The 246,451-nt window shown below is 37.7% G+C and overlaps 1 protein-coding gene and 1 non-coding gene across 5 annotated transcripts; one reads left to right on the top strand and one right to left on the bottom strand.

The window, feature by feature from the left end:
- Nucleotides 1–56,212: 56,212 nt before the first annotated feature.
- Nucleotides 56,213–56,321, bottom strand: LOC116631184. The gene has a single exon (XR_004299126.1). It is a non-coding gene; the product is annotated as a small nucleolar RNA U13 (small nucleolar RNA).
- Nucleotides 56,322–65,681: 9,360 nt separating this feature from the next.
- PTPRZ1 (protein tyrosine phosphatase receptor type Z1) lies at nucleotides 65,682–236,905 on the top strand. Of its 4 annotated transcripts, none has more exons than XM_032401687.1 (30): nucleotides 65,682–66,082; nucleotides 121,282–121,347; nucleotides 154,736–154,915; nucleotides 157,467–157,618; nucleotides 160,805–160,900; nucleotides 161,397–161,463; nucleotides 167,010–167,167; nucleotides 167,319–167,469; nucleotides 176,447–176,631; nucleotides 178,940–179,066; nucleotides 186,309–186,355; nucleotides 189,961–193,555; nucleotides 198,141–198,285; nucleotides 205,858–205,949; nucleotides 208,889–208,974; nucleotides 211,674–211,694; nucleotides 211,865–211,961; nucleotides 215,219–215,301; nucleotides 216,623–216,757; nucleotides 217,561–217,695; nucleotides 219,033–219,196; nucleotides 220,857–220,992; nucleotides 222,430–222,576; nucleotides 228,807–228,900; nucleotides 229,225–229,298; nucleotides 230,633–230,761; nucleotides 231,550–231,696; nucleotides 233,210–233,352; nucleotides 234,102–234,237; nucleotides 235,921–236,905. In XM_032401687.1, the coding sequence occupies exons 1-30, from the start codon at nucleotides 66,025–66,027 to the stop codon at nucleotides 236,059–236,061; spliced, it is 6,987 nt and encodes a 2,328-aa protein (XP_032257578.1). In that variant the 5' UTR covers nucleotides 65,682–66,024; the 3' UTR covers nucleotides 236,062–236,905. The 4 variants fall into 4 exon arrangements, with proteins under 4 accessions (XP_032257578.1, XP_032257579.1, XP_032257581.1 ...); XM_032401689.1 differs by having other exon boundaries at nucleotides 65,687–66,082; nucleotides 189,961–190,960; nucleotides 235,921–236,903; XM_032401688.1 differs by lacking the exon at nucleotides 211,674–211,694.
- The last annotated feature ends 9,546 nt before the right edge of the window (nucleotides 236,906–246,451 follow it).

Here is a 246,451-nt window from a genome sequence, read left to right as displayed (position 1 = left end):
TTTGTTTTTCAGAGTCCATCGTCTCTCATGGTTCGTCTCCCCCTCCGATTTCCCCCACTTCATTTTTCCCTTCTTACTATCTTCCTTTTTTTTTTTTAACATATAATGTATTATTTGTTTCAGAGGTACAGGTCTGTGATTCATCAGTCTTGCACACGTCACAGCGCTCACCATAGCACATACCCTCCCCAATGTCCATCACCCAGCCACCCCATCCCTCCCACACCCCACCACTCCAGCAATCCTCAGTTTGTTTCCTGAGATTAAGAATTCCTCATATCAGTGAGATCATATGGTACATGTCTTTCTCTGATTGACTGATTTCGCTCAGCATAATACCCTCTAGTTCCATCCACATTGTTGCAAATGGCAAAATTTCGTGTTTTTTGAAGGCTGCATAATATTCCATTGGGTATATATATATATATATATATATATATATATATATATATATCACATCTTATTTATCCATTCATCTTGGCTCTTTCCACAGTTTGGCTATTGTGGACATTGCCTGAGCACAGAATCTGCTTGAGACTCTCCCTCTCCCTCTGCCCCTCCCCATCCCCCAAAAATAAATAAATCATTTTTTTTAAAAGGGTACATTTTGGGATGCCTGGGTGGCTCAGTCAGTTAAGCCTCTGCCTTTGGCTCAGGTCATGATCCCAGGGTCCTGGGATAGAGTCCCACATGGGGCTCCCTGCTCAGCGGGGAGCCTGCTTCTAACCTCTCCCTCTGCCCCTCCCCCTGCTTGTGAGCTCTCTCTCTCTCTCTGACAAATAAATAAAATCTTTAAAAATAAATAAATAAATAAAAATTAAAAAGGGTACATCTTATATGAGATCAAACTTCAAAATATAATAATATATTTAAAATCTGAAGTCATAATATGTTATTTATAATATTTATGATACTGCTTATAATTTATGATATTTGTAAAACTCATAATATTCAGAATATGCATATAAACAATTGAGATGATTTAGATATTTGGTACAGGACTTTAAAACCTAAAGGATATATGGCAGCTGAACTAAATATTGGACATAAGGAAATATTGAACTACTTTCCAGTCCCTCTGATAATCTATTACAGATGACGTGAAGCTGACTCTAGTTTTTCAAGATAGATACACACACACACACACACATCCTTTTCTTTTTCAACATTTATCCTTAGTGCTTAGTCATTAGCAGGTACTTCATAAATATTTCTTAAATAAATAAATGAGCTTGAATTGACTGGATTGATCTGGATTCAAAAAAGAGACAAATGTACAGAAACAGAGCAGAGAGACAAACACTGAAAACTACAGTAGGAAAAACACAAATGACTGCTTTATTTATTAAAACAATAGAAAAGGGTGAAGAAACACACATTAAAACACATATAGTTAGGAGCTAGAAGCCTCAATTATATATATATTTTTTTTTTCTAAATATGTTCTGAATTAATACCAAGTTATTTCCTTGACTTTTTAAATTTGCATTGCCTAATTAGGTTGCATAGGTTCCCTATGAGGTCGTTACAATTAACCCCTGTAGATTAAAACGTTTGCAAGTACAATATCCATTTTATCACAGCTTCCTTATCACTGTCTTATTCCAGAGTTCAGTCATTATCTTTCCCTCTTTCATAAGAAAAACACCCTTAAACCAAGCCCCAACTTGCTTCAAGAGTGCAGAAAGATCTTTTATGTGTTGTAGTATATTGAGTACTGAGGCATGTGCCTTGAGGCTTTATTTTCCAACTTGAGATAAGTTTAGACTTGTATCAGGGATTCCAAGGTAGAAATCACCCTAATTTTTTTTTTTTTTACATCAATTGGCACACTGATTGTATCTCCCCTGAACTGTGACTCATCAGTGACTAAAAAACAGAAACAGTTGCTCAGGAGTTCTGGCAGATTATTCAAAACAGACCCATCCTTATCCATCATCAATTTCCGCCCCAAAGTATAGTCATAGTAAATGCACGATGTATGCAACAACAGAGTATAGGCCTAATGCCCACGAAAATGACCCCTCCTGGGTCAGGCAAGCTTCAGGTTCCAGTGCATTAATTTTTCAAAATGTCAGTAACTTCTGCTCACGCATTCAGTTCTAAATGCACAGGAATCACTTTGGGAAAATGAACAAGCCATGGCATGATTAGAAATTACAAAACATGGCATTTCTCCTTTCTCCCCTCTAGCCAGTAAGCTCCAGGAGAGCAGGGATCTTGTCTGTCTTATTTACAATGTACCTGGTATGAAGCAGGCACTAGATAAATGTTTCTTGTTTAAAATAACTAAACGGATGAATGAAAAAAAGTCTTTGCTAGCAGTTCTCTTATAACAACAAAGATGCTTAAATCATACTTAAATATGGGAAAAATATGTTTTCTGGCATCTCTAATTGGTAGCCATGAATTGAGAAGGAGCAACATGGCACCTGCTAGGTCTCCATGTACTTAAGCAGCCCCAGCTTCCTCTTTGTATTGCATCGTGGCTCTTTTTCTATGCCATAAAGCCTCAGAAATCAGTCATACAACCAGTATATCTGTAAACCAATAGAGATCTCCTAAAGCTCTACCTGTAAAAAGAAAGTCAGCATTTTGGGGGAAAAAAAGGTACAGTGCTCTCTTACTTCACACTGTAATTGATTTCTAAACAGCCAGTTTCAGGTAACATCTGACTATAAATATTTGATATGTCCATATTAACACAAATGTCTGAGGTTTCTCTTGCAAACTTTATCTAGGATAGCTTAAGCTTTTGAAGCGTTTGGCTGTCAATCATCCCATTGGTTTTGGGCAGCATTTCCCCAGAAGTGAGCTCTTTGGGTTACTAGTCCAAGCAGAGTTCCCATGGGGGTAGGGTGAGAAGAAGGAATCTTTCTTTAAAAAATGACAATGAACATTAGCATAATAAGATTCTGAGAAGTCCTGCAGTTAGAAGTTTCATTTTGTTAAGACCAGCATTTCCAACCCAAATTTATTTAATCTGGAATTTTTCTTTTAAGTCAAAATATGTATATACCTATCATAGAATACTCTTAAGGAAGTAGCACTAGCACAGATTGCTTTATGCAATTCTGTATCTCCAAACTTATCTTTAACTTCATGATAAACAGTGTAATGTTCATGTTTTTTTAAATGCTTGCATCAGGAGTATGGGACTATTTTGTTTATTCTAAATGTTTGCCATAGGTCCCATAAGTCTTAATCCATCTCTCTGTGGACAAACTAGAAATCTTAACAGTGTCCTAGCTCCATTGCTAAACAAATGTTCAGTACCTGGAGACACAGTGTGAGATCATAATTTAATGTAATCCCAAACAGAGGAAAATACCATGGAATGGAGGACAAGAATTCCTGGGACTTTCCTGGGAAACCCAGGGAAATGCAAATAAGCTTCACTTCCTCTTCAAGACAAATGACGTGAATATCCAATCAAAGTTTGCTTGGTGATAAAAAGGAAAAAGAGGAAGCCTTGGGCTGTACATGTGAACACATCCAATGAGCTGCCTTTATTAAGTGCCTACCAGTGAATGAATCTATATTTCAGCCTCCTTAATAAAATCACTACATAAACCAGTTTATGATTTTCTTTCTCCGATCATTGCAGCTGGTCATTACTGAAAACGATGATCTCAGAGTCGGCTGTTCCTGCCAGAGAGCTTGCACACAGAGAGATGCCTTTGTGAAGCCAGCCATAGAAACCTGCATAAAATTGGCCTTCTTTCCTTAATAGAGCCACACGAACAAAGATGAGTTTGTTGCTGACTCAGAGCTGAAAGCTTTGTTTTGTAAAGCTCTCTGAATGTATTGCACTCTGCCAAAGGAGAAGGGCTCCTTCTTAAAAAAAAAAAAAGAAAATGAAGAAGAACAGTAAGCGGAAACCAGACAACAAATCAAAGTGCTCACCCTTCGGGTGGATATTTGTGACTAAAGTAGCCTGAAACTTTTTTTTTTTTTTTGTGAATACTGGTCACATTTCACAAGCTGAATAAAAATGAAAGGAAAAGGAACTTTAATTAATGGGATGTCTTTTGATTTGCAGAGCAAAACTGCCAGAGCAGATGTACTAGCAAAGAGGATTAGATTGTCCCTTCTATGATGCACTGAAATTTTCCTTTTTCCCCTGTAGTAACCCCATTGAAGAGAGGCTGTCTTTAGTGTCTAAGATTCAGCACTGCAAAGAAACCGTTGTCCTTGGGCACAATGGGCCACTCTCACAAGACTAGACAGAATATGTGAGGAGAGAACTAATATCCCTTTAAATATTGGCAAGACAGTTTCAGTTTTACTATTTTTAAATGGCTAAAAGAGAAATTTGTGATGCATTCAAAGTTGATAAAATATGCATTAAAGTGAGCCTTAAAACATTCATGAATACCGTTCATCAATTTGAAAACGCAAATTGAATCAAGAAGGACTCACTGCTAATTTTCCTTTGCTTTAATTTAATTAGTCCTAGGGTGTTTGGGAGGGTTTTTGTTTTGTTTTGTTTTGATTTGTTTTCTGATTATTGTTGAGATCTAAAAAGATAGAGCTACTTCCATTAAAAGGGAATAATTACCAGAATGTTGACCTTAATTGCCATCAGAGAAACCAAAATGATCTGTAACTCGTTCAGATAGTAAATGGTGTGCTTCAATGAGTCTTAAGTGAGGGGAGAAATAGTGTGTTGTCTCTGTTGTTATCCTTAATATGCTTCTGGAAGGAACAGGAGAAGTGAAGAAGTGCATTTGTTCTTAGCGTCTAGTGCCAGGCCATTTTGTATTTCTTCAGTTCTGGGAAAAAAGTAAAAGGGCAGAATGCTACTCAGCTGGGGTCTGATTCTACTGAAAATATCTGTGGTTCTCTGCACAAATCAGGTTGTGGAAAGCCATGAATGCTGGCACCACCACAGAGTCACTTATTCAAGGGAAAAGTGAGGTCAAGCTACTGCGGAAGTAAAAGAAATAATCCTCTCTCCTCATCCTCCCACTATGGCTCCTTAGTGATGAGGTGTAAATCTGCCCTAGGGTAGGGAAAAGTATTTATGTAAATGATTTCTCTCTGCACTCAGCTAACTTTGGGGTTGGTCTATCTCTTTTGCATCTATGAGGCTTTGTCTTCTGACAACAAATAAATATGTAATTCACATACCTGCAGACAACAACCACACAAGTAAGTCTGGGTCCCTCGCTCCCATTTTAATAGCAAAACTATATTTGTGAGCAGTTATTGCTCCTTACGACAGAATTAATGCTCCTGTGAAAAATAACTTTCACATTCTGGTCTAAGTGATTTTTCCAGTAACATCTATTTCAATAGGTACCAATACAGGCTGACTGAACAGCTAGTAAATGGTGACCCTACATTCTTCCCTATTATCTTAAATTTCTGAGAGTGGCCGGTCTTATTCTGAGAGGTGGAGCAAGTTCTGAAGCTTGCTTTGTCATATCCTGGATAATTGTGCAATACATTGTTGGATTTCTCTTTTTCTCATCTAGACCAGCACTGCCATAAAGTGTCATCAAGACAGAGTACCACCACCCTAGGCCCAGTCTAATCATGATCATTAGATACATTTATATAACAAGCACACATTTGGGAGGGGGCCCTGCACATAGACCAGAGATCAGCACTCTAGGAGATCCTTGAAAGATAATGTCAACACCAACTAATGTTTAAATGAATTTCAGACACATGGACAATGACCCAGACACTGGTCATTCTGTATTCTCACATACCAGCTTAATAAAATCCTAATGGCCTATAAAGTATCATTGCTCCCCTTTTTTATAAAAAGTTACACAGAAACATTGTGGACAAAGAAAAGACCCTGATGCTGAAAGCTAAGTGAAAGAACACTGGACAAACTATACTGTATTCTTCTTAGTTTCATCCTCAGTAGAACCAGAAAATAGCTGGGAATCTTCCTTTGCTTAATCTCTTGATGTATATAACTAAAACCTTTTATTAACTTCCCTAAATCCTTTCATTTCCATGCTAAACTATACCAGTTCCCCTGATCTTTCTCTAAGTTTTTATTTTCCAGATCTCTAATCTCCTTGTATCTGAACACTAGAACTCCAAATTCTTTCTTCTTTCCAACTTTTGCAATCAATTCTAGGAGCATGCTTCAAAAACGCAACTGGTTTTCTCCTCCAGGCTACAAGATCTCTTTTCATAGCTTCATTTCTGCAGTTTGAGCAAATAAGTACTTACTCTGAAACCACTGGTTAACTGTGGAAGAAGCTGTTGGGGGAAATAAAGAGTCTTGCAAGTGAAGATCCAGTGTCCAGGAAGTTCACACTCTCTTGGCAGAGACCAAATAGCCCTTGACTCAAGACAGAATGAAATAACTGCTCTAACAGAGGTTCAAGAAATATGTCATGTGTGGGCAAAGAAATGTGTAATGACATTGGACTAAGGGACAGGGAAAACACAACCTATGTTTAGCTGGCATCTGAGCCTATATTGGAAAGGAATAAGATTTTACTTAGGTAATGAGGGATCCCCAAAGGAAGGCTTGGTGGGTAAAAGTCAGCCTTCTAACAGTCCGAGTGTTATACACCCTTTCTGCAACCAACTTTCTTAGCAAGATAACTGTTGGAAGCTTGTGTGTGCACTTTGCCAAAGGACAAATGGGACTTTGACCTTCTCAGTCTATCAGTGAGGCTCCCTGGGTCCTACCAGCAAGGAATACGCCTTTCTTGTTTTTCTTAATATCCCCCCTTTCTCATCACTGCAAGGAGGTTTGGTAGATGAACCTGTTCAGAAATTTTTAGCAAGATGACCTGAAAATGAGCTGAATGTTCAGAAAGGTTAGGTGATCCAGTATGAATAGTTCAGTCATTCAAAAATTGAGGGGAGCCTGGGCCGCTCAGTCAGTTGAGCATCCAACTCTTGGTTTCAGCTCAGGTCATGATCTCATAGGTCGTGAGATTGAGCCCTGAATCCGGCCTTGCACTCAGCGGGGAATCTGCTTGAAGATTCTCTCCCTCTGCTCCTCCCCCAGCTCGCTCTTTCTCTCTCTCAAATAAATAAATGAATCTGATTGAAAGAAAGAAAGAAAGAAAGAAAGAAAGAAAGAAAGAAAGAAAGAAAGAAAGAAAGAAGGAAAGAAAAATTGAACATAGTGACTAAAATCTCACCTATCTTCTCACTTCTCAGGCACCCTATTTTTTGGCCACATTTCCCAAGTGGGCTTTAGGAAAGGGTGGCTGAAATATATTTTCCATGGTTCATCCCTCTCTGGTTTCCACATTCTGTTTCCATGCTGTGAGAGTCCTCCTGCCCTTCTCCAACCCCTCATCTGCTTGTTTTCTGTAACTTGTGCTCCTTTAAGATCTGACTGCAAATGACATGTTCTCTGTGGCATCTATCTCAAACTAGATCCAAGCAGAAATATTCAGTAGCTCCACTGTGTTCTCTTTTGTTTTTTAAGATTTTATTTATTTATTTATTTATTTATTTATTTATTTATTTGAATGAGAGAGAGAGTGAGAAACAGCATGAGAGGGGAGAGGGTCAGAGGGAGAAGCAGGCTCCCCACCGAGCCGGGAGCCTGACGTGGGACTCGATCCCAGGACGCCAGGATCATGACCCGAGCCGAAGGCAGTGGCCCAACCAACTGAGCCACCCAGGCACCCTCCACTGTGTTCTCAAAGCACTTAGTACTTATGGTGAAGGTCTCTTTTTTTTTTTAAGATTTTATTTATTTATTTGACAGAGAGAGAGAGATAGTAAGAGCAGGAACACAAGCAGGGGGAGTGGGAGAGGGAGAAGCAGGCTTCCCGCCGAGCAGGAAGACCAATGTGGGGCTCGATCGCAGGACTCTGGGATCATGACCTGAGCCGAAGGCAGATGCTCAACGACTGAGCCACCCAGGTGCCCCAAGGGTGAAGGTCTCTTAACAATACTTAACAAACTTGCAGCAGCATGCTGAATTCACCAACATCCTTTTCACTCCCTCTGAAGCATATAGACAGTTGTCCACTGCCTAATCAAAGATCCTGATCAGTAAGTAATCTCTCTCCAGTGTGCCTACATCCTTCTGCCTCTGCTAGGAGGTGTATCCTGCCAAGAAGCAGTTGATTTGTTCCCAAACTTCTTTATGCCATTGTATTTAATAGTTAATTAGGTATATAGTATGTAAGCCAGTAAATTATGAATGAAATGAAAACCACATCATCTGGTGGGCAAGCCTCTAAGAAAAATTTCTATTGATTTAGATGTGGGTTAGACAATAATAAAAGGTTAAGGGAAAAAAAATCATTAAAAAATGACAGGCTTCCATAAGTGTCTTTTTAAGTTTGCCTGTTTTCCAAGTATCTTTGAAATCTCTTCTATTTTAAGAAAATTGTAATTACTAGAAGTTATATGGAATGTCTTATAGGTTATGGTTTATGGAAGGAAGGGAAGTCAGAACTTCATTCTGTAGAGCCATACTCAAAGGAATTACACAAAATATTAAAAGATCGGCCAATAAATGTATATTTATATGGGTGGAGTTAAAGATATATATATATCATTCATATGATATTTTACTTAAATTCACTTTTTTTGATAACCAACCTTTTATCAGTCTGAACCTAATGGGTAAATGGGTTTCTGTAATATTTCTATTATGTACTTATTATGATAAGCAGCCATTATTTATGTGTCTGACTCCCTATCTGAGGGAGGGGACTGTGCCTTATTCATTGTTTTACCCTTAATGCCCAGGAGATTACCTGACACACCTTGTTCCATAATGTTTCAATAAAAGGTCCTATGTTATCTTAGTTGATCTTATAACAATTGGTAAAATAACTAATGTGGATATTATACTCATTTTATAAAGGAGGAAACCATGTCTCAGAGGTTGAGTGATTGCCTAGGGACAAGAATTTGATGTAAAAGAAACCTAGGCACTTATGTCCTGGCCAGAACTCCAAAGAGCCTATGGCACCAATAAGCTTGATGAAGGAAGTTTGCTTTGGTGATTTCCAGTGGAAGTTGGATCTTGTCTCTCATAGTAAGTGAGACCCCATTCAGTGGCCTATATACAATGATTTTTCCTTCTCTAATCAGTCTTATGGAAGGCATGTGTTTGTTAACTCTTATGGTCACAAAGTCTACATAAGGGGAGCAAATTGGGCATGAACGTTATAGTTACAGAAAAGTTAGAACCTATGAATCCCTGTTGTTGCCTTAAGTCTCCAAAAGCCAAAAGGAAAATCAACCCCCCCCCACCATTGATATCCCAACAAAACCTCTGAGAGTTGTTGAAGCATTTGGTTTACTCATTCTGTGTCTTCACTTAAGAAAATAGCATGGGGAGAAACAATAATGGAACTGAGGAAATTGAAAAGTCTCCTGAAATAAGAAGTAAATTGAAGTCTTCAGTTGGCAAGCATCTGAGGAAATGTTAGCATTCAGGAAATGCAGAGTTTACTGAGTCAATGGGCAGGGCCCTCAATGAGTGAAGATCCTGAGGCTAAGTCAAATGGGAAAGGAAGACTGTTTCAGGCTGAAGTGAGAGGAAATCAGCATTGTTTTCACTGCTCTGCACCTGCCTCCTGAAGGGTTCCTGGTATTTTTGTTCTCCTCTCAATTGCAAAGACTAATCTGATATTAATCATTGACATCTCAGTATGAATAGTTTTAGATTCAGAGATGATAAAGAGAAAATGACCTGGGGCTTCTTTTTAAGAGTTTCTGGGACTGCAGGAGCATGTGTGTGGCAGTAATGTTTCTGGCTCTCATAACAATTACACAGAATTTGAGGAACAGTATCAAAAGGAGGTTTTCAGCCTGCCTTAGATACCTAATGATCATCTATTGTTTTTTTCTTCTATAATAAAAACTATTTTTTTCAGCACCGTCTAAGCGCCAAGTGCTCTACATACAAGGTCTTATTTAATTCTCATAATAAATTGCCACTCTTCATTCACATGTCAGATACCTGAGCTCCCGTAATTAAAGAGAGGTGTGATGAAATACTGATCAGGTGACTAACCCCTGCTAATGTGTCAGCTAGCTAATTTGTAACTCTAGAGGTTAGAGGGAAAATTTTTTTTTTTATTTATTTAGGAGATGTGTATATCCAGAGGGTGACTATGGCAGGAATTTCAGATCAAGTAAATATGAATCAAATGTGTACTCATGCTGGCCTTTTGAGGGCCCTCAGATTAAACAAAGTAGCTACCTCTTCTGTGTCTTTATAGAACCGTCCCTGCTGAAAATATGCTCAGAGGGCAGGATGCTTCAGTAACCTTTGCAATGACATGTGAACACCCTGCCCATAGACTCTCCATGACTCATCAGAAAGTGCCATTTGGACAATTTTAGTTGAGGCAAGCAGCCAGCTCCCAGGCCAAATCTTGCCCACCCTTTTCTGTCAGTAGCTGTAGAACTGGATTTAGAAGACATGTGCCTCTAAACATTATGTAACTGGATATAACAGCTCTTTAGCAATGGTACAGAGACATTAAACACTAGGAGCAGCTATGGAGCTTGACATAGAAACTCAAGCAGTTTCCTGCCAAGCCCCCTCTGACCCCATTTATAGCAAGACATCTGCCACAAGGATGTCGTAGAGGAACAGTCCTAGAAATAAATTTGAGAAAGAAACACGGTTCATAGAAGAAACACATTTGAGGAAGAATTAGAGTTCAGAGAAGATTTAAAAGCACTGGATCTTAATCATAGATCTTTGTTTTGTAGAATCAGTACTTTTGAGGACCTGACTTAAGTTATATGGATAGACCAGAAATAACAGGGTACTGATAAAATTTTAAGAAGAAGCAGAACCTAGGAAAAGGGTGAGTGAGCGAGGAGGTGAGGGAGTGATATTTAAGGAGGGGAACCAGGGAAGTCCTTGAAGAGGTGACATGTAAGCAGAGTATAATAAAGTGAGAGAGCAAATCTTCCTGAGCACATGCTCCCAAAGTGGCGTCTTTAAAAAAAACGCCAGGAAGACTAGAGTAAAAAGTCATTAGAGGTAGCAGCGTAAAATACTTAATGGAGGGAATGTATGGAGATAATAATTGGAGGTCACGTGGTAAGTCACAGTAAAAAGGGAGTAACTAAGGAGAGATATTGATATGTGATCATACCCCTCCAATCCACAGCAGCCTCCCCCTTCCCAGCATTAGGACATGGATCCAGGTGAAGTTTCTGTGTCATTCCTAATGTCCCTGATACCCTGGTTTCCAAGTGCTTTCCCCAAGAACTGATCCCTGTAAGCATTAGTCCTTCTTTGCCAGACCTAGTCCTGGGAGTGGCCATTTGGTGGGATGAGGGCACCATTTTTTCTCTTTGTGGGAGCAGGTGTGGTAGCCAAGACCTTAGTGCACCTGTCATATCTGCCCAAGGCTGGTTCCAATTAGACTCCTCCCAATGGAACCAAGCAAAAGTTAGTTAATGTTGTTGGTATTTTCCTCTTTAGTGGTTCAGCAATTATTCATTTCACGCTTAACCTCTGAATGAGTATTTTTACAGAGTTACCAAGCTCTGTTCTGATGCCATGGAATTTATGTTTAAGGATACCTTTTCCATGGTGCAAGTTCTGGACTTAAATGACATTATATACTCTTTCTCTCTAACAGTGAGTGCTGTTTTCATCTAAGGTAAGAGTCTCTTCTGATGCAGAGGAAATTGTTATGAATAAACAGACCATTTTCCTGAAACTGCAACCTTTAGGAAAGCATCCAGGAGTGGATTTAGATGAGTGACCTATGAATGATTTTTACTAGGTGATTCCAGTTATGGTCAAATAGAAAATTTCAAAGAAAGAATCTGTGATTGTTTCTGGAAATGTTCAGGATTCACTGAGTCTGAAACACATTCGGTTGCTTCTCTCCAGCTTTCAGCTTACCAAAGCTAACTGCAGAATTTTATCACCTTTAATAAATTTATATCCCTATAAGATATAAATTTTAAAGCTTGGTGTGACGCCCCCCCCCATAGAATGCACTATCCTCTTACTTACTCAACAATACTTAGAATATTATGATTTATTTTAGTGTTTAATCAAATACTATAAAATGTACTGTAGTTTGATACAAAAGAATAACAAGAGCTAAGGTGTAGTAAGTATGCTATAGGCTTAGTGCTCTACATGAATATTTTATTTAATCCTCACAACAACCGTATTAGGTAGGTATGATTATCATCTCTCCTATTTTATAGATAAAGAAAATGAGGTATGGTGAGGTTATAATAATTACCTGAATTTGCACAACTGGGAAGTATGGTCACTAGTTTTTCAACCACACTCACACATACAACTGCCATGCCATACTGCCTCCCTTTAAATAGTCCCCTGATTAAATTCTGAATCTCTAGAACTTTAACACAAATATGGTGTGTGATGTCTGGCACTTTAAACTCTTGATATTGTCATATTCTCTCCTATGCCAGCAGATCCTTGTGAGCTAAGTGGGCTCTGACTCACACCAGGCCTGTTTATCCAATTATACATTGCCTCTACCATTGTGACCTGATATTTTTTTTTCTAAAGCTCCTACTATCACATCATTTATGGAGAAGAAACTCTTCATTCTTCAATACTGCTGATAAGGTCATTCCTTAAAGTATTAATACATAACCTGAGGATAACTCAAGGGACATAGGGAATTTCTGTAGTATTTCCTATATTAGTGCTATTCAAAGTGCAGCTTCCTGTCTCCGAAAAGTTTTGTTATCCCTATATGATGAGGGATATGATGAGATGAGATAAGGAGCTTGTGTCAGAATGTAAATCAACTACATCACTGTCTCAGTTGGTTCAGGTTGCTATAGCAAAATACCATAGACTGGGTAACTTATAAACACCAGAAATTTATTTCTTACAGTTCTGGAGGTTGGAAGTCTGAGATCAAGATGTGGGAGATTTGGTGAGAGCCGACTTCTAGACAATTGTCTTTCCGCTGTGACCTCACATGGCTAACGAGGTAAAGGAGCTTCCTTGGGCCTCTTTTTTAAGACCACAAATCCCATTCATGAGAGCTCTGTCCTCATGATCTAATTACTTCCCAAAGACCTCATCTCCTAACACTATCACCTTAGGGGTTAGGATTTCAACGTATGAATTTGGGGGGATATACACATTCAATTCATTGCAATCAATAAGCACAGTATCTAGTCCTGCTGACATTTTTCTTTTTTCCACATTAAGACTTTCTGATGAGGGATGTAGTGAATTGATTTACATTCTCATGCAAGCTTTTTATTTCATCATGGATTGGCACTTAAAGAAGCATGGCCCTACACTAGATAAAGCCTATGGTTGAGTAAGCATTATATTTTACACCTCTCCCATTTAAAGAGGTACAAACTGTGAAGCATATGATGTCTTCTCTAGATTTATTTTCTCTCCTTTTTATCATCAGTGTATTCCCAAACATAATCAGGTGCTTCAAGCAGACCAAGAATCTTTAGGTTGTTCCTAGTCAATATAGCTTTTTTATATGAGTAACTAGAAAAGGACCAGCTGGTGGCCCAGAAATATTTTGACATACACATTTAAATTGGTAAAAACCAACAAGGAAATAAGTGTGCTCTTATCTTTGTTTTCTTGTTAAGCTGAGAATCAAAATTAATCCACATAGAATTCAAGAATTATCTTGAATTTATAGAATGATGGAGTAATTTCTTTTAATCTATAAATTCAAAGTACAGATATTTATCTATCTCCTAATTATTTCTTGTCTTCTTTTGTATCAACCAGTATTGGATGATATATAAGAGCTACAGGGCTCCATAATAATCCATTAATTAGGAATTAGTTCAAGTGCTTATTTTAGTTCTCTAAATCTGAAAGAATAATTCTCAAATTAATCCCAGGAAAGGCCAAAACTTTTTTTGAAATGAAAGCTTTCACAGAATATCCATTTTTAAAATATATGAAGGTATAGTCTACTAGTTGGAGTAAACTCAGAGGGGCTGAAAATCTTTCTAACCCCAACCCTCACCCCCAGGAAGCACTAAGAGGAGCTTCCTAGGATTCCATGCAACACAGTTTTGAGAATCACTGTTAGAGTTACCAATTTCTGGGATATCATTTATAAACTATAGTTATCTGGAGTCATTTTCATCCTCATTTTGAACTGTCGTTAAGAATATGCCACAGAACTGCTCATCTTTCTCCCTGCTTCTAAACTTAGGGTCCAATTGCCAGAAGTGACCACGATAAAAGGCTTATCAGTGTTCAAAACATGAAACTACATGAGGTAAGGTCCCCAAATATTCCAACAACCATTGCTCCTTTTCAATTCTGCAATTTTCTCCAGCCAAAGTTCAAGAGATTTTTCTCCTAATACGATAGCAAACAACCTCTAAAAATAAAACTTAGCTTTTAGTATACATTAGATCAAACAGAACCACTTACTCCTCCCTAGAATATGTTCCAGAGCTTTGACCCAAAAATAGGTTCCAAGCTTGTAACCAATCCACCCTAGCTATTTTGCCATAGATTTCTCTTCTTTCTAGAAAAAGAAGTAATTTTTCTTATAAGTTATAATGTTGAGGTTAGATGTTATTTTTCTATATACTCCTCCTAAGATATTTATATCTCCCTGGGTTTCAAAGATCATGAAGATGCACAGGTCAATAATTGAACTGATGTCCCTCCTGATCATCCCATCCACTACATAATAATCTCCATATCAGTCTGCAGAAACCTTTGATATTTGCCAGCCGTCATCACAATTTACTGATATCTCTGATATTCCAAAGTTTTCCCATATAAAACTCACAATAGCTTTGACTTTCTCTTCTACTCATGCTATTTAATCCTTAAATGAAACTGTTATGCAAGTATTTGATATTTGCTTATACACTGTTTTTTTTGCATACAGCATCACAGGAGTGTGTGGCAGGGGCGGTGGAGGTGGGGAATGAAGAGAAGACATAAGCCTTATTTTATTTGACACTTTTTCTAGAGTCTTGATCAAGAAGTTGTGCTGAACTCTGAATTTTCAAAAATTGAGAAACACTGGTAGAATTTACACAGTTGTTTTGTTTTTGTTTTGTTTTGTTTTTACCTCAGTGATGGAAAATGATTAGCCTAAGGATGAGCACTGCTCTGGTCCTTAACAAATCTTAAAAGCAACACCTGAAACAATCAATTTCTCAAAAAAAAAAAAAATGTAACTATGTCACAGAACAAAGCTCAAGAATATTTATAAAAATACAAACATATCTAATGGCCAAGAAGGTAAAGTTGAAATGCCTGGCATCCAGTCAAAAATTATTAGGTATGCAAAGAAGCAAGAAGATATGACTTATAAAAAGGAAATAATTAATTGAGGAAAACCAACCCAGAACTGCCACATGTGTTAGAATTATCAAACAGAAACAATAAAAGTTATACTTGTATTCCATGTACAGAAAAAATTATGTACAGACATGGAAGATATAAAAAAAGACCCTAGTCAAATTTGTAGAAATTAAAAAAACACCAGATGGCAGAAGGAAAGATTAATACACTAAAGACATGGCAACAGAAACTATCAAACATGAAATTTATAGAGCAAAAAGGAATCAAGCAAAAGGTAAAAAAAAAAAAAAAAAAAAAGCATCAGTGAGCTGTGGGACAATTTTAAGCAGCCTAATATACATGTAATTGGAGTCATAGAAGGAGAAGAGAGGGAGAAAGGGACTGAAAACTTTTTGAAGAAATAATGCCTAAAGATATTCTAAATTTGATGAAAATTATAATCCCACAGATTGAAGAACTCAATAAGCCCAAGGAATGATATGCATGAAGAAAACTACATCAAGGCATTGTAATTAAATGGTTCAAAACCAGTGAGAAACAGAAAAACTTAAAAGGAGTCAGAGAAAAAAAAATGACACACTATGTAAGAGGAACAAAGATGAGGATAACGACAGATCTCTCATCAGACAATGCAAGTGAGAAGACAGTGGAGCAATATCTTTATTATACTGAAAGAAAAAACTCAGATAATACCTTTCAGGAACAAAGGCAAAATAAAGACTTTTCCAGACATAAAAAGGATAAAGAACTCATCATGAGTATACCTGCACTACAAGACATGTTAAAGAAAGACCTGCAGGCAGAACAAATTGATACCGGAGTAACATAATCTATATCAAGGAATGAAGAGCACCAGAAACTATAACTTCATGGGTAAAAAATGAGATTTTTAAAAATCTATTTATATGCTGTAAAATCTATTTATATGCTGTAAAAAATACAGCATATAAAAGTAAATGTATGTCAGTGTTAGCTCAAAGTCTGGACAGAAGAAATGGAAGCATGTTAACATAAGGTTTGGTTCTTTTTTTTAAGATTTTATTTATTTCTTTTTTTTAAAGATTTTATCTATTTATTTATTTGTAAGAGAGAGAGAGATTGGGAGAACAAGTGGGAGGAGAGGCAGAGGGAGAAGCAGACTCCCTGTGGAACAGGGAACCTGACGTGGGACTTGATCCTAGGACACTGGGTCATGACCGGAACCAAAGGCAGACACTTAACCAACTGAGCCACCCAGGTGTCCTATTATACTACTGATGAAATGGTATACCATTTGAAGGTAGATTATAATAAGCTGAAGATATATACTATAGACCCTTAAGCATCTACTAAAATCATAGAACAAAAAAATCATAGCTAATAAGCCAACAAATAAAACAAAATTAAATCACAAAAGAAGTATTCAATTAATCCCAAAGAAGACAGAGAATGTTGGAAAACGGACTAAAGAACTGGTGAAACAAATAGAAAGCAAGTAGTAAGATGATATATTGAAACTAAAACACATTAATGAACACAAAATATGTAAGTGGTCTAAATACCCCAGTTAATAGGCAGAGGTTTTCCAACTGGATAAAAAAAAAAAAAAAACACACCTATATGTTGCCTATAACAAATGCACTTTGAATATAAGGACAAAAATAAGTTATGAGTATGAGAATCATAAAAGATATACCATGCTAACACTATCAAAAGAAAACTGGAATGGATATATCAATAACAAAGGAGATTTCAGAACAGAAAATATTGCCAGGTATAAAGAAAATCATCTCAAATAGGTCAATTCATCAAGAGGACATAATAATCCTAGACATTTATATGCACTTGAAACAAAAACTGACAGAACTGCATAGAGAAATAGATACAAACATTAACAGTAGTTGGAGATTTCAATACCTTCTCTCAATAATTGATAGAACAAATAGAAAAAAGATAAGTAAGGATACAGAAAATCTTAACATTATTAACCAAGTTGGCACAACTAACATTCATAGAACATGATACCCAACCACGGAATACATATTCTTATGACATGTACACATTATATTTACCAACGTAGACTATATTCTAGGTTATAATAAATGCCCCCCAAAATTCAAAAGAATTCAAGTCATATGTTTTCTGACCATAATAGCAGTAAATTAGAAATCAATAACAGAAAGATCTCTGGAAAAAATTCTCAAATATTTGAAAATTAGACATACTTCTAAATAACCCATGGGTCAAAAAGAAACCAAAAGGGAAATTAGAAATTTTAAGCTGATTAAAATGAAAATACAGCATATAAAAATTTGTGGGCTGCCTGTAAAAGCAGTATTTAGAAGAAAATTTATAGTACCAAATGCTATATTAGAAAAGATAAAAAGTCTCAAATCAATGACCTCAGCTTCCAATTAAAAAAATTAGAAATGAAAAGCAAGTTAAACAAACTAAACAGAAGGAAGGAAATAATAAATACCAGAGAGGAAATCAATAAACTTGGGGAAAAAACAGTAGAGAACATCAACGAAATTAAAAGCTGGTTTTTGAGATCACTGAAACTGACAAACTTTTAGCCAGACTTACAAGGGACAAAAGTGAGATAACACAGATCACCAACATTAGGAATGAGAGAAGTGAGATCACTACACATTCTGAAGAACTAAAAGGATAATACGGGAATATTATGGACAAGTTTATGCCATTAAATTCAACAACTTCAGGGGCGCCTGGGTGGCACAGTCAGTTGAGGTCCGACTTTTGGTTTCAGCTCGAATCATGGGTAGTGAGATCGAGCCCACGTCAGACTCTGTGGTCTGCTTGAAATTCTCTCTGTCCCTCTCCCTCCACCCCTCCCCCCACACCCTTGTGTGCTCCCTCTCTAAAATAAATAAATCTTTTAAAAAATATTCAACAACTTGGATAAGTGGACAAATAGTGTGAAAGAAACAAAAGCAAAGCTCATTCAAAAATAAGCTTGAATATCCTGAATAGCCTCCCTATGTCTATTAAAGAAATTGAGTTCATAGATACAAATCTTCCCACAAAGAAAACTCCAGGTACAGACGGCTTCACCGGCGAATCTTCCCAAACACTGAAGGAAAATTAGTCTTCTATACAAACTCTTCCAGAAACTTGCAAAGAAGTGAATACTTCCCAACTCTTCTAAATAAGGCTAATAATACTCTGATACCAAAACTAGACAAAAACATACCAGAGAAGAAATCACACATAGGTATTCCCCATGAACACAGATGCAAAAATCCTCAGCAACATACCAGCAAATCAAATAGAACAAAATATAAAGAGACTACAAGATGATCAAATGGAGTTTATTCCAGAAATGCAAGGTTGATTTAATACTCAAAACTCCATCAATCTTATTCCCCATACCAACAACCAAAAGAGAAAAAAATACATGATTGTCTCAATAGACAGAAAAAGCATTTGAAAGAATGCAATATCCATTCCTGATTGGGAAAACAAACAACTCTTAGCAAAGCAGATTAGAAGGGAACTTCTACAATATGTTATACATGGCACTTAAATTTTTAGAGTAGCTCACAAATGTATTTATCCTTATATAAATTATTATATCTATTGCAATTATAAAGAACTGGAGGCAGCACTGCTGAAATCTATAGCCTGACATTTCAGCTACACATATTCCAGCACCAGGGTCCCGTGGGGGGTAAGCTGGCTGCTGTCCCAGCAAGCTTGGGCTTGCCCATGAAACTCAATGACACTAAAGTGTAAATAATTAGTGCCAGCTCAGTCTTGACTCTGTTAAAGGGGTAAAAACAGAAGACCATGGAGCATGGACAGAGGAGATGGAAGAAGCGATTGGAATTGCTTCCCTTTTCTAATCCTATTAAAGGTTCTCTTTGTCCACCTCTGTCCCAGAATAAAGACAAGGCTTTAATAGGTGTTGAAAACCCATGGGAGAAGAGATTATAGAGGAAGAGGACTTACCCAGGCTATACCAAACTTGCGCAGGCTAAGATTTAGAGACATCATAGATCTGAAGGAGGGAAGATTCTATCACAGGATTTTCATCCCATTAATCAAAACAGTTCTTGTACTCACCGTAGCCTGAAGCCAAAGCTGATCTCTGCTCAAGGCCTGTGCTGTCCTGCAGAATCTAGCCCGGTGGCTTACAATTCAGAAACCTAAATGGAAGGAATCATACAATTTAGCTCTCAATAATAAAGGCCCCCATAATCCTTCAGACTCCACAGAAGTAGTCCAGAATGAAAGAGAAAGAAGCTATGCGTTTATTTCTCTTGGGTAAGTGCCTATATGTGAGTATGTGATCCACACCCCTACCGAAATTCACATGCACAAATGCAAGACTATCTGTGCTTTGGCACTGTCTAACCTCTTCAGTCCCCCCCAGAAGTCCCCTCACTGGTCCCCACTGCTGACATGGACAGTGAAAAACCAGTGTTGGATGTACCATTTATATACCACAGTAAACTGAGGTAGATTTCTGGAACCTACAGACAAGGGGATGAGAGGGAGGATGAGGGGGTGCAGAACCATAGAGCCCATGTAAAGGAGTAAGAAACTCATCTGCTTCATCTTCTGAGGCAGGGCCAGTCCTACTGACAGCCTTCAACTACAAACAGATTATTAAACCCTGTCTGCAGAAGGTAGTGAAGAAGTTTCATTGACAAAAAGGCAAACAGCTTAGGGGATAGAGGCTACTTGCCACCCCACATCTCCCTTCTTTCCTTCTTTCCATAATTATTGTCTTCTGTATGACAGGTACTATGCTAGGTTCTAGGGGTACAATGACAAGTGTAGCATGCCTTGAAGAACTTGAAGTCTAAACAGAGGCAAATAGATATGATGACATGTACAAGCAATAAACAGTAATGCAATGATTGAAAATATTATAAGAAATAAATTATGCTAAGAAAAAGAAGCCAGAACAAAAAGAGTTCATACTGGGTCACCTGGGTGGCTCACTAGGTTAAGCGTCTGACTCTCGATTTCGACTCAGGTCATGATCACAGGGTCATGGATTGAGGCCTGTGTGGCTCTGTGCTGGGCATGGAGCCTGCTTAATATTCTCTCTCTCCCTCTCCTTCTACCTCTGTCCTTCTGCCCCCTCTCCCCCACATGTACTCTGTCTAAAAAAAAAGAATTCATACGAACTAATTCTCAGTCCTCACTGAACAACAGGAGGCTCAAAAATTCTAAATACAACAAAGAAAACTTTAAAGATGTGTTCCAAATAAAAAGAAAGAGAAATAGTCTCAGGGAGTATGATATAATGTTCACAGGTGACAAAGAAAAAGCAACTGACTCAATATTCCTCTTTGGACAAGTCATTTCATCTCTCCATGGCACAGTTTCCTGCCTCATCAACAGGTGAAAAGGTATTGGACACCAAGGTCCCATCCAACTTAATTTTATTTCCAGTATTCAAAAAGGAGAATGATCTTCAAGCTAGGAAACAGAGTATATATACCAGAGAGCTTTAATTATATTCATAGCATAGTGAGAAAATGTAGGTTGAATCAATAAATAGAACACCTACTGTAAGTACACTAGAAAATAAGGCATGTCATACTGACTTCATTTCTGCTGATGTGTTGAAAGGAAAATGTCATTGACATAAAGTTGCTTGATTTCAATGAAGTGTGTGATGAATCCTCCAATGATATAATTTTGGATAAAACAACTGGAGAGTAAAGAGAAAAATAAAAGTAGTATTATGTATCTTTATTGTTCTAACTGTGTGACCTTGTAAACATTACTAAATCTGGGTCTGCTTCCTAACTGGTTAAAAAAAAAAAAAAAGCACTGGGGCTGTTTAATTCTGAGCTGATTTCCTACTCTAAAATTCAAAGACTCTCCAGTTCTAATAATTTGATATCAACATATAAGAAGACCTTAATAGACTATAACAAGCCTTTGTCTTGGTTTTGCATTGTCCAGGATTTTTATCAGAAACTTGCTTGAAGATATTGAAGACTGCTGATGGAATCTACAGATAACACAAAATCTGGATTGGGTAACTAAAATGACATGGTGCGGAAACAGGATTTCAAAAAAGTCTTAAGAGATTAAAGTTTATAGATTGCTTTTGTTCAGATATGCAGAGAGAATCCAGACCCTGGAAGCTGGAAGTTGTCATTTGAGTCCCTGAATATAGCTCTACCTGGAATCAGTTTTTCTCCCACTCTAGAATTTTCAGCTGGTAATTTCCTGATAAATTCATATTTGGCTTTGCCTATCTGAATGCGGCTTTCAGGTTCTTACCACCCTAAGTATTCTAAAGATATGGTGGGGTAAACTGACATTAAGTCTAGGGTTTACTATCAAGGACACTGGTGTGCCGTCTGACCAGCCCTACCCACCAGATAAGGGAGGGAGCAGAGTCATCTGAAACTCCAATGAGGTAGACATTTCTCCATTAAGGGGGTAAAACAGAAATGTCAAGGTGGCCTTCAGAGCCCATGCCACTAACAACTTTCCTGGAGTGGAGGCAAAGTGCAACGGGAAGACCCTGAGGCAAGAAAGTGATCAGAGGAGAAACTCAAGGTCAATGTCTCCTGGAAGGATGATTTGGGTTTCAAATTGGCATTAATTAGAAATGACGAAAGGAGTCATAAAGCAGGCATTGAAGCTCCCTGTGCAATGGCAATGAGTGCAGCTAGTTGTTCCCTAGGAACACTTTCTCATGGGCTTGGGCCTCACCATAAGACAGCTATAGGGTAGCATAAGATGTAGAGAGGAAATCCACTGAACACTCTAGAAAAGAATGGCAGTGGTCCCAAACCCTAATGGAAAAAGAGTAACTGCCTATACCCTATGGAAGGGTTGCTGGCAATTTCTTCAATGTAGGGAAATGCCCCGGTACGGGAGCAAGCAGCGCCCGTACGATGATCCCTGAGCAGCTGGTCAGTGCAGACTGCGGCAGCAGCCTAGATCTGAGAGGCGGGCTGAGATCTAAGACCTGGGGCAAAGTAAAAGGAAAGGCACAAGTAGCAGCTGATGGACTGAGAAGGGGCAGTGGGAGGTGCCAGCCAGGACTCTCAGTATCTTATGAAAGAATAAGAACCTCAGTCCCACAGTCCTGCAGCTGCTGGACATAGAAGCTAACAAAAATCTGAGTTCAATGGCAAAGTAACTCCTCTGTATCTAAAAACTGGAATTTGAGGGTATGGAATTCTGTGTTACTTTTTTTTTTTATCTTTTTTTCCTAATTTTTCCATAATGACCATAAAATGTATAATTAAAAAAAAGTTATATATATAATTTCATAAAATGGCAAAAAAAAAAAAAGCAGTTTTTGCGTGTATTAATAAAAAGATAATGTCCTGATCTAAGGAATTCTACCACCGGAAATAATAGCCATACTTTAACCTTTGCTTATCAGCTTGCCTCTGCATACAATTTTTACATCACACTTTAAAGGCAACATTGATAAATTAGAGGGAGAATGGGAGTAGGAAAAAGGATTTGACACCACATTTTTAAAAGGAGTAGTTGAAATAACTGAAATAAATAGCCTGGACAACAGACTTTTGAATGGAGAGAAGACTATTTATACCTAGGATGACACAGATGCTTATTTCATGTTTATAAATAATCAGTAACTAAATAAATGATATTTAATTAGATTGACTAGCTAACTAGATTATAAACTTCTTATGAGAGGAAATTATGAATTATGCTTTCTTCTATCCCTTCAGAGCCCATTACCATTCTTTGTGTATGGTGAAGTCCCAGTAAATATTTAGTGCTTGATTATATTTTATTTATATTTCCTGCCATAGTTTGGATAAATAGCTAGAGCAGATTCCAGGATCTGGGAGACAAGTAAGGAATTCTCCTTTATCTGTCTTTTCTTCTAGCTTACCTTTTATCCCTAGACTACTCAGCACTAAAAAACTTCATCTTTTTATCTCCAATGACCTTCACCTCCAATCCACTGGATCCATCCACTGCTCCTCCTGTTGGTATTACCCATTATCTTGCATTGCTCTCCCAAGGTTTTAAACTCTGAAATGCCAATTGCATTGTCAAACTTCTAAACAAATGGCCTATCAGTGCCTCTAACTAACATGATTAAGACTAAATTCATCATCTTGTCATCTAAACTTGTTCATCACATGGTTTTCCATGTTTCTGGTAGCAGCACCATTACTGCCCAATTAACTAATGTTTTAAAACCTCCAAGTCATTACTCTCCCAAATGCAAATGCTCCTCCATCACCATACTCTTTGAATCTACATTCTGGAATTTAACTAAAGCATTCTAATTCGACCCTTTACTTCCCTCTTCACACCACAAATCTTTCCTATTGCTCTCAGATTGATCTTCCCAATGCCTCACTCTGATCATGGTATTTTTCACTGACAAGCCTTACCGGCTCCCTTTCTGACTACATGGAATCTAATCCTCTGGTTTGTTATACAGAGCTTTTGACAAGCTTGTGGATCAGCTGATTAGGATTTCTTTTCCAGCATGATTTCCAACAACGTCCATAAATCAGCCCTCTGCTTCAAACAGTTTGTTCTACCTAAAATCATTCATCCATGCTTCTCAGCCCCTCCACTTTTCACTTTGCTGTCCTATTTTCAAGTCCCACTTCAAACACCATCCCCTGCCTTGTAGCCTATTCTAATCTCCCCTCCTTTGAGTCACTAAGGTAAATTTCTCCTCCTCCAAACTTCTGTATCAGTTTCTTCCTCTCTTGTAACACTTTCCTTTTCCTCATATTTTCATAGAAATGTATAAACATGGCTGATTTTTCATGATGAAATATATAATATAGTGAGACCTTACATTATACATCCCTGTATTAGTTATTCATCCAATGGTTTGAAATATTTATTGAGCACCTTACATGTGCTCGGTGATGGGGATAAGTAATGAACAAGATGGCTTTGTCCCTACTCTCTCAGGGCTTCATTTAGATGAAAGACTGTTGATAAGCAAATGACTAAGTAGCTGACTAAAATTATGATAAATACTAAAAATAAAAAGTGTACGATGTTATATGAATACATAGAAAGTGGACATATATAATAATTTTGCTTTATACTTCAAAACACCCTTTCAAAATGGAGTCGTATTTAATCTAGCTTAAAGGTATTTGCTAGTTTACTGGAAATTATTTTCCTTGATTTATGGCATGATCTGGCCATGATAAGTAAAGACAATAATATCTGAAGGGCGAAATAGGAAACTAAATTTCCCCTCCTGGGCAAGCGTAACTGACTAATTTAGCTGCAAACCTAAGGCAGAAGTATAATATTGCCTTTTTCTTCCTGTTGTTTTACTCTAGAGCAGCTCTTTTCTGCTTTTACCAGTTTCATGGAGCCATCCATCAATCATGGCCAGTAATCTCCAACAAAATAAGAAGAGCAAAAATATAAAGAGGCAAGTGATTCATCACGAAGCCTGATGCCAGCTGTAAGGGAAAAAGCCCTTTCTGACTTAGAGCTAGCAGACACAATAGCACATTATGGCCAAAGGAACTATGACTTGAAATTTCTGAATGGGCTCACCACCAGTCTCAGCTGGCAGCCTGCTACGCTATGCATGCACAGGCATGTAAACTCTTCAAATATTTTTTTTCCTCCAGTGTTGCAACTGTTCCTGGTCTTTCTATAATCATCAAAAGACAAGGTTAGATTTTCATTTTTGTTTTCTCCTACTGCATTAATGCTTCTAATTGCGAGAATATGACGTTACCTCTGGCTCCCTGAAACAGGGCTTCCTTTCTCAAACACAAGGTACCAGACATATTTTGGCACCTCCGAATGTCAGTACAGGAGTACTGAGAATAACAAGTTACAGGCAATTGATAGACATATAAATGGAAGCAAGAAGGCCACCATCAAGGCCGCTTTTATAATGTGGCATGCGGGTGAAAGAAGGGACACTAGGACAGAAGGCAACATTCTAGGTAGAGGCTGCCCCATTGGGAATGAGACTGCCTAACGGAATTAATCACACAAAAGGTTACTAGAGAGAACTAGTTATTCTATGGCCCTGAATTGAAAGGAAAATGCAGTGAACTAATAAAAGCCATTGTCATTGTGTCCTATAATTAAATGTCATTTACACGAACTTAAGGACTATGACGAACACATAGGGCATATAAGAAATTTTCCACAATGAGCCATGAAAGTTGCCTCTGCAACCAGGGGTAAAGGGGGAATGGAAAAATAAAATATGCTTTTCCATGCATGTCTCCCTTTTTCTTAGGAAAAAAAAAAGAGAGAATTTTTGTGGCAAGCATATTGGAGACATTGTTGAAGAACAGTTCCTCTTCACATAAAGGTTACCTCTGTAAAGCTGCCAAGGTCAGTGCCCTGGTGGATTATCTGCCAAGTAAGTGCCAGTTGCGGAATCTATACTGTGGCAGGCATGGGGGCAGGCGGCGTTCTCCCACCCTCCTTATGAATCACCGTCCTTTGCTCCTTTGTACCAGAGTTGCCACTTTTCCCACTCGCTGCCCTCCCTTCTCATTGGAGAGGTCTCTTTCCTCACATATGAGCTGAATGTTTCGTTGTTTGCCAGGAAGCCGGGCTTGCTGAATGCTGATTTCATGGAAGTCCCACAAGAGAGGCAAACAGTAATTTCTAAGCAATCTACATAAAAAGTGACCTTACAAAATATAAAGTGCTCAACATGGGCCATGATGCATCATTTGTGCTATTTTAGAGGAGGGGAGGAATATACATATACAGATAAAGATACAGATACAGATATAGATACGTATACATATACTCACATATGCACACATATATGTATAAAAATATATATAACATATACATAGACTTTCCCATATATATATACACATATTCATGTTTTCATTTCCATTTTTTGGTTGAGTGTTTTAAATGGCTTTGTCTTTTATATCCAATGACTTATTTTTTCTCTTTTTATAAAGAACCACAAAAAAGGGTAACTTCAAACTAGCTGTTCCATTTTTCAAATCTCTTCTTCAGTATATTCAGAACACTTAATATCCAATTTCTAGGATATAATATGATGAAGAGAAATATTTCATTTCTTTTATTTTGACGTATAAAATGAAAAGGGCCATTCAAAAGAAGCATATAAATGTTCAATGAACGATACTCCCCTAATATACAAGATATCTTCATAGTTATCTGGATATTGTATTCCTTTCCATAGTCCTCAAATGTAAAAATGTTTAGCATATGTCATCTCTAACTATGACCCTTTAGGCATTTATTCAAGTTATTTTCATGCTGAGACTTAACAGAAATTAAAAGGAGATTAGGTAATGCTTGTAGTAAGCTGTGTCTTTTTTTCTCTAAATAGCTCCACAAGGTGAACTGTCACTTACCTTTAGGTCATCAGTCATTAAGGTGCATGTGGCTTGATAAATTCACAGGGCAAACACTGCTTGACTGTAATGACTTGTTTTTACAGGACAGAAGGAATGATTTCAGAGTTATATTTTGAATAACACACGTTCATAGGTATAATTCTTCAAAACCCTGGAAAACACAGATTGCCTATAATGAAAAGCATCCCTTAGTATATTTTAATATCAATTGTCTATATTGTGCTAAAACACAAACTATGTCCAATTTTCCTCTCCCTGATGTCACACACCTTCTTAATGATGAAGTAATAAAACTACCCCAAATTGTCCTATTTAATGTTATATGCTCCCATATAATTTTAATTGTACAATTTCACACAAAAGAGGGAAATGTATTTGTTGAAAAATTCAATACCCAGCTGACACTAAGTTGCAAATTGTGACAAGGACCACCATTGAGAAATGAAGTATCCATGTTAGTAGTAATATGATTCCACTATAGACATTTTTCATAGCTATTATTCATTTTTCCCACTGTTTTCACTAATGAAGCCAATAAAAGCCATCAAAATTAAATCTGATGAGAAGTCAGATCACTCAGAATCTGAGTGAAATAAAGACTTAGTGTAAGCCTGCCTGTTCAGCTCAGCTCAGATCTACAAACAGCTAAGAGCCATTTGGCACTCTGTTGGCAATCTTGGCAGAGATTTGAAAGATTGAATAGAGATGAATTCTTAATGACTTCCTAACATTTAAGTGGGGGGCTTTTTCCAGAAGAAGACTGAGACACAAGAATTACAATTACAGAATGAGGGAATTGGGTACTTTGAGAACTTCCCCTCATGATGGAAATAGAAGTCAATTGTCAGCAGACTGTAAGATTCTGCCATTAGATTTAAATGAAAACAAAGGAGTTCTCAATATACATTTAAAATATTAGTTTCTTTTAGGGGCGCCTGGGTGGCTCAGTCAGTTAAGTGTCTGCCTTCGGCTCAGGTCAAGATCTCAGGGTCCTGGGATTGAGCCCCATGTGGCTGGCTCTATGCTCAGCAAGGAGTCTGCTTCTCCCTCTCCCTCTATGCTCTCTCTCTCTCAAATAAATAAATACAATCTTTAAAAAAATTAAAATATTAGTTTCTTTTGAACAAAGAGCATTCGTGTTGGTTGTCTTCTGAGACTTCTTAAGATATTTAAAGACAGCTATGCTCCTTTCTGGAGTCTTCTCCAGCCTAGGTTATCAATTTTCCTTTCTGATAAATTTCAATTGGAAATTACATTGATATTTGATATTTGGTCCTAATGCTATGAATCTCTAGGTGGTCAAATTTGATTTTTAAGGAGCTAAAGTATTATGTGCTAGATTAAGTATCCTTTGCCCAGTTTGTATATTTTGGAAAGTTGTTTGAAAATAAGAGTCATCACCAACCATGAGTTTCAGAATGAGAATATCTTTTCCTGTGAAACCACATTTTCCTAGTGCGCCTGGGTGGCTCAGTCGTTAAGAGTCTGCCTTCGGCTCAGGTCATGATCCCAGGGTCCTGGGATCGAGCCCCACATCAGGCTCCCTGCTCAGCGGGAAGCCTGCTTCTCCCTCTCCCACTCCCCCTGCTTGTGTTCCCTCTCTCGCTGTGTCTCTGTCAAATAAATAAAAATCTTAAAAAAAACAACAACAACACATTTTTCCTTAAGTCAGATTGGTCATACCAATATGGAAGGCAATCACCACAAGAGGCTATTTAGCACTTGAACTGTGGCTAGTTCGAGTTGACTTACAATATGAATATAAAATACGCACCGGAGTTTGACAATGTCATATGAAAAAAGAATAAAGACACCTCAATACACTTTTTATATTGATTACACGTTGAAATGATATTTTAGATATGTTAAATAAAATATATTATTAAAATTAATTCTAATTGTTTGTTTTTAGTTTTAAAAATATGGCTGCTAGAAAATTTGAAATTATGTATGTGGCTTACATTGTATATCATGAGCTGGTGCTGGTCTATATATAGCTATAGCTCATAACACAGCTGCAAATCCTGAGGAAATCGCTCAGTGTCTTTTGCCCAGCCCAATTTATACGTTTCATGCAGCCTACAGGGATATTTTGTCTGGGAGATCTATGAAGATCATGGTAGGCAGAATCATTTAACATACAAAAGATGGGGCACCTGGGTGGCTCAGCCATTAAGCCACGGGCCTCCGGCTCCAGTCATGATGCCAGGGTCCTGGGAGTGAGTCCCGCATCGGGCTCCATGCTCAGCGCGGAGCCTGCTTCTCCTTCTCCCTCTGCCTCTCCCTCTGTTCATGCTTGCTTGCACTCTCTCTCTCTAATAAATAAATAAAATCTTTAAAAATAAATAAATAAACAAAAACAAAAACATACAAAAGATGGCCGTCAAATAAGTAGTACTGTTATGTTCTTCAGGAAAGAAGGGTCCTTAATAATTGAAGTGATGGGCATAATCACTGACTTATCCAGAACCCCAAATTAGAAAGAGGGCCCTGGGACCACAAGCACATCTCAAAACGGGAACAGAAATTCATTATACGAAAACAATCCCTTTAAAATAAACACACAAAACTACAAAATTTTCTGAACATTGAACTTAATCATTTTTTACTCTCAGAGAGCTCCATTTCTGGCTTCTACGGTTTAAAAGGCAGAATACAAGGACTTTCTATTAGTGTGGTGTCTACATCTTCAAATATTTGGTAAAGTAAATGCATTTTTCAAACAATTTTTCATTTTTAGTTTAAATGCCTCTGTATTTCCTTAGATCTTTGTCTCCAAAATCAAATTGACCTTCCCCATGTATCCCACAGCACTTGTTCCTTTACTGGTCATTATATGAACTAGTAACAAGCCATGAGAGATTTAGACTAGGAAAAAAATTCTCTTTCCATAAGGACAGATTTTGATTTGTTGAAATAACTTTCTAGGCCTAAGAGGAAGCCACTCCTCTCAGGATGCCACATCACAAACAAGGTTGACTGTGTGGCCCCAGTCAATCAGTTATTTTCCTGTTTTTCTCTTCCCTGTTCTTTATTCTTTATCCTATGAAAGCTTCTTGCCAATGGCCTCATTTTGCACTTCTTCAGAAGGAGACTACCAGCTTCATGAAATTTTAAATAAAGTTTGTTTCTATCACCTAAACTGTCATCTTTATTTTTTAACAGAATTAATGATTATATTTTCTTTACACATAAGTAAAAACTGTGCCAATTGCTAGTTTATGTTCAATTCTAAAAGATGTATGTCGTGTTTTTAAGTTAACACCTTACTATACTTATTTCATTTAATCCATATCACAACTTTGTAAACAAGCATTGGTGTCCTGATTTTACAGATGAGGAAACTAAAGACCAAGATGGTCAATAATTCACCCATATTCACACAGCCTGTGACAAATGAAGATCTATCTGGCTCCAAATTTGTTCCCTTTAATCATGTAACTCCACTGCCTTTCAGTGTATGAATTATGCACACCAAAACCAGATGGTGCATATGTTCTAAATTTGCAAAACATTTCATCCGCCTAGTGAAACGTGTGAACAAGAAGAGGACATGATTAGTCATCCTTTAATGTAAAAATGTTGGATTGCACAAAGGGTACCCTTTTCCTCAAACACAGAACAAGAAACTTGATAAAAATATGTAGCTCAAACCAACTATATTTTTAATAGAATAACAAACCTAAGAACCAAGAGAATATAAAATAGCTAAAAAGCAGAGAATTATACATAAGTTATCAATTTAAAAATTTGTCTTTTCCTACTTAATATCAAGTGCTTTGTATTCATTTCTATCTATACACTTTTTAAATATTTATGTTTGACTCACAAAGAGCAATGTATACATGTCGTATGATTTTGCCTTAAAATACTACTTTTATGCCTTTTTTTCTTTGAGAATTTCTACTAAAATTGCCTTTAGAATGAGTGAATTTTTCCTTTCGGCCATGGAATCCATCTGTCGGTGTGTACAAAGCCAGGGGGCAATTAAGAGAAAGACTAAGATAGAATTTCATTGGAACAAGTAGGGAATATTTCTGATCTTTTTTTTACTAATTTGCTCTTTTTAAACAAATATACCTGGCTTAATATAAATTAACAGCTGGTCAGTGCATGACACAATAAAATAATAACAAGTTCCACCCACAAACTAACAGATTGCATTTTAGGTATTAAAAAAAGGCAGCCAAATTTACTGATTAACTTTTCAGTATCAGAAAAAAAAAAAAACTTTTAGCATGTTTTTTAAGGACTGTATTAAATATAACTTTATTTTTTTATTTTTAAAGATTTTATTTTTAAGTAATCTCTACACCCAACATGGTGCTTGAACTCATGACCCCAAGATCAAGAGTCACATGCTCTACTGATTGAGCCAGCCATGTGCCCCTAAATATAGCTTTAAAGTAAATAAATTAACTTTGACACATAAATTTTAATGTATGTATATATTAATTTAAAGACTAAGCTCCTTCTAGATTCTAAATTGTTTCCAATAGTTTCATGTAGATCATCTCCTCTCCTTCCACCCCATCTTTTGCCATTAAATTATATGTTCCTTTAATATCCAAGCCATGCCTTCTTGTGTTTATTTTTTTTAACAATCTGTGACATAATATATATTTGGTCTCTGCCCCGTGTTCACGGCAAAAGCTCCCAAAACCCTTAGAATTTCCTGAGTGATAAGGATGAGAGGGACATCTTTGTTATTTACGATAAGCCCTGCTTAATGATACCTGAATTTATGCTAATGAGGTGATTCTTGCAAAACGGAGACTGGTTGCCAAAGGAACCAACTGTGTGATTAGAAGGTTGGAACTTTCAACTCCAACTCTTTAGCTCCAGGGAAAGGAGAGGGGCTAGAGATTTACTTAATTACCAATAGCCAATCATTTAATCAATCATGCCTATATAATGCAACCTCTATAAAAATCCTAAATTAAGTGGTTTGGAGAGCTTCTGGGTAGGTGGATATATGGAAGTGCTAAGAAGGTGCCATGCCAGAAGACGACATAGAAACCCCATGCCCCTTCCCCACAGCTTGCTCTATACTTCTCTTCCATTTGGTTGCTCCTAGGTTATATCCTTTGTAATAAGTGGGTAATAGTAAAGTACTTTTTTGAGTTCTGTGAACTGTTCTAGCAAATTATCAAACCCAAGAAGGGGGGTGTGGGAACCCCTGATTTATAGTCAGCTGGTCAGAAGTACCAGAGGTCTGAACTTTCAAGTGGTTTCGGAAGTGGGGGGGACAATCTTGTGGAACTCTTAGCTTTAACCTGTGGAGTCTGCACTAACTCTAGGTAGTTAGTTTCAGAAGTATTGTGAGTAGAGAAATGTTTTTTTTTTCTTTTACTACCCCTAGTCTATTAAGATTTAGCACAGGAGCAACCATAAAAATACTCACTTCAAATGTTTGAATGTATACATGAATAAATGACTGAAACAAACAATATAAACAATAAGGAAAATCAGTGTAAACCTAACATATGGAAGAAAACTTTAAGTTAAGCTAAACACTTTTGGACTATAGAAAATCAACTCAAGGAATACAATATATGAAATGAAACATTATCATTGTCTTTCTTTTTTTTCCTTTAGTCCTCTTACAAAAAGGTCTGTTGATTCCTAGGGCCTCACACAAAATTTTTATAAACTAGCACATGAAATAGTATGTTAGCTATAAATGTATTAAAATATTTACTTACTTTTCAAAAAAAAATTTGCCTACATTTCCATATTTGAATTATCTTAGTATTTTTACTTGCTTTTATTTTTATTTTTTTATTATGTTCAATTAGCCACTGTATTTTACTTGCTTTTAGATGCTTTGTACAAAGCTTTGCACAGTGGCAGTATCATAGCCAATGAGGTTTATCTGAGGCGCATTTATTGCTTATAGATGCTTTCTACAGAGACCTGATCCAACTTCAGTAAAAGAATGGCATAAAATGCCCTAGCCTTCCTAGTCTATGGGTTGAAGGTAAAGAAGTAAACTTGTGGTTATTCAATATTGTTTATTATTTAGTCTTTTATGGTTTTTTTTCAGATGATAGTGGCTTCATAAAATGTCTGTATTTTTTTTAATAATGAACACCAGTGAGCTTTATTTTGGGGGGGAGGGGCAGAGGGAGAGAGAGAGAATCTTTAGCAGGCTCCCCACTCAGAGCGGAGCCCAACGTGGGGCTCGATCTCACAACCCTGAGATCATGACCTGAGCCAAAATCAAGAGTCAAACGCTTAACTGACTGAGCCACCCAGGTGCCCCAAAATGTCTGTATTTTAAAACATTGGATCTCTGGGTATTTTTTATCCTTGGGGTTTAGGGGTGGAGGTGAAGAGAATGGGTATGTGACCAGTGGCTGTGATGGGCAAAAGGAGGTTCCATTTATCATGAATGAGCACAGACCTATTGATATTTCTTACTAGCATTTTACTATTTAGGTTATTTATTAACTCAGGGAGAATTAGCATCTTCACGAATTGCATCTTTGTAATCTAGAGCATGGTAGTACATTTCCATTTTTTCAAATATTCTAGACTTTATGCGTATGTGTGTCTCTTGAAGAGCTTTTTATAATTCTTCAGATAAATTGTGCACATTTTATGTTAAATTATTCTTACCTACATTATCTTTTAGCTGTTATTGAAAATATTTTTTTGTTGTTTGTAGTTGCCTAGATTTTCTTTATCCATCCTTTTATATTTAACTTTTTAATCACTTATTTAGTATGGTGGTCTAAGTCCTATTAAATTATTTGACATCTTCTCTGTTTGCATATCTTAATTATTCATCCTGTTGTCTGTTTTCTTAGTTTTTGGTATATGTTTCTCCTGAAAACTGAGAAGTGTTATATTCTTTTCTACTTGTTACCTATATAACTTTATGTATTAAACTTACCATGTTCATTTGGGGTGATATATTTCTAAATTTCCTTCTGAAAATTATTAATATATTTTATCTGTAACCCCCTCCATTTCCGTCTCCAACTTATTTTAGGTACTTTTAATACCTTAATATATTTCTTAGTTTTTGCATTTGTGCTGATATAGTTATATATACATTAATTGGTTTATAGGCTTACAATTGTTATCTTCAGCTAATAAAAATAAGGAAATTGGTGCATTGACAGCAGTTCCCATTTTCTTTCTCCTTTGCCTCCTACTGTTTTTTTATGAGATCATCGCCTTCCCTGCCTTCTAATTTTTCCTTCAGTTATGTTGTGGCTCTCAACATTGGCTGCCCTTTAAAGTCACCTGTGCAGATTTTGAAACATACCAATGACTGGGCTCCAGCCCAGACTATTAAAAAAAAACCCACAGACATGGATTTGGGGCACTGGTAGGACTTAAGAGTTCCACAGGTGGTTCTAATAGACAGCCAGGCTTGAGAACCACTGATTCACATGATGATATTATTTTACTGTTTTCATTCACTCTGCCAATTTGGTTTCCATTATCCAGGGCCTCACCGTTTCTTCCCATACTCTTCCAGAGTGACAGTTTTCTTTTTTATGTTTTCCGTGGTGAAAGCTTGACAGTTTTCTAGTGTTTCATAACAACATTTCTGATGAAGGTTTTGCTTTTATGAATTTGTTTTCCTGTTCCCTTCCTTCCATTTTGTGGTAGTATCTCCAATTAAACCCTCTGTTGACTCTTCTTTATTTCATATTTTAAGGAGGTGAGTTTTTTCTGGGAAAGAGTTCCATTGAGGCAAGGTTTCACAGACATACAACATGTATGGTAGCACAACATCCTTTGCATAGAAAGTCTCTGTGCTTGGTTTAATATTCTGTCACCAAGCAGAGTATTTTTAAATTTTTTAATAAAATTTTTAATAATTCCAAACAAAAAGTTCCACATTTTCATTTCACATTGGACCTTAAAAATTATCTAGCCAGTCCTGCACTGAGAGAACGGAGAGGGAAGAGTTTGAGGCTAGCAAAAATTTTCCTTATGACCCCAATGGATATAGACAATATAGAATTTTTATAATACTTGCTTTCCCACTGGGGCTTCTGCCCAATGTGACTTCTTCATCATATGGTTCCTGGTTTAGCCTTGACTCCTCTAACTCTTGGAAGAGAATCCAAGGAAGTCATAAAACAGTTTGGGTAGCACATTTCAATTGCAGCCAACAAGGGATTTAGGATAGGATTGGCTTTCGTAACTTTCTGAGGTTGGCTGATGGAAGGTCCTGCTTCCTACTCCTGGTCTGACTACTGCTTTGCCAACCCTCTCTCCACTTCGGGAACTTAAGGTCTTTGTTGCTACCTAATTTAAAAGAAATGAACAAACTGGTATTTGTAGTTTTAGTTTTTATTCTCCTCATTGTTTCAAATGGTTTATGGGAGAAAAAAAGGGAAACATCTGACTTTACATGACCATCTTTAAAATAAACCTGTGACCTCCAGGTTTATATAGATCTACTGTAGGTAACATATAGCCAATTGTTTATCTTTTAGCTCTGTGTGTGGGAGTGAAGGGGAGGTTAATCCACTCACATTTACTTGTACCGATATATTTAACCTTAATTTTTGTATTTTGTATTTACCGATATAAATACTGATACATTTAATCTTCATTTCTTCCCTGTCTTCCTGCTTTCTCGTGGCATTTCTTAAATCATATTTTTCCCTCCAGTACTGACTTGAATGTTACTCTATTTTTATTGTTAATGGGTATTCTACAAAGTAACGTGCACATTTAACTTAACAAGATCAAAATTAATCAGTGCCTACCTTCTTTTTAACATACACCTAACATGTAGGGCTTTAACTTCTATAGCACAGTTCCTATCTAATGTAATACTTTTGTCCAGAAACAAGTTTTATTTAGTTGTTTACTAACGCCACAAATTAGACATTATTATGGTTGATAATTTGTGGCCAACCCACATGTTTTAAAATTGCATCTTAGACTTTGTTTAGTCTGAGATAGATTTTTTCTTCTTTCTGTAATATTTTCTTTTAAGAAAGTACTTGTAATTAACTCCATTTTTTATTTGCTTGAAGAAATGTTCCTCGATCTTGAGAAATAGTTTTCTGAGTATATGATTCTATGTTGATAGTTCTTTTCCCTAAGCCTTATTAAAGTATTACTTAATCGTTTTCTGGTTTTTTATTATTGCTTTTGAGAGTCCTCCAGTGAATCAAGCTGACATTGCATAGGTAGGCTGTCTTTCCAGGTGTTTTGATACCTTCTCTTTACCTTTGGAGTTTTACAGTTTGCTAAATATGTCTTGAATTAGATTTATTTTTATTTATCCTTATGGGAATTGAGATGCTTTCTGAACCTGAGAATTCATATCTCCTCAATCTGGGAATAATCAGCCACTATCTCTTCAAATATTACTTCTTCCCACTCTTGCATTTCTACCCTTTGGGAACTCTGATTAGATGTATGCAACCCTTTCTCATTCTACTATCCACATGTCCTAACTTGTCTTTTCCACTTCCCTTCTCTTTGCTGAATCCTTAATAATTTCTTCAATTCTATCTTGCAGTTTCAGTGATTATATATTTTTTTAATTTTTGGTTTGTTCTTCAGATTTGCTTTGCTATTTTAAATCTTATCGCTTACTTATTTTTGTGGTTTCCTACTTTTATTTCCTTAAACATTCATTCATAAATTGTTTTATAATAGATTTCTGATCATTACTATGTTTGGTTCCTTGAGGGTCTAATTTTGTTACTTGTTTTTTCTACTGATGTCTGTTTTGAAATGTTGATTTATTAGATCATTTTTCCTTCTGGCTTGCATCTAAGAAAATAGTGTTGGACAGTAGATGAGGACACATCATTTCAAAGAAAATTTGGGTTGTTAACCTATCTTTTCTCTTGACCTATCTTTCATTTTTTTCCATCCCTTTATTTCTCTGTATTTTCTCCCAGAAATTTCCTTAGACCTATTGTACAATTTGCTAACACTTTTTTCAGTTATTTACTCTGCTCTCTAAACCACCCATTGTTTATTTTTAATTAAATAATTATTTTTCATTTATAGAAATTCATCACTATGTTCCAAATATTCCTGTTCTATTTTCACACTGCCCAGGTCTTTCCTTTTGTTTCTTTTTTAAATTCCGTCTATTTCACTTTTAATAAAATACTTGTACATATTTATTTTGTGTATAAACCCGCACACTAGAAAGTACTCCTGAAATGTTGAAATTTTTGTTGGTGTGGTGAATTCTACCCTATCATTATTTAAGAAATCACGAGAAAGAAGAACTAATAATAACTGAGAAACTGCCTCTTCTATTACCATCCTGCTTCTATCATTTAGAGTTTTGACAAGAGTTACGGCAATTACTTTACAATAATGCTTCATTCTATCATCAGCCAGATAACACCCACAATCTTTCACCTTGATTTCTTGGTAAATTTCTGAGCACAGGACAGTGGGATATTTAGTCTTTCCTTGACCCCACTGGAACTTGGAAAACAGTACTGCAATCATGTGTGGATACAGCTCTGTCAGTGCTCCAGTCTCTGGTGCCAGTCATTGTGTCAATGGAGACTGCCTCAGATTCTAATTGCAGCCCCTCATTATCTTCGTAGACATCAGAGAAGAAGTCTCTTACTTCAGGCATGGCACTATATGGGGATGCAAGTACAGAAAATGTTTCTCCATCCAACTGAGCAATAGTTATTCTCTTTTTTTTTAAGTTTTAAAGTTTTGGGGTGCCTGGGTGGCTCCGTCATTAAGCGTCTGCCTTCGCCTCGGGTTGTGATCCCAGGGTCCTGGGATCAAGCCCCACGCCGGGCTCCCTGCTCAGTGGGGGGCCTGGTTCTCCCTCTCCCACTCTCCCTGCTTGTGTTCCCTCTCTCGCTGTGTCTCTCTCTGTCAAATAAATAAAATCTTAAAAATAAATAAATAAATACCATTTTTAAAGTTTTAAAAATTATATCTCCCTGGTCCAAAAACCTTGGATCATTTTTGTTAATGGAATCTGGACAGTTTTCACAACAGGTCTGTTTTACTTTTTAGATGCCCGAGGCTTTGAATTGTTTGTTCATTACCTGTTGTATCTTCTCCTTTACTACTGAGGCTTGTTAAATGGCCTCCATTAAATTTTTATTGATGCCCCTGGAAATTTAATATTGGGTTGCATTTCAGCTATTCCCTTATGGATCAGCTATTTTAAAATCCATATCACCTCATTTTAAACTTCAACTTCCATTAATTCTGTAAACAAATGATAACCTCTTATTTCACTGTCCTTAGGATTGTTTTTGGTAATTAATCATATTGCCACATATGCAAGAGCAGACAAAGCTGGAATCCCTGCATTCATTAATCTAAACTTTCAATGTAGATCAATGCTGTAGACATGTACTGCCCGATAATGTAATCATTGATTACATGTGTCTATTTAAATTCAAACTGAAACATAAATTAAATTAAAAATTCAGTTTCTCCAATATTCACATTTCAAGAATTCAGGACCTACAAGTGGCTGGTGGTATCATAATGGACAATGCAAATATGGAAATTTGAATCATCAAAGAGAGTTCTACTGGAGAACACCACTATAGGAGATGACCCATTTTATTCAAGAACCTCAACTGTGACTCTCATAGTGAAAACAAAATCTTTGTGAATAACAATATATAAAGCTTTATCTGTCAGGGCACCATGCTCAAGTTCTTTTCTACTTACATGAATGACTTCATCAATTTCATTAGTTGTATAAGTAGAAACCTCATAATGGAACATAAAACTTGTACCTCTTATCCCATTTATAGCTACTGTAATAAGATCAGACTTTACAGTGAATTCTAATGAATCAAATGTGACCATACAAATTGCCAGCAATTGTCCTCTTTAAAGTAGTGCTGACCCATGAAGAGTTTCAAACACATCAACCTTACAATTTATATTTTTAAGTGCAGTCAGATTTCAACCATCATATCTTTTGTAGCGATTCAAAATAATACTTCTAAGAACCTCCTGTAAAATGATATTAAAGGCTTTTATTCATGTGGAATGACCTCTAGAAAGTTTCATTTGGTTATCCTCAGTATCCAATACTATCTTCCTGATAGCTTTAACTCTGGAAATTTTAAATGTTCAAAATAAAAGTGAAATAATCTTTCCTTCCAAGGTGAGCGTGTGACTGTACTTCACAATCTCTCAGAAAACAGTAAATAATGTCTGACTTATCGGTTTTATAACACCAATTTCTTTTACTCATTGCTGTGTGGCCTGAACTATTCATTGGGCAGACTTTACCATCACATTGATGCTCTGGCAGGAATCCTGCCTGACGCACTACATTTTTTGCAGATGCTTTCAACATAGCAATCTGACTTTTTTGGTGTTTCTGCATCCATCAGGTTTCAAGTATGAGAAGACATTTGTGTGTGTGTTTACATTATGTTAACACATTCTCCATCAATCATTCCTAATTATATCACTCCAACAATACCCATTCCAAGAAATATCTCATAACAAGAGGTCTACAAAAGCTCCATTGTTTGCTAGCACCAGGTTCATTAATACCATCTGCTGCAAAAAATTACAAAAGAACTATGTTTCATAAAACTAGTCAACTGGAAAGAGATGCTTAACTGAACCGTCTAATACTCACTTGTAACCATTTCTTTGTCAGAGAAACCAACCTCTCTTCTAAGACAGTATATGGGAATTCCACCTGCTGCGGTAGCTTTCTGTCTATTGTCAACCACCAAAAACATGAACAGAGAGTGTGAAGATTTTGTTTCATTGATCACTGTGACCATCACTTCAGGGTCACCTGCCTGTACCACAGTAAAATCATCCACAAATCTAGTCAGTTTTCTTAAGTAAACTCTGGATTTACTCTGGCCAAAGTTCATAGCCACACTGCTAGAGCTCATCCCCACTTTCCACAGCATGTAACACCTCCACAAATGAGTATACAGGAGCCTAATCTGGTGGGTGGAGGATTGGTTCCTAGTGGGTGGAGTCACAGGAAGCTCCCTGTAATCTACACTGGCATAATGTTTAAGGTATTTCTAATTGTTCTCATATTTCCGGTTCTTGTGGTAAAAGTTCTCCTATTTTCAAAATTTGATAACTCTGTCTATAGTAGTTCTTCTTATGGTATGTGTAGTTTTTAACTGTAAGCAAAACAACTGTCTGAGTGTGTGTGTGTGTGTGTGAAAGAGAGAGAGAATCTCACAGAACTTGAATTATGGAAATATCCATACACCAGGGTTTTTATAAATCCTGTACCAATTTTTATATTAATTTCCTTCTGATTTTGAATCTCCTGCTGGGGCCACTCCTGCTATTCCTTAAGCTGCTAGGTATAAAACATCACTATCTCCACATTTGATTTTAATCATAAATTATGTTCAAGCTTGTGCCATACAGGAATTGATTTAATTATCATCAATCAGGGATATGTGCTATTCTGAAAAAGAGCAAAATAATGAAAAAAATGATAAGAATGAAAGGAGGGAGGGATGGGGGGAAGAAGGAAGGAAGAAAGGACTTAATGGTTTTCTCATGGGACAAATATGGCCTTACACTGAGATCTATCCTTGCTATGAGGACCATATAATTGGACTAGTTTCCTTTTCTCTGGAAAGAAAAGATCTACTCAATAATGGTCACTGATTTATCCTACACAATATGCATGAGGTTTCTCCTGGACACAAGGAAGAGATAGTAGCAGGCTGTTTTTAGAAATTGTGCGTTTTAGAGAATAAGTCAGTTCTCACTCCCCACCTCACCTTCTTCCTCGGCCCTATCTCTTTTACCCACATGAGAATTAAAATTCTAACTCCACTTTCCAAATCCCATAAGTCATGTTGGTATTGGCACCTGTTTATTGCTTTGTTTGATCTCCCCCACTCCACCCCTTTTTATTTTGGCATCTGAAATTTACCTGTCTCCGTTGAATTCAACTCTGTATTTTTTTTTTTTAGTTTTTAAACTGTACTCACGTTGTTTTTAAAATGATTCATTACTTACTATATGATTAATTTTGTGTATATGAAAAATCTTTTAACATTGATTATGGATTTATTGACAGAGAACAAAATTTACAGAATTCAAAATGTTGATAATACAGGAAAAGGTAAAATCAGTTAAAAATAAAATCAAGCAGGGGCCCCGGGGTAGCATAGTCAGTTTGGCTCAGGTCATGATCTCAGGGTCGTGGGATCAAGCCCTGTGCAGGGGCTCTGCACGCAGCAGAGATTCTGCTTGAGATTCTCTTCCTCTCCCTCTCTCTCCCTCTCTGCCCCCCCAAATAAATCAATAAATCTTTAAAAAATAAAATAAAATCAAGCATTACAAAGTGTCATCATTTATAATTCAAATAAATGTTAGAGGTTAATTGGACACTTAGGTAGTCAGGGCCAGGGTCCCCAACAAGAAAGCAAAAAAGCCAGGACAGCTAAGACAAAACTGCACTAACATTCTGTTCTACAGCTTAGACAAGACCACAAGAGCAGCCTGTCTAGCAGCCTCTGCAGAAGTGACTTTTGCAAAACATCCTGAAACACAACATTTAACCATAAAACATTGGCTTCTATCACAAGTTGAGGCAATTAGTCTCCAGATGTCAGCCCAAAAAGACCATCAACACGTGAACAATAACCCAGTAAGTAGACAGGTGCATGATCAAAGCCCTGATTGGAACACCTTAGCAGCCAATCCACAGGGGGCCCATGCTCCGAATGCTTAAGATAGTTCATTGAAAGAGCTTATAAAAACCCCTAGATTTGAACGGCAAAACAGCAATCCTCTTCGGTCCCTTTCCTCTCTGGGAGCTTTGTACTATTGCTTAATAAACTTTGCTTTGCTGCCCACCACTCTTCGTCTGGCCTACCTCTTCATTCTTCAAAGTGGCATGACGAAGAACCACAAGCTTTAAGGGAACAAAAATCCTGTAACATAAATACTCTATTTATAATACAGCACTCTTTCTTTCATGAATAATAAAAACGGGCACTACATCAATTTTTTTTTTTTTTTTAGAGAGAGAGTGGGGGTAGGGGCAGAGAGAGAGAGAGAATCTTAAGCAGGCTCTACATCCAGCATGGAGCCCAAGGAAGGGGGCTCCATCTCATGACCCTGAGATCATGACCTGAGCCAAAATCAAGAGTCAGATGCTTAACCGACTGAGCCACCCAAGTGCTCCAGCACTACATCAATCCTTTTAGAATCTGATGCCTCTGAGCCTTCATTAGACCTGATCTGGATTTCAATTCTTTTCAAAGAACACTCACCAATTAGGCTGCCATTTTGTCTTATTTTAATACTGCTCCAGGGTTTCCACTTTTTTTTCATTATTTCTCATTTCTCTATGATGATGCCTTTTCCAATTATAAATCTTATCAGCCTTTAGTGACTATAATTCACTTTTAAGTAGACCTAATAGTTCTTAATATTGTGTCTTTGCTAACTTTATATTTTAACATTGACCAACTGTCTTATAGAAGAAACCCTGAAAGTGAGGGGATGGTGGGAGAAATGTGGTAGGAAGAGGTAACCAGACCTGTTCCCCCGGCACATACATACACCTGCACATGCACCCATGTGCACCCATTCCCAAATAGCAGAACATAAAAGAGGGCTGCTCCCCTCAACTAGAGTTTTCCCATCTGATTCACTCAAAGATAAGAAAGAACAATAAAAGCAATAAAAAATTAAAACACATTTACCACCACAGATATCTATAAATCATCAAATATCTACCTTTCATGTGTCTCCTGGGCCTATGGGGAGACCATCTATAAAGTCATTCATACAACCAGAGAATAAATGAGACCTATGAGATTTCTTGAAACTGATTCCAATGTTTGAAATCATGTGTGGAGAGTTGTAGCAATTATCTGTATGGGTCTTTCACTGCAGAAGGGGAGGAACCCTCATACTGGAATAGAGGACAATGTTTTGTTCCTGAGAGACCAAGCATTTGAATCCACTAACTTTCTACAATTGAAGCCTTTACCTTTAATAATTGTTAATATAAGATTCAACTTATTTCCTTGTTTCCCCACTTATTTCTCTCTTATTGCACTGTTGGGTATTTTTTGGGGGGACAGTTAGGATTTTTTTTTTAATCTATTTTCTCAAACTGCATCATTTTGCTTGACTCCTCCCACAGCCTTTACAGCTTTACCTCACTCATAAAACCTGGCTTCATAAGTTGTACTTGCTAAGGGCTTGAGTCACTATAAGGATTGTCATTCTTTCTCAATCAGGCCCTCTCCTCAATAGGGAGATGCAGGAGGCTAGGGAGATAAGCTTGTAAACAGTCACAGCGATAAAGGAGAAAGAAGGGAATAGGTGGGGTGAGGTGCCATGAAAACATCGCAGAAGAACCTATGTAGTTGTAACCCCTTAGGTTCAATAATGGATTTGCTCATCTCTAATTTAAAATGAGAGCTTTAAATTCTACCATCTTAATCTTTACCTAAAGTCAAAGGTTTTCCAATTCTTCTCCTCCAGATTCTTCCTTCACTACCCATTATCTTTTGAAATTTTAAGCTTCTTTTTCTCCAGTGACTAAAAGAAGAAAGATGGAAGACAGAATGGGTGCAACTAGAATTACATTTGGAAATGTAGTACAGAGAAGTTGAGTCATCTCCAGACGGTGGCTTCTATTACCTCTTTAGAAGTTTTCTGCTGAGAGCTGAGAGTGTAAGGGTGGAGATAGGTCAGATATTTAAGGAGAGTAGAAAAGGAATGGAATAGTGTGTAGTGGAAGAACAAGCTGAATTAGAAAATGAGATCAGATTTCTGGCATACTTGGGATACATTTGAATTTGATGATTATAAATTTATAATGAAATCCATATGCCCTGTTTTGGATTCTTCTTACTGTGCTCTAGCTGTCACCTAAAGGAATAAAGAAATAGATAATTGGGTTCATCCTAGTTTGGTGTTTTGTCAAACAAGGGGAAGGGAATTTGGGATATTGGCAACAGGAAAATTAAAATGATGGGTTGTAGAAATTAAGAGCATAGAAGGGGAAGTGGAGACAGGAGAAGTCTGACAAATGGGAAGAAAGTATGGGGATAAATGGACTAGAAATCACAATAGTGTTTAAGTACAATCCCAGTACAATTAGTTAAATAAGGAAGTTGGAAATATCAATTGTGATTAAAGAGTGGATTATTTAAATCAGCGTTTTTGAAGGTGAAGAGGCTTTAGGTGAAGAAAAGCTCCATGATATGCATGGAGTGAGCATGTAGTAGGGTGGAATGGAAGTGAAAATCATCAGAGAAGAGGAAGTATACTCGTTGGGGTAGGAATGCTCCCTGCACTCGTGGAGTCAAATAAGAACAAGAGCTATGTTAAGGAAATACAAAATACTATGAGAGTGTATGAGATAGTCTGTTGGTTTCCTTAACATAGCTTTAATCACTGTAAATATCTGATACTTCTTTGTCTCCATGTGTGTAGCAACTATGTTTATCTTGGTTATTTCCAAGATCTAACACAGTTGGTGGAACACAGAAAGGCGTAATAAATGTTAACAGATAAGTGAATGCATAAATAAATGATGGAATGAAGGATGTTATGGAAGGTGATTGTAGCCACCTTCCAAGATAACTCCCAATGACTTTGGCTTCTAATATTCACATCCTTAAGTAGTCATGTCCCACATTTTATTAGGGTTGATTTGTGTGACCAGTAGACTATGGTAGAAGGGAAGGTGTGCCAATTCTGACAGAAGTGTATAAAGCCTACAGCCTCCATCTTGGATCATTTGCATTGATAGAAGACATAGCAGCACATGGTGAGGAAATGAAGCCTCCTGTCACATCAATATGAATGAACTTGGAAGCTGATCCACCAATGCCACTCAAGTCTTCAAAGACTGGAGTTCAGCCAACAGTCTGACTATAATCTCATGAGAGATCCTGAGCCAGAACCACCCAGCAAAGCCATTCTTACATTCTTAATCCTCAGAAACTATGTGAGATAATTATGTTAGTTGATTTAAGCTGTTAAGTTTTGGGGTTATTTGTTATGCAGCAATACATAGCTAATACAGATGGTACAGAACATTTCACAACTTGTTCTCCACTTTTACTCCATCCAGATGAAGGGTTTCCCAAATTTCCACCATCCTTCCTGCCCCTACTTTTGATTGGTATCATTCCAGGAAGAGGAGTCTTTTCAGCCTATAGGTGCATGGAAGAATAAGGACAAAACAACTATTCCCTAGTCTCAGGGCATAATTTACTTTTCTTCCTATTTGTGCATAGAGTCATAAACAATGTCTCCTCTTTTTACTCTATATTATAATAATTTTAAAAGTCTGGTATTTCTACTTTAGTAATAAAATGTCACATGAGTACAAATTTTGTGTTTAAAGACATAAAATACCACTACATTATGGAATAATGACTTACTTTCTCATTTTGTGAGATTGTGTAGGCTGATACAGAAGGTATAAAGGACTTTTGACATTTCAATGATTGCCCAATCCACACTGATTTATTGCCATATTTGGCATGTTCTTCAGTTTTTCTCAAAAGCAAAAGCAAGTCAGTATAAGTCATAATTGACACAAACCACAAAATGCACTTTCAGCATAGGATGACTCCACTAAAATTTAGTTTTCTTCATCCTATTTTTAATTATAAGTAATTAAAGCCTCAATAATAATAAATCCAAAAATAAATTGGAAACCGTAGGGATAATTAATATCAGGTGTAATACAATTCCTGCTCATGTACTGTTTTTTTTTTTTAAAGATTTTATTTATTTATTTGACAGAGAGAGAGACAGCAAGAGAGGGAACACAAGCAGGGAGAGAGGGAGAGGGAGAAGCAGGCTTCCCGCTGAGCAAGGAGCCAGATGCGGGGCTCGATCCCAGGATTCTTGGATCATGACCTGAGCCGAAGGCAGTCGCTTAACGACTGAGCCACCCAGGCGCCCCTCAAGTATTGTTTTTAGTTCATCATATTGCTTAAAAAAACAAAGCCTTATGTGATAAAACATATTATATTAAGGATAGTTTAAAATTTCATTATATTTGTCAGAAAAAGCAATTAAATGAATTAAAAGGAATACTGCGTATTTTGCAGATGGGCATGTTTATTTTCAATGGATATTTTAGACAACAGTTCCAGAATAAAAATTTTGGTGAATATCAAATTAACACAGTTAATTGATAATTTCCCAAATAAATTTTGTAAAACAAAATACCAACCATTTTCTAAAAATATAATTTTACCATATGAGGTTTCTCATCTGTATAAAATATAGTGACATATAATAACCAAATTTTTAGGTCATATTGTTTCCTCTACAAATATAATTAAAGTACATAGTGTTTCCTCTGTATCTTACTTAAGGATAATATATATTAAAAACCTGGACCTATCTTTATTTATGAGATTGAGTGTATATTGCAGGATTATTATATATTTTTTGCCAAATTTTTCACATTCATGAAATATACATAATGAAAATATTATCAGTTTATATAACAGTCTAACTTACGTATCTAGCTATCAAAAAATGTTTATGCTTATATTATGTAGTGTTATCCTATGTCACAGTAATATATGATCAAGTTTACATTTGTTTTATATAATAGCTGGATGACATTCAATTCTTTTGTTAGATTTGACTCCTAAAAGTGATTACTCTGAAGGACAATTAACGATTTCTCTAAAATCATTTCAACACACATTTAAACTTGTTCTTGTTCACCTACAACATAAGCATACATCATTATATTTTGCAACTCACCTATCCTACATGACAGCTTGAAAAATCAACACATCAGACAGAATAGAATACCCATAATTCTCAATCAAAAATCGATTTCCATAATAAAAAAAGAGCACATTCTTGGGTATATCCAATAACATCTAAAAAATATGTTAAACATAAACATTATAAGAACCATAGCTGAAGGGGCGCCTGGGTGGCTCAGTCATTAAGCGTCTGCCTTTGGCTCAGATCATGATCCTGGGATCAAGCCCCACATCGGGCTCCCTGCTCAGCAGGAAGCCTGCTTCTCCCTCTCCCACTCCCCCTGCTTGTGTTCCCTCTCTCGCTGTGTCTCTCCCTCTCTGTCAAATAAATAAATAAAATCTTAAAAAAAAAAAAAAAACACAGCTGAAGAGTGTCATTTGCTCATATATGTGTATGTTTGCACTAGAGACTTCAGCACTTCCACACCGTATTTACAGAGAGCAAAACTGCAACAGATGCATGCATACACAATATATGTTTCACCTAATGTCCACCTGGCTAGTATTCATTAAATTAGAGCTTGATAGTTCCTTGAGGGCTAGGACAGACATCTCTCACGCTTCTTGGTACCTACCTTCCCCCCCCCCATCTCCAGGTATCTAGCGCAATGTACACAACAGGTGATTAATAAACACATTTAGTTGAGTTGACAAATGCTTATGCAAACTTCTTTTTCGATCTGATAGCTTTTTATCTGCTACTAGGTCTTATTTTGTGTTAGCTATGTTAGAGATATATTGCAATTGAACTTATTTATGCTCCTAGTGCTAAATATTACTTTAGACATTTTTGTTCTGCCAAGAAATCTCATGAAGATAGACATAAAATAACTCAACCATTAAGTTAAGAACACTAGTGTTAACAAAGCAAAAAAATATATATTGTTAACAGATTTTAGTCCCATTGGGTATACCACTTAGGTACCATTTGGCTATTCACACAAAAGAGCTCTCAATCTCCAGACACCCTTGACGGAGACACTAGATCCCAGGCTCAGACATGAGAAGGGGCCAGCCAGCTCAGCTCACCAAGTGGCCCACCATTAAGCTGTACTCTTCTAGTATGGCTCTGAAAAGTAGCATAGTCCCCTGCTTCCTCCCTTGGTGCTCCCAATCATCAAAGCATCCCTATTCATTCAAATTATTTTAGTGAGTATTACTAAGGAAAATTGGCAAAGTTTAATGATTTAAAATGGGAAATTTCAACATTTTCATAATTGGATAAAAATTGTACATTCCTTAAATAGCTATACACTAACTGCATCTACCTCAATAAATGACTATAGATTCTAATTTTTCTTCTCAAGATCAGCACAGAAGTCAGGTTGAAGTTCTCTTCTCCACTCTGACTCCATCCAGAGGGAGGATTCCCTAAACTTCCACCATCCTTCCCAGCCCTACTTTTGACTGGCATTGTTCCATAAGGAAGAGTCTTCTCAGCCTGTAGGTATGTGGACAAAATCAGGACAAAACAATTGCTGCCTCATTTCAAGTAAAATCACATTTCTTCCAGTTTGTACATACATCAATTTCGGTGCCCTCTGCCCAGAAGAGGCCCCTTTACAGGCATCTCTTCAGAATAAAACTCTATAAAAGTGAGCATGCCCTTCAGCTCATAATCTTGCATCCATTAATTTATCCTCAGGAGTGAAAATTTTACAGGAGATAACTTTATGCATTCAGACTTATACTCCAACAGTACTCATAATAGTAAAAATTGGAAGAAGTCAATTAATAACCCACAATGGGGAAATTTTTAATAAAATTATAATTTAGTCATTTAATGAACTATCAAGCAAACATTATAGCTATGAATATTAGATTGTAACGTATAAAAATCTGCTGCCTCTGATTCAATAAGGCATCTGTGCAGTGAGGAACTTCTAAAACAGATGTCAGTCCCAGAATTATGGCACTTTGCTGCTATCAGCACCAGTGTAAAGGGCAAGACCGCGTGCCTACCCACACTCACTTCCAAAGAGGTCTCCCTCAGGTTATCTGGTAGTGTAATTCTCGCTTTGAGTGAATCTGAGAAATGTAGTTTTCAGCTTTCCAGATTCTGCAGGCTACAAGGGTTAGAATACATGCTAGGGAGGTAACCCACAGGATCCATTGCTTGTGAGGAAATCAACAATTGTTTTTCTCCAGCGCAGTTACTCAGGTGAGGAGGAGCCAATGAGGCAGAGGTACAGCATCAATGGGCACTTTTCAGGAAGCATAATTTCTAGAACTAGCATGTTCAGGAAAAATATTTATTATTATTTCAATAAAACAATGTTTAATAATAGAATGTTTGCCAGTGACTAATATATTCTAAAGTCCTGTCAAGTGAATGAAATCAGAAATGACAGAATTGACAGCCTACTATTGTAGAAAGAGGACTAAGGGATCAACAGATTCCTGTTTCAGTTCTGGTTTTATTACCAACTAAATAAATTGCTTAGTAACTTAGTCATTTAAGTAAATAACTAGTTACTTATATGAGATCTCGGAGTAGTATCAGTTTATTGAAATATAGAAGAGGGGATTTCTAAGTTTCTTTCATATCCCTAAAAAGTGTTAAATTTCACCATTATTATTATCATGATCATCTAGGCTATTGACTTCTCATGTAAATTTTAGCTTATTTAGTGTTATTTCTATGAAAAAGGGAAGTCACTTGTGCCATATATACCATATGTGCATAGTTACTCTTTTTCTATAATAATGATAGTCCTTGGAAAGTTAGATTGTATAAACTTTAGAATATTCCATGTAATTGTCTCCCCCCCCCAAAAAAAAAATGTTTATGCTGTGCTGGAAATTCTTTGGTATCTTATAATTGTTCATTACTGATGGGACACTTATCTTTCTTCCTTGGATAAAGAAAGCTACTATTTACTGAGTATATGCTATACCACACACTGTGTTAAGTAGTCCTAAAATGCTACCCTTGCACTGTAGAAAGCATTAAACAATTATACCAGTTGGATTCCCATGGAATTTTTAGATTTACAAAAGACATTCACAAACTTTATCTCACTGAGTCCTCATAAGAATCCTGTAAGATATAAAATTTTTTACCAAAGAAGCAACTGAGCTTTAGATAAGTAATCTGTCCAAGGTCACACAGCAAGCAAATGGCAAACTCCTGATGGGTCTCTGTACCTCAAAACCCACAACAGCCTTTAACTATAACCTCTTGCCTACTGCACATGAAGAAAAACCTTCATTAAATGATACTACTCTGCTAGAGTTCATTCTTCCCTTTTGCTTTGGGCAAGATGGCTCAATTCCAGGCAAAGCCGGCACTTGCTCTCATTATGTTTCTTACCTGATTGGTGGCCTACAAAATGTAGTCATCACCTTTGACAAAGATTGAAGCTTCACCTCGCTAAGTAAGCACTCTAGATCAATTTAAGGCAGTACAGTACAATTTTACTTTATTTTATTTTACTATGATTGAATTAGAATAGTTCTAACCTATTCAAATTTTTATAAAAAATGATATTGTAAAATATTGTCAAGAGGCATGTGCAAGATATATAGGATGCGGAAAACTTTCTTCAACCAACATCACACTTGCAGTAAGCTTATAAGATCAAAAAGAAGGGTGAAAATTAACTCCAGGTACTAGGCACAGAAGCAATGGAGTTGTCTTTTGGATAATCTTGTCATTGAGGAAAATCTAGCAGTACCACTGTCAGAAGGGGAAAAAAAATCGAAAAAATAAGAAACCCTGGTGTGTAAAAATTAATAGATCAATAACCTATTTTCCATCACCTAGAGAAATAAGCTCACATTTGGATTTACTTCATAATAATAGAATAATATAAAAGAGGGGCACCTGGGTGGTTCAGTCGGTTGAGCGTGACTTCGGCTCAGTTCATGATCCCAGGGTCTTGGGATTGAGTCCCAAGTCAGGCTCCCTGCTTAGTGGGGAGTCTGCTTCTCCCTCTACACTTCCCCCTGCTTGTGATCTCTCTCTATCAAATAAATAAATAAAGTCTTTAAAAAAAAGAACAATATAAAAGAACAATGACAACAAATAAAAATTATTATTGCTAGAAATAGATACAGTCCCAGGGTGAGTTCCTTAAATGGAATCAGAGAGCATTAAAAAGGGAAATCATTTACAGTTATGATACCATTTAACCTTATGTCCTGAGAATTTATGATGTATGTGTATATGTTGAAGGGATTAGAATGAGTATTAAAGTTGTCTTAAGCCATTAAATATTTTTAAAAGGTAAGAAAAGAAAAATGAAATACTTCAAAACACAATAAGTATGATCTATTTGATTTGATTGAAAGTCTTATACAAGGATTTTTCCTACAAGTCCTAATTCAATACTTTCACTCTTTAACACACAGAATCATATGTTATGAAATACACCTAATCCGATCTTCATTTAGGATGATATATGCATTCTTAGCCCCAAATAAATCACATTTGAAGATTTGCATAAGTTTGTGAGAGCACAAAAACAAAAAATCTGTTCTTACTTTTATGTTTAAGGCCAAAGATATGAGATAATCAAAAGGCACAGGTGAAAGATACGCAAACAAAATAACTATCAACAGCTTGATTACTCAGAACAACTCTATAATTTAACTTAGGGAAGAAAAGACTTCTTAGGAAAGAAATAATAACCAGTTCAGTATATAATAGGATATTGAGTGGAATTTTCTCTATCATCTCAGAATTTTAGCTAACGTGCAAAGCCCAAAATTAAATGCAAAATTCTAAAACAAAACAAAAAAATTAGAATGAGACCCTTAACACCAATTTTCTAAGAGGATGTAGAAATCACCAACTGGTGAATGGTGGAGATTGCTCAATTCTCTAAGAAATGTCCTGTTTGTGCTGAGAGGGTTTTCTTTCTTTGTACTATCCTCCCCCACCCCCAAGTCAAGTGATTAGAATTGGAAGGATGATTATAAGTGAAACTGCTCATAAAGATGTGTGGTGCCATTCCAAGTAAAGATGTTAAATATGGTCAACTAAACATATATCTTTATCCTAATCCTTATAAAAACCCTACTTAAACAATAGTTTACAGAATTTTTTTAAAGGAATGATACCATGAGAACAAAGAAAACAGGAGAAAAAAACAATTGCAAAAGCAGACAAATTGAGAAAAATCAGAATTTGAAAATCAGAATGAATGTTAATGGATCTACCAGCCCTGAGAGAGCTGTATTCTAAACTGGCAGTGATGAAAGCCAATAAGCAACCCAATTTGCATTGCTGATCCCTGAAAACACTCCAGTAGTTGGAAGCACCAGATGCTTTGGAAGTAAAGGAAAAGATGGTTTTTAAAATAGCAGATTGGCTGAAAGTCTGTTTAAGAAGAAGTTAGAATCTTAGATCCCCTTACTTACTTCATATATTCAGGTTACTCTATCTTCTCCAACCTGGTAAATAATGGGAGGTTTTGGTCTCTGGAGAGGATAAAATAGATGGTAAAATGCAGCATTCATGAAACAATTACAGGATGCTATTTTTAAAGTATATTTAGAAACCAAAAAGAGCCCTTGAGAATTAAAAATAAGGAAGAGAAACAATAAACTCAATAGGTGAGTTGGAAATGAGTTGAGAACTCCCTGAAAGCAAAATCTCTCAAGAAAGGAAAGAAAGAAGGAGGGAAGGAAGGAAGGAAGGAAGGGAGGGAGGGGAGAGAGAAAATAAAATTTAGAGATTGCCTTAGTCTGTTTGGACTGCTATAACAAATACCATAGACTGGAAGGCTTATAAGCAACAGAAATTTATTTCCCACAATTCTAGAGGCTGGGAAGTCCAAGATCAGGGCACTGGCAGGTTCGCTGTGTACTGAGGACTAGCATCCTGGTTCACAGAACAACCTTCTTCTCACTGTAACTTCACAAGGGGAAACAGGGTGCTCTTGTCTCTTCAACAGCTTAAAAGGGCACCATTTCCATCCATGAAGGCTCTACCGTCATGACCTAATCATCTCCTAAAGGCTCCACCTCCAAATACCATCACATTGGAGATTAGGTTATAACATGAATTTTGGGGCAGACACAAATATTCAATCTATAACAGACTGTCAGTCTAGGGGATTCGATATTCAAATAACGAGAATTCAGAAGAATGGAAGAAAATGGAAGGGAGGAAATCATCAGAAATACTTCAAATATTTTACATACAGAAGAATAAAAATTTGCAAACTATAATATCTGAGTGCCAAGACAATGGACTCAAAATAGATCCACACCAAGAGAAGACACATTATTTTCCAATTCAAAAAGAAGAAGAAGAAGAAGAAGAAGAAATGAAGGAAGGAAGGAAAGAAAAAAGAAAAGGAGGGAGGGAGGGAGGAAGGAAAGGAAAGGAAAGGAAAGGAAGAAAGAAAGAAAGAAAGAAAAGAAAGAAAGAAAGAAAGAAAGAAAGAAAGAAAGAAAGAAAGAAAGAAAGAAAGAAAGAAAAAGAAAGAAAGAAAGAAAGAAAGAAAAAAAAGAAAGAAAGAAAGAAAAAGAAAGAAAGAAAGAAAGAAAGAAAGAAAGAAAGGAAGGAAGGAAGGAAGGAAGGAAGAAAAGAAAAATCAGAAAGGGTCTAAACTTTGGGAGAGATGGGGATAAGGTATAGAGATTACTTAAAAAAAAATGAATGGCTTTAGTAGCCTGTCATCAACACTGTTGAAGGCTGGAAGAAAATAGAGCAATTACTTCAAAATTCTGAGCAAAAATTATTTTCAGTTCAACTCCCAAACAAAATAAATTCAAGACAAGGGTAGAGATGTTTTTAGATAGACAAAATCCTCAAAATTTGCCTCCTGAACACACTTTCTCAGTAATGGACACTGGAAACAGATCTGGCAACAAGCCAGAGGAGACAAGAATCCTCAGGAAGATAATGAAAGGAGATCCCAGGAGAAATGGTTTGCAGGGACCTAGAAACGACCAGTCCAGATTAAAGGAGATCCGGATTAAAATCCAGATTTAGCATTTTCTCCAAAAATACTAAAAATAGAACACCTGTTGTATCTAAAAGTATTGGTAGAGGATTTATATTATTTGGCAAAAACTTGAGGTGGAAGTAAAATCTGTACATGGAAAATCAAAAAATAAGCAGAAAAGACAATTTTAATTCCAGAAATGATGAAGTGTTACACAAGAAAATAATCATAGTATGCTACGTGAATATTTACATGGTCATAACAATGTAAATTCTTAATAGTGATTAAGACAAAATTATAATATAACCCTCTTGGGATGATGGGAGGGAGGGAAGCTTACATATGGTGGGCAAAGATGTAGGTAAAGTGTAGTTAAGTTTTCCACTGGGGGAAATCAACAGATACAGAAAGATCAAGACGTAGCAGTATAAGCATGTCATTTAGAGGAATGACTACCAAAAGACATAGCTAAATGAATTAAAGTTGGTTGCCTCTGTAAAGAAGGAAACAGTAGAGGGTATTGATGACAAGAGGCTGCTGTGTTTTTGCAAAGAGCTTGGTAAAACATTTACTCCATTTATGTATACTATAGGAAGAAAATAAACTTAAAAGTAAAAAGAAAACCACTGCTTGTGTGAAGGGAAAGTGCAATTTGTTCCCTGTATAGACATCTACCCGGGCTGTAGAATTGCTAGTCTGTACTTTTGCCTGAGTTGGGAAAATAACCACAGCTTTAGTGCCTTAAAACTAACTGACAGTTTTAATTCACAATTTTATAGTTCTGTAGATTAGAAGTCTGACACAGTTCTCGCTGGACTAGAGTCAAGGTGTCAGTAGAGGTGCCTCTGACGTCTCTAGGAAAGAATCCATTTCTTTGCCTTTTCCAGCTTCTAGAGGTCACTCACATTCCCTGGCACATAAGCTTCTTCTTCCATCTTCATAGCTAGTAACATCAAGTCCTCGTATCATACCACCCTGACCCAACGTTCTGCTTCCCTCTTCCATTCTTAAGGACCTCTGTGATTACACTGGATCCCCACCATCCCTCCCCCCGATAATTCAAGATAATCTCTCATTTAAAGTCAGTTGGGATCAGCAACCTTAATTCTATCTGCAACCTTAATTTCCCTTTGTCATGTAATATGACATATTCATAGAACCCAGGGATTCGAATGTGGAAATCCTTGGAGGACCATCTATTCTTATCATCATTTAACACACCTAGGGACAGAATGGACAATTCAGAAGGTAAATGGACTTCAGCTATCTTGCTAGTACTTCACCTGAGAGATTCCCACGATGAACACTAAGGTAACCAACCACGAAGGTAGACCAATGGTTGTGGGCTTTCAAGGGGAAAAGCGGAGACAACTCTAGACCATGCACAAAAGAAAATTTTGTAGTGGAGAAGCTCAAAAGAATCCATATATTTGCCTAACCATCAAGAGTTAAACTGAATATTCTCTATAAAGCATAGATAGCCAATCAATGACAGTCAGAAAAGTGACAAAAACAAAAACAAAAACAAAACAAAATGATAAGAAAAGAATTGTGTCATCACACAGACAAATGCAGAGAGATTTGCCACTTTTCTCTGATCTGTATCCCAAACCCAGAGGATTCAGAACTTTTACAAGATTTTAGGAGTAGGAATCCTGTAAGAAGAACATATAACCACCAAGTTACTCAACTTTATCTCTGGAGAAGAACAGCTTTGAATTCATACAATATTGATGCTGTAGACTTGATTGGAATTTTAATAAACAAAAGTGCCTGGAAAATTTACAGACTCTGACAAAGATGCAATAAGAGATGGAAAAAGTAATTTATAGCATAGTAACTATTGAGGACAATTGGTGGAAAAAAAATTTAAGTTTCTTATATTTTTACCTCTATGAGTCTATATTCTTCAACAACCTGTTACAAGTATATGAAAATCTGGAAAGCCAATTCAATTTGTATGTCACTTAGACTACATTAGCTCTGGGTAGTACAACAGAGAGGAACACGATGCCCCTCAAGTGAGATGAAGGACCATGTTCTTTCCTCAGGCTCTTATTTCCAGCAACAGTTCTCTTTAAAACTATATTCTCACTGTAAAATGAAAAAAAATTGGGCTCAAGTTTAAAGTGGTAAAATCATTTTTCATTTTCTAAGCAGTGATAGAATGACTAGTGCTGTTATAAATACAAGCAAGAGTTCATGCCTTCATGATATTAAAGTATATAAATGGAATCAACATTTTTCATTTCAAAGGTAAAAAAAGGTAGGAAAGAATCAGAGAAGTGATTTGCTTTTGTAATACAAACTATTTGCTCTGCTGTCATATTCAGTCTCTTTACTCTTACTCATCCACCTCTTCAACCTCCTACAAAAGCCTTCAGGGATGGAGCAACATCTCAAAGAGTGGTGGAGGGTATATAACATTTAGTGAGCTGTTTCAATTTTAACAGTGGAGATTTACATGTTTTCCCCCTGAAAGACTATAGAATAATTTTTAACATTCAGAGCCTAAGATAGAAAAAACAATTATCAAGCCATTATGCAATCATAAAACAGTATACCCTATCGATTTTCTCTATCTTTCTATGTTATACTCTCCATTCCCTTTCTCTTTTTCAATTTTTGCTCTGTGTAGGAGATACCTCTATTCCTCATCCTTGTTTGTTTCTCTTCTCCTTCTAGGCACATTGGAGAGCCAATGGACTGGAAGTGAAGTGATACATGTCATGTCTGTGTGGAGATATTTAAATAGACAGTGCAAGACCCACCACACTCTCTTTCCCTGAAATTGTGAAAATGCATGTTGAGGAGTTGCCAAAAGCTCAAAGCACCCTGGATTGTCAAACAACGACATTCAAGGCAGATACCCAGGAGAGTCCCTTGAACCCTAAACTGGCTTCAAGTGAGCAAGAAATAAATTTTTGTCTGGTCACGGAGAGTTTAATTTTTTGTTGTTGTTACTGTAGTATAACCTCGCCCATCCTGACTGATACACTCACTATGCATAACCTATTTCTCCATTTTGATTTTCATTTTAGGCATTTTAGGTGGTAACAAGGTTTGAGGGAGGCACATGCCACACAATGGCATGAACACCCAATCACCCAATCATCACGTTTATGAATTACAAAAGGATCTATCCATAGGCCTTTCTCCACGTTACTAAACGTGCTTGATCAATCCTCAAATTTAAGTTTGTCAAACATACATATATGAAGAGGTATAGGCATAAACGTGATGAAGAACCAGTTTCTTTGGAATATAAAGCTAGCAGGAATCTTGTTGATTCAGTTTGGACCACAAGTCCTCACTAGGTGATACAGTAAGTATTTTGCTACCGTTTCTTGAGAAAGATGTCTTCCTATGACTGACAATTCAAGGTACGTTTATGGAAAAAGCACACCCACTGGAACCAGAGAAACTCAGTTTTTTATTCAATTCCACTACCACAAGTTCTTTGATTCTGAATAACGCTAAATTCTTGCAGCCTTGGCAAACATCTGCAAAATGGGGGACTGATATATCTAATTTGTGGGGTTTGGGAGTGATTAAAGATAATGCAGGCCAGAATATTTAGCACAGAGTTAATAGTCAAGAGGATAAATATTACTGTCATTATCTGTTTTCTTCTAAGATTTTGGAAATCTACCAGGTGCTAGGAGCCTCAGGGAAGAAAACAAGGTTCCTAATGATATCCCCTTGTTTAGTTTTGATGTCTCCTTCTGCTCAACTCTCCTATGTTGATTTCCCAAATCTTTGCAGGGATTAGTTCCAAATATATCTACTGAGGTAACTGAAGAGAAACAAGCCAGTACAGCAGCCCCCCTTATCCGTGGGTGCTACAGTCCAAGGCCCCTGGTGGGTGCCTGGGTAGTGCTGAACCCTATATATACTATGCTTTTTCCTATCTATACACAACTATGATAAAGTTTATTTTATAAATTAGGCACAGTAAGAGAGTAACAACAATAAGTAATAATAAAATAGAACAATCATAACAGACTGTAATAAAAGTTATGTGAATGTGGTCTCGCTCTCTTAAAATATCTTATTATGCTGTACTCACCCTTCTTCCCCTGATGAAACGAGATGATAGGATGCCTCGCGAGACTAAGCGAGGTAATGACGTAGCATTCTGACGTAAAGTTAGGCTTCTTTTGACGTTCTGCCGATTCGTCAGGGGGATCTTCCATCTGCTTCCGCACCGCGGCTGATGGCTGGGAACTGAAACTGCAGAAGGAGAAACTGCAGATCGGGGGAGTTACGGTATTCTTCTCCGGCTAATAATAGTTTTCTTTTCTTTTTTTTTTTAAGATTTTATTTATTTATTTGAGAGAGAGAAAGAGAGAGGGATCACGAGCGGGGTCGCGGTAGGGGGAGGATAAAGGGAGAAGCAGACTCCCCACGGAGCAGGGACCCACAATGCAGAACTCGATCCCAGGACCCTGGAATCATGACCTGAGCTGAACGCAGAGACGCTCAACCGACTGAGCCACCCAGGCGCCCTAATAATAGTCTTCTTTGGGCAAACAGAATTCCTGAAATGGCATGTATTTCTACATCACACGTTTTGTTCATGTTATTGACATTTGACTTGGGGCAAGCTTTGTAGAGTGTACTATGTATCAGGAAAGCAAGGTGGGAACATGTTTCCAACCATGTAAGGCACCGGTCTGAGTTTGGGAAGGGATTACTTGGCATTGAATCTCTTGACTGTATTCAGGGAGAGGCAGTGTAGATTAATAATTAAGTCTACGGGTTCATGCCCGAGGTCTGCCACTTATAATCTGTGTGATTGGACAAATAATTTTGCCTCAGTTTTTTAATGCGATTGGGAAAATGGTAATGTTACACACATCATTTGCTGGAGGATTAAACAGTTTTATATACAGCACCTTTAGAATAATGCTTGGTACCCAATAGGTACTATGTTAGTGTTAGTATAATCACTATTGTGATAGAAGGAGTTTCAGTAGAGGGTTGATCATAGTTTTCTAGAACTTTGATTTATGTTTACACCAGCTTCTCAACTGTACATTATCTGTTTGAGTTATATCCTTTCTTATGAGAGTAATGAGAGAATCCTCTAGGGCTATGGGCCTCCTCAGCTTCTATTCCTATTTTAAAGAACAGAAGAAGCTATCTAGAAATAATGCAAGTAAAAGTGGATGCCAAAGTATCGGGCATGGCCAATGGCAAATGCCAGGGTTTTGCAACAGCCCAGAAATACAGATATTTCTTAACTCTTCAAACTTAAAATAACTAAAGGCCAAATACTGCTACTGGAAACATCAGGGAAAATTTGAAGTTCCCAGGCCTGGCCAGTCTTCCGCCTGAATGGAATCAGTGGAGGAGGAGTTAATTGTGAAGGAGGAGGAGAGAATAAGATTATAATAGTTAGGAATGCACTGTAGGTTTGTTCTAGGCCTTCCAGCCATGCTGTCAGTTGAAGAACAAAAACTACCATGTAAGCTCTAAGTCAAGGCAAATATGTTTTGCATAGTCTAAGTCTGTCATCAAGGAGAGGGGATGCCTCCTTAATCTGAGGGTCTAGGTTAGTGACCAGTAACTGACAAGGGAACATCAAGGAGCTCTCTGGAGACTTGTTATAAGCAGGCATGAGAAGTAGCTGATAGAACTGGCCCAAAAGCTGCCCTTCTTCAATAAATTAGTTCGTATACTTAAACATTTATTAATCCCTGAATATATGCCAGGCCCACTGATTATGTGAAGAAACAATGATAGAAACAGAATGGAATTTAAGAGTAAGCTGTGGAACTTAGGGACTGATTAGATTTGAGGGGTGGGGAAGAACAGCTAAGGAGACTTTTCAGGTTTTGAGGATTCTAGAAAATACCATTTTGGGAGGAATGATGAGTTTTTACTTTGGGGTGCACTGTAATTGCAAGGCTATTAGAATGTGATTTTTTACCTTTTAAAGACCACTATAAATGGAATAAGGAAGGCAGAAACCTAATGTTAGTGCTTCAAGAGATATTGGAAGGTAAGAAAATGGAGATAATGATTATGGTCTATTCTTACAAGACAATCGTGAAGGAAGACACACCTGGTACTATAATTATATAATGAGACATGCGGTAAAGAGAAGAATTTTTTTTTTTAACTGGAAAAAAAATAGTTTAATAGCCTGATGAAGAGAATAAATTGGGAGAGAGAGATTCAAAGAAATGATGGATCATTGGCTCCAGAAGAGCTGGTTTCAGATCAAGTTTATAAAGAGAAGGAAAATCTCATTATTTGGGATTAGAGGAAAGCAGAATCTCTTTCTTCAAGGGAAGGGAAGAGGGGCGCCTGGGTGGTTCAGTCGTCAAGCATCCACCTTCGGCTCAGGTCATGATCTCAGGGTCCTGGGATCGAGCCCTGCATCGAGCCCCGAGCCCCGCATCGAGCCCCGCATCGGGCTCCCTGCTCGAGCTGGGAAACCTGCTTCCCCCTCTCCCACTCCCCCTGCTTGTGTTCCCTCTCCCTCGCTGTTTCTCTGTCAAATAAATAAATAAAATCTTCAAAAAAAGGGGGGGGGAAGGAAGAGATTTGTTCTTGGTCCCTAAAATCAAATGAGGGCAGTTATAGAGAGATCATATTTTGGCTAAAAATAAAGACGAACAAAGTGGTTTTTAATGTCAAAATATAATGGATCATCTAAAGTGGTTTTGCATTATTTTTGACTGGAGATAGGCAAGAAACAGCTAAATGACTAGTTATCAGAAATGTTTATACCTTTGAAATACAGCAGCTCATTTGAAGTGACCCAGTCCAGTGCTGATTTTCTGATTTGCAGAACTTGTTTTACACGTTTGCTTTCTACTCTAACACCATCTTGGACATTTTTCAAAGACCCAGAGAGCAGACAAATATTGATTTTAAATTAAGCTTGTTGGAAGACTTGAAATCCCATGCATTTCTCTGGTAGAAGAGGGAGAAGTGCGTTTTCACCATTAAATGGCAAGGAAATCAAAGTAGCATTTAGGTTTATTAAACCTAAATTCAGCCATCTGGATCTTTGTAATGCAATAGAAATTTGAAGACACATGCCCTTGGAACTTATTTGAATAATGGAGTTTAGATCATGTTGTTGGGGTAAAAGAAAAATATGATTATTCTGTTTCATAATAGGGATGGTTGTGAGGTAGGAAGAAGGGAGCCAGATCTGTAGATGTTGAAATATCAGTCATTATCTTATGATCAGCACAATGTAGAAGAGGAATCACCTCTTCTAAAGAATACAATTCTCTTACTACAACTAACAATTATCTTTTTTTTTTTTTTTTAAAGATTTTATTTATTTATTCGTAAGAGACAGAGAGAGAGAGAGAGAGAGGCAGAGGGAGAAGCAGGCTCCCCGCTGAGCAGGGAGCCCGATGCGGGACTCGATCCCAGGAGTCTGGGATCATGACCTGAGCCGAAGGCAGACGCTTAACCATCTGAGCCACCCAGGCGCCCTACAACTAACAATTATCTTAACACAACCAACAATTAACAATATAGCACATTTCTGACTTCCATTTAAGCAATATTCATCCACAAATAGTTTTCGAAGTGTATGGTTATGTTTTGACTATAATTTTAATTTTAAACTATTTTAAAATGAAAACATATAGAATATGAAAAAATAATATTCTATTAATATACAGAGGAAGAATTATGCTGAATCTTGTATTGTGCTAAATATTTCTGACATGGACAAAAAATTATTCCTACCTTTTTGTATTTTTTAATACAATTTTAATCACTGAATTACATACTTTGCATACAATAAGATTAAGTTATTTTATAGTCGATCATAGCAAGACACTAAAAGGCAAAGCATGTAATATACTATGGTTTTCTCTTACTCATAGTTATGCTTCTTTCAGATGGACTCAGACTACCACATCACACTCAGCTCTGGACTTATCATTGAGTAGCCTCCCACCAGTTTTAGGCCTAAGAAAAGGCAGTAATAGGCCATCTAACTAAACTCCTGAGAGTCATTGGGCAGGTAGGAAATAATTGCTTTTTAGGTAGAAAGTACTAGTAGGACAAATCCAAGTAAAAGGGTTGACTATGTTGCAGAAAGTAAAATTACTCTTAACTCTTTTCAGAAATTTCACTACAAGGTGCCATAAGTAGATGCCATGGTGTCAATCAGAGTGAACAAAATTTGTTAAGATACCAAACACAAGATATTTCTATCCTCACAATCTAAAATACAGAGTTTCAAGTAACAAGATTATCTTCTGACAAACATCTTATAATTCCAAAAACTGTCTTTTGCTTCTAAACAAATAACAATTACTTTCTCAAACTGTAAATATTTAAGCAATCCAACCTAATGACATCTACTCAAATATATTTGTCAATGACAATGGATAAAAATGAGCAATAATGTATGTGAGTCAAACAGGAACAACTCGTTACTGCCATAGTATAAGAAGTAGAGATATTTTACTTCCCCTTTAATGCCATTTTTTCTTTAGTGACTGTACAATATTCTTTGTCTCCTAGCACTTCCTTTGAAGTTATGAGCTAAGCAGTTTCTGCCGAGAAAATATTCTCCTTCCCCCATCTGCCCCTAACCTTATTCATATTAGAGATACTTTGGAAATAATTTGTAGAGTAAGGAAACTAATGGGAAACCATGGACATTTCACAACCACAAATGATTAGCTCTTACATCACACAATTCCCAGACACATCAAAGTGAGATGGTAAGCTTTAGTAAATAAAAATGCAGGACACCCAGTTAAGTTTAAATTTCAGATAATAATTTTTTTAATATACATATGTCCCAAACATTGCATGGAGTGCACTAAAATATTACTTTGTACTAAAAAATTATTCATTATACAAAAAATTATTCACTAAATAAATTTAGTGCATCATAGTGCACTAAAATTATTTTGTACTAAAAAATTATTCACTGTTTATCTGAAGTTCAAATTTAACTGGACATCCTGCATTTTATCTGACAATCCTCCACAAGGACATTTTGTAGCAGCAATGTCTTTCTCTCTTACTAGACTGTGTGTTCCTTTATGGTAGGGATGGAATAATTCATCCTTGAACAGTCAGCCCCTAAAGCAGTGTCTGATACATAATGGATATACAGTAAAAATGTATTGAATGAATGAATGAATGTAAAGGGTAAATTTTAAAGAACTGATATAGATGGATGTAAATATTTACTTTGTAGCTTATTTTGTTGGCATAGCTAGACAAAATAGCTCTTACTGGTACTATTAAGAGTGAAGCCAGAGTTTCAGCCCCACCAGGGTTACCCCTTTGGCCAACTGGTATGAGAAACAGCACACCAGCTATTCTCTTTCTGGCTACAGCCGTGGCTGTGCAGTAAATGAAAATAGACACAACCTTCTTTTTGTGTGTGTGACCTCTGGATGCCCAGCTGAAACTTAGGTTACAGTTGAAGAAACCACAGCTCTAGTCGAAAACTGAGATGAAGACCCACTAGAAGATCCACATCTTCATTTGAATATTGGGGAATTAAGGAGCTTATGGTGAACACTGAAGAACTCAACGAGTCTCCCATGAATTGCCACTGGCTAATTCTGGACACAAGTCACTCAAAAATCCCAGATGAGACCCCCAAAAAGCAAGATGTCCATTCAGCTATGCAACAATCATATTCGTTGTATCCTGGTTTGTTATTGTTTGGGGGGGAAGAAAGTATTGTCCCAGAAATGTGCAGAACTCTGCATGTAAATCCAAACTCTCAGGACTGAAAAGTGATTGCCATGATAGAGCATAACGTAAATAAACTTTACACACATGCACACGCACACACAGAGTATAAATATAAAATATATTTTTAAAAAAATACAAATACGTTAAAAACTTATAGAATATATGTCTTTATAGCTATCGATATATGGATAGATAGGTAGATAAAAAGATAAATTTAGACTCTGAATGAAACCATGTGGTTTTACAGATTTATAACTTTAACTCACAATGGCTAATGCATATTAACTACGATGTGTCATAACATATCTCAGAAATGATCATGACCCCCCGTAAAATTGTGAAATGTGAGATCCAGTATGTTTTTGTTGTTCCCGCCCTTCTGATCTTTTCTCCCACACCTGGACTGTTGCAATGACCTAATATTCTAAGGACCTGAACCTCTGAGCTTCCCACTCCACCACCCTCCCCAGGACTATCAGATCCACATTGGCTGGTCCTCCAAGTCCATTTTCCATTGTTGTCACTTGGTCACATAAAATTGGTTGCCATTCCTCCCCCTGTACAAACATTAATAGCAACTTGACTACTCCCCAAGGTGACTTTTGTGCCTTCCCGGGGAAATAACAAACTTTTTAAATATGGGAATGGAATTAGCAGAAACCACAGGATCTACCTGCCCTTTTTACCAGGGTAACCTTGATTTCAGCAGTGCCTTTGTTTTGTGATCTAACTCAAAAGAGTGACTAGTGATGGACTTTTTGACCAAGTTAAGGGGAGTTAGGAGGATATTTGTTATTGTTGGATTCTTCTGGCAGGCTGCTGGGGCAGACTTGATCACTGAGACCTCCTGGAACACCTTACATGTCCCAGAGCAAACCTACCTTCTAAACAGCTGAAGTTCTTGGAAGTTTCTTCTGTGGTTCTTTTTTGCTTATTACTTCAGGTACAAGCTCCTCCATGAGGAAATCAGTGTTTCCCTTAGTCTGACCCTACTCAATCAGCTCCAATTCAATTCACACTGTTTTTATAGCTCATGACATCTGAGTTTCATTTCCATCTCCACCTCCTTGCACATCAATTTTTTTCCTGGCTAGTCCTCCTCCATTAACTACACATCTCTAGGAAACATTCTCTGCCTACTCCAGCTCATGTTAAACTATAAGCTCTAAGAGCATTTCTAGTTTATATCTACACTTCTTGCTAATGCTAGCAAAAATTTTCTTCCTAGGTGGCAACTCACATGAGCAATCATCAATCCCCATTATAACTTTTACAGAAGTTACAGCATTTTTATACTAATCGATGGGAAAAACAAGATCAAGGGTCAATTCCTTAATACTCATATGTACTCCTGAATAAACATTCCAGATAGATTTGAAATTTGTTATTACATGGGTGCAATCAATTCCTGAAGCAACAGCAAATGGCATCATTAGCTGTGCACATTTAAACTAGTGTTCAGAGGCTGTGTATATTAGTGGCAACTGGTAGTAATACTCAAAATACATTCAGAACTCAATTTTGTATGTGATAAGCTTTCTTTAAATATTTAAGCTGAAATACTATTTTAGAACCAAGAACAGGACACAGGAGTACACACTGTACGGATAACCTACATCAAATGGTTCCTAAGAATACAAGGGATGATTCCAGAACTTGACTTTCCATGCCTTAGAGTGGATTCCTAAAAGGCTCCAAATTGGGTCTCACATAAGTAGAAAAACATACTTATGCCTAAAGGATATATAAATGAAAAGCTTGGAAAAGCACACGAATTTTCAGGGCTTTGCGCAGTCAGGCTCATGGAGGATACCAGTTGCCTTATCTTTTTCATTTAGGCTTCAGATTAATTCAACAAACATTTAGGGTACACCTACTGACTATTTTTGCCTTTGTGCTAGGAGCTGGGTTAGAACAATAAATAAAGCAAACTTCCTGCCATCAAGGAGTTCAGTCTAGTTAGAGAGACCACCATAGAAATAAGCATATACAGCGTGACATTTCCAGCCCCGAGGCAGAACTCATGTATTATAGTTCTTTTGTACATCCTTCAATCACGCAATTAAAAAATCTCTCCGTACGACCCTGTGCGAGGAGGCACTCGGGTAGTGCCGTCTGGGAGGAACATTACAGAGTTGAAAGTTCCTCCACGCAGCTGTGCACAGCACGACAGTTTGATCGGAGCCTGAGGAGGGGGCAGGGTCTCACTGGTCACAGTCAGGGCCGGAGATTATTTGCAGTCAACTGCCCTAGAGGTAATGGGGTTTGGAACTACTTTGGTGATTTGGTAAAAAGAAAGAAAACGGAGAGGGGAACCCAGCTTACCCAGGAGCCCCTACCACTTGCTGACTGGACCCACTTAGCATCTGCAGGAAGGACAACAATAAAATGAAAAAACATTTCCAGGGGTGAACCCCAAAGGTCAGTCTCTGGCTGTGCGGAACAATGGGGGTCTGGCCTCCTCTTCTCTTCCAAAAGGGTGAAGGAGTCTTAATGAAGAGACATTTTCTCCGCAAAGATTCTAAATCCCAGCAGGTTCCACTAAACTCCAGAGCAGCGAAGCCACCGGCAGGGACCGGGGGCGGGGGGGGGGGGGAGAGTGGAATGGTGGGTGGAGGGGTGTCGCTATGTAAAACGCTACTCTGGGACCCGGACCCTAAGCGACAACCGCGTCCCCGCGTCCCTCCGCCCGCCGCGCGCGACCCCGGGCCGGCTGCACGCTCCCAGCGGCGCGGTTGCTGCGCCCCCGCCCCCGCCGAGCCGCGGCGCGCACACCCGGGCCGGAGCGCGCCCCCGGCGCACAGGCACCGCTGCGCTCCGAGCGGTCAGACCTCGGCCGCAGCCGGCAGAGGAGACCGACTCCCGCGCGCCCGCCGGCATGCGCCTCGGCTAGCGGCTCCCGGTTCCCGCGACCACCGCGCGTCCTGCTTCCGATTATTCCCGTCTCCCTCTCAGTCTCTCTGCTGGCGCTCTCTCGCTCGCTCTCTCTCTTTTTCAGACACACTCACACACGCACACACACACAATCTCACACCAATCTATACACTGGAGGAAAAAACATTTCCTTCGCGCCCCCTCCCTGTCCACCCCAAGAAGCTGAGCAGCCGCGTGGCGGGGGATCCCCGGACCGTCTGGAAATGCTAATCCTAAAGCGCTTCCTCGCTTGTATCCAGCTCCTCTGTGTTTGCCGCCTGGGTGAGTGATCAGACCTCAGTGGGGTTTCATCTCCGGGATCGTTTGGGACACGGTGGGGGGATTTGAGAGCATTAGGTACTTGCTCCCGCCGCCGCCATCTAGCAAGGAGGGAAAAGGCATGGTGGACTGGGGATCCCACGAGGTTGGCGACGCCGCGATGGGTGTCAGCGGCGTGGGAGAATGCACCCCCTGCCCACCTCGCACCTCCACCACCTTCCATCCGCCCGCGGGGAGCTCGGCCAGAAGGGAGAGGCTTGCCATTCTCGGTTGCTGTCCACACAGCTCTTGTGTCTCCTGTTTTGCAAAGTGTGAAAAGAGCCTTTTAGGTACACATAAGAAGAGAAATACAACCAAGGTGCGGGGCTACGTATTAGTGTTTTTGCTTTTAGATTCATTATGGGCTTGAATGAAAAATACACGTGCCCGATGCGAGTTACACACACACACACACACACACACACACACACTCCCAAAAGGTAGTAACAGGAACAAGCACCAACCTGACTTTTCAGTGTTTTCCAGTACTTTTAATTTAGTCACATTCAAGTCTGGGCAGTTGTGTTAAAAAAAAAAAAAAGTTTCAATCAAAATTTCTATCAACGTTCTGCCAACTGCTGCCAAAGTCACAGGAAAGCTGCAGGTTGATGTATTTATTCATGGATCATCTTTCATCCACCACTTTCCAGGTTTCACATTCACTACTGAAATTGCACTTTGAAACAGCCAGTTAGAATTATTTACCTGGGATACAGATTCCAGTGTTCCAGTCATTTTCCAGAAGAATTGTAATATTGGATTTTTATATTTTATTTAAAAAAAATCTTTTTTCCTTCATGAAGATTTTCTATTACGATGGACTATAATAGGTTTGGAGGTATTAACCTGAAAGTTAGAAGATGTACCTCAACTTGTGAATACACATATTTTACTCTTTTCAGTTCGAGGATCCCAATTTTTTTAAATTTTAGATTATTCATTGTAGATATTAACCTACATTTTTATTCAATATAGATGGTGCTGCTCTTGGCACAGTAACCTTTACAAGGAGAAATCATTTCTTGTTCTAACTAATGAGAGTTACATTTCAAATATGGTGATAATTGCCAACAGCCCCCCAGATAATGGACATAATTTAAATTCTGAAAGCTTTACAAAAATACTCTGGGGGTGATGTGATACACAAGGTTGACATTTAAGACTAGCAGGAGAATCTGGTCCTGGTTTTCTCTAAAACCACAGAGTTGAATCTGGAGGGGGAGGTGGGGAAGAAATTTTTTGAAAGTGCTGTGCTCATCAAATACACACCTGTTGAATTTGCATTTCTATTACAGATCTGCTTTAACAAGAAAGCCAGATCCTTTTGGTACTTAGATTATTATTTAAAATAAATCTCATTGTATGGGGTGCCTGGGTGGTTCCCTCGTTAAGCATCTGCCTTCGATTCAGGTCATGGTCCCAGGGTCCTAGGAGGGATCGAGCCCCATATTGGGCTCCCTGCTCGGGCAGGAAACCTGCTTCTCCCTCTCCCACTCCCCCTGCTTGTGTTCCCTCTCCTGCTGTGTCTCGCTCTGTCAAATAAATAAAATCTTTAAAAAATAAGTAAATAAAATATAAATCTCACTGTAGTACAGAGATAAACCAGAGAATATTGCTTTGTATGCCATCAAAACCAGTGCTTTGAATATATTGTGAATTTTTAAAAATTGAGTTATAATTTGCATAGCACACAGTTCATCTTTTTCAAGTGTACAATTCAGTGGGTTTTAATATACTGACAAAGTTGTACAACCATCACCCACTATCTAATTACAGAGCATTTTAATCACCCGCAAAAAAAACTAGTAACAGTCATCCCTTATTCTCTCTGACCCTAGCCCTGGCAATCGCTAAGCTACTTTCTCTTTTTGTAGATTGGCCTATTGAGCATTTTTATAGAAATAGAATCATACAATATATGGCCTTTGGTATCTGACTTCGTTCACTTAGCGTAATGTTTTCAGAATTCATCCGTGTTGTAACCTGTATCAGTACTTCATTCCTTTTTGTGGCTGAATGATATTCCATTCCAGTATTCCGTGGTTTGCAAAGGCTTATCTCTATAAAGCATTATTTATAACCTATTATTTTTGGTTATACAGATTTTGATTTATTGGATGTTTTCTTTAATGCTTTGATGATGTAAAATTTAACTGTAAAGAATCGGAGGGGGAGACGAACCATGAGAGACAATGGACTCTGAAAAACAAACTGAGGGTTCTAGAGGGGAGGGGGTGGGAGGATGGGTTAGCCTGGTGATGGGTATTAAAGAGGGTACATTCTGCATGGAGCACTGGGTGTTATGCACAAACAATGAATCATGGAACACTACATCAAAAACTAATGATGTAATGTATGGTGATTAACATAACAATAAAAAATTTTAAAAATTTAACTGTAAAGAATTAAATTAATTGTTTAAGAGTATTATAAGTTTATGTAATGATATTGAATGTAAGCCTGTATTAGAACTCAAAATGTGCTTTGTGTGTGTGTGTGTGTGTGTGTGTGTGTGTGACAGGTGACAACTTTTGTATCCCTTTCCATTTTAACAAAGTTGACCTCTTACATTGTTGCCCACATGTTGACCTATGGGCCTTGTCAACCTCAAATCAGATGAATATCTTGATTTCAGGGTAATATGTTTTGAAACACTGAAGTATATTATCTACAAATAAAATATGCAGCCTCCATTTCAATTATTTTTCCCTCAACAACTACTGTAGTATTTGTAGATATATTTATTGCTCATCTTCACTGTCCTTGGAGCCAATGATGTGGCCTGGCACAGGTAATAAATGCTCAGGAAAGTCTATCAACTGAGAGGTGCTGTGTAGGATGACCGCTCCAATACAGTTTGAATGAATGTGAGGCTGCCATTCTTACTATTATCCTGGAACAAGTTGTAACATTCACTAAGGTGTTCGTTGTTAACAATTAAGAATGAGTTAGCAACTAAGGACTTTACCACTTTCTGTTTAAAATGCCCTGATTTTTTTTTAAAAGATTTTATTTATTTGTCAGAGAGAGAGAGCGCGAGAGAGCGCGCACAAGCAGGGGAGGGGCAGGCAGAGGGTGAAGCAGGCTCCCCGCTGAGCAAGGAGCGCATGTGGGACTGGATCCCAGGACCCTGGGATCATGACCTAGCCGAAGGCAGAGGCTTAACCGACTGAGCCACCCAGGCATCCCTAAAATGTCCTGATGTTTTGAACTGGACATGTAGACCAATTGTTTCTTTCAAATAACTCTCCAAACAGAAAAATAGGATCATTAAATTATTTGTACTGAAACAAATCCTTTCTTTCCAAATTAATACTGGGGAAACTGAAGACTAAAGAGGAACAAACTTGGGGGTTTTTTTGTGGGTGGGGATTAAATATATTTGTGGGTTCATCTATTTAGGTAATTCTGTCAAGATTGGCCTGTGGCCTCAACACTCTTTGCCAGAACTAGCTAGATCATGGTTCTCACACTTAAGTAAGCATCAGAATCACCAGGAGAACTTATTAAAACATGGATTTAGGAGCCCACTCCAAACAGCTTCTGATTCAGTGGGTCTGGGGGCGGGGGCCTGAGAATCTCAATTTCTAACAAATTCCTAGGATATGGTGATGTTGTTGGTCCAAGTCCATACTTTGACAACTACTAGCTAGTTTGACATTTAAATGTTAGCATAGTTTCTGGATTATGAGCAAGTTTTTACAGTGGACTTGATTTCTGATACCCAACTTAATAATATTTTTAAAAATTACATGAGTTAGACAACATTGAATGTTATTCAGCTGAAGGAGATGCTTAATCAGAGAGGCAGAAATTGAAGATGACTCCAGGATAATTCCCTAGGTGAATCTGGACCCTCTCTAGAATAATTAAGAGGTTTTCTATTAGGTGGAGAACTACTATAATGGCATCACAACTCTGTCATTATTTATTCTTGACCCATTGAACAGGTAATAGGACAAACTGCAGTGGCTTTCCTGTAAGGAGGCTTAATTATTAGTCATAGAGGAGAAGTAGGTGTTTTAAGAGCTTCAAAGGAACAGTTTCTCTCAACTAATGAGAATTCAGGATCTTTGAATGAAGTGAGTTACAGCTTTGCAAGGTACACTAAATTCAAGAGTTTAAACATTATTGTGAAATACGTAATGAATCAGATTCTGAACTTTTAGGTCATATCTTACGGCTTTAAGGAACACATTAACTACAAATTATACCCAATTCCTTTGCAAGAATGAATTGCCTAATTTATCCTGAGTATGGAAGCAGTAGAATCCAAAATGTTGTGACTCTCAGCTTGGTCTATTTATTCTCTGAAAACAAATCGTAACCAGGAATAGAAAATATTCATGCTTTTTCTCCCCAAATAATAACTAGTCTCCATTCAGAAAATTAATTACTTTTGATTTGCAGAGTAGCAGTTTTCTTTATTTCATCTCTCTCTCCTTTTTATGGAGACTGTACTTGCTTTCACTCAGGGAAGTTTGCCAGGATAAATCATTTCATTGATGAATTCATTTATGCTCTTATGTCTGCACTAGATATTTGGGAACTTGCTTAAAATTTTATGTTGTGGGAATTTTGCTTCTAGCAAAAATTCAGGTTTTTCTGGAAACATGAGCAGCATTTCCCCATTCCCCTTACTCCAACGAGCTTTGAGTTCCGTCTAACCTGGTAGCTGCGCTTGACCACCATTTGCCAACCGTTCAGACTATAGTATGGAAATGGAACCCCATCATTCAAAACCAGAGGATCTCCAAAGAAGGGCTTGATTAAGAAGATGAGCTTGTGTTTTATTTCCATTTACCATCTACTCAGTGTTTGCCAGGTACTGAATATTTTATGTACATTTTCCTCATTTCATTCTCCCCCAAACTGTTGGAGGTAGGTGTTTTCATTTTACACATTTTATAGCTGAGGAAAGTGAAACACAGAAAAGCCAAATGACTTACCTAATTTCACACAGCCTGTGTTAGCCTATACATTCCTTCTGACTCTCGAGCCTGAGCCTTTTTCTCTTTTCTTTCCTAGGAGACCAGTTTCCTGTTTGGAATTTACTAGCTTGCTTCCTAAGAGATGTGATGCTGCATTTCCCATTCCCATGGGCTTTCTTGCAGATCTCCATTCATGATTTTCCTCATGTGCTCCCTTACTACTTTTTTTCCCCTTTAAAAAACAAATAAACAAAACTAAGGCATAATTTACCCTAGAAAGTGTACCATTTTGAAAGTTTTGACAAATGTGTGTGGTCACTTAACCACCTTGATCCGGATATAGCACATTCCTGTCCATACTATTTTAACTACTCTTGTTACGTGTTTACTGAATGCCTGACATCGGCTAGGCGGTAATTATTAAGCAGTGCATAAACATAAAGTCCTAACATTCCTGATGCCTCCAGTCCTGATTTGATTCAATCCCCACAGTGAAAACCCTCTTTAAATCTCACTTTTAAGATACTTTCTACATTTAGACCTAGTTGAGAATAACAGTCTTTTTGAAATATCTCTTAATGTGGTAAATATCTTAACTTTCAAATATTTTAGAATGTTTCTCACTTCATCAAGAAAACCAGTGGTAGAAGTCAAAGTCAATTTAAACAAGACATAGGCATGTTTAGATTGTGCTTTTAGCTTTTAATGTTTTATTGGTAGTGATCCCTAGCAGCAATTTCAGGTTACAAAAGGAAATCAGTTCTTATCCATGTTTGTAATTCTTCAGAGACATGTATAACATACTGTATAGGCATTAAAGGGAAAATTATTTGATCATATTGCACAATCCTAAAATACTTATATTTTAGAACTGTGATTTCTAATACCATAGCCACTAGGCATATGTGACAGTTCAATTTTAAGTTTATTAAAGTAAATTCATTCAGTTCCTCATTCACACTGACCACATTTCAAGTGGCTGGTGGCCACTGCATGGGACAATGCAGGTAGAGGACATTTCTATCACTGCAGAGAGTCTATTGAATAGCTGTTTTAGAATCAAAAAAAAGTGGATAAAATGTTGAGTGTTAGTACTGATGAGAAGTTGTCAACAACTAAAAATGCTTCTAAAGTCATTAAAATTATTTGAAGTGTTGAGTTATTTTTGTCTTGTATTGTGTCCGCCGTATAAAAACCACAGAGACGTTCTGGTGGCCTAGGGTAGAGAGCAGCAATAGAGGAAGAAAATTTAATGGCCACTTGGTGGCCTTTATGGACTCAAGCTGACTGGGAGAGGGCTTCTAGTTCGGGAGTGAGGATTCTGTCCTCACAGCTCATGTTCCATAATTTGTTCTAGCATTCACTATATTATTTTTGTAGGATCTGTCTGTCTCCCCCACTAGACTAGCTCCATGAGGGCAAAGACTTTATTTCATTCATCTTTGGACTCAACATTCTTGGCTTTAGTACCTACAGTCAGTGCTTAATAAATCTTTAATGCACAAGGTCATAGAGAGAGGGTACTGTGAAGCTTCTTAGCAGTACCTTTTTGCTGTTAGGATCAGCCAGTTTCCTCTGGCCTTTCCTGCTTTTGATTCTTATCCCAATCTTTGTGTTAGGTCAGCATTCACCTGGACCCATCCATTTTTAATGCTACTTCTGGCACCAGGACTTCACTTTCTTTGATTCTGCCACGAATGCATATGAGCATCACATAGATCCAGTAACTATCTGCATGGAAAATAAAGTCCCCATGATTAATACTGCACGTGTAGTGGCAGGAGCAATTTTGACATTTAATTATAGATGTCTTGGTATCAGTGACGCCTGGATATGTCCCAGGGGGCAGGGCATCAAGTCAGTGTGTATGTGTGCCTCTGTGAGTGTGTTTGTGCACACATGTTCACCTGTCAGGGAGGAGAAGGTAATGGGGATAATGGGTGGTCAGTAACCAGAAACGAAGTATCTTGAATCCACGAAGACTGTATTTCCAATCAGTCAACTGCCCAAGGCAGTTTTGGAAACTGGATAAATGACAGAAGTGCAGTTATATTATGTGGATATGCGTGCTTTTCGAATTTGTCTGTAGTTTTATCATTAATCGCGGAGATGATGTACTGCGCCTAGCTTAGCCCTGCACATAGATTTTCGACAAATATTTGAATTGAGTTGAATGCAAATGGGAACAGATAATGGGATGAGTTAGAAATCCTCACAGGAGTTAAAAGCAGAAAAAAACTTTCTCTTCTATTGGGATATTTGCTTTATTTTCTCTCATTCACCATCCTTCCTTTCTTTTTGGGGGTGTGTGTGTGTCTATGTGTGGCTTTTCCTTTCCACCTTCACTTCCTTTAAGCATGAATCTAAGAAAAAACAAAAAACAAAAAACAAACTCAACATTGCTCAACATCTTGATGAAGAGTTTCATAAAGAGGAAACTGATACTATTTGATACCATTATTGAAAAATATTTTTACTGTGTTAATATAATTTGGGGAGTTTTGTAGTTAACATATCTTTTTTTTTAGTTTTTATGTATTGATTGAAATAATCTCTACACCCAGCATGTGGTTTGAACTCATGACCCTGAGATCAAGAGTTGCATGTCTGTCTGACTGAGCCAGCTGGGCACCTGTGTAGTTAATACAGTTTTTAAAGTAGGGCTTAACATTTCTTTCTTCCTAGAAATTCTAGTATGTTAAAATGGGCAGGTTGTTTTGGGTTTTTTGGGTTTTTTTACTTCTGATATTTGCACACAGATATTAAAGTAAATACAATTATTCAGGGTCCTTGTTGATGTGAACCTTCTGGTCTCATTCAGTAAGCATGTGTCAATTTATGTACCTATTGACAAAAGATAAATTTTTTACAAGTGTCCTTGGAAATATAGTCTTCATATATTTGGAAAGAATAATTTATTAATTAGCAATAAAGAATGATTTTCTATTAAAATATTGATAACAATGACTACAGGTAGCTTTCAACTCTTGGAGAATTATTCTGTCCTTCTCTTTCTCTGCCTTCCCTATTAACATTTACTCCATAATTTTTCTGTTCTTTCACCGTCACTGACTGGACCTCTTATTTCTTGAAATCTAAAGCTCTAATATATTTAACTCAAGATGGGGCTTGATACTAGACCTTTCCTCTGAAGTGATCTACTCAGTACCATGAGTAGGAATAAAAGAAAATGTTGCTGTTTTAAAATGACCTTTTTTGGGACTCCTGGGTGGCTCAGTCAGTTAAGCATCTGCCTTCGGCTCAGGTCATGATCCCAGGGTCCTGGGCTCGAATCCCACATCAGGCTCCCTGCTCAGTGGGGAGCCTGCTTCTCCCTCTGCCTGCCACTCCCCCTGCTTGTGCTCTCTCTCTTTCTCTCTCTCTCTGACAAATAAATAAATAAATCTCTAAAAGAAAATTAAATAAAGTGATCTTTTTTAGCAGAGATCATGATTACCACCAGAGTCCTGATTGTGTGCTTAGAGTAACAAAATACTGGCCAGATATAAAGAACTTTCTAGATTTTCTCATGGTTTTCAATCACATTGTCATCAGAAAATTAAAAGTGATTTCAGTAGGGACATTTTCACCCTCTGGCATTTCTGGAATGAGATATATAAAAGTGGCATTCGCCTGACACACAGACTTGTACAGACTCTTGGTCTGCCCAGAGGAACATACTGCACATGCGATATGGTCATCATGTTTGTTTCAATGCAAAAGTAAAGATTGATAACCACTATCTAGGTCAGTGGTCGCAATCCTGGCTGCACTTTGGAATTATCTGGTGTCATGAGCTGAACGTTCGTGTTCCCCCAACACTCCTGTTTTGAAGTCCTACCACCCAGTGTGTATGGTGTTTGGAGGTGGGGCCTGTGAGAAGTAATTAGGTTTAGATGAGGTCATGAGAGTGGGGTCCCCATGGTAGAATTCGTTTCCTTATAAGAAGAGAAAGAGAGACCAGAGCTTTCTTTGTATCACGTGAGGACAGAGTGAGAAGGCAGCCATCCGTAAGCCAGGAAGAGAGCTCTCTCCAGCTAGCCCCTTGGTCTTGGACTCCTCTGCTCTACAACTGTGAAAACTAAACATTGTTTAAGCCACTCAGCCTGCGGTATTTTGTCCTAGCAGACCAGGTTGACTCTATACCTGGGAAACTTTTAAAACATACTGATGTCCGGGCCCGACCCGGGATCAAGTATATGCGTGGGTGCAGAGCCCAGACATGAATATATTTTTTAAAACTTCCCAGGTGATTACAGAGTACAGCCACAGTTTGAAAACCCACCATTCTAGGTCAACCTCATGATACTTCTAATCTTAGTTCATTTGTCTTAAGGTTGAGATATTGGCAAGTTTCATGCTGTCCTAAAGCAGAGCTAGTGCCACAGGACAAAGGCCCTGGAACACTTCCCATCCCCTTCTCCTCTTTGTAAGGCAGTTTCAGTTTCAGGGTAACCTTAGAAGGAGGAGTATGGACTATAGTGGTTGACCTCGTAGTCTTTGCAAGCCAGAGAAACTTCAAGAGGCCTGACGTTCTTGGAGTTGGTCCAAAGATGTGAGTCTCTCAGCAGGTGGGCAATAACTGAACCAGCCTCTGAGGTGGGAGACAGTTGCGTTTATCAGGACATGGGCACATGATAGATTTTATTTCGTCAATGATGCATATTCTTGTTGTTCCCTCATCTTGTTTATTTTCTTTCTCCATGTATAATGTCTTAGAATCAGAGTTATTTTCGGTTATGTAGTAGACACAAGATTTAGCTGCATTTTTTCATTTCAGCACTTCATGTTGCATGTGCATGTTCAAATTATATGTGCATTATTTATCAGGTCTAGGTATTTTGTTTTTACTGTATTTGAAAAGCACTAATAGCTCTATTTAAAAGTTAGCAAAGACCTTTTTCACATGGTCCAAACAACTACTTTAATATTCATAATCATGAATGGTGAAGACATAAGCACAAATCAATTCACTGAATCTTTATTGAGCACCTTCCTTGTAATAAATATTTCCGCTAGGGAGAATATGCCTCCAGGGGTCTCCTAAGCTTTTGCAAGAGAGAAAAATCCATACATAAGTAGCTGTCCTACATGGCAGAGGCTGTGGAACCTGAAAGTGTGAGCTGTGTGGGAGTGTAGGCTAAATTCACCTCTGGGAAGGTTTCTAGGAGGAGGTGTGATTGGATGTAGACTCTGCAGGGTGGCTGGGTAGGGCATTATTAGTAGGGTGGAAGGGGTGAAAGGGCATTAGTGGCAAAAAGGATGGTGGTATATGCAGAAGCATGGACTGGGGATGAATGTGCTGTTTAGAGGGAGGAAAAAAATTGGGAGAGGTGTGTACTAGTGGAAAAGTATCAAATGGTAGGTAGGATTACCCATGGCTAATTGAAAGGTTTGGAGTTTGGAATTTATCCAGTATATAGTGGGAAACGAAGGGTTTTGAGTCATGGGATGACTTGAGTAGGTCTCTTTATTTTAGGAAGATAACTGAAGTATCAAGATAGGATGGCTTGGAGCAGAGTGAGACTAGGACTCAGGAAGCTCAATTAAAAGGCTGTTACAGTATAACAGTCAAAGGGGAAATGTGATGGATCATTTGGAGGTGTAATAATACCATTCTCTGTATATAATACTTTAATTATTAATAGGTACTTTCAAATACATGACCTCATTTGATATAAGTGCAGTTGGTGTAATTGCTGGGAGTTGGTGCCACTCTGGAGAGTGGGTCATTGGAAGTCTTCAAGGGAGTGTCTTCCCTGGAAAGGTGAAGATGTAGCAGGGACCACGTAGGGTCAAAGAAATAATCCAGGAAGGAAAAGTAGAGGCAGCAAATACATAACAGTTCTACAGAAGTTGATAATTGGAAGGGAAGAAAAGAGAGAGAAATAGAGGCAGGTAGCTTGAAGATTGCTCATTTACTGAATGGTAGAACTCCAAATTTGTTACCATAAGATGTAGGAGTTGAAACTAAACATTTCCTCTGAACTGATTAACTCAGGGCCTTGAGAATTCATAAGAAGAAATAGTGCCACTTACAATGATCTGTTTTTATCTATTTTAGTAGAGGTCATAGTAACAACTTAACAACAACAAAAAAAACATCTTTTTTTTTTCCCCTAAGGATGGAGGAATTTGAGTATATTCATAGTGCCCGCCTAATTTCATCAAGTCATCAAAACTATTTACTTCACCTCTAAAATTCTTATATTTGTGCTCTTAAAAATGAGCAGCAGGTCCTACTGAGACATTTCAGTCAGCCGTCTGCCAATAAGTAGGCTTTCTTAATATTCACAATTTCGGGTAGCGTGAAGGTATCATATTCATATTGCATAAACTAATATGTTCATGAATTTCCTGCAACTTGTGTTTTACATCAAAACAGTGCAATAAAAATAATCCATATAATAGGCTTCCCAGAATTCTTAAAATTGATTTTAACAATTCTACGTGAAGTGATAAATTACCAAATCGTTAAATTTATAAAAGGGATAAAGTGGCAGCTGTCAAGAATAAAAATGTTGGTATATTAACTTGTATGAAGAAATATATCTATATTATGCTATACGGAAGTTGGATGCAAGATTTCTGTATTTAAGAAATACAGCTAAATAGATTCTTAATGAGTAATATTTGGTTAAGGTAAAGTTTCTTTTGGTGGCTTTCAGAGTGAGTAAATGATGTGTGATATGCATATATATAATATATATTTATATGAGTATTTTTATGTATTTACATGTATGTATGCATATATTATATATTGTATCTATATGCATATATATATACACACACAATAAATAAGGATATATATGAATGTTTTTCTGCTTCTCAGTGCTTTTATGCTTTATTTTGAGCATTAAAAGATTAAATCCTTTGGGAAAATTATTAATCTTAATGGTGGGAATTGTCCTGGATATTTTCGACCTGACTTTTTCCTGCCTCCAACATAAAGAAAGGAGAGGTGGAAGGTCTGCTTCTTCGGTGAGCTGAACTCAGCGCTGTCCCTCTCCAAGGAAGTTCAGTCTAGGTGAGATCATTGAAACTTATTTCACCAGATCTTCATTGAACAGCCACTGTGTGCTTAAAACTGTGCTTCGACTTGAGTAGTTTTTTCTCTTTGAGGAGTTAATCTGGTTACAGATATAAAATGAACGCTGGTGGGAGCACGACAGAATTGAGAATAATGAAGTAAATGTTAGATTGTATGAATCAGATTTTAAGTCTGTGGAAAGTCATTAAAAGGGGAGACAAAGATGTAAATTCATTTTTAAAATGTCTCTGTGAGCCAATGAGCATCACTTCCTCCTTTTGAACATGGAACGTTTACTGTTTCATTCAATAATTTAAGCCTCTTTTGTGTTTTCTCCCACACCCCTCCTTTTTGTTGTTCTGTACGAAAACAAAAAGATACGTCTATATTACTTGTTTTAGATTATTCACTCAAAGAGAAACTTGCATCCCGAAATTGGTTGGATTTTGCAGCTCTAATCTGAAATGCTTTTATTATTTTTTTAAAGATTTTATTTATTTATTTGAGAGAGAGAGAATGAGAGACAGAGAGCATGAGAGGGAGGAGGGTCAGAGGGAGAAGCAGACTCCCTGCCGAGCAGGGAGCCCGATGCGGGACTCGATCCCGGGACTCCAGGATCATGACCTGAGCCGAAGGCAGTCGCTTAACCAACTGAGCCACCCAGGCGCCCCTGAAATGCTTTTAATTCTCCTCAGTATCCTACACTACCACATTCAAAATAATAGTGTAAGTGGCAACACGTAGAAGGGAAATGTGCAGGTTAAAACACGCCTCTTGTATGTTCTGTTCAGCACCTACTGCTACGAAAATGTCCCCTAATTTCCACAATGAATTCTGTCCCAAATTGAGGCTTAATTTTTGGTGGTGGCAGCTGCTATTTGTGACAAAGGTAAATTTTTGGTGCTAAAATTTCAAAGAATGACTTGACATGCATATGATCCTTGGCTAAAAGTCTATCAAAATGGGGCAAGAATTTTGGACATAGATGTCAGTGCTGTCTGCAAAATGGATTCCTTGAAAGAACCACAAAGGATGAAATGAAATCACTTTTAATTAGCTAAGAATGACTAGCACATGTTGCCTTGAAATCCTTTAAGATACGGCACAATCCGGGCACCATCCATCCCACCAGAGAGATGGCATGATCCGTCTCATCAGGCTTCTTTCTTGCCTGTGATCCCAATTTATTTTCTTCCCAACATTGCATTGCATTTTAGCTATTTAGTATTCTTGGCAGAAGAAATCAACAAAACACAAGATGCTTCTTTTTTCCTCAGTAATTTATTCAAATTTATATACTAACCCCTCTACCCTCCCCCACTCCCCAAAAAAGAAAGTATTCCAGTTCCCTGTCTGGCAGGAGCTTTCCAAGGCTGCAGCTTCTCTCTCTCTCTCCTTCCCTTCTCCCTCCCCCACCCACCCTTCACATTTTTTAATTAGAGTCTTACAGCATCTGTCAACTTGAAAAAATAAAACAACTCTTAGTTTTTACAAACACGATGAGAGATTAAGTTGTATTAGACTCAGTGGCATTCAAGCAAGTGAAGATTCAAAATTCTGTAGCCTGATAATCTTTCCACTAATGATAATGGCATTTAAACCCTTTTCCAGTGAGACAGGTTGGGTCTTCTCTGAATGCTGGCAGAGAAAATGTACCTCTATACACCGAGTTTTCCCTTAGAGATACATGGGGAGTGCTGGGGTTCTTTTCAATGTGAGGCTTTGAGACTGGAGTACACAGTCTGCTGGAGATTTGTTTGGGTGACTGCATTACTGGAGAAAACTCACTGAAAGTAGGTCATCAAGAAAAGATTGATATAGACTTTCTTGTGTGGAAGTAATTATGCTTGCTTATTGCGTTCTGCTTACAATCCAATATGCCAGTCTGTGCAATTTCGGTGAGAAAATATGTTCACATATAATCCCATTTAGGGTTTTTAGACTGGAGTTTAAGGTCCCACTGTTTAACCCTCTCCAGATTCGTCTATGGTATTCAGTAATAAAGTATGAAAAGTTTTGCATATTATATATGTTCTTGCTTAGTCACCTGTGAACCCTATACACACATATCAGTTGATCAGAACACAGTTGGAAAGTTTCACTTTATTAAATATCACCCACACACATGCACAGAGCCAGGAAAATAACACAGACACTTCTCTGTTAACCTAGGAAATCCTCACCAGCCTGTTCTCTTGCCAAAATGTATACAGTTCAATAAACACACTATAGTCATTACTTGTTTGACATAAATTATTGCTCACCTCAGGCCAATGTTAAAAAGGCATTTTGCCAAACTGAGGTTTGCTGGAGGTGAGGGGATGGAGGGATGGGGTAACTAGGTGATTGACATTGGGGAGAGCATGTGATGTAATGAGCACTGGGTATTATATAAGACTGTTGAATCACGGACCTGTACCTCTGAAACCAATAATACATTATATGTTAATTAATTTAATTTAAATTTTAAAAATGTTTAAAAAAAAAGAACTCTAAAGAAAAAAAAGGCCTTTTGCAAACTCATAGCATTGGATGTTGGAATGTGTTTAGGAACTTGCATCTTAGGAGAAGGACTTTCCTCTTATATGGTGTGTTCCAGTAATTGTCAGAAAGAAATTCTTCAACAACTGACTTAAGTAATGAAACACAATAGAGGAATGAGGGTCTCCATCCATGGAAGCCATTAAGAAAATAATGGATGGGATTTTGTATTGTTTCTACTCATCATTAGGACATGTAGGTTCCTGTCACCCTTGCTGTCAGGTGATTTTTTTACCAGGATATGCAAGGTCCTTCAAAACCTGAACTCAGGCCACCTATCCAGCTTGACTTGAACCTCCACACTTATGCTCCTTCATTTTGGCTCAAGCTTTTCCTTTTTCTTTGGTGGGTTGAGGTCCCTTGCATTCCCAGTTATCTTTCACCTCTGCTGTGAAATCTTCTCTAAGGCATCACTGTTCCTTGCCAGAAAAGAGGAAACATCACTCACATTGTATGTCATTTGTTTCCATAGCTCTCTTCCCTGAAGGAGTCCGGTCTTGAAAGAGACATGCACTGGGCTCTAAAGACCCCTGTTCCATGTAGTAGGTGCTCAGTAAATACAGCATAAATCAGTAAATTCAATGCCTTCCAACACAGTCACTTTTCAAAAACAGGAAATCCAAGAGGATCTATCCTGTCAAATGTGAAGTGTTGCCACCACCTCAACTCATTCAGCACCCTCTTTAGCAGAAGAAACTTGGGATCACATTTCCAGCATTTGGAATTAGAACTCAATTCACCCTCAAATTCACTCAATCCCTCTTATTTTAAAAAAGTAAACTAAAAGTAGGTCAATCAAATTACATTCTCATTTTAACAGGTCCAAGAGTCTATATAGATTTTGAACTGAATTGGCACATGATCACGGACAACTTCCTAAGGGCTTTTCCTCTTGGCATTCAGACTTTGAAGAAAGAAAATTAAGTGATTGGAATCGAGTACAATAGTGAATACAGAAGAAGGGAAGAAAGATGACTGTGGCCAGAAACACGAGAGAAAGAGAACTATAAGTTTCTTTATTCTGAGCAGTGGTGGGAGAATCTACTTGCTGGCCTGAACAGTGGATGCGCCATTTCTGTGGCTAAGTTTCCCCTATGTTTCCTGTCAAGCCCGGATTTTAATGAAACAAAAAGATACCGGATCCCTCTTGCTAACACCTCCTCATCCCTCCAACACTCCAGCCCGGGCCAGCCAAGAGCATTTCTCTCTGTTCCTTTTATCCTTCTTTTTTTCACCAAGAACAAGATCTGAGATAATGTGAGATCCTGTTTGATTCAAGTTAGGAGAAAACACTGTATATTTTACAGCTACTGGTTACCTGTTGCTGTCAATAGCTCTATTGTTAGAATTTTATCGTGGATCCAATGCGTCAACATTTTTGAGCAGCAGCAGATCTGTAGAGTTAAGGCTACTTTCCTTGGAAAAGAGACCAGTATTCTTGACACCTTTAAGCTTTAAAAAAATGCGAGAAAAGCAGAGTTATGCCCTGCCCTGCTTGGGGGACGGAGAGGGACGTTCTAAAACTACATCTTCTCTTTGGACTGCTGATCTTGTTTACAGCATAGTTGGAGAGTCCACAATAAGACATACAAAACGTGAAGAGATTATGAAGAAAGAGACTGATAAAAACAAGAGTCTGTCACAATGGGGCAAAGGTTTCATGAAATGCTATAGAAGCTAGTGTTCTGTGCAATAAAAATTATTTATGAGACTGATAGGCAGATAAAAATTATTCGCATAGACTTCTGTAACTTCCCAATTCTACAGATAATAATGGTAAGAAACCCAATTCAGGAAAACCTGTCCTGGTTAGAATAGGACAAAAGATCCACTGAAATACATAATCACGTATACTGAAAAAAAAATGGTCATTATTTTAACTTAGTGTAAATTGTACTAATATTGAATCATAGATGATTTAAGAAATTATTTTGAAATGTTTGTTTTATTATCTCCAGGACAAGATGTAATCATTATAATTTAAGAAATACAAATTCAGAGAAAAACATCACATCTGAGGAAAATAATTATAATATTCAGATGTTTGATTAGAACACACTGAAGAAAGAGAGTGTTTGTTGAAATAAATAGTGATGCTTGTTAGAAATTAACCAGGCTAGGAGAAGTTTAAAAAGCTAATATTTTATTGTATAACAGCTAGAGGCAGCAATGGGAGATCTGATGAAGAACTGACAAGTAGCTGTAAGCCATGATTACGATTCTTGTGGGACTTTCTTTGGGAAAATCAGATTTTAAAATACAATTATATAGGAAATGAATTAAATTATTGAAGTTTTAAAATTATAAGCACAGATAAGAAATGAGTGGATTTAACATTAATTTTTAAGGGATACTATATTTTCATTCTGCTGTTTAAGGAGACTTTAATTATTTTCATTATTTAAAATGAGGTTAAACATTCAGTATGAGAAGCCTGGCAAAAAAAAATCTGCCGTTAGGGTTATGGTTCTTTGGAAGCAATATTAGTCATCCAGTTATGTGTAGTCTATGTTTTTGGAAAAGCTTACTATGACTCCGGAAGTTTTTGGTAAGAAATTGTCTTCTGGGGCGCCTGGGTGGCTCAGTCAGTTAAGCGTCTGCCTTTGGCTCAGGTCATGATCCCAGGGTCCTGGGATCGAGTCCTGTGTCAGGCTCCCAGCTCGGTGGGGAGTCTGCTTCTCCCTTTCCCTGCGACCCCCACTCATGCTCGCTCTCTCTCTCTCAAAAATAATTAAAATCTTAAAAAAAAAAGAAAAGAAGGGACGCCTGCGTGGCTCAGATGGTTAAGCAACTGCCTTTGGCTTGGGTCATGATCCCAGGGTCCTGGGATCGAGCCCCTTGTCTGGCTCCTGGCTCAGTGGGGAGCCTGCTTCTCCCTCTGCCTCTCTCCCTGCTCCTGCTCTCTCTCTCTCTCTCTCTGTATCTGTGTCTCGAATGAATAAATAAAATCTTAAAAAAAAAAGAAAGAAATTGTCTTCTGGGCAAAAGCAGAGTTCTGTGAGTGATTTTGGAAGGACTTCTTCCCATCCTGAAACAAGGCTCTGTGTGAATGCTTACAGCTAAAGCTCACATGTTTCCAACAGGATTCTTTTTTCTTTTTTCTTTTTTCTGCATTAAATCCATTCATAATTAAAGTGTTGGTATTTTCTGGGTACCTGGGTGGCTCAGTCGTTAAGCGTCTGCCTTCGGCTCAGGTCATGATCCCAGGGTCCTGGGATCGAGCCCCACATCGGGCTCCTTGCTCAGCGGGGAGCCTGCTTCTCCCTCTCACACTCCCCCTGCTTGTGTTCCCTCTCTCACTGTCTCTCTCTCTGTCAAATAAATAAATAAAATCTTTAAAAAAATAAATAAAATAAAGTGTTGGTATTTTCTTTCAAATTATTAGCTTAACATATGATAATACACATTAATCAGTAAATGTGGCTAAAATAATGGGTGTTTCTTTTTTTTTAAAGGTTTTATTTGTTTCTACCACTTCAAAAAACTGTCCTCATCAATCTCACCAGGCTGTCTACATTGCTACATCCAGTAGTCAATATTCTTGGTCCCCATTTTATTGATCTACGAGCAACCTTTGACAGCTCTCACTTTGTCTTCCTGGCGACGCTCTGTCCTCTTGGCTTCCGGAACACCACACTTGCCTGGTTTTCCTGGCTGTCTGACTGGCCACCTCCTTCACTTTTGCTGGTTCCTTCTCATCTCCCAACTTCTCCATGTTGGAGTCCCCGAGACTCATTCCTTGGGACACTTCTCTTTTCTGTCTACACTACTCACATTGCTATCTCTTCCTATAGTCTCTATGTGAGTGATTCTCAAGTTTGTACCACTAGACCAGAACTTCTGCCTGAATTGCAGTTACATAGCCAACTGTCCACCGCTCAAACTCGACCTGCCCAAAACTAATCTCCTGCTCTTCCTCCACCGTAATTCCTAACTTCCACAGTCTTCTTTATCTCAGCAAATGACAACTTCCCATTTTAGTTGCTCAGGCCAAAAATCTTGGAGTCCTTTGGATTGTTCCTCCTCTCTCACAGCCTACCTCCTGTCTATCAGCACACTTCAGCGGGTCTCTTGGACTATCTTTTCTCCAGCCACCACTGCCATCTGTCCAAGCTGCCATCCATCATCTCATACCAGGGTTATTTTGCTAGCTCTCGACTGGTCCGCCTGCATTGCCTCACAAATCAGCCAGGGTGGTTTTGTTCAAATTTAAGTCAAATCGTGTCACTCCCCAATTTCCTGTTTCACTCAGAGTGAAAGTCCCAATCTCTACAGTTTTCATGAAGTCGTGAATGACCTGGCCCCCTGTTACTTCTTTTATGGCCTCCCTTGCTCCACACTCTCGTTCTAGCTTCACTGGCCTCCTTACTCCTCCTGCATCACCCTGCAGTCTCCTCTGGGCTCTGTTTTTGCTGTTCCCTCGTTTGAAATGCCCTTCTCTAGCTCTTCATGTTTCACCTCCTTACCCACTTTGGTTTTCCCTCAGTGTTACCTTTGTATTGAAGGAGGACTCTACTGGGCACTTTATTGTAAACTTGTGACCACCTCCCCCCACCAGATGCCTTCTACCTCCTCTTCATTTTCTTCCTTATGCTTATCACTTAGATATTTTCCTAAATTATGTTCTTTTTATCTCTCCTCATTAGTAAGCCTCAGGAGGGTCTGTGTGTTTGTTCACTCTGTCCCCAGCACAGTGCCTGGCACAGAATAGGAGCTCAGTGAATATTTGTTGAATGAATAAATAAATAAAGCAACCTCATTTTTTTTTTTAGTTTGATTTTCCTTGAATTCTACTTTGACTGGTGCCACCATGTCATTCTTTCGTTTGCACTGCCATATTCTGAAGCTGTCCTTTTATTGTTCCCATTTCCTGTATCTTTTCATTAAATGACCCTTAAAAACATCATGTAGTCAATTTTGACTTTATGTGAAATCTCAAGTGTTTTTTTAAACATCTTTCCTTCATCTTGTGTCATTAGGTCATATTTACCCTCATTGTTTACGTACTCTCTGGTTTTTGTTTTATGCACTGTCTAGACTTCACATTTATCTTTTCCTAGATCAGATTTTAAATTCTTCTTTCATGTTAACCAGTAGAATGTTTTAAAACTTTTTTTTCTCTGACTGGCAAGAGAAAAACTGTTCCTCTGAATCCTTCACCACAGCAGACATGAAATGCATCACCCTCCACCAGCTGCCTTCTTGCCTCCCCACCACCAGGCTTCACCTTCCACTTCTCTGTGCCTGGTACTTGGTGTCAAAAATACAGATTTGTTATTTAAATACAGAACATTGTTATTAAGTTAGTATTTTCTACATTTTCTTTAGGCATTCATAATTTAGTTCAGCAACCAGCTGTCTAAGATATATCTGGATTACTTTTTATGCCTTAGAGTTTACAGTTTGGTTGTTTTATACTGTAATTTTGTCATTCTTGGCTAGGCGCCTCCTGGATGTCATTGTTTAAAGGAGACTTAGGGGACTTGTTTTCTGTGTCGAGACACATATATGAAAGTCTCTTTTTTCTTCACATATGAAAGACAACTAGGATGGGCATAAAATTATTTGATCGCAACCTTTTCTTACAAAATATATGCTTTTTTTAGTATTATAGCCCTTAGTGTTACCGAGAAAAGAGTAAGAAGTTCCACCAAAGACCCCTCCTTTTCTACCAGAACTGCATATTTGATGGCTGGGAAAGAAGAGCAGGGCTGGTGGGAGAGGACCAGCACCCTGCTTTGTTCAAGACGCAACGCGTGTGGTCAAAGGAGGGCACACAGTCATCTGATTGGTTGAGACATTAGACCTACAGAGTGTATCATCTCTCCATTGTCAAAATAATTAAATACATTAAAAATTATGTATTTGCAGGGGCGCCTGGGTGGCTCAGTTGGTTGAGCATCTGCCTTCGGCTCAGGACATGATCCCAGGGTCCTAGGATTGAGTCCCGCATCGGGCTCCCTGCTCGGCGGGGAGTCTGCTTATCCATCTCTCTGCCCCTCACCCTCCACTTGTGCGCTCTCTCTCTCTCTCAAATAAATAAAATCTTTAAAAAAAAATTATATATTTACAACATAATATTTAACATGATTATTTCACAAGTATTAAATTTGGCTTATCTATTTCACCATTTGAAAGGCAAAGTCATTCTGCCTGATACAGCTTAGAGTTCTACAAGTATTTCTCATACACACACACGTATATGTGTGTGTATATGTGTGTGTATAAATTTCATGCAGTAACTCAAGAAAACAATCCAGTCTTTCTGATAAGGCACTTGGGATTTGCCCAAAATAAAGATAATAATAATTTAAAAATAAATAAATAAAATATTAAAATAATAATAATAGTTTAAAACTTTTCAAAATGTGCTAACCTTTCAACAGTATATAATATTTTCTGCATGACAGTGAGTTTCCTTGTTCTTCTCAAAAATCTATTTCATGATTATGAAATTATCATTGCAAATATTCAGAAATTGCCTAAATATATATAAACAAGTATCACCCATAATTCCATCAGTGATAAATATTTTTAACATTTAGTTTACCTCTTTCCTGACATTCTTCTATGTAACATCTGCACACATACCACACACAAAGAGGAAGAGAAGGAGAAAAGCGGGCATTTTAAACGAAGTTTGCCCTATGCAGATGGTGATTTGCCTTTTGAATTTAAAATGTAGCAAATAATTTGCCCTGCGATTTGAAATTGCTGAATTAGTTAGAATATAGTTTGATGATGTGGGAGAAACCGCAAGAGACTGTGCAACTCCAACAAGAGTCCCGTTTCTTTCCTTGTCCTTGTCAGTCCAGACTTGCTGGAGCTCTCTCACCTACAGTCACTGGAGATGGCTGGTGCCCCACAATGTCAGAACCCAGAATCCTCTCATCTTGTTGTTCCACCATCTCTGGGGTATTATCCTCTTCCCTGTGTCTCTGATGGTTCACAGCCATGTGGGAGTTGCAGCCAGCGGGAGGGACAAATAGGGAAATGTCATGGTCTGCATTTTTCCTTTAAGGATACAGTACAGAAGTTGAACTTTTTACTTTGCCAAACTTATCTATGTGTCCACAAGGGAGACCTGAACATTTAAGGTGTTTTTTGGGTGGCTGGATGCCCAGTGAAACATTTTGCTACTGTAGGAGAAGGGGCAGAATGGTTGTCGGGGGGTAACTAACAATCGCTGTCAAAATAGTATTTCATTAAACTGTGGTCTGACCAATTCTTTTGCCGTTATGACTGTATTAATGAACACTCTCATAAGTCCATATCCATTCCCTTCTAATATTAACTTCTTAATGATAAGCAAGATTTTCTGAGTATTTATCAGGTACCAGATAGTATGCTAATAGTTTACATATGTCTTCTCAGCTGAATATAATAATCTTATGAGGCAGCTACCCTTCTTTATCCTCATTCAGGGATAAGACTGAGGAAGTTGAGAAGAGTAAGCCTTGTGTAGGATGCGTAGAAAGGGAAATGAGGTGTTAAAGAGCCCGGTCACATTCATAGACCTAATAAATGGTTGATTAACATAAGATTCAGATCCAGGACTAGCTGACTTCTGAATCCAAGTCCTAATAGCTACTATCTAAATACTACTTTAGGGTAAATTACTGGAAGAAAAAGTTCTACCACAAAGGTGTGCATATGTCTAAAACTGTTGAGGTAGACTGTCAAACTGCCCTTGGGAAAGCAGGTAGCAGCTGGTGCTCCGGTCAGTAGTGGAGGAGAGGGTCCCTTTGTGGTTAGATATTTAGAGGCAAAAAAAAAAAAAAAAAAGGTAAAGAAAAAGAAAGAAAGAAAAGAAAGAAGGTGCCTGGGTGGCTCAGTTGGTTAGGCGACTGCCTTCAGCTCAGGTCATGATCCTGGAGTCCTGGGATAGAGTCCCGCATCAGGCTCCCTGCTTAGCGGGAGTCTGCTTCTCCTTCTGACCCTCCCCCTTCTTGTGCTCTCTCTCTCTCATTCTCTCTCTCTGAAATAAATAAATAAAAATCTTTTAAAAAATTAAAAAAAAGGAATAAGTGTTTCTCGGGGCGCCTGGGTGGTTCAGTCCATTAAGCGTCTGCCTTCACTCAGGTCATGATCTCAGAGTCCTGGGATAGAGTCCCACATTGGGCTCCCTGCTCAGCGGGTAGCCTGCCTCTCCCTCTGGCCCTCTCCCCTCTCATGCTGTTTCTTTCTCTCTCTCTCTCTCAAATAAACAAATAAATAAATAAAATCTTTTAAAAAGAAAGAAAAAAACCCCTATTCTTGTTTTAGCTTACACTTAGTTTACATTTATTTATTGATGAATAAGAAGGTTAAACATATTTGTATTTATTATTATTTGTATTTCATTTGTTGTGAATTGTCTTTTGTACAGATCTTTTGCTCTTTATCCCATTAAGAGTTTGTTCTTTTACTAATAGATTACTAGAACTCTTTATGTGATATATATATTTCAGATTTCCCCCCCTCCTTGGATTTTTATATACTCTATTGGATTTGGGGGAGAGTATATTGTTTACGTTCATTATTTTTGTTATTTAGCTTTTAGAATAATTTTGGGATTTATCATTCTAAAAGTGAATAGTCTCTAAAAGTGAAAAATAGCCTGAATGTCATGATCGCTAACTCTTCATGAAAGTATCACCCTAATTTAAGAAATAATACCTCTCTCCTAGAGTGTGGAGGATGGAAGTGAAACATATTCTCTGAAGGCTTTTATTTGCATAAATCGATTCTCTCTTTTATTTAAATATCTTTAGCTATTTTGAGATCCAAATGCTTAGAAAAGATATGTTATTTCTCTTTGAAAACAGAGGATGCACCCATGGTTTTAGGTCCCATAAAAAAAGGCATTGGCTTAAAATAAGTCCGGCTGTGACCCTAATGAGAAAAATAAACAAGACCTGTCTCTCCTTGCTGTTCTCTCCTAGTCTTGTTTTTGTCCCCACTCAGGTTCTGCGGGTGTGGGATAAGCGTAGTTATGTATTTTTTGGAGACAGGTATTGGAATTCTGGGGTAAGAGAGACACTAGCTTAACATTTTCATTATTAATAATAGCCATTTTTTGAGACATACATGGTACCAAACACTTTATATGATCATTTCATATGATTTATAATGCTATGATAGACATTATTGCTGTTCTGCATCTTACTCATCTTTAGCTCCCTTAAATGCGTAACTGGAAGGTGGCAGACCTAAGGCTGATTCCAAAGCCTCTACTTTAAACCCCTCTATCGTCAGTGAACATGGCTTTATTCATAATAGTAATAGGAGTTAAGGTTTGAAATTTCTTAGCATACTCAGTTCAAAGCACTAATTCCCTTGGGGAAAAAATGGAACACCATTTTTTTTTCAAAAGCCAGAATCTGAAGTTTTTTACATAGATACTTTTGGTTTCAGGCTTTACGGCTGCCGTGGTGCTTTCAGAAGTACGGACATTTGTCACTGTCGTTCTTCTACCTCCCTTTGTGTATTCCTCTCTCCTTATAGCCGGGAGCACAGCACGGTCTAGTTGGTTAGTCTGCTGTCTCTGTCACTGCCTGTCTTAACGCCCATAGTTCACCAAGATCCCTCCCTTTAGCAAGCTACAAGATCTTCTTCACTTTCCTCACCAAGAGGGAAACCTGAGTACCATCTTCCTGCCTGTCTCATAGGATTCCTTCCCCTAGAGCTGTGCACACCATTTTTCTCTGCCTCTTTCCCAAGCAACATGCAGTGAATGTTTCTGCTCCCTGGGTAAAAAGAGCAAGTGATCTAGAAACACTAAGCGATTGTGTTGGCCAGAAATACAAAGAGGCATGATCGTATATAAGACAGAGTTTTCCATTTCCTGCATTTATTACTCATTCAGTATTCAGTTAGAGTTTTTAAACAGTTGTCATTTTCCCTAATATTTTATGGTACCATATGGATCCATTGGTTGACCTAGTTCAAGGGAAAAAAAAGAGGAAGGAGGAGGAGGAGGAGGAGGAAGGGGAGGAGAAAAAGAATTTTTTCCCATAAGTGGGAAAGTAACATCTATTGGTGATATATTTTAATGCTATAGTAGCAGAAGTAATACCTGAAAATGTATAGAGTTGGTACTGGAACAATGAACTATTTAAGCATTCAGGGACGTCCAAGAATATGTGCAGCTCTCACAGATTTCACCCTACCCATTGAATTCCCTTCAGAGAAGATCTCCATTAACCATGGAAGTATCTGATGGATTTTCTCATGTTCTTTGCGTAGTGTTGTTATGAGACAGATCAAAAGAAGCAGGACAGAGATGTTTCCCTCAATCCCAAAATGGTATTGTTCCCATACATTTCAGAATGTGTCTCTGCAATTAAAGGAATTTCTAGAAGGTCTTTTAATCTGCTGTTTTGAGTAATTATACTATACATATAATAGGGATCATCTCTGTTATATTCAAATAGTAGTTTCTAGAGCATGAGAAACTGCAGCTTGCTGTCAACCTTTACTGTTTGTTTGGTTTTTTTTAGTGGTTTTTTTTTTCCCGTGCAAGAATAGTGGCAAGTTCAATTATATCACTATATTTTCTTTGGATAGATGAAGGAATATTTCTGAATGTGTTTCTTTTGAGTAAATTGAGAAGTCTTTCCAAGAAGTGCCATTGATTTATACATCAGAACAAGGTGGATGCTCCTCTAAGAATAAGCACATCTTGCTGTAAGGGAAGTATTTCATATACTTACAATCTACCCAAGAGTGCAGGGGAGCTGTTTGCAAATGGTTGCTAATCAGGTTGATTAGCTTTAGGAGAAAACTAATGCAGAGTATATATGTGAGAAGTAGAACAGAACAGTTAATGAGTGTGCATGAGGAATTCTATGAGGTGACACTACAGAAAGAATCAGCAAATCCAGTCTAATGCTTCTGTTTATTCATTATTATAAAGATGCAAATCATTGCTGTATCTTAAATTGTCTTAGATAAAACCTGCCATCACTGCTTTCTTCTCTCTCTCTTTCAGCTTGTCTTACCATTCAAGTTCCAGAGTATTAAAAATTTCTTAGCCTCAAAGGCCCTTCAGTACTATTGGTTTTCATTGGACTGAAACAGTAGTGATGAGATCGTATCTCCATTTTTCTTCCTGTTCTCTACAAATCCGATTAGGCATTGCAATTCACAGCCCAATTCAAATTGATTACATTTATTTTCAGTCATGACTCAAAATGTCTCTAAATTCTAATGCTTAGAAATATTCATAAATGATTTCCAGATCTCTCAAATACGTTTTCTGCATCTTCCTCGCTTTCTTATGGTCTTAATATTTTGCATGTAATGCTGAATATATAGATGATAAATTCTGCTATCTGTACAAGTTCACATTTATGTTATCAGAAGTTTTGTTTTATTTTCAAAGTTACTAAAAGCTCAGATTTTGTTTGAATGGAATGATCATTTAGAAACTTGATCTAGGGCGCCTGGGTGGCTCAGTCGGTTAAGAGTCTGCCTTTGGCTGAGGTCATGATCCTGGAATCCCGGGATCAAGTGCCACATTGGGCTCCCTTCTCAAGGGGGAGTCTGCTTCTCCCTCTGCCCTTCACCCTGCTTGTGCATTCTCACTCGCTCTCTCTCTCTTAAATAAATAAATATATATAGAAAGAAAGAAAGAAAGAAAGAAAGAAAGAAAGAAAGAAAGAAAGAAAGAAAAAGAAAGAAAGAAACTTGATCTAGTTTCTTTCAGACTCTCTCCCTTCTGAGAGAGCTCGGGTCCTGGAGCTCTTAGGAGTTAGAGCTGAGGCTAAGAGGGGGGGTGGCTGTTGACCTGGGACCAGGGAGACCCAGGCCTTGGCCCAGGCAAGGACCAGCTCTGGCTGGAAGGCCCTGAAGCTCTGTACAGGCCACGCCAGGGCTGTGGAGCAGCTTTCAATGGGAGCTTGACAGATCCCCTGAAGTAGTGTTACGTTGAGTATAAGGATTGAGGGTACCTTTTATGGATTATTGAAGACTACACTTGGGACCTGGGACAAAAGAGAGCTTTTAAAGTGCAGGAAAATTCTAGAAATATCATTTGTGACTCAAGACCTAGTTGTGTGACAGCGACAATTATGTTCTCCAAGGGTAAACGTTGGGGCCTGCACTGATCGTGGAGCAGACCCAGATCCATCTTCTGAAGAAAATTGTAGCTCAGTCAATAGATACTCTCACGACCAGAGTCTGGGTAGAGATAAGACTGAGGCAGTATACTGAGTTCACTGAGGGGGAACGGGACACAAGAACAAGCACTGAAACCTGAGATACAAGTGTCAAGAATCCGTATTTGGTTTACAGAGTGCAGAGGTCAGGCTTAGGAGCTGGAAGCAAGTAAGAAACATGACCGTGGAGAGAGTAAACAGAAAGGGTGAACTGAAATTAGATCCACACACACAGTCATAAATATGAACGAGGTCAAAGCCTTGGCAACTCGGAAAACCAGGACAACCCAGGAGAGGCCTGTCACCCTTCATGACAAAACACAAACATTGTATATCTCTGATTCCTTTCTCACTGTCCCAAGAGGGTCACTCCCTCTTCTGTGAAATCATATGGTTCTGATGTACCTCCTATTGTTTGGATCCCATTATATAATAATTGTACATTTCTCTTCCCATTCTAGTCTATGAATTTCTTGGTGCCAGACACTAACCAGCTCACCACATGGCATAGGAATGATTTTGAATTGTCAAAGAGATATTGGGAGTATCTGTATCTGTTTGTAGAGAAAAACAGCTAATAGCCTGATATATTGGGTCATTCTGGGATATAGGTAAGGTTAAGTCATGTTGCCTCAATGCATTTAGACATCTCTGCATGCTCTCAATCTTTGCATTGGTAGAAGGGCATGGGAACATACGGATATACCTAGAGCCAGAAGTTGTATTTTTTGATGGGCACTATAGTCAGTGTTTGGAATACAAAAAATGAAGATGATGAAATCACTACCTGCAAAGTCTAATAGTAAGCATGATGACCACTGTTTCTTGCATATGACCCTTGTGTTAGGTGCTACTAAGTGGTTTTCATTTTTTATGTAATTTCACTGTAATGACAAACCAAAAGCTTTGTTGTATCCATTTCACAAATGAAGATGATGTATAGAAAGGTCAAATAACTTGCCCAGTGTCATGTAGCAAGCAAATAGGAGAGCTTGGATTAAAGTGAGCCCAAAGAGAAGGGAGGATCTCAGTATGTCCCTGTGTATGTATCCCATTCTCTGTTTCTAATATTTACCACCATGAATGCCCTTAGATTCTGAGTAATGTCTCTTTCTTAAGAATGAAAGTAGTAACAGAGAGCAGTATTTTAAGAAGTCCCTTCCATAATTCAGGCAAAGACATGATGCGTGCCAGTAATCTCATTTTCATGTTTGCAACCTACTCAAAGTGAGAAAGCAAAACTAAAAATAGGGATGAGTCAATGTAATGTAAAGTTCCTGAGCAATATAATAAAAGCTAAATTTAGGTAAATATTATTGCAAAAAGAGACGTACTTTGTTGAAGTGGTTAGTAATTGGGGAAACAAAACAATGAGCCCTTAAAATCCTTTCTGTGTGTTTGTTCCAGGATATAATAGAAAACATAGATCATTTTTTAAATGGTTCAGTGAATATTGTGGAATTATATAGTGACCAAAAAAATGTTTTGTTTAGTATATTCTAAAATTTGATGAAGGAAATATTTCACAAATTAAACCAGAGTTTGTTTATAACTAGTCTTTTGAAATTTCTTTATTGCAGGAGAGTGTTTTTAGAAAATATCAATTACTTGGCCTTTGACTTTATTTACTGAAATGGTTGTAGGAATTATTCCATAATGCACATCAGAGCATGAAAGATTCTTTTGTCCCCTTCATCTGTCCTCCTAAATTTTCTTTCACCTTTTATAATCCAGTGTTACAAAAAGAGTTATTATTCATTTCTTTATTTTGTTCATTTATAAAAATTTATTTGTAATATCCTTCTTGCATGCCTACAGTGACGCAAAAATCTTAGAATATCGCTTTCTGTATTTCTTGTAAATTCCATAACCATGTAGAAAAATCAGCAGATTGACTTATTAATGTAGGAAAAAGAAAAACCAGAGCTGCTTACCACAGATTCCTTGTTTTGAATGCTCTATGCATTCATTCCATATGGAGCAAAGCACTTATTACATGTCAGGCACTTGGGCTCAGTGCTGGGAATATCGAGGAGAACAAGACTGTCCAGTCCCTTGCCCCAGTAGAATAGTACTGTTGTACATACTTGCTGATAATGCAGTGCAATTATGATAGCATCGCTCAATTAAGGTTGGGCAACTGTTCTTTGTGGTTAAGTATCATGTAACATATTGAATGGTGATTTTAAAAATGAATTTATTAACTTGATAAAAATGCATACGTAGTCTTTTTTTCCAGCAGGAATGAATTTGCTAGGAATTCTCTAGTTACCACTGATCAGTTGCAATATTGTTTACTTACTTAAAAAGTCATTATCATGTTCATATTTTTTAACCATGAAAAAAATAGTTATGATAGACTTTTCCTATTGTTAAAGCACTGATTTCTCTGTTTTGAATGGTCAAAGATGGCTAGATTTTAAGACAAGTTGAAGGAAAACGAAGGTTCTGTTCATTTCTGAGTAAAATTGTAACTCTTGAGTATCAACTCAGTGGGATATAAATATAAACATATTTATTTTTTGATCAAGTCATTATGTCCAACTAGGCTAGGTTGAATTTCACTTTCCCATCGTATAATGAGATCTTGGGCAGGTTCCACAATTTTCTGGTCACTTTTGGTTTTTAAAAGTCCAGTTCTGTTTAAAAAACCAATTTCAAACTCAATTCAAACCTCATCTTTTACCCATTCCTTAGCTCAGACCTGAGAAGTTTGAAGGGTAAAGAGAGATTTAATCCACCTTTAGCTTCTCTCCCATCCTCCCTCTTAAACACTGCTTTAATTTGAGAATCACAGAGGAGGAAAAAGAAAGGATTATTCTAGTAATCCTCTTCTTGTTAGTAGTTGCTCATTCTCTGGGTAATGCCCCCCCCAAAAGAGCTGAATCTCTCTTGGGGCATGTATTTAATTCCCTTGCAGGTGTTCCTGCACAGATCCTTCATACGGGAGACGTGGTTTCAGATTGTCATCTTCCTCCCATCTAACTGTTCACCACCAGTGAGCCCACTCTCTTCCTTCTGGGCTGCCCTCAACTGGCAGCTAGCCTTTTGAGAGGGACACCTGAAAAATGGCTCCCCCTCCCTTGTCTCCCCAAATCCTTTTTCCCATACTCAAGGAGAAAGTGGAAGATCAACACACCCTTTTTCTAAACATGCCCAACAGAATGAGAAGCTGTTTGGAGATCTATCAGTGAAGGCTCTAAGGCATACTCATTTAACAGAATAATACAGAAAAAGTAATCTGCAGTCGAAGGATGGCTTTCATCTGAATTTCCATTTTTACCTTTTTTCTTCAAACTCTTAAGGTCCACACACCTACTGGTTTGTTCTGACTTAAAGATTGAAACACAGTTAATGCATTTCAGATTAACTTTCAGCAAAACCTTGAATTTAATTTCTTCTGCTTATTTTATTATTCATTTATTCATCCATTTTTTCAACTGATATTTAGAGAACATCTACTATGTATTATATTCTTCTTCCTTTTTTTAAAATTTATTTCTTTAAGTAATCTCTACACCCAACATGAGGCTCGAACTCATGACCCCAAAATCAAGAGTCACATGCTCTTTGGACTGAACTAGCCAGGCACCCCTATATTTCTTCATCTACTGGTTTTGTGCTCTCATTATGTTCTTAGATGACCATAAGTAATATAATAATTGTTTTGAGCTTTAATAATTTTTTATCCATTTTAACATGATAAATAATTTAACTCTTTGTTCCAATGAAGCAGGAAATGTATTTTAATTCTTTACTAATAAAATTTTAATGGCATAATAATCAGAAGATACTCAGATAATTTTGTTCCTGTAAGTTTGGAAGGATAGCTTCCAGAGTTTCTAGAATTTGAAGGAATAATTTTATAATTTCTAGAATTTATGGTTTGGTGTCTAAAAATAATGAGAACTTGACTCTGGATAGGAAACATAACTTTCATGTCAGAGCTATTTTAATAAATGCAAGCACAATTTGTTCAACTACTTAGAAAAATAACTAGATTATATAATCTGTAATACTTCAGTTTTTAATGTACCTGAGAACTACGGGTTGGTACTTAGCTTGACTTTGATAGATTGAAAATAATTTCATTTTTTGCTGCCTATTAAAGTTATTCAGTGCATTTAAGGTTTTTTGAAGTGAACTATACTTATATAGATTTATCTAGCTTTAAAACACTTGCTCTTTTACTAATTTGAGCCTTAGTATATATTTTCATGTTAATTTAACCAAAGACACTATAGATAATTTAATTCTGCAATAAGATGCTGAGAAAGACATTTCCTCTTGCCATAGAATTGCTGATATTTATCGTTAGGTGGAAACAAAGGTGCTTGAGTTCCATGTTCTATAGAAAACCAACAGCTGGAGGCAGCCCTTCCCCTGGGCATACAAAGAAAACAGATCCTACTGAGGTCAATTATCACCCTGCATCCTTCCCATTGCTTTCTAGCCTTTGTGAGGACAGTCCCAGACCAGAGAGAGACAGGGTGATTCATGGTACAATGCTTACTGTAAAGGTTGCTTCTCCTTACTTCCCCACTTCAGGCTACAACAAAACCATGTAAATATGGGACCAGATCATTCAGAAAGACCTGAGATTTCTGCAAGAAACTGACAATCTCAAAACTTTTATCCTATATTTTTTTCTTGGAAGCTTTTGGACTATGTGCTTCAGTACTCCATCAAAAACAAGGGAATAAATCAATAAGGGCAATTCATGAAATTCAGGAAACCAGGGTTGTAACCACTGAAACAGCAATCAGAAGGAAGGAAAACTTGAGGATACCAGCTAGGCAGCTCTCTCTGGTGCCAGCAATTGGAACAGAGGGAATTCAAGGGAAAAAAAACCCGGAAATACTGTATTACCTACTTCATTGACCACATCAGACAATATTGAAATCTATAGGTGTTTTGGAGATCTGGAAAGATTTTACAGATTTGGGGAAAATTAGCAACTGGTACTGAGAAAATGAATGAAAACTTTTGGAAAGGCATTAACTAACTGCAAGGAAAAGAAACAGTTGATTAAAAAGTGTAATCATAGTGCACTACTTTCTTTGGCAGTCATCAATATTTACATAATGTTGAATATTTCTAAAAGATGATCTCCATAGTGCCAGTTTGGAGAGGAGAGAGGGGGCTATTTCAGTTGGAGGATAAACACATCATCAGAATAAAAAGGTAATACTCATCAAAATAAAAAAGCAATATATAATATTTAAAATTCATAAGACAAGAAATCACAGTTAAACTATGACTTAATTAAAATTATGAAGTTAAATTATAGAAGAGATAGCTATAATGATGAAGGATAGTTGGAAGAAAGGAGGCAGGGACAAGGGCCCCCTTCCCCTGCCCTAAGAGGAAACCACCCTTAAAAGGATTTTACACCACCCTGGAAGGAGCCCGAGTGATAGGTAGATGACAAAAACCTGATAGGATGACAGGTTCATGGAGGATTAATCAGATTAAAACAGCCCTCCAACAAGCCCATAAAAACCCCTAGACTTAGAAACTCCCGTGGCAACCCTCTCGGGTCCCCTCCTTCTTCAAGAGCTTTGTACTATCACGCAATGAACTTTGTACTACCACTCAATAAATTTAACTTTGCTGCCCACCACTCTTCATCTGGTCTACCTCTTCATTCTTCCAAGCGGCCTGACCAAGAACTCCGGGCACTAAAAGGAAAAGAAATCCTGTAATAGTAAGAGTTGAAAATTGTGGCCTCAGGGAAACCAGATGAGAGTAGAGTGAGGTAAGGCAGGGCTGTTTCTCATTCTTAGTACTTGAAGTTTTAAACTGCATTTATGCATTCTTTGATAAAATCAGATTTTTTTTAAAAGATAAAAAATTACTCTGGTAACACCTGGAAGTTTGTAGAGTAGGCGAGTATAAGCCATTTTCGTCTTTCCATCCTCATCTCTCTTTTTTTTTTTTTTTTTAAGATTTATTTATATATTTTAGGGAGAGAGAGAGAGAGAGAGAGCAGAGGGGAGGAGGAAAGGCAGGGGGAGAGGAAGAGTCCCAAGCGGACTCTGAGCTCAGTGAGGAGCCCAACATGGGGCTCAATCTCACAACCCTGAGATCACGACCTGAGCTGAAACCAAGAGTTGGACACTTACCCGACTGTGCCACCCAGCCACCCCTCCATCCTCATTTCTGACTATTCTTCCCTGCCCTCTCTCTGCCTCAGCCATGCTGGCCTCCTTACTGGTCCTCAAATCCCCCTGGCATGATCCTGTCTTAGGGGCTTTGCACCAGTGCCAGGACTGCCCTCCCCTTGGGTGTCTGCAAGCACACTCACTCATCTCCTTCAAGTCTTTGAATGGCATGTTCTCAGCAAGACCTCCCTTGAGCATCCAGTATAAAATTGTATCTGCTCAGTCATCTGCCTTATTCTGCTCTAATACTTTTCTCCAGGGCACTTACCACCTTCTTACATACTATATGACTGACTTTCCTTATTTACTTTCTGCCTCCCCTTACTAAAGGAGAGCTCTGCAAAGACAGGATATTGGTTGGTTGGTTGGTTGGTTGGTTGGTTTTCCACCAGTGTATCCCAGATACCTAGGGCGTGGTGCTTGGCACACAACAGGCAATCAGTATATATTGGGTAAGTGAGTCAATTAACTAAATGAAAGGATTAAAGGAAGGCAGGACAGAAAGAATGGAGGGATGGGCAAAACAAAGGACACTAGTTAGGAGGCAGTTGCATTATTTCATAGGCAATGTTGGCAGTTTGAGTCTGGGTAAGGCAAGATAAGTGGAGAGAAGTAATTTGAGATAGGTTTTGAACACGGAATTGACAAAATAGATGGAAAATATGCAGTATGTCTAAAACCAACATTTCAGCAAGTTTGTGAGCAGAAAATACCTGAAAATTAAAAATACCAGGATTCTAATATATGTTATTAGAAGTGAACAGCATTCATAACCATGCAAAAATGAAATTTAAAAATAATTAAGTTTATGGGGCACCTGGGTGGCTCAGTCGGTTAGGCGTCTGCCTTTGGCTCAGGTCATGATCTCAAGGTCCTGGGATTGAGTCCCGCATTGGGCTCTCCACTCAGTGGGAAGTCTGTTTCTCCCTGTCAGTCTCCCTCTGTGCTCTCTTTCTCTCTCTTAAATAAGCAAATAAAATCTTAAAAAAAAAAAAAGGAATAAGTTTCGCTTAAACCATGGAAGTTCTGGATTTGGAATGAAAAGAATGGTACAACAACTTAGCTGACAACAACAAAAAACTTTTGTCAAAAGTTTTCCAATATGTTTCTTAATCCATTTAGCTTGGATGTATTTTACAAAGATGACGATTTTTCTGCTTTAGGATGTAAAAGTTCAAATTTAAGGTTAATGAAAGGTTGGACTTATTAATAGTCTTTTTTATTAAAAGAGTCAGTTCTAATTGATGACAATTTAGGGAAATAAATTGTTATCTATAATCATCTATAACATTTGCTTAGAAAAGAAAGCCTATATATTTCTTGATAATTATATACACAGTTATGACCTGCACTGATTTATTAAACTGTGGGATAATTAGGGCGCCTGGGTGGCTCAGTTGGTTAAGCGACTGCCTTCAGCTCAGGTCATGATCCTGGAGTCCCTGGATCGAGTCCCGCATCAGGCTCCCTGCTCGGCGGGGAGTCTGCTTCTCCCTCTGACCCTCCCCCCTCTCATGTGCTCTCTCTCATTCTCTCTCTCCCAAATAAATAAATAAAATCTTTAAAAATAAAAAAAAATAAAAAAATAAATAAACTGTGGGATAATTAGAAAAAGATTCTGTTTTCATTTTGACTATGTAAATGAAAACATTGATTATGGATTAATATGATTATATTATAATCAGCCAGTTTAATAAAATAAACTCCTTTGTTTTTTTTTGTTCCAAGGATAGTGATAACTAGTATATATACATTGTGGTTTTCTTTCATATTAATAATAAATGTTTTTATATTGAAAACGTATATTAGTATTAGTACTGATGCCTAAATTCTCATGCACACCCTGAGCAGATGTGTACAGCAACCCTCCCACTATCTCTGATTCTTAAATTCTTCCTTTTCTGGTCCATTCATAGTCTCTCCCTTTTCTGGAACCTCCCTTTTCTGGAACCTGGGGAGCAGGGAGTGGTAGGAAAGTGGCAAATTTTTCAAACTTTTCTTACACTGCCAGGGGCTGCTAAGAAGTTTCAAAGTGAAAAGAAAAAGTTACAGAGGAAGCAATCCGATTCTCAAATATTTTGCAACATAAACACAATTGTTTTCACAACCAATTGATTGTAGCTCTCCTTCACGACTGTACCTTTCAGGACATAAGATCTGTCGTCTCATATATCATACATCTTATAAGAAAAATCATCTTCCCTCCCTCTCTCTCTCTCTATGTATATATATGTATATATATCCTTATAATTATATACACACATACATGAAATACTTTTCATTTTAAGGAGCTATTCAATATTTCAATAAGCTATTCAATATTTTAGGCACCTCAACAACTAGAAGGTCGGTCACTAAGATTATCTCAATGACAAATCCACACAGGAAGAATTTAATGGTAAAAGCCATTAAAGTTCTATTAAAGACTTCGTAATAAAAAGTAGAGCTATTTTGAAATGGGAAATGTCTGTTTCCATGTTATATTTGAAATAGAAAACTATAATGAAACATTTTCCAGTAGTGTGAACACAAAGATTCTTTTATCCATAAGGGATTAGTTTATAGTGAAAGATTTCAGTAATTGGACAGAAGTATTAGATAAATAAAAAAAAAAAAAAAAAAAAAAAAAAACCTGGTCAATTCTGGAGTGAGTTTGAAGTAAATTTTATATATATATATATTTAAATTTTATATATTTATTTTTAAGAGCAATCATTTTATATGAAAATAAAGACAAGGCAAAATTTGCGTATCGTTACCAATATTGTATCCACTGTTTTTTGAGAACAGTCAAGTATGGGAAACAGAAAATAAGAGATATTTATAAAGTTGGTAATGTGTTTAGCACTGCTTTGTATCAGTCTATATACAGGGATTTTTTTTTTTTTTAATTTGTGTTAAATATGTATTGAGCACTTAGCCTGTGCCTGGTACGGAGAGGATCCAGGGATTCACTGGTTTCTGCTCTTCAAGTGAACGCCAGACCGAAGAACTAGAGCCAAGTATACATCCACTGAAGGAGGGAGACAACTGCCATTACATAAGTATATGGACGAGCAGATGCTTAGTACATTTGGTACAGAGGAGCCAAGGGAAGGGAAGTTTTCAGGGTACCAGATCTGAGTGTGTTTTAAGAGCCCAAGGAAACAATCCAGTAAAAAGGGAGAAATTGAAGCTCAAGAAATTTTGTAGGAGGTAGAAGGATGGGAAAGTGTGGGGACACCTTCCTTTATGGGAAAGAGGTCTACGAGTGAAGATAAAAGATAATTACAAGGTGAAGAGAAGGGAACTTGCAAAAATTCCTATGCAATGGCTTCTATTTTCTTGGTGCTAACAGAATGCTGGGTCAGCACCAAATAGTAAAGGGAGAGATTTAGCACAGTCCCTGGAAAATATCGATGACCAGAGAGGGGTAAATGATTATGGATAGCAGGGAATATTCCTCTGAGATTGTAAATCTTAAATTTGTAGTTTAGTCATGCAATGAAAATTTATTGAATACTACTGTGCGCTTAGGTTGGGTACTGAGCATACAATAGAACAAGATAGACGCATTTCAAATTCTCAAGGAGTTCCCAGCCTAGCACAATAAACAAATATCAAAAAAATTATTACACAAATTATTATTCAGTGATAATTGTGAGAAAGACTGTGTAGGATTCATAAAAGAACTTCTTCACAGAAGTGGTATTAAGATGCTCCATGAAGGATGAGGAGGATTGGGTGTGGGAAAGGAGACAGAGAAGGGAGAGAGTAGAGATAGGCAGGAGAGAAATGGCTGAGCAAAGGCCCTGAGGTAAGTTGTTTGAAGGTATTGGTGCAGTGCTTCCCACCTGTTACGCCTTGGTGCCTGGAGCAGATGACAGGTGTGCCTGATTTTCAGCTGTTCAGTTCTAATGCGTTACTTCTGTGCACTGCAAAATTATCATTTTCTGGGGCACCTGGGTGGCTCAGTCGTTAAGCGTCTGCCTTCGGCTCAGGTCATGATCCCAGGGTCCTGGGGATAGGGCCCCGCATCGGGCTCCCCTCTCCCACTCCCCCTGCTTGTGTTCCCTCTCTCTCTGTGTCTCTCTCTGTCAAATAAATAAAATAAATCTTTTAAAAAAAATGTATCATTTTCTAACTGTGTCATGATATGAAAAAGTTTGAGAAGCTCTGCATTAGGGGCACTGACCCCAAAAAGTGTTCATCTGAATCACCAGCAAGGTGCCTGGAATAAATGAGATAGCTGACACTTACTTTGACACTTTTCATGTTTACTATCATTTAATTCATTTATTTGGCAAATATGTATTTGATAAAATGATGCTACATTTACCCTGTGCTAATTTGGTAAATATTCTAAGTCTACACCCAGATGGCATGTAAAATGAAAGTTTATTTTGGGATTACTTACAAAGAGAATAAGAATTCTCCTACCTTAGACAATAGGTATGGGGACAATTTTTCTCTCATTTCCTTTTTATTGAGTACTGTCAATACAATAGGATAAGATTGAGTGGAATTTCAAATTATTAATATTTAACCAAAAGAATTCTCAATTTATTTGCACAGACTCAGTACATTCAGGAAATTATTCATAAAGTTCAGACAAAAATAATCCAACTCCGTTGCTTGAAAAAATTGGAACTGTTGCCTGAATTATCCAGCTACACAGACTATATTTATTTTTAAAATTGCGTATTTGTCTTCTTTACCTCTCTCTACAGTGCCTATTTTTAAAAAGTGAAAACCTGGCATTGCTTTTCTTAGCTGCAGGTTGTTATGCCTCTGTGAAATCATTTGTGTTTACCACAGTCTTAAATCATTGGTTTGCGGTTGGTTGATATTACCTGAATTTTTAAAGCATTACTTTTTTTATTTGTTTGGAAACATTTTGAGCATACGTTAGATTTCTGGTAGTGATTTTGTATTGTCACTTACAAAGGTGCATATTGTTTAAGGTCCTAAGTAAGTACGCTTAATGCATAGAAAAGATCCACTGCTCTTTCTTCTCATACCCAAATGTAAACTTCTGGAGACCCACAAAGTATGAAAGGCAGGGGAGTGTGTGTCCATGGCAATTTGTTAGCTGTGTGCAGGAAGTTACAGAGGCATTAAGCCATGAAAAGGATCAATTGTTTTTGTGAAAAATCCTCGAGACATGCCTTGAATTCAAAGAATCAAGTTCATTAAAATCATAGATCATCTATTAATCTTTTTTTTTTTTCTTTTTGCTGAAATGTCCTTGCTGGTCAGTGGCATTTTATAGACCAAAATAAACAATAATGATTAAAATCAGAACATGATAGGATTGTTGAAGTCCATGGAATAAAATCTTCAGTGCCTTTTCTTCTTGAAGAGTTGTTGCAGGATACTTGCTGTACATCCCCAGACTACAGAACTGACCCCTATGTGAGGTTTATAACTTTCATTCATTTATTTACTCGTATGCCAGGCACCATTCTGGTTTTACACATAAAAAAAATCCCAAGGTTTTCTTGTTATATCTTAAAGCACTGCTAGGTCTCCCATAAATAATTCGGTGGATTGGGCATTAACAGCAATATTATAGGGGCACCTGGGTGGCTCAATCAGTTAAGTGTCTGCCTTCGGCTCAGGTCCTGATCCTGGAGCCCCGCATCCGGCTCCCTGCTCAGCGGGGAGCCTGCTTCTTCCTCTTTCTCTGCCCCTCCCCGCCACTTGTACTCTCTCTCTCACTCTCTCTCAAATAAATAAAATCTTAAACAAACAAAAAAAAAGAGCAACATTATACAAGGGACTGATGAAATTACCTTGGTTCCTGTTCGATGTGCCAGGGAGCTGGGGGTGATTTCTCACCCTTCGGGGAGAGATGGATAAGCAAGGCCCACCAGGGCATCACAATACACTGCACATGGTCTCCTGCTGACTGACAGAGGTTCTGTGGGAGACGGGAAAGCTGTGTCAGGGTGACGGTATTACCATCAGTTTTCCTGTGTGGACCACCCCCGCAAGTCACCAGGCACTCCCTGATCAGGGGGGAACAGTGCTTTAACTGTAATAACGAGGGGTATTCAAGTGGAAAGCGAGTGCACAGTCTCAAGGAGTGTGGCTGGGATGTCCTTGGAAAATGCCAGACTTCTTGGCTTGCTGATGCGCCTTGCTCCGATACCAGAGAGGCTTCTGGAAATGCCATCCTCATAGGAAATATGCCTTTCATTTAAATATTATGTGAAGCAAACATTTTAGTTAGTTGGAGGTACATAGATACCACTTAAAACTGAAGGAGTTAACTGTTTCTGAGCTGGTTGGTTTTTTGAGGTTAAAAAACGGTAGTTTAAAATTATTATTATTTCCATAATTACAATTTTCTTGTCAGTGAACTTGAATGATGTGTTAAAGAACTTCAGGTATTATGCTGCTAGTTTGTGGCCTCTTTGAAAAGGCTCTGTTTTATTTAAACTGTGCATCTCTAGTGCATGTAGTTTAATATAAAGCCACTAACTTAAATTAATTGTACGTGACATTCCATTTGGCGTCATTCTGATGGAATGGGGCATTCTACAGAACTGAATTTTTTAAGTAACTAATGTATATCCTCCAAAGCACAAAATATTTATTTAAAAATCTCCCCAGTTTATGATAAAAGTCTTTCTAAAATATAAATGGGTTTTTCCACTTTGTTAAAAATATCTGTAATGTAATGTAACTTTTTAAATGACATCTCTAAGGGTATTCTCAGCTGTAATAATTCCTTAAGACACTATTGAAGAATGAATGTCATTTTTCATGTCATGGAAGAGTCCATTACTATTCTTCAGGTTGTCTTTTTGATTTGTAATGGTTGTTTAGTCACTTCTTCAACCGTCTGCTGTCAATTTTTGATGCTGTTTGAATTTCTTGCCTTCACATTAGACAGGTTCCTATATTAGATCTTTTACTGTGGGATACTCTGTGTGGCTCTTACTTTCTTCTGGATTCATTATATATATATATATATAGAGAGAGAGAGAGAGAATGTCAAAATCTAAGCCTCAGGTATTGCAAATGTGATATAAGAAGAAATCAATGTACTCGTTTGCTCTGATGCTATTTCTATAACTATTCATCTTTTGAAATGAATTGATTTCAGTTTACTTAAATTAAAATTGTATATTATTGATTGTTTCTCACTGGGATCTTTTCAATTAGATTGAGTATGTTATAGAGTAAAACTGACTATATTAACATAGGGGAAAATGTGTACTTCTACTTGTGTTGAAATTCAGTGAACATATTCCTGAAAGAGTCTTTGTGTAAAATGACTCTCCACTCCCTATTTGTTGGCAAATTAAGCTTGTTGTTTTGCACAGAGAATAATGAATCAGTGAAATTGCTGAAACGGGGAGGGGGTGGGGGGAAGCAATAGCAGAATGAACTCTAAGTGAAATGCAAATGTATAATAAATAAATAAATAAAATTAATTATATGTATAATTACATATCTAACATATTAATTAATTATAAATTAATATATATTAACATAATATATATGTGCTTTATCTCAAGCATATGTTGATATAATTATTATGCCTATTCTGTAGGTATAGGAATTGAGACTTAGAAACATTGGCTTGCCCACAGAGATAGTAAGCAATAGGATTTCAGCAATACAAGAGCCATTTTAAACAATGTAATCGGTTACTATCTCACAGGGGACGTAAAAGGAAAGATAGAGAACACTCCAGCCTTAGCAATACATTAAATAACCTTCGTTCATTTTAGAAAATAATTTGTAAATGAGTTTAGCTTACTTCCCAAATGAAAGCATTGTTGCTTATGTCAGTATACTATCTTATCCTTTATAAACACGTTCAAATGAATTAATTCATTTGGTTCTAAACTACCTCACCAGTAGAGGAGGACCTTATTTTGCATATAGAGGATCTGAGAGGGCAAATGACCCTTCCAAAGGTCCACAGCTGGGAGGTTTTAAAGCCAGGGTTTACATTCCGAGCTCTTCCGGCCCGATCTCTCATCCCGATCTCTTTTCACTGTGATACACAGCCTTTCAGAGTATTACAGATGAAACCAGCTTTTTGTTTTGGGAGAAGGCACGCTTGACTGGAGAAGCTGAGGCATTACCGGAGGCAAGTAGCTATCAACTAGATAACACGAATATAAAATCTTTAATGAAATGTTAAGACTACATGTTAAAGACATGAGATCACTGAACATTCAGCTCTTGCCTTTTCTTTCTGTAATCCATATTCAGTCAGTATGACCATTTAAAGAATAAACATGGGAGAAGAGAAAAGTATTGTTCTTAAGCAAAATTCACCATGTTTATACTTTATCTTTTTGAGGGGGGAGGGGCCAAGGGAGAAGGAGAGAGAATCTCAAGCAGACTCTACGCCGGGTGTGGAGCCAGACACGGGACGCAATCTCACAACCTGAGATCATGATCTGAGCTGAAATCCAGAGTTGGACGCTTAACTGACTGAGCCACCCAGGTGCCCCCCATGTTTATACTTTAAACTTGGAGTGGCATGTGGAGCATTTCTTTATAATCATAGATCTGTTCAGTTACTCTGTTCTTTTTTATTGCAAAAATCAAAAGACATCAATAAAATTACATTCCCTTGAACAAACAATGGGTATTATGAGATTTTATTTTCAAGGTTAAATCAGGATGTCTTTGGCTAGACAAATGAGATGACCAATTAAATGTTTTCCACCAAAAAATATTTGTCATTAGTGAAATTAATGGCAAAAGTCACAAAGGTGTGAAGCCACTTAGATGTTTAAATGTATATTAAAGAAAACATAAGTTTTATTCCAATATCTCAAGCCTTCATGATATATATAAGCCTAAGGCCTAAATCTCTTCAGTAAAAAACACCTTTTCTTTTCCCTTGAGGGGCAGAGGTGCTACCCTTGATCTGTTGTAGGATGTTCTTTTTCATTTAACCACCAGGATGATCACATTAGACACTGCAGGAGTATGTTAATTACCTTGAGGTGTCCCAGTGGCCCAGTAACTTCAGGGCAAAATGCCAGCAGAGGCCTGGTTGCAGTCCAGGTTGAAAACATTGCATTAACTTGTTCAGTCTCTTGACATCTTCACAAACAGAAAGGTAGACCTGGAGAGAAAACATATTTGTTCCAACTGAGTTAACTATTCCAAAATAAATAACTTCCAACCTCTGGCCGACCATTTGTGATTGTGTATAAAAAGTAACTAATGAGATGCATTCTCCAAGGCTATTAATTATGTACTAACAGGAATGCTTTTTAGATACTGTTCCTCTGAGTGCAATGAACCTGCGTCATCTAGGCAACTTAATGAGCATCTTTGAGCATCTGCCACTGCAGAGAACTTTCAGGCAAAAGTTGGGAAAAGCTTCTGCAACAGTGGCTGAGTAAGACTCAGAACTGCCATTGGTCAGGATAGGTCACCAGTGCAAGACTTGAAGATAGGTGTGTTGTGACTGATGGTTGAACTGACTTCTCTTTTCTTAGACTTTGGTGGTTCACAGAATGAGCATCGTGGAGACACCAGTTTCCAAGGGGTATGCACATATCTGCATGAGAAAGATAAGAGAATACATAGGGGATGCTTTACAAAGAGTAGAGGCATGGGGGGAGGGGAGCAGGGTGAGGGGCATAAAAGTATCAAGCAGGGAAAAGTGAAGCCAAAAAAATGATTCTGCTAGCCAGATAGAACATCCCTACATTATGCCAGTTAATTCAGCCAATAGGATTTCAGCAGTTTCCACTCACTTCTAATAAATTTTATAACACAACAAGTAAGAAGATGCATAACAATTATCACTTGATAGTCGAGTGACAGTGAAACATCTATACCAAAAAAGCAATGGATGTAATTATTTTTATACAGTTATGAACAAAATCAGTGACTAATATAGGTAAGTGCTTGATAATTGAAAGTCAGCAAATTAAGGATGTCATCAAAGCATTTAATTCCTTAAAATCGCTAGTGGGGAAGGTGGTTCTAAAATGAACTTGGGCGTCTGGGTGGCTCAGTCAGTTAAGCATCTGCTTTCACCTCTAGACATGATCCCAGGCTCCTGGGATTGAGTCCTAGGTCAGGCTCCCTCAGCGGGGAGTCTGTTTTTCCCTCTGCCCCTCCTCCCACTCATGCGTGAGCGTGCTCTCTCTCTCTCACAAAAAATTTTTTAAAAATCTAAAAAGTCCTTTAAAAAAATAATAATAAAATGAAGAACTTCTTTAAAATGTAAACAATATGAACTTCTAAATAAATAATGATCTTAAACTGCCTTCAGTCTTCTGAAATAAGGAAAAAGAAATATTCTGAAAACTTTGCTTTTAAAAATGTATTCATTTTGGAATGTAGCTAGGAAATTAGATAATGGTAGTCTCTTTTAGTTTAATTAAAATTAAATATTATGTTTTTCATGGTTCACATTGTTCTTGTAGGACTCAGTTCAATATAGGGATTTGTATTTTCCATCTGCATTGAGGATCTGTACTTACTTTTAAGACTAAAGAATACTTTAGTCTAAGAACCAGACAACAACAGTAAACAAATGAATAATTTTGTAACTGAACTAGCATATGCTATGCATACGCTAATAAATAACACATTGTTTTTTTTTTTATTTTGCTTCACTATTGAAAGAAAAAATGAAATACTTGAAAAGTAAATTCAGGAAATGATATGAGGTGATATAAGCACATATTTTTACCAAGAGTTCAAATGGTTTAACATGTGCCCTATCTTTTGTTACAGTATCTTTGTTAGTAAACAGAAGATACCTATTACCATTTTATAGTTGTAGATAGACAATTATTTATCCAAGGTCTGGACTCAAAAGGAGAGTAAATTTCTGACCCTAAGAATTAGTGAAAAGAGGCACCAAATACTGATATTTGTTCATAGTTTAAATTAGATGGATCTACCATGCTTACCCTGATTTCTTTTCGAAAGCCTAAGTAGGCTTAATGAGCAATAACGTGGTTTAGTAAGCTTATTAAATATATAGGCAAACTGAAAATATCTTAAATCATGAAAAATCCATTAAAAATATCAGTCTGCTTATTCAAATGAATATGTTTCTTATGAATAAAAGTTTTCTTTTTCTAGACCAGTAAAAGAAAGTCTAAAAAAAAAAAAATGACAAAAATGAATTTTCAGTCAATACCCTGGAAAGAAGTCAAGAAAATTTTTTGGCTTTGCCGTGACATGACTAAATAATGAAACAATTTTAACATAGGATCCACACCTATTTCAGAATAGGCTGCCAACCCATAAAGTTGCCAGATTTTCCTGCTTAATGGATAGATACTTACGTTGGGCTTAAGTTTATCTAAGCAAAAAAAATATTGTTTTAGAAGTAAGGCACAAATGAAAATAAAGCTGTTTCAAGGTTCACCCCAAAATAGATGATCCAGTAAGTCTGATAATCACGGCCAATAGGATGATCTGTGAGTTTGCTGCATTGTCTGTTTTTTGTTAGTTTGTTTGTTTTAAAGATTATTTATTTATTTATTTGACAGAGAGACAGCGAGAGCAGGAACACAAGCAGGAGGAGTGGGAGAGGGAGAAGCAGGCTTCCCACCGAGCAGGGAGCCCAATGCGGGGCTCGATCCCAGGACCCCAAGATCATGACCTGTGCCAAAGGCAGACGCTTAACAACTGAGCCACCCAGGCGCCCCTGCATTGTCTGTTTTGCTATGGCTCCTGTGTTTAATGTTCTTAGGAGCTGAAATGCTCAGCCATATGTAGACTTGGCTATGATTTCCTAAACTTAAGTTAAAAATGTTGTTAATACTAGCTACTGCATGTAGTCTCTTCCGAATAAGGAGAAGCTTTTATTGTAAAATCCAAAATAAAAAATGGAGGCGTGCCTGGGTGGCTCAGTCAGTTAAGCATCTCACTCTTGATTTTGTCTCAGGTCATGATCTTGGGTCCTGAGATCGAGCCCTACCCTGGGCTCCGGGCTGGGCGGGGAGGCCTTTTGGGAGTCTCTCTCTCTCCCTCTCTCTCTCTCTCTCTCTCTCTACCACTTCCTCTGCCCCACCCTCATGCACACGTGCTCTATCTAAATAAATAAGAAATGGAAAATGGGTTTCAAGTTTTTCTTTACCCCATGTTCAAAACATGTTTATATATTTGTCTCTAATCTATTTGGGTGTGGAATCAGAGCTATTCCTTTAGAAATGCATATACACTTTAAATTTTTAAAATTTTTAACTAATACAAATTGGTAAGATACATGGAAAGCGTAAGAACATACAAAAAAGTAAAAACCACTCCCAATGGCACTACACATAGAGATTTGCATTTCTGAACATATAATATATTTAAAATTGTATCATAACTGTTGATAGTGTTTTATATCATGTGAATTTCTCCACATCTATAGTATTTTGAGACATAATTTTAATGAATTCACATTATTTCATATTATGAACAGTACATAATTTATTTAAACTTCCCCTACTTTTTGTGCATGAACATGTTTTCCAATTGTTGACTATTACTTAAACTATTGTAAACATCTTGGTTTATGACACCTGTTCTCATCTCTGTTAATATTTGACAGTATATTCCTTGAAATGCAATTACTGTTTCAAAGGGTCTGAAGCATTTAAAGACTCTTGATAACTCTTGCTACAGCTTACTTTTCAGAAAGTTCATACTAGTTCACACTTCCACCTGTAGGTAAAGGAATGTCTCAAGATATTTTGGTTATTATTGAATATTTAAAAAAAAACAAAACTAATAAACCTTTGCCAATTTGATAGCTAGAAAAGATGCTATCAGTGTCATTTTAATTTGTTTCTTTGATACCCACTAAAGTCTAACAGTTCTTTATAAGTTTATTAGTTAATATGTCTGCATTTTTAAGGCTTGTCTCCTCATGTATTTGCCTTTATTGATTTGTAAGAATTCTGTGTTTGTACTATATCATTATATTTATTTGATGCATTTTAGCAGTTACCAATAGTTTAACATTTGTAATTTGCAATTCACTAAACATTTTTCTGTACAAGTTTTGAATGTTAGGTAATCAAAGCTATGAATATATCCTTTTTTTTTTTTTAAGATTTTATTTATTTATTTAACAGAGAGAGACACAGCGAGAGAGGAAACACAAGCGGGGAGAGTGGGAGAGGGAGAAGCAGGCTTCCCACTGAGCCGGAAGCCTGATGTGGGTATCAATCCCAGGACCCTGGGATCATGAGCTGAACCAAAGGCAGATGTTTAAGGACTGAGCCACCCAGGCGCCCCAAAGCTATGAATATTTCTTTATGATTTCCTTTGTTTGTGTAAAGAAAGGCCTTCCCCATCTAACAATAAATGAAGCATTCACTTATATTTTTTCCAATAGTTTTTGTGCTTCCTTTGTATTAGTCATTTTAATCCACTTGGACTTTATTTTGATGTATGTATGAAGTGTGATTTAACTTTTTTTCCCAAATAACCAGTGTCCCCAGTGTTGGTTGAACTTTATACTTTCCTTATCTGTGATGTTTCAAACCTTATCATGGATTAAACTGGTATCTATACTAAGTCCAATTTTAGTGCTATATGCTTTGTTCCATTGATCTGCCTGTTAGTTTGTCTTTAGTAACTGGTTAACCAAGCCCTCATTATTTCACTCTTTTTCTAAACTTTCTTATGTAGTATTATTTTACATTTAGATTTGTATATAAACTTTAGAATAATTTTGCCAATTAAAAATATCTCATTGAGATCTGACCATTATATTCATTATATGGAAAGAACTGATATTTTCCCCATATTTTAGTGATCCATTTAAGGATAGGGGTGGGTCTCTTTATGTATTCACATTTTCTTGTATATTAATAATAGTTCATATTTTTGCTTATTGATGCACTTTATTGGTGTTTTATGCTTTTCATCGGAATGTTAATGGAATCCCATTATATCCTGTAGTTGGTCATTTTAGTGTGCCAGTAGTCCAAAACCTCCCAAGCAATCCCAATCATAGAGCTACAGAACAGACATCCTTGTTGCGCTCCTGATTTCAGGGAAAGTGCAAGGACATAAGACTTTACAACAGAAACGTTAGTTAGATCGGTAAATAATAGCACACTATTATTGTATGGATAATAATATAACAGTATAATAACATAATAATACATAACAAATATAATGGCGTGTTATTTTTGTAATTTGATGAATTCCATGTTTTCTACCCACTTTCATCTTTTTCTTATACAGATTTGGTTCTCTTCCCACTCTTAATATTACTTTTAGCTCTTCTTCCAATAGTTGTTTTTACACATGTTGCTATTTCTATCTCTGTGGCCATTATTACTATTTTGTCAACATTTGGGTTTTCTCTTATGGTGGAATAAATTCACTATCATGCTATAGCAATGAGTTCGTGCCATTTTAGTGTTTTCTTAGTGTTGTAAAAGAAGGTTGACAGGGGGAGATTGTGGTGCTTAATCTCCTACAGACTTTATTTTCTACATAAAGCTCACACTAGCTTAATGGGAGCTTTCCTTCCTCATACCGTTTAAGCCTAAGGAATAAATTTTCTAAAGTTAAATCAACTTTTTATTTTAATATCCAAAAGCAGAGAATTCTTTAAATGAACTGTTATGAAGCTGTGTGAAACCATATTTATTAACTTGAGAAGATATCAACGATTTATCATTATGTTGAAAATGTGGGTCACCAAATAGTGTAATTTAATGTATGTAAAGTGTAAATTTTCTATCCATGCATATTGAACATCTAGAAAAACATACACATGTAAAAAATGGTAAAGAATGGTTATCTTTAGGAGACAGGATTATAGATGGTTTTTTAAACTATTTTTGCTTGTTTTTCTAATTTATCTGAAAGAGGCATGTATTCATTGCTCATGTGATAAAGATCAAAATTATTAAAATGTTTTCAACAGAAAACACCTCAATTTAGAAATATAGACAAATCACATCAGGTCAAATACAGATATATATCTAAGTATAAGAGAAAACACTAGCTGCTTTTCCAAGATAAGCCTGTGAAAATTTTGATCTTCCATTGAACAGTTTTGAATAGGTTTGGTAGACATCTTGTCAACTTACAAATCCTCACTGTGAAAGCATACACCATCCTCAGTGTTAAGGGACAATAAAAACCTAATTGCTCGCCTCCAAGCTCTTCCTTAGTCCTATGAGAAATAATTGGATGCCTGAGTATTAAAACAAGCATATGGAAAAAATGGCTCCTTTTGCTTTCTTACATCATCCATATGCTCAATATTTCCATCTGTTTTGATAATTTTTCTTTCGACTTTGTTTTTGTTCATACAGTGCCTCAACTATTTACTTTTTTCATCTCTTTAACCTTATCCTTAAATAAAGAGGTTGCTTGGACTCTAGAAACTCATCTCTTTCCAGAATTCCCTGTCTTTAACAATATGATTTCGTGTGCCATCATCTTTGGCAATAAGTTACAATTAAAGTTTTGAGACTGTAAAAAGTACTTTTATTTTTAATCCTTTGCGGGGGGTAGAAAACCAATAAAACTCTTCTTCTAACACTAGAAAGCGGCGGAAATTAGAAAACAACTTGGGGGAAATTATATGCATCTGTTTCTAAAAGCAGTATGTTTTTAGGCCGTTCGATTGTACCTGAAGTGATTAACAGTAAATATGCTTGAACTGTAACTGTATCCTAAACGAGCCTATTCTCTGAATTGCCATAATCAACTAAATTATGTTTCACAAGTGTTTTTGCATATATACCAGAGAAAAGTTTATATTCCAGTTAGGTAAAGACAGGCTCTATTAAAACACAGTTTGAGGGGCGCCTGGGTGGCTCAGTCGTTAGGCATCTGCCTTTGGCTCAGGTCATGATCCTGGGGTCCTGGGATCGAGCCCCTCATCGGGTTCCCTGCTCAGCGGGAAGCCTGCTTCTCCCTCTTACACTCCCCTGCTTGTGTTCCCTCTCTCGCTGTCTCTCCCTCTGTCAATTAAATGAATAAAATCTTTAAACACACACACACACACACACACACACACACACAGTTTGACAGCAAGCTAATTCTTAACATTCAATGACAGGAAAATCCATAGAAGAAAAATCTGCTATGTATGATAGTATATGCATGGGCAGATGTAATTGTACTTGGAAAGTTTGCCTCAGTTTGCCAAACAAGGTTTTGGGTGAGACCACTTGGATCCTAAACTTAGCTCTCCTATCAAACCCAAGGAGACATTTGCAACATAGTATCTACAGAAATAAAGAACCTCCCGTGGCCAGGTAATGTGCTCACAGGTGTTCTTCAATCAAAAGCTGATTCTCTTCTTAAAGGAACGCCTATTTCTGATTTTATCTTTTGTTCTCTGAGAGAGGTCTCTTATGGCTTTATTTTCAATAAGAGACAGTTATGACTGCCATACTGTCAGCCTCTTTCATCCCTGCCACCTCAGTCTTGGGCATGTCTGGTGCCGAACGATTTAGTGGGTGATCACTGCTCTGATGGACTAGTCTAGGACTAGTCTAGTCTAGAGGACTAGACTCTAGGGCTTTCCAAGCCCTTCTCCCAAGTGGTCAGCAACCACTTACCTTTCTTCACCCACCCACCCCCACCTCTTTCACTTCAATTACGTACCTTTATTTATTTATTTAATACTCTTCCTTAACATTTTGAAAATATACTTAAATATGAAATAGACGCATGACTTTTTGGTCAATTCAGCAGACTATCTCCTTTCCTTTTTCAAAAGAAATCTAGGTAAGAGGCGACAGGAGGATGAGGACAGAAAGTGTGAAAATTGATGTCACCCTTGTATCTTGGTGAGCTGTCACCAAGAAGTCCCTGGTGACCTATATGCAGCCCCTACACCAGAGCCCAAGTGGCCTCTCAAACCTTTGGTTCCACAATTTGCCACTTGTTGGTGCACATGCTTTTCCTCTACCTGGAACATTTCTGTCCTTCTCCCCAAGTCTCTCACCGCCAAAGTGTTATTCAAGGGCTTTAAAAATTCATCTCTAATTCTGTTCCTTCTCCTCTGCCTTTCCAGATTTCTATCATCAGCTAACATCCTTTTCTCCTCCTCTGTAGTTCTTTGGTGAAATATGCAAGTATCATTTACGCCAGGAAAGTCCACCTTGAGAAATCTAGTTTTAAGTCCTCATCTTCAAATATTATCTGTGATTATTTCCTACCAGAAGTTTCTTTTTCAGAGGACCAGTCTATTTCTTCTCGCTGTCATGTTTGGCCACTTTATAGCAGTAAAATGTGTGTGTGTGTGTGTGTGTGTGTGTGTGTGTGTGTTGTCAGAGTACTGTTGCTGGATTATAGTGTAGGATGCAGGTGAAATTATTAATCAACATGAAGCAGAGACTTTAGGGAAAAATCAGATATTTTTATAATTCAAACTTTTTTTATTTTTTTATTTTTGTTAAATTTTAGGGAGGCTCCAGGTCCAACAAGGGACTTTAACACACAACCTTGAGATCAAGAGTCACGTGCTTCACTGGCTGAGCCAGCTAGCAGCCCCTATAACTCAAAATATTTATAATGATATTTTTAGTAGGAAGTGAGCATCCAGATTTGTTGTTGTTGTTTTAAAAAGAACTTGAGTAAAAAGAGAAAAGAAAAGAAAAAGCTAGGTTAATCTATTATCTTCTATGTGGTAGACTTTGATTTCCATCATCTGAATGTAAGGAAAAATAAAGGACACACACACACACACACACACACACACACACACATACATACATACATACATATTTGCATATCTGTAGGTGCTTAAGGTAGGTATAAGATGGAATATGTTGAAACAGGAACATTTAAGGGTGCCTGAGGTTTCTCCTAATTTTGGTAGCAGGTCAAAAGGCCATTTCATGAAGAATATTTTTTCAGGACAAATTTTAGAGTAGCCTTAAAAAATTTAATAATGTATATTTTCCTGTACATTGCACGTACAATTCATTCCTGAAACTTCTTCCTTAGCTTTTTCACTACAAAACACTCATGCCAAAACAGACCTGGCAAATACTTTTAAATTGAAAGAAACAAAACATAAAAGTGAAAGAAACTTAAATTCACAGAAGCCACAAAAAACATTCTATATTTCATTATTTTAATTAATTTAAAAACGTGTAAGCACTTTGATAGATTCATTTTATATAGGATTTACTGGTTTTCAAAGTATATAATACAACAAAAAAAAGTGAACCTAGCTTCTTTTTTCTTGTTCATTGAAGCTATCACATCTCATCTATCAGACCTCTAAGTAGAATTTTAAAAGTGGGGTACTCTCTCACGCCCAAGGACTATGTAATTAGCATATGAATGTGTAACGGATTGTTTGAAGTAACAATTAAGGGAACAATGCATAAAGGAATTGAAGAGAGCTACCAACACCTGGGAATCCTGTATTGAATAAAGCTTTCTTAATGTAAGTAATTAAAAACCGAGGACAAATGCTCATTGTGTAGTGATAAAGCCCTACAAGGAAAGCTAAAATCTGCTGATATTTTGCTGTCATCTTTTAGACTGAATCATTAAAAGAAGAGCTTCCTTTTTATTTATTTCAATGGATTACTTGTTTTTTTGTTTTTTTTTGTTTGTTTGTTTTTTGTTTTCAATGGATTACTTGTTAAATGTGGGTTTTGATCTTCTGAAATCTTCAAAATGCATTTATATGACAAAATGTCTTACTTTTAAAAAATATTTATATTTAAAACATATAATAAATGACAATACATATTTTCCTTCTGACCAGTGCAAAATTTCAGAGGAAAATTTCAACTGACAGCCAGGTCAAAAAACGTATAATCAATTCTTTATAATTTATTTGTTCAAATAATTTCTTCTGGTTAAATTCTAGGCCACCGTATTGTTTTGTTTTACCTTGTTTTTCTTGAAAGCATACATGTTATAAGGGGTCCTCAGGCAAAGCTCCTTAAGAGAGTAACCAGTAGGTCAAGGTTGTTAGGGGTCCTTGATATTGGGGAAGGCAGGAGCCATGCCTTATTGCTTCCATTTTGCCACTTACTACCATACAAACCATTTACATTTTGACTGCATAAATTACCTTATTTCTAGGAATTATATATATATATATTTCTAAAGATTTTATTTATTCATTTGAGACACAGAGATACAGAGAGAGAGAGCATGAGCAGGGAGAGAGGCAGAGGGAGAAGGAGAAGCAGGCTCCCCGCTGAGCCAGGAACCCGATGTGGGGCTCCATCCCAGTACCCTGGGATCATGACCTGAGCCGAAGGCAGTCTTTTAACCATCTGAGCCACCCAGGCGCCCCATAGGAATTATATTTTTGTAGACTGTTAAAGTCTCACTCAAATGACCTTTGAGGCCCTTTCTAATATCTAATTGTATATATTTCTTGATCATGAAGAAACACTTGCTCCCAGAATTTAACCTTAAATGATTACCATTTTATGTGACAACTGTATTTGAAAAATAAATTATGAACCTACTATTATTTTTTAAGTAGAAAAACAAATATAGGCTTGAATATTAATAGTGTTATTCATAATAGCCAAAGAGAAGAAACAACCCAAGTATCCATCAGTTGATGAATGGACAAATAAAATGTGGTATATCCATTGTCAAAACAAAAAACTCACTGGAAAAAGTTAAACAAGCAAGGGAGACTTTATTCAGGGTTGTTGCAATGAGGAGAGAAGCCAGAACCAAGTCAGAACTCAACTTTGATGAAGTAGAGGGGTAAGCTTTTTTAAGGGCTGATGTTGAGCCCCAGTGGAACAGTAATGCATGACATTAGCAGGAGGTCATAGGCCATTTGTTTGCTAATTGGCTTTATCCAAAGGAAAGATAAACTCGTATCTTCATGACAGGAAGTAGTTTTTGCAACTTGGAGCAAGGCACACCACCAAAATTAAACTCCTACCTTTTCACAGAAACTGGGAGATAAGGGTCCTATTTCCCTTCAAAGATATGGTTCCCATGTCCTTGAGTAGTGCATTCCTGGCTGTAAAACTGGCATGTGGCTATTAAAAAAAGATTTATATCTCAAAGGGGCAGAGAAGGAATTTACAATTACAAGTTTTCTAAACCAAATGCTCTGAGAAAGGAGGGGACCAGAGGGCCTAGAGTCAGGAAGAAGCCTGTCCAAAGTTTAATCAAGCTGAAAGAAACCTTAAGACCATCTTGGTCACCATACAATGAAGTACTATTAGGCAATCCAAAAGGATGAAGTACTGATATATGCTACAACATGGATGAACTTTGAAAACATTAATTGTGCTAAATTTAAGAAGCCAGTCACAAAAGGCTATATTGTGTGATCCTGTTTATATGAAATGTCTAGAATATCCAAATCTGTAGAAACAAAGTAGATAGTGGTTGTCTAGACCGGTGGAACATGGGGGTGGGATTGGGGGTGACTTGAGGCAGCCAAAGGTTGTGGAATTTCTTATGGAGGTGATGAAGATGTTCTAAAATTGTGGTGATGGGGCGCTTGGGTGGCTCAGTTGTTAAGCGTCTGCCTTCAGCTTGGGGCATGATCCCAGGGTCCTGGGATCGAGCTCCACGTCGGGCTCCCTGCTCAGCGGAGAGCCTGCTTCTCCCTCTCCCTCTGCCTGCCACTCCCCCTGCTTGTACTCTGTCTCTCTCTCTCTGTCAAATAAATAAATAAAATCTTTAAAAAAATAAAATAAAATTGTGGTGATGATTGCATAAGTCTGTGAACATACTGAAAACCATTAAATTGTATACACTAATGGGCAAGTTGTATGATGTGTAAATTATATTTCAGTAAAGCTGTTATAAAAATAAAAATGTGCTGTGATGTGCTATACGGACAATAGAATATTTACCTATATTTATGAACAATCAAAGTTTTACAACAAAAAGAAAATCCTTATTTCTTGAAATTAAGTTTTGGTTTTGAATGATCAGTTTCAGAATATGTATTTCTGATAGCAGATCTGCTTTTTAGCTTTTATGGAATAGTTTAGCAGTTATTTATTATCATGCTGTGCTAATTAGAGAGTATATAACACGGATGAAAGGAAAATAATTTCTGCAGTGTCCTTAGATATTTGCATTCCTGACATTGAGAATTGTCAATAAAGAGAAAACAACTGTGTAGCAAGAATAAGAAGGAATAGTTATTTTCCCAAATGATGAGAAAGATCATACCTATATTTAAGTATAGGTATGGTATGATCTAGTTTAAAATCCTTGTATTCAAATGAAACCTATATTGACAGAAACTCCATTTATGAATAAGTAGTGTCCCACATATTTATTTGTAAACTAGCTATTCTGCAACCTTTCCTACAGAATGTTTTGTCAACAGTGATCAGGGTGTTTTTTTTTTTTTAAGATTTTATTTATTTGAGAGAGAGAGAATGAGAGACAGAGAGCATGAGAGGGAGGAGGGTCAAAGGGAGAAGCAGACCCCCTGCTGAGCAGGGAGCCCGATGTGGGACTCGATCCCGGGACTCCAGGATCATGACCTGAGCCGAAGGCAGTCGCTTAACCAACTGAGCCACCCAGGCGCCCAACAGTGATCAGGTTTTAAGCCTAGCTCACAAAGATTTATTTTGCCCACAGCGTAGCTGAAATGGAAATGGAGTGCTAATGTCAGTACAGCCTGGGATTAACAGACAATGGCACAGAAAGAAGGATGAATGATCACATCCCAATTTCTTGAGTGCAGGTGTGGCTCCTGGCAAAATTTTGAATCATGCAGAGTGAGACTTTGGCTTCCATCCATTTTCCTTTCTATCTTGCCCCATGTTCTAGAATCCCTCTCTTGGGGTCATGAGGCATCCACTTTATGATGTCTAACCTCCCCACTATATTACCTCACTTGGGCATCTAGGTTCCTCTAAGAGACAAAGTCACCTACATGGTTTAACATAGCCTTTCTCCCACCCGACATTTACACACTTAAATTCTCATTTCCTTAAGGTGGCTAATTTCACTTTTTGGCAAAAGGAAACAAATTTTGAAAACATCTGGGTATCCTAGATGCATTGATGGATCAAACTTTGTTTATAAACCTAAAAGTATCTCTAATCAACAGGATCTCAGATACTTGACTTAGGGAATGTTGTTAAGAAAAATTTAAAGATAAGACAAATTATTCTTTCTGACCCATTTTTCTTTGGGATGAACCCCTCTAGGCTGCTCCTGCTTTACCCAGAATATTTGCTTTGTCCCTACCTGAACTTCAGCATTTTTTAAATGTGCCCCCTAAAATTTATACTAACTACGAGAACAGGAATGACAGAGACTATAATGATGGTGTTTGGCATTGAGAGGAGTCATCGGGAAGGTGACATGGGAAGGAGTAATTGAGGACCATCTGTGGTATGAATGATTTGGGCATCTGATAAATTTTTAATTTGGACACATATATTTTTCTACACATTGATCAATTGATTTTTCTTGGTTGTAGATTGGGCTTATGGATACTACAGACAACAAAGAAAACTCGTTGAAGAGATTGGCTGGTCCTATACAGGTAAACATTTCATTATGTATTGAGATTCAACAGAAAATTTTATTGTTTTTGTATCTATTTTTATATGTAAAAGAAAACTTGGTAATTCAACACATCATTTTTACTTAGCTTCATGGATATTCAGTTAGATTAATTTAAAAAAATATATTATAGGCAAAATGATTTCTAGTAGACCTTCCATTAGCAAATTTGATAGTGTAGAGCATACTGGTATCAGACACAGCTGGATTTGAATCCCAAGTCAACACTGGCTATACCTCCCTGGGAAATATACATAACCTACCTGAGACTCAATTTTTTCATCTGTGAAATGGAGGATTGTTTAGAGCATTACACGAGATCAGTGAAGTTTGGACACAGTGCCTTCTTATAAATACAAAGCTCTCAATAAATGTTCCTTGCCAATCCTGTTATGATCACAGTAGTGATTGTGTTCATTCATTTAACAAATATTGATGAGATTCTTGCTCTCAGCAGGGCTTCCTTCTAAATTATTTTGCTGAATTAATTGGAATCAGGGCCCAAAATGATTTTTGTATGATTGCCAGACTTGGTTTAGAGCATCATGAATCTCTGAAGTTGGTCTAAAATGGCTACAATCAGGAGTTATGATCAGAAATGCTAGAGGAGAGGAGAAGCTTTAGGCCTGATGAGAAGAGCCTGAGGCGAATCTACATGGCCCATGACAGGCCTGGTGACCGTCTGAAACAGAGTTGGGTGTTCATTTGAAATAAGATGGGGCTGGTAAGATGTGTGACCGGCTTCCAAGAGCTTTAACACAAGCCTAGCCAACTTGGACTTTATTTTACAGATGAAGGGTAGCAGCACAATGGATTTAGTAGATAGGCATGCATTTCTTTTCTTTCTTTTTTTATTCTTGCTTTAAAAATAGTAATATTGGGGCACCTAGGTGGCTCAGTTGGTTCACTGTCCAACTCTTGATTTCTGCTCAGGTCTTGATCTCAGGGTTGTGAGTTCAAGCCCCATTCTGGGCAAGGAGCCTACTTAAAAAAAAAAAAAAAAATAGTAGTAAATATTCACTGTGGAAAATTTAGAAAGTACATTCAAGCACAAAAAAAAAGAATAAAAATCACTATTCATTCCATGGGTATTCACTTAAAGAAAAAAGATATATTCCTTTCAGGCCAGTTTTTATTATATTATGTTTGTATATTTTATACATATAAAACCATATAACTGTATAAATTGCAGGATAAGTTAGTTTTAAGATTCCTTTTTTAAAATTTTATTTATTTATTTTAAAGGTTTTATTTATTTATTTGAGAGAGAGAGAGAGCCTGAGCAGCGGGGGAGGGGTAGAGGGAGAGTGAGCAGCAGACTCCCCGTTGAGCAGGGAGCGCGATGTAGGGCTCAATCCCAAGACCCCAGGGTCATGACCTAAGCCGAAGGCAGACACTTAACTGACTGAGCCACCCAGGCACCCTAGTTTTAAGATTCTTAAATTTAAGTAATTTTATGAATGGCCCAAGTAAGTTGGTTTTGACCACATCTTAGTCCGAATTTTGTTCGTAACAGCTTATCTTGTTGAGCTCTGTGTTTCTGTTCCTTCCAGTATTGTCATCAGTTAAATTTGTCAGATTAGCTGCAATCTCAGAAGGAAGGACTTGCCCTTGAATGTTTGTACATATAGAATATTATTAATAACAATTACTAAGAAAATCATAACCTCTGTCTGTAAGAGAGCCCATGGCTTTATCATCAGCCATTTAAAAATATACAGCAAATAGCCAGCGTTATTGAAATGGAATCATTACGGCTAAGGTTGTTTGTGAAGGGCTATACAATTATGTGAAGAAACCATGCAGATCCTTGCTGGCTATCGGAGGGGTGGAGAAACAGAGGCTGGAGGGGAAGGAGAAGGTATTACTCGTTCAGTTGTGTTTTTTTTTTTTTTTAAGATTTTATTTATTTGACATAGAGACAGTGAGAGAGGGAACACAAGCAGGGGGAGTGGGAGCGAGAGAAGTAGGCTCTCGCCAAGCAGGGAGCCCGATGCGGGGCTCGATCCCAGGACCCTGGGATCATGACCTGAGCCAAAGGCAGACGCTTAACGACTGAGCCACCCAGGCGCCCCACAGTTGTGTTTTTTATCATAGGTTAAAAACAACTTTTCTGTTTGGGACGTATGCTGTAATTATGCTGGGAAATGACAGGGTTGGTAAATACAGTTGACAATCCCATTTTTAAAGTTATTATAGGAAGGTGAGCAAGGTTTGTTTGTCACGCTGCTATAAAAGCGTGAATTATAAACCTGGGAATGTCAGCACTAAAATCGAGTTCTTTCCATAGTAACTGCATTTAATTTAAGGATTTCAGAAAATGAATTTCCTTCTTCCTATTAACCTTAAATTTTCTATGACAATGCCTAAAAAAAGACAGTTCAGTGGGAAAAAAAAAATGAGTCATTTGGTTTTTCTTTTTCTTTTTTCTTTTTTTTTTGAGATCATGAACACATAGCCCACAATTATGAGATGTTAAAATTTTCCTTCTGTTTGTGAACAAACTGATGGTTTCCAGAGGACTGGTGAAATGGGGGAAGGGGAGTGGGAGATACAGGCCTCCAGGTATGGATGAAGAAGTCACAGGGATAAAAGGTACAGCATAGGGAATAGAGTCAATGGTTTGTAATAGCATTATATGGTGGTGGATGGTAGCTACACGTGTGGTGAGCATAGTGTAATGTACACAGCTGTCGAATCACTGTGTTGTACATCTGAAACTAAGGGAATATTTTCTGTCAGCCATACTCAAAGACAACACATTTGCCTTCTGTTTGTGTTGTTAGACCTTTGTAACTTCAAGCAACATGATCATTAGAAATGGATGGACTTTTACCACTTCGTCCTAGAAGTAGTCACTATTGAAATACAGTCTTTATTTCTTGGACTTGAAAAAATATTCTGTTGTTTCCTTTCCTTCATACTTTAAAGCAACTTGAAATTGAAAATTTTATATTGATATATATCAAGTGTTTTTAAACCTAGACACCTTTAAAGCTTTAGCTGAAGAGTTGCATTGGATAAAAGCAAGAAAGGACACACAAGAGTCACTATTAGATTCTGGGCTGAATATACCAAAGTGAAAGAGGCTTTAAATACTGAATTTATTCTGTTTCCTTAAATAGAATATTCTGTCTAAATAGTATTTCCATTCCAAGAAATATATAGACTAGAAGATACTACTTATGGAAAACAAAAGACCCATAATATAAGGTGGTGTATAATTGTGGTTAGATGTTTGGCGTTTTCTTTTGGATGTAGTTAGGTTTAGTGTTTTACTTCTCTTAACCTAGAAGAAAGTAGGCTAAACTCGAAGGAGAATTTGAATCCGTGTCGAGTAATGACTGATTTCTGGCTTGTCCAGGCCTTTCTTTACTTCTAGAATCTGAAATATCTTTTTAACATGTTATATTTTTCTCTTTGATTCATCACTCCTTATATTAAACAGACGACTGTCCATGTCTCGTTTCTAACTTAGGAATGAAAAAGCAAGTTCCAGAACTCTATGCATGGCATTTTATCACTTCTGTAAAAACATTATGTATTTATACAAACACAGAAGAAAGGACTGGAAAGAGACACGCCAACCGGTTGGCACTGGTGACCCCCGAGGAATGGGCCTATGGAAGGCCATTAGAGCCAGGAGACTTTCACATCTTACTGTGTACTGTTTAGATTGTGCTAATTTTTTGTACAAGTTGGTCAAAACCAATGTTTTCAATGTACTTAGATTAGTTTTACTAAGAAGGGCAAGGTAGCTGGACAAGAACCACAGTACTGTGTTTTCAGCAGGCTGAATGTAGGGTCTCTGCTTAGTTGCATGGAGGTGAGGGGTGTCACAGACCTCAAACTAGAGCATGGAATGCACTTCACAGCAGGCTTTCTGGACATCACTAACATACAGACAGATCTGTAGTGTAGTTCGGTTTTCTTACCAGTAAAAAGCGAAGGACATTGGACTACATGGAGGGCTTAATGTCCTTGTACGTAGATCAAATACGTGTTTCACATTGTCAGAGGAAATCTCTTTGAGCAAGTTTACTACAAATCCAAGTGATAATGATTTGAGTGTCTTAATTTGAGCCTAACAGTGTCTTAATTTGAGCCTAAACAGATTAAAGAATACAGGGTGTATCTGATAATCTCACAAGAGGATTTAGGAGTTGACTGGCTTGAATGCATATTATAGACAGATATTTCCTATCATCTGTATATTTTTAAAAGTTTAATGAAGATTTTATATTCCAGGCAAACTTTCCCTATGCTAAATGTGGTAAGTAGAGCATTCTTCGCTGCAAAAATTGAATAGAGTTCAGTTAAATGATCTAAAATTCAAAATTTATTTATATGCAACTCTCACTTCGTAGAATTGAAAAAAAAATAGACATAGCTGCAGAAGGATCACAATTAAATAATCATTGCTAAATTTGTCTAATAATAAAACTGTATACTATACTATGAGATGGGCACATCTCATTCCTTTGTTTCAGGGATATGGTTGAGAATTCCCCAGCAAGTAAAGTTGCAATTGCATAGATTCTCTGGTGCAGACTCATAACTGCCCCTGCTGACAGCGTCTAGTAGAGTCTTGAATGGATTGGACGTAATCTAGCAGCTCAGGATGAGAAAATCTGGCTGTTTCTCCTGTCTGTGTGCAGACTTCTGGGTGTGTGTCTGGATGTATTGTTAGCCTTCCTTCTCTTTTCTGGACTTCTTTTACCTCACTCTGTGTTCTCTACTCTGGAGTGCTCTAGTCCATGAAATATATCTTTCAGCAAAAGAAAAGTAAAAGAGAGTATTACATGGTTACTGAAAAAAAGAAATCCAAGATTAGGCTACAGTTTGTGTTGTCACACAAAGTTCATTTAAATGTTTTCAACTTTTAGGCAAAATACCATTGCAATTATTTTAAGTTGACCTATATCACCCTCTTATTTTATGACTCAGTAAAGGCAAACTTGAAGGCTTACTTAGTTTCTTATTTTTTTCTGTATGGTAATTTTGACTCTTTAAACCAAGGATTTTCAAAGATGAAAAATATGTAAGTGATTCATTTCTTAAATGCAGAAGGATTTTTTTATTACATGACCTATATTTTTATGACTGAAGCACAGAATTACAAAAATGATCTTGAAATATATTCAGATATGTTTAAGATTCATTGATTTTATTTCCTTTTTCCTTGGAATATATCTATACGGCTATCTCTCCATCCTGCTACCTATGAATACCAAGTTTCTATTTTAATCAGGAAGTGAGATTTGTTCAAGTAAGAGATCCCTGGACTGGGCCAGAGTTGGCATTTTTCCTGGCTGGAATGCGGAGAACCTTAGAAGTCCTCTGTGGCTTCTGACATGCCAGCCTGCGAACTCTTGTAGACTGCAAGGAGCTTCTTAACTACCACAGAATATTCTGGACACATTGAACAACTGCTCAGATTCATTCCTCAAACTGTATAAGCCTAGGATTCCATGGAAAGGGAAGGGAACTCAAAACCTATTTAGAGTTAGGGTTCAAAGCAGTGTCTGATAACTGAGGGAAGGTGGACCAGATGGATGCTAATATACATTAGATAAATATATATTTTAGATAGATAGGTAGCTGGAATTTCATCCTTCAGAGATAACTGCTATTAATGTCTTCTGTTAGGGAAATATAATTTAAAAACAAAATCCCCTAACCCACAACTGTTCTTTTTGAAGATAGGAGAGAAAGAAAACAGTTTTATTATTGAATAAGCATTAAACCACAATGTGATACACATTAAGACAGTCCACTAAGAGACTGCAGAAACAAAAAGGCATCTCACCCCCTTATAGAGCCAACCAGATACAACCCATTATATACATGTTTTCAAGATAAACAATGACTATTTAAGTAGAGACTTGACAGCAACTTTGGTCACACATAGTTCATCCTAATTTTACCTGGTAATTGGAGCGGCCACATGTGTTAGTTTATTTGCTTTCTCGGGAGGAAAAGCAAACCTCGTATCTTTATGATAGGAGGTAGCTTTGCAATTTGGAACAAGGTGCCCACCAAAATTAGACTCCTACTTTCCACAGAAACTAGGAAGTGTTATCTTCCTCAGCATTTGTACTTCATCAGAGATGGCTCCCCAGTCCTTGAGAAAGACATTCCTGGATCATAAAGCTGACAAAAGACCTATCAAGTTTTCAAAAGGATTTATATATATTTCAAGGAGAAGCTAAAGTACTTCTTACAGTGATAATTTTCTAAAGTAAATGCTCTAAGCAAAGGAGGGGGAGAAGTCTCTTCCTGATATTCAACAAGGAGGACTGTCTCTAATATTTAATATCTGTTTGTCCTTCCTAATGATCCTCTCTGACATTGTATGGCCTCTTACTATATGTACTGCTCTGTGATCTGCTTTTATCTTAATAATAGTTTGTGAATATCTTTCTAATATTATAACCAAGTCTAAGTAACTAAGGGTGGGAGAAACAGAGAACCAGACTCCGACTAGAGCAAAGCTTTATTTTCTTCAGTGTACCTCCGTGCCTAAAGCAGACCTCACAAGTAGGTGCCCAATAAAAGGTAGTTTTTATCCAACTTTATTCAGTCTCACTAGGACACAGAATTAATTTTACCTGGAAGGAATTGTGACTAATATTAACATAATTTTAGGGAACCAACCCAAATCTTTCTTGCAACAGATAGGGATACACAAAAAATAAATATTGTGGTGTGAGCTCAGAGAAAGTTCTAGTATATGAGAAGTAGCCATAAATCTTAACGAATTGGAAAACAGGAAATGCTGTACTTTGAGGCCATCTGCCACCTGGAAATAGAAGCAATAAGCAGAGCCACCCAGAATCAGCGTCAGAGCCAATCCAAAAAGTTGGCATATGCCAAACTAGATTATCTCTAAACTAGCTTTTTTACAAGTGTGGTTTCCGACTTCTCATATTTCATGAGCACCCCTAGGAAGTAAGAGCTGCTTCCAGCAATTTTTTATAGGTAACATATAGTTTTTCATTTTCAAAACCCCAGAAGTTTGTTCTTGAAGATGAGTTACATTATGGATATTGTGCCCTCCGTGTCCTTGAGAAGATTTTTAGGTTCAGTTAATCTGTGTTAGAATGTGAAGGAGTCAGTTTCTTATCACTTCCCTGGCTTGCCTCCTACCTGAATGTGACTATATATTCTTCAATAAAGGAAAAGTTAAAGTTTTGAGATCATTTTGTTTAATTATCCAACACTGGGATTATAACATGAGCCAGACACTGTGCCAGGCTATGGGGATGCAGTGAAGAATGAAAACAATCACAAGCATGCCAACAACAAGGGTTACAAAGGATGATAAATGCCTGGTGGTAGATTGTGGTGACACAAGGTCTAGGGACTCATACATAGCTTAAGAGGTTCAGGGACAGCTTCCCAAAGAAAGGTATTTTAAATTGAACTAAAGCATAAGTGGGAGCTAAGCTAACATGGGTGAAAAATTATTCCAGGTAAAGGGGGCAGCTTTGCTAACCTGTAGGTGAGTGAGAAATGTGTAAAATTCTTCCTGCCTTTAGACAGAAAACTAGGGATGTGATGAGACAAAATTCTCAGTTCTGATTTAGCTGGTATCCTTGTCCTATCCAAAATTCTGGGTAATAAAATTTACACCATATTTTGACTGACAATGACTTAAATTTTTAGTTATTGACCTATTTGTATGAAAGGATATTAGGCAGGATTTTACATTTAACATTTTAGTTAATAAACCAAAGAAGAGGAACTAGTGAGAGAGAACAAAAGAGATGGGTATGAGGAAGGGGAGGTTTTTCAGGATCCAAGTGGGGGTTTCAAATAGACAGGACTAATCAACATCATCACAGGACTCCACAGGGAGTTCTCAGTGAGCTAAAGATTATGGAACTGGCCAGATTCTAAGGAAGCAGGTTTCAGTGGGGATTCTTTTGCTAGTGTGTCTTATGAAGGACACACTCGGGCTGGACTATCTAAATGCTTGGCTTCAAATCTGGACTCTAGATTTTCCCTCCTGTCAGTTTCCCTATCTGTAAAAAGAAATAACAATAGTACCCACCTCAAAAGGCACAGCAGTGATTAAATGAGTTAGTATATACAAAACACTTAGAACTGTGCCTGGTACATATAAAGGGCTCAATAAATGTACGAAAGTCAGACAAATCTTCTGCAGTATTCAGAAACTTATTTTATACCAGGTTTATATCCATCACACTGTTACCTTTCTGAAGTACAGTTGTGATGATATTACTCTCCTTTTTAAATCCCTTCTGTTGCTCCCCATCACCTACCAAATGAAAAATGGACTCTTTAGTGTAGCATATAGTGATTCTCCTGATCTGGTTCCAGCCCACACATCCATCCCCCGTGATTTCCTTACCCTTTGCCTGTTGCTATACCAGCCTTTGATTCTAATTGCTCTTCACTGTTTTGCCTGAATACCAAACCTCTGTAATCTCCTTCAGGAACTGAAGTCTTCCTGATTCCTCTTGCCCCCAGGCAAGTGCAGATCCCTCACTTTCACGAACTATCCCTGTGCCCTCCTCTTGGGTACCTGACACAGGAACATGGGCAGTCAGTGTTTATGGCGTGAATGAACAGAGCTGAGAAGACAGTGTTAGCATTTTACAAGTGTAGAAACAGAGAAATGAAGTCACTTGCCCAGAATCACAAAGTGAGCAGAAAACTTGAAACTTGATGCTGGGTCTTGATTCCCAGTGCTCTTTCCTGAGAATCCTATGGGCACATCTCATTCCTTTGTTTCAGGGATATGGCTGATAACATAGCATAACGCTGTTAGATTTTTGAACTTTTGTGTAGATATAAAAAAATGTTGGTTCCAGAGCCATTGTGTTTGATATAGTCTCTTTTTGTTTGATGCATGTGTCTTTTCAAGGAATGTATGAAGAGCAGCCACTCCTGAAAAGTGGGTGCCTTTTATTTCATCTTTGCTCGTCCATATCTTCTAGCTTGTCTACACCAAACACGTGTTTGTTTTATAATCGAGCTGGAGAAAAGAGAGCTTAAATGTCTATTTAATATAACATAAATCTATCTGAATTAATTTTTATTCTATGGGGATTAACAAGTTGGTTTGCACTATAGAAAGTCTTCTCCTTCATATTTCCTCACTCCGTAAATGTCTAATGGTTTATGTATCCAAGGGTCCTATATCTGCGTGACCACAGCAGGTGAACTTCTTTACTTTATCTTCGTTAAATTATCAGTAATGTCAGAAATACTATATTAGTCATCTGTATCCTTAAAGGGTAGATAAATTATAATTCATGTGGAAATAGATGATATTCTCTTAGAAGAATGGTCATATCATTGTACATTTGCGTTGCCCCTGGACGGCACCTAGCCAGGATTCTATTGAGGGCACTTAAAGGATCACACAACTTGATTTTCTTCTCTGTTATGGCACAGTGTATTCACTTCGCATTCATTTCACAGTCTGGATCATTATCCCAGTTCAGTGAAAATCAGTTTCTCATAGTTGACTGTCTGAATCCCTGCCTGCTCTATCACATTTTCTACATCATTTACCAGAAAGTATAGTTTTTTTTTAAAGTCAGAACAATTATGCAGGTAACCTGTAGCCTTGATATGCCCTCCACATACGCTTCAGAGCAGTCGCCCACCCCTAGAGCTCAAATTCTTCTCCCAATTGATCGACAGTGTTGCTGACCTGTAGATCAAAGGATTCCCCACCCCAGTGCACCATTTTCTAAGTGAGTCTCTATTGACATGAAAGAGCTCATTCTCTTTTGAAAGGAGAACAGTTCAGTTCATCTTTAGAGAACAGCCTCTATTGTTTCCTTTTAGCAGAATAATTACATCTCTAATTTCTGTGGAGATAATGAAAAAAGAACACATCCCAGTTTGGGATATGTTTATGTGGCTTCAGAGGAGATTAGAGAAGAATGTTCTATGACTTTTAAGTATGGTCTTTTACCCCCGAAAATGTACATGTTTCAGAAAATTATAATAAGTCTTCTACTCCTTCCATTTATGGTGATTGCTTCTTCATGTTTAAGCGTAAGAAAGAAGGCTTGACTTAAAATAAAATCTAAGCCCTATTGATGTGTTTTTATGCCATCAACATTTTTAAAAGTAAATTGAGTAGAAAATTAAGTTCTGGCATATGGTGCAAATTCCTCTAATGTATCTGGCCTTTGTTTAATCATTTATGAGTTATCACTGCAAGATGGTTATATAGATTAGATACCACAGAGATCTAAGGAACTATATTTATTTGATCCTAATTAATATTTGGCCTTAAGTAGATAATCACACCACTTTCCAATTTCCTAATGTTAAGCAATTAAACAGCAAGCAGCTGTTGGCCAGATAAATGTTAAACTTTGCCAGATATATGCAAGTTTTTTGACCATATTTGGACTATATTAGGGTAGATTACAAGACATGTTGAAAACTCATATACCTTAGATTGTACGTTATAGATTATCATTGAAAAATTATGTCTCATAGTGTTAAGATTAATGCCAAGTTATCACAGGTAGTTCTTTAGTGCATGTTTGCTCACAGTATATGAACATACTTCAAATAAAAATAACTTCTGTACAATCTGTGTGAAAGTGCTTTACATTTAAGTAACACTTAAAAAAATAAAATACTGGATTAGTAAGGAATTCTGTTTTCTTAATTGGAGTGCTTCTAAACTTTTACATTTTGCTCCTTTTTTGAAAATGAAATTACCAAAGGAGCCATTGCAACGGTGAAGAGTAAAGAGAACATTAAATGTAGATGGTCTATAATCTAGAACGGTGGTTTCTAAACTTTCGTGTGCATCAGAATTACCTGGAGAGCTTACTAAAATAAGATTGCTGGGTCTGACTTCCAGGATTTCTGATTCAGCAACTCTGAGGCAGAGGCTTCAAATTTAATATCTAGCAAATTCTCAGGTGATCCTGCTGCCGCTGGTTTGGGAAATCTCATTTTGCAGTATCCAGAATCTACCTTAGTCTCTCCTTATAGTGCTTTAATATGTGGAGTGAATGAATGATGTGTCAAAAAGAGAAAGCATATACTTGAATAAATTAATGTCTGTGAAAATGTTTTAGTGTTCCAGCTGTGATACATTGATACGAAAGAATGTTATGGTTTCCATTCAGTATATAATAATGTTATACAGTAGTGCTATTTTCAAAACCTGCTCTCTGTATCAGCAAAGAGGTGAGGTATTGAACAACTGCTAATACAGCTTCCATTACTTTGCTCATCTAGACAAGGGGCCTCTTTCCCTATGAAGGTCCATGGGGAATCCCTTACTAGTGAGTCTGGCTGCAAGCTTTCTTTACCTGGAATTATTCTAGACACATTTATCTCTAGCAATTTCCAAGGAACATTCTTTTTCATAACCTTTTTAAAATCATTTTTTATTGACCTGGCTCCCAAAGCGCCTGGGTCCTGGTGATAACAATATTATCAGTTCCTCCATCCTTCCTTCTTTTTTCTTTTCTTGTTTCCAAATTCCAGTGTTCTAGCCCCCCTGAACTCTCTTGTTAATAATGATTTCCTCCACGTTTTTTTGGCTGTTGGTAATATAAATCAGTGCTACGTTCAAAACTTTTAAAGTAGGATGGAAATATTTCTGAACTTCTTTTTAGTAAAGGTTATTCTTTTTTTTTTAAAACAGCTGTTCAGAGTTAAGTCACTCATGTAGCTGTCACTTTTCAAGGCACTAATGTTAACTCCATAGGATAAATTACTTTACAGCTTATACTTACGAATTACATTTTCCATCACAGGCCGCTATTTTTCTTGGAATTTAGTCTCTGACCCTGGGGAATATTTTTGAAAATTTTAATAGTTGTCTGTAGAAATTGGGAGGGGGGGAACATCTGCCAGATCTCTTTATTCTAGCACAGAACTTGTTTGACAATCTTACAGTGGATGATAGAGCCTGCACTTGGTGGGTAATAATTTCATTCATTCGTTCATTCAACACATTTTAATTGAGCATTTCCTATCTGGTGACAAGAAACTGAATGACTAAATGCAAATATTTGCAGGTAAAGGAAATGACTCATGGTGACTTGTTAAACTGTACTGCGTAAGGATGCTATCCTATTCATGAATGCTGAGTACAGTCATTTTAGTCTTTTAGCCTCTGGAGATATTCCAAAATTATAGAACTTGAAACCATTATTACAAGTAAATAAACAACTACAAAATTTCTAAGGTCCAATATATTATCTTATTTTAAGTAAATATTATTTTTTTGTAATTTTCAAAGTTGAAAGTTTTACAAATTCTTTTTTTTTTTTTTAATTTCCTTTGATTCACTTCTTCCTCTGGGCTTGGAAAGATTCATAACATGCCTCCAAGGTTATATGAAAATTCCCAATTAAGCCATGCCTTGTAATGACTTGATCAATGTTAGGAACTCCTGAAAAATTACTAAACATATCCTAGTTCTCACTAATATCTGTAACCAGCCATATCCGTACCTCTGTTACAGGATTTGTGTCCTCTTAGTGCCCAGGTTCTTGGTCACACCGCCTCTTTTAGAAATGGTGCTGTCCCCAAGATTTTAGGGGCCAGTTCTATCTTTACATCTCAAATTAACTTTGGGAGTCACGGGATCACTGATAAGGCTAAAGGGGCAGATGACATTATCCTTGAAGGGTTCAGAAACCCTCAGCCTGCAGCCTCAATCCTCAATACCACCACAACCATTCTCACTTGCCACTTACCAGCTCTCTGGATGTATCCTGGCTTTGTCCCTCCTGGGACAGTAGGGGGGGGGGAGGATGGGTGCAGAGGGGGCCCAGGGAGAGCAACACATCCCTAAAAGGGGGTGCTATGAGTTCTAATCCCATAGAAGTCTGTTACCAGCCTACTAAGAACACCTGATTCCCTCACTTTGATTGTGAAGAACCCAGTCTAACCTGCTTAAACCTCATTCTGTTTTTTAGATGTCTGTCATTGCTAACCCCAATCTCTGGGTCCTGGGATCCAGCCCTGCATCAGGCTCCCTGCTCAGCAGGAAGCCTGCTTCTCTCTCTCCCACTCCCCCTGCTTGTGTTCCCTCTCTCGCTGTCTCTCTCTCTCTGTCAAATAAATAAAATCTTAAAAAAAAAAAAAAGAGTCGGATGCTCAACCAACTGAGCCACCCAGGTGTCCCTCGAGTGATATTTTTTTATACACTTATCCTTGTAAACAAAAGAGATAAAATTTAAATAAATCATTTTTTAATGGAGGATTTATTTTTAAACATATTTAGAGTTACTTCACAGAAGTGACTTGCCAAGGGCATAATTTCATTTAATTAAAAATCCTGTATTACCTTTAAACCTCAACAGAATTATATCACAGTACTTGTTAAATATGACTTATCACAATTTCCTATGTAATATATTCACATTGGCACAGCCCTAATGTTTCTAAAGAGCGCTTACACCTGCACTAACAAAACTGATAATGAAAGGTTTTCATTCAAGTAACAGTGCTGGAGAATGCTGGGTTGTAATTATATTTTATGGTTAATCAGTTATATTTGTGAGTTTTTTTTTATTTCATGGTGTCTTATTTTTATATAGCAAAATGGTTAAAATGGAAGAAAGATCATTTACAAAAATAACTAATTATAGTTAACCAGTGAAAGCGAAGTGCAACTTTTGGTGACATCTTAATTTTCGAACGGGTCATTTTTCTCCATTCCCGAAGACGAACATGAAGCAGGTGCACTTTGACTTAAAGCAAGTCCTGAAAGGCTCCTTGGGCACCACTCTTCCCTGCAACCTCCTCCAGGCCCCAGCCATCCCACATCCAGCTCCCTCCAGTCCCCTGAGTGCCCACTTTCCAAGGACCCACCCTTCAGGCTGCACCTCATTCTCAGGAATTTGCCAGAGGTCTGCTCTTTCATTGGTCAAACTTTCATCCAAAGTCTAATGTGTGTGGAGTTCCTGGGTGGCTCAGGTGATTAAGTGTCCGACTCTTGGTTTCTGCTCAAGTCATGATCTCAGGGTCATGAGATCGAGCCCTGGCTTGGGCTCCATGTTCAGCTGGGAGTCTGCTTGAGGATTTTGCCCCTCTGCCCCTCCCGCCCCCCAAAATAAATAAATAAATCTTTAAAAAAATAAAATAAAATCTTATGTGTGGCTCACTCTGCCCATGACAGCTTCATCCCCCAGTACTTGTTCTCAAATTCTGTTTTACTGGCTGATGGACTCCACTCTGTTACATTAGTAGGAACTCATGTGTTCATGGAAACACTTTCAGGGAAGATGTTTCTGCTTCAGATTACCTTTATAGGTGGAATCCTTACAAGAATAATTTCATGAGAATTTCAAACAATGTGTCAGTTTGTGAAGGGGATAATTTTGGTCAGCGAGCCTTTTTGTGCCCTTCAAATCATACCAGATAAAAGAAGAGTTTCGCTTTTATCAGAAAAGATTGGACATTTTGCTTGTTATTTCAGGCTTGAGCAGCCTCCCAGAAGCCTTATGTCAAAGAAGTTATTACTGCATTATAGTTTCTCTAAAATTTGTCACTCTTTTAATGTGATGAGATTTCTATAGTGAGATTAAAATATAGGTGCGGAAAGATGTTAATTGAAGCTTGGGTTTCAATGAGGAAAACTGGAGTCAGTCAAAATGTCCAAGAATAGAAGAGTGGGTGACCATACTATGTGCGTGTGTGTGTATTTGTAAAACAAGTTATAGTAGATGTTTCCTGTGGAATACCATGCAGCCACTTTAAAAAATGTGGCAGAACTCTGTGGAGTGATCTCAGAGACATTATTTCTTAGAGACAATAAGCACTTCATATTGACACATTTAATATGATCTCATTTATCTAGAAAAATAAGAAGAAAAATGATTATAGGTATATGCACACATATCCCAATATTTAAGTGCATGGGCAAAGATCTGGAGCTCTTCCTCTTTTCTTTCCTTCATTTCCCTTCCATGTGATTTCTTCCTGAATATTTCTGTCTTGAAGCCATCAGGAGAAGCCAAGCAAAACAAATGCCCGTGGCAGTGGAGTGGGCAATATGGCCCCGAGCCAGGTGCCGGACCCCAGGCACCCACAAAGGACCACTGGCCTGGGCAGAGTGTCAGATGCTAAGTGAGGTGAGGAGAGCACCTACTCGTGGTCTGGGGGATCAGAGCCACAGTGAAATGAGGACAATAGTGATGTAGTGGGGCTGCCTGGTGTGAGGTGTCGGAACCCACATAGGGTGAGGAGGGTGTCATCTGGGGAGGTGGCTAGGTGTTAATGGAATATTTGACCACATGCAGGGAGGAGGATGTCCACACTGAGAGAGGCTTGTGGAGGAATGTCAGAGCAAGGTCGCGATGAGAAGGGCATCAGGAGGAGGGGTGCCCTGCCTGGGTGTCAGAACCTGATGGTGGAGGTGCAAGCATCCCCACAGAGGCACCATCCTTGCCGATGGTTCACGAAAAAGAAAAGGCTTTCTTCTGTACTTGAACCTTTTCTGTTAAGTTTAAAATTATTTCCAGAGAAAAGCTTATACAACAACCAGTTAATAGGACTTAACTTTTAAAAGAGGAGGAGATGCAAGGGGGTTCATATATGTTGTCTGCCTTGGATTCAGCTGCCTTTTCTTTGGTAACTCCTAGATACATACGTATTTCCCAACTGACCAACGTTGACCTGTAGGTAGAGACATCTCTGTGCCCCTATTCAGCAGGAAGAAGTTACAGAAGCTAAGACCTTCCACCCTCAAGGACCTTAAAGATGTACAGGTCAGAATTGTTCGGGGGTGGGGGTGGGGGATGAGGAGGAGAACAGAGACAAAAGGAAAGGTAGCTAAAATTAAATTCCCTGACAACTTGCAGCCCATTCACAAATACTTAAGACAAGCAGAGTGTGACCTTCCTTCCGGAATTCCCAACTGTCTAAATGTTAATGATTTGCTGGAGGCAAAAAGCAATGTTAGCTTGACAATAGCCCCGCCTCCAGGTTCCGGTAAGTCTTCTTTAACATATGAAAATCCTTTTGGAAACTTCCTTTATCTCTGCCCCTCCCAACTAAAAGTATATAATCAATCGCTCCTTTCTGCCCACTGGTCCCGTCCCCGTGCTTTAAGAAAAACACCTTTTTGTACCAGGAAGAAAATAAAGAATAAAAAATAAAAGAGGAGTAGATGGTGAGGAAGGTTAAAATGGAGGCTTTTACTATTTTACTCTGTAGTTTTATGTGTTGCTCTTTTCACTTGAAAATACATGCAAATTCTAATTGTTTAATAGAAAAGGGAAAAATAATATCATAGAGCCTGCAAATATGTGCTTACCAAAGCAGAAATTCAATTAATTTCAACTATTGAATTACCCTCTAGTTTTAATTGAAAAATAAAGATAATTCAATTGGTAATTCTACATTGAATTCAATGATTTTTCATATAAAATAGTTTGGATTAGAAAATAATACTGGAGCCTCAAAACTACATCATTTAATGTGAGCTTCCCTTTATTCAAATCTGCCAAGGATTCTAACTGAAATAAATGAAAACAGGATGTTGCAATGAGAATTTGTTTTGTAACTCTTTAACACTTTGTTATTTAGCCTCTGTTAGAAGAATTTTGTTTGTGAGGCAAAATCCAGACTAAATTAAATAGATCTGCCATGGTTACATTATCACTCTGGGTTCTAAATAAGTGTTTTCTTTTAATACGCATACTGAAACTTCCTAATATGACAAACTGGGGCACATGAAATGGAGTTTTATGCTCCACTGAACTGGATTCTCTGTAGCTGCTTAGAAATATTTGGAGCGTTTTAGTGGATTTATTCATTTTAGTGACCACATTTCCCCTTACCTTTGTGAAATGTATTTTGCCGCACATTTTAGTTATTCTAAAAATGTGAATTCATTTATCTGCCTGCTGCAGAGAGCACTCATGAGAACTAAGAGAAATGATAAATGCTAACAAATACAAAAACAGTAATAATTTATTCAGTCAGTACTAGTCTCTGTAGATATAACCATTGACAGAGCAGATAAGGTACCTGCTCTGATTAAGCTTGCATTCTATTAGGGAAAGAAAAACAAGTAAGTAAGCAAGGTAATAGCAGAGTATGAGAAGTATTATGAAAAGAATAAACACAGCAATGTTTTACATTCTTTGCAAAGAATGTAGACAAATTGGAGAGTATTTGGAAGAGTTAGTGAAGAGTCTTGACATTTGTGAAGCAGGTGTGACTCTCATGAAAAAGATGAAGCCCAGGAGACTATTGATCTCTTTGTCACTTTTCATATATTTTCAAGGCCATCAGGTGGGAAAATAACTAAATATTTTGTTGTCCCCCCAGTAGATACAATCTGGGGAGAAATTACTTTTGGAGAGGAACTCCCTTTCATAGAGGAAATGACTTTCTAACATCGAAAAATCTAAAACTGGAATAAACTATGCTGGGGGAGATAAAGAGACTCCAACATCAGAGGTATTTAAGCTGAGGCAAAAAACCCTGTTATTAAGAGTGTTGTATAGAGGATTCAGGCAATCATCGGATAGTTGAACTTGGGTAGTTTTTCCCAATCCTGAGATTCTGTGAGGGACAAGCTATGATCAGAAACCATGAGAGTTAGACGTGTCAGAGCATGGCATAGACCCCCAGTGCCAGATACAGCTTAAGAAGCAAAGTAAGATCCCAAACAGGAGGGCTGCTCTTCGATATCGAAACGCCATTGTCTTCTCAAATTATCAAGGGGACTGGTGATCTGGCTGAGACTAGAAAGCAGGAATAATCCTGTCTTAGTGAACATATACTTGGCTTTCTGCTCTCAACATCAGGTCCTTTTCTAAACCAATCCTGACACCCCAGGGAATTGATCCTGTTTCATGTCTTTCTTAGATTACCTGTAATTCTCAATGTATTGATTTGTTTATCTGTATGTCTTCTTCTAGACCCTAGATTCACTGAAGGAAAATTCCTATTTTTGTTTTCAGATCTAGAGTATTAAGAAAAAGTAACAGAACATAAGTAGCAAGCCTTTACAGGTCCGGAGCATTGGATCAGAAAGTCAAACTTGGATTTAGTAGTGTATTTGTGACCAGCATTCACTTTCCAGTTATCCATCAAGGTCCTAGATGTGTGCTCCTTGACCATGGTATCAGAAGACTAATTCACAAAGTACATTTTTCATTTAGGAGATTATAAAATCCAAGTGTTCCAGTAAAAGGCATGATGAGTTATGATGGAATTAGATCTTAGATCTGGAAGGTTTTCTCCATTTGGTGTTCTAGAGTTCTACCAAATGAAATTACAGTGAATTAGTTGAAAATAAACATTTTATGCTAAACCCGTTTGTTGATTTTTATAGAGATATGGCTTAGGGTCAACTTCTTTGAAACTCCCAACATTTTAAAAAATTATTTATTTATTTATTTATTTATTTATTTCTCAATCAGAGAGAGAGAGAGCACAAGCAGGAGGAGGGGCAGTCAGAGAAGCAGGCTCCCCGCTGAGAAGGGAGGCTGATGTGGGGCTCCATCCCAGGACCCTGGGATCATGCCCTGAGCCAAAGGCAGACGCTTAACCGACTAAGCCACCCAGGCATCCCGAAACTCCCAACATTTTAGATAGATTTCTTTTTTTTTTTAATATTTCATTTATTTATTTGACAGAGAGAGAGATATCGAGAGAGGAAACACAAGCAGGGGCAGAGGGAGAGGGAGAAGCAGGCTTCCCGCTGAGCAGGGAGCCCGACATGGGGCTCGATCCCAGGACTCTGGGATCATGACCCGAGCCGAAGGCAGATGCTTAATGACTGAGCCACCCAGGCTCCCCTAGATAGATTTCTTAAACAAGGAATAGCAGTGGCTTCATGGAGTTGAGATATTATAACCTCATTGCTATCTACCACTGAAGAAAACAATGCTTTGTTTGCAATACTTTCTGGTATTACTAAACTTTTACAAGTTTGGTTTTTGAGCAGTGAAAAGAATGACTTACTCGAAGAACTTTTTAAATTTGACTGTCTTGAATACTTTTTAGAAGTGTGATGTTTATTATTTGGTAGGTGGCATTTGTGAGGATTTGGTATTGCCTTAATTAAACCAGAGCAAACACAAGAACTGGCTCTTCTGCGAGTGCATTGTTGACGTTTACCTTGCTCTTAAGTTTGGCCATCGCTCGTTATCAGATAGTTAAAAATGTCTAAAACAGATGTCAGCTGGAGCCTTCCAACCTTTCAAAGATGTAAGTTATGCTGGCTTAGAAGTCATCCTGCCTCTTCATTCCCTCACGTTCCACTGCCTGTGGAAATCCTAAACCCTCGGTAGCATTTCTGTACCTTCTCAAGGGGCTTCCCTTCTCTGTGCCTGCTTCCCTTCCTCTTGCCCAGTGCTATGCAGTCATGCAAGGGCAAGGAAACTGCTCATCCAAAAAGAGAATCTACTTAAATCTATCATTACTGAAAAGGCTGTTAAGGAATCCTCCACTGGGCTGGACGCAAGTTAAGATACATTTGAATCCATGCAAGTATACCTTTATTTTGCATAAAGGATAAAACCTTGAATAATCAGTTTATTAGAAATCAAATATACTTGTCTTGCATGACAATTTTATCTTCATTTGGGATTGATAGTCCCTTGGCAGAGACTCATACCATCTAGGTTTAAATCCTTTCTCTTCTTTAGCCCTTTTACATATATACTGAAAGATAGGGTCACTTGCTAGTTCAGTGGACTGTTGCAGTAAATCTCTTTGCAATGGAAATTGGTTGCCAGCTTGTTTTATCAGATTTATAAATTGCCATGGACTGGAATTATTTATATTCAAAAACTCTTTTATTTACACATCATCGCTAAGAATTACATTCAAAAAACAAAAGAAAGAGCCAGAGTGTTCAGACTTCTGTTCTTTTACAGGAGTTTCCTGCCTGAGACTAATCAAAAAATAAGTGGAGATTGAGAAAACAGGAAGGCTGGAGACATAGCAATAGTCTATGTTGTTTTCACAAGCTGCTTAATGCCACATTTTAAAAAAATCATTATAATTCATAATTCAACTTCAAGATTTTAAGAACTAAGCAATAAGTTTGCTCTTTATTTATTTTTTAAAGATTTTATTTATTTATTTGACAGAGAGACACAGCGAGAGAGGGAACACAAGCAGGGGGAGTGGGAGAGGGAGAAGCAGGCTTCCTGCTGAGCAGGGAGCCCGATGTGGGGCTCGATCCCAAGACCCCGGGATCATGACCTGAGCCGAAGGCAGACGCTTAAAGACTGAGCCACCCAGGTGCCCCACAAACAGACTCTTAATAAAACTTAAATAAGGCCATACCACCTGCAACTTAAATCCCTTCAAAAGCCCAGCAGAAAAAGTTCAAACCGCTTGTCCTGGCATTCAAAGCCTCTACATGTGCTCACCTTTGCCCATTTCCTCTCTCTCTGCCTTGCATTTCATGTGTTAGCACATAGAAACTCCTACTGTTCTTCCCAAATAACCATTCTTTTTCTTTTCTGTGCTCATGCTGTTCTCTCTTCCCAGCTTTCTTCCCCACCTTTAATTTCATAATACTTGCCCACCAATTAAGACTTAACCTCAGGCATCTTGTCATTCAGAACGCCTTCTTTGTCTTTTGTCCTATCTCGGTTCGGAACAACTCTTTTGTGTCCCTGGAATAGTCCATGCATATCTCTGCTATTATACTTATTAGATTATATTCTAATTAATAGTTGATATGCCTTGGGTCCTAACTAGAACTTGAGTTCTTTTTTTTTTAATATTTTATTTATTTATTTATTTGAGAGAGAGAGAAAGCACGTGTATGCTGGGGGGGAGGGGGTGGTGAGGTGTGGGCAGAAGGAGAGGGAGATAAAGAGAATCTCAAGCCAACTCTGGACTGAGTGCAGAGCCCAACATGGGGCTCCATCTCAAGACTCTGAGATCATGACCAGAGCCAAAACCAAGAGTGGGACGCTTAACGGACTGAGCCACCCAGGGGCCCCTAGAACGTGAGTTCTTGATGATGGATACTCTTTTTATTTGTCTGAGTTGTTTTTACCAGACTTATGTTCTATCTAACATTAAACACTCCATAAGTACTTGATGAATGAGTAAACAGATGAACAAATAAAAGCTGTATTTAATGGAATTAAGTTTTGATGGGAAATAAAGAATTCCTGGTGGGAGCAATGGATTTGTGGTATTTACCCACGACTTCTTTCTTAGTCCTTGCTTGTGACCAATAACATGCATCTGGGAGATCCGGTTTCTGAGAGGATTTTGTGATAGGTGCGCATAGAGAGGAGGATCCTCGCTGATGGTTTTATGTAGGAAGTAAGCCAGAATCTTTGGTCTTACAGGCAGCATGGTCTTTAACCAAAACAATGAAACAATACTATAGGAAAATTGATCGAAAGCCCTATAACAAGTAGAAGGATATCAGGTTATACTCTATAGCTGTAGACTTCAACTCTGAATCCCCAATCCTCAGACCAAAGGGAGGAAAAAGAGCCACAGTGATGCCAAGGCAACTTGCAGAGCTATTCTACAAAGAGTTTTTTTATTTTTTATTCCAAACCAAGGAGTCATTTCCAGGGCTCTTTTTTTGGTTCTGTATTTGCGATATCATCAATAGTAGCCAGACTATAGCAACAAAGAAAAGAAATCTCGCTCTGTGTGTCTCTCCTCAATCTGCAGATAGTTTGCCTGCCTTTCATCGAGGTCAGTTAGTTAACAACAAATGCTACAGAGTTGTGCAATTAATCAGACTACATTGCCTTCAGTCTCAATCCTGAAAATTAAACAGTGGACTCATTTGGAGAGAATCAGGCAAATATAAAGGTCATAACATTAATCACAGAGTTACCTAAATCCTCAACCTTTTCTTCCTTTTAGAAGTGGTGGCTTGTCAGGAGATGAAAGAGCAACAAGAAGTCTCCATAGTTTCTGGTCAGTGTTAAATTTCAACGAGGATTTTTCTGATTTTAATTAGTTAAATATTCCATACCAGCCTATAGCAGTAGAAACACTGCAGTATTGGACTTCTTGTCACTCTTATCATTTTCCTTTTTTTTTAAGATTTTATTTATTTATTTATTTGAGCGAGCGAGAGAGAGAGAGAGCACACATGAGAGGGGGTAGGGTCAGAGGGAGAAGCAGACTCCCCGCTGAGCAAGGAGCCCGATGCAGGAGTTGATCCCGGGACTCCAGGATCATGACCTGAGCCGAAGGCAGTCGCTTAACCAACTGAGCCACCCAGGCGCCCCACTCTTATCATTTTCTAACTTAAAGTGCCCCACTCTTATCATTTTCTAACTTAAAGTGAAAGATGACAGAAGATGTTGTGCTTATGACTGTCGAATAGCTTTTTAAAAAATGACCTTTGTGGACGCCTGGGTGGCTCAGTTGGTTAAGCGTCTGCCTTCGGCTCAGGCCGTGATCCCAGGGTCCCGGGATCGAGTCCTGCATCGGGCTCCCTGCTCAGCGGGGAGCCTGCTTCTCCTTCTGCCTGCCTCTCTCTCTCTCTCTGACAAATAAATAAATAAAATCTTTAAAATAAAATAAAAAATGACCTTTCTCTCCCCATATCAGATCTGAGATTAGTGGTGGGGGTGGGTGGTTGGCTGGGAGCTTCCAGTTCCCTGACCTTGCAGGGCTCCTCCCCACCCAGGCTCCTGTTGGCCACTGTAGGATTGCAGCTCCCTATTCTCTGTGCTTGTCCATCAGGACCACTGAACTTGCAAAAACAAAACACACAGGGACACACTTTGGAGGGGTGCCTCTGCAGGTTCATGGCCTCCCGCATCAGCAGAGTCGTCGGTGCTTTCTATCTGTCTTTTCTGTTCACTCTTCCATTCTCCACGATTTTCCTCAAGCCCGGTCTCCTTCCTTCCTCTCCCCTACAGCTGATGATCCTGTCTCCCTTCCAGTTTTCCTGAGAAAATAGGGAATGAGGGTAAGAAGATTCATATATCTGCCAGTCTGTGCACATGTTTTCTCATTGAATTTGCGCAGTTTGAGAGTGAGAGATTATGATTCCTATTGTACAGAGAAGGTCACAGGTGTGTGGTGCGTCTAAATGATGTGCTCCACTACCAAACCTCTTTTTCTTCCATGTGATGTGATCTTGCTTTACAGCTGGAGCTCTGTGGTATGAACCATCAGATTTCTCTTTTTCCCATTTCTAAACACTTAGATACCAATCCATATTTCTTTGATTATTTTTTTAATGTTTCTTTTCTTCTCCTAGGCCAATAATCCTCCAACTTCTCCCTTTGGGTGAACCTTGATTATGGACCTCCCTTCACTTCAAACTCCTTCTTTTTTTTTTAAAGATTTTATTTATTTATTTGACAGAGAGAGAGCAAGCACAAGCAGGGGGAGCAGCAGAGGGAGAGGGAGAAGCAGGGAGCCTGATGCGGTACTCGATCCCAGGACCCTGGGATCATGACCTGAGCTGAAGGCAGATGCTTAACCAACTGAGCCACCCAGGCGCCCTCAAACTCCTTCTTGTAGTAATTTTATCCCCTCCATACATCTGCATGCTTGAATCTCTTTCTGTGTTAAAATCCATTCCGCATCCTTGCCTCTGTCTCTGGATGCGCCCTGATCATTGTTCTTTCCTTCACAGTAAGCTTTTAAAAAGCATTTTCTTAACTCTACTTTGTCACCTCCAACTCACTCTTCTACACACTGTAGCCTGAATTCCAGGTCCATCATTTCACTGAAGTTGTTTTGTTCTAGGAATATGAGATTTGCAGTTTAAGAAATAACCAAATCCAGTAGTTAACTCTTCGATCATGACCCTTTGGGCTTTCAGCTGTGTATGAGATCTACTTTGGGATAATCTCTCATTAATGAAACTATCCTTTATGACTTTCACAATACCCTTTTCTCTTAAATTTGCCATTCTTTTTCAGGCCATTCATTCTTAATTTCTTTTGGTGCTTTCCCCTCCCCTCCTGCTCCTTCTGTGTTAGTGCTCTCCAGTGTCTTATCATTGATCCTCTTCTCACCTGTCAACTTGAATTGAACTATATCCACATCCATCAAATTACCACCAGAGAGAGAGAGAGAGAGAGAGAGATCAGAAACTTACTTCAAAGTTCCTGTTGAAGATTTTAGGACTTTTTCAAGTTAGAAAAATCCAAAGTGATGATGTTCACAAACTTCTATCTCTAGTCCAGACCTCTTAATGGTTCCCAGACCCATATTTTTTATTGCCTAATGAACATCCATGGGCATCTTAAAGTCTGTAGATCCAAAACCAGATGCAAAGTCTTTCTTTCCATCTGTTCTCACAAGGAACATGACTGGTACCATTGTCGACCCAAGTGTGCTCTAGTCAGAATCTTGGAAGTCATCCTTTGCCCTTCTCTGTTGCTCACTTCCAAATAAGAATCCTTTAAAACTCCAACAACTCCAAACAACATCCTACTTTTAGTTGTTTATTACATCAGTTTGTACCCCACCCCCATTTCTTGCCTTAAATAAATTCTTCTTTACTTCTTTATAGGACTTATTTCATTTTCTGATTAAAGCATGGTTAATTGTGACCTATTATGAGCATCATCCTCTTGTTCCACTTATTGATTTCATTTATACCCACATAGATTATCAGGTTTCGATTACTTACATTAAGAGTAATAGTATTTTACTATGTCAGTGTCCTTAGATCTTTTCATTTTGTGTTTTTATTTTTTCCCTGTGGTCTACAAAAACCTAAGTTTATTGTTTATTGCATTATAGAGCAGTAGTTTTAACTGTGAATTGTTTTTTAGGGTTTTTTGTTTGTGTACTTTGGATTTTTCTAACTTGAAAAAGTTCTACAATTTTAAACAGGAACTTTGAAGTAAGCTTCTGATCTTTCTCTCTCTATTTATACTGAACTTCAGTTAATAATTTTCAAAGTTACACAATGCTCACCACAAGATAACATCTGTCACCGTACAATGCTATTATTGTAATACCATTGACTATATTCCCTATGCTGTATCTTTCATACCTGTGACTTCTTCATCCATTACTGGAAGACTGTACCTCCCACTCCCTTTCGTCCATCCCCCCACTTCCTTCCCTTCTGGCAACCACCAGTTTATTCTCTGTATTTATGGGTCTATTTTCTTAAATATTTTAATGCTCTAGGAACATTTGTGCTAACATTTTCTAGATAAATTGATAACTACCTTCCCTGACATGTTCCAATTGGATATATCAGCCAGGCTTGCCACGATTTTCGGCTATCCTGATGTGAGGGTCCCATTAGAACAGACGATAAAGGAAAATGAGGTCTTGACTAAACAGCCTCTCATTCTGAAATTGTTTGCATTTGATCTGCTTTCAGTCCAGTTCTAATAACAACCATTATCTGTATTCACCAACTGCTTTGCTCTTACGAGCTCCAGAAACCTCTGTTTGGCCAGGAACAGAAACAGACATGCTAATTTGTGCATGTAAATGCATCCTCATTCTTGTTTCCACCATGGGAAGTTAGCTCAGACATCTTTCTTTGCTTTCAGTCAGCTTATGTGATGACATTTACTGGTGTGACATAAAATCACTTAATGATTGTTATTCAGTACTTTAAGGTTCTAGTTGCTTGTCTTTGAGGAAGCCCCCTTTCTCAAGCAGATGACTGCAGCATCTGATAAACGTCTACTTAAATATATCATCTTTCCATTTTGCTGGAATTCTAAAATTCTGTACTAAATTTTCATTGACAATAACACTGATTTGTTTCATTTTTACATTGGATTTAACTGATATATGATCCAAGTCATTCACTATTGCCTTGGTGGTATAGTGGTGAGCATAGCTGCCTTCCAAGTCATTCACTACCAATAGCTTTACACTATTTCAGTGACTTCCATTTTGGTTTTTGGTAGATTCGTTAGCATATATAAAGGAAGCCCCTAGTAATTTATAAAGCTGTGATTTATAGTGTGTGGAATTTTGAATGAAGTTAATTTAAGGCAATTAATAATAGATGCTACCATCATCACCACAGTCCACACTTCAATATTACATTTATATTTGCTCTTATTAATATTTTTATATGTGAATATGTAGACATGAAAACATTTTCTTACATCAAAACTGGGGCTAGAAAAGAAATTCATTAAGATTAAAAGAAGTATATATTTTTATTAACAATATTGTGGTCTTTAAAGAATCAGTTCTAAGTGTACTGTTGTTCAAATCTTGGTAAATGTCAGCAATTGAGGGTATAAACTTAAAAAAAAGTAAATGTTGGGGTCATCTGGGGGGTGCAGTTGGTTAAAGCATCCTATTAAAGTGTCCAAATCTTGGTTTCAGCTCAGGTCTGATCTCAGGGTCGTGAGATGGAGCCCCACCTTGGGCATTGCACTCAGCGCAGAGTCTCTTGAGATTCTCTCTCTCCCCTCTCTCCCTCTAAACATCCCCCCACCCTGGCTCGCTCACTCATGCTCTCTCTCCCTCTTTCAAATAAATAAACAAATCTTTATTTATTTTTTAAAAATATTTTATTTATTTATTTGACAGAGAGAGAGCATAAGCAGGGGGAGCAGCAGAGGGAGAGGGAGAAGCAGACTCCCCACTGAGCAGGAAGCCCAATGCGGGGTTCAATCCCAGGACCCCGAGATCACAACCTGAGCCAAAGGCAGACGCTTAACCAACTGAGCCACCCAGGCCTCCCCAATAAATAAATCTTTAAAGAAAAAAAGTAAATGTTGGGATTTTTATCATTTCTATGAATTTTCAGTGGCTCTCTGCTGAATACCCAATATTATAATTATTATTATATATTTATTATAATTTTATCCATTTTTCTGATACTGGAAGGTAAAACTCAACAGAAATACTGCACAAAGAAAGCAAAATGGTTTTTTCTTTGATTTTCCTTTCATTTTCATCCCTTTCTCACTTTTTTCTCCAAATATTAAAAACCTGCATTTGTTTTATTTGCTTTTTTTTTTTTTTTAACTCATTCCTCTTTATTTTAAACTTTGGTTTTCTTCACTTGATATTTTTATACTAGGTACTGATGGAGGAATATTTTCCTACAGAGAATGTATTCAAAAATGTGTTTCCACTTAGAACACTCATTGGTCAAGATGTGTAGTATAAGAACATTGAAGGGTGGGTAACTGTAGACATCTTATTGAAGTACATATTCATTCGGGAAACAATTATTTAATCCTTAAGTGCCAGGTTCTAAGAAAGGTACTGGAATTACCATATGATTGAGAGATATACTGTAGTTCAAATAAGTACAACAAGGTGTTTTAGCTCCTCAGGCAGCTATCACAAATACCACGGACTGGTAACTTGTAAACAACGGAAGTTTATTTCTCATGGTTTTGGAGGTTGGAAGTCCAAGAAGAAGGCACTAGTGAGGGCTACTTCCTTAGATCACTACCCTCCCACTGTAACCTCACAGGGCGGGGGGGGGGGGGGGGGGTGGGATGCGAGATCTGTCTGGGATCTTTTTCATAAGGGCACTAACCCCATTCACAAGGGCTCTGCCCTTATGATCTGATCACCTCCCAAAGCCCCATCTCTGAATATCATCACACTGGGGCTCATATTATAATTTTTAACATGAATTTTGGGGTATTCGGTCCATTGCCCAGGGATTCTGTAAGAATCAAAAGAAGACAATAGAATATGCCTTTGAAACTGCCCCAAATTAAGAGGCCTATCTGTTTCTTCCTATCTTGTATTCCTGCCAGCTTACTCTCTCTGACAAGGCAGCTGTGAGCTCCTGACTGTTCCAAAGACTCTGTGCCTCCCACGGGCCTACCCAGGGACATTTGATAGTCTGCCTTACAACTCCTTCTAGAATTGCTTGATGTCCACTCTTGCTCATTGGACCAAGCTAGAGGACTCACTTCTCTCTGAGCACTGCCTGAACTTTTCTACCACCCTAGTTTGCTCTTGGTTCTGTCGGCCTGTCAGGATTCTGTGCTTCCCTCAGGGCCTCCACTGTGTGCTTTCGCTCTCACATGTATTTCCATCCCATCTACTCCTTTAGGCATATTTGTCTACTTTAGACTTCACACGCCCCCCAACCTCCTGGAATGCAAGAATAAACAGAGGAGCAAACAAACTTGAACTCATGCAGATCTCCCACAGAGTCTAGAATTGCTTTCCATTCTGTTTGGAATAGAGAAGGCACAGAATGTAAATATTGAATACATTCATTTGGTGCTCAAAGACTATATCACAAGCATTTAATTTATTTCTACTATGTGCAGAGTCGAAGTTCGGCAATACCATATAGATGAGTTAGATAAATTAACAAACAAAATACAGTCTGTTAAGTGCTCCCATAGAGGAAAGCACAGGAAATTTATAGGAATGATACTAATTCAGATGAGTCAATATGTGGATGAGAGAATGGATGAATATGTGAATGAATAATTTATTTTAATTGTCTAGAGCTGACATTTAGTACTCTGCAGTCCTCTTTATGGGTAATCACCCTGATAATCTTCTGTTGCAACCACAGTGAGTCCTAATTTCTTCCTCCGCAACGGTTGCTAATAACACTCAGGTGGATACGATATAGTTCTAATGAGTTCTGTACACCTGCTTCCTCAGGTACATCAACCTGCCTTTAACCACTAATGTTTCCAGTTGCAACATTAAACATGTTAATTTGGGAATTTAAAAAATAATGTTTAAGCATAAGATTAATCTAATATTTCATTATTAAAGATAGGTAAGATCCACTTAATGCTTCTTTGATCTATGCTTCATCCTTGTGCACAATTTTAACAGTTCATTAGTTTACTTCCTTTAGCTTTCTACTTACAGTGATTTGAAACAACCTTGGTTTTAGAGTCCTTTACAAGAAGAACCTCAAGTTATTATTTTTTATGGACTTTTTCTGTTTTACAGACTTTTTCCAAAAAAATTCTGGGTCTTTTTTTTTTTTGTCTTTTAATCACAAAAATTCAGGAGTCTTCTTGAATGTGTACTCTACTTGGCTTCATGATTTAGTTGGTATTTTAAACTGGATCCACACTCAATATAATCATTTGATATACTTCAAACATAATCCAGTCACTTAGGGTCATTGTGCTATAAAATGTCCAAACTTATAGGTCTTTCTTGATATTCTTCAGCAGAAGTTTAGTAGAGACCAGCCGACAAAATTATCATGTAATAAACGGTCAAATATGACTACAGCTGATTTTAGAAAATTTTTTTTAATTGTTTATTGTTTTTCTGTTGCCATTTCATGTTAGATTTCTTTGAGGTTTTAAACTCATGAAACAAAAAACATGATCATTTTTTGTTTGTCTGATGTAGGCATTTAGCCAGTATTTATTGAACATGTACTATGTGCCAGGCTTTTTTTCTAGCTTCAGGGTGTGGAAACAAATAAATAAACATAATATTTTAGGAGAACAAAAATAAAGTAAGGAGAGGGGAGGGAGAGAAGTAACAGGATGTTCAGAGAGAGCCTCCCCAAAGAGATGCATCTGAGCAGAGACCTGATAGAAGTGGGAGAGTGAGTGAGTGAGCCTTGCAGACATGGGACAGAGCAGTCCAGGAAGCGTTCCTGGAAGAAGTGGCAGCAAATGCCAAGCCCCGAGGCTTCCCATGCTCCAGGGAAAGAAAAGAAGCCTGTGTGACTGGAATAGAGTGATTAATGCTGAGGGGTAGGAAATGAGATCGGAGAGAATAGGAATGATGGTCTCTTAGAGGACCTCTTGGCCATGGGAAGGAGCTTATATTTTCTTCCGGGTGGGATGAAAAGGTATTGGAGGAACCCAGATCAGGAAGTGACACATGATTTGATATATATGTTAAAAGATTACTTTAGTTACTAATTGTATTAGTTTTCTTAGGCAGCATAACAAATTCCTACAAATTTAGTGGCTTTTATTTTTTAAAAGATTTTATTTATTTATTTATTCGTTTGTTTGTTTATTTATTTTATTTAGAGAGTGTGATCAGGCGGAGGGGCAGACGGAGAGGGAAAGAGAATCTTAAGCAGACTCCCCGTTTAGCACAGAGCCTGACACAGGGCTCCACTCGGGGCTCAATCTCATGACCCAGAGATCATGACCTGAACGGAAATCAAGAGTCAGACGCTTAACCGACTGAGCCACCCAGGTGCCCCAAATTTTGTGGCTTTTAAACACATTTATTATCTCATAGTTTCCATGGGTCAGGAGTCAGAGAGAAGGGACTACTTAACTGGGTCTCTGCTCAAGGTCTCATAAGTCTAAAGCCAAGATGCTAGCTGTGCACGTATGCTCATGTGCAGCCTAGGGTTTATGCAGCTTGTCGGCAGGATTCACTTCCTTTTGGCAAGATTGACGTCCAGGTCCCCGTCTTTTGTTTGTTTATTTGTTTTTGCCATCTTAAATTTTTTCCACTGTGGTAAAAAACATAAAATTGTCCATCTTAACCATTTTTAAGTGTGCAGTTCAGTAGTGTTAAGTGTACTCACACTTGTAAAACAGATCCCCAGAACTTTCCATCTCACAAATCTGAAATTCTGTACCCATTAAACAGCTCCCCCTTTCCCCTCTCCCTATCTCCTGGTAACGACCATTCTGCTTTCTCTCTCTATGAATTTGGTTACTTTAGCTACCTCATGTAAATGGAATCACACAGCATTTGTCTTTTTGTAACTGGCCTATTACGCGTTTGTCCTTGCTGGCCGTCAGCCTGGGGGCGCTCTCAGATCCTAGCTATATGTACCCCTCTTCCAGCCTAGCAGTGTACTTGTTCAAAGCCAGAAGGAGAATCTCTCACACTTTGAATCTTTCCCTCCATCTCCAGTTTGCTCTGACTGCGCCCTTCTTTAACGGAACATTATCACAGCACAGATTCCCATCACCTTTGTCATATAATGTAACCTAATTTAGGGAATGACCATCCCGTTAAATTCACAGCCTGCCCACCTTTGAGTGGAAGAGATTATACCGGACCTGTACAACCGAGTATGGGAATTTGCCGGGGGCAGGAGGGCATCTCAGAATTCTGCCTACAGGGGTACCTGAGTAGCTCAGTCGGTTAAGCACCTGCTTTCAGCTAAGGTCATGATCCCGGGGTCCTGGGATCGGGGCCGCGTCGGGCTCCCTGCTCAGCGGGGAGCCTGCTTCTCCCTCTACCTCTACTGTTCCCCCTGCTTGTGCGCTTTCTCTCTCTCTCTCTAAAATAAATAAATAAAATCTTTAATAAAAAAAAAAAAAGACTTCTGCCTACCATGTAGGTGGAGAACGGGTTTGTAGATGGGGGGCAAGAGAAGCTGGAGACCGATTAGAAGGCACTCAAAATGTCTAAGCCATTGCTTCTCAAAATTTAATGTGTATATGAAACTTCTGGGGATCTGGTTAAAATTAGATTCTGACTTAGCAACGTTATGGTGGAGGCCTGATGCTCCCTAACAGTCTCCTAGGTGAGGGCAATGCTTGTGAGATAGCAAGACATAGACTCACAGAGACAGTGGCCTGGGCAAGGCTGGTAACAGTCGCGATGAGAAGTCATCTGATTAAGGATATTATTTGAAGGTAGACCCAAAAGGGCTTGCTGAGAAGGAACCAGAGGCATCGGGATGACTTTTACGTTCAGGGGATGACAGAGATCGTAGGAGGAGTTTATTTCAGGGCAGAAACCAAATGTTTAGTGGCGGATATGCCAAATTAGAACCACACAGAGATGATCACGAAATGATGTGGGAAATAGGTTGATTATCATATGCAGTGTTTCTAGACACTTTACAGTTTTTGTTGCACCATAACTGTGAGACTCTTCCTAAGGGTGCTTGAAATTTATTGCAGTGCATTAAAAAATGTAAGCAATACAAAGGGTCTTGCTGATTCATGCTGCATTCTCTCTGCTTCTCTTGCACTATTAGTGAAACAAGCCGTGTTTTCTTTTCCACAGGCCAGTGTTCTTTACAGTGAAATTAACATATCGTTACTCAGATCATTAAAGCTGTTCCTAGAAGTCAAAATATGCACCCCTGGGCAAATTTAAAGCTCACTATATTCCAACATTCTCTAGGAATAGAGCTAGACTTTAAAATAAAATGAGTTTTCAGCACCTATTGATTTGGGTAGATGCCTCACAAGGAGATGAATTACCTAATTTTTCCTGGCTATCTAGGCCATTTCATGGTATGACTAATTATTATTTCATTCCTGAGCTAGATTATGCAAAGTTCGCTTTGTCACATTATGAGAGCTTTTCATGGAAGTCAAAATCTTCTCTGATGCCTTTATCACAAAAACAAGATGGCATAGACTACGGTTGTATAGAGGATATGTTTACTTATAATTTCCCTAAACATTAACCATGTAAAATCTTGGCTTTACCCATACTCGTTTCCTGTTTTTTTGTAAAGATTTTATTTATTTATTTGAGAGAAAGAGAGAGAGCACGAGCAGTGGGGAGGGGAGGGAGGAGAGGGAGAAGCAGACTCCCTGCTTAGCCGGGAGCCTGAGGCGGAGCTTGATCCCAGGACCCTGAGATCGTTGACCAGAGCTGAAGGCAGACACTTAACTGACTGAGCCACCCAGGCGCCCCACCCATGCCCATTTTCTAAAAGAAAAGCTTTTGAAAGGGGGGTAAGCCGAAAACCGTGCTGCCACCCTGCTCTTTCATGGGATGGCTGGAGACATGGAGAAAAAGAAAAGTTTAAGACCCTTAAATAAAACATACCTGTTCATAGTGTTGCTTGGACTCTAGCTAAGGTCATGTCCAATGACATAAGATTACAAGAGATGGTTCATGGTTTCAGGAGGTGTGAAATAAAGGCAGCACAGAAAAGCTTTGCTTCAAAGCACTGTGCATTCTGTGGAACAGGTGGAAATTCACTTCAGTGTAGGCAAAATCTTTACAGAAAGTCTTGTTTTCTGTTTCTCATCGTTAAGCAATAAAACCTGGTAGGCTTCAAGACCAAAAAAGAAAAGTGAGAGAGAGAAGGAGATATTTCAAGGAGAGCATGGTGATTATGTTTTTACAAGTCAGACCCTGAGCAGATGACAGTTAAACCAGATCATTCAATGGCAGGGGTGACAGAGGTCTGAAGAGAACTAGCCCCATGGAGAATGCTAAAGAAGTCGGAATTTAATACCTGCCATCTGGACGCCTTTCGCTCTGGTACCTGGGCTCGGACTAACTACCTGATAGGGCAGTGAGGCTTTCTGTTGATTTGGAAGAGTCTGATGGCTAAGCAAAGCCATTGTTGAACCCTGAACTTCATGCAGCTTCTCTATAGGCCTCTTTTTATAGTGTATTACAGGAAAGCCCAGAACCCACACCTACGCACAGTTGTTTTATGAACTGATTCAAAGAGGTTCCCATTTTTTCTACTGTTGTATCTATTTTTATGTAACGTATGAACTACTTTATAATATAAAACGTAGCTTTTGCATAGTAATTTAAGCAACTAACTTCTTACTCTTTCCTTTCCCTAGGAGCACTGAATCAAAAAAACTGGGGAAAGAAATATCCAACATGCAGTAGCCCCAAACAGTCTCCTATCAATATTGATGAAGATCTTACCCAAGTCAATGTGAATCTTAAGAAACTTAAATTTCAGGGTTGGGATAAAACGTCTTTGGAAAACACATTCATTCATAACACTGGGAAAACAGGTAAAATGTTTGCATTTTGTTTGTGACTTCAATATGTTTATTGGGCTAAGAGTGTGTTTATATCAGTTTCATTTTATTTTCATTTCCTTCATTTCATTTCATTTCATTTTCTTTGTGTAATGTACTATGAACTGCCTAGAAACTATAGATAGAAGAAACCAAATAGAACCCAGTAAATCAGAAGTTTAGATAACATTTTGAAAATGTGTACAAAAATAAAATGACCGAAGTCATCACATCATGTTCTCCAATAGTAGAACAATAATGACGCCCCCACAGAAGACGTGATAAAGATAATGCAGTATACAGCTTATGTCATTTAATAACTCCATCTCTGGTTAAATCACTTAGTTAATCAGAATTTCCTTTTCTTGGACACTGTATTGGCTCTTGTTTGCTCAGCTTCATGCCATGTTCAATATTGGGATACGAAAAAAGCATTCATCTATAATTAAATTTTAAGAAAAGAAAATAGTAGTATTTCTATATAGAAAGTTTAAAATTATATACTGTCCTTAGGAAGCACTCTCTAACTGCTTTTTTTAAAAGACTGTCTTTTTTTCTAAACACGCAAAATATAATACCATAAAAAATTCTAGTAAATGGTAGAGGGACAAAATAGTTTTCGAAAGTGAACAGCTTTCCTTTTCTGATACTATAGTTTAAACAAAATTATATGTATATCAGGAAGTTATGTAATAAAAGCAAATATACTCATAGGAAAAAAATTTTCTAAATTATAATAGTAGCTATGTTGAGTGGTTTTATCAGTAGCGAGTTTTTTCTCTATTCTCGATATTTTGGTAATGCAATTATTTGAATGTAGTAATTTAATTTTAAGTCCCACGAGGGTAGGAATTTTTCTGTATCAGTTCCTGATACATAATAAGCATTAGTAGATGTTTCTTAATTAATGAATAATTAACAAAATTATTATATATTGTAAGATGTTAATTAAATACATAAAAGCATATTGCCCCAAATCATGACATTTTCATTACCAGTTTTGAAGGATGTTACAAAGAAGTAGAGCATGTAACGTCTGCTCTATTTTTCTTAGTGGAGTATGGTCAAGCACTTGATCTTTAGAGCCATGCTTTTTAAAGAGTCACTACTGGCTCTTTATTTTTTTTTAAGATTTTATTTGTTTATTTGACAGAGAGAGACACAGTGAGAGAGGGAACACAAGCAGGGGGAGTGTGAAAGGGAGAAGCAGGCTTCCCATGGAGCAGGGAGCCTGATGCGGGGCTCGATCCCAGGACCCTGGGATCATGACCCGAGCCGAAGGCAGACACTTAATGACTGAGCCACCCAGGCGCCCCACTATTGGCTCTTTAAAGTGGAACCTTCAGCAAATTATTTAAACTCTCCCTGATTCAGTTTCCTTATCTGTAAAATGGACTCTAATGGTATCTCTTCCTTCATTGTGTGAGGTTCTGTAAAAATCAAATGTTTAGCACATGTAAAGTACTCCGTGTAACACATAGCACATTGTAAGTGATACATGAATGTTGAGCATTATTGCTATTGTGCTTGTTGTTGTTGTTGCTGTTGTTACTAAGGGAAGTTTAGATCTCTAGCTAGCTGGCCAAGATGTTGGATTCAGTCCCTAATGCCAACAGTGGTTTCTGCCTAATGGAACAAAGACTATTTAAATCTGATGGAGAGACATTAAAAGGCTCTCAAAAGAAGCATTAATCTTCAGACCATTTGTAAGATAGAGTCAAAATGTCTGCTGTGGAACCCAAAGAGGAGAGTTTAAGATTCTGAGTTGCCACTCAGGGTGCAAATATCACATGGCTAAACCCCGTCAGTGGGCATGGATTTCCCACCTTCCTTGCCACAGCATGGGACAAGTTCCAGAGCCTGCTGAAGCCTGGGATGATGCTTGCTTGCAGGGATAAGGAGATGGGACGAAAACACCTGCCTGATAAGGAGTAGGAAGTGTTGAAAGTGAGAAGGTGGGGGACACTCCAAGAGAAGATTTTCTTCTCCATCTTCTGTTCCCTCTCTCTTCACTCTGTCCCCTCACTACCATCAGATGCCTTAGGAAAGCAGAGCTCTGGGGGAATGGCAATCTTAGGACACCAAACGGAACAGGGCAGGTGGACTGGTGGTCTCCTGCTCTTAGAGTCATACAGCAGTCAAGGTCTTTGTTTTAGTTTATATTTGGGGCAATAAGATACATAGAGTGTATTTTGTAGAGTTACAAGTTCAGCATCCAAATGGCGCCTTAAGTGTTTTTATTTATTTATTATTATTGTGTTATTATTTATTTATCAGATAAATGACTTCCTTTTTTAAATTTCTTTATTGTTACGTTAATCACCATACATTACATCATTAGTTTTAGATGTAGTGTTCCATGATTCATTGTTTGTGCATAACACCCAGTGCTCCATGCAGGATGTGCCCTCTTTAATACCCATCACCAGGCTAACCCATTCCCCCACCCCCCTTTTAATGTAACTTTGATAGGAGAAAGTGTAGTTGAAATTTGTTATTTTGATTTTCCGAAACACAGATGCAATTTTGTGTTTTTTCTTTAAAGTGGAAATTAATCTCACTAATGACTACCGTCTCAGTGGAGGAGTTTCAGAAGTGGTGTTCAAAGCAAGCAAGATAACTTTCCACTGGGGAAAATGCAATATGTCTTCTGAAGGATCGGAACATAGTTTAGAAGGACAAAAATTTCCACTTGAAGTAAGTCACTGGCTCTGCTGGCTATTGTTTCATTTTCTAAATCATTGAGATTTTGGGTAGCATATAATTTGATTCATTTATAATCCAATTTTATAATTTATAGTTATATTTTGTTTCTTGGTTAAGATCTTCCTTCCTCACTAGACTAAGCTCAGTAGCGCCCATACTTGATTTTCCACTTCCTGGCAACCCAGAGCACCGCACTGTAGACGTCTGACCAGCCAGTGCTGATGAGTAAAAGAATAGATGAAATTCCTTACACAGCTCAGGAGGGGGAAAAGGGAAATTTCTTCAATTTACTGGAGAATCAAAGAAATGCAAAATGAAATGGGAACATTTTTCAGCTTTAAAATTGGTTAAAAAAATATAATTATAATAAATAATGAGTATGCAGTGAAACAAACACTTTCATACGTGTCTAGAGAGAGTATAAATTGGTAGTTTCCTTGTTTTTATCCAGAACTTTAAATGTTTCATTCCCAGTGCCCACCATTTCCACTTGTAACAATGTAGTCTAAAAAACAAAGACATGCTCAAAAATGTATGTGCAAAGATTTATTTACAATAATGAAAAGTTGAAAGAAAAGGAAATGATTAAATGGAGGGGCTCCCGGCTGGCTCAGTCAGTAGACAGTGCAACTCTTGATCTCGGGGTTGTGAGATTACTGAAAAATAAAAATATATTTTAAAAATACATTATGATGGAATATTACAGATCTTGTAAAAATCATGTGTTTGAATAATTTATTTACACAAAAAGGTTCATCATAAGATATTAATGGGTTTTTCTTTTTTAAGATATTACTGCTTGTTAAAAGCAGAATATAAAACAGTACGCACAGTATCGATATTCTGATTTTGTAAAACATGAAAACTAATTAAATAGTGACTAAGGGCCCAGAATCTGAGTCAGATGGACTAGGTTTGAATACTTACTTCACCATTTAGGTGTTAGTTATTGACATGACATTATACAAATATTTAATTTACCTAAGCTTCCATGGCTCCCTTGTGAAATTGACAGAAGAGTAGTAGCACCTGCCTGATGAAGTTATTATGAGGATTAAGTGAGAGAGGGAATTACTACTGTTGTAAAAATAATTGAGAGAAACCAAGAAGACATGAATAGTGATTTTCCCTGGGTGATGGCATTTTAGGTACCTTTTCTCCTCTCCTTTAAAATTCCCATACTTTTAAAATTATTTATAATGAAACTGTATTACTTTTATAGTCAAAATAGTTATTGATAATAAAAATGAGTGAATTACCTGCTATAGGACTAAAAAATTTTAATGTGGATAAGCACATTCTAATTTATAGCTTGTAAATTTACGTTTTTCAATATATTAAATATCCCTAAAGAAAAGCGCATTTATCAAATTTGGTTTGTCAAAGAAATAAAAGTCAATTCATTAAACATATACATTGTCACTCTGGAGAGTTTAGCTCTGTCACAATACTACTTATTTAGAGCAAAGAGGAAAATCAAGAAAAACGCTAACAACAAAAAAAGCCCTGAGCCAGCAAAATAAATGGTACAGAATCTGTGCACTAAACCTCAAATATTTTTCTTATTTAATAAGCCTCTCAAGTTCTCTCAGAGGGATTGTTTGTTGCTTTTCTTTCTTTAAACTCTCTCCATGTAATTGGGCAAGCAGGGAAATTCGGGGATATCCTTGACTTGGTCTTTTTTTCTGGTCTCCTGCATCCTACAATGAGGTCTTAGTTCTGCCCCTAAATGATGTGGGAGGGCAGAAGAAAGTTCAAACCACCTTTGTCTCTTACTGAGATTGTTAAATGTCCCCCAACTGGTCTCCCCCCTCTAGTCTTATTCTCCGCCATACTGCGCCCTCTTCCCCCCAGTCCTGCCACCTCCCCACCCCTGTTAGACGAAGCGCATCCAGTGTTCTCTGTTGCTCTCCAGAGCAAAGGGCTGGGACTGCCTCGTGGGCTTCCTGGTGTGGCCCCTGCCTGCCCTTCCAGCTCTGTCTCTTCTTCTCTCCCACATGCTCAGCTGCAATCACAGCCAATTACTTCCCACTTCCCACAGTTCTCCTTCTTTCTTGCCTACTGGCCCTTCCCAAGCCGGCCCCACTGACCTGAACATACATTCATCTCTTCTGCTTTTCATCGGTCAGTTTGTAAGCTGCTCATCCTTCAGGGGTTGGTTTAGCAATCCTTTCTCTGAAAAGGCTTTTTGATCACCCAAGGCAGGAGCCACTTCCATCCTCTGCCCCGCACCTGCGGTTTCTCCGGTCATAGCCCTACCCAAGCATTAGTCTTCACAGAGGCTTTCTGCTCCTCCCTTAATTATTCTTCTAACTAGCTAAATTACCTGATTTCCAAGCTCATCACATGGGGAGCACCAAATTACAAGTGAGAGTAGGGGCCGTTGTCAACAGACACATGGGCTGAAGTAGGAATTAACAAGGACTATAGCCTGGCGGCCAAAGAGGACACGTAGGGTAAGGAACTTAAAATTCTTCTTGGTATTTTTTAGATAGAAGCAGAAAGTCCTTGAGAGTTTCACCATTAATAGCATGCAGTATGGGGCACCTGGGTGGTGCAGTCGGGTGAGCACCTGACTCAGTTTTGGCTCTGGTCGTGGTCTCCGGGTTGTGGGATCAAGCCCCCAGTCAGGCTCCACATTCAGTGCAGAGTCTGCTTGGGGCTCTCTCTCCCTCTCCCTCTGCCCCTCCACCCTGCTCTCTCAAATAAATAAATAAATCTTGTATTTAAAAAAAAACAGAATGCAGTATAATAATGTCCAAAAAAAGTAACTCAGACCATCAAGAAAGGCATGTCCAATCAAAGAATGAAACCATATTTGAAAGAATGCCAGCAAAATAGTTAAAATAACATTTGATAACTTATTACATTAGATAATTGTTCTCGTATACTATTACCTCAGTATTCCCTGGTAATGTCAAAGTGGTCATTTCTGTCCTAGATGTGTCTAACTTCGTATTTCCTTCCTCACTGAAGGATGATAAGTGATAGTAAATGCAGTTGTATGTATGTGTAATTGATGATAAAATATTTTGAAACTCTACAGAATATAGAATTATGCAGTTTACAGAGTTTTTCAAATAGTATTCACTGAATTGGTAAATTATTTTATTGTCTCTTTGGTGATTTTTGTGATGTCTTTGTATATAATAAAGCTGTTGTTGTTACATTTCATAGATGCAAATCTACTGCTTTGATGCGGACCGATTTTCAAGTTTTGAGGAAGCAGTAAAAGGAAAAGGGAAGTTAAGAGCTTTATCCATTTTATTTGAGGTAATCATTATACATAGATTTAATGCTAACTTAATTCCTTCTTTAATCACATGATGTGACATATCAAAGCATACTTTTTAACAAATATAAGAGCTCGCAAGTGTGATAACTGGTAATCATTTTCGAACAGAACAGTCGGTTGGCTGGTAGGTTTAAAAGGGGACTCTTGCATTCATTAACTGGGTACGTCACTTCTAGCTGGAGCAAACCGTTCGTGAGTGCACAGATTTGCTTATGTGTACATGCAAAGCATCATCAGGATATAGAGCAGAGACTGTGAATCAACATTTTTAAAGTGTACTTTTCTCAGTGGAAAATTTCAAACATAGCTGTTTTTTGTTTGTTTTATTTGTTTTTATCTTGTGAAAAAAAAAAGTATGCATTTGGAGGTTTTTACTTTTGGATACGTAAAATGGAATTCACTAATCTTTTCATTTTATTGAAGAGTTAATCCAATATTTTATCCCATTCTTAGAATGTCATTCTTCTTTAATAGGTTGGAATAGAAGAAAATTTGGATTACAAAGCAATTATTGATGGAGTCGAGAGTGTTAGTCGTTTTGGTAAGCTATTTGGAGAAATCTCTTTCTTCCAGATTTCTATTTTGGATGCATATGAATTTTTATAATAGTACAAAAATCAGTTGTTGCAAAAGGAGGAAGGAAAGACCCTTTCAAAGAGAACCCATCTTTTTATACAATTTATACATGTCTCACAAAAGAACTTTTTATCTGAAATTTATTTATACATGTCTCACTAAAGAACATTCTTTCTGAAATTTTTGTCATGTAAAAATCATAAAATGTTAATATAAGTAGGAAGTTGAAGTTTTCTATTTTTATTCTTGAAAATAATCTAATTACATCATGCATTCAAAATGTATTTATTCTGGGGCACCTGGGTGGTTCATTTGGTTAAGCGTCCGACTCTTGATTTTGGCTCAGGTTATGATTTCAGGTTTTGGGATGGAGCCCCAGGTTGGACTCCATGCTCAGCGAGGAGTCTACTTGGGGTTCTCTCTCTCTCTCTCTCTCCCTCTGCCCCTCCCTTGCACTTGCAAACGTGCACTTGTGCTCACACTCTCTCTTTCTCTCTCTCAAATAAATAAATAGATCTTTAAAAAAATAAAAAATAAAATGTTTTTATCTATTCTGTCTGCATTGTACATTTGTTAAAGACTCTAATTTATAATCTGAAACCAGTTAATTTTATAAAAAATCATATCTTAAAGTGAAAAGAGAATGGTTCCTCAAGTTAAAACTTATTTCCTGGTGGTTTCCTCGACAGGCCCTTTGCTTTACCATTATGACAGGGTATTGGAAGGAGGCCAACACTTACATAGAAAAAAAGATGCCGTATGCTTTGATATTGTTCTGCCTGCTAGCTCATGGATCTTGTCATTTGTCACAGCGAATGCTTGTAACAAGATTGGCAAGAGACAGCAAACCTGTTATTATTGTTATTTTATTTTTAGTAGGCATCCACACACACGGTATTAATGCTGCCCTGAGTTATTAATAAAATAAGGATTATTCCTCTCCGGGAAGCTGCAAACTCTTGAAATCAGGAACAAAATTCATATAGATCCTTTTGGAAAGCAAAAGCCAGGCCTAGGATTGATTCATCTTTGTCAATCACATGTGAGGACCTTAACTGACAGAACTTTTCAGAAGTCAGGAATTTGTGAACTCATGCAATGCTGCTTATATTGGGTTTTTTTGAAAGGTGCAATCAACGCAAGATGAAGTTGTTATCTCCCTCCATCCACTAGATTGCAAAATTCAACACTGAATGCCATAAGCCACACTTAATTTTTCCCTCATTTAGTCAGAAAGTGGATTCTATCAAGACTGAAAGAAGGCAGCTGGCTTGAATTCCTACACTGAAACTTGTGTAAAATATGAAGTCTGAATGTTCAGGGGCCTGGCATCAGCCTGTGGGGCCAACAAGAGTGGTGTAAACACTGACTTGTTGGTCCTGACTTGGGTCACTGTGGCATTTTGGCCACTTCTTCTTGAGGTTTCTTCAGTTATTTCCGGGGCTCTCTAAAAGGGTCATATGAGGGTCGTATGAGCTTAAGAACCACTTTGCTCATGTTCTTTGGCTAAAGTTTACTTTTTAACATTCACTATCTGCAAGCCATTGAGGGAGGCGCTTCATCAGAGCCCCTGCTGCCACATAATAACCTCCCTGAGAATCTGGATTGCCAACAACACGATTCTGCCTCTATCCCGGCTCTCCATTTGGAAGCAGAACTTAGTCTCTCGGACTGCCTGGGAACACACCCTCATCTGCCCGCCATTACTGTTTCCTGTCTCTCTATCCTGCTGCTTGTGCACCAACTTCTTCCCTCTTCTTTTACCAGAAAATAGAATAATTCTCCATGTGTATCAGCTCACCCACTAGATACTTAATATCTCAATATATTCGACAAGGACACCTGAGCTTTACCATTGGTAAGTAGTAATAGAGCTAGGATCTAGCTCCTAGTCTGTCCACAGAGTTTGTTCTGCCACACTGTGGAGACGTGTATTAGTGGTAAGGGTCAGTTTGATTTGAATTGGTTATTAGATAGGATCCGTACAGACTAAATAAGTTAAGTCCTCCTAAAGGTAAATGTTTCTATTTTGACAGTTCTTAGACTAAATCTATTTGAGTCTAGAAAATCCCCTAGTGCCCAATAAACTGAAGGCTTCCCAGTATTAGCCCTCAGCCATTGCTGGTGGGAACCGAGACGACCGAAGGCAGGGCTTCTCTGTAGACGGACGCTGGAACTGCAGCGGAACTCCCGAATCCTGCTGCATATTCTCCATCTAATGTGAGTTGTTCAACAAACCACGCTTAGAACCATCATCAAGATTATAAAATCTATCTTATTCCAATGTGGGCTGATTACTCATTTCCTATGTTCCTCTCCAAAAGACAAACCCACTTCCCGTTCCTTCCCTCACTCTTACTTTCTTTCTTTCCCTTCCTTCCTCCATACCTGCTCTGTGTTAGGCACTTCCTACCCTTGGAGTGGAGAGAGAGAGGGTGAGGTTGCATCTATACAAAGATAGCATATTAATATTACACAAGCAGAGTCCACAAAAAAAGAGAACTTTTGGTTGAACTCTTTCAAGTTGCAAAGGAAGAGACACACCCCAGGTAACATCATCAGTGATTCTCAAATGGGATTTGTCATTAGAATGGTTTCTGCTGTTAATCTTAATCACAAATTCAGCCCAGGAATTTGTATATTGGAAAGTCCTCACAGACCGTGTTGACATGGCATCATCTTAAATTTTACTGTCCTAAGTAGTAAGAGTTGGTTTTTTAAAAACATTTTTAAATTTAAATTCAATTAATTAACCTATAACGTATTATTGGTTTCAGAGGTACAGGTCTGTGATTCATCAGTCTTATATAATACCCAGTGCTCATTACAACACATACCCTCCTTAATGTCCATCACCCACTTACCCCATCGCTCCACTCCTCTCCCCTCCAGCAACCCTCAGTTTGTTTCCTATGATTGAGACTCTTATAGTTTGTCTTCCTCTCTGGTTTCGTCTTGTTTTATTTTTTCCTCTCTTCCCCTATGCTCCTCTGTTTTGTTTCTTAAATTCCACAGTAAGAGTTGGTTTTAAGTATTTAGTGGCTCTTCCCTAGTGCTTGACCCTATTGTGGTCTTTATCTCCTTATCTCTCTCCCTACTCATCTTCCCCCACCTGCTCTCAACCTCCTATAAAAGGGAGCAGCAGATTGATTGGTTAGTCACCAACATATGTTCAAATAAAGAGCGATTGAATGATCATAAATACAGCAGCACTGACTCAGGTGTGATTCTCGCCTGTGTTCACAGTAGTGAGGTGATTCAGATGAAGCAAATGTTTTTGCTAGACATATATTCAAAAAATCACCTTATTCCTATTTTCTCAAAAGACAGTGGTCTAATTGAAAAGCTCTACTGTAATTGAAAAGTCTTGTGTTATCCAAGACAAAAATTTAGGACATATATGTAAATAACATTTTTAAAATAAGGCACAAAACAGTTAGCATTTTAAGAAAGTTCTCCATTTCACCATCCCTATTCAGATCTCACCTCTTTTCTTCCTTTTCTGGCCTTTAGTTTTCTTGGTGTCATTTCATTTCCCGCCTAATTTAGCAGTGAGTCAATGTTTGGCTCCTTAATTAGTATTCTCCACATCCACGTTTCCACAGAACATTTTTAAGATAAATTTCGTCTTCAGCAGAAAAAAGAAACAATTGTAGCACATTGATAAGATTAAGAAGGAGGTTATTTAGAGGCGCCTGGGTAGCTCAGTCATTAGGCGTCTCCCTTCGGCTCAGGTCATGATCCCAGTGTCCTGGGATCGAGCCCCCGCATCGGGCTCCCTGCTCAGCGGGAAGCCTGCTTCTCCCTCTCCCACTCCCCCTGCTTGTGTTCCCTCTCTCTCGCCGTGTCTCTCTCTGTCAAATAAATAAATAAAATCTTAAAAAAAAAAAAGAAAGGTTATTTAATCACAACGTTTTTCTGTTTTCTTCTAAAATCTTTATTATTCTGTTCACATGTAGATCTACATCTATTTAAAACTCATTGTGCTTACCTTGTGAAGTAGGGAATCATGATTCACTTTTTTCCATAGGAAACCAATTGATATAGCACTGTTTACTGAAAAGGCCATCCATTCCAACTACATAGTAATTTCTCCTGTCCTAAATCAAGAGTATGGGTCTGGGTTCTCTATTCTTTTTCATTATTCTCTTTGTCTATCTTTGCATGAATATTTCACTATCATGATATCCATAGTTTTATATAATGGGTCTTTCTACCTGATAATGAAGGTTCTCAGTAACTTTGTTATTGCTCAATATTACCTTAACTTTTGGGCGCCTGGGTGGCTCAGTCGTTAAGCGTCTGCCTTCGGCTCAGGTCATGATCCCAGAGTCCTGGGATCGAGCCCCGCATCGGGCTCCCTGCTCGCCGGGAAGCCTGCTTCTCCCTCTCCCGCTCCCCCTTCTTGTGTTACCTCTCTCGCTCTCTGTCTCTCTGTTGAAAAATAAATAAAAAAAATCTTTAAAAAAAAAAAAAAAGATTACCTTAACTTTTCTTTTCATTTCCATTTAAATTTTAAAATCAGCATCTCAGTAAATACACACACATACACACATGTGCAAAAGCTTCTGGGATTTTGCTAAGATTTGTTGACTCCATAAATCAATTTGGGGACAATCAACACCTTCACAATACTAAATCTTCCAAACCATGAACTTGATATTTCCCATCATTTTAAGATTTTATCTATTTCTTTCAAAAAAGTTTTGTAATTTTCAATATAGATGTTGTACATATCATTTGTTAGATTTACTTGTATTTGATATTTTGTTGTTTTGAGTTATATTGCTTTAAATTTCATTTTCTATTGCTTGATATTGGTACATAGAAATATAATTAATTTTGGTATATTGGTCTTATGAACAGTGACTTTACTAAATACACTTATTAATTCTAAGCCTGTAAATTCTTTTCAGTATTTTACATACACAATCATGTATTTGCAAAGTATGATGGTATCATTTCTTCATATCCAATCTTTATGACTTTTTTCTTTTTCTTATTTTATTGCACTGGCCCAGCCCTCCAGTTCAGTGTTAACTAGAAATGGTGATAGCAGGATTTTTTTGTCTCATCCTTTATCTCTAGGGGTAAAGCTTGCCCAATAAGTCATTCTTAAATACAATGTTAATTACAGGCTTCTGAAGATAATCTTCACCAGAATAAGGTTTTCTTTTTGTTTTCCACAAACTGGCATTAAGTCTTCTAAAATGATTTCACTGTATCTATTAAGATGGTTATATGATTTCTGAATATCTTTTATATGTAAAATAATCTCTCCAGCATCTTGCTAGTGTAAAGTTGAAACATTTAACCCTATGTAGTGATACATGTAAGGAAATTCAGAATATGTTGGTTTTATCACCATTTTTGAAATATATCTAGAATATTCTTAAAATTTCATTTCTTATTAAATTTATAACAAACCAAATGTCTCTGTTTTGTAGAAGCTTTGAACTGCTGAGTTCCAGTATTGAGATTCCAACTGAGATATATTTTGTTACTTTGTAGGGAAACAAGCTGCATTAGATCCCTTCATATTGCTGAACCTTCTGCCAAACTCAACTGACAAGTATTACACTTACAATGGCTCATTGACGTCTCCTCCCTGCACAGACACTGTTGACTGGATTATTTTTAAAGATACAGTTAGCATCTCTGAAAGCCAGGTAATCTTGGAAATTCAAACAAAAGCAGTAATTTGAAGTAATTAAAAATAATTATTTTCTAAGCTTTACTACTAAATATCTATTTTAAAGCATTTACAGATGCCTTTGAAGCAGATATGCTAAATTGTATGTTAAATGATCTTTTTTCCAGTTGGCTGTTTTTTGTGAAGTTCTTACAATGCAACAGTCTGGTTATGTCATGCTGATGGACTACTTACAAAATAATTTTCGAGAACAACAATACAAATTCTCTAGGCAGGTGTTTTCCTCATATACTGGAAAGGAAGAGATTCATGCAGCAGGTGTGTATTGAAATATAATTTTTTACTACTTTTATAGATTCAATGTTATAGGAGGTAATTGTGGAATAATGGAAAATACACAAGACTAAGATTTTTAAAAATATTTGATGATTAGCTTTATAGCTTTAGATAAGCTATTTAACTTCTCTGAATCTCAGTTACCACATTTATAAAATAACATTTAAAAACAGCTGTTCTGGGGTACCTGGGTGGCTCAGTCGGTTAAGCGTCTGCCTTCGGCTCAGGTCATGACTCCGGGGTCCTGGGATCGAGCTTCGCATTGTGGGATCGAGCCTCATATCGGGCTCCCTGCTTCTCTTTCTCCCTCTGCCCCTCCCCACCGCTCATGCTTTCTTTCTCACTCTGCTCTCTCTCTCAAATAAATAAATAAAATCTTTTAAAAAACGTTTAAAAATAAAAATAAAAACAGCTGTTTTGGGGGCACCTGGGTGGCTCAGTCAAATGTCCCACTCTTGATTTCGGCTCAGGTCATGATCTCAGGGTCGTGAGATTGAGCCCAATGTCGGGCTCCGCACTCAGCGTGGAGTCTGCTTGAGATCTTCTCTCTCTCTCTCAAAATAAATAAAATCTTCTGAATAAATAAATAAATAAATAAAAATTGCTGTTCTTCCCCACACAAATAACCGCAGCTTGCAAATGAGAAATACTGAGATTCAGTAAGGAAAGTGATTTTTTTTAAACACACAGTAATAGATGGCAAAGCCACATAGACAAACTTCCAAATTCACTTTATGGTGTTTGTGCTAAGAGCTCCAGGAAATGAATGAATAATGGGCTGAGGTGTGCAGAGCTTAGGGAGATCACTTCTGGTCGGGGTGGTCAAGAGCCTCTCTGATAGAACGACATTTGAGTTGAGTCTTGGTGCGTGATTGGGGTTTTAAAGTGCTCACCTTTGTGTTGGCAGCTCTGAGTGGAGAGCATAGCACGCAGTAGGGATTGAAAGCAAATGCACTGAATTATTAATGAATAAAAAGGGAGTCTTTCCTCCAGTTTCCTTCTTTGGGGGAAAAGAAGTTTGTTAGGCCCAAGCAATGGAAGAACCCCAGGGGCAAGTCTCTGCAGTGCCCTCTGTGTATTTTGAAGTTGACCCACAGTCAGAAGCCTTTGAAAATGTCCGGAGGACACAATCAGGTGCATCTACTGACTTTTCCTTTTCAGTTTACACTGATAGTGGACTGGTTGATGAAAGAAATAGGTGAAGTGGCCTTTGCTTTGAGGACTTAAAACATTTCCAAGTACATGGCCTTCTTTGATCTCAGCTGTACAATGAATTTTTGGCCATCTATAATATTAATCTAATAATCATCTGCTTTTGAAGAGTAGCATTAAAACAGCATGTTTTTATTATTTTAATGTAATGTTTGTGAGAATTACTTCTTCTTTAACAACAACAACAACAAAATAGAGCACAAGACAACAGTGATGAATAGCTACATTTAACATGACCATAAATTTCTAATTGAATTGCCCCAAAGTGAGGAAATTTCATTATATTTCTACCAGCAATACTAAATACTATAACATTCTGTCTGGTAAATAATAGACAATTGATTAGGAAAAAAAAAACCCAAAAACTACATTTAAGCATCTCCTTTTAGAAAATACAATAGATCAAATAACAAATGAAATAAATTCGATTTTTATTTGCTATGTACTTTTGTCAGTTGTATTTTATTAAAACCTTTCAGTGGCTTTCCATTGCCTTTAGAATAAAATCCAAACCATTCATCATTGCGTGGTCCTGTTTAGCACGTACTAGCCTTAGCATTTATTCTCTGCCATTAGCTCCCTTCTCTTGTCCTGACTGAACTCCTTGATGTCCCCTGAAGATGGAAGACCACGTTCTCCCACGTTACATATTACATGCTAGTTCCTTACCATGGCATATTCTTCCCTTCTGTCTTCGCTTGCTTGCCCCCTCCTCATTGTTCAAGACGCACACAGACTTTGCATCCACTGGGGAGCCATCTTTGAGTCTATCTCCATCCTCATCAAGTCTGGCTGTGGCCGGGGCATGGGACTGTGCACTCGTGAAGGTGCCATGCCCAGAGTACAAAATCAGTGATGCTCGTCTGCAGTCGTGTCGTGTCCTGTGCATCCAAAGTGCACAGCAGTCGCCACAGATGACAATTGTCTGTTCACTTATTTGTCTCCCCCACTGGACACCGAGACCCACGAGAGAAGTAACTAAGTCTTTACCTCCATTGCTGGGCTAACTAACATAAAGCTCTCATTCACCAAATACTCCCTGAATGGCAGAAAGAATCCATTTTCATATAATAAAAACATAGCAGGGGTGCCTGGGTGGCTCAGTGGGTAGGGCGTGCAACTCTTAATCTCAGGGACCTGAGTTCAAGGCCCAGGTTGGGCATGGAACCTACCTTAAAAAAAAAAAAAATGGCATTGGCTTTTTTCACAAACTGGAACGATTGGATTCTTAGTTTTTCCATCATGAGTATTTGTATTCAACAAGTCTTTATTATCATTTGCCATGGGCATATTCCTGTGATGGTTTTCTTCTTAATGGACACATTATCCCCCTTCTACTTTCTGGTGAATTTGAGAATAAAAATTGAGGATTGCATTTATGTCCATGATTTAATCTTTATTAAATTGAATCTGAAAATAAGGTTTTTTATATGAACATTATTAAAAGGCAGGAAACACAGATAAACACACAGAAAAAATGAAAATTCCCTATAATGTCACCACCCAGAGATAACCGTTAGGAAGATTTTGGTGAATATCCTTCCAGGACTTTTTCTTAAATTAAAAATATATTCTTATATCTCACAAAAATGAGACTACAGTACATATATGTTTGTTGATTTTATTTTACTCGATGATACACATATATCGTTAATGCACCATTCTTAATTTTTTGCAGTATTCCATTGTATAGTCATAACAATTTACTAAACCAGTTCCTCAATTTTGGATACTCGGGTTATATTTATATATTTTGATATTGTAGATATCTAACATCTTCATTTTGACCAAGAGAGAGGGGGTGGCATGAAAATTGTCAGAATTCAGCTTTCAGGAAATGCACTGTGGAAAAATATATTTGCAAAACACATTGCAAATAATTGCAAAAACCATGTGAGGTCTGTATATCTATGTAAACTCCTTGAGGGTAGAGATTAACCCTTATTCATTTTTGTATTCATAGCAGGAACTCAATAAGCGTTTGTGAATGAATGCATATTTTACCAGAACATCAGTCCTCTATTTTTGCATTTTTATGTAGAGCTGCCATTTACTAGAGACATTTCTCTTTGGCATCGTGGAATGGACACAGAATTTAATAGAACTTTGAAGGAGCTAGTAAAAACTGTCTTTTAGATAATGAGAAACATGTGTGAATCACCATACAAACACAGCGTGAGTGTAAAATCAGTAAAGTTCAACATCATCCCAAAACTTCCAGGCACCAGACGCTTTCCTGCTGCCTTCTTAGCAAGACTCTCCCACTAAGAAGCAGGGACCTCCTGAAGCACAGTGGGGAAAAGCTTGGGCTTTGAAGTCCAGTAGACTTCTGGTATCAAACCTTGCTGCCAATACTTATTAGTTAAATAAAAATTGTCAAGTTACAGGGCGCCTGGGTGGCTCAGTTGGTTAAGCATCCGACTCTTGATTTTGGTTCTGGTCTTGATCTCTGGGTCATGAGATTGAGCCCTGCTTCGGGGATCAGCGCTCAGAGGGGAGTTTGCTTAAGACCTCTCCCTCTCCCACTGCCCCTCCCCTTGCTCACGTGTGCTCTCTCTCACTCTCTCTCTCAAATAAATAAAGTCTTAAAAAATTGTCAAGTTACTTCACCTATAAAATTAGAGGTAAAAGGCCACCTTGTTGTGAGGTTTAAATGGGCTAAAGTTTGCAAAGCAGTACAGTCCCCTGAACATAACGTGTCCCAGACTTACAGCTGCTATTAATATAATGTGTGTATCTACACACTCTTGTGTGTGTGTGTGCACATACATATGGGAGCAAGCTATCACAAGTATGGGGTGCTATTCAAGTTTTCCATGTTTAAGGCTTTTGTTTGTTGAATAAAATCATAAAAGCACTTCAGATCTCATTTGCTAGCATTGCAATATATTCAATGCAAACTTTTTTTTTTTAATTTTATTTATTTATTTATTTGAAATAGAGTGAGAGAGAGAGAGCACAAGCAGGGCAGATGGGCAGAGGGAGAGGGAGAAGCAGGCTCCCTGCTCGGCGGGGAGCCTGACGTGGGGCTCGATCCCAGGACTGTGGGATCATGACCCTAGCTGAAGGCAGATGCTTAACTGACTGAGACACCCAGGTGCCCCCAATGCAAACTTTCTTTAAAAAAAAATACAATATAAAATGCTTTTCAAGGCAGGTTTGCATGAAAGATTGTCCCTATAGCCTAATATTGTATTTGAGCTGTGAGAAATTTTCTGTACTTTCCTGAAAAATGTCATGATGAATTAAACATCAGTAGACTCACCTTCTTGAAGGTCAATAGTTTTAAATAGCATTCATTAAGGTCACGTGTACGTAACGCTATGCACCAACTATACGCAGAAAAGTGACCTGGAGATTATTTACTTCTTAGAAGGTTATATATTTTGTTGATGAAGTTACAGTGTGTCCCTAGAAAAGACTGACTGAATTAGGTAGAATCTGAAAGATTCCTTTTGGCTACTTATCTGAAGTGAGTAATGCAGTCCTTTAGAGGTACAAATCAGGGGCAGATCGTTTCTAGTTACTATATTTAACATTTGTGGCAATGTTTACATGTAGTTTTATTAAGACCTGCTGCTCCCTGAGGGGAAATCACGACCTTAATATTGGTTGTCTTCTGGGTCTGTAAATCTTCAAGTTCTTCACAACAACGTCATCAAAACACCTGTCTCAATATTTTTTGAAGTGAGGCTCGTCAGCCTCGGAGGAGGATGTGATGGATTTATCCGTGTGTATCACAAAGTACTTTTGTCACAGGCTGTGTTAAACTGCACCAAACTTCAGCTCACTGGGAAATAACTGGGTAAGATCTAATGACATCTTAGGTAATTGTGACATTTTCTCTGCCACTCCCCAAGAATCACCATTTTGTCTTTTTACCTGTACCCACAGTTTTACCCCTAGTCCATGGAACTAAGGCTGGACCTTCTCCCTCAGGGTATCTCTCCTTCTTCCAAGCCAGGCACATAGAACAGCAAACGTGGAAGGAGACTCAAATCTCCCGTGGCCATCTGCATCCACTTCTGTGCTTAGCTGAGAGACTTGTCACAGCCAGAGTTGCCATGCCCTCTTCATTTGTATTTCTCCGTCTTTGTTTATTTTCCTTTTTTCCCACTTCTCCCCTTTAACACCCAGTGCTTCACTCTTTGGTACTTGCTCTGCAAGTCATGCGCATTCCTCTGTGTGAGGCATTCACTCTTCATTTGAGAAAATACATGACTTTGTATCAGCCGCAAGTTTGTGAAACCTTCACAACTTTAATTGGGAAAAACGTGTAATTTTGAAAGCACAACCTAACTTGGTCTCAATGGCATATTTTCTACAAGTTTATTTTGCATTCTTATGTAAAGGGTCTGGGACATAGACCCTTTATATTTAATAGATTACTAAATTTAAATGTTAGCAGCTATCATAGGAATAAGCTTCCTAAAGGCAAGAACAGCACCATCTTTTTTTTCTTTAAGATTTTATTTATTTATTTATTTATTTATTTATTTGACAGAGTGAGAGAGCACAAGCAGGAGGGGGGTGGAGGAGCAGCAGAGGGAGAAGGAGAAGCTGGCTTCCCGCGGAGCAGGGAGCCCGACATGCGGCTCGATCCCAGGACCCTGGGATCATGACCTGAGCCAAAGGCAGACGCTTAACCGACTGAGCCACCCAGGTGCCCCAAACAGCACCATCTTTATTTGTATGTCCAGAGTGCCTGGAACCAAGTAGATGAGAATTTAATGTTAAAAATCGGTTTTGAAGTAAGAACACTCACAGCTCCCTTACAAAGGAAACTACATCCTCATTCTTTCTATGTGAGCAGCCTTTGCATTTGTACTGAGGCACTTACTTGTAGTCTATGTGACTTGACATGGACCCCAGATTTGTCACAGCCTGGTTCATGGCCAAGGGCTTGCAGGAACCAGATTCTCCTTCTTGGCCAGTGTTCCTGAAAGAATCCGTAACTGTGACCCAGATCACATGTAGCTTGTGGAAAGGAATCGGGCATTCCGTCCTAAAGAAGGAAATGAGGTCTCAGTATGGTGCTGAACTCCCTATAATCAAGGAAATTATTTTTTTGTTACTATTTTATTATATCAGTTAGTATCTTGTATCTGGTGTCTGGGTAAATGTTGATCTGGAAAACCCTTCCTTGATTTTCAATCCAGATAATGTGCTTTATAGAGTATATATCCTTCTAATATGATAAGCAAATTTCAATAAATATAAGGAAAACCTGGAAAATTTAGTGCAAATTAATAACTTATTCCATGGTCATTACCCAGTTTTTTGTTTGAACACCAAGTAGTGTATATAGAATGAACTAGATTATTATTTTAAAAAATCCATTCCTACCTTATAGAAGGGCAGCCCTTTGGCAAGATCATAAACAATATACAGAAGCACAGGTTTTTCTCTTGAACACATTCTAAAGTATATTATCTTTTCCCTGTAAAATCCCCTATTTCAGCTAGCATCTAAAAGATAAAATTTAGCTCGGTTTTATAACATATTACTAAGCTATTGATTATCATTAAACAAAAGAAACATTTACAAAGTTCCTAATTAAAATGTAAGTCTAAACTATTAAACAAATTACCCATAAGCTCTTACAGATTTATAAAGGAGACGCAAAGGAATAAAAACTCGATGACAAGGAAATACAAGTTTCTTTTTAAAGTCCTACCTTGTATTAATGCTGATTCTTAAAATTTGAAACGTCTGCTGATTTCAACTATTAAGGCGAAATAAACACAGACATCCAAACAAAGTAATTTTCTGCTAATTAGGCAGCAGTCCCTTGGGTATTTTTGCAGCTAATAATTTTATATTTTCTCAAGAGATTTTTGCTTTGTGTGCATGCATAAAACTTTAATGCATTTTAAGATAGCTTCATTTTGAGGGAATAGAATAGTTCACTTTAAATCATTCCTACTCTCTAAAAAGAGGGATTGATTTTTGTAGGACAAAATCTACAAATGATATTGTCCGTAATTGCTTTCAACCTTCTAAAAATGAACTCGGGATTCATTAGAAGCAAGATTGAGGCAATCCTCTTCCTCCACTGATATAGTTCACATGAGTAGCTAGCTCACTTTTGCGATGATCAATGATCTTCTGCCATCTGGTGGCCACTAAAGAAGTGTCACTAGATAGAGTAAGGACGATGTAGTCTAGACCTAAATCAGAATGCATTTTCTTATTCTGAATTCATGCTTTTTGATGAATTCATGTTTTTGGAGAATTGTTCTCTTACTCCCAAAGGAACACCTCACCCTAAATCCTTAATAAACAAACAAACAACAACAAAACATAGTTTTTACAGTGAATAATCCTGTCTCTAACTCATATAAAGTTGTACGTGTATTATTTAAAGTATATATTTTATATTTTCTGGATCATTTATGTACCATTGCTAGCATAGCATACATAGGCTAAAATTCCTATTATTAAATCCTGTAGCTACAATTTGTTTCAATTTACAAGGTCAGTTGTTAGTTTTGGCTGCCCTCTTGTGTTCACAAGCAAAACTACAAGCTAGTATAGACAAAAGGCTTTTTGGTCACATTCTGACCCTGTTGTTGCCTTATTTTTATTGAGTCTTTGTAGCAGTTGACCATTGGTTGACTTATGTCAATTGCATGGTCTCATGTAGTGACTTTGTAACTTCAGGTATCTCCTAGAAGCAAAGCTTGGATTCTCTGAGCATATCAATCTTTAGCTTTAGAGACCTTTCTCCCTCTCTTTTGCAAGTTTATCTGGCCTATGAATAGAGTATATTTATTGCTTTGCTGCATTAACACAGTATCATAAAATTTTATAATTTTCATCCTCGTAATTAGTTCAAATTATCACATTATGAATGCATTTCAGAAAGTATCAGAATACACTTTTTGATGGGACTAAATTTTTGGCATGATTCCCAGCATGGGCTTGAATTCATTGTAAGAAGTCCCTGAACTATTTCCAAAGTATTTTTTCAGATCAGACAAAGCAAATCTAATTTCCTAAAATTAATCGCTTAATCTATTAATCTATTAATGCCAAAGTGGGATTTTTGTCAGCAGGTCCAAAAAATACAGAAATGATAGTTTTAGTTGTTCTCCTATGGTTTTCTCTGATAGGGAATTTTAAGTTATTTCAAGGATTTTGAAACAACAAAATGTCTGATAATAGACCCTATTTTATAATTTTAAATTCTCCTCATCCTGAGCCGAAGATACCTGTCAGGTACCAAACAAGAGAAATAAAAACATCATGAGCTTGAAGATATCCTTTTTTTATTTATAAAAATGAATTTGTGTGCCAGATGTATTCAAGACAGTGTCCTAAACAATATAGAAATAAAAAGCTGTGGCTCTTATGTTTATAACCTACTGCGGGACTCAGGATCTGTTCAGGAAAAAGTAATATAAGAGAACATGCAATTAATGCAATAGTAATGTTAAAGCAAAACAGACAGGTGAAAATGACACAGCTCACTTCAGCAGAGATCAGAGCACGCATAACAGGAGGGAGCATTTGACCTAGACTTTTCCTGAATGGGAAGGTGGGATGCAGATGAAGGAAGGAGGGGAGGAAGAAGTGTTTCAGATATACGAAAGGTCATAAACAAAAACTCCACAGTGAAGAAGTTTAACTTTTTACCTTCTGTTGAAATAAAACACATTTTCATAGAATATGTTTTACTGGTTAAAATCCTAGAAGCTGGCAGCTGTATCAATAACTGTACTTTGGTTTTTTTTTGTCTCTGAAGTTTGTAGTTCAGAACCAGAAAATGTTCAAGCTGACCCAGAGAATTATACCAGCCTTCTTATTACGTGGGAGAGACCTCGAGTAGTGTATGATACCATGATTGAGAAATTTGCAGTTTTGTACCAGCAGTTAGAGGGAGAAGACCAAACCAAGCATGAATTTTTGACAGATGGCTATCAAGACTTGGTAACTATAAGATCAGTTGTTTCATGTATTGATAACGTTATAGTTTAATTTTCATGGAAAGAACTTACAAGACTTTGTTTCATGTATTGACAGCACTAGAGTTTAATTTTCAAGGTAAAAACTTAGAAATGATCACATATTGTTGCCCTAAACTTTGTGTGAAACTCTCCAGTGGGGAGGAGGGAAAGCAGAAACTATACTAAATTAGATCGAAACTTACAGGGTATTACCCTAGGTTCTTAATTGTTTTCGATTACAGGAAGATCACAGCTTTGCCAACAACAACATTATAGCGTAGACGCTTATAGAAGACTTAGGACCTAGAGTTCATCTAGTGTAGCCTCTCTTTACAAATCAAGGGACTCAAAGAACAGTTAAATACTTCGACCGTGATCTCACAGTTGTGGAAATAATTGAATCTGGAATCTCCGTGCTCTGATACTGTCGTATATCATTGCCCCCAACATACTCTACCAGCACAAGAAAAGAGAGTAGGGGACTCTTTGCATCAAATTTCCAAGTAACAGATGTGAAGTCAATTGAGTCAGAACTTTTGGAATCCGAGGCAGATAATCTTTAGGAAAAGATCCACTCCCTCCTCCTCCTCACCCATGCACACAAATGAAGGAAAGTAAAGTACGGTATGGAACAGCTGAATCACTATATTGTACACCTGAAACTAATATAATATTGTATATTAACTAACTGGAATTAAAATGAAAACTTTTTTTTTTTTAATTTGTTATTGTTATGTTAATCCCCATACATTACATCATTAGTTTTAGATATAGTGTTCCATGATTCATTGTTTGTGCATAACACCCAGTGCTCCATGCAGAACGTGCCCTCCTCAATACCCATCACCAGGCTAACCCATCCTCCCAACCCCCTCCCCTCTAGAACCCTCAGTTTGTTTTTCAGAGTCCATCGTCTCTCATGGTTCTTCTCCCCCTCCGATTTCCCCCCCTTCATTCTTCCCCTCCTGCTACATTCTTCTTCTTCTTCTTCTTCTTTTTTTTTAAAAATGAAAACTTTTTTTAAAAGTACAGATCCCTTCTGTGACCTGAGCATCTCAATATTAAACTTTGCCTTGCTAGGGAAGGATTGGCCATATTGGGGTCTAGCTGAGAAAACCCTACCTGGCTATGGCTCTAGGAGAGCCCACTGCAGGTCAAAAGCACTACTGAACTGTGCATTCCCGCAGCTGGAGTCCCACCAGGCCCAGGAACCTGCATTTAAACAAAAACTGTCCTTGTTACCATGGCGATGGATATCATATGGACAAAACTGATAAAATACATAATGAAATAAGTCAATCAGAGAAAGACATGTATCATATGATCTCACTGATATGAGGAATTCTTAATCTCAGGAAACAAACTGAGGTTTGCTGGAGTGGTGGGGGGTGGGAGGGATGGGGTGACTGGGTGATGGACATTGGGGAGGGTATGTGCTATGGTGAGCGCTGTGAATTGTGTAAGACTGATGAATCACAGACCTCTACCTCTGAAACAAATAATACATTATATGTTAAAAAAAAGAAGTTAGTAGGAAGGGTAAAATGAAGGGGGGGAAATTGGAGGGGAGATGAACCATGAGAGACTATGGACTCTGAGAAACAAACTGAGGGTTCTAGAGGGGAGGGGGCAGGGGGGATGGGTTAGCCTGGTGATGGGTATTAAAGAGGGCATGTTCTGCATGGAGCACTGGGTGTTATACGCAAACAATGAATCATGGAACACTACATCAAAAACTAATGATGTAATGTATGGTGATTAACATAACAATAAAAAATTTTAAAAAATACATAACAACTTTTTAATGCAGGTGTCTAAACAGAGACATTATGAACTATGTATGACGTGCAATTTTTGAGAATATGCCAGTTTTTCATTTCATAATGATGTTAAGAAGATAATAATTCTATTACTGTCTGGCTTATATTGTTATGATAAAGAGATAAATTGGTTCTTCATTATATTTTTCACATTTTGCTCTTTGCAAATGCTACATGTTTATTTGTCTAAAATATTAATTTGTAGTTTTGGATACTCATTTAAGAATCTGATGAGTTCTAGTTAAAAATGAAACTTTCTAAAACTAAAATTGATTTTTCAAAAAACCAAAAAAGCCTAATTCACAAATCTCACAAGTTCAACTTAACAACATTGCATACAGTTTTTCTTAGATTAATAAAATATATTTTCCGTTGGCAAATGAGAAAATGTTTTCTAAAGACAGATGTCTATTATGTTAGTGCTCTGATGAGAATAATACATTAATATAATTACTGACATCTTTCTTTTAGGGTGCTATTCTCAATAATTTACTACCCAATATGAGTTATGTGCTTCAGATAGTAGCCATCTGCGCTAATGGCTTATATGGAAAATACAGTGACCAGCTTGTTGTTGACATGCCTTCTGATGACCCGGGTAAGTCCCTTGATATGCCTTTATATCCACATAAATGAAGCTAGTTTAGTTACTGGGTACAATGGTGCTTTATCTCTGACTTTATATTGTTTCGGCCAAAAGGCAAAATGATTTTTTTTTTTTTTTTTTGGTCTGAATCATCAGCTAATTTTGTGAAGCATGGAAACCATTTTCATTCAACAGATCTGGTGCAAGACAATAAGTAAATTTATTCTAAATGTTGAAGTTTTCTATTTGTGAAATAAGAACAGCAAAATCTGTTGTTTTGTCGGTAATGGTCATCAGATGAAAATAGCTATGTAAATATTAAGACTTTTATTTTGATAATGAAAAGTTGGTTTCATTTGTGTTTATTTCCTTTTTCAGCCCCCAAAGCATTTTGTAGTAAGTATATACATGATTCTAGGATCATGTGAGGTACTTTGAAATATCTATACAACACATCTAACAGTTTATCTTAGGTCTTTTCTTTTTTCTTTTTTTTTATGATATGTATATCTTAGGTATTTTCATCCACTTTTTATAATTCTGTGTGAAGGGGGTAGAGTGCTTTCCTCTTAGTTGACTTGCCAGTACTGTTTCACAAAGCAAAACAAAGCTGTTGTTTCTAATTCTACTTTATTTGCATGCATCTTCTCTAAGTATTATGGGAAAATCTTTTGATCTAAAACCTTATGCAATAATTAAATGAAGTGCAGACCATCATAATTTGACAATTTACAAGTGTATATAATTAGTTTTCCTTTTGTTAGCATAAGCAGTTTTAAGGCAATAGAATGGAATTATATATGTACGTATTTATGTGTATATGTGTATATTTATATACACATAGATATCATGCATATGCATATTCATAAATACATGCAAACATGCACACATAAATGTAAATATTCTTTGGTCATCCCTACCATACCATAAGTCTACTCACTGGTAATTTTATAAATTTTTCATGGATGGTAATAAATTATATTACTTATACCATATTCCAGTTGGACATATTGAAGAAAAACTGGTATATTGATTAGCCTTTGTGGTCTATATGATATAGCAAGGACTTTAATTCATTATGAGCATGTTCATTAATGACCTCAACAGAGTTGTCCTCACTAGTTAAATTTTTAAGTTAAAGTATGTATGTCAGAGCATTAGATGGTAGATTATGTATCCTTCTAAACCACAGGCTACAAAACTTCCCAAAATATTTCCCAGATTAAAATGCGGATGGCCAATGAATATTACTACTATCATGATGGCAATATCACTATTTAATATTTCTTACGATCTGCCTCATGGCCTGGGTATAATGTACTGTTTTTATGTAGCATTGATTTTCAAAATTAGGTTATTTTTAAATGGAATGTGAGCTCTAAATCTTATTGAAAGGTGAGTATCAAAATCAACTGACCAGTTATCAATTACGCCATATGATGCTCCTCCCCTGACTGTCATCCCTCACTAGAGTTCCCCGTATGGATCCCCCTAGAAAATGACATCTTTAACAGAGCAACATGACTATCATGGCCAATATCATATGTGAATTGATGAAATATGGTATATAAAAATCTCCTCTAATGCTATTATGCATTTTAGGATAAGAATTGTGTTAAGTACATTCATTTAATTTACTACCTTGGTTTAATTATACCACTCTCATTTCTGTACATAAAACAATCTCCCAGGAGTTTACAAAAAATAATTACTTCCAGCTATTTGTGGTATGTCTTTCTTACTCTATCCACTATGTCAGAATTTTAAACTTTAGGAATTTTTCTTAGATGCTTATTGCATAAAGAAAAACAGATCAAATGTTTATTTTCTACAGAAGTGATTTCTGAGTGATCCTGATAGACTGCGTCTATATTGGCCCAAAGCACAACATTCTTGTATCGTTTGTAGCACTTTCACATTTGTACAAAATAACAAGTATTGTAATTTGATTTCCATTTATTCAAAGGCTGAGGACACTGTTGAACTAATGACATGTGAATTTGGGCATACCATTCAATCTCCAAGGATATCTCAGCCCCTTAAAGCATTTTGTACAGTGATGATGTTTTAGTGAAACATGGTATTTGATTTGATGTTTCACTATGATATTCCTCTTAAAAGCTAAGGTTAAAAACTTAGATTATTCCTTAATTATTTCTACCAAAAAGTCCTCCATCAAAAGCCAACTTACCCAATGTGTGGGGTCTTCCTATTTTTCATAAAGGAATTATTTGTTCTTTTAGAACTCATTTTTTCTGATCTAAAAGGTGGCAATGGCATTTCAATTCATATATATTCAACTTGTTATTAAAACTACCTTATCTTAAATATTGTTTCTGTGGTGAATATATCACAGTAAAAGTCTTGACCAAAGTACTGTCTTGCGGTTTAGTGCGATGGTACCTACAAGATTTGTTAATTTTATGATTTATATGGCTAATGGAGATGTAAGTGGCCTTTGAGTTTGCTGCTTATTTCATGGTGTTTATTAGCACCATTTCATCCTGTTGATCATGTTGTTCCTTACCTTAATAACATCGTAATGTACCCTATTGAATCATTTTATTATTATTTCGGATAAGCTGTTTTCTAAATACTGTGTTGTTTTTGCTTTTGTTATAAAGAAATGAAGGAGGTTATTTACAGTTGCCCTCATTCCTTCAATGGTATATTTCAAATATTTTAATCAATATCCACGAAAGAAAACTGAAGCTTCCAAATTGTGCATTTAACTTTGGCTAATTTGCTTGTTGTTTGTGCGTTTTAATTACACTCTTGTGTACCACAGTGTCACCATAAAACTAGTGTCCATGAAACATTACTCCGGTTTGCTATTTTCAAACACATGCATAAATTCGTATTAGGAAACAATTTGAATTTGTCCAGGAAAAGCTTATTAAAGTTAAACTAAAATGTATATTCTTTCCAAATACTTTGTAGAAAATTATATTTATGAATAAGCAATTCATAAATATATTTATTTCATTGTAAATAATTGTGTCTTTTCTATTCTGGAATTGAATGTAGAGTTAATTATTATACAATTATAGAGGATATTATTTAAGTACGTGTTGTAGGGCCTTGATAATTGTGTATGTTAAATTTAAATGCACGGTGAATTAGATCAACACATTTTTCTGTTGTTGTGTGCTTTGCAGTCGTGTAACAGTTGTGTTTGTTAAATCACTATACATCTGTCCTTGCTCTGCCTGTTCCATCCTGTGCTACGGGTGTTATTATATAATAATATTTGAAATCACGGTTTGAAGAGATTGCAGTCTACATTGCTTTGCCCTCTTGCGCTGTAAAACTTGGCTTCCTTCAGACAATTAAATAAGCCTTGTTTGCCAACCTTTGTCGGTGTTGCTTTTTTGTGTTATGGAATATTAATGTGCGACTAACATGCTCTTTTAGAAAATTTAGCATCACATGTGCCCCCGAACAAAACCAGAATGAACCAATAGCTTTTGTTCAGTTATCACACGTAAGTGAATTTTAAGTGCTCACTCAAAAAAATATTAACAGTCTTTACTGTTGGACATTTTATAGCGTTCCTGCAGTCTAGTTTGAGGAAGTGAATGAGAAGACTGTCAACCAGTATACTTTTGAACTACTTAATATATCAGTATTGCCTAAGTCAGGTCAGTGGCCACTAAAATACCAGTTATTTGTGAGGAACCAGAAGGCCGGAGGGTACCAGTATGAAACCTTGTGCCCATCACCAGAGGTGCTGTGAACTCTCAGCCTTAGAAATGTGGCCTCAGAATCTCCAGGACGATAGAAAACATTTTCTAAAATTATTTTATTTCAAACTTGTTCTGAAGAGGCCCAGCACAAGATTTCCAGATTATATGGGGGAAGAAGTATTCCAGGGCAACCCCAGAATCTTGGTCAATTTGAATAATCGAATTGGAAACCAGAAATGAAGATCCTTCAAAGTGGGTTAATACTTACAGATATGAAGGCATCCACACTTGGGGTATTCACCCGCGAGAGGGCCATGAAGCTAGGAGGGACCAAAGGACTGCCTGGACCCATACAGTCCGCCCCGAGGGCCCACAGCAGGCCCAAAGGGGACGTCTCACTTCCTATAGCGGTGAATAGCAAAGCCAGTTTCAGTAGAACTCATTGATACTCTTTGGGGGAAATGACTGGGTAAAGTCATGTATTCTAACTTAGGAGGAACCCAAATCCATATAGTTAATTTATGCTGTGGTAAAAGGATAAAAATAAATCCCATGCAATGATACACTCAGAGAATATTGAAAGAAAAGGAAGTCAGTCCTCAATGTGATAATTATACATACCCTACCTCAGCCTTGACAGTCAATAAGAAAATGCTTTTGCCCATTAAAAGTATGAAGTTAGTAAAGTTAGATCGTGTTTTTGTTTGCTTGCTTGTTTTTAATTTTAAAACATTTCCTTAAGCATGTTGAAGAGAATGGATTATCACTGAGACTTTTTTCCCCATGGCCTCTTAACAGAGAAAAATCGACAATATCATATATGTATCACTAACACATATTTGTTATGACTTGCCCTTATTAACATTAAAATATTTTAAAAGTACATGAAAGGGTGTGACTCCATTTAAAAAGCATTTCGGTAAAATTATGCATTGTCTCACATGCTGAATTTGAAGGCTTTCAGGTGCATTAACTTCTCTAATTGCAGTTTATAGAAAATCATATTGAAGGTTCTTATTTGTCTTTTGCAGTTTAGCTGCATCCATCCCATCTTTATTTTTTTTTTTTTTTAAAGATTTTATTTATTTATTTAAGACAGAGAGAATGAGAGAGAGAGAGAGAGAGAGAGCACATGAGAGGGGGGAGGGTCAGAGGGTGAAGCAGGCTCCCTGCCGAGCAGGGAGCCCAATGCGGGACTCGATCCAGGGACTCCAGGATCATGACCTGAGCCGAAGGCAGTTGCTTAACCAACTGAGCCACCCAGGCGCCCCATCCCATCTTTAAACTCACCTGTATTGATTTCCTTGGAGGTTATAGAGACACAAATATTCCAAACTATTGAGATCACTTTAATTTGAAAACGTGAAGAATTAAGAGCATGAGAAACAAAAAATAGAAAACGGAGAACATTAATGATCCAAATAAAGGTTTCCAAACTCTTTCATGGTGGGTTTTAACAAGAAAAAAAAAATAATTGAGTGTTAAAATTTAACTCAGGGCTAAATTAACATTGTTCAGGATAAGTAACTTTGAGATAGCTCAATAGTCAAGAGTATTAATTTTATCTAAATTCTCTTGAGAGGTGACTCACTTCTCAATTTTTCTTGAATTCTCCTCTAAATGGAATCCATGCACAGGACTACATTTTATGGCCTTACATTTCTTAATGCCTAGAAATTTTCTGATAAAAATAAACTCAAGAAACTCTGTGGGTTTGGTTTTTTTTTTTTACTTTTCTGTATGTATATTTTATTTTATTATTTATTTATTTTTTATTATGTTCAATTAGCCAGCATATAGTACATCATTAGTTTTTTTTTAATTTTTTTATTATGTTATGTTAATCACCATACATTACATCATTAGTTTTTGATGTAGTGTTCCATGATTCATTGTTTGCGTATAACACCCAGTGCTCCATGCAGTACGTGCCCTCTTTAATACCCATCACCAGGCTAACCCATCCCCCCACCCCCCTCCCCTCTAGAACCCTCAGTTTGTTTCTCAGAGTCCATACATCATTAGTTTTTGATGTAGTGTTCAACCATTCATTAGCTGCGTATAACACCCAGTGCTCATCACGACACGTGGCCTCCTTAATGCCCATCACCCAGTTACCGCATTCTCCACCCCATCCCTTCCATAACCCTCAGTTTGGTTCCCGGAGTCTAGAGTCTCTCATGGTTTGTCTCCCTCTCCGATTTCTTCCCATTCCGTTTTCCCTCCGTTCTACTGTGATCCTCTGCTCTATTCCTTATGTTCCACATATGAGTGGAACCATAAAATAATTGTCTTTCTCTGCTTGACTTATTTCACTTAGCATAATCCCCTCCAGTTCCACCCATGTCAATGCAAATGGTGGGTATTCATCCTTTCTGATGGCTGAGTAATATTCCATTGTATATATGAACCACATCTTCTTTATCCATTCATCTGTTGAAGGACATCTCAGCTCCTTCCACAGTTTGGCTATTGTGAAAAAAAAAAAAAAGTCTGTGTTATAAAACAGGCCTGGATTTGATAAACATTTCATGTTAATTCACTTTTGCCTTTGAAAACTTTAGAGAATATGCATCTCCCTTGAGGATACCTAGAAGTATAAAGTATAGAACAAAAGCAACTTTGGGAGAGTGAAGAGCATGAATTTTGGAGAAGGAGTGAAATTCTATAGAATAATGAGAATAAGAGAAGCATTATTGTAATAATGCTCAGCTGAAGCTGAGCCCAATGCAGCTCTGATGAAGCATGAAGGACAGTGCTTCTCCGGTCAGCCCCTCAGTAATTTGGCATCGTGTCTAGATTCCTTGTTGGAGAGAGAGAACCAGCTCCTAATCTTTCCTCACATTTACTGACAGGTTTTGTTCTAGGATTGAGATACCCATGTACTGGAAATATACTGATTCTGGTTGTTGGGAACAGCAGACTTGAATGATCCCGGCCAGTGCATTCTTTGTGTAGACAGCACCACTGGGTTTCCCTGGGGTGAAGGACCTGGAATCACTCTGGTCAGTCCTTCCTGTCCATTTGGTGCAACACTCTGTGTACATATAAGTGTGAGCCCAAATTCACAGTATAGAAGGAATCATTTGGCCCTCAATGAGAGGAGGAACTGAAGGAAGAAACAGCTGAATAAGAAAATAAATCCTGTCAATTCTCCCCCTAATCCCTGGCATTTCCCTAACTGTCAACCCAGCTAAGGATGAAGGTCTACACTGGGATGAAAAATTATTTCGGTTTTTTATACTCAGTAATATCAGCCTGTCTGCCTCTCCCTTCTTAGCTTCAATCCCACATAGAGGGGAGGGGGAAGGAGAAGGAAGTTGGAGTAGAGGATAGAGATGAAGGTTTTGAATGCAGTTTTATACAGGTGTATGTAGTGGGGTGTTATGTAGTGTTCAGTAGTGTTGAAACTTAAAATTTGAAATTTTTATTTTTGGAGATTCTGTATTTTCAAAGCTAACAAGTCTCCCCCCCCCGCCCCCCCCGCCAACCTCTCCATCCAAAGGTAAACCCACAGGGTTAAAATAGTTGAATAAACATTTTAATAATTTTGTTTCTAATTTTGTAGAACTTGACCTCTTCCCTGAATTAATTGGAACTGAAGAAATAGTCAAGGTATTGTAACTATCTTTATATTAAAATGTTTTAAAATTAAAAAGTATTTGTTCAAATATTGGTTAGGTTTCAGATGTTGCTTCAATCAAAGTTCGTGTTGATTATTCATTGTAGGGTTAGTTGCTGAGCTTTATAGTCGCATAGTTGATATGCATGATTCTTTCATGGAAGAATTGGAAGACACTTTGATAGGATAGTAAAAATAACAAAAAGGTGGTGATGATGAAAAAAATGAACTTTAAAGATAATTATAGCTATAAACTATATCTATAATTCAGAATTTTTTCAATGTTCAAGTTTTCTAAAAGACTGATATTTAACCAATTCTTAATATTTCTACAGTTTTTTTTATAAACACCTTAACTAATGGTTGACAGATTGATAATAAATATGAGCCAAAACATAAGTTGTATATATTCGTTTGCCCGTTCAATCTAAATAATTGTGTTTGGATTATTCATATTATAAGTGTCTGTTGCTAGCATAATGTCCTGTAAATAAATAGGTATTTAGGAATATTTATATTTTTTAACATTGTCCTAATTTTTAAAATAGAGAAAAAATGACGGATGCACCTTCTATTTCATCCTAACCCCAAACGTACTGTTCTTCGTAACTGAGTATATGTTAAATGCAGGTGCTATTCTTAATGTCGTATGAATGTATGTATATGTACACATGTGTGCATGAGGTCACAGAGTGTGATAACTAATGCTACCATCTGGCAATAAATAGCAGTTAAGTTGTATTTTCACATGTATAGTTATCTCAGTAATTTATATATCTTATGGCACTTCTCTCTTGCAAAGGATTATTTTACCAAAGTGAGCAACCTACCTTTCAACAAGAGTTCACGAAATTCAGCGAAGGACACCTTTGTGTGTGTCTGTGTGCGTGCACATGGATAGGTGTATACGTGCCAGCTTCTCATGATATCTTCACATGGCAGAGAGCAGAGCAGAAGAAGCAAGCTCTCTCATGACTCTTCCTATAAAGGCATTAATCCCATTCATGAAGGCTCTACCCTTAAGACGTCATCTAATCTCAGTTACTTCCCAAAGACCCCATATTCCTAATATCATCACTTTGAGGGGTAGGATTTCAACATATAAATCAGGGAGAGGGCATAAATACTTAGTTCATAACACTGTTCACTACCATTGATTCATGCAGGAATGAATGATGGAGGTTGGCAAATTCCTGGAATGCATCTGTAATGGTTTTTAAAACTGAATTTGGAAACGAATAGTTTGGGGGATGTTTCTTAGATTGTCTTCAAATAAAAATGCATTACTTTGAAGGATAAAGTATGTCCAGCATGATCAAGGCCTTACAGTAAAATTTTCTAAATGGAAGCTGTGAAGAATAACAGGTGTGACACAGTTGAAAACCATAGTGGAAGAGAGATTCACAATAACTTCATAAGAAAATATAGGAAGGAGTATACATTAAAATATTTGTGGTTTCAGGTATGTATGAAGTAATCATAGAGCATGAATGATCTGTTCTTCTTGAAATGTTGGCATGAGGCCATATGACTTCATAGAGATCAACAAGATTTGGTTAGGTAGGATTAATGAATGGTGCATTATTTGCATCACCTTTTTTTTTTTTAAGATTGATTTATTTATTTGAGAGAGAGAGAGTGCTCAGTGGGGGAGAGGGGCAGAAGGAGAGGGAGAGAGAGTCTTAAGCAGACCCCGAGCTGAGGGCAGAGCCCGGCGTGGGGCTCGATCCCATGACCCTGAGATTACAGCCTGAGCCAAAACCAAGAGTTGGACGCTTAACCAACTGTGCCACCCAGGCACCCCCATCTTCATCAGATTCTGAGAGGTATCTGAACATGGTTTAAGATTCGGATTTTTTTCTCCTGATATTGGTTAAGTTCTTACTAATTTGTATTCTGTCCATTTTCTTCTTTTAAGGTACACGACTTTAAAAGATCTAATAAGGGGCACCTGGGTGGCTGAGTCATTAAGTGTCTGCCTTCGGCTCTGGTCATGATCCCAGGGTCCTGGGATCAAGCCCCGCATCGAGCCCCACATCGGGCTCCCTGCTCAGCGGGAAGCCTGCTTCTCCCTCTCCCACTCCACCTGCTTGTGTTCTCTCTCTCTCTCTGTCAAATAAATAAAATCTTTTTAAAAAATAAATAAAAGATCTAATAAATGACAATGCTAGCAAACTGGCAAAATCATATCCCATGTGGACTAAAAATACCATATCTTGATAAACTTTTGGCAGTTTAGTTTTCTAAGCATATGATTAGACATAAAATGCACAGTTAAAAAAGAAAAAAAAATCACAGAGAACATGGATTTTTTTTTTTTTAAGATTTTATTTCTTTATGTGACAGAGAGAGACACAGTGAGAGAGGGAACACAAGCAGGGGGAGTGGGAGAGGGAGAAGCAGGCTTCCCGCCGAGCAGGGAGCCCGATGCAGGGCTCGATCCCAGGACCCTGGGATCATGACCTGAGCCGAAGGCAGACGCTTAATGGCTGAGCCACCCAGGCACCCAGAAAACATGGATCTTGATTGACCTCTAGCTAGAACACTCCTGGGCCATTACAGTGACAAGCGGTCCTGGAAGACTGGGTCACCTGAATGGTGTTTCTAGGGAAAATACAAAATTAAGTAACTAGTGCTAGAAGCATACTTTGACAATTTGTCTTTTTCTTTTTTTTAAGATTTTTTTTTTAATTTATTTGACAGAGAGAGACACAGCAGGAGAGGGAACACAAGCAGGGGGAGTGGGAGAAGGTGAAGCAGGCTTCCCACGGAGCAGGGAGCTCAATGCAGGGCTCGATTCCAGGACCTGGGACCAAAGGCAGACTCGCAACGACTGAGCCACCCAGGCACCCCTTGACAATTTGTCTTTAACAAAATGTCTGCCTATGGGGGCACCTGGTTGGCTCAGTGGGTTAAGTGTCTGACTCTTGGTTTTGGCTCAGGTCATGATCTCAGGGTCCTGAGGTCAAGCTCCCCATCAGGCTCTGTGCTCAGCATGGAGTCTGCTTGTCCCTCTCCCTCTGCTCCTCCCCTCCACTCTCTCTCTCAAATAAATAAATAAAATATTTTAAAAATAATAATATGTGTTAATTCATTGAATTTGAATAAAATAAAATTTTTAAAAATTTAAAAAAATTAAAAAATATCTGCATATGTCTTGAATGGAAAATCTTTGTTGTTTTTTTTTTTTAAGATTTTACTTATTTATTTGACAGAGAGAGAACACGCATTCAGTTGCCAGATGAACTGAACAAATAAACACAAAACAAAATAAGTACCATGTTAAGTAACACTATCAATCAATAAATTATAATGCACCTTTGTTTCAAAGTTGTGGTATCTAGTAATTTAATTATTTCCACAGCATTAAAATAAAGGCAGCCATAAATAGGGTGTTTTCATTAAGTTTAATTAGTGTCCCTAGAAGGTGGATGATAAAGGTTATAAGGATAGAGGCATGGCTTCTAAGGGATGGTGCTTTAGGAGGAAAAGTTCCCACAAGTGAAGATTAACAGTATAATGCAGTCTAAGATATTATTAAGAACTCATTTTTTTCTTATCTCCTTATGTTCCATTAAATCTTGTTTGCTTTTCAAAGGAGGAAGAAGAGGGAAAAGACACTGGAGAAGACACTGTTGTGAATCCCGGTAGAGAGAGTGCCACAAACCAAATAAGGAGAAAGGAACCCCAGATTCCTACTACAACGAACTACAATCACGCAGGGACTAAATACAACGAGGCCAAGACTAACCGATCCCCAACAAGAGGAAGTGAATTCTCTGGGAAGGGTGATGTTCCCAACACATCTCTAGATTCCACTTCCCAACCAGGCACTGAATTAGCCCCCCAAAAGGATGTTGCTTTGATTTCGCGGACTGTGACTACAATGCCACCGCACACTCTGGCGGGCACGGCAGCCTCTTGGAATGACAGCTCTAGAACTATTCTCAGATTCCCACAGATGAACTTGACCGGGACTGTGGAATCTTTAAACACAGTTGCTCTAACGGAATCTCAAGAGGTGTCTACCGACATCAGTGAGGATGAGAGTTTGCTGACAGGTTTCAAGCTCGATACCGGAGCCGACGACTCTTCAGGCTCCAGTCCGACAACCTCGTCTATGCCGTTCATCTCTGAGAACACATCGCGTGGGTATGTGTTTTCTTCAGAAAACCCGGAGGCAATCACATATGACGTTCTTCTACCGGGATCTACAAGAAATGCTTCCGAAGAGCCAGCCTCGTCGGGTGCTGAAGAGTCTCCGCAGGATCCTTCCGCCGCCGGGAACGTGTGGTTTGCCAGCGCGGCAGGTGCGGCGACACAGCCCGAGGCTGCATCGGGCCGGGAGAGCGTCCTGCAGACCAACGACACCGCGACGCGGATCGATGGCCCCGGCAAGGCCGCTGAGCCGTCAGCTCCAGGCCCGCTGGCGTCCCAGGGCCCCCCGGCCACGGACCTGGAACTGCCGCCTTATTCTACCTTTGCCTCCGTGCCGACCGAGGCGACGCCCCGTGCGTTTGCTCCATCCTCCGGGCAGCAGGACTCGGCGCCCACCGTCCCCGCGGAACGCTCACAGACAACTCAGCCGGTGTACAATGGTGAGACACCTCTTCAACCTTCCTACAGTAGTGACGTCTTTCCTCTAGTCACCCCTTTGTTGCTTGACAATCAGATCCTCAACACTACCCCTGCTGCTTCAAGTAGTGATTCGGCCTTGCATGCTACGCCTGTATTTCCCAGTGTCGATGTGTCATTTGAATCCATCCTGTCTTCCTATGATGGTGCACCTTTGCTTCCATTTTCCTCTGCTTCCTTCAGTAGTGAATCGTTTCACCATCTGTATACAGTTTCTCAGATCCTTCCACAAGCTACTTCAGCTGTTGAGAGTGATAAGCTGTCCCTGCATGCTTCTCTGCCAGTGGCTGGGGGTGATTTGCTATTAGAGGCCGGCCTGGCTCAATATTCTGATGTGACGTCACATCAGCCCACTACTCATGCTGCTTCAGAGACATTGGAATTTGGTGGTAGTGAATCTGGTGTCCTTTATAAAACGCTTATGTTTTCTCAAGTTGAACCACCCAGCAGTGATGTCATGATGCATGCACGTTCTTCAGGGCCTGAACCTTCCTATGCCTTACCTAGTAATGAGGGCTCCCAGCACTTCTTCACTGTTCCCTACAGTTCTGCAATCCCCGTGCATGGTTCTGTGGGTGTAGCTCCTCCGGCTCCCTTGTTTAGCAGCCCTAGCCACATTCCGGTGCCTCCGTCTTCGGTAATAACCCCGATCGCATCACGGCTGCCGCCGCCTCCTGGCCTCTCTGGGGATGGGGAGTGGTCTGGAGCCTCCTCTGATGGTGAATTTCTTTTACCTGACACAGATGGTCTGACAGCCCTTAACATTTCTTCACCTGTTTCTGTAGCTGAATTTACATATACAACATCTGTGTTTGGTGATGAGAATAAGCCGCTTTCTAAAAGTGACATAATATATGGAAATGAGACTGAACTGCAAATTTCTTCTTTCAGTGAGATGGTTTACCGTTCGGAAAGCACAGTCCTGCCCGACCTGTACGATACTGTAAATAAGTTGAACACGTCTTTACCAGAATCCCCCGTTTCCTTTTCTAGCACAAAGGGCACGTTGCCAGGGTCTCTCGCTCCTCCTGCCACTAAGGTTTTTGATGATGAGATTAGTCAAGCTCCAGAGAATACCTTTTCAGTTGAGCCTGCACACTCCGTATCTCAAGCGTTCGGTGACACTTCGCTTAGACCTGTGCTTAGTGCGAGCTCAGAGCCAGCCTCCTCTGACCCTGCTTCTAGTGAAATGTTAGCTCCTTCAACTCAGCTCTTCTTTTATGAGCCCTCAGCTTCTTTTAATACTGAAGTATTGCTGCAGCCCTCCTTTCAGGCTTCTGACGTTGACACATTGCTTAAAACTGCTCTTCCACCCGTGCCTAACGAGCCAATATCGGTTGAAACCCCCAAGGGTGATCCCCTTAGTTCTACAGGATTGCATCTCCTGGCCTCAAACTCTGCTTCGAGGGAGAACACGCTGCTCGCTTCATCTGTACCAGTTGTCGAGGTATCGCCTGCTTCGAACGCGCACGCTGCTTCACTTCAAGGTTTAACCATTTCTTACGCAAGTGAGAAATACTTTGAACCAGTTTTGCTTAAAAGCAAAAGTTCCCAGCAAGTGGTACCTTCACTGCGCAGTAATGACGAGTTGTTCCCAACTGCCAATTTGGAGATTAACCAGGCCTTTCCCCCGAAAGGAAGGCATGCGTTTGCTACTCCTGTTTTATCTATTGATGTGCCACCAAATACGCTTATAAATCAGCTCATGTTTTCCGATGAAGTTTTCACCTCAACCCAGGGGTCTCTCACTGATGAGGTATTTGCTGGTATCCCAGCAGTTGTTTCTGATACACCCGTAACTGCCGATCAGTCTGTTCCTTTAGGAAATGTGCATGTTTCCGTTACAGCGGTTTCTCCCGACAAAGATGGTTCTGTCCCCACAACCAGGTTGCTGTTTCCCTCTAGAACAACTTCTGAGCTGATTCAGAGTGCCAGATCCGATGCTGATTTAGTGGGTGGTGGTGACGATGGTGATATTGATGATGATGATGATGATGATGATGATGACAGAGATAGAGATGGCTTATCCATAAATAAGTGCATGTCATGCTCCTCCTATAGAGAATCGCAGGAAAAGGTAATGAATGATTCAGACACCCAAGAGAATAATCTTGTGGATCAGAACAACCCAACCTCATATTCACTATCTGAAAATTCTGAAGAAGAAAATAACGTCACAGGTGTCGTATCAGCCGGTCAGACCGATATGGACAGAAGTCCCGATAAATCACCACCAGCAAATGTGCCACCCCAAAAGCCCAGTGGTGGAAAACAGCACAATGACGTTCAGACTGGTGATGCCCTGCTTCCTTTCACTCCAGAATCTGGAGCATGGGCAGCTGTTGCAAGTGATGAAGAGAGCGGATCAGGGCAGGCTCTCTCAGATAACCCGAATGATAACGAGACTTCCACAGATTTCAGTTTTCCAGACGTTAATGAAAGAGATGTTGATGGGGTCCTGGAAGCAGTTGACTCAGAAATAACTCCTGGATCCCCACAGTCCTCAACACCAACTCTTACTAGCAGGCACTCAGAAGTATTCAACATTTCAGAGGCAGGTTAGTTACGGATCCAAGAGATAGACCGAGGTGTGGTGGTTTTCTTCCTCAAAAAATAGAAAAATCATGGAAGGAGAAATTTGGTGAAGTGGCACATCATTTTGTTTTTTAATCAAGACACTCAGCAGATCCATTTACAGTTTTTAAAGTATGATTTTAGTCATTATTTCAAATGAATATTCAACACGTTTTGGTTAGTGGATAGATAAAACGTTTCTTATTTATTGTCAATTTTTCCATATTCTACAAGATGCCAGTTACATGTGGGAGCAATTATGTGTGCGTAATGCATTTTTAGTATACTGCTTTTTAAATGATAGATTGGAGTGTGCTGTTTTTAGGCAGTTTTAATTTTTATATTCACTTATGTTCTAAAATAAGTTGTAATCTAATTTCACTGAATTATAAAATGGATTATTAAAACTCTGGTACGTAATATGTTATAAACACCTCTCTGACCCACCCCATGGAAAAGATATGATAATTTGCACATCCACATCAGCCTGGGGAGCTTTACAAAAAGTTCTATTGCTGAGTTTTGAGAGTTAATGGTAAGATTTGTTTTGTTTTGTTTTAAAGAAGCTTTTAATTTTTTTAAGTTGTCTTTGTTTGATTACCTTAATGTTGCCTAAAGAGGGCAGTGTGAACTAACAAGACACATTCTACTTTGTACTTGTGGTTATACACCTTTTTAAGAAGTTAGATAATGGTCATTAATATGCAGAGTATGTATAGGTATTGTATGACAAGATGTAAAACACTAGAACATTTTCTGTAGACATGCATTTCATTTGTTAATGTATTTTATGCAAATTAGTTTATTGGCCAGATGTTTCTTCAAGTAGATTACTTGCAACATATATAATACAGATGTTTGCTTTAAATGCCAGTGGGGAGGGGCGCCTGGGTGGCTCAGTTGGTTAAGCGACTGCCTTCGGCTCAGGTCATGATCCTGGAGTCTCGGGATCGAGTCCCACATCAGGCTCCCTGCTCAACAGGGAGTCTGCTTCTCCCTCTGACCCTCCTCCCTCTCATGCTCTCTGTCTCTCATTGTCTCTCTCACAAATAAATAAAATCTTAAAAAAAAAAAAAAAAAAAAAAATTTTAAATGCCAGTGGGGAGAAAAGGGAAATTCAGTACCATTAGGCATATGAAATACTAGATAATTTCATTGCCTTGATCATAAGAATTTTATAATTTGCTTTTATTAAATTTTAAGGCATTTTTTTTTGAAATTAACAATGATAATATTTAAATGTTAACGTAGTAAGTCAAAAGGTAGGTTAAGGTAACAGCTTGCAATCTTATTGCATAAAAGCAGATATTTATAAGCCAGATCATAGATACCAGTCTCATCAGGGTATTTTTTCTCTTTGTTATTTCCATCCTTTGAATTAGTTGTATATTTTTCCTTCAGTCAGTGCAGCAGCAATTAAAAGTTTGTACATTTTGATAGAGAAGTTTTTCTACATTCTGACTTGATACCTATTTAACATTCGCATTCCAGTTTAAACAAACTCTGATATGTGAGAATGAATAATGAATCCGCAGGTCACTATATTCATTAGTGTTGCCATGTATATGAATTGTTATCTGGCTTCAATTAAATTTCAGGGTTTTTTTTATTTTTATTAGATTTATTTTAAAGACATATCAGGAATTCATCCCTTTTTTTTCTATCTTACTAGGTAGTGACATTATCAGCATGTTCTTGCCAGATTATGCTCTTATGGGGAAACTATATATATATTGCAAAATGCCAAATCTAGAATTATGAATTAAAACTTAGCAATTTCTTATCATTGCACTAATTTGATTAATTATTAAGAGTATGTTCTCCCACTCAGAGGAGAAAACAGTAGGAATATAACTTCCAATATCATCAGGTAACGTAATTAATGGAGTAAGATCAAACAAGATTAGGGAAGAATTCTTGCCTGCTTTTAAAACTGTATCTACAAAAAATCATATGTACTCTGTCTTACAAAGTAATTGAATATGGCTCTTTATCAAATGCATACAGACTAATTCTGAAACTTATTATTTTATTATGTACTTCTAGAATGTAGAATAATTTATAAGACATGTTCCCTAAAACAAAATAGATAAGGCAAAATTAGTATCTGCAATTTATGAATGCATAAACTGAGACCCAGAGATACTAAATTACTTGATTCAGGTCAGGTAGGGAGTCAACACAAAACTGAGGCTGGAATCATGTGTTATTGGTGTCTGTCTCTTGGAGACTATGCTTTCATTATTGAGGACAATAAAATATACATAATGCTTAATTTGTAATACCAAAAGTATACTGTTTTATTCTAAAAATGTATTTTCAAGTATTAATCTTAACTTTGTCTACTGATCATCTATTGGTAGATTCTTGTCTTATTTAAGTAGCTCATATACACTACTGGACCATATTGAAATAGATATTTTAGTCTCAACTAATGAATATAAAGATCAATACAACTGGTTGTTCCCCATTACAGTATGTAAAGCAACCAGTTGATTGTACTTCCTTTTTTTATAAATATATTTTTTTGAATTTGGGGGGGATATTTTATTCATTTATTTATTTATTTATTTATTTATTTATTTATTTACTTTTTAAGGTAATCTCTGCACCCAACCTGGGGCTTCAACTCATGACCCCGACATCAAGAGTTGCATACTCTACTGACTGAGCCAGACAGGGGCCCCTGATTATCTATACTTTCATGTGGTATCTCGTCTTGAATAAAATACCTGGGTTTCATAATATGTGATTACCATGGATTTATCATTCTAACTCCTCAACGAAAACGTTTATTTTAAAATCAGACCCCACAGAGAACTTATGAGTAAAATCTGTATTACAAGATTATATATGTGTGCATGTGTGTATAGTGTGTGTGATATGTATGGTAATTTGTTACGTGCTTTATGTGTTATATATCTTATATATATGATCAGACATATCTCATATATATGTATGCAATACATATATATAAATGAGATATGTATGTATCTACATACATACATATATATACATATACACCTATATACATATTTGTATAAATATTTGTGGTCACTGAAGACTGGTATTATTATATAAGCTCACTTTGTATATAAATTAATGTACATTATTGGTTTTCAGACATGAATGTGGATCAAAATCACCTGGAAGACTTGTTAAAACACAGATTGCTAGGCCTTACCTACAGAGTTTCTGTTCAGCAGCTTTGTGATGGTTGGCATGGGGCCCAAAACTGGCATTTCTAACAAGTTCCAGGCTATGCCAATGCTGATATTCTGGGAACGACATTTCAAGAGTGACTGATACAGATAATGATATTAACCACCATTTGTAATTTCTAGGTACTCGGGACTTTTCTAAGTGGATTACTTCATTGTTTAGCCACAAAATTTCCATTTAGGTAACAATCGTTTTAATAGACAAAATGTGGACTTAAGTTCTCTGCCGTTAGATATACTTACTTTAGGGCTGCATTTATGAATTTGTTACTCTCAAATGTATTCTTCAATCTTGAAATTAAACCGATTTCCCTTTGTGTCCTATCACTAAAGTAAGATGCTTGGTATATAAAGCACCTAATGTGCCGGGAGTCTAGAACACAGTGTAGACTCTCATGGGAGAACTTGGATGTAGTTCTTCCAGAATTTCTGCAGGCACACACTAAGAGCTCTTACTTTGGCAGAGCAGTTCTGATGTCCAGTTGGGTTGGTTCCCCAATGCACACACTTCAAAGGAGAAGGGAAGCATTGTGACCGGCCCCAGATACCCTGAAGTTCTGAGACTCTTTTGAGCAACTTGGAAGAATGGCGCCAGTTGCAATGATTTTGAAAGTGCTAAGGTGATAATGCACCTAACTGGTGACAAAAATAGTCACTTGCCATCTTTCAAAATTAATCCAAAGACAGAAGTTAAACTTCTCCATAATTTACACTTGCATATTTGAAAAGAATTCCTTCGATCTATGTATTCCTTCAGTTCGCATGCAATAGTATTTTTATTTTTGGTAGAGAAAAATAGTTGATAAGAAGGGCATTCAAAGTAACACTTTAAAAGCAACCTACATTTAAATTTTTAATAGTTTTCTGGGTTGAATGGTTATCCTAATGTAAGAAGGGTTATCCTAACCTTCCCTCTTTATGGAATTTTTAATTGCTCCTAGCTACTTATTTAATTGCAGAATTAGAAACATCTTATTAAAATTAAGTTTGGAAAATCAAGATTATATATGGTACAGTAAGTAGCATTGTTTTTCCTGATCATTTTATTTAAAAACTGGGTAGTTTTTTTATTTTAATACTTCTGTTTTCCTTTTAGCAAGCTTTTCAAGGCAGTGTTATGCTCATTTCTTGCCACAACACCTGTACTGATCTCTGCTCGGATAGCCTGCCTTACTTTTTAAACTTTGTTTTACTTAAATTGGCTTGTAATCGTAGACATTCTTTGTATCATAGATTTGAAATTGTAAAGGTAAGCACCGGCAATGAAGGTTGCACTTACTCAGTTGAAAAATGTTGTGACTTATTCTTAAGCTTAAATATCAACTCTCTCAATTTTCTCCGACTACAGAGGCCAGTAATAGTAGCCATGAGTCTCGTATTGGTCTAGCTGAGGGGTTGGAATCCGAGAAGAAGGCAGTTATACCCCTCGTGATCGTGTCAGCCCTGACTTTTATCTGTCTAGTGGTTCTTGTGGGTATTCTCATCTACTGGAGGTAAGTTGAGTGCTTGTTTTAGACGTGTGTTTCATAAAGCTTAGATTCTGCCTGTTATTTACCTGAAAGCTCTTCAAAGCGTATTCAAAATTCATTTTACTTGAGAGCTACCATTAATTTAGCCATAAATAAGGTGATTTTGTAAATCCAAAGACATAACAATACAAGATTTGATTGTTCTTCATACTTCAATGAAACAATTAAAGTTAAAATGGAGGAATTCCGGCTTCAGTTAATATTTAATACAGTATTTTGACAGCGTACTTTGATATTAATCTCATTAACATTCAAACATTATCATAGCATTTAACGTAAATCTAAGCTTCTCAGCTTAAATGCTCCAGCTGTTACAATTTCAAAAGTTACTGTTTCGGAAAACATAATTTTTGATATAGTAAAAACAGAGTTTATTTGTAATAGTGGGTTTTATACAAGCTGCACATCGACGGCATACTGATAACAAAAAAAAGATAACCCATACATAAGTGTAAAAATCAAGCAATTAAAATGTGGATATGATGAGGAAATAAAGTTGATGACTGTATTAAGATGCATAGGACTTTAAAATTAATTATAATTTGCCTTGAGGATGAAATATAGCTTTGCTGTCATCAATAGCCTATTAAGACTTTTAAAGGACAAAGAAAATTGCATCCATCCTAAGCTTCCTGTCCCATAGCAAGCAGAACACACTGCAAATTAGGGAGTTTACTGGGGAAACAATGTAAGTCAGTATAACTATTATAACTGTATCTAGGAAAACAAAAACTTTATGACGATATAAGAAATCATAGCTTAGTAATTTCTTCCTTTGTTTTAAAAGAGAATTTTGTTCAGAAGCTTTATAATTAATTCCTTTTTTTAAGCAACATCTTCCTATAAGTTCATATGACCACTCTTTATGTGTTATCTTAAAGTATATTCTCTCAGTTTACTCAAAAATATTTATCATGTTTATGGACTATTTCCCATGTGTGTAGTACTATGTTGACTACTATGGAAAATATCAAAAAAGAATGAATGAATGAATGAGTGAGTGAGTGAACAAATGAATGAAGTCACGATGGCTGAGAAATTTATGCTTATTGAGAATTTCCCATGAAAAATTTATAACATACTATATAAAAGTTTACATATGACAACAGAAATCGCTAATGGTAACAGGGTCAGAGAACAAGGGATCTTGATAGGCCAAGATGACAGAGTAAGTGTAAGATGTAGGGCTTAGCTGGATAAGATTCAGAAAGTAGAGATAAAGGAGACCAGAGACCAGCCTTCCAGGCAGGGACACAGCAGGCGGGAAGAATGGGAAGCAGGGGGCAGCTGGGTGTGTCTGAGACAGTGAGGTCTGGAGCCCACAGTTGCATGTTTGGACATTGGTTGACTAAGGTAGAATGTTTTCATGACAAGCTGTGTTTCATATCCGACTGCTTTTACAGAAAAGAGTAAACCGCAGAGGACAGAGAACAGATCATACTTTTGTTATCATACATGAGCTGGGTGTCTGTTTTGTCCATAACACGATGCAAACAAAGCTGCTTTCTTCACTGATTCCTTTAATTGCCAATGACTTTTTTACAGAAGATTCCATGCTCAGCAGAGTAGCATGAACCCAGTACACAACCCATAAATGTTTGCTCAACAAGAATTCATATTGAGGGGCGCCTGGGTAGCTCAGTTTGTTGAGCGACTGCCTTCGGCTCAGGTCATGATCCTGGAGTCCCCAGGATCGAGTCCCGCATCGGGCTCCCTGCTCAGTAGGGAGTCTGCTTCTCCCTCTGACCCTCCCCCCTCTCATGTGCTCTCTTTCTCTTTCTCATTCTCTCTCTCAAATAAATAAATAAAATCTTAAAAAAAAAAAAAAAAGAATTCATATTGCTTTTCTCCCTACTCCCCCTGGGTTTGTTGGCCAAACTTTTTACCAACATTGATTTTGTGTTTGTTCAGATTCCTGGTTTCTAATCTGATTTTCCCTGCCAAACCAATTTTTGAAATTAATTGGAATTAGAGTTAATTTTTTAAAAATAAGATGGAAAATAAACCCAAATTGTACTTCATAAAAAATGGTGTTAGAATAAATTTCCAATAACAATGTCAGATGGTTTACAGTTATAATATTGAAATAATTAGAATGAGAATTTTAATCTTTTTTACTTAATATTTCAAGTTTATTTTTTGCAAATTTGGAAGTGTCTTATTTAATATGATTTGATATTTCATGGAAAATTAAAATCTGTAATGGTTTTTATTTTTTTATTTTTTAAAAGATTTTATTTATTTATTGGAGAGAGAGAGAATGAGAGAGAGAGAGCATGAGAAGGGGGAGGGTGAGAGGGAGAAGCAGATTCTCCGCTGAGCAGGGAGACTGATGCAGGACTCGATCCTGGGACTCCAGGATCATGACCTGAGCCAAAGGCAGTCGCTTAACCAACCAAGAGCCACCCAGGCGCCCCTGTAATGGTTTTTATATTCTATTAATAATGGGTCATCTCACCTGTAAAATGTGCAGAAAAAAGATAGAAATTACCAGTTGAAAAATATTAAGTTGACCTTCACCAACAAGATGTTTCTCTTTTCCTCACAAATAACACTTTGTGTACCTTGAATTCAGAGTGCATTAGCTTAAAATATGAGTACTCTGATGATTTTATGTATGTATTTTATATCTGTCTATCGAACAGTCTGATAAAATCTGTCACTCTTTTACTTAGCCATTTAAAATTTAACATATCTGTCCTTCTCACATCCATTTGAAATTAATTCACTTCAAAATGTAACTTTTTAGATCAGTAATACCCCAGGGGTATTAGTTGGTGACAGAAAATGACAATGTTAGTGCATTCTTCAAGGTTTTTGTGAGATATTCAAATTCTGGTGTAGACCCATATGATTTCACTAGCCAGGATGAAAACCTTTTAGACCTTTGTGGAAAGAACAGCCTGTGGAAAGATTCAAAAACAGAATGGCATACCCACAAAAGTCCTAATAGTAACGCAGTCCTTATGAGTTTTTCCAAGCTGATATATTTAAATGTTTTTCTAACCTAATTTCTTAGGAGAAAAAAATAATTGTAAAGTGATATAATGAGTCATTTCTTTTGTCTCTTACCTAACTCAAGGTGGTCCCCTAGGTTTTGGGTAAACCTTGAGAGAAAGCATGTTGTAACAGGAAATCAGAACAAATTAGGGGTGATAAAATCTGGGTCCCTTTCCCAGCTCTGCCTGGCATTTGTTCTATGGTCTTGGGCATGTCACTTAGCCATCTTTTCCTCACTCTACCATTTCGGGGGAGGGTTCACTAGATCATCTCTAAGATTGCAGTCAGACCTTCTTTAGGGTTTCTGTGATGAATGCGGCATAATTTTTGAATATGGTTATATTTGTATAAGGATCCAAAAAATGGAATAATAATTACACATTTCTAGCTTTTAATTCTAAATACTTAGTGTGATGAAAAGGTGTAAATCAAATAATCAGATTAACATTGATTGATAGGACCTATGTCTACAAGTTTAAAACAGTCATCACTTTTTTCATCATGGCTGAGTGATAATTAGCAAGAGACATAGTTATCAACACTTAGCACATAGACGTGAAGACATTCACTGCTTATACAGAACAGATGGACTATAGATATTGAATCTTGTCATACATTAAATAATATGCCTTGAAATTATTTTCCAGATGTTTTAAGGCAGAATTTACATGAGCCAAATCGTAAGTTTCTAAGTTGCAAAATGACTTCAATATGGAAGATTTTCAAAAAAGTTCTTTTTAAAGAAGACAAAGGGCAAACTTTTGAGAGCTTTTTTAAGAGTTGAAACCTGAAAAACACCAAAGGTATAATCAACAAAATAGCACTTCATCAAAAGCAGTATAGAAAAGAACTTTACATAGACAGTTGTTTTGGCTTTGGGGAGTGGGAAGAAAAGCAATATGAGTTTTCTCTTGATCTTACGTTCAAATTTATGAGTCACTAAGGATAAGCCACCAACCCAGAATGGAGGCTTCCCAGTACCATTCTGCCTCTAGTAGAATGTCACTTCCTAGGTAAAACTGCCCTATAAAATATACTGAGCAATATATTATTACTTTCATCAAGAATTGATCCCACGCTATTTTAACTTTTCCCACTTGCAAGTTTTTTGGTATGATTTTATAACATTCTTTTGTTGCTTGTTAATACAAGTAATGCCTTTGGACCACTTATTTGCTAGACCAACAAATATTTGCTTACATAACTAAAAAGAGTAGAGTTCGTATTTACCCAGATCCTACAGTGAATATTAAACATACTAAACCCTAATACCAATAAGTTTTAATTTACCTTTTTCTGTTCCGTGAGGTGCTGCCTTCTTCCCATTTTCTTAGACCCATCCTCTCTCTACCCATCCATCCATCCATCTTTTACTCTAGATATATATATTTCACCTCTCCCTCCCAAATGTTTTGAGATTTTAAGTTATCCCATTTGGGGCTCAGGTAGGCAAGAAGTCTAGGATGCAGCTGAATAACCTATGGTTAGTGGAATTTAGTTACTCCTGGAAATCCATCTAATCATTCAACATTTAACACCTATTGTATTCTTGGCACTACATTCAGAGTTGGGTTTATATAAATCAAAAGACATTTAAAAATGTAATGAGAATATAGGCACAAAACAAATATATTGCAAAATAATAACCCTAACTAACAATTAATAAAAAAAATATTTAAAATTATGTAGAATAGAGTTCAGGAAGTGAAGGTCATCCTTGGATTAATTAACCATATATTTCAAAACAGTCTTTGTAAAGGCATGGAAGTTTGTGTTGGGTGGGGGTGCAGTGAAAAGAGAGAAACTAGAATGCTAGAGGCTACTTAGGAATGAGAGGCTTTATCACAGAGAAGATACCTCCGACCTGTCTTTAAGGAGGATAGTGTTTGCCTGGCATATTCATAAGTGAGGCATTTTGGTCAGGAGAACCATGATTAAAGCAGGGAGGAGAAATAGTGAGTGAGGACGGGACAAGGCATGTTCAGTGATCTGCAACTTGTTTGTATTATTGGAGTATAAACTTCAAGGAGAAAGTCAAAACAGGTGAGGGCCGTAGCTAGGTAGCATTTAAGTACTGGAAGATCTTGGGTACCAGTATCTAAAAATCTGTCAAGTACAGAAATTGAGCCGATATATCAATGTAACAGGGAGATCACATTTTTGGCTTGATAGCAAAAAAATATCAACAGTAAGAAGCATAACAGTGTAACGAAAAGGCCTCCACTTTGGGTACCACTTAGAGGTACTTAGAATGAGTTTTCAGTTGGTATGAGAAAGAAATATCTAGCAACTAAGGATGATTCATAAAGGAATGAGGTCCTTGTCACCGGAGACAATCTTTATATGTCAGAGAGATTCTTTATCTGTTGCAATCTTGCACTAGGTCCCTTAAGACATTTTACAACTTTAAGATTCATTGAAAAATAAACAGAAACACTTTTACCAGTTTGTGTAACCACATTTTAGAGGAATCAAAGAGATTTAACTGTGATTTTAAAAGAAGTAGCAAGCCCAGTGTTTTCCTATCCATGTGGCAGGACCTGCTACATCTGCGTTTGCACAAATAAACCAAACTCCCCCGGTAGTTTCTGCTCCAGTCCGGTTTCAGTTGTGCTCAAATGTAGACTCTCAGTTGGGTGGTTTCTTTATCATGAGACCTGTGGCCCTCAGCCCTCCCCTCATTCATAGTCTGCTGTACTCTTTCCGCTTTCCAGGATGTGGACCTAGCTCAGGTCGCTCTGACGCTTGATTCCATATCCATTCATCTTCCTCCTACACCACCTGTTCTCTCTTGAAGACATTCTTGTGTTCTCTTGATTATCTGTGTCCTCTTATCAAAGGCTTATATGATCACAGCAGAGGGTTGATCTTCACTATGCACATCATTGCTTTTGGATTTTTTTTGTTTTTTTTTTTTGCTTGTGACATTAAGGTTACAAATAAACTATATAATTTTATACTACTCATACTTACAGCAGTGAATTCCTTGAACAAATATTTTGGGGCCCCTACCATTGCTCTTTGCACTGAGGACTAACACTGTGTTTAGACAAAGCCCCTTGCCTTCGTGGGGCTTAGATTCTGATGAGGGCAACTAAAACCATGTAAGACAAATATATAAGTAAAGAATTTCGGAAAGTGGTAAGTGACACAAAGCTGATAAAAGGGACTATAATAGTGACTTGGTGGGATGAGCTAGTACTTTTAGCAACGTGATCAGGGAAGGACTGTCACAGGAAGTGGCATTTGAGCCAGTGCAAAAATGATGGGAAAGAAGCAGGTGGCCAGAAGGAATGTCAAGAGCCAAAGCCCCAAGTTGAACTGATGGGGCCTCTTGGAAGGAGGAACAGAAGACCAGCGTGGGCCTGAGCTTAGTAGTAGGGGATCCTAGGAGAGGACACCCCTGATGTAGGTGGGGGACCAGGTCATGGAGGGTCTTATAGCCCTTGCTGAAATAATTGAATATCATTCTCATTCCACGGGGAGGCCACTGAAGAATTTTATGCAGCGAACTGTTTACTGAAGGAATTTTACAATTGAGGTGTGTCCTATAAGAACAAATGTTATGTTAAAGCTCATTAGAATAAGTATCTTGTAGCTTGAATCTTAAATTGAAAATGAGATTGGCATTTTTACCCAAACAGATATTTTTATTTAAGCCTAACCGCTCATGAATAAAATTTCAAATAAATTAAATGACCCACATCAAAGAGTGTCATTAGCAGTTTTAATTATCTAAATTTTTTTAATTAAGTATGGTTTGCATTAGTTTAAAGCAGCAGTTGGTTCTTTGCTCTTCTCAATAGTTTGTGGTGTGCTCTTACCAGATGTTACTCTTATTATCTGAATGAAAATAGATTCAGGTGACATTGTAGGTCATAGCTGTCGTTGATTCCAAATATATTCATTCTCAAAACCCTCATCAACAAGACTAGCATCTGTTGGAAAGAAAATCACGCCTGGTCTTGGTTATATGCTCATTATTTCCTCACTTCGTTCTGTCATTACTGCATTATCATACTCAGGATAAAGCTGTCTTCCTTTTTCATCAAAATATTACCACTGTGGAATTACATTTCTACATAGTCGTAGCTACCTTTTGCTAGCATATGCTGAATATGCTCAGAAAGGTATGGTCACTTAAATATTGAGTGAAAAGAGCTTTGGACATGATTTTTTCCACTCCGGTCCAGGCCAAGGTGGCAGGACACACTGGTATATGGCAACAGTGGGAGAGTAACTAGGGCACTGAAGTGTCCTTATCGCGGCAAAATCCTGTCGGGTACCAATCAGCTACAACTTCAAATGCCATCTCTGTTTTCAGCGTGTCCGATATCTCCTCACTCGGATGCATCTGGCGCATGTAGAACTGAGATCCATTTGGAGGCCATAAAATTCTTTAATACTTCATGTTTTATAAAATAGATATAGCTTTCCATTTATGTTTTAATTCTGGAGATTTCTGTCATAATTTGCAAGCAGCTCAGAAGTAGTCTTATGGCAGCTAGTAAATAAATTGCTTTCTTTTCTTTCCAGGAAATGCTTCCAGACTGCACACTTTTATTTAGAGGACAGTACCTCCCCTCGAGTAATATCCACACCTCCAACACCTGTCTTTCCAATTTCAGGTAATAGCTTAAGGTGTGACCAGGAGTTTTGTCCTTACTGGAGTACTTTGCAAATGGCTCTAATGGATATGAGTAAACACTTCAGTTGCCCAAAATATTTATTACTGCCATGTATCAGGCACCAAGGTTTCTATCTTATTCTCATTAATTTTGAACATTCTTAACCACATAGATGATATGGCAAAATAACTCATAATATTCAGGTATAGTCTGTTAACATAACATAGCAATAAAATATTAGTTAAGAATAGGGCTGACCTTCAGCCATTTCCAGTACTTTAATAGAAACCTGAACCACAGAAGTCAGACTAAACCAAGGCAGTAAGGCTGGATAGGACAAAATAACAAAGAGAAGCATAATGCTTAGTTTCTTTCTGATCATCTGAATTTATGTGAGAAAAGCTTCCTTAGCTACAGTAGGGGGGAAAAAAAACTATAAAATGGTGGGAGTAGAAGAAAAACATGAGCACACAAAGAATGTGTAATTGCCTGAAATACTTAAAGTCAAATGTCAAACAGTTTGAAGACGGTCTATTTTTAGCAGAACTTACCTGTTTAACAATATTCAAGAATTAGCCAGGGTCATTTTGACTGAGACATCCATTGACCCTCGAGTGCACACTGTAAGATCACAGACATTTACTTGATTAACATTTTATAACATTTCAGAATGAAAAGTGGTAACAAAAAAGGAATTGCCCAGAATATGTGAACCATGGAAGAAGCTCTGGAGGATAGAGGATAAAACAAAGACACAGAGAACCACCGAACCAGGGAAAACAGAAGGAAAAATTCATCAATGTGGTTCTTTTAAAGAGGCCTCTTTTTAAATTGACTGATACTCTATATGTTATTGTTAGAGGCCCAAATTCCACAAGATGTTATCTCCTCAAATCTCATGATTTAAAAAACATTAAAAAAAAGAGAGAGAGAGAAGCATTTTCTGTGTAATTTTCAGGGGGCATAGGAATTAAAGTGTTTGGCTTTTTCCTCTTTTATCCACTCTGAGTCTTTAGCCACCACTTACTTCTGTTTTTCTAGATAATTTTAAAACTCTGTACCTTTATTTTAGTACAGCACACTTTCTCATTAACATATTCAGAATTCTGACATTGGCAGCTCTCAGGTGTCTGTTACATTTTGATTCCCTTCCCTTTCATACCTCGTGTACAGACGCCCTGAGCATGGGTAAGCAAATTAACATGATATTGCCCCAAGTCCCATATCATTTATTATTATTATTTTTTATTGTTAGAAAATTTTAATAGCCTATCCTTATAATAAAAACATACAAAACCTTAAAGGCAGAAGAAAATCAGTTAAATAATCCCAAATCAGGACGTTGTCCAGGAACTCCAGAATCCCCTGTTCTACTTCTCAGAAGAGTTGTGATCAAGGGCATTTCCTCATTTCACCTGCGCTCCAGATCACCCAGATACCTGCCTTTCCATGTAGAATCAGAAATTAGAAAGATATGTTAGTCTCACTTACTTGCAGACCAGTTCGTGAAAGAAATGACCAAAACACATGACTGTAAATAAAAAGTAGTCAGTTTGGTTGTGAAAAGAGGTTATCTGTGCAGGATAACATCTATGGGTTTGAAGGACCCTCAGGAGAAGAGCCAATGGTTTAGATGTGACAAGTTATTTCTGTTTTCTTGTCTAATTATAAAAGCTACTTCCAGGCAAGATCCTTCTGCAGATGTGAAGGCAGAATTACACCTTTGTCTAGTGTTTCTCAAGCTTAACTGGCTAATTCAATTTTAGTATTCAGGTACACTCATCTAAGAGAGAGAACAGATGGATTCTACTTTTTAAAAAAATCAACAAATTCTTGGTAACTGAAGCTTAAAAATATTAAATGGCCTAGATGCTGAACATCTGTTGATGTAAATAAGTGTTTCTAGTGAAATGTGTTTGATGTTTCCTTGTCAGAGAAATCACTTGTGAAATTGCATACTGTGAACTAGTAATATGTTTAATCTAAGAAAGTCTTTCCGGGGGGGGGGGGGAGAAAAAACAGCCAGTTAAAATAATTTGGCCCCTTCACAATTAATTAACAGATCCAATGACTTTGTTTACATAGCGTATTTTCAAGTTAGAGTTCTTGAAATTTTACATATTAAAAGTCCCAAAGGTTTTTGACATTATCCTTAATGAATAGTCTGCATATCAATGTTTTCTGTTATTTATGGAGAGAAGGAAAAAATGTTTTCAAATGTAAACATCTGACTAACCGTAAAACATTAAGCTATGTAATTTTATAAAACTGAAATTACACATATATTATGTTTAGTTCATGGTAAAATTGAAAATATTTCTGCATTTTTTTAAAGATTTATTTATTTGAGAGAGAGAGAGAGAGAGTGAGCACGAGAGGGGGGAGGGTCAGAGGGAGAAGCAGACTCCCCACTGAGCGGGGAGCCCGATGCGGGACTCAATCCCGGGACTCCAGGATCATGACCTGAGCCGAAGGCAGCCGCCCAACCAACTGAGCCACCCAGGCACCCTCCCTCTGCATTTTTTTTTTTACCCAGAAATCACATTCATGTGAAATGTGTTAACGTAAATGCAACTCCTACTCGTGTTAAAGAAAGTTACCCATAAAAAGATGCAGTCCATTGATAAGACATGAGGCTTTGGTGGTATTCATTATTTAACTTTAAAAATTAATTCTTGTTTCTCTAGAGTATGAATGGAAAAGAGATTCATGATCAAATCAGAATTATAAAATGCAAGTTATGATTGATAGTAAATTTGGAGAAAATTGATCATTTTGCTTAGTGTTTCATTGGAAGCTGCAATTCCCTTGGGGTTGTAGGAATAATTGAACTTTGAAGTTGTTTGAGAAGAAGGCACTTTATAAATCTTTATAAGTGAGAGGCATATTCCTTTCTGTTGAATTATCCTTTCCGAACTAATTTTTTTTTATTTACTTAGATGATGTTGGAGCAATTCCAATAAAGCACTTTCCAAAGCATGTTGCAGACTTACATGCAAGTAATGGGTTTACTGAAGAATTTGAGGTATGATTTTAATATGCCTATTTGAAATAATATGGAAAATAGTAAATTTAAAAGATTCAGCAGTAGGCTATTTCTTGACCTAAAGACATTGAAACCATTTTCACTTCTAGGAAGAATATTAGTTCTGTAATCACTTATGTGTTTAGATGTGTTATGGTTACCATATAATTTAGAAAATTGGTTTTCCATTTTAAAAGCCAAGTTGTCCTCATAGGAAAAAAACATTGTTAATTTTCTCCCATAAAGTACAGAATTCCAGTATTCTTCTTTTAATCTGAATTAGTAACACTGATTCCTTTTAATTTTCTAAATTATGTAAATTATACTAAACTACTAAATTTCGTGATTTTCAACCGAAGTACATATAAACTCTTACTTGTTAAGTATTACATCAGTGTAAATGCAGAAGCATTTATTATACAAGGTCTAATAAATATTATACGAGGTAAAGTCCTATCTTCTCCTCAAGAAAATATGCGTTTCTAAAAAACATTTGAACTGCACAATCAGTAAAAATTTTTCTAGTAATATTCCATAAAATAATCTTGGTTAGAAGAGGCAGAGAAATTTGCTGCAAATTTACCATGGCCCACTAAACTCTCAGTTAAGCAGACTTAAGTCCAGAGTTAACAATGACAACCACAAAAAAATAAAGTTACCATTATTGAGCACTCCCTAATATGCTGTTCGTCGCACTAAATGCTTCTACATTCAATCTTCACCCAACTCTGGAAGTTATTTGATTTTTATCTCTATTCGTATTACTGATAAAGTCCACATCCCTAGAAGTCAGTTAACAACTTATAAATGGTAGCGCTGGGACACTTATCTCGATGAGCATTGAGTGATGTGTAGAATTATTGAATCATTATACTGTACACTACAACTAATATAACACTGCATGTTAATTATACTTCAATTTAAATAAACAACTAATTAATTTTAAAAAAAATAGCAGGGCTGGGATTCAAACCTAGGTCTGTGATTTTCAAACATAATACTTTCCATTCCAGCAAGCAAGAGATCTTTAGCCTCCCCTCTAGCCCCACCCCTCTAGGAAACATCACTTTGCTTTTCTGTCTCCACCCTCAACCCAGAACTGCTCTATGGATCTCCCTCTTTGAAGCACTTTGAGCACTGATCCTGATCAGAGGGTGTCCCACTCTCCCCCTTGTACCCAGCACCTGCTTCCCAGGAGTCACATCAGCCAAGATATGTTTAGGGAAGGAAAATGCCATAAATTAGAAAGCTTTAAGAAATCAAAAGAAATAGAAGTGAAATGTGATACATTTTCACTAAATTAAAAATAACAGAAGCCAATTCATTTAATCTTAAAAGAAATCTGAGTCGTTGAAATAGAAAGCAACAAGAGGTAATGACTAAGTAAAGTGGAATAATATAAAGAATTACATATTTAAAACATCAAATTATTTTTTCTTACCATAATGGAGATTAGAGGGTGGGTGGTGCTGTGTTAACTCACAGAAACTATTAGGCTCACAGCAAACAAAATCGTGATTGAAAGAGGGAGAGTGTGTCAAGGATGGGTCTCATTTTCCAAATGTTAAAAGCCACAAGGAAAAATAGACGATTTATAAGAAAAGTTGCTGATAGCACATGCACAAAGGCAGAATCATAGTTTTAACAACTATAAAATCATTTTCAATATTATTAAGCAGCTCATAATAATTAAATTAATAAAATAACCTCACATTTTTACTTAAAAGTGTATTCTTAATTCCATTGCTTTTAACTCACAGTCTGATTCAAGAAAACGTTTCATTAACTTAATAATTAGCTTAATAACTAATAATGCTATGCCTTTTAAGTGGTTCATAATATTAAATTGTGTTTAAATCTAGAGTCAGAATGGCTTACTGCAAAAGAGGCCTTAAAAGCTTCTCTATAGGGAGGCTGGGCCATTTGCTGATGAGTCAGATTCACATTTGGGTTGTATACTTTCTCAAAAATTATAAAGCTTTCATGTTATTATCTTAATACTAAATAATTGTGAGTTCCTACCTAATGTATTTAGATGGAAAAAACATCTCTAAAAAGGATTTTAATTCATTTTAAAAGATAATTGGCAGAAATAATTTCTCTGTACCCATCAAGGTTTAAATTAAAAAGAGGTCTACTAATTAAATATGTTGAAAGTAATGCTATCTAAATGTTGTTTCAAAATGATACAGTATATGTGATAAATAAATTTAGAAGAGTTTTTAATGTTCTGACAGCCCTAAATCTGTTACAAACCACCTAATAGGAAGCTGTTTACTCTTTAAAATTACTCTAAATAAATAAAAAATGTGTCACTAATTCAGAGTTTCAAATAGTGCTATAGTGGTCAAATAAAATTATATTCGGATATTAGCAAATCTGACTAATGCAACAAAATGTGTCATCAAATATAGGGTTTTTCTCATCTGCATTTTTTATATTCATATTATTATACCACTGTCCCCTTTTAAAAGTGTTATTTTTTTTCCTTTTACATAATTTTAAGGTTCCAAATTGTTAGAAGTTTTGATTTGCATGCAACTGTTTGAAACATTCTGTTTTGTTACTATTTGACGAATGTATTTATTGCATGATCATAGTTTTCCATTGTAAACCTAATATGAACGCTTTTTTTTCTCATTTGTCGTGTGCTGTGGAATTTGATTTCTTTACTTTTTTGGCATTCATTCCCTCATTAGACACTGAAAGAGTTTTACCAGGTAAGGCATTATTTCACTGCATTTTCTCTTAGCCAAGAAATAGTTATAACATGTAAAAACAATTTTTGGGGGATAGACTAATTTGTTTGTGTTGTGATCTATGTTATATTTTTAAGGCACCTTGTTTGCAAGGATAGGTGTTCAAATGTGGTACATACATTTCTTTACAGGAAGTGCAGAGCTGTACTGTTGATTTAGGTCTTACAGCAGACAGCTCCAATCACCCGGACAATAAGCACAAGAACCGGTACATAAATATCGTTGCCTGTGAGTATATCCTTAACTCAGCCCTGGCTCTGTTAGCACTGTCATTCCTGGGCTCTTCTGTGTTGTCCTCACGTCTGACAGCAGACCTCAGTGTCGTTGTTTCAGGACCTTGGTATCAGGGAATAAGGCTTGTGTTAGCTAGCACATGGCATTATATTCCTCTAACTGAAATACAACCTGCAATTAACAATAGGTCTCCTTTAAACAAAACAAACTCAAATTGTCATCGAGGCCCTTCTTCAAGCCCCATGGGCTATAAATCTGTTCTTATGGTTTCCCTCATTATTTATATCCCCTGGCCCTATTTTCATTTGAGATCTATTTGCTTCTATGTGAATTTATGAACCAAATAGATTTTCTTTAGACTTTATTTTTCCTTCTAGCCTTTTCTTCTCTTTCTTGCCATTCTTCCTGGGGTCTTATAAAGGGCTAGTTGGATTCTTTTTATTCCTTCTTTCCCTTTATTTTCTTAGCTGTTTTTTTTTTTCAATGAGCAGCTGTCTCTTTTGTCTAATGCAAATTTATCTGTTTTTTTCCTATGAAATTACCATCTTTCTTCCATTTTCTTCCAGCATCTCATGTTTACACATGTTTCCTCTTATTTTCCTTTATGTTCCCCTCCATCTCTAGAAATCCATCTACAACCCCTCCCCCAAAACTTACACTCCTCTCCTTCCTTACATATTCAGTGGGCCTCCCTGGATCCTATGAACACAGTATTACCAGCTTGGTTATTTAAGTTCTGGTTCCATCCTGGAAGCCAATGAAAATGAAACTGCACTCCTTTTTTTTTTTTTTTAAGTTTTTATGTAAATTCCAGTTAGTTAACATACAGTGTGGTATTGGTTTCAGGTGTATAATACAATATAGTGATTCAACACTTCCACACAACACCCGGTGCTCATCACAAGTGCCCTCCTTAATCCCCATCACCCATTTAACCCATCTCCCCCTCACCTTCCCTCTGGTACCATCAGTGTGTTTCCTATAGTTAAGAGTCTGTTCCTTGGTTTGTGTCTCTCTCTCTTTTCTTCCCTTTGCTCATTTGTTTTCTTTCTTATATTACACATACGAGTGAAATCATATGTATTTGTCTTTCTCTGACTGACTTATTTCACTTAGTATAATACTTTAGCTTCATCTATGTCGTTACAAATGACAAGACCTCATTCGTTTCCATAGCTGAGTAATATTCCATTGTGTGTTATGTATGTATGTATATATATACCATTTTTTTCTTTATCCATTCATCAGTCCATGAACGCTTGGGTACAATTTGGCTATTGTAGATAATGCTGCTGTAAACATCAGGGTGCATGTATTCCTTTGAATTGGTATTTTTGTATTCCTTGGGTAAATAAATACCTAGTAGTACAATTGCTGGATCATAAGGTAGTTCTATTTTTAACTTTTTGAGGAAACTCCATACTATTTTCCACAATGGTTGCACCAGTTTGCATTCCCACCAACAGTGCAAGAGGGTTCCCCTTTCTCCACATCCTCACCAACACCTGTTGTTTCTTGTGTTGTTGATTTTAACCATTTTGACAATGTGAGGTGAAATCTCGTTGTAGTTTTGATTTGCCTTTCCCTGATGATCAGTGACATTGAGCATCTTTTCATGTGTCTGTTGGCCATCTGTATGTCTTCTTTGGAAAAATGTCTGTTCACATCTTCTGCCCTTTTTTAATTGGATTATTTGGGGTTTTTTTGGTGTTGGTTGTAGTTCTTTATATGTTTTGGATACTAACCATTTTATTATCACTTTTTCTTAAATAGTTTGGATAGATGCCGCTTTCTTTCCACAGGGATGACACAAATTGTTATTAGAAGGGTTTAGTAGGACATTCTGCTTCATGTTTGTCTTCCTCACCTGAAGCAACTATCCTGGCTGCACATCAAAATTCAGCTGCTGCTTGGACAGGGTGAAGTTGTTAAACTATTCCCGCTACAAGCCAAACAGAAAACACCTACCAAGTAATTAAGAGGGGATGGAGATTAACATTTGTTATACACCTTCTCTGTGCCTGGCTCTGTAAATACATGATTTCATTTAATCCGTGAAATGATCTGGCACATAGATAATAATAGTCCTATTGTAGAAATGAAGAAAACAACCCAGCAAATTTACCCAGTAATACCCATCTAAAAATATTAGAACCAAAATACACAAAACAATAGGTCAGCCTGGCATCAGACCCATCTTTTCGTTGCCATATACCTATTTCTGCATCCATTCCCTGCTCTTTGAGCTGCTGTTGTCCCAGAAGCAGTAATATCTCAGGATGTCTCTCCAATTGTCCTGGTTTGGACTGTATTCTCTTCTTCTTCTTCTTCTTCTTCTTCTTCTTCTTCTTCTTCTTCTTCTTCTTCTTCTTCTTCTTTCTTCTTCTTTTTTTTTGTATTCACTTTTTCATCCTTGAAAAGAATAAATAAATCCTGCCCCATGATACTACCAATTTTCCTTCTAGTAACACTTCCCTTTCTTAATGTGTCATTCTTCCAAATACATATAATTTCTCTGTAGAACTGAAATTGATCTCAAAGTCCCCATTTCAGAGTGTTTTCATTGCCGCAGTACACCATGTCTGAGTTAGCATCGTTTTCACCCCCTTTAAATAGACAGTGCCAGACCCCCGCCCTGTTCTCAGGCAGCCGTCCTCCTGCCTCGCTGTGCTCCTTGAGGTTGTCCCCTTGAATGAGCTGTTGGCTGGAACCATTCACAGAAACTTCCTAGGTCCCTTCTACTTCCCTCTCTACTTTCTCTTCCTCCACCAACCCCTTATTCAAGAGTGCATACTCTGCCATCCTTCTTTAGCTTTCTGAGACACCCCCCTCCAACCCCCTCCTCTCCCTTTCAGTGGCTCTCCACTGTTCACAGTCCCAAGATCCATCCTTAGAAACCCATCTAAGACACCAATGTCACCTTCCAATCTTTATGAAAATTCTTATTATCATCCCAAACCAACACAATCTCTGCCTTCAAGTCCCCCCTCATACTCTGCACCTCCCTTGACACCTGAGCATTCCTTTCTGTATATAAGTCCGTGCTCATCATCTGCATCACACAACTTGCTGAAGGCAGGAGCTCTTGTTATATTTATCTTTGTCATCTCTGTATCCCCATAAAGCCTACTAAAAGTAAATTATATTTGCACTTATTTTAATTGTATTTGATGTATTATGTAAATATAAATGACCTTTATGTTGAAAAGTAGTCCATGCTATAGTGAAATATTTTCTTTTTTTTATTACAGATGATCATAGTAGGGTTAAGCTTGCACAACTTGCTGAGAAAGATGGCAAACTGACTGATTACATCAATGCCAATTATGTTGATGTAAGCATGCTTCAACTGAAACATTTATGAAATTATATTAGACTATGAATTTATTATACCACTGTGCTGTACTTATATAGTGCTTAATACCTGTTATATGATAGATAATAAAAAGTACAAATTAGCAGTAGGACATCCCATGGCTAAAGGATTTCATATTGAAAAACACTCAAGTCCTGTACTTGGTTTCTCTCCTAGGTGAGAGAGGTGATTCAGGTTGAAAATGAATGTTCAAGGTAGAATGTTTATATACATTTGGATAGGTTTATAACTCTTTAAATGTGAAGGACAGGACTCCTGCTTATTTTGAATGTCCCACAGTTCCCAGCCCAATATTGTATGGATAGCACATGATCAATAAATCCTGACGGAGAGATTCCCAAGGCAGTCCTGTGGCTACAAGGCAAACACATGATTACTAAACCAGTTATTGGCCTTATAATCTTGGCACTTCTCAGGATACCCAGCCATGTGGGACTATTAGAGATCTCCAGGGACCACAGACCACTGACTAATTGACTGGTTTTTCACTGTGGTCAGTTGAATGTCAGTGGAGCTCAGTTCTTTTCCTGACACTGACCTTGCAGTCTAGCTGCCTTCAGGTTTAGGCCGTGTGGAACAGTTAATTCAGAGAAGTGAGCACCACGTATAAAGATATAGTGAATTTGGTATAGGCAGCCACTTCATGCTTCCAGAGGAGGCAAAGTGTATGTCACATCCAACAAAGGCTTTTTTCATGGGCTTTGGAGTTAGAACTGGTTTTGAATCCCAGCTCTGTCCCTGGGTGGCCAGGAAAGCTTGGAAAGCCACTTAACTCCCCTGAGCTTCTCCCCATCTCCAGATCAAGGATGATGCTTCCATTTTGCAAGGATTCGGGCAAATGTTTGCAAAGCATCCTGGGTAAGAGTGGGTGCTCAGGGAAGGAGAGCTAGTAGTGATTAACACTGCTCCGTATCACCAAGGAGAGGGGATTTCCCAACTATTGTAGACAGCTGAGCCCCAATGCCTCAAAGACATTTCAGAGCAGCACAATTAAAGACCAGCAGAGTAAATAGACTTAGATTAAATGTATTTGGACTAAGGGTGCAGGAAATAGTGTCTGTACCTAAGCAAAGAGAACTTTTTTTTTTTTACAAAGATCATAGTTAAAGAATTGCTGCCTTTGCTAGTACTATCAAGTTTCTCCACCATTGCAGGATTATTTTTTATGGTTTTTCTTCTACAGAAAAAATGCACTGACCTTAAAAACTTACATATTGAACAGTAAAAATGGCATAGAATCAGTAATGTAGGAAAAAATATTTGTCATTTGTTTCTTTAGGGCTACAACAGACCAAAAGCTTACATTGCTGCCCAAGGCCCACTGAAATCCACAGCCGAAGATTTCTGGAGAATGATATGGGAGCATAACGTAGAAGTTATCGTCATGATAACAAACCTCGTGGAGAAAGGAAGGGTATGTAGGTAATCCATTATCTCATCCCCCAACTAGTAATCAGAAGTGCTTTAAGTTGCTTTTAATAGAGTCAACATTAGGAAGCAGCAGAAGTTAAGAAGGTTAATCAGGATTCCTTTCTAGTAAGTATGACAGCTAAAAGGAAACTTAACATTGTAGGTCAGAGTTTCACTATAAATCAAGCTATCTGCTATTTATTTTTTTAAATATTTATTTATTCTTAGAGAGAAAGAGAGAGAGTGCGCAGGGGAAGGGTCAAAGGGAGAGGGGGAGAGAGAGAGAATCCTCAAGCAGACTCCCCACTGACCGTGGACCCAGATGCAGGGCCTGATCCCAGGACCCTGCCATCATGACCTGAGCCAAAATCCAGAGTCGAATTAACTGACTGAGCCACCCAGGCCTCCCCAAGCTGTCTGCTATTTAAATGCATTCTTCATACAGTGAGAAAAAGTAATGAGCCCCTTTGCAATGGGGCTCACTGCAAAGCAGTGCAGAGTGAAATAGATTTTAATTTACTGGAGCTGGATTCTAGTCCTGCTTTGTAGTGATTCAGTACATCTGGCCTCCCTTTCCTCATCTGAAAGGGGAAGTTTGGACCAGATCCTTTCAAGTCTTTCAGCTCTGTAATTCTATCCCTGGTCTCCTCTAAAAACTACTCACAATCACATAGAAAGAAAGAAAATGTTTGGAAGAATGAGAGAGTTCATTCCTGCCCCGGTGTTAGACCTCTGCTGATTTCAGGGAGAACTCTTATATCGAGCCTTTGAAATATGGAAATAGCATCTTTACTTTCTCTTTTGCAGAGAAAATGTGACCAGTACTGGCCTGCTGATGGTAGTGAAGAGTACGGGAACTTCCTGGTCACTCAGAAGAGTGTTCAAATGCTTGCCTATTATACTGTGAGGAGTTTTACTTTAAGAAATACAAAGATGAAAAAGGTGAGTCCACAAATGAAGGACATCATCAATTGAGTAATACATCTGGTCTTTTTTTAAGTGAGGGGGTGATACAACCAAAGCAGGCTGAAAAGATACAGAATTAAAGGCATTGAGAGTTCTTACGACAACCATGCCTCATTCCCAAACGCTTCTGCTAAGTCTCTGACTGTCAGCGCTGGCTTAGGAGCCAGATTGGTCTTGGTGCCATCCACATGGTGGATGTGATGCTCAAACGAAAGTTCCTGCCCCATGTGATAACTGAGCGTCCAACTAAAAATAGTGGAGATTGAAATAAGGAAGGAAAAAAAAACAATGATGTATAAATCAGGGTTCTCCAGAGAAACATTGTGTGTGTGATTGAGATTGAGAGAGAGAGAGATTTTTTTTTTTAATTTTATTTATTTATTTTATTTGAGAGGGAGAGAGAGTGTGTGTGTGAGTGGCAGGAGCGGAAGAGAGAAAATCCCAAGCAGACTCTGCTGAGCGTGGAGCTGGGCTCGACTTGGGGCTCGATCCCACGACCCTCAGATCATGACCCGAGCCAAAACCAAGAGTTGGACACTCAACTGACTGAGCCACCCAGTACCCCGAGAGAGAGAGATTTTTAAGGAATTGACTTCATGCCAGAAATACAGGCAAGGTTTTTATGTTTTAATCGCAAGGAGAATTCCTTCTTCTTCAAGAAACCTCAGTCTTTATTCTTAAGGGCTTCAGTTAATTGGATAAGGTTTACCCACATCACAGAGTATGATCTGCTTTACTTGAAATCTATTAATTTAAGTGTTAATCACACTAAAAAATACCTTGACAAGGACGGGCACATGGCTGGCTCAGTCAGTAGAGTATGCGACTCTTGATCTCAAGGGTTGTGAGTTTGAACCCCACGTTGGGTGTAGACATGTTTATGTAAAGGCTTTCACATTAATTGGAAAAAATAAAAAATAAAAATAAAATCCTAATTGGGTATTAAAGAGGGCACGTATTGAATGGAGCACTGGGTGTTATACACAAACAGTGAATCATGGAACACTACATCAAAAAATAAATAAACAATAAATAAATAAATAACAAAAAAACAAAAACAAAAATTAAATCTTAAAAAAAAAAATCTTGACAGGAACATCTGGTATGACTGGTATTTGACCCAACTACTAACCACCATAGCTGAGTCAAATTAACACATAAAATTAGCCATCACGAGCGACAGTGTGTTTTTTTGCTTCATTATGTACCACCAAAGTCCAGTTAATGTTTAAGGACCTGTGTGTGTGTATGAGTGTGTTTGCATGCACGCACGTCTGTGTGTATTCCCGTGACAACTCTCCGAACTGTTGCAGGGCTCCCAGAAGGGAAGACCCAGTGGGCGTGTGGTCGCACAGTACCACTACACTCAGTGGCCCGACATGGGAACGCCAGAGTACTCGCTGCCGCTGCTCACCTTTGTGCGAAAGGCGTCCCACGCCAAGCGCCACGCCGTGGGGCCTGTTGTTGTCCATTGCAGGTGAGTCTCAGAGGCGGGTTTCTCAGCCCACAGAATGCCTTCTGATAACAAAAAGGGAATCCAAGGAGCAAAGGGTTTGCCAAAATCAGGATGATTTCGTGAAGTGAAGGGGGATGAGATTACATGCCCATTTTCAAAAACACTGACCACTAGAAAATGAGCATGCCGGACTCAGAATTTGATTGCTAAATATTTCAAAGCACCAGATATTTTTTATGATGTTTATTATTCTATTGAACTGTTGAATTGGATTTTAACTTATTAAATGGGTGACGCAGGAGGAACCATGTTTTGTCATTAAACAGACATTTATTACGACATAATATCATGGGATAAAAATGCTTGGGACATAACCCCTGTCCCTAGGAGTTAGTGGTCTCTTGTAGAGTTATTATATCAGGGTTATATGAGAGAAACCAAAGTGCACAGAGGGTGAAGAATTTGGCAAAATACTTTTAAGTTGTTTTTAAACAGTTTGGGATCAAAATTCTTTTCTCATTTTCGGAGTTCTATCTAATATATTAAGGTGTTATCAACTCATCGTTACCCAATTACTTTATTTCCAAGACTAATTTGATGAAGAGAAATAAGGATATTTCAAAGAAAGAGAAAAAAAATGTGTCAGAGGTTTTAATCTAGTATTTTTCAGTTAAAATAAAAATAACAGTTAACATTTACCGAGTGCTGATTGTGCCAAGCTTTATGACCACACAAATCAAGTTGATTTCTGTGTACGGTATTTTTGTCAAAGCGGTGTCTGTGTTTCTACAGAAGTGAATGTTTTCCTTTCATATACAGCTTATCTGACACATTCTAATTATCTATCTCAGGAGTTATCCTCAGACAAAATTTGAGAGATCTATCTTGAGCTTTTTCATCTGTTAGCCAGATGATAAGCTGAGAGAAGCAGGAAAATGCAAGAAACAGATCTCTGAAGGTCAGGGATTGTTTCTTAGCAAATGGAGGAGGACCAGGGTATTGTGAGGAGCAGGTGCTAATTTTCCACTCTAGCACTTCCTACTTGTCGAAGCATTTGAAAAGACTCCCTGCTTATGAATTCTGTCCCTCCAGTAGAGGCTTTGAGGAAGTCAATAGATAATGGCCCTTTAGAAATGACTGAAGTTATGCTTTATTCCTCACGATCTCACTGAAACGATATTTTCAGCTGAAAGCCTTATCAAATTCTTTTTCCAATTAATGTGAAAACCTTTACACAAACATGTCTACCTGGCAATACAGACCCAGGACCTTTTCTTTTTAGAGTTGGGTGAAGCTGATGCTTTCATTTTTCTCAGAGTAAATGTCTAGTTGCTACGCTCTGATATAGAATGTTTTCATTCTGTACCATATATGATGAATAATAAATACAATTATTGAAAATTTAAGAATCTCGAATGAATGAATGAATTAAAAATCTCCAACAGAAATAGGCTGTTTTACAGTTTGACCTATAGCCAAAAATTAGAAAGTAAACAATTTATTTGAAGCATTATGCTTAACAACTAAACTGTTTGGTTTGGGATTGCTAAATTATTTATTATGTGGCTCAGTTGCTTGGGGAAGAAAATTATTTTAATTTCCAAGATAGCCAGGAGTGATCTATCTTCAAATTTATCTTATGCTTGACATTGAAATGGCTCTTTCTTTGTGTTCTCTTCAGCGCCGGGGTGGGAAGAACAGGCACGTACATTGTGCTAGACAGTATGTTGCAGCAAATTCAACAGGAAGGAACTGTCAACGTATTTGGCTTCTTAAAACACATTCGTTCACAAAGAAATTATTTGGTGCAAACTGAGGTATGAGAAAAAGGATACTTTTTGTTGTTGTTGTTTTCTCCCCTACCCCCACCGAGGTCACTACCTAAGGGTTGGAGATGTCACTAGAATGTTAACGTTGCATGGACCAGACTTTGTTTTACCAGGTTGATTCGTCTCATAGGGCTTCCGTATTAAAGTACTACCAACTGGGTGGCTTACAACAACAGAAACTTCCTGCCTTATAGTTCTGGAGGATAAGAGCCCAAAATCAAGGTGTTGGCAGAGCCATGCTGCGTCTGGAACCTCTACAGGAGGATCCTCCCTTGTCTGAGTTTCTAGTAGCCCTGCATAATTCTTGGCTGCAGCAGCCTTACTTCATTCAGTCTCTGCCTCCATTTTCACAGGGTCTTCTCTGTGTGTCCAAATTCCTTTTTCTTAGAAGAACAACAGTCACCACCTCATCTTAACTAATTACATCTGCAACGACCTTATTTACAAACACGGTCACATTCTGAGGTACTGGTCAGGGGTGGTTAGGGTTTCAACATATTTTGGGGGGACACGATTCAACCCATAACACCAGGTAATTGCATTATATATTCTAGGTGAACCAGCTACATTATGTCTATTTTGTGACCAAATGGGGAATATCTTTGAAATGACACTGATGACAGAGAAGATTAAAAAAAAAAGAGTCAGTAGATTAGGCAGCACCCCTCCCTGCTAGCAAAACTTAAGGTTTTTCCTGCATATAGTGAATAAATGCATTCATTTTCATATTTTAAAAGCATGAATTATGCTCAGATTATATCCCTTTTTAAGCCCATATGGTTTACATGACACAGGACAAAGTCTGTATATCTGTATTTTTTCTCCTATTTCTAAATAAAAATGAATTTAAGTTGGAAATTATGGATGGCAGCTTGAGAGCAATCAGAGACATATGGCCCATGTGGGTGAAAAGATATCTAACCAAATAAACTTCATTCCATGGAGGAAATGACACTCTAGTCAGATTAGACCAGGGAAGAGTCACATACAGGAACTAGAAGACAACTATTAAAAACTGTACATAAAAATGCACTAAGTTATATAGGACTGACTAAAAGGAGAATTGGAATGGACAGAAGAAGAAGACCCATGAGAAATACAGAGTCAGGAAAGTCCTCATGCAAAATATGAAAGCAGGTAGCAGGTTTGGAGGCTGGGCAGAGAGCATTGCCTTGCCTCTTTCCCACCAATGTCAACACAGAAGTAAAGAGGTGAGGGACAAAAAGAGTTGCGTTGTCTCCTGACTGCCTCCTTTTCTACATCTGATTTCCTGCCAGGTCTAGTAAGCAATCTTTTGTGGGTCCACCCCCGCCATTATGTAAGACTCTCTTTGTCTGTCAGTGAAAAATAGATTAAGAACTTTTGTACTTAGATATATATAAAGAAAACCTGAAATAATGTTCCCTATTGTCATTGTTTTGCCAGGAACAGTATGTTTTCATTCACGATGCTCTGGTTGAGGCCATACTTAGTAAAGAGACTGAGGTGCCAGACAGCCATATTCATGCCTATGTCAACACGCTCCTCATTCCTGGACCAACAGGCAAAACGAAGCTAGAGAAACAATTCAAGGTGAGTTCTCTTAGAAGCCTCTTGGATGTTACCACACAATTCAGTGTTCCTGCAGCTTCTCATTTGAGTCGACAAGGCCATGTGCACGGGTTCAGAGCATAGCTGGTACAGTGGCTTTGTACTGGTCTTTACAGTGGGCAACAAAACCACATGGTCAATTTCAAGGAGAATCTTAATTTTGACTAGCAAGAGGAAAAGTTCTCAAGAACTCTAGATTAATGTTTACAAATGCAAACTTGGTCCAAGAATGGAGGGCACAGAGCATAACAGAAGGGACGGGCAGACCTCCTAATACGGACTGCATAAGTGCTCTTTTTTCCTTTGAAAAAACCAGACCACTTCACGATGAATGATCCAGCTCAGGCTGTTCATGCCACTCGTTGGAAAAATCTGTCTCACTTGAAGGCCCTAGACTAGAGAAGAGGCCACCCCAGAACAATAGCTCTTCAACCCCAATTTCTCCCACCCACCTTGTCACAAGGCAGTGAGCTAGAGAAGAGAGTATGTTTTGTTCAATATCATACTTTCTACAATCCTAGTTCTCTGGCTTCCGGAAATCAATCAGCAAAGAATTCAGAAAGTAGAACTTACGGGACCCTCTAGCTGTGCTAGGGGGATTTGCACAGTTGTGGTTTTCCCAAGGAATGGAGGCTGTGTTATTTGCTCTACCTTATTCCTATACTAACCTCTTACTTCCCAGGATTCCTAGAGAAACAGGGCCAATTTCTGAAGAAGGAATATCTACAAAAAATTTGAAAGACCCTGGAAAAACCCAGGAGAGTTAAAAAACCTTGAGATCGCAGGGTGTTTTTTTTCGTCTTCTCTCCAAGCTACAACATAAAAGATATTAGTCACCACAGATTCCTTCTGGTTTTTTGCCTTCTCAGTCAGCACCTTTTGTGCCTTTGGAGGAGTAAGAGAAGGATTAGGGGTGAATGCTGCGTTTTGAACCTGCCAGGAGGACATAAATGTTCTTGTTCAACAAAGTTTGAGTTATAACAGAACACTAAAGAAAGAGAAAGTATGAAGTTTGACTTCCAGAAATGGATAATAAACGAGTATAGAACATCAACATTAGGTTGTTAGGATAGCTTTCTTCTAAATTAAAAAATATATAGGTATTACTCATTTTCAACAGAATTCTCATTTTAGCATGACTTACCCCTACACAACTGCAAGAAAGAATTGATATGGCTTATATTAGCTAACCCAGGATCAAAATGGAAATATCAACTGTGAGGCCAGAATCTTAATTAAGGGAGGGACATTTGACTCTGTTTCCTGTTAACACCTAACTAGGGAGATACAGAAGTGTGTGTGTGTGTGTGTGTGTGCGCGCGCACACTGTCCTATAAGACATTAGTCATTCAAGTTTTTCTATAGATACAATCCCTTGAAGTAAGTTACCTGTCTGTTTATTTCTGGGTATTTATCTGCAGAAAACAAAAACACTAACTCAAAAAGATATCTGCACTCTTATGTTCATTGCGGAATTATTTACAACAGCTAAGATAGGGGAGCAATCTAAGTGCCCACTGATGGATGAATAGGTAAAGAAAATGTAGTATATTATTCAGCCATAAAATAGAATGAAATCTTGCCATTTGCAACAAGATGGATAGACCCTGAGGGCATTATGGCAAGTGAAGTAAGTCAGAAATAACTCAGTGAAATAAGTCAGACAGAGAAAGATAAACACCATATGATACCACTTACATGTGGAATTTAAAAAAAAAAAAAAAACAAGTTCATAGATGCAGAGAACAGATTGATGGTTGCCAGAGGCAGATGGTAGGGGTTGGGCCAAATGGGTGAAGAGGGTCAAAATGTACAAACTTCCAATTATAAAATAAATAAGGTATAGGGATATAATGTACAGCATAGTGACTATAGTTAATAATACTGCATTGCATATTTGAAAGTTGCTAAGAGTGTAGATCTTAAAAGTTCTCATCATTAAAAAAAAGATTTTGTAGGGGCACCTGGGTGGCTCAGCCATTAAGCGTCTGCCTTCGGCTCAGGTCATGATCCCAGGGTCCTGGGATCGAGCCCCACATTGGGCTCCCTGCTCCGCAGGAAGCCTGCTTCTCCCTCTCCCACTCCCCCTGCTTGTGTTCCCTCTCTTGCTGTGTCTCTCTCTGTCAAATAAATAAATAAAATATTTTTAAAAACATTTTGTAACTATATATGGTAAGGGATGTAATTAGACTTATTGTGATTATTTTGCAATGCATTATGATATACACCTGAAATTAATGTAATGTCATATATCAGTTATACCTCATTTTATTTTTCAATTTTTTTAAATTTTCTTAAATTTAAATTCAATTAATTAACATATAGTGTATTTTTAGTCTCAAATGTAGAGTACAATGATTGATCAGTTGTATATAACACCCAGTGCTCATTACACCACATGCCCTCCTTAATGCCCATCCCCCAGTTACCCCATCCTTCCACCCCCCCTCCCCTCCAGCATCCCTCAGTTTGTTTCCTGGAGTTCAGCATCTCTTATGGTTTGCCTCCCTCTCTGTTTTTGTCTTATTTTATTGTTCTGACGAAATCAGAGAGGAAGACAAACCATAAGAGATTCTTAATCATAGGAAACAAACTGAGGTTTGCTGAAGGGTGGCACCTGGATCTTAGGGTCATGACTTTGAGCCCCACGTTGGGAACAGAGTTGACTTTAAAAAATAAAATAAAGAGCGATTACTTAAAAAAAAAAACAAAACTAATGGAAAGAGATCCATGGCAGTGGGCACATGGGGGAGAAGAGATTATTAGAGGGAGAGGAAATCCTGAGAAGGGGCAAAGGGGAAGGATTCAAGACTAGGAGGGATTGGGGCAAAATGCTGGGACACATAAATGGGTGTGGTAGCAGGAAGTGTATGGGCTCCAATGCTGGAGACTGAGGGAATATTCTGTGGCTTCTATTCCCTGTGTGACACAGGAGGTGAATGTGTATGTGTGTGTGTGGTATGTGTGTGTGCACAGGCATGGGGTATACATGTGTGTTTGTACACATATTCTAAAATAAAGATGTTAAATAGCTGCTGGAGGCGGAAGAGTTGATTTCAAGGAATCTATACTGTACTGACCATATTCTCAGAACCTAATCCAGTAAAATTAGAAATTGACCATGAAAACTTGCCCTGAAAAAAATCCAGATATTGGACAATAAAAATGTTCTTTTAAATAATTGACCTATTAAAGAGGAAATTATAAAATCTTTAGAATTAAAGGTCAACAGAGCATTACATAGCATAACTTGTCTGATACAATTGAAGTTGTATCTAGAAAGAAAGTTATAGCCTTAAATATATTCATTTGAGAATAAAAAAAATAAAAGCAAACGAAATAGGCACATCATGTAAAAATTAGAAGAGAAGCATGGTACACCCAAAGAGGGAGACAGAAAATTTTTAAGCAAGTTAAAGCTTTCTTAAATTAAATAGAAAGTTAAAGTAATTAAATAGAAACAGAGATGAAACAAAACCAAATGCAGGTTCTGTCCAAGACTATAAAACAAACAAACCTGTGCCCAGGTTGGTGCGAAAAGGGAAGAGAGAGTATACAGAAATAAATATTAAGATAAAAAACAGGGATATAATTATAAATATTTTAGAAATTTTTTTTCTAACTTAAAAAGCATAGTATGAACATATTTGTGACAATACATTTGAAAACCTACATGAGTGAAATTTTTTTAAGAAAAAGTAAGCAAGATACACTTATAAAGAAATGAAAAATCCAGCTAGACCAATAACCATTAAATAAATTTTATCAGTTACCAAAAATCTTACCTCCAAAATAAAATCAGAACTGAAAGAATTACCAAACTTTTAAGGGACAGAAAATTCCAAACTCTAGGATAAAATATCTAGGTAGAAAACAAACCCAACTATTTTACTGGACAAGTATAACTTTGGTACCAAAACTATACAAAGGTAGTATAAATAAAGAAATGTATAGGTCAGTTTCATTTATGAACTTAAATGCTAAAATCCTATTTAAAAATATTGGGGTGCCTGGGTGGCTCAGTTGGTTAGGCGTCTGCCTTTGGCTCAGGTCATGATCCCAGGGTCCTGAGATTGGGCTCCCTGCTCAGCGGGGAGTCAGCTTCTCCCCGGTCCCTCCCCCTCCCCTGCTCATGCTCTCTCTCATGCTCTCTCTCTCTCAAAAAATAAATAAAATCTTTAAAAAATATATCAGCAACTCAAATCCAGCAGTGTGTTTTTCTTTTTAAATATTATGACCAATTAGGGTTTGTAGAGTTTGTTTCAAGAATGAAGTGATGATTTAACATTAGAAAATATGAACAAATTTAGTTATGAGAATTGTATGGCCCTCTCAAAAGATGTAGAAAAAACAGTAAACAAAATTAAGTACTATTCAGAACAAAAACTCTTAGTAAGTTAGAAATAGAAGGAAGCTTTCTTCATCTTACAGAGGATACAATATAAATGTCACACACAAAATTTAAAGTTGGAAATTTTCATAGGTTTAAGAAAAAACAAGAAATGTCAACTGCTGACACTATTAGTCAACATTCTACTGGAAATCAGGTTAAACAAAAAAAAATGTATAAAAGTAGAAAAGAATTTGCAGATGATACACTTGTCTATATAGAACATCAAGAGAAACAAAAGTTCTAATATTTATTATTAGAACTCAACTCTTATTACAGTTCAACAAGTATATATGAAAATCAATAGCATTGTAACTCATTAGCTATCAATTGTTAGAAAAGATATTAGAGCAAAAACAGCCAATTCAACAACCACAGCAAACAGAAACAAAAACTCTATGGTCTCAAAAATAAACTTAACAAATGGTGCAATGAATGTGTAGAAAAAAAATTATAAAACTGAATTGAAGAGCATAGAATTAGACCCAACAAATATAGATACAATTTTCCTGAATGGAAATTTGTGAAGATGTTGGTTCTCCTAAATTAAGTATCAGTGTGGTACCAATCACATTCTCCCAGGATTTGTCATAAGAAATCAAGAACTGATTTTAAAATTAACATTTAGAAAAGTAAAGAGCGAAGTCATCCAAAGCAATACTAAAAATAAAAAATAAAATAGAAATGTGTTGTACAGTATATGGAAGATTTATTATGCAGATATTATCATTAACACTAAAAAACAGACAAATCAGCCAGAGGAACCATGCATATGTGGAAAGGGTTACTAGGCAGATAGGACACCACAAATCAATGAGGAAAGGACCTACTAACCAATAAAGGAAATTGGGACAATTTCCATGTGGAAACAAGTAAAATTGGATTCTTACCACACCTCAAACACTAAAATTATTCAAGATGAATTAGGTACCTAAAGGTGACAAAAAGGTTTTATAACTATTATAAGAATATTAGCAATATATATTTTGAAGACATCAGGATAGAAAAGGACATAATTTGCAGAAATCTTAAAAAATTAGTTGGCTGTGAGTGAATGTGTGATTAAAGAGAACAAAGACCTTAGCAACTTTTTAAACAGATTATAGATTTACATTCATGATGTCAAAACCCTCTACAAATTAATAAATGATAGTGAAGTAGAAATATAAAAAGGCAATCATCAAAGAAGAAATCTAAATGGCTAATGAATGCTACAATTCACAATCTCACAGTAATTAAGGAAATGCAAGTCAAAACCATGGTCTACCACTTATCATCTATCAGACTGTCAAAAATTAAATGCTGATGACTCCTAATTCCATGGGTGGGTATTAAGAAACATATTCATTGCTACAAAGTTTAGAAAAGGAAAATACTGGAAATAATCCTAACATTCGCTAGCTGGGGAATAAATAGCAAGTAGATTATTCATGAAATGGAGTACTAAAATAATGAATGAAATCCAACCATATACATATATATGTACACACACGCATTCCATGCAATTTACCCCCAGCTGCAGAGTGAGATGTAAGTGGAAGACATAGAGAGCGCACACCTATACAGGAAGCCATGGGGAAGATCCTCCCAGGGCTGAACATCAAACTAGAGACATTCTGTGCTTCTTCCAGCTCCCCTGGTGTAGAGAACATAGATGTGCCAGGGAGTTAGTTCAAGTAATTCTTGGAAAACCAGATATATGTATATTCAGTATCTTATCTTGGTTTCTTGGTCGGGTCGTGTGTGTGTGTGTGTGTGTGTGTGTGTGTGTGTGTTTGGGTGACTTACATAATCTATATTTTTCCTTGACTCTCTTTTTCAGCTCCTGAGTCAATCAAATATACAACAGAGTGACTATTCTACAGCCCTAAAACAATGCAACAGGGAAAAGAACAGAACTTCTTCCATCATCCCTGGTAGGTTACACTGAATCATGAAAAAAACAAAACAAAACCCTCTTTTATAATAGAAACCTTGAAGGCAATATGACAATATTTTTACATCTTGGAATGAATTGATTCACTCAGTATTTTTCTAATTATGCCTGATAATGTACCTGTTAAAAAGGACTCTTAAATCCTGAAGTCCATCTAAAAAATGCAAAACACATAGAAAAGCTAGCTTACAGATCAAAGACACTCAACTTGAGACATGCAGCTATGCTTTGCAATGTGGGGGTGGGGGGGAAGGGGTATAGAGCTATGAGCGTGGTGGTTCATGATGAATGTTCTATGTTCCAGTGGAAAGATCAAGGGTTGGCATTTCATCTCTGAGTGGGGAAGGCCCAGACTACATCAATGCCTCCTATATCATGGTAAGTCAGAGAAATCACTGGAAAGTTGCCTACCAGCTTGTGCTACCAGAACCAAAACCAGCATGGGCTTCCTGAAGCAGTGGCTGCAGACATAGGTTAGCACCACTGGTGGGTAGAAGCCAAATCTAATGACCACAGACTGTGGCCCATTGGGGCAAATAGAATAACAGCATTCCTTGATGTTTTTATGTGTGCTGGGACTGGAGAACCCTTAAGCAAGACAAATCAGTAAATGCAGGAACTGAACTCACCATTGAGGACTGATGAGAAGATAGAAAGCATACACTCAGCCATCTAAGACGCTCCATTTCATTTACCCTGAACAGGCCCAGGACACAGTGGCTTCAGGAAAGCCCGTCTCCCTGAGTTTACCAATCCAGGTTTGCAGCAGTGTTGACCCAGTGAACTGGGCTCATTTGGAGACCTGGATTTCTAAAGACATAATCCTTTCCTTCTGTGTTTAGATTTTCTATGAGAAACAGTTGGCTGTTTTAGGCCCCTCGTTTCCATTTCAGGTCTATCAATCATAGAGAGCTTGGCTTCAGATGAAAAGGTTGTAATTCCCATGCCAAAACCACTTTTCATTTATCCAGCAGAGAAAATATTTAGGACTATTCATGCAGGAAACAGGGAGATATGTGGTGGTGGCATCTTAATACATGCCGAATCAAATGAGCCCATGGGGAACAGGAACAGGATCTGAGAGACCCAGAGCAGAAGAGGATAAATGAGCCATGATTTTAGTGAGCAGCAACATGGAAATCATGACCAATCCAATGGCTGCAGGTTCCAGGTTTCTGCAGCAAAATCTGCAAAGTGCCTCCTGATTCCTCTCCAATGGAGGAAGCCAGGGTGTCTGGACACCAAGGGCGTTCTGTTGTCAGTAGGTGTAAAATTTGGCACTTTGCATTGGGACTTGTGGAAAGTGAGAAATATAAACTCCCCTCTGGATTTCCATTCTATCTAGTGTAGGAGACGTGGTCCATGTGCCATTTTGGTAAGTCTGCTCCTAGACGTGATAGCTAGGTAGACTTGGGCACAACACTTAACTTCTTAAGCCTCAGTTTAATCATCTGAAAAAGGGGGATCACAGTTCCTGTTGCATAGTGCTTCTGTGAGACATAAGGGACTTAGGGGGAAGAAAACGCTAGTCCTATGCCTGGTGTATGGAGAGTGCCTTGTAAACATCAGCTATAATGATGACATTATTATTTACAGACACAATCTAAAAATAAAAAGACTGCCTTGACTTAAGGTCCATTAGCTTAGACATGTATTTGGAATATTTAAAGTCATATGTTGGGGCTCTTTCTATCTTCTCTTTGGTTTCGTAGGGTTACTATCAGAGTAATGAATTCATCATTACCCAGCATCCTCTTCTCCATACCATCAAGGATTTCTGGAGGATGATATGGGACCATAATGCCCAGCTGGTAGTTATGCTTCCTGATGGTCAAAACATGGTAAGCCCCTCCATCCCTGGTCACTTTTGGTACTTGGGTTATAGGAGATAACAAGTCACAACAGCCAGAAGTCCAAGCATACCAACAAATAAAGTAATTTTTTTTTCAACTAATAAACTAATGTCACTGGAGTTGCACCTTGTCTACTATTGGGCCTCATTTGGTTATGTCATCTCCCAGGTCTGACATTGTTGAATGACAGTTTTAAATAAAAGTAAGTTAAAATGAACTTAAATTTAAGTATTCTGTGATACTGCTTAAGAAAAACAGAATTTCAACCATGAAGTCAGTCCATATGCTTCTATTTACATTTAAAAAAAAAAAAAACTCGTTAGGATATTTGGAGAGTCCCTCAGTTTAAAGAGATCTATAGAAGTACAAAAAAAAGAAAAAGGCCTATTTTGTTTAGGCTTTGCACATATACTTAACTTGGAGATTTATTTCTTAGCTATAAAGTTAGACTGACCATTCCAGATGACACTGGAAATTGCTGAGCTCTTAAAATCACTTGAATCTTCTCTACTCAGTTATCATTTACAGAAGTAACAACTTACCATTGTTACTGATGAGCTAAGAGCAAAACAACAAAGCAGTAGTTTGGTTTCTTAAATGTAATACTTTATTCTGCACATCAAACTTGTGTAAGGCTCAATATTTTAAGAGTAAGTTTTGAGATCCAAAGAAAAATTTGAGTTGAATTTTCTGTGTCAACCAGTTAACTTCATTTCATGGTCTGACTTATTAAGCATTTGATGAAAATCATATTTCTTTGGTATTTAATCCTCCAGGCAGAAGATGAGTTTGTTTACTGGCCAAATAAAGATGAGCCTATAAACTGTGAGAGTTTTAAGGTCACTCTAATGGCTGAAGAACACAATTGTCTTTCTAATGAAGAAAAACTTATAATTCAAGATTTTATCTTAGAAGCTACACAGGTATGGACATAATTGAAATAACAAACTTTTCATCTTAAGCACATGTTATGTTAAATATATGCTGATTTAAGGATCTTCCCTAGAAATAAAAAGAAGGAACTTAATTTCTTACAAATTAAGACCGATTACCCAAATAATCAGTTTTACCTTACTAGTCACTTTCATTTTCAAAATCCTATAGAATTATTAAACATTAATCACCACTAAACTACACCATTCACACATAGGAAATCAACGATTTCTCTTTTACTCCAGAGTAGTTCTGACAGAACTTAAATTGAGAATAAACTCAGTAAAATAATAATAATAATAATTTCATTAATCCTAATTCTCATGTTTAAGGGAAATTTTTACCTTGAATTCTTCTAGGTAAAATAGGAAAAATATTATCTACCAAAATGAGCTTACCACACTATCTACCAAGAGACAATGTGTTATAAGTGAAGAAGTGCTTTGAAAATGTGCAGTACAATGAACTAGGATTGTTTTGCTAATTCTTGGTTATCTATAAGGCAGCAATCCGAATTCCTTGTCAAGAGTTATTTATAGAGGGGTGCCTGGGTGGCTCAGTCGTTAAGCGTCTGCCTTCGGCTCAGGTCATGATCTCAGGGTCCTGGGATCGAGCCCCACATCGGGCTCCCTGCTCGGCGGGAAGCCTGCTTCTCCCTCTCCCACTCCCCCTGCTTGTGTTCCCTCTCTCGCTGTGCCTCTCTGTCAAATAAATAAATAAAATTTAAAAAAAAAAAAAAGAGTTATTTATAGAATTACAGTACAGTACATAATTTGTTACACAGCTACAGTAAAATGCTAACAGATACTAATAATAGGGAGTAAGGCATGTGAGATGCAGAGTACGTCCCCAATCGGAGAAAGGTTAAATCATGTTTTAGATGATTTAAATGTTGCACTTTACTATACTCTGAGAGTGGATAAACCATATAAAATTTAGGTTCTGCTGCTTATTTTTCAATGTAGCATTTGATTGAGTACACTTTAGGAAGCTGAGGGTCAGAGGTTTAAGGGATAAAAAGTCACACAGCCTGGCTGGTCACTTACACAAGAATCAAAAGTAGACTGAATGTCCATCCCCTTTGCCAGCATTTCCCCGCCCTGTCATGTAATTCCACTCTCCCCTCAATTAATGCTCGTATTTGAAGAAGTCTGTTATTTTTAAAAACAAATGTTAACACTGAAGATGTCTTTTTGTACTAAACAGTGGCACAGAGACATCTTTGGTACATGGTTTCAGAGTTTGATTGCCATAATGAACCCACAAATAAGACTTATTTTTAGAATGAAAAGGAGATTACATCTACACATGGGAAATGAGGCATCACAGCAGTTTCTTCCCTCTGAGAGGAGGACGGACTGCATCCGCCGCTGTTCCCTCGTGCACGTGATTGGTTTTTATTACCTTCCTGTAATTCCTGATTTCCAGTTACTCCACTCGTAATAAACTGTCACTCACCAGTATGACTCTTCTAAAAATATTAATCTTTCTCTCTTCTTACAGGATGATTATGTACTTGAAGTGAGGCATTTTCAGTGCCCCAAATGGCCAAATCCAGATAGCCCCATTAGTAAAACTTTTGAACTTATAAGTATTATCAAAGAGGAAGCTGCCAACAGGGATGGGCCTGTGATTGTCCATGATGAGTAAGTTCCTCTCTTTAAACTCTTTCATGCCTGAGCACTCTCCAGGTGGTCAGATATTTCTGTTTTCTTTGTACTAACCTCGTGATTTGGACCAGTTGTGGTGACTCAGCCAGGAGAGATCATCAGCTTTTTATAAACAAGGTTAATACAGAATTCATTTTTTTTTTCACTTCTCTTGGAGTTCCTGTTGAAGGCAGAAGATGGGTACCTGATCACAAGAATGTGCTCTTGCATTGTATGCTGAGAACACTTCGTGTGATGAGTCAGTGTTTTGGCACTTGAATTTTTACAGGTGCTAACCAGAGAGACATTTCTAAGTTATTGATGCACTGGATAGGATTAAAATTGATATAGTTTTTATTTTACCAGGAACAGGAATCTATCCAATAGATCTTTCCAGGCTCCTGTTATGAACAAATAAAAAAGCATATGCTGGAATTGTGTGTTATATATACATTATATATTAGATATAACTTGTCAGATCTTTGTGATTTATTACCAGCCCCTTCCAGAGTATAAAAATAACAAATGTATGAACAAACATTAAACTTCTGTAAAGTATCCCATTACTAATATCATGAACACTTGCTAATGTTTCAAATTAAACCATAGTTCTCTACACCATAAAGAGAGACATTTCGTTAAAAATTTCTGTGTTCCCACTACAAAGTTGTCAAGGCTTTGTGAGTTCCAAATGTGAATGTTTGATGCATCTGAATGGAGTCTTTGTCCCTTCCCTTTGCTTCAAGGCATGGAGGAGTGACGGCAGGAACTTTCTGTGCTCTGACAACACTTATGCACCAACTAGAAAAAGAAAATTCCATGGATGTTTACCAGGTAGCCAAGATGATCAATTTGATGAGGCCAGGAGTCTTTGCTGACATTGTAAGTATAAGAACAGCGAACCAAACTTTCACTGTTAGAGTGCTGCTTACTTCCTAAAGGCTGCCAAAATCATTTTATCATGTATCCAAAAAAAAATCACATTGACTCATAACATATTACTACCATGTAGTATTCGAGCTGAATTACAAGTTAATCAGTCCACAATCTATGGAACTGGAATAATAAACAATACACATTTAAAGTTTATCTTCCAGAAAATTGATGGATAAAATTTTTTAAATTTCACATGTCTCTTTTTGCAAGACTTACCGTAATTCTGAAAAATACCCTCAGTAGAAGCACCAACTAATTCGACTTACCCCACAAAATAGTTATCTTGGGGTGGGGTTCAAGTTCTGCATAGCCTGAGAACAGTCAGAAGACAGATCTTGAAGACTTCAACGTTGGAACTGTTCACTTTTTTCTGAAGCCGAATTCAATTTTGGTACTTAACAAATGGGTAATTCCTGGGTACTTTTATTTTTTTTATTTTTACTGAATCTTTTTTTTTCTATGTTGAATTAGCCAACTGGGTACTTTTAAAAAGAGAAACTTGTACAATCAAGAAAGAGGCACAGCATATTTGGAGAGAGAAGTCTCAACTCTGAAAATAATTTGGAAGTTTTTAATATCATAGAAACAAGGGCTGGAAAGACAATAGGGATCTTCGTGCAAATGCCCCAGTGGGAGACCTTTAGGTGGATACAGTAGTCATAGACTCACCTCCAGCTCCCTGGTCTGTGGATGTGTAAGGGTCCATCTTTAAGGCTTCATTCAGTCCAGACCAGTTGTCCAGAAAGTAAGGTAACCCTTGCAAATGTGCACTTCAGAGAAGCACTTATTAAAAGTCATTCAGGCCAGTTGAGTTATATTAAGCTGCTCCTATGTGAAATTGTTTTCCAGAAATTGAACTTTCACCTGATTCATGGATGCATTGAATGATGCACCGATTCACGTGTGGGCCTAATGATTTTCCACTATGATGTCAGTCACTGGCTCACATTCTCTGAAACTGCCTTTGTCCCACCCCACCCCCCCCACTACCACCTAAATTGGCACCTGTAAGAGAACTCTTTATTCTTCTGTGTCTCTACTCTGAGACGATAGCAGGGCCCATGCTCACCTTTGCTCAAAGCAGGGCATAGGACCAGTCAGGCTGGTAGGGTGTGAAGAACACTTGGTAAAAAGTGGATCTGGTAAAAAAAGATTCTGCATGAGCCCCTGAGCTGACAGTGCTGTCCTTTCTGGGACCTCTCCATAGACAGAGAAACCCAATGGATTTCATCACAGCTGGAGAAAGGAGAATGAGTAATTATTCATGAGTGGCTTATAGGTTGCCTCCTACCAAAGGATTACATGCAAGTTGATAAATCAGTAACAGTAATCTGTCACATCACCTTCTGATTCCATGACATAAACGAGTAAGAATGGAGTGCTTACCATTGGCAAAAGTATGTTGGTCAATTTTCTAGGTCAATGAATGTTGGCTACTAGAAAAGCTACTTTAAATTTCATCAGAAAGAGATAGTAATATAGATTGTGTACCTCCGCAGCCTATAACAGACCCCTTAACACAATGCCCTTCTCTGACCAGTGCCAAAGCATGACTGAAAATATTACTTCTTTTTACAAATGTCCATCTTCACTGAGCTTGTTTATGACCTCACATTCTCTGTCCTCCAGGAGCAGTATCAGTTTCTCTACAAAGCGGTCCTCAGTCTTGTGAGCACGAGGCAGGAAGAGAATCCATCCACCTCTCTGGACAGTAATGGTGCAGCATTGCCTGATGGAAATATAGCCGAGAGCTTAGAGTCTTTAGTTTAGCACAGAGAGGGGTGAGGGGAATCCATACCTGAGCATTGTTTTCCTCTTTCTGAAACTAGACAGGAAAATCACTTCAGTTCTTCTGTTATCTTTTTGCTTACTTTCCATCACTTGACAGTAATTTTCATGACATAGGATTCTGCTGCCAAATTTACATCATTAACAACGTGTGCCTTTCTGCAAAACTTCTTGTAATTCACTTATTGTGTTTAAACTAAAATGGTTGAATTTTACGGTATTTCTAAGAATGGAATTGTGGGGTTTTTTTGGTATTGATTTTAACAGAAAATTTCAATTTATAGATATTAGGAATTCCCAACTACATAAAACGTGTTTGTTTTTAGTGTCAAATTTTAGCTGTATTTGTAGCAATCATCGGGTTTGCTAGAAATATAACTTTTAATATAGTAGCTTGTAAATAAAACACTCCGTTCCCTCTGATATTCAGCATTTTACAACTGCAGTATTCACCTAAAGTAGAAATAATCTGATACTTACTGTAAATACTGCTCTAGTGTCTCCATGGACCAAATTTATATTTATAATTGTAGATTTTTTATATTTTACTACTGAGTCAGTTTTCTAGTTCTGTGTAATTGTTTAGTATAATGATGTAATTCATTATCTGGTCTTACTCTACAAGTCTCCTGATATCCTTTCATGTTATCTCAGTAATTAACTCTGTTTTAGCATGTAACTCTAACTTTTATGGAAAATAGAGATACATTTGTTTTGAAAGAAGATGTTTTTATGAGAATAACACCTTACCCAACATTGTTTAAATGGTTTTTATCCAAGGCATTGCAAAAATAAATATAAATATTGCTATCGATTTGCATTTGTTTGGGGAGTCTTGTGCTGGGGCATGCGTAGCAGAAAATTGTAGAAATGGGTCCCCCTGGGATGGTGGAAGTGAAAAAAGGTGGATGGGATGGAGCAGCAGAGAGAGCTGTGAATCCCAATCTGTGCACTGAGGTACACAGGGAACTCATTGACACTACACAACTACTATGATTAACTCATTTGGACCTAACTACTTACCACGTACCAAAAAATGTTGGGAAACTTTGGTTTAGAACCAAGCTGGAACTTAGAATTAGGCAGATTTGCTCGTCAGGGACAAGCTAAGCTGGTTTGGAAGCCAGATGAATTGACAAAGACCAGGAGCTCTTAAATCCCGGAGTGGAAAGAAGGTAAAACGCCCTAAATTAAGGGAAATTGTCAGGATCCAAGAGCTGTGTGGAGCTGAAGTGCAGGAAAACGGAATCAGCCTTGGTGACAGGCTGACTCGGAGACTGGAGGCAGTCCCCTGGCTCAGCTGGGAGTGTTGTATAGCACTGCCTGATGAGGAGGGCACTCATCCCCAAGAACGCCCAGAGCAAGAGGCCAGGAAAAGTTTCGTTTAAACTCATGGCTCTCAGAGTATGGTTCCCAGACCAGCAGTAGCGGCAAAATCTGGGAACTTGTGTGAAATACAAATCCTAGATTCCCATCCCAGACCTACCATATCAGCAACTCTGAGGTTGAAGGTCAGCAATCTAAAGCATGCTGAAGTTTGAGAACCAATGCTCTATACAACAATTCAGGGAGCCTCCAGGTTCCTTAAGCACTATCAGGAAATGTTCACCAAATCCTTCAAATAGAACCGAAATTAATTAGCTTTCCTTTTAAAGCAGTAGTCATGAAGAGAGGTGAAATAGGAAAAAGTTCAACAAATAGTAGAGTGTCACAAATCACACAATGTTGGTAAGCACCGCTTTACCAGGCACAAGAAAAACAAATGTGCAGCTTTCCCACCTTCCCTGGGAGGAAAGCCACAAAGTTAATTTTGATTTCTTGGTTACTTTTCTAATCTTATCTCCTAGTCCTCTTGTTTCATATTCTTTCCCTCATAACCCACAATGTTTAATCACAAGCTGATCTGAACCAGGAGTACATGTCACCTTAATTATTTTGTCTGTTTTTCCCTTGGCCTTTGTCCCAAGAACAAACACCCTTTGGGGGGATATGGAATTTCTTTTGCCTTCATGATTATTTATCAGTGAGGTGCCTTACAGAATCTCTTCCAAAGGAAAGTAATTATGCAAGTAACATGTATGGTAAGTCAACATTTTATAGACAAATTCTAATAAATATACCAGAACTGTAAGGTCCATCATAGTTGCAGTGTGATACTCCCTGAGAATTTACGGCAGCTCCTTCTTCACATATAATTAATACAAACATTTCATACATACATATTCTACTCATTATTCCAGCATAGTAATCTTAATTTTCTTATTTCTGATCTAAAACTCCCTAATTTGTTAGCATATAAAATGCCTTAGACCGTTTCTCTAATATTCAGAACTTGGAAAATAAGATCTCTTTATAAGCAGATCTATTTTTAAATATTTTATTAGCATTGAATTCCACTTGCAAATAGCACATAGAATCAGAAGTACTAATCATTTATTGGATTAAAGTGAACTTTTTAGGGAAAATTGGAAAATCTACATATTTGTCAAAATAAAACACATTAGTATTATTATAAACCGTGATTGAGTATCACCCTAACTTGCTAATACAAAATATTCTGGTGCATTAGAGGTCTCCTTTTCATTAGTACCATATTAGTGTGTTAGAGTAGGTGGTATTAAATCGTAAGGCATATAAATGACGCATATTACGCCAATTTGAAGAAATTAGACATCCTTGGCATTAAATTAGAGTTAGTAAGGTTTTCTTTACAGTAATCATTTTTTAAATGAAAAACAAGATATGAAAGTGGGAGTAAGAAAGCCTGTAGGTGTGAATTGGAAACTTCTCATTGCATACACAACAATAAGTTCTGCTCAGTCCATCTGTGGTGGCACATTCTAAGCAGGCCACAAGAAACGACACCGACTGACCTTTGAAAAACTTTTCAAATACGCTAATTTGCAATACTTTCCTCTGCAACTCTGGATGTGCCATTCAGCATATCTCTGATTCTTATGATCTTGCTTCAGCCCTAGAGGAGTCACCTCAGTTCCAAATTAAACAGAAAGGAACAGATGCAAGACATTTCTTCCTTGCTGCTCACTTGTTTAATGAAGCCATGTACCAAAAACTACAGCATTAGGGTTCCTAATGAAGAATATTAGAAAAGTCTTTCATGGCACATTTACTTCAAGTAAGAGTTTTAATGGGCTCAAGAAGTTAAACCTGCCTTCCTTGGACTTTTTAGAGAGTAAATGAGAAAACTTCCACCTTTTGTCATTAGAGTATGTCCAGTTCTAAGCTCATGGGGATACATAAAAAGATTCAAAGAACCGGGGCGCCTGGGTGGCTCAGTCATTAAGCGTCTGCCTTCGGCTCAGGTCATGATCCCAGGGTCCTGGGATTGAGCCCCACATCGGGCTCCCTGCTCAGCGGGAAGCCTGCCTCTCCCTCTCCCACTCCCTCTGCTTGTGTTCCCTCTCTCGCTGTGTCTCTGTCAAATAAATAAAATCTTAAAAAAAAAAAAAGATTCAAAGAACCAGTTAGAGGAAACATGAAATGGTTAGAAAATAATTAAGGCCAATGAGGAAAGATTGATAATTGGGGTCATCACTGTGTATTCGCAGAATCCACCCACATGCCACTCTTCTTCTAGAGTGCTTTCCTGTGACAGATGGCCTTTTCCAAAAATAGCTCAACAGTATCTTCCATCCCACATGACTTTTTGAAACTCATCCCATTCGGCAGTGGGGTCTGTGGTTCCTCCCCTTGAATCTGGATGGACTTGTGATTCTGGGGAAAGTGACGCTATGTGACTTCGGAGGCTAAGTCATAAAAGGCAATGCAGCTCTGCCTAGAGGTCCTGGCCCTATGCCCCAGCTGAGCTTCCAGCTGACAGCAGAACCACCTGGGCAGCTATGGGAACAAGCTGTCTCGCAATGGATCCCCCAGCTCCCAGTCAACACACCGCAAGTGAGACTCTGTTGAGCAGAGAGAGCTGTTGCCCCTGAGTCATGCCCAAGTCGCAAAATGATGAACAAAATGAATGACTGCTGTTTTAAGCCACTACATTTTGGGGTAGTTTGTTACATGGTGATAGTAGTTAGAACACTTCTTACACTTCAAAGACAAAAAGGCTATAAACTATAGTCCCCTGACTCCTTTGCAGCTAGGGTTGTGGGTATGAATTACATTCCACCAAATACAGGGAACCGTAAAGTCTGGAAACATAGACAATATCGTTTTACCATACATTGTAATATAATTTTAACCCATTTATTATATATTTGCCTATACTTCTTGACTTTCTTTCTGGCCACTCTGAAAATACTATCACACAAGACTAGAAGACAGAAATAAGGCAAAGGCCATCTTCCTGTCCTCTTTGACCCTGCTGGTAAAAGGAAGCAAGGTTGTAGAGACACATGTGGCTCTTTGCAGCCGAGTTCCAGTGTATTGGGTTGGGAACCAGTAGCAGCCATGGCAGGAAGACCAAGTACTTTTTTTTTTAAGAGAGAGAGACAGAGAGAGTGTGAATGAGGGGAGTGGGAGTGGGTAGGGCCAGAGGGAGAGGGAGAGAATCCCAAGCAGACACCATGATGAGCGTGAGCCTGATGTGGGGCTCCATCTCACAACCCTGAGATCATGACCTGAGCCGAAATCAAGTCACATGCTCATCTGAGTCACTCAGGTGCCCCTCAACCTAGTACTTCTGATTCAAGCTTCCCAATACATGGGCCCCAGCTATGAGTGTAAGGCTCCTACTGCCTTGTATGCCTTTCTCTTTAAAATGCCTAGGGTGGTTTCTGTTTCCTCTTCTAAAGCACTGATTCAGTAGCCTGGAGAAGTGTCTACATGATGTTCTCACTTTTGGTTGGGGGATGGGGGGTAATTTCTTTCTTCAACTACTGCAGTGGCCTCTGGACATCTCACCCTCTCACCCTGTCCTGAATGCCTCTCAACAGTGGAGCCAAAGCAATCTTTTAGAAGCACAAATCTGATCTTACCAGCCACCTGGATTATGATTAACATAATCTCAATCTATTGTGACACAGTAATTGTGATAGTTGGGGCTGATTCAAATATCACAAAAGAATGCCCTTTACCCATCCTTATGCTTTGGGGGAATTTCAACAAGCACTCTAAGAGGCAACAAATGGAAGAGAAAAATATGCCTCTTCAGCATTATTGGCTAATGCTAAAAAATAACCTAAAAACTGCTTTATATACAAGCAGAGCCTATAACAACCTTCCCTTATCTACACTTCCACCTCTACCACACCTTACCACCAGGCTTGTGTAAGTATGTCAGTACTTATATATATGTGTATATACATATATTATATATATATACATTACTATATGCCAGACCTCATGATGGGTGCTAAAAATACACTGGAATCTTAGTTTGAGTTCCCACAGAAGCAGACCCTGAGACAATGCTTTAAGTACAAGTAGTTTAAATGGTGAGGAATCCCAGAAAATACTTGTAATTAGGAAAATGAGTCAGGGAAAGATCATATTGAAAGACTAATGTGTCTGCTGTGAGGAGAATGGACATCGAGAAAGTAATTCTGTATGAGGCTAGCTATGCATGGGTAGAAAGACAAGGATGGAGTCCGAGGATGGATAAGGATGGATTCGGTGGAGAAGAGGAAGAAGTCCTGATTTGCTGAATATGGGAATAAGAGAAAGGAAAGCATCAAGGATTACATCCAGAGCAGGGAGAAGATAGTGGCTGCCATTTCCTGAGATGGGCAATCAGGTGGAAGAGCTACTTTTGGGGGAAATTCCTAGAGTGGCCCCACTGAAAAACACAGGTTTATACTACAAACTCTCAAATCAACATTGAGTTTAAGAAGTTGGGGAGATATCCCAACAGAGATATTAGTAGGTAGTAATATACATACTCAGAAGCTCAAATGAGAAAGTTAGGGATTCCTTAGAGATATAGGTAATATTTGAAGCCAAAGGGTGGGATGCACACACCCAGAGAGAACATATAGAAAGAAAAGAGAGGCTGGGAAAGAACTCTGAAGAATGTCTTCCTTTAACATAAGGGCAGATGAGTAGGACCCTGAAAAGGACCACTGTCTTCATTGAGCATCTTACATATTGAACTGTTTGCATAATGGTTGCATAATTCAGCCAATATTAAATTTCAAATCTCATAGACCAGAAACTAAATAGAACCACCCTGGGGCGCCTGGGTGGCTCAGTTGGTTAAGCGACTGCCTTCGGCTCAGGTCATGATCCTGGAGTCCCGGGATCGAGTCCCGCATCGGGCTCCCTGCTCAGCGGGGAGTCTGCTTCTCCCTCTGACCCTCATGATCTATCTCATTCTCTCTCTCAAATAAATAAATAAAATCTTTAAAAAAATAAAAAAATAAATAAATAGAACCACCCTGTGCCAGCCAAAGTTTTTAAGTTTTTTTTTTTAAAACATTATTACAGTATTTTAATAATACATGCCTCTCATCTTTTCTCCTGGTCTTCTCTGTTTTAGTCTATTCCAGTTTCTTTCCTCTATCAGTTCCCTTTTAATTTCTATCTCCTTTTAAGTATTTCCTTCAACTTAAGAAGAAAGAAAAAACTCCTTTTATCAACAGTTGGCTAGTAAGACAAGCATGGTTTTTCTTTATTGGAGTTACTGCGTTCTGACCAAGTATGGGGGCCCGCTTCACCCTGTGCCAGCTTCACCAAGAACCTGGCTTGGAAGAAATGAACTTCAGAATGAACTGAAGCCAGGTGCTGGGCTGCTGCTTTAGTTGTGCCTGGCAACAGCCCAGAGTCATCTTTAATCGAACAAAAAGGGGAGCAACCGCAATGAAGTTTCACCAGGCTCTGAGGCTGGCAGTGGGATTCTCAGGGTTTATGCAGTGATGTAGTATACTTATCAATCAGCAGAACCCTGGAAGACACCAGAAACCTTCTATTCTACTAAACCAGTAACTTAGAGGGTCAGGACGTGTTAACCTTGAAAGTTAGGACTCAACACTGTTTCGTCATTCTTGCTAATCAATAAAAATTAAAAATGAGTGTTAGGACTATAACAAAATTGGAAAAAGGAAGCTAACAGATTAGCTGTCAGTGACTAAAGCATTGCCCTAAAACAGGAAGCTTTTCTCACTGGATCCTTTCCAGTGGAATTCAAGTCTGGTAAATGTAGTTTCACTGCAGACAATCAACAAATGTAAAGCCTTGGGGCACCTGGGTGGCTCAGTCGGTTAGGCGTCTGCCTTTGGCTCAGGTCATGATCCCGGGGTCCTGGGATCGAGCCCCGCATCGGGCTCCCTGCTTGGCAGAGAGCCTGCTTCTCCCTCTCCCTCTCTCCCTCCCCCATGCTTGTGGGGGATCTCTCTCTCTCTGTCAAATAAATAAAATCTTTAAAAAAAAACAAAAAACAAAACAAATGTAAAGCCTTGTAAAGGTGATCTAGACAGCACATAAGGATAACAGTGGTTACCTGAATGGCTGTGAGAGTTGTGCACTGCATCTACAGGGGAGCTAATCACATCACAGGCATCCAATATTATGACATGTACTTAAATGATTAATACCCACGAGGGTAGTAAAGTGTTGTGATAAATTACATGTTTGACAGTAAGTTTTTGACAGAAGTGTCTTGAAGAAGCAGTGTCTTTTTCTAATTCTCAAGAAGGCACCATATGGGCCAGTGGTGGTCCTAATAACCCACCATAAAAGAGGTTTTATAAATCAAAGTGCTTCCCAAATTTTATCAAGTATTTTGAATGACCTCAAATGATCAAATTTCAATATTAAGTCTTGTCACCTTAGGCAAATCATTTAACTTTGTGAGACACATTTTCTCTTCTGTAAAATCAATGGCCCAACCAGGTGATTATTCTGTTCCTTTCCATTCTATTGTTTTAAGATTCTCATTATGGAGCAGAAGTATCTATAGCTTGTTTGAGCAGCATGGATCTTTGAGGATTCTTCCAAAGATATCCAAATGACTGAAAAAACATCTCTAAGATCTCATTAACTTAAACATAAATGTCAGGCAAAATGTTATTGCAAAAGAGAGAAGAATACTAGCTTTGAACATCTACGAGGTGCCAGGCTTTCCCTTACATTTGCTCATTCATCTTTATAACCATCCTGCAAGTTATTATTATACTTATTTTATGGAGAAGGAAAGAGCTTGTGTATTGTTGAACCAACCAAACTGCTCTTTAGGAGCTTCTAGTATCTATTTTGTCTAGGACAAGGAAAACTGGACAACATAAATATGGATTTTATATGAAAGAGGCCAAGAGAGATCTGGAAGATGTGAGCATTCAGTCTACTCTAATGGTAGGACCAGAGGTTAACAAACTATGGCTCAAGGGCCAAGTCTGCCCGTCACTTGTTTTTTGTAAATGAAGTTTTATTGGAACACAGTCATGTCCATTCATTTATGTACTGTCTATGATTGATTTCACACTACAAAGGCAGAAATGAACAATTATGGCCCCTTTTGGCCTACAAAGTCTAAAATATGTAGTATCTAGCCCTTTATAGTAAAAAGTCTGCTGACCCCTGAGCAAGCAATGTGCTTGTAATTATAAGCTCCCATTCTATCTTACCATCACCTTCATTTCTGCTGGAAAACTTAAGAGACAATGCAGTGTGTGATTACATCCACCTTTACTCAAGCTTACTGACAATTCTTTTCTAGCACTGACAATAGACTAGCTCTTCAACCATATCCCCTTTATCATTCATTGGTATTATGAAGCCCAAACCAGTTAAACTCGTTTGGGCTTCCCTCTTTTGCAATAACATTTTGCCTGACATTTACGTTAAAGCTAATGAGATCTTAGCTTAGAGATATTTAAACTTTTCCCTCACCCACCTAAGATGTTACTTCCCTAGTTCCCACTGTATCTGGGCATTATTCCAGATTGGAGGTAGAATCAATGTGACACTCATAATTCCTGATTGACTTTGTTGAACTCAATGTTGTGGTAAAAAAAAAAAAGTGCCGTAACACAAATGTCTTTACTTATTAATATTGATCTCCACATATTATTTTTGACAGGTAGGACCAGGCCTTAATCAATTTTGACCCTTTTCAAATAGCATAGATGTTTTCTCAACTTCCATATACCCCACACACAATAGCTGCTTATTTCATGGGCAGAATCCGTTCCATACCAGGGTATGTGTATAGTCCCAGAATGTCAAACAAGGGTTTACTCTGTATTTCAAAAAGAGTAGTTTATATTTTCCCCCAAGGAAAAAAAATTATAATCATGTTATAGCAACTTGAGATGTAATTCATATCCTATATAATTCAAAATATACAGTTTAGTGATTTTTAGTCTATTCACAAAGTTGTGACACCATTACCTCAATCGACTCTACAACATTTTCATCACCCTAAGAAGAAACCCAAACTCATTAGGAGTCACTCCCAACTCTCCCCCAAACCCCCAGCCTTAGGCAGCCACTAATCTATTTTCTCTATATATAGATTTGACTACTCTGGACAATTTCATACAAATGAGATCATACCATGATGTGGACTTCTGTGTCTGGCTTCTTTCACTTAGCATAATCTTTTCAAGGTTCATCCATGTGGTAGCATGTATCAGAACTTCATTTCTCTTTTATTGCCAAATGATATTCCATTGTATGGATATGCCACATTTTGTTTATTCATTTATTTGTTTATGAACATTTGGCTTATTTTGATATTTGCTATTGTGAATAATGCTGCCATAAACATTTGCTTAAAAGTTTTTGTGTGGACATATGTTTTAGTTTCTCTTGGGTATGTACCTAAGAGTGGAGCTGCTGGCTCCTATGGTAACTCTATGCTTAACCTTCTGAGGAACTTCCAAACTGTTTCAAGTGACTGCATAATTTTACACTTCCACCAGCAGTTTACAAGGATTCCAGTTTCTCCACATCCCCACAAACACTTACTATCTTTTTCATTTTAACTATCCTGTATGAAGTGGTATCTCATTATAGGTTTGATTTGCATTTCCCTGGTAGCTAATGGTGTTGAACATCTTTTCATGTGCTTATTGGTTTTGTTTATCTTCTTTGGAGAACTGTCAATTCACATCCTTATTTTTTAAATTGGGCTCTTTGTCTACTTACTGAGCTATAGTAGTCCTTTATATATTCTAAATATAGTTTCCTCCCTTACCTGATATATGATTTGCAAAAATTTTCTCTCATTCTATGGGTCGTCTTTTTGCTTTCTTGAGGGTATCCTTGGAAGCACAAAAGTTTTTAATTCTGATGATGATGCCCAATTTATCTATTTTTTTTCCTTTTGTTACTTGTGCTTTTTGGTTTCAATTATTTAAGAAACCGCTGCCTAATCCAAGGGCATGAAGATTTACATCTATGATTTCTTCTACAAGTTCTATAGTGTTTGCTCTTATATTTAGATCTTTGGTCCATTTTGAGT

Source organism: Phoca vitulina, unplaced genomic scaffold (genome assembly GCF_004348235.1).
Source record: "Phoca vitulina isolate PV1807 unplaced genomic scaffold, GSC_HSeal_1.0 scaffold4, whole genome shotgun sequence".
Lineage (NCBI taxonomy): Eukaryota > Metazoa > Chordata > Mammalia > Carnivora > Phocidae > Phoca > Phoca vitulina.
Note: the sequence above shows the minus strand (reverse complement) of the source record. Positions and strands in the feature narration are given on the sequence as shown.

Bases quoted from the DNA above. Each gene is read 5' to 3' on its own strand.
- PTPRZ1 (XM_032401687.1), top strand. From the start codon at position 66,025: ATGCTAATCCTAAAGCGCTTCCTCGCTTGTATCCAGCTCCTCTGTGTT. The intron at 179,067-186,308 runs GTAAGTCCCTTG...CTAATTTTGTAG, and splicing joins CATGCCTTCTGATGACCCGG to AACTTGACCTCTTCCCTGAA. The intron at 217,696-219,032 runs GTGAGTCCACAA...GAACTGTTGCAG, and splicing joins GAAATACAAAGATGAAAAAG to GGCTCCCAGAAGGGAAGACC.